Genomic DNA, 288358 nt, shown 5'->3' with positions numbered 1-288358 from the left:
GCCGTGCATTGCCTAGCCGTGCGTTGCCGTGCCTTAGCCTTGTTTCCCCTTGCCGTGCCGTTCCTTCCGTTCCCCTTGCCTTGCCTTGCTTTCCCTTCAATTCCTTGCCTTCCGTTGCTCTTTGCTTGCGGAGATACAAAAGCTCTCTGAAGAAAAATTTCCCTTCAATTCCTTGCCTTCCGTTGCTCTTTGCTTGCCATTGGAAAAATAACTGACCTGGAAAACAGATCTAGAAACAATTTTTAAAAATTATTAGAATACCTGAAAATCATGACCAAAAAAACCAAACCCTAGACTTCATTGTTCAAGAAATAATCTAGGAAAATTGCCCTGATATTCTAGAAGAAGCAGAAGGTAAAATAGAAATTGAAAGAATCTACTGATCACCTCCTGAGATTGCAAAATGAATATGAAAGCCAAATTTCAGAACTGTCAAGTCAAGGAGAAAATATTGCAAGTAGCTAGAAAGAAATAATTCAAATACCATGGAGCTACAGTCAGGATAGCACAAGATTTAGCAGTGTCTACATTAAGGGCTTGTAGGGCTTGGAATATATATTCCAGAAGGTAAAAAGAGCTTGGATTTTAACCAAGAATCAACTCCCCAGCAAAAGTGAACACAAAGCTGAACATACTCTTTCAGGGGAAAAGATGAACATTCAATGAAATAGGGGACTTTCAAACTTTCCTGTTAGAAAAACCAGAAGTGAACAGAAAGTTTGATCTTCAAGTACAGGACTCAGGTGAAGCGTAAAGAAGGTGGATAGGAAGGGTAAATTATGAGGTACTTAATGATGTTGAGCTACTTGTATTCCTGCATGAGAAGATGATACTGATAACTCACATGAACCTTCTCATTTATTAGGGCAGTTAGAAGGAGCATATATAGCCAAGGTACAGGAGGGAGTTGAATTTGAAGGTATAATATATTAAAAAGATGAAGTTATTGGATGAGAAGGGACTGTACTGGGATAAAGAAAGGAGAGGTAGAATGGGACAAATTATTTCATATAAAAGGAACAAGAAAAATCTTTTGCAACAGTGTGGAAGAAGGTGAGGGGGAATAAGTGAGCCATTACTCTCATTGGAAGTGGGCTCAGAGAGGAAATGACATATGCATGCAATTGGGGTATAGAAATCTATCTTACCCTAGAGGAAAATAGGAGAGGAAAGGGACAGGCAAAAAGGGATAGGAGGAGGGAAAGGGGGGTATAGGTGATAGAAGAGAGGGAAGATCATGGGAGAGATTAGTCAGATACAATACACTTTTGAGGAGGGACAGAGTGAAAGGAAAGCTTGAATAGAGTAAATGGGAGTGAGGTGGAAATAGGATGGAAGGAAATTCAACTAGCAATAGCAAGTGTGGGAAAAATATTGAATCAATTTCTCTGTTGGACTTATGATAAACATACTATCCATCCCAAAGAAAAAGGTGATGGTGTCTGAATATAGAAGCACATTTTTTCACTTTATTTTTCTCAAAGTTTCTCTTTCTTTGTTGGGGAGGAGTATGTCTTCTTTTGCAATATGACTATTGTAGTAATATATTCATAACTACATATTTTTAACTTACACTAAATAACTGACTTGTTCAATGGGGAGAGTGGGGGTGGGAGGAAGGGAGAGAATTTGAAAGTCAGGAATTTGGAAGTGAATGGGGAGACTTGCTTCTGCATGTAGCTGGGGGAAAAATGTAAAAATAAAGATGTTGGTGATTATTGTATCAAAAAAAAGAGTAGTAAAGATAGAACAGCTCCATTCACCTTCTTCTTATGTAACTTATTAATAAAAAATATTCATTATAATAAAAAATAAATTGTGTGTCTTTTTCCTATCTCTGCATTAGACTGACTTTTTCCAGTTGCCTGTTATATTTTTAGTTAGCAAAGTCAGCATGACCTGCTTCCTCCCTCCATTTTCTTGTTACCATGTTATTAAGAAAATAGAATTAGTGACTGGTAGAGAGAGGAAAGGGTGAAGATGAACAGAGAGATTAGAAAATCTTGATAAATCTGAAAGGGTAAATCATTACCCAGGAGGTAATGAGGGAAACCTGGAGTGGAAATTCCTCTAGATAGTGCTCGATAGGGAGGAAGATACAAATTTCTCAAGACAGGAAGTAATATGAAACATTTTTGTAGATAATTTATTAGAATGTGGCTAAAGGCTGAATAGATTTATATATGTGTGTGCATGAGCTGGATGACAGTGGAGAGATCTATCTTACTCTCTGTGGAATGAGAGAAGGTCTGCCCCCACACACTCCTCCCTGGTTCTCACTCTATAGAGCAAAAAAAAGTTTAAGCTTTCCTTACAAGTTTGTACACAGATCAGAGAGCCTATTCCTCCAGAGGGGAACCAATAGAAATTAATTTTGCATGTGATAAAAAATACAATAAAGGGTGTGGCTAGGTGGCACAGTGGGCAAAGCACCAGCCCTGGAGTCAGGAGTACCTGGGTTCAAATCCGGTCTCAGACACTTAATAATTACCTAGCTGTATGGCCTTGGGCGAGCCACTTAACCCCATTTGCCTTAAAAAAACCTAAAAAAAATACACTAAAGAAAATTTTCATAAAGTAGTCTGAGCAAAAGAAAGTTTTTTATTTGCTTTTCTTAAGATAAGGGTAGACTCATGATCAAAGAGCTGCACCCAAAGGATAGTCAAAGCAAGATCATATGGCCTAACGCAATTGCCTCCTCCTCCCCATCCTCTCTCTCTGTTGACTCATTGTTTAGTTTTCAGAGTTATGTTCTCATGAAAATCTACCCCAGCAACAAAGAAAAGTATACAATATTTTCATAAAAATATTACCTCACCGTATAGATGGTGAGAATAAACTTCAGGATTATAACTATCTTAATGAAGTAATGTCTAAGTCTAATAAAAGTAGGTTTATCACAAAGTTATGAACTTGTCTTGGAATGCAAGGCCTTTCTAGGAACAGTCTACTATCCTCCCAGTTAGTAAAAATATCCTTATCAAGAAAACAGGGTGGTGCTACAAGTCTCATTTAGAATGAAAGATCTTTCTTTTAAGAATAATAGTTTGTTTTTCTTAATATTTATTAACCCTGAGAGGACTCTTATTTCATAACATATATATATATATATATATGTATATGTATATATATATATATATATATATATATATATATATATATATATATATATATATTCCTGTTCTCTCATACTATCCTTGATACCCCCTCAGGTTCTATTCTCTCTTCCACTTGGGACTATCTTCTTCTTGGAACCTCCTGACCAAAAAACTCATACACACACATAGATGCAGTGGAGGAAGATGAACTTGTCTGGACTCTCTCTTTTCCCCTGGAGACATTCAACATCTATCTGTATCTGCAGAGTCTAATCTCCAATTCAAGTTGTTGAGATCTTCTCTTCTGGTAGAAGAAATTCTTAACATCTTATCAGACTTAGACTCATGTTTTCATCATTAGACCATACAATTCTAGAGCTATTACAATTCACATTTTGATTTACTCACTGCCACATTGATATACATACTTAACTTTAACAAAAATGAAACTTCCATAATTGTTTACTTCACAAGTAAATGTATTGAAAATTATCAAGTTAACTTGAGCTTACACCATTTACATCAGATGATCGTCTTAGTATAAAGAGTGTCCTACAAGTGACATACAAGCAGCCTTAACCTCTTGCTCTTCCTTAAAATAACTAACATACTTAGTTAAATACTGAAAAGCCACCCCTTCAACTTTTTATCCTAATACACCTGCCATCTGTGTAGTCTGCAAACCTCCCTTGTGCTTCCAGGCTTTAAGAGCATTGATTCACAGCACTTCCTTTGCTGATCATACCTGATAACAGACACAAAAGCCAATTAAAAAGTCCCATGATCAGGGATGGCTAGGTGGTGCAGTGGATAGAGCACTGGCCTTGGAGTCAGGAGTACCTGGGTTCAAATTCAGCCTCAGACTCTTAATAATTACCTAGCTGTGTGGCCTTGGGCAAGCCACTTAATCCCATTGCTTTGAAAAACCTAAAAAAAAAAAGTCCCATGATCTAAAATAGCAATTCCATCTAATTAGATCTTCAAGTGAATTCATTTCACAAGGACTAAATGCTAATTCAAATCTAGACGGGGGGGGGGGGCACAATCAATCAATCAACCCCCTTTTCTACACATATATCTCATATCTACTCTCAGTGTCCCTGTAATCAGAATACATTAAATAGGGTTACTTTCTAAACTTATTAAAAAAGCAGTCAAGTTCCCCCAGCAACTGGAGTATTTCTTTTCTTTCTTTCTTCCTTCCTTCCTTCCTTCCTTCCTTCCTTCCTTCCTTCCTTTCTTTCTTTCTTTCTTTCTTTCTTTCTTTCTTTCTTTCTTTCTTTCTTTCTTTCTTTCTTTCTTTCTTTCTTTCTTTCTGCAATATATTTCCAAACATTTACATATAAAATTGGCAAATTCTTATGCAAACAATTCTCTATAATAAACCTGTTTAATTATTAGTCATGTTTGAAATACAAATCATTACTTTCAGTATTCTTTCAATCCATTAGAACATCTTAAAGTACTCTAAATTTTTTAACATGTGTTATTAATTACAAATATAACAAAACAGTTTTAAATGTAACACATTAAGTACTAGATTTCACAAAACAATTTTTCCATTATTACATTTATACCTGGATCTATAGATCTACAGCAAGGTCCAACACATTATTTAAAAATTCTGGGAATCCAAAAGGTCATGACCTTAGATAATTTTCCTCAGTATCCCTACAAAGCAATCAATCATTAATTCCAGGTTTTGATACCATTACAGTAAAATAGTATGTATTTCCAAAAGTAGATCATATGATTGATAATGCTCTTCAACATCTTACTCATTAATAAATCATCTAATTAAGGTTACATAATTTTAAATTTCCTAATCATTTTCCAAAGCCTCTCACATTTATTCAACATTATTGCACTTAAGATATACCTCCCAACCTCTTATACACTCTCCTTCTGAATCTGCATTTAATGTGGAGAAAGAAATCTAAAATTTTACTTCTTTAAAATTTAAACATTAAATTCTTTTTTTCAATTTTCAGATGATTTGATTTATTTATAATATTTTGCAAAAATAGAAAAATAAGAGATCTTACTTTCATTCTACAAAACAATTATAGGAAGAGTCAAACAAAAATAAAACCATAGTAAAATATTTCTGATGAACATTGATGCAAAATTTTTTTTTAAATTTAAGATTTTATTTATTTTGAGTTTTACAATTTTTCCCCTAATCTTCCCCTAATCTAAACATAAAAGTATAAGAGATAGCAAGATCAGATAATAAGATTTCAGTTTTTTTTCTAAATTTAAGGTAATAGTCCTTGGTCTTTGTTCAAACTCCACAGTTGTTTCTCTGGATACAGATGGTATTCTCCATTGCAGACAGCCCCAAATTGTTCCTGATTGTTGCACTGATGGAATGAGGTAGTCCATTAAGGTTGATCATCACCCCCAAGTTGCTGTTAGGGTATACAGTGTTTTTCTGGTTCTGCTTATCTCACTCATCATCAGTTCTTTCAAATCCCTCCAGGCTTCCCTGAAATCCTGTCAGTCCCTCCTGGTTTCTAATAGAACAATAGTGTTCCATGACATACATATGTCACATTTTGCTAAGCCATTCCCCAGTTGATGGACAGTCACTCAATTTCCAATTCTTTGCCACCACAAACAGGGCTGCTAGGAATATTTTTGTACAAGTGATGTTTTTACCTTTTTTCATTATCTCTTCAGGGTATTGACCCAGTAGTGGTATTGCTGGATCAAAGGGTATGCACATTTTTGTTGCCCTTTGGGAATAGTTCCAAATTTCTCTCCAGAAAGGTTGGATGAGTTCACAGCTCCACCAACAACTTACATTAATTTTTAAATCATCTCCCAAAGCTCCCAAAATCCCCAAATCAATCCTTTTACTTATACAATGTCAACTCTTCTCAAACCTTCTGTCTACATGCTTTAACCAACTTCTATACTTAACAAATAGTTCAAATACCCCAACTATCTTTATGCTTTGATTATCTTCCCGATTTTTTCAGAACCCATTACTCAGACTATACAACTTACATTTCTCCTTAATATACTATTCCACTATTCTTTTTTTAACTCTTTTTGACTTTAGTTCATATTGTTCTGAACTAGATCCACATAGCTTATTTGAAACTTTATTTTACAACTATAAAAACCACATATATAATTCCACTTTTCACAAAACATTTTTCATTCAAAGGTTTTAATATTTAACAATTCTTGATTTTAACTGGTGTAACTTTTGAGAAGGCAAACAGCCACTTAAAAAATATCACAGCTTAATCAGAATATCCCCTACCTTCCCTTCAGATAGAATAAATCCCATGACTTCCCCCATAAAAGGAAAATTCTAAATTTTTTGAGGGGGGACTCTTCTGTTCTTAAATTCTCAGGTTTCTCATTATTTTCTATAATACCTAACATTATCAGAATCTATATTAATAAACTCCTGAAGCTATAATGTTACCATAGAATAAACTTGGATTCATTCTTTTTCCCTCTTTCTGGCATTCCTTTATAATCAAATTATATACTTTAAAATGTACCTGACTCTCTTGTCTTCCTGGAATTTTTCTCTTAAAAGCTTTCTAAATGTCAAATAGAGTTTTTTTTCATGATTTGTTTATTTAACACCTACCTTTCTCCTCTGGGAATACTTACTGTCACTTTTTCTGATTCTATAATTTCAAATAAATTCCCTTTTTATTACTTATTTTACAAAGTCTTCATGAAACCATTCTCTCTCTCTCTCTCTCTCTCTCTCTCTCTCTCTCTCTCAATTTGTTAGTCTTTTTTCTTAATAAATTCCTTATTCACTCACGTTTCCCAAGGTGGAAAGATAAATCAAAAAAGCCAGACAAGCGCTCTGGAGAAAAGAAGAGGGAGGGGAAAGAGGGAGAGGGGGAGAAAGCATTCTGGCAACACAGAATCACAGTGAAGAAGCTGGGGAAGAGAAAAAGTCAACAACATTTTATCATTTTCTGCACTTTTCCCTTTTTACTTTGGCATTTCTTCCCCATTCTTAAGTCTAGACCCTAGAGCTCTCATGCAGCACTTCAGGACCCTTCTGTCTCATCCCCACAGCCTCTAACTGCCTGGACTTCTTTGGTTTCACTCCCTACAAACTGTATTAATTGTTTGGGAGTATTTCTACCCCTGCCCCCCTTTTTTTTGCACTGTGCAGACTCAATCTGCAATTTTGAACTGCTTGAGTGTGGCAAAGGTCAGGTCACCCAGGTGCTCATTGGTTTTATCTAGGTCAAATTCCAGATCACAGGTCTTGCTTACTTGGGATTATATAAATAAACTTATGGATCCTTGGCACTGTCTCTGGGTTTTCTCCTGTGGTGGGGCCTGTCTCCCCTGTAGTGTTGCCTCCAGAGGTTGTCTGGCTTTCAATTTTGCTCAAACTAAATCTCTCTTTGGGATTCTTCCCTCGCTCCTCAAGGGATCTGACTGGGCACTAAATCATGAGCTGCTGAAATTATTCACATGGCGCCTGCTCATATCTCTGTCCAGGAGAGTCTTAAGGAGGGGATTGGTTCCTGACCAATGCACCAAACTGTATGTGATAAAAATACAGTAAAGAAAATTTTCAGAGACTAGGTCTGAACAAAAGAAAGTTTTTTTATTTGTTTTTTTTTTTGAGAGAAGGGCAGACTCATGATCAAAGAGTTGCACCCAAAGGACAGTCAAACAAGATTATATGGCCAAACATTATCCCCGGCTCTTCCCCATCCTCTCTCTCTGTTGACTCGTTTAGTCTTCTACTTGCCAAAATCTACCCCAGTAGGAAAGAATGAAAGGTTTTCATAAAATATTACTTAACCATTCAGATGGTGTTATGAACTTGTCTTGGAATGCAAGGCCTTTCTAGGAACAGTCTACTATCCTTCCAGTTAGTTAAAATATCCTTATCAAGAAAACAAGTGATGTTACAAGTCTCATTTGGAATGGAAGGTCTTTCTTCTAAGAATAATCTAAGAATAATGGTTTTTTAAAAATATTTCTTAACCCTGAGAGGACTTCACTAGGATTATTAATCCTAAGAAAGTTTTAGTGGGAATATTTCACTCAATTTGGTTTGAAATTTTAAAAGCGTTGGACAGATAAGTTATGGTTACTATGGCTATCCTCAATGAGCAGGATGAGAAATAAATAAATCTAGTTGTTTAAGGAGGTGAGGCAGTCATTAATTAATAATGAACTTTTTTAGGGAAACAAGAACTGAAAATTACAATTACTGAAAAAGAAATAAAGTGCTTAGGCTATCTAATTAGTGAGGGTAAAGGAGAATTAATCTTGAAAGAATTAAAGGAATTATTGAACTTCCTCTTCTAAAGAATAAAAGAAAGATCAGGAAGTTTTTAAGAACTGATTGATACTGTATGTTTGGACTGATTCTTAGGTCCAGAGAACTAAGAAATTATATCTCAAATTATTGGATGAGGAATCACATACACTCCAATGGACCTCAGAGGAGAAGGAATGTATTAGAGAATTGAAACACATAGTGATTGAGGGTCCAGTATTAGTTTTCCCCTCAATGAAAAATCATTCATCTGTTTGTAATATTAGACAAAGGAGTGGCATTGGGAGTCCTTATTCACATCTGGTGATAAAGAGCAGTTTCCTTATCAAAATTACTAGACCCAGTTTCAGAAGGTTAGATAGAGTAAGATTACTATGTCATATTAGTGGAAGAAAGTAGAAAATTAATTTTTAGAAGAGTTAGTACCCCATATCAAGCAAGAATTATTTTAAACCAAAGAACTAGGAGGTGACTAATTAAAAGCATGAAACAACCCTACAAGAAAAAGATGATTTGGTACTTACTATAGATTTTTGTTTAAATCATGTCTTCTGGGATTATGTAACCCAGATATGTACTAAATTAAGAGGTGTTCTTAAAAGTGATGGGAGATAATTTTAAAATTTAGCATTAGACTGCCACTTTTGCAATTTCTGGTAGTGAATTGACTTAAAATTGAAAATTCCATAATATGAAATATTTGGCATAAAAGCAATTAGTATGTAAATGTTCCTGTAATTAAATCATGGAGTCATATTAAGTTATTATTAATAATGAGGATAAAAGCTCTTATAAACTAGAACATTGAGATATTAGAATGCATTGATGAAAAGAATACATAAGAAATTGAATACATATTGAAATTGAAGAGCTTGTAAGTTTCTATGCTTTCTTTTTCTTTTTTCTTTTTTTTAGGTTTTTGCAAGACAATGGGGTTAAGTGGCTTGCCCAAGGCCACATAGCTAGGTAATTATTAAGTTTCTGAGGTCGGATTTGAACTCAGGACCTCCTGAATCCAGGGCCAGTGCTCTATCCAGTGTGCCACCTAGCCGCCCCAGTTTCTATGTTTTCAAAAGAAAATCATTTAAAATTATTTTGGGTAAGGTCTTTAGAATTCATAAGATTGTCAAGTGAAGTTTAAAGAAAATCTTGTAATCACAAAAAAGGAATTTTTAGAAACTTCTGGTCATGAGAATTTTCTGTGCTTCAGAATTTCTAGGTAGTAAAGGGGAAAATCTTTGCATCTAAGGATGTTTTTATATATGTAAGTTAATTTGGAAATTTAATATGGGACTCCCTGGGTCTCTTTGGGACAGAAAAACAGTTTGTGAAACAGAAAAACAGTTTGTGAAACTTTGGGGATTTTTTATCTACCAAGTGTTTGTAAAAGGGAACATGTTAGACATTGAGTTGTTATAAGCCTAGATTGGGTACAATTTACTTAATTTGTTATTTGGTATTAAGACAAGTGGGGAACAGGCATGAATTTGAAATTTGTTAACTAAGTGACTGAAGGAAATTATTTGTTAACTGTTATTGTCAATGGTATATATTATGATGCTAATGGAGACAAGATGCCTATAAGGAAATTTAGACATATATTTAACTACATAAAGTATCACCTTATTAGTAATGGGCTTTGTTTTAAATTTCAAATAATGTTACTTTTCTTGGTTATAAAGTATAATTAGTATACTTTTGTTTAAGTTATGTTTGTACAACTTTGGCTATTACAAAGTATGGACTAAAAGAAACTGGAAGAAAAATAAGTGGAAAAAAATTTTTTTTAAACTAGCTATATTATTTATCGGTCCTTGTTTGATAATTACCTGAATTTTTCCTCCTTTACTTAAAGTTAAGGAGTCAAAGAGTATAACCCACTGTAGGATAGCTGAATGTCTGGGCAGACAGGGACAACAAACCCGGTTCCCTTTTCTACAGTCCCTGCTAATTTAGTCTAGTCAAGGTTAACCAGGTCTGGGAAATATGTCAACTCTGAACCAGAATTGCCAAGCAATGGATCTGGCCTTTTGCAATCTGAAAATTTCTGTCTAATATAGAAATGATTTTTAATGATTTAGTTTTTATATCAGGACAAATTTGAATTGGAATAATAAAGTCTTTTCATTTATGAATGAAATAGTTCACTCCTTGTTGCAGGCCAGTGAAGGAATGACAACTGTATCTAACCCTGGGCTGTGACTGTTTTTTTAGAGCAAAAGCATTTGAGATTAAAGTGAAATTTTACACCAATTTAGGTTGATTAATTCTGTTTTTAGGAAAGGGAGACACTCTCAGAAGAGGAATATTTTGTAGAAGTATTCATACAATTCATTTATAGGAGCTACTAATCTTTCAAATCTATAAGCTAATTTTTTTTAGGTTTTTTTGCAAGACAAATAAGGTTAAGTGGCTTGCCCAAGGCTGCACAGCTAGGTAATTATTAAGTGTCTGAGACCGGATTTGAACCCAGGTCCTACTGACTCCAGGATCGGTGTTCTATCCACTACACCACCTAGCCACCCCCAATAAGCTAATTTATTGATAGTAATACTGAATCAATTAGGCATTGGGTTAAAATTAAAAACATTCAAAGTGCTCTTGGGGGCAGATGCAAGATGGTGACAAGAGAGGAACGTCTCTTAGGTGCTTTCTCATAAAACTTCTAAACTAAGGACTCTAACTAAATTTTTGTGAGACAGAACCCACAGAGGGACCCAGTGAGGCAGTTCTCTTACTCAAGGTAACCTGGAAAAGAGCAGAAAGGCTCTGCTCCGCAGGGTCGGAGGGGCGCCTGCCAGAGGGGTAGCCCGCCAGAGCTTAAGAACCTCAGCCTCCCGGAGGCAGCCCCAGGGCACTGGGAGCCACAGCTCACAGCAGCCGGGGAGTCTCCTGACCTATGCCCCCGGGGAGCACTGGGCATAAATTGGGGGAACAGTGGAGGGAGCTAGAGGGAGCACATGAAACCCAGCCCTCAGGGCACACAGCTAGCACCATGGCCAAGGCAGTCCATATCCAGGAAACATAAGCAGGCGGAGTCAGTAAGCAGGAGCCCCCAGGACATGAGCCCATTGAGCTGAGGGAGGGGAGTGAAGAGAGACTGCAGAGCTCTGTTCTCTGCCCCTGGAACAGGAGGCTGGGGCTCTGACCACATTCAGATCCTGATCACAGTCTAGCCCCCCACCAGAGAACAGCAAGGCCCCCCCACATCAGCCCCGTGGCAGAGGGGGGCGCATATGGTCATTCACAGACCAGGAGGGAGGACAGAGCCTCACACACTGAGATCCTTGTGGGAGTGTCCCAAAAGCCCAGGAAGCACCCCAAAACCAGGCTTAGGCTGGGAAAATGAGCAAGCAGAGAAACAAGAGGAACACCACTGAGAAATACATTATCTATGATCCCAAGAAGGATCAAAACACTCAGTCTGAAGATGAGGAAGCACAAGCTCCTGCATCTAAAGACTCCAAGGAAAACAGAAATTGGGCTCAGGCTATGACAGAGCTCAAAAAAGACTTTGAAAATCAAATGAGGGAGATAGAAGAAAAACTGGGAAAAGAAATGAGAGAGATGCAGGAAATACATGAAAATGAAGTCAGCAGCTTAGTCAAGGAAATCCAAAATAATGCTGAAGAAAATAGCATGCTAAAAACCAGCTTAGGTCAAATGGATAAAACAGTTCAAAAAGTTATTGAGGAGAAGAATGCTTTAAAAAGCAGAATTGGCCAGATGGAAAAAGAGATAAAGAAAGCTCTCTGAGGAAAACAAATCCTTCAGATAAAGAATAGAACTCAGGGAGATTGATGAATTTACAAGAAATCAGGACTCAATACTTCAAAACCAAAAGAATGAAAAATTAGAAGAAAATGTGAAACATCTCATTAAAAACATTCAAAGTTACTGTAATAATTGCAAGCAGAGGGGCAGCTAGGTGGCACAGTGGGTAGAGCACCAGTCCTGGAGTCAGGAGTACCTGAGTTCAAATCTAACCTCAGACACTTAATAATTACCTAGTTGAGTGGCCTTGGGCAAACCACTTAACACTGATTGTTGCCTTGCAAAAACCTTAAAATAAATAATTGCAGGGGTGGCTAGGTGGTGCAGTGGATAAAGCACTGGCTCTGCAGTCAGGAGTACCTAGGTTCAAATCCGGTCTCAGACACTTAATAATTACCTAGCTGTGTGGCCTTGGGCAAGCCACTTAACCCCATTTGCCTTGGAAAAACCTAAAAAATAAAATAAAATAAAAAAATAATTGCAAATAGAAAGGATCTTGCTATTTTGAGCTAAATTTGCTGCCAGTTCTTGGCAAAGGAATCACATCAGTATTTTGAAATTATCATATATATATATATATATATATATATATATATATATACATACATATGATTAAATTCCTGAAGAATCTTATTTTCTTTTGAGAATGACATGGGTAATAATTTACATGTTATCTTATTTGGAATTTAATATATTTTATATTAGTTACATTTGAAATTTAAGAACTCCTGTGGAACTACATACAAATAAGGATTGTGGTAGCAATGATTTGTTGTTTGTGTCAATTTGAATATGGAGAATAACTGAACATATTAATAGAGAAAACTTTTTTATAGAATCTGTTTCTATCTGCAATCTGGGATTATTTTATTTATATGTCCTACATCTTTTGTTGTTAGCTTGGCAGCAAAATCACCTGTGCAACATGGAAAATAAATTGTGCTTTTCCCTCTTGCTATTTCCAGTGTGAGGTTATAATTTATATTAAATCCTTATGAGTTGAACTCACTTGAAGTTCTGATTATTTGGAATTTGCTGTTTAAGATATTATGGGACTGTTGAATTGGCATTATTCTGTGACTGACATCAGGTATGAGAAGCAAAGGAATTGCTATTGGGACTATGTTCTCTTGGTCCTAGTTCCCATGAGGTTTTTAAGAGATGACACTGCAGGTGATAGGTTCATTGGGAAAGTCTGGGAAATCAATTTTTAACAAGTTCTAAGACTGTAGTTTCCTGACTCACTTTCCCAAAATGTGACATTTGAAAAATGTTTCTCCTGGAAAACTTAAAGTTTGGTTCAAGGCATTTGGTCACCCACATGACTTCTGCCTGGAAACTGACATCTAAATGAAAAAAGGAATTTTCCTTTTATTTTTGTCCTTGATTTTTATGGAAAATTGCTATAATCACATCAAATGATCAATATTAAGATCAGGAATAGAAATTTCAAGTCATTTGGTTTACAATTATCTTAAGTCTAATAGTCAGGTAGACAAGTGTAAAGCCTTGACATCTATTGTCAGCTAAATGTTCCTAGGAAAACTAAGATCCTTTTAAATGTTAAGGGGACATTTAAGTGAAATAATAAGCAATACTTGAGACATCAATATTTGATTCTCTATTATAACAGTCTGAAGTTCTATTTTAAAGAAAGGAATGTGACACAACTAAGTATATTAGAAGAAGAATGACCTATGGTCTGTTTTAGAAATATATATATATATATATATATATATATTTAGGTTTTTGCAAGGCAAATGGGGTTAAGTGGCTTGCCCAAGGCCACATAGCTAGGTAATTATTAAGCATCTGAGCATGTATTTGAACTCAGGTACTCCTGACCCCAGGGCCAGTGCTCTATCCACTGTGCCACCTAGCTGCCCCATTTAGAAATATTTGAATGAGAAAAATTCTATTTTAGTTGAGGATGTTTGACTCATTATTTTAATGATAACAAAAGGTTAACAGTGATTAATTTGTAAACCACTTATTGGATACTCTCTGTTCTAAACTGATTATCAAATATATATGTTACAGGGCAGCTAGGTGGTACAGTGGATAGAGCACTAGCTTTGAGTCAGGAAGATCTGAGTTCAAATTCGACCTCAGATACTTAGTAATTGCCTAGCTAGGTGACCTTGGGCAAGTCACTTAATCCCATTGCCTTAATTAAAAAAGAAATGTATAGGTTACAAACTTGTTAATTTGACAATAAATTCACTTTGTAGTGGGATGTGTATGGAAGTTTATTTTGTTAAGTTGAGTGACATTCTCCAAACGAAGGGATGATTAAAAGGAATAAGATAATACCAAAAACAAAATCAGGTTAATTTTTATTTGTAACTAAATATTCTGTGCATATCAACATGACAGTAGACAAGTCAAAATGTGAATTGTCATGATCTAAGAAGTTCTGGAGTTTTATTTTTTTTTAGTGATGAAAATGTGAGTTTTTGATCTGATTAAAATGCTGTGATAAGAAGCTCTTTTACCAGAAAGGAAGATCTCTATAAGTAACTTCAATTGAAGAAGATTTCTGAAACAGACTCCAAAGATACAGAGGAGCATCAATATTCTTTAGAAGACAGAAACATTGGGCCAGAAGTTTATGCTATTGTTTATCTTCTCCATCTTGTGTATATCTGTAAGAATAATTAATCAAAGGTCTTCCTCCCTTTGATCAGACTGGGAGCTGAATCAGACCCATGGGTTTGGAGTAGAAATGTTAGGGTGAGGCCAAGTAGAACTATAATACCTTCAGTGGAAAAATGGAGAACCCTTAATGCTTTTTTTTCTACTTTTAAAAAAAAATTATTTTATTTCTATTTCTATTTTTTATTTTTATTAAAGATATTATTTGAGTTTTACAATTTTCCCCCTGATCTTACTTCCCTCCCCACCCCCACTGAAAGCAATCTGTCAGACTTTACTTTGTTTCCATGTTGTACATTGATCCAAATTGAGTGTGATGAGAGAGAAATCATATCCTTAAAGAAGAGACAAAAAGTCTAAGAGATAACAAGATCAGACAATAAGATATCTGTTTTTTTCCCTAAATTAAAGGGAATAGTCCTTGAACTTTGTTCAAACTCCACGGCTCTTTATCTGGATACAGATGGACTCTCCTTTGCAGACAGCCCAAAGTTGTTCCCGATTTTTGCCTTGATGGAATGAGCAAGTCCATTAAAGTTGATCATCACTCCCCATGTTGCTGTTAGGGTGTACAATGTTTTTCTGGTTCTGCTCATCTCACTCAGCAACAGTTCATGCAAATCCCTCCAGGCTTCCCCACAATCCTGTCCCTCCTGGTTTCTTATAGAACAACAGTGTTCCATAACATATATATACCACAGTTTGCTAAGCCATTCCCCAATTTAAGGACATTTATTTGATTTCCAATTCTTTGCCACCACAAACAGGGCTGCTATAATTATTTTTGTACAAGTGATGTTTTTACCCTTTTTCATCATCTCTTCAGGGTATAGACCCAGTAGTGGTATTGCTGGGTCAAAGGGTATGCTCATTTTTGTTGCCCTTTGGGCATAAGAACACTAAATACTTAAAACAGCAAAATAAAGTATGGAAACAAAATCCATTTTAAAAAGAAAAAAAGGAAGAAATGAAAGAAATGAACTATTTTGTGTTTCCATAAAAGGACTTGATTAATTGGTGAAATACAAAGGAGATAGCTAACAAACACATCCTGGTAGAAAGTTCCAAAAAGCCATGAAGATTTTTTTTGTTTTTTTTTTGCAAGGCAATGGGGTTAATGACTTGCCCAAGGTCAAACAGCTAAGTAAGTATTAAGTGTCTGAGCCTGGATTTGAATTCAGGTCCTCCTGACTCCATCTAACTGCCCCCAAGCAAGAAGATTAATTGAGAAATAGGGATTATTTAGAGTTTACTTGGGTACATTACTTTGAGCATGCTTAATAAGCTTATACATATTAATTTCTCTGCCCTAGGAGGAGCTTAAGGTTCATTATAATAGCATGCAATGTATGTGGAGGAATGACCTGGGTAGGGGGACGTATCAAGGAGTAACATTCAAGTGGTGGACTAGAAAAATGGGAATTACTAATCTCCAGTCAATGAGGGCCTGAGTAGGGGAGTTGGAGTTTTGGGACAGGGATAAAAGTTGCTTGCTTTCTGCTTCTGTGTGTGTCTTTCTTTGATGACATGCACCTTTCCTGCAGGAACGTATTAAAATTTTAAGCTACTTCATTCACCCTGGAGTCTTTGTTTTTCTTTTATTATTTATTTCTAGCAAGAACTATAATATGGAGACAGAGTCCTGTTAAAATCCTTGTTTCTCAAGGGAGATGCAAGTTGGTGGATAGGTAACCCATACAGAGTTATTGAGTGATAGGAAAACATCTGCTTGCAGAATAGCTCTGGAGAATGGAGGGAGCCCTATCAAGAATCTCTACCACAACCCATTGCCTACAGGAGAGTTTGTGCTCCTTTTTTAGGTGGCAAATATGGTAGACACATACCTTAGCAGACCCTGGCCAAGAGAGACAGCCCATCAATTGTATAAAGATGTTTGAACTACATATCAGCTCTGAAAATGACATTTCCATTGAAGGAGACATAAAATACTAACATAACAACCTTGATGTCAACAAAAGAAAACACCTTTAGATATGGTGACAGAACTGAACCCATATTCTCATTCTTGCCTAGAACTTCAGGTACTAGAGGCACATGGGGCATATATAAGTCATAGAACATGGAAATACTTACAGCTAATCTACAAGTTCAGATTTAGCAAAGTAGACCTTGTAGCTAAAGCAACGGTGAAGGGTCTAGCCCCTCCATGAATTCAAGTATAAGGACAAAGAGTGCAACAGGTCACAGATCCGTCTAACTCATGACTAGATTAAGACCTCCTACTCTCAATGTTAGTGATATCCTCATGAAATATAAATCATCAAGGTGACAGTTTCTGAATTGGGAAAACAGCAACCTACTTCTAATACCCTGATCATATGTGTGAAAGTACTTAATAAATTATAAAGTAAAATGTTAAGCATATTGTGATGGTAATATAATTACTATAATTACTAAATTATAATACCTATAACACTTATTTCCTTATACCACATCCAGTTTAATAGCCCATTTGTTGCTGAGTTGTTCAGTCGTGTTTTACTCTTCATGATCCCAAGGACTTGTTCATTTTTTTAAACTCAAATCTTCCTATCTCTAGACTTCATGCTGTTTCCACTGTACTACTTAGCTGCCCTCATAGCCCATGGAGGGTTTTGTCTTTTAATAAATAGGTTGCACAGTGGTTAGAATGCCAGACCTGGAATTAGGAAAACTCATCTTCCTGAGTTCAAATCTGGCCTCAGACATATTCTACTGTATGACTGTAGACTAGTCAGTTAAGTCTATTTGCCTCAGTTGCCTCATCTGTAAAATGAGCTGGAGAAGAAAAGAGAAAACCACTACAGTATCTTTGCCAAGACTGGACACAACTGAACAGCAGCAACTGCCTTTAGGTTGAAGTTTACCTAGTAGTCAAAGCCTTCTATAATCCACCTCTTTTTTTTCCATCTCCCCTAATTCCTTCTTTATCTGTAATCCCTACCCATTCTTTTAAGTTTAATTTAGTCTTCTATTCTTTAACCACTCTCTGAATTACTAAGTGAACTGATGAAAAGTATTTATTAAGCATTTACTCTATACCAAACACTGGGTATATAAGTACAAAAATTAAGTGAATCTCTGCCTTGAAGGAAGTTATATTCTATTGGGGGGGGGGGCACATATAGAGTAAGGAGTCATCATGAAGAGGCATTTCAGTCTGGGAAATTACAGGTTTTGTGAGAGGAATTATAGGGATTTTTTTTAACACATCCTTTTCAAGAATTGTAGCATGGGGGTGGCTAGGTGGCACAGTGTATAGAACACCAGCCCTGGAGTCAGGAGTACCTGAGTTCAAATCCAGCCTCAGACACTTAATAATTACCTAGCTGTGTGGCCTTGGGCAAGCCACTTAACCCCATTGCCTTGCAAAAACTAAAAAAAAAAAAAGAATTGTAGCATGACTCCAGAGATAGTGGTATAGTGGTAGAAAGGGTAGGAGTAGGAGGTTAGAAGGAAAAGATGGCATGAAGATGTTGGGTCTGGGTTGAATAAAAAATAAATAGCTATCATGTGTCCCTGCAGCAGCTGGAGAGAGGGGTAGGAAGCTGAAAGTGGATGGAGTGAGGTGATATTGTATATTAATGGTGAAGAGTTTTTTCTTACACCAGTGATTGGACTTAGAAGGTATTTGACTGAAGAAGAGAACTAGTTACTCCTTCTTTCTCAGGTCCTTTACTCTTGTGGTGGCAATGCCCTCATTCCCATCTTTGACCTTCAGATAGTACTATAGGTTTGACATTTTTCTATGTCAACTTCCTCACTTTGAGACAGACAATGGAAGGAACGGAAATTGCCTTAATATATTGTCTCATATTGGATGGACTATTGTTCACGTATCAAATCTCCCTGAGAAAATTGCTGGCTCATCTTTGTCCAGGACAGTCTGGATTCACTTAATCTTCTCTGCTTTTGTTGAGCTATAATAATATGTATCAATAAGATATCTTTTATTCAACTCAAGCTCCCAAATAATAGACCTAGAGATCAGACAGTGAATCTATGTCTCTCTCTTTTCCTCTGTTTACCTGGCCAAGAATAACCTTGCTTTCATTCCCCAAGGACACAAACAATGAAAGATATCTTAAAGAAATTGGTTTCTTTTTAAAAATTATATGGCAAATGTAGAAAGTAAACAGACTCTAAAGAAATAAAGACTAAGTATATAGGCTTTGTGTCAGTACCAAACTCATAGGAAGGACAGGGAAATAAAAGCATAAGTGGTTTTATTCTTGGCAGCAGGGACAGCAATAGCCTTCATGCATCCCCTAGAGTTGATTCTGCACTGTCCAGTTAAAGTCTTTGTTCTTTGTCTCTTGTTCCCAGTTTGGACAGCAGCAGCATCAGAAGTGGTAGTGATGGTGGTAGTGGCAGAAGCAATAGGAGACCTCCCAGTGTGGTCAGCTTCCTATCAGCTCCCTTTTCACATGACCACTGTGCCTCTTGATGACTCCCACTTAGTATGCTTGCCCATTCCTCAGTGTTCTTGAGATTTCTTTTCTCTCCTCTCCCCACAGAGTCAGGGAGAATGTCATTTTCTCAAGAGATTGTAGCTCCACAGTCCCCAGGAAATCAAATGGATGGGCAATGAAGAATTTCTGTCTTCCAGAAGACATTTATCTCCAATGATCCCCTAGATAATTGATAACAAATCAAAATAAATTAAAGCTCCCATCTAAAAACCTCCCTCCTGTTTTGTTGCTTTATCAGGCAACTACTATTTATCAGATACTATGCTAAGTTCTTCACAACAACTTCAGGAGACAGGGACAATTATGACTCCCACTTTACAGTTGAGGAAGGTGAGACAAATAGAGGTCACAAAGTAATAAATATATGAGGTCAGCTTTGAATTCAGATTTTCCTGACTGTACATTAAATACTCTATCCACTGTACCATCTAGCTACCCCTTGGGGTAAGAAACAGGGCCATAATAAACTAAGGGGCACTTCTCTCAGTCTGGCTAACAACTGTTAGGTTTTGAGAAAACAGAGGCAAAAATGAAGCATTCTCTACCCTCAAGGAGTTGACAATCTACTTTAACATTCATAAGAACACTCAGGTTTCAGAGGATGGAGATGATATAAATATTCACAACCAGTTTGTTTCTCATCTGAGAGGGAAGCTGAAAGAAGCCATGATTTTAGCTTGGAAGCTTTTGACTAAAGCTAAAGAGGATTTGATATCTGAATTTATTGTCAGGAACCTTAACAAGGAAGAAATCTTGTTTTTCAAGGGAGATGCAAGTTAGTAAATTGATGGAAAGGTAAACCTTTGTTTACTCAAATGGATCTGTAATTTAATCCATTCAAGAGTTCCCTCCAAGGATATAAATTGCAACTCATCCATGCCTAGTCATCCTTCTTTACTTTTATCCTCATTCTCCCAAAAATTTTAATAAAGATGGTCCACCCAAAGTTCTGGAAGCTTATATTCACTATACACCCTTCCATTTCCCTTTGTGTGATATTCATCTTTTAATTCTCACTTGTTACCCTACTATATCAACAGTAAAATGGTAATAATTAAAAACTGTTTTTTTCCTTTCATCAGAAGCTAAGGGTCTATAAAAGAACTTGATGATTTCCTTTTTTTTTTTTAGGATATGGGGGGGAGGAGATATGGGAAGGAAGAGACTATTTTGTCTAGGCTGGACCACTCATAGGCTGGATTCCATTATGGACTCATGGAAGCTTTGATCTTACTGTTTCTGATCTAGGTTAGTCTGATTCTCCCAAGGTAGTCTGATGCTTTGCAGTTTCCCAAAAGTATTCAGCCTTCTCTACTCTTCCTTTTCTGTACTCAGCTTGCAGTCCATCTGTACTATCTGCCTTAGATACACAAACTGTTGGACAATTAGGATACTCATCCAATTTCATATTGAAATATGGACAATAGGTATTCTACTTGACCTTTCCAAAAGCTAAATTCCTTTGAGGGACTATAGATCTCTTCCAAGAGGTTCAAGCTGTTCGGCTTGATGAAATCACCACAAATCAACCACAAATGGCATTTGATGACCCTCCCCATCCTCAGTGAATCCCTTCCTTGGACTGGACTTTGCAATGGATCTCTTCCACAGCAGATATCTTTGGTAATTAAAGATACCTTTCATTATCAGAAGTTCATTAAACAGAGCTATTTCTGATGTTACATATATATATATATATATATGTGTGTGTGTGTGTGTGTGTGTGCGTGTGTGTATGTACATACATAAAAAATATATGTATATATATTAGTATCTCTCTCCCTATATGTGTGTGTGTGTGTGTGTGTGTGTGTGTATGTATATATCCATGTGGGTAGCTAGGTAGAGCAGTGTATAGAGTGCCAAGCTTAGAGTCAGAAGAACAGGGGTTTAAATCTGACCTCAAAGACTTACTAATTGTGTGACCTTGGGCAAGTCACTTAACCCTGTTTGTCTCAGTTTTCTTATCTGTAAAATGAGCTGGGGAAGGAAATGTCAAACTACTTTGACAAGAAAACCCCAAATGGGTTTATAAAGAGCAGATATGAAATGACTTAACATCAACAACAAAATTATTGTTGTTGCTGTTGTCATTATTAATAAAACAATTAAACAAGCCCTGCTTTTTAGTATTTTCCAGTTTCCAAGGTATAAAGGCTCATACTGAAAGTTTAACAATGCACTCTGAAGTTATATGAGCAGTCTCCAGCATACCCCTGTTTATGAATTTCAAAAGGTCAAAAGGGCAAGTCACTCAAGTCCAGAAGTCCAGAAATTGAAATTGGAGTCAATGCTGGTTTTTCAATCATAGAGTAGGTATGGGACCTCTTGAGTCCCTTTCCGGACTCACTTATCCTTCCCCAGATGAGGGTTGAAGGAGCGGGAGACAAGGAAGACAAGTTCTCCTTTTGTACCCCCAAGGTCTCCAAGATCTCCGTTTATGTGCCAAAATACAAGTGCTTAAATATCCTAATCCACTCTCACTCCCATGGCACTTAGTAAAACAACATTCTGGTGTTTAAGAGCACCAGGTGATGAAGATTTACATTATTCCCAGGCACAACAGTCCCTAACAGGGACAGTCTGGTCAGAGTCAAGCGGAGAATTTTTCCACAGTGATGCCATATTTGGTCATGAACTTGATGGGATCAATGTTATGTAGGAATTGTGCTAAGTTCACCTACTTCAGTTGAAGGTTTAGGAATATGTCCCAATATGCTAGGGGAATGCTTATGCTTCTTTGATACTATATAACTTCTAAGTAAACATCCTTTTGTAAATGTTAATTGAAGCTAAATGGTTAAATGAACCCGGGGTTTTAGTCAGTCACTGCTACCTAACACAACCTGTTGGGTCTTGAACTGACAGCATTCCAGAAGGAACATCTTGTAAATGTATCAACACAGGCATTGAGTGTGCAATGATACATTAACTCCTAGATATTTTATGCATTTTAGAATTATTTTATTTTTGCTTTGTTTTTACAAGCCAATTGGGGTTAAGTGACTTGCCCAGGGTCACACCACTAGGTAATTATTAAGTGTCTGAGGTCTGATTTGGACCAGGACCAGTGTTCTATCTAATGTGCCACCTAGCTACCCCTAGAATATATTTAAATAAAAATTTCCATTTTTATTATTCTGGATTTTGGCATTACTATATAGAGATTTTGGTATTGATACATATAAAAGAGGTATTGTTGATTTTTGAGGGCTTATCTTGTAGTTTGAAATTTTACAGAAACCATTGATTATCTTGATTAGTTTCTTTACTGATTCTCTAGTTTTCTAAATAAATGGTCAAGTCATCAGGAAATAATAATTTTGTCTCCTTTTTGCCTATGTTTATGACTTTCATTTACTCTCTATTTTGCTATTATTGCTAGCATTTCTGTCAGATAATTGTGGAGAAAGGGAATTTTTGTTTTATATCTATTGTAAAAATTTCTAGTGTTTCCCTGCTAGATTTTTCTTTAGATTTTTTTATCCTATTTTAAAAATAATATCCCCCTAATTACATGTAAAAATTTTAAAATAGTATCTCCACTAATTACATGTAAAAACAATTTTAACATTAATTTTTATTTTTTAATTTAATATTTTATTTCCCCCAATTACATGTAAACACAAATTTTTAAATATTTACTTATAAAAGTTTTTGAGTTTCAAATTCCCCTCTCCTCTCCCTCCTTCTCATTGAGAAGGTTAGCAATTTGATGTAGGTTATACATGTGTAGTCATGCAAAACATATTTCCAGGTAGTTATAACATTCATTTAAAAAAAAAACTTTTCCATTCCAAATTCTCTCCCTCTCTCCTTGAGATGGTGTGCAATCATGTAAAAAATATTTCCATACTATTCATTTTGTGGAAGAAAACTCAAACAAAAAACAATAAAGAAGGTGAAAAAAATAGTATGTTGCAATTTGCATACAGGCTCAACCAGTTCTTTGTCTTGAGGTAGACAGTATTTTTCATCATGAATCCTTTCAGATTGTCTTAGTTCATTGTATTGCAGAGAATAGTTAAGCCTTTCACACTTGTTCATAGAACAATAATGCTATTACCAACATGATTAATATGGAAATGTTTAACATAATTAAACATATGTAACATATTAGATTGCTCTCTATCAGGAGAGGAGGGAGGGAGAGAAGGAAAGGGAATAAGAAATATGAAACTCAAAATCTTAGCAAAAATGATCATTGAAAACTATCTTTGCATGTAGTTGGAAAACAAATAAATAAATAAATAAAACCTTAATATTGCTGTCACTGAGTACAATGATTTCCTTTATGCTTATACTTTTAGCATCTATGAGTGTTGTACTTTTCCAAAGGGCTTTCTTTACATCTCTTGATATAATCATATAATTTTGGAAACTTTTGTTTTTTATATTTATGTTAATTATTTTCCTAATGTTGAATCATCTTTGTAAATCTAGCATAATTGCAACTTATGAATGATTCTTGAAAATAAATTATTGTGTCTTTTTGCTGAAGTTTTATTTAAAAAATTTGAATGAATACTCAACAACATTGATCTAACATTGATTACTTTATTCTTCCTTAGTTTTGCAAATTGTACTATATTTGTTTTATAGAAGGAGTTTGGTAGAGAGCTTTCTTTTTCACTTTTTGAGAATTATTCATGCAAGCCTAGGCATTGTTTGTTGTTGTTGTTGCTTTGCAAGGCAAATGGGGTTAAGTGACTTGCCCAAGGTCACACAGTTAGGTTAATAATTTAGTATCTGAGGCTGGATTTGAACTCAGGTCTTCCTGACTCTATCCACTGTGCCACCACCCGGCATTAATTGTTTTAAAATTTTTTGATAGAATTCATGAAGTTCCCCCCCGCCTTGATTGAAGATTGAACCCCTCATTCTCCTTGTAATTATTCTCTTTCCCACAGGCTATGTTATCTCTTCTCTTCATACATTCTTCTAATTGCTAGATGCTCATATGAGTTAGCTTTTTTTTTTTTTCCTTTTGGGAGCAGCTTGTTTCCTATGGAGGCATAGCACTTTTTTTTTGTCAGAGAATTTGTTTTGCTCGATCATATGTAATTGTTACTAGGGTTTTTTTTTATTATTTCTTTAAAATTTATTTTTTTTAAATTGGTGGTGTGAAGAAAAAAAGCTTGTTAATTGAAAAATATAATAAAATGGAAAAGAAGAAAGTGGTCTTTCAATGAGTCAGTTCTACCCAGATTAAATTCAATATAAGGTTCCCTGTCTTCCAAAGCATGTATACACTTTTTATCTCAAATGCTTTTAATTGGATTCCACTCCACCATCCTTTCATTCCCTCAATTCCAGTTCTTGCTTTTCTGCTGCTGCCCAGATTCTCCTGCATCCTTTCTTCTTGTTAAGACACTAGAAGAGCCTTTTTTTCACCTGTGGACTTGATAAGGATATAGAATGCATCCCTTCATGTCTAAAGCCTTTTCTTTTCCCATTTATATATCCTCTCACTTTGCAATTGTTAGACAAAATTCCACATTTCCCACTCGAGTGAATCGAAATATTTTGACCATGGTGCTTCAATTCAGTTCCTTCACTTTCATATCTATTTCTTTAAATTTCTCTTACATTTTTATCCTATTAAGTGCTTTTTTTTATCTCTTGACAATTTTTATTGCTATTGTTGCTGTTATACCTAGGCTAGTCTTTCTTTTTAAAATAACTTTGAATCAAGGCATAATTGGTTTTATTATTTATTCTTGAGCAATTATACTTATTTACCTTTCTTGTATTCAGTTGTTTATGCTTTTTGTAAATTGAATCTCTCTCTCTCTCTCTCTCTCTCTCTCTCTCTTTCTTTTAAGGTTTTTGCAAGGTAAATGGGGTTAAAGTGGCTTGCCCAAGGCCACACAGCTAGGTAATTATTAAATGTCTGAGGCTGGATTTGAACTCAGGTACTCCTGACTCCAGGGCTGGTGCTCTATCCATTGCACCACCTAGCCGCCTTGCAAATTGAATCTCTTGTATGACTTGTGCAGAAATTCCTTCAACATCTCTTATGTTGAATAACCATTATTTTTTGTTGATTAGGCTCAGGTTTGTAGGATGTTATTTTGGGTTGAAGCTTGAACATCTTGGCTTTTCAGGATATACTATTCTACTCCCTTCTGCAGTTTCTAGCAGACAGGGAATAATTTTGTGATATCCAAATTTTATTTATTTATTTTTTGAACAGTGTGTGTGTGTGTGTGTGTGTGTGTGTGTGTGTGTGTGTGTGTGTGGATGGATGTGAGTATAAGTGTGTATGGTTTTGTTTTTTGCAAGGCAATGAGGTTAAATGACTTGCCCAAGGTCACACAGCTAGGTAAGTATTATGTGTCTGAGAATTTGAACTCAGGTCCTCCTGACTCCAGAACCAATGCTCTATCCACTGAACCACCTAGCAGCCCCATTGCCAGTATATTTCTACAAATGATCTTTGGGCATGCTTATCCCCATGGTAAAAACCAGGAACAGTGTAAAAAGAGTTGAATATTAAGTTTTAGCAGTAGTACTTTGCTCTACCATTTTGGAGTTTACTAATACATTTTATTTTCATTTTTCATTATAGTAAATGCATTTAGCCATAAGCTAAATGAATGACTAATTCAAATTGATGTGGGCATGAACCAAGAGAATTTTGAGTTATTTATCAGAAGTAAAAAAATTCTCCCAGACTCTGAACACAGTTTGTTTGTTTTTGTTTGTTTTTTTCCCAATAGACAATTGAACAGTTCCAATGCCAAGTAAGCTGACATAGTTCAAGCTTTGATTGCCACCTGGTGGTTTGCATAGATAGAATGCTCCTGTTTCTCCAAGATGCTTCAGTCAACTTTGCTCCACTTGGGACCCAGACGCTCCAATGTAGGAACCAAAGGATTCCATGTTTACCCACCCTTAGTGTGATCTGCTGTGAAGAACAAACATCACACATATATTATCTCACCTGATCTCTACAATATTCCCATGAGGTAAGTCATTTTTGTTGCTGTTGTTTAGTCGTTTAAGACTCTTTCTGACCCAATTTGAGGTTCTTTTGGCAGAGATACTGAAGTGGTTTGTGATTTCCTTCTCTGGCTCATTTTACAGATGAGGAAACTGAGGGAAAAAATAAGTGACGTGCCCAGGGTCACATAGCTTGTAGGTGTCAGAGGCCAGATTTGAATTGAGTAAGATGAGTATTTCTGACTCCAGGACTGTATTCTATCCACTGTTCCACCTGACTGCCCCAGCACAACCTACAGATGAAGAAGCTGAGGCTTAGAACAGTTAAATGGTTTTTGCCCATGCTCACAGACAGGCATAGAAATTGAACCTAAGTTTCTCCTGCCTCCTGGTCCAGTATTCTTTCTATTATTGCCCCTGTCCCTCAATGCTTTAAAATTTATAAGACATTTTCCTTATAGCCACTTTACAAGGTAGTTAGTATAAATATTATTTTCATTTTACAGATGAGGATACTACTAAAAGAAAGATTTTTCCCTTGTTATATAGCTTATAAGGGTCAGACCCTATATTTGAATCTCCATCTGGTTGACTTCAGGTCCAGGTCTCTTTCCATCATGCTACATTTTCTATGTTATTATAATAATTAAAAAAATAAACAGTAGACAATGCATTGGCTTAACGAAATGACTCTAAGGTGGGGAATTTCTTTGGGGAGTGGTAGAAGGGAAGATATTGGTCCTTCTAAGGTGACCATACTGGGAGTAGGTAGACCTTACTTTCAATCCCCTCTCCAGAGTTGTCCAAAAATCAGAATTCTACAAATGCAAACCCTATATAGCCACAAGAGGGCCTCAGGTACCAACCTATAGCTCTCAAATGGCACCAAGTAGTTAAGACCTTCCTAGATCTTAGGAATGACTCAGAATAGAAAGACAAACTGACACTGTTGAGACAGAGTGAAGGTAGAAGAAAATGGAAAAGGGAAAGGGAAAAAACCTAAAGACAAATAATAGAGGTAGTAAAGAGAAGGGAAAAAGTCACAGTATGTAAGAGGTGCAAGGAGCCTTGGAAATTTGTGGCCCAACCCTTTCATTTTACAGATAAGAGGGGGAAAAAAGACTGGAGCAGAGAAGAGAGAGAAAGAAGGGAGGAAGAAGGGGGGAAAAAAGAAGGGAGGAGAGGACAGAAAGAAAAGAAAGTAGAAAAAGAGGTGTATGGTGAAGAAAAAAAACATTTGTGTGAGAGAGAGGAGAGAGAAAAGGAAGAAGAAGACAGAAGGAAAAGAGAGGAAAGAGAGAGAGAAAAGATGAGAGGGAGAAGAGAGGAAAAAGGTAGAAGTGATAGAGAAAGGAGAGAGATGAGAGGGAGAAGAAATAAGAAAAAGAAAGGAGTGAGAGATATTTAGAAAAGAGATGAGATTAAGTGGGGGGAAAAAGAGAAATAAAGGGGACAAAAATGTAGAGAAAGTTATTGGAGAAGGGAGAAGAAACTGGGAAGAGATAAGAGAGAAAAGGGTGTATATGTGTGTGTGGGAGGAGGAATGGGGAAGGGGGAGCTTCCTGAAGCACTCCATCTATGAAACCAGACTGAAAACATCTTTGCTCTGGACCAACTTAAAGGTGTTTGTTGCCCAGTGTTTAAGTCTTTCTTAGTGCTTCTTTTCTTGTGCTTCCTACACCACCCCTTCCCCTCAGGCCTATTTTCCTAAAATGATCTTGGAAATGAATGTATCATCCTCACCCTCTTTCCTCAGAAAGGGTGGGGTGGGGGGAGACTGGGTCAGGGGGTGGTGGTGGGGGGCATTGGTAGAGAGTGCCAGGCAGAGGAGGTGGTTAGGACGGACCCGCAATGATGTCATTCTGCTGGCAGCAGCCACATTTTTGGTTCTGGGGCTCCTAGCAACCAAGAATGCTGCTTCCAGCAGGGAGCTGCCCTTTTCAGAGGACAATGTCTGGTCAGCGCTTACTTGGTCATCAAGCCCTGGCTTTGCTAGCTGTTGTTTGTAAAACTCTGAGTAGAAAGCCAGCTTTGCCAGCCTCAACCCTACACTTCTCTATAGCCACTAAGCTGTTGGTTTGCTTGCTTAATGGGGAGGTGGGTAAATGGGTGGTGAGAAGTCCCCCTGGGCAAGGCAGGACAGAAAGAAAAGAAAAGCCTTTCCAAATCAGAGTGCCCAAAGTTTGGGATCTGGTCTGGCTAGACTTGGACCCAGGACTGAAAGAAGGAGATGATCTCACCCTGGTCCCGCCAGACAAGGGGGATGGATGAGCAGGAAGCACCTTTTCCCTTCCTTTCTCTCCTTCCCTAGGTCCTTTTGCTCCCTCAGCCAAACCCTGAAATGAAGAAAGCCATAGGGATATGTAGCTCTGGGGAGTCCCTGGAACAATAAGTCAGCATTTTCCTGGAACATGCCTTACCCGTGGGATCTGTGGGTTCTTTGTGGGGAGAAGGGAGGTGTTCCCTGATGACTCCTGGAGAGCAAAGAGAAGATGAGGGGCAGGAAAAATAGAATAAGAAAAAAATTCCTACAGTTACACTGATAGCATGGGGGAGTACCCAAAAGGCAGTGCTAGGAGCAAATAGTCTGCAAAGATCTCTGGGTTTTTGTTTTTTAAACCAGTGTGCTCTTTCTCTATCTTGTCTATACCCTTGTCTATGTTATGACTTATCTATGCCATAACCATATCCCCTCCTCTTGTGATGGTGGTAGTGGTAACGGAATCTTCTTGTTCTTGCCCTTCTTTAGACCCTATTTCTGGAATCTTCTGTGTCTGAAGCCTTTCAGTTTCAGAGCTGTAGTGGTTACTTCCTTGCTCAGAGCTGGGAAATCAATCAGACCCTCCCTTATGAAACTCCACTTCTTTCTATAAAATCTGAACTGGCCTGAGCTTCCATGATATATAGAATGAAGTTGGACACAGGAACGCCATTGGAAAGTTGGTTTAATGAGGTGCCATTGTAGGCTTCCTTTTTACTCAAATTCATTCACCTTTCAGCCACTAAAGTGATTTTCCTAAAGTGCAGGTTTCCTCTCCCCTCAATTCAATAAACTGCAATATCTCCCTATTGCTCCAGAATCAAATACAGAATGTTCTGACACTCAAAGTCCTTCATAACCTAGCCCCTTCCTACCATGCCTATCATCTTACACCTTACTCTCCAACAGGTATTCTTTGATCCAGTGACACTGACCTCTTGACTGTTACATGAATAAAACACTCCACCTCTTTGTTCTATGCATTTTCTCTGGTTTTCCCTCCTGCCTGGAATATTCTTCTTCCTCTGCTCTGACTACTGATCAACTTGGCTTCCTTTAATTCTAATTAAAATCCTGTTTTTTTTTTTATTGGAATCCTTCCCCAACCTCTCTTAATTCCTCTGTTAATTATTTCCTGTTTATTTATACATAGCTTGCTTTGTATATATTTGTTGGCTTGTTGTCTTTCTCATTAGACTGTAAACACCTGGAGGGCAGGGATTGTCTTTTGCCATTTTTTATATAACCAGAACTTATATTCTGGCACATAGTAGGAACTTAATGAATGTTTATTGAATTATTTAGTTTTTAAGATTCAATTTTATTTCATACATATATACTATATATATATGTAATTATATATGAATATATACAAATATATTAGTATTGTATCTGTAGAAGGGTAAACTAAATGATGCAGTGGACAGAGTACTGAACTTGGAGTCAGGAAAAACTAAAGTTTAAATTCTACCTCAAACACTTTAAAGGCAGTGAGTATAGTACTTATGAGTTATGTGAGCCTGGGCAAGCCACTTAACCTCTCTGCATCAGTTTCCTCATCTCTAAAAATGAGTATCTTAATATTAGTACTTCCTTTCCAGGGCTGTTGCAAATGAGATCATATTTGTAAAGTACTTAGAAAACCTTAAAGTACCATATAAATGTTAGTTATTATTATTATTATTACTATTATTACATTTCCCATACTGAAGAAGTAGAAATTCGTGGATATAATGAAACTAGCACCATGAGTGATAAAAGGTATCTCTTGAATTTCAATAGTCTTTTAATTTTGTTGTTGTTTTTTAGTCATTTTCAATCCTGTCTAATTCTTTGTGCGCTCATTTGGGGGTTCTCTTGGCAGAGATACTAGAGTGGCTTGCCATTTCCTTCTTCAGCTTATTTTTTAAATGAGAAAACTGAGGAAGTATCAAGTGACTTGCCCAAGGTCATACAGCTACTAACTATTTGAATTAGAAAGATGAATCCTCCTGATTCCAGTCCTGGCACTCTGTCCATTCCACCACCTAATTGTCCTAGTATTTTTATAAAACTTTCCTATTTCCAGTCTTCCTGATGTTGCCACTGGACTCAAAGAAACCAGAGGAGAAAATGAGACTGGTGACTGCATAGTCCTCCCTCATTTAAATCCATTTCTTTTGCAAGTCATGACATTTCCTCCCTGATATCAAGAATGAAGGACAAAACATATACATAGGTTATAGTTCTCTAGTGTTTAGGATTTACTGAGTAAAATTTTACTTACTACAAAAAAACTTTGAGGTAAGTGGTAAAAGTATCATCTGCATTTTACAAATTGGGAAACCGAGTCTCAGAGAAATTCAGTGTTCTATGTCACACAGCTAATGAGAGTTAAGACAAAGTCAGGTTTCTTTGACTGCAAGTCCAACGTACTTTATACTATATTCCATTCTAGCTGGAAGGACATTTCCCCCCTTCTCACTGTGTAGTATTTACTTTTTTTGTGGAACAATAATTCTTTAAAAATGTTCATTGTCTGGCATGTTCTAACACTTTACTGTTACAAAAACTGCTCTCTAGTTTCCAAAGAGCTTGACCAACATTATTGCATTTGATCTTTTTAAAAATGTTTTACTGATGAAAATCAACAAGCATTTATTAGCTGCTCCCTATGGGACATGACCAAGGCAAACTCTGGGGATACAAAGAAAAGCAAAAATAGTCTCTGTTCTCAGGATAGTCTATGGGGGGAGATGGCAGGCAAGCAACTATATACGAACAAGATAAAGACAATATATGTGGACAGGATAAATTGGAGGTAATCTCAGAGGATAGGCCAACAATATGGTGGAAAGTGGGAAAGGTTTCCCTGCAGAAGAGATTTGAACAGACCGAAAGAAGTTAGGAAAGGTAGGAGGTCCAGCTGGGGAGGGGGATTATTAATGAAAAAGTATGGAGTAGGGGAGGGAGGGCAGCTGGGAGTCAAAGTGGATAGGGTGCCAAGCTTGGGGTTAGGAAGATCTGAACTCAAATGTGCTCTCATATATTCATTAGCTGTGTGACAGTGGCCAAGTCCCTTAACCTGATTTTCTCAGTTTCCTTATCTATAGAATTAATTGGAAAAGGAAATGGCAAACCACTCCATTATCTTTGCTAAAAAAAAAATCCAAATGCTTGCTAGACTTGGGCAAATCACTTAACGCCATTGCCCCACAAACAAAACAAAAATAAAATAAAAATTAAGAAAAAAATCAAATGGAGTTGGGAAGAATTGAAATGATAGAATCAAAAAATGGGAAGGGAATGGCAGCTAAGGTGGTGCCATAATGATCAGGGCTCTGGCTTTGTTGTCAGTAAGTCCTGAGTTCAAATCCAGCCTGAGACTATCTGTGTGATCCTGGATGGATCACTTGTCCACTGTCTGCCTTCCTTCATCTGTAAAATGGGAATAATAAGTTATTATGAGAATTAAGAAAAAATACTCTGTAAATCACAAAGAGTTAAATAAAATTCTAGCTATTATGACTGCAAGGTATTATTATAAATTGGTAGTCAATAAGCATTTATTGGGGCAGCTAAATGGTGCAGTGTATACAGCCAGGCCTGGAGTCAGAAAGACTCATCTTCCTGAATTCAAATCACTTACCAACTGAATGGTCCTGAGGAAGTCACTTAACCTGTGTTTGTCTCAGTTTTCTTATCTGTAAAATAAGCTGGAGAAGGAAATGATAAAACACTCCAGTAGCTTTACCAAGAAAACCCCACATAGGCTTACAAAGAGTTAAACTTAACAATAAAAATGACAAGTGCCTAATCTGTGCTAGCCACATGCTAAATTCTAGAAATACAAAAAGAGGTAAAAGACAATCCTGGACCTCAAGAAACTCACTCTAATGATGGAGACAATAAGCAAATAAGTTCAAACAAGCTATTCACAGAATAAATAAGAAATTACCATATAAGGAACCCAGTATTACTGGATCTTAAAGTATGTGAAAGGAAGTAAAGTTTAAGAAGACTAGAAAGGGTCCAGGTTCTAAAGAGATTATAAAACAAAATAGAAGATTTTATATTTGATTGATGAGCCTCTGGAGTTCATTTATTTATTTATTTTGTTTCTAAATCAGTTTTTTTCTAATTATGTGTTATTTTAATTTTCCATGGCACATTGGCAATGTCAACAACAAAAATAAAAATACATGGATATAATCAGTTAAACATTTAAAGTATGAGTCTATGTCACACCATATTATTTTGGACAGTCTTGACAACAGAAATAAACTACAACAATGGACAAAGTAAAAGCCAGATAGTTGGTTCTGCTTTTTTTCCCCAATCCTACTTTCACCATTTTGTTTAGTAGTATGAATACCAAGGGAAGTCTGAACCAACTGAAGAGAAAGTTGCCTATCAACATCCTTCACAATAAAATAGGTGCCCTCATCAGAGACAATGATATAGGGAGGCCCATAAAGAAAAAGATTATGTTTTGTAAGACCTTTGGTGATGATTATTATGTAATGGATTTGATTGGCATGATAATGCTGTATTCTGTAAAACCAATTTGCCAATCCAAGGAAAATAAAAAATCACTTTGGATCATACAGCCCTGCTCTTTCAGAGACATGTTCTATTTGGCTTAATGAGCGCCACTGAACAGAAGTAACTAATACAATATCACAGCCAGAATGGTGATGGCCCTCAATCTATGCTACTATCATAATGGCATCAAACTGGTTATTCAGTTCAGTAGAAGGCATATGATGTTTCTGAAAGTCCACAAATAGAAGTATATGATGGGAGGTATCAGCAAAACTCTTCCATTGATCCTGACCCCAAATGGAAGAATCTTTGATTATCCAGTCTGTTTTATTCAGGTCACAAATCACTCAAACAGAATTACCAGCCAGATTCAGAGCCCACTACCTTTGAGGTGACCTACTCTACTTCTAGACAGTTATAAAGGTTAGGAAGTTTTTCTCTGTGTTTAGAGTACAAATTTGCAACTTCTAATCATGTCATAAGGTCCTGCTTCCATGAGACAATCCTTCAAATATTTTGAAACAACTATCATCTGCTTCATCTATGAGTCTTCTCTAGACTAAACTTACCCCATTCTTTCTTTTTTCTTATTTATATTTTTTTGGGTTTTTTTGGGGGGGGGCAGGCAATGAGCTTAAGTGACTTGCCCAAGGTCACACAACTAGGTAATTATTAAGTGTCTGAGGTCAAATTTGAACTCAGGTCCTCCTGATTCCAGGGCTGGTGTTTTATCCACTATGCCACCTAGATGCTTCCTCACCCAATTCTTTCAACCTGTCCTCAGATGTCATAGGCTAAAGGTCCTTCCCTATGTTGGTTGCCTTTCTCTGGACACATTCTGCCTTATTAATATCTTTTTGTTTAAACTGTGTTTACCCAAACTTTATACAATACTCCAAATAAGGTATTTCAAGAACAGAATACAATAGATCTACCATTTCACTATTTCTGGAAGTTATGCTCCTTTAGATTACATGAACTCTTTTTGGCTGCCACATCATACTGGTGACTCATATTGAGTTTACAATCCATTAAAATCTCTGGAACTTTCTCAGAACTGCCATGCAGCCATCCTCTCCCATCTCATACCTGTGAAGTTGGTATTTTATACCCTAGAACTAGAGTTTATATTTATCCTTATTGAATTTCATTCCCACAATATATTCACGTAGATTAATTTACAAGTGTGATCCAGGCAGGTGTCTCCTATCTGAGCAGCAATGCCTTGTGGTATTACTGCCCCACTTAGTGCATACCCTTGGCAGAATGAGTGGATGAGAACAATTTGTTCCAATGGACATGAAAGCAGCTAGAGCAGGCATTGTAGAGTACTTAGAGCTTGGTCAGGCATCAGAGACACTAAGATCATATACTGCATCCTAAGCCATCTCCAATCATCTTGATTTTTTTTGTTTGTTTGTTTTTGTTTTCAAAAGGCAATGGAATTAAGTGATTTGCCCAAGGTCCCATAGTTAGGTAATTATTAAGTGTCTGAGGCTGGATTTGAACTCAGGTCCTCCTGACTCCAGGGCCAGTGCTCTATTCCCTAGCTGTTCCTCATCTTGACTTAGATGACTCTGGAAGAGAGAGGTTGACAACTTTATACAACTTTGCCTCACTAAATCTAATTCACATAAAAATCGTCACCCATGATGTCATTGATCTAAATCCCTTAAGTCTATATATAAAAATCTGGGTGATGAAAAACAACCAAATGAGATTCTGGATTTTGGAGGTGTCCTAAGTTTGAGTAGGACAAAAGGTTTCTTATTCTGCTCTTTATCATATAATCCCCTCATAGACTGATGAGTAATCATCTTTTCACCCCAATATTTCAAGAACCACCTCCCTCCTCCCATACTGCCTGTTTGGGTGGGCAGTTGTATTTGTCCAAAGTCCCAGTCTCCTATTCAAATTTATTCAGTAGATCATACAGGTGAATGTGATGTTTGTCCTTCATTCTCAAAGAGGACCAAGACATCAGGGAGGTAATGTCATGACAAGCACATAAATTGGATTTTAGTGAGGGGGGATGAGGTCACACAGCTAGTTAGTGTCAAGTATCTGAGGCTAGATTTGAACTCATATCATCCGGACTCCAAGGCCAGTGCTCTGTCCACTGCACCACCTAGATGCTTTAGGCATATGTGGTGGATTGGTGGTAGAGATCCTATTCAAATAGAACTCCACCCAATTGGGAAGGAGAGTCTACTTGCTTTCTGTCACAGGCTGGTTATAGGGAATAGAGAGGCCTTTTGGCAGGGTGAAGGGTGGATCCAGTCTGCCCAACCTTTTTCTCTTGGGATTTTCATCATTTCCTTTGCTGACCCTCATTAGGGAATTGGCTGCTGAAAGAATTCGGATTTACAGGACTAGGTATGCAGAACTCCCTAGGCTACCCAACAGAAAAAGAGATGAAGAGCAATCTTCCATCTGGAATCCTTAACTGATTTAACTGGTTTTTCAAAGGAAAATCTTTTGTGAATTTCCCAAGCTCAGGGAACTCCAATTGGGAGAAGCTCCTCATTGGTCCCACTAGACCATACTCACAGCAACCATAGTTCTAATGGCTAATTAGATTGCTATTTAAACTTCTGCAGCCTTCTAAGTTCCTTGGTGGTTAAAGCCCTCCTCAGTTCCAACCCCTCTGTGGAAGAAATCACCCCACAGTGGGTAGTAATAGGGTAAGCTGAAGCTTTCTTACCACTGGTGAGGAGTGTTCCCATTTCTCATTCTTACTCCTGTTCCCATTTTTTTCTCTGATATCAAGGGATTCATCCCATTCTCCATCTAGACCACAAGATCAGAGGCCACATTTCCTACTTGCAGGCAATTAGTCCTTGCTCCTATCAACAAGGCCCTTGTCATTTGTGCTTTTACAGAAATTACTCCCCTGCCTTGGTCTTTAAAAACAAAAACTTCTTCCCTTTTTTCTCTAAATGCTGAAAATGCAAAAGTAATTTATTTTCAAAGCTAGCAAAGCAACTTTCTAAAATCTTTAGTCAGAACCTGTGAAAACAAGTGAATAGGTTTACCTTTTTTTAAATCAATTTCCTTAAGCATGCTATTGGGCTAATGCTATAGGGTCAGTGGAAGGTTTCCCCCCCTTTTTCCATTGACGGGTTCCCAAGATGTGACTAGAAGTAGGGTTGCTACAAAGTACTAGTTCCCATATTTGACCATCTTACAGTACCACTTATAGTACTTTAACTAGGAGAACAACCAGGATATCTATGCAATCTCGATGACTAATACCAAATGTTTGGGTCAGGCTAAACTAAGTCTAGTGACTTGCAATTGGGATTACATCAATAAAATACTTGTGGACCATAACATTTAGTAAGAATACATTTACTTCCTTTGTTACTGTTCAGTCATTTCAGTCATGTCTGACTCTTCATGACCCCATTTGGGGTTTTCTTGGTAAAAAGTGATTTGCTATTTCCTCCTCCGGCTCATTTTACAGATGAGAAAATTGAGGCAAATGAGGTTAAGTGATTTGCCCAGGGTCAGGAAATATCTGAGACCAGATTGGAACTCAAGTAGTTCAAATCTGAATTTGAACTGCATTCCAAGTGCAGTAGTCTATCCACCATACCACCTAGCTCCTCTTTTATATTGTTAATTCTAATAATATTAATTACTAATTTTTTGTTCACTCCCTTCAACCTGGAATTTTTATACCCAGAGCAACAAGGAAGCCATGTCAATGATTTCAACCCTGGGATCAACCAAATCCCAAACATGGCCTTGTTTTTTAAAGGGAAATCAGCTCAGTTTACATGAGACAAACATGGCATCACTGTTGGCTGAGTCCATATCTTGGCAATAGATAGGCTGGATCTTTCTCTTCTTTCAAGACCCAAGTTTAAATTCCATCTACTTTATGAAACCTTCCCTGAGGTCTCCAAATGCTAGAGCTGACTTTTCTAAGCTCCCTTGAGTTCAAATTTGACTTCAGACATCTACTAATTGTGTGACCCTGAACAAGTCACTTAACTTGGTTTGTCTCGGTTTTCTCATCTAGAAAATGAGCTGGAAGAGGATATGGTAAGCCACTCCAGTATCTTTGCCAAACACACACACACACACACACACACACACACACACACACGCACACAAAATTCCAAATCCAAATGAGGTCAGGAAGAGTTGGACATGACTGAACAACAACGTTTATTTTTGTTATTTATTTTTGTGTATTCTTATATAAACTGAATACTGTTTCTCTAGTTAGAATGTAAGCTCCTTGAAAACAGGGATTGCTTCATTCTTTCTATTTGTATCCCAGAATATTGCACAGTATCTAGTGCATAGTAGATAATTATTTTTGGGGGGGTGCCCAAGGACTTTGCAAATCAAAAAAAAGGGGGGTAGCTAGGTGGCGCCATTGCCTTGCAAGGTGCAGGGTGCCCAGCTGGAATTCCACAGCTATGTAAGTGTCTGAGGTCAAATTTGCACTCAGGTCCTTCTTGATTCCAGGGCCAGTACTCTATCCACTGTGCTACCTAGCTGCCCCAGATTCTTAATTATTGCTAATTGATTGGTTGATTGTATAAGGGATACTCTCTAAACATTTGCTAAAAGATTAGGGGAACCAGGTTGGAGATAGGAAGAAGAGTTATAAGATCGGACATTTTAAATTAAGGTGACTGTGATGAAGATGAAGGAAGAGGTACAGAGATCCTTTGAAGAACTCAGCAAGACTCTCCAAATTAAACCTACACTCTGATAACTGATACTTTCAAGATGAAGATGGAAATGGGTAAGGATGGTGAGGAATGTATTAGAAAATATATCAGGAATAAGAAATAAGAGATGCCCAAGACTTGTAGACTACACCCTCATGCCTCCACATCATGAATAATTCATTCAAAAAGAATTGGAAGGTGGTGGACATGGAAAACTCTGAATAAAATAACAAAAAAAGTCAAACTAGTTCTGTCTTAAAAAACCAGAAACTTGTGACTAATATGGAGATGTTTTTGAATCGGTTTCCTGTGTATGTTGACTTGTTAGAGTAAAGAACAAGATTAATACAGAAAGAATAAATGAAAAAGAGGAAAATTTCTGGCATGTAATTGAAACAACTTAACTTGACCTATTCAAATAAGTAATAGAAAATGGGCAAACAGAAGAAAGGACATAGACACTGACTGTCAACCTTTGTACAGATTTAAGCAAATCAGTTACCATAAGGAGTTCAGAAGAGACTTAAAAACACTTAGCTGGAAAACACTTGATTTATTTTTCAAGTGGAAAGGTATGGGAGTCAAAGGCAGCTTAGTATATGAACTTGTTTACAAAAACTCCTGAGAAGGATAATGGAAGATTAAGAGCACTGTAGGTTCACAAAGCAGAGATAAGCAGGGAAAGACAAAAAAAAATCAAAACAAATAACAAGCACCCCCCCCCCCAAAAAAAAACAGGTTAAAGTTTTGAGGGAAGCCTAGGCAAATAAAGTCATTCTGAGGCCATTTAAGGTTGAAGATGTAAAGAGGACAACAAGGAGAGAGAGAGAGAGAGAGAGAGAGAGAGAGAGAGAGAGAGAGAGAGAGAGAGAGAGAGAGAGAAGATTCAATCAAATTTTAATGACAAACCACCATCGAAGACAGAATAGCTGCTACTCTTGGGCACTGACATCTTGGTCCAGGATATGTTTTAAAGAGAAAACAAAAATGACATCAAAGAAAATAGAAACAGGAAAAGTATTCTGATGAGAATAAATGATATAGAGGAAATTTATTCTGGGGGCAACAAAATTGTGAGAGTATTGAAGGATTGATTTGTAAGGTATTTGGGTATTTTTTGGGGAGGGGTTGGTTTTGCAAGGCAATGGGATTAAGTAACTTGCCCAAGGCCACACAGCTAGGTAATTATTAAGTGTTTGAAGCAGGATTTGAACTCAGGTCCTCCTGACTCCAGGGCCAGAGCTCTATCCACTGCGCCACCCTTTTTTTTTTTGATTTGCAAAGTATTTGAAAAAAAAAAAAGGAAGATCCCAAGAGGAGGAAAAATGTTTTGGTCTTATTACTATCAAAAAAAGGTGACCAAGATAGTGTCAACAATTACTCATCTTTGTGTCTAGTTTTCCATCAAAATAAAATTTTCATAATAATCATTTAATCCACATTAAGTACATTCTTGTTAAGGAATATAGTAGGAAGCAGGCCAATTTTCACAAGCTGTTCCTCCCAGACTGCATATTTGCCACCATCTCACAGTGGACTGAAATATGTAGCAAATACAAGATCCTACTGTGTTGATTATTTGGTGATTATAAAGCATTTGATTCAATAAGATTTTTTTAAATAACTTTTTGTTTCTTTTTAATTTTTACATGGTATTCCTCTCTCCACATAGTCTAGCTTTAATGATCAAGTTACTGTTCCTTATACAGGATGATTCATCTCCCAGATCTTTGACTTCCCTGATAATTCATCATATTTAGGATGGTCTTCCTATTCAAGTCCTTGGCTTCCATTAAGATTAAGCTCAAATGTCATCCTCTTCAGGAAGCCTTTCCCAGAGGCCCAATTACTAGTGCCTAGCCAATCTGAAATTAAAACAGTCCATTGTCATTTGAAAAAAATGTTCTAAATCATTTTGGATCAGAGAAATGAAAATTAAAGCAACTCTAAGGTACCACCTCATACTTATCAGATTGATCAATATGACAAAAAGGGTAAATGGTTAATGTTGAAGAGGATTGTGGGAAAACAGGGATATTATGCATTGTAGGTGGGGTTGTGAACAGATCCAACCTTTCTGAAAAGCAATTTGGAACTTCATCCAAAGGGCAATAAAACTGTGCATACCCTCTGATCCAACAACACAGTTTCTAGGTCTGTATTCCAAAGAGATCACAAAAATGGATTAAAAAACCCACATGTACAAAAAAATATTTAGGGCAGCTCTTTTTGTAGTATCAAAGTATTAGACTTTGAGGGGATGTCCATTAATTGAGGAATGGCTAAACAAATTGTGGTATATGAATGTGATGGATCACTATTGTGGAAAGACTTTCATGAATTGATGCTGACTTTGACTGCACCCTGCTGACTACTACTCCTAGATATATGGAAATGGGGGTCAGGGGAGAGGGCAATTGAACCTATGCTGTATCTTTGCTAAGTATCCTTTCTATACAAACCTCTTCTGGCTAAATTTCACATTTGTCTATAGATATCCCATTTTTTTTCCAGTCCCAAATTTAAACTACGAAATTAGCCTGAGTCAGTTGGCTGACAAAGATGGGTTGTGATCTGCATCATTGGAGGGAATGTATACTTCAATGATACCACTTGTGAAAAGTGGGGTTTTAGCTGGGACTTGAAGGAAGTCAGGAAAGAAAGGAGATAGAAATGGGGGAGAGAGAGAATTCTAGGTATGGGGGATGGTGGTGAAAATACTTAATCAAGAGATAAGAGTTTCTTGTGTAATGATGCCAGTGTTACTTGATTGAAGAGTGCATGGAGAAGAGCAGGTATAAGATTTCAGATATAAGATATAAGATAATTGGAAGGGTAGGAAGAGTCCAGGTTTTAAAAGTCTTTGAATGTCAAACAAGATTTTAAATTTTATTGCTAGAAGTAATAGGAAACCGATCACTTGCATTTCTCCCCCCTACAAATCTCCCCTTCTTTACCCTCATTTCACTCTATCTTCTAGACTGACCATCTCTGAGGGTCCTGCAAATGCCCAAGGGACTGTGAGAGAGGAGCAATACTGCAAAATCACCAACTGTGAAAGACTTAGTTATTCTGATGAAGACAGTGATCCAAGACAGTTCCGAAGGAGTCCATGGTCAAAAGTGTTCTTCATATCCCAAGAGACAATTACTGAACTCTGCATACCGCTTAAAGGACCAAAAAAGGAGAATGGAAGGAGAAGTACACCTGGTCCTTTCTGGGGAACTTTTGAATATAGTCTGCCAATAGGAGTTTTGAGTTCTAGAAAAGGGAGCAGTCACCATTGAAAATGATAAGCTGGTTGGATATTATACAAATGAGAGGCTGCCCACATCCAGGAAGCCTTCCCTGATGCCCATGCCAAAAAGGCCTTCTTGCACCTGTCTACATTCACCAGTTCTTTCTCTGGATACAGATGGTATTCTCCATTGCAGACAGTCCCAAATTGTCCCTGATTGTTGCACTGAAGGAATAAGCAAGTCCATCAAGGTTGATCATCACTCCGATGTTGCTGTTAGAATGTACAATGTTTTTCTGGTTCTGCTCATCTTGCCCAGCATCAGTTCATGCAAATCCCTCTCAGGAGAGAATTAATGAAGATCTTTATCATTTGATTAATGCATTACAAACCACTGTAATGAAAATAGGGACAATTGCAATGTCATTATAGATTCTCTGCTATTTGTGTTACTCCTTTAAAATATAATACTTCACTTATTCCATGGGGATAATATAAAAGGTTATTTGAATGGGATGTGGTATAATTATTCTATCACTAAGGATATGAATCAGTTGCATTAAATTGTTAATGGTATTGCACTGGCACCTAGAATGGAAATGGACTCAGATATTGATAATTTGTTTAACTTTCTTAAGAGGATTCATCCTTTTCATTTTATGAATCTATTAGTGAGCATGCTTCTGGGTATGTTCACATTTTTATTGATATTGTGTATTATTCCCATTTGGCTCAAATGTCTTTTTTCTCTGGGACAAAATGTGGATGTCCTAAAACACCTTCTAAAGCTTCAGCATGACTAAGAAAGAGATTTCTGTCAAGGGTCAGCTCCTGAGAGTGAAATACACATATTTTTGTTGACCTTGGCCACTAGAGATATGTTTGTATTCTTGCTCATTAAATGGATTTTTTTGTCTTACCAGTGAACCCTGACCTAAAAATCTATGGAGCTAAAGGTGTGTGGGAAACTTTCTGATAAGGAAGTCTACAGAATTTGAAGGATAAAAATTGTAGATTATATCCAGGGAGTGATGCAAGAGGGTTTCATGTAACCTGTCATGTCTGAGATAAATTTGACTATAAAAGTCTGAATATCAAAGAATAAAGGTAATAAAGTTTGTATCATGAAAAAAAAAAGAAGTAATAGGAAACCTCTGGAGTTTATTGAATATAGGAGTGAGATGGTCAGAAATGCATTTTAGGAAGATCAATTTAATGCAGGAGGATGGATTAGATTAGGAAAGTTTTGTAATCAGCAGCCTATTGTAATAGTCTAGGTTTGAGGTGATGGGGAGTCTACTCCAGGGTAGTGGCAGTGTCAGAGAAGAGAAGAAAAGCTTAAAGGAGAGATGTTGTGAAATGAGAATCTGAAAGACTTGGGAACTGATTGGATATGCTGAAAATGACGGATATGAGAGAAAATGAGGAGTTGAGGATAACCCCTAGGTCCTGGAGTGATTGGGAGGATGGTGGTTCCCTGGATATTAATAGGAAAATTAGGAAGAAGGGTGGGGCAAAGAAATGCTGGTGGTGAAGATGTTAAGTACAGTTGTGAACAAGTTCAGTTTAAGATGTCTGTTAGAAACTTTTAAAATTTTATTATTTATTCCTTTTAGCATTCTTTTCTTTGTAAGTTTTGAATTACAAAATTGCTCCCTTCCCTCCTCTCTTACCCACTGAGAAGACAAGCAATATGATATCAGTTATATATATATATATATATATATATATATATATATATATATATATATGTGAAACCACGTAAAATATATTTTAATATTATCCATATTTGAGAAAAAAGTAAGAAAAATAAAGAATGTGAGAAAAATTAAACTTCCAGGTACACTAAGAATTCATCAATTCTCTTTCTGAAGGTGGATAACATTTTTCATCATGAATCTTTTGGAATTGTCTTGGGTTACTGCATTGATCAGAGTAGCCAGGTCTTTGATAGCTGATAAACATTACAACATTGCTATTACTGTGAACAATGATCTCCTGCTTCTCATTTCCCTTTGCATCAGTCCATATAGGTCTTGACATATTTTTTCTGAAACCACCTCCTCATAATTTCTTTTTTTTTTTTTTTTTTTTTTTAGGTTTTTGTAGGGTAAATGGGGTTAAGTGGCTTGCTCAAGGCCACACAGCTAGGTAATTATTAAGTGTCTGAGGTCGGATTTGAATTCAAGGTACTCCTGACTACAGGGCCAGTGCTCTATTCACTGTGCAACCTAGCCACTCCCTCCTCATCATTTCTTAAAACATAATAGTATTCCATCATAACCATATGCCACAACTTGTTCAGCCATTTCTCAATTAATAGGCATTCACTCAATTTCCAATTCTTTGCCACAACAAAAAGAACTGCCCAAAATTGACCCTTTTCCTTTTTTCTTTGATCTATTTGACATACAGATCTAGTAGGTAGGGCTGATCAATGCACAATTTTATTACCCTTTGTTTTTTTATTTAATATTCATTTATTCTCATTTTGTACAATTTTTATACATTAATAAAATATTCTTGTTTAAGAGTAAACAAAGTACCCCTTTCCCCAAAAATATATAGACTCGCTTCAGTGATAAAGTAAAGGGGAGAGAAAAAAATTAAAATTAAAAAAAAATAATAGGGGTGGCTAGGTGGCGTAGTGGATAAAGCACCGGCCCTGGAGTCAGGAGTACCTGGGTTCAAATCTGGTCTCAGACACTTAATAATTACCTAGCTGTGTGGCTTTGGGCAAGCCACTTAACCCCATTTGCCTTGCAAAAAAAACCCTAAAAAAAAAATAATAGTAATAATTATAGGTATGGCCAGGTGGCGCAATGGACAGAACACCAGCCCTGGAGCCAGGAGCACCCAAGCCCATATCTGGCCTTGTACACCCAACAATCACCCAGCCATGTGGCATGCAAGCCACCCCAACCCCAGTGCCCTGCATAAACCAAAAAAAAAGAAAAAAAGACCTAAAATAAAATAAAATAGTAATAATAGTAGGGGTGGCTGGGTGGCAGACAGAGCACTGGCCCTTGAGCCAGGAGCACCTGGGTCCGAATCCGGCCTCAGACACCCAATGATCACCCTGCTATGTGGCCCCAGGAAGGCCACCCAGCCCCATTTGCCCTGCACCCCCCCAAATAATAATAATAATAATAATAATAATAATAATAATAATAATAATAATAAATGTGCTTCAGTCTGTGTTCCAACACCAACAACTCTGTCATGGATGGATCACATTCTTTATGGTAAGTCCATTACAAAAGTTACTTCCATATTTTTCCACTGCTGCCATTGCTGATCACAACTCCCTCCTTTCATATTTCTCCAATACCATGTACTATATTTTCTCTCTCCTTTCACTCTGCTGTAGGGTAGCTGAGTGGTGCAGCAGACAGATCCCTGGCTTTGGGGCCAAGAGGCCCTAAGTCCCCATACCACCCCTTAGGCCCAGCATCCACCAGGTCCTATGGTCCCAGACAGGCCAGTCAATCCCAGCCCCTTGCAAGAAGTAAAAAAGAAAATGTGTTATATCTGACCACTCTCCCCCCATGGTCCATCCTCTCCTCCTTCATTCACATCCCCACCCCTTCCCCATGCCCACCCCCTCCTTCTTACTCCAGATGTCTATATCCCATTGAGTATATATGCTGTTTCCTCTCCTAGCCACCTCTGATGAGGGCAAAGATTCCCTCATTCCTCCTTGCCTTCCCCCCTTCCATATCACTGCAATAACTCATTGTAATGAAGAAAAATCTTATTATATGAAATATCTTGGCCTATTCCCCCTCTCCTTTTTCTTTCTCCCATTATATTTCCCTTTTTTCTATTGACTCCATTTTTACACCATATTTTATCTTCAAATTCAGCTTTCTCCTGTGCTTCATCTATAAAAGCTCCTTCTACCTGCTCTGTTAATTGAGAAGGTTCATATGAGTATTAACAGTGTCATTTTTCTATTCAGGAATACATGCAGTTTATTATCATTAAGTCCCTCATATTTTCCCCTTTCTCCTCCAATCTCTATGCTTCACCTGAGTCCTGTATTTGAAGATCAAACCTTCTGTTCAGCTCTGGCCATTCCAACAGGAACTTTTGAAATTCCCCTGGTTCATTGAAAGTCCATCTTTTTCCTTGGAAGAGGACATTCAGTTTTGCTGGGTAGTTCATTCTTGGCTGCATTCTAAGCTCTTTTGCCTTCCGGTATATTATATTCCAAGCCCTATGAGCTTTTAATGTAGTTGCTTCTAATTCCTGTGTGATCCTGACTGCAGCTCCACGATATTTGAATTGTGTCTTTCTGGCTGCTTGTAATATTTTCTCTTTGACTTGGGAGTTCTGGAACTTGGCTATAATATTCCTGGTTTTTTGGGATCTCTTTCTCCGGAGGATCGGTGGATTCTCTCCATTTCTATTTTGCCCTCTGATTCTAGGATATCAGGGCAATTTTCCTGTAGTAATTCTTTGAAAATGATGTCAAGGCTCTTTTCCTGATCATGACTTTCAGGTATTACAATAATTTTTAAATTATCTTTCCTAAATCTGTTTTCCATATCAGTTGTCTTTTCAATGAAATGTTTCACATTTTCTTCTAATTTTTCATTCCTTTGGTTTTGAAGTATTGAGTCCTGATTTCTTGTAAATTCATCAATCTCCCTGAGTTCTGTTCTTTGTCTGAAGGATTTGTTTTCCTCAAAGAGCTTTCTTCTTTCTCTTTCCATCTGGCCAATTCTGCTTTTTTAAATCATTCTTCTCCTCAATAACTTTTTGGACTGTTTTATCCATTTGACCTAAGCTGGTTTTTAGCATGCTATTTTCTTCAGCATTTTTTTTGGATTTCCTAGACTAAGCTGCTGACTTCATTTTCATGTTTTTCCTGCATCTCTCTCATTTCTTTCCCCAGTTTTTCTTCTAACTCCCTCATTTGATTTTCAAAGTCTTTTTTGAGCTCTGTCATAGCCTGAGCCCAATTTCTGTTTTTCTTGGAGTCTTTAGATGCAGGAGCTTGTGCTTCCTCATCTTCAGACTGAGTGTTTTGATCCTTCTTGGGATGATAGATAATGTATTTCTCAATGGTGTTCCTCTTGTTTTTCTGCTTGCTCATTTTCCCAGCCTAAGCCTGTTTTTTTGGGGTGCTTCCTGAGCTTTTGGGACACTCCCACAAGGGTCTCAGTGTGTGAGGCTCTGTCCTCAGTGTGTGAGGCTCTGTCCTCCCTCCTGGTCTGTGAATGATCATATGTGCCCCCCTCTCTGCCACGGGGCTGAGGTGGGGGGGCCCTGCTGTTCTATTGTGGGGCCTAGACTGCGATCAGTATCTGAATGTGGTCAGAGCCCCAGCCTCCTGTTCCAGGGGCAGAGGACAGAGCTCTGCAGTCTCTCTTCACTCCCCTCCCTCAGCTCAATGGGCTCATGTCTTGGGGGCTCCTGCTTACTGACTCCGCCTGTTTATGTTTCCTGGATATGGACTGCCTTGGCCATGGTGCTAGCTGTGTGCCCTGAGGGCTGGGTTTCATGTGCTCCCTCTAGCTCCCTCCACTGTTCCCCCAATTTATGCCCGGTGCTCCCCGGGGGCGTAGGTCAGGAGACTCCCCGGCTGCTGTGAGCTGTGGCTCCCAGCACCCTGGGGCTGCCTCCGGGAGGCTGAAGTTCTTAAGCTCTGGCGGGCCACCCCTCTGGCAGGCACCCCTCCGACCCTGGGGAGCAGAGCCTTTCTGCTCTTTTCCAGGTTACCTTGAGTTGGAGAACTGCCTCACTGGGTCTCTCTGTGGGTTCTGTCTCTCGAAAATTTAGAGTCCTTAGTTTAGAAGTTTTATGAGAGAGCGCCTAGGAGAGGATCCACTCTTGTCGCCATCTTGGCTCTGCCCATTTTATTACCCTTTGGACATAATTCCAGATTGTTCTAAAGCATGGTTGGGTCTTCATTACTCTACCCCTCTATTTTTCTCTTATTCTCTCTAGCATTTGTCATTTTTGATAATGTGAGGTGGAAGTTGTTTTAATTTGCATTTCTCTAATCTATAGTGTTTTAAACTTTTTATATTACTTTAGGTAGCTCTGATTTCTTTTCTAAAGTTGCCTATTTATATACTTTGACCATTTATCAACAGTGGAATGAGTCTAGAATTGTGAGACTAGAGGTCAGGAGAGAGAGATTAGGGCTAGATAAATAGATCTGAAAATCATATGCATAGTGAATGATAGTTAGTCCTTGGGAGCCTAATGAGATAACAAAAGGAGATGGTATAGGGGAAGAAGAGAAGAGGGACCAGGACAGAGTAATAGGGGATACCCATGATTTTTTTGTGTGACCTTGCTAAAATCCTACAGAGGAGAGTGGAATGATCAAACAAGCAGGAGAATTGAGAGAACAGTGTTTTTTTCCCCTCCTTTATTATTTTATTTTATTTTTTTCAATTACATGCAATTACATTCATCCATTTGCAAGTTCATGAGTTCCACATTTTTCTACCACCCTGCCATTCCTTCCCCCATTCCTACCAAAATGGTGGCAGCAATTTGGTAAAGTTATACATATACAATTGTTTAACATATTTCCATATTATTCCAGTTATGAAAAAGGAATTAGAACTAAGGGGGGAAAAATCTTGAGAAAGAAAGAAAAAGCATAAAAGAAGTTTTAAAAAGTGAACATAGTATGCTTTACTCTATATTCAGACTTCACAGTTTTTCCTCTGGATGTCAATGGAATTTTCCACAACAATGTTGTTTTTAGTTTTCATTTATATAATGAATAATGATTTAGAGTATTTTTATATTTGCTTTCTTCTCCCAAAAATTACCTGTTCATAACCTCTGACCATTAAACAATTGGGAATGACTCATATTATAAATTTTATGGAATTCTCCTATATATGTATATATATATATTATATATATGTGTGTATATATGCATATACGAGATGAGACCTTTAACCAAGAAATTGTTTTCTATTTTCTTTCTAATATTAGTTACATTGGTTTCATTTATACAAAAACTTCTTAGTTTAATGTAATCAAAATTATCCATTTTACATGCCACAATACTATCTCTGTCTCATTTGTTTATTCATAAATTCTTCTCCTGTCCATTAACATAATAGGTAATGTGTTCCAAGTTTTTCAAATTTATTTATGATATTTCTCTTTATTTCTAAATATTGTTCTGTAAGATATTGGTCTGCCAGCCTGCTTTCCAGTTTTCCCAAGTGTTATTTTTAACCAAAAAAGTAAGTTCTTATCTCAAAAGCCTAGATTTTTATATTTATCAAACACAAGGTTCCTATAATCATTTACTACTCTGTATTGTGTAACCTACTGTATTCTATTGATCTACCATTGTAATTTTTAGTCAGTCCCAGAAAATTTTGATACTTATACCTCAAAATAGTTTAATATATTCGAGAATTGCTAGAACTCTTTGATTTACATTTTCTCATTAATTCTTTTGATATTCTTGACCTTTTATTCTCCCAAATTAATTTTATTGTTACTTTTTCTAGCTCAATAAAATAGATTTTGGTAATAGATTTTGGTAATTTAATTGGGATGACATTGAATAAGCAGAATAGTTTAGTTTTTATTATATTGGCTCAGTCCACCCATGAACAATGAATGTTTCCCCAATTATTTGTGATTTTATTTGTATAAAAAGTGTTTTGGAATTATGTTCATATAGTTCCTGGGTTTTTCTTGGCAGTTATACTCCTGAATATTTTAATAGTTTATGATATATTAAAAGAAATTTTCTTTTGTTGGTGATATATAGAAATATTGGGGACAATAGGAATTTATCTATGTCTTGCTACTTTGCTAAAGTTTTGTTTATTAAGCTTTTAGTTGAATCTCCAGAATTTTCCAAGTATAGCATTATATTGTCTGCAAAAAGAAATAGTTTAATTTCCTCATTGACCATTCTGATTCCCTCAATTTCTTTTTCTTCTCTTATATTGTTATTGCTAGTATTTTAGGACAATATTGAATAGTATTGGTGATAATGAGCATTTTTGTTTCACTCCTGATCTTATTGGGATGACTTCTATCTTTTCCCCATTACAGATAATGCTTGCTGATGTTCTTAGGTAGATGCATCTTCTAATTTTAAGGAAAAAATCCATTTATGCTTATGTTTTCAAGTGTTTTTTTAAGAAGAATGAGCATTGTATTTTATTAAAACCTTTTTCTGCATCAATTGATATAACTATATGACTTTTGCTGCTTTTGTTTTTGATATAATTAAATATGTTAACAGCCTTCATTGCTATTATAAATCCCATTTGGTCACAATGTCTAATCTTTATGATATATTGCTGTAGTCTCCTAGTTGGGATTTTTTTTAGGATTTTTGTATCCATGTTTATTAGTGATATGATTCTATATTTTCTTTATTTTTGTTCCTTCTGGTTTAGGTATCAGCATCATAATTGCTGATACCTAAAAGGTATCCTTCTTTTCCTATTTTTCCAAATTATTTAATATTAGGATGGGTTGATCTTTAAATATTTGGTAGAATTTGCTTGTAGGGGCGGCTAAGTGGCATAATGGATAAAGCACCGGCCTTGGAGTCAGGAGTACCTGGGTTCAAATGCAGCCTCAGACACTTAATAATTACCTAGGTGTGTGGCCTTGGGCAAGCCACTTAACCCCGTTTGCCTTGCAAAAAAAAATCCTAAAAAAAAAAAAGAATTCACTTGTAAATCCACCTGGTCCTGATATTTTGTTTTGTTTTTCTTTGGGAAGTTCATTTATAATTTGTAGCCTTCTTAATAAGATTACCTATAAAAGAGAGGAGAGAGATATAGGATGATGGCTGGTTAAGATGGAAAAAAGTAAAAGGTTTTGGAGAGTGAGAGAGATGTGGTATATTGTAGGCAGTAGGGAAACAGTCTATGGGAAGGGAGAGATTGAAGAAAAAATCTTCTAGTGAAGATAATATGGCATGGGATCATTTGCACATGTAGAAACATTTTTTTTTTTGGATAAGGAGGGCCACCTCTATGTGAGAGATAGAGACAAAGGAAGGCATCTGAGTAGAGGAAAGGGAAAGGCACTTGGCAATCTTTTGAATATGAGGCAAGGTTCTTGGTTCAGAGTGAGGGAAGAGGAAGCCATGAAGTTATGAGAAGGAATAAAAGGATTTGGAGTGGTGAGTGGGATAGGGAGAGATAAAAGGATTGCCTTGTTGCAGTGATAATCTGGTTGAAATTAGGTAACAAAAATATAGTGGACCCAGTCATCCTGGTTTTGTGATTTACTTCAACTCTGTTCAGCAACATCTGAGAAGGCAATGGATTTTGGGTGTAATTCAAGGCTGAGACATAGTGGGACAAGAAAGGACAAGGGCCCAAGAGATTTAAGAGAAGACAACAGTATAGACTTGAACTAATTCACCAAGCAATCGAAATAAGTAAGAAAGGGTGCTAGTGCAGGGGTGATGACCTGGGGAAAAAGTGAGGGATGGAAGAATTGGAGGTTGCAGGGAGGTTGCAGAATAGGATTTGGGGCTGCAAAGCAGAGAGAAAGATAAAATGACCATAGAGTATGATCAGATAAAGGAAATTAGCTCTAAGGTTTGTCACAGATAGGAAGTCACTAAAGACTTTAAGCAGGTAAATGATATGGTCATTGGTCTTCCCCTCCTGGAGATATGGCTCTATTTCTACAAAGTGTTCTTTCTTCCTCATCATCCTCTATCTTCAGGGTTTGTTATTTCATAGTTCAATCTCTGGAGGAGAGGGTGAATCTAACTAACAACTTGGTGGAAGTCTACACAATCCACTTCATACACAAGTCAAAACATTACCTGGTGATGTCATGGTCCTCTTTGAAAACAAAGGAACAGCAACAACTACAATAACAACAACAATACAAGTCAGCAACAGTACTACCTTTCTACAGGAGCTGTATGCTGGGCAGCTAGCTTCCTATATGAGAATATTCTGCCTGTCTTTGAAGTTAGAAGACCTGGATTAAAATCTTAGTTCAATATTTACTCCCTTTGTGACTTTGGGAAAATTACTTAATCTCTATCTCTCTCTCTCTCTCTCTCTCTCTAGTTTCTCCATCTTCAAATTGAGAGATTATACCAGTTGACTTTTAGTGTTCTTTTTAGCTTAAAATTGATGTGCCTAATGAACTGATGCTGAGTGAGATGAGGAGAACCAGAAAAACATTGTACACCCTAACAGCAACATGGGTGTGGTGATCAACCTTGATGGACTTGCTCATTCTATCAGTGCCAACAATCAGGGACAATTTGGGGCTCTCTGCAATGGAGAATACCATCTGTATCCAGAGAAACAACTGTGGACTATTACCTTTAATTAGGAAAAAACCCTGATAACTTATTGTCTGATCTTGCTATCTCTTATACTTTATGCTTCTTCCTTAAAGATGTGATTTCTCTCTCATCACATTCAATTTGGATCAATGTATACCATGGAAACAATGTAAAGACTGGCAAATTGCCTTCTGTGGGGGGTGGGGGGTGGGGGAGGGAAGTAAAATTAGGGCAAAAATTGTAAAACTCAAAATAAATAAAATCTTTATAATTCAAAAAAAATGATGTGCCTATGAGCCATTGAAAACAGGTTTCATAGTCTTAAATTCTCCAAGTTATTCATGTGCTTTAGAAACAATATTTTGACATCTGGGTGGAAGGTGGGTTGGAAGGAGAAACAGGAATGCTATTGCATTCCAGTCTAGGCAAGAGATAATAGGCCTGAACTAGATTGTTTGCCAAGAGCTCCTTTCCCTTGCCTCTTGATCTCATATCACTCAGATGTCTTCTACTGTTCTCTCTTCTTTTGTCCCTATCTTTCACATAGGGGTGCCCCTTCTTGCCAAGACAAGTTCCTCTACACCTGAGTTGGGGAGAGAAGGGAATGGATATGAGAGGTGAAGATAGAAGAACCAACAAGACTTGACAACTGATTGTGTATAGGGGGTGAGAAAGAGAGCCGAGTGGAGGATAACGTTTGTTCTTCATTTTCAAAGACCATGACATCAGGGAGGTGATGCCATGACAAGCACATGAATTGGATTTAAGTAAGATTGGGAAGCTGTTCTAAGTCACCAGCCTCATTTTCTCCTCCAATCATCTGGGACCAGTGGCCAGATATGAATCAAGACTAGGGATGGCCCTGGAAGGGAAACAATCAGGGTTAAGTGACTTGATCAGGGTCACACAACTAGTAAGAGTCAAGTGTCTAAGGCCAAATTCAAACTCTCACCCTCCTGACTCCAGGGTCAGTACTCTATCCTCTTTACCATTCAGCTACTATATTGGAACAATGCCTTAAATACAGAAGACACTTATTGTGGATTCAACATAGTGATCCCCAGAACACTTTCTGTTGGAGATGAGACTAGTAGTGACTTTAGTTCCTGGACACTCTACCCAGTGGCATTGGCTTCCCAGGGACATAGTTGTCTTTTCACGTAGGGTTCTTTCCACCTCACCGCCTCTTATCTTCAGGTTTTGGTTGTTCTATAGCACAGTGGCCTTGGCTTCCTGAGACATAGCTATCTTCCTACATAGTGTTCTTTTCACCTCACTATTCTCTAACTGCAGAGTTTGGTGGTTCCATAGCTCAGCAGTAGGAGCTGAGAGCTGGACACTAGATAGGTGGCTTCCTATAGGAAAATATTCTGCCTGTCAAAGTCAGAGGACCTGGATTAAAATCCCAGTTCAGTGGTTTACTCTTTCTGTGACTTTGGGCAAGTTACTTAATCACTCCCTTTCTACCTCAGTTTCCCCATTTGTAAAACAAGAGGATTGAAATAGTTGATTTCTAATGTCCCTTTTAGTTCTAAATCTATGCATCAATGAGCCACTGATAGCTGGACTCAGATTCTTAGATTTTCCAAGTGGATTAGATTAGCATAAGATTCCCAGCACCAACCACCCTTACAAAATCTCCCCTTTACATAATCCATCAGGGGTAATCCCTAGTGAGTATGCCTGTTCCCTGCCCTCACTCCAATACAGGGCTTGACCTTGGGGGTCCTAACAATACCAGACCGTGTGGGAGCTGTGCCCAGTCCCCAACCCCTAGCTTCTTCCCACCAGACTCAGAGACACAGACAGTCTTTATCCCCCTCTTACAGAGCCCTATTAATCTTTAGCCAAATATCAGGAACTGAGATTTTGTAGTTTGTCCACAAATGCCCTTTTCCAAGCACCTCAAAACTTGGTCTGATCCCAGATTAGCCAGGTTCTGTCTAGGGTTAACTCTTCACTGCTTGCTGCCTTTGGGATCCTTCATCAAGTTTTGATTCTTCCCTTGAATTCTGTCTGTCTTAGCTGATGACAATTGTAAAGCTTTAGAGTTAAAAGAGATCTTCAAAATCATTCAGAATCCACCGAAAAAGGATCTAGAAAAGTATAATGTCTTACTCAGGATCACCTAGCATTCAAATTATATTTAAAGTTCCGAAGTGTTCAGCACATAGTGAATCATACGACAACTGTGTGAGGTAGACTGTTATGCTAATTTTGTAGATGAGGAAACTGAGGCAAACAGGGTTAGGTGACTTGCCCAGGGTCACTAAGCTAGGTCTTCCTGACTCTAGATCCAACATGCTACCTATCTACCATTTCACCTAGCTGGTTACCTATAGAGTTGATGGTGGAGCCAAGAATGAAATTCAGGTCTTCTGACTCTGTTCCACATTCTCTTCACTTTGCCAAGATTTTTGTAAATGTCTAGTTAAAAATGTACTTTATTATTTCTCCATGGCATTACCATTATGGTAGCTACACCAAGGCATTTTATTCAGAATCACAGAATCTGAAAGTTTCAAGGAACCTTAGTGATACTCAAAAAGGAAACATTAATTCAACAAGGTTCAGCTAGGTGGTACACCTCCTTATTCCAGGTAGTGATGAGATGCTAAATGCTGCCCAGATCACCTTAACTTTTTTTTGACTGCCATACCACTTTGGTGACCCATGTGGAGTCTGCAGTTCACTTAAAACCCCTAGATCTTTTTCAGATGTCTAATCTGTTGTCTAACCTTGTCTTCCTCCTACTTGGCCTGGAGTCAGAATGACTCATCTTTCCGAGTTCTAATCTGGCTTCAGATACTTACTGGTTTGACTCAGTTTTCCTATCTGTAAAGTGACTAGAGAAGAAAATGACAAACCATCCTAGGATCTTTGCCAAGAAAATCACAAATTGGTTTAAAGAGTTGGACATGATTGAAAAATTACTGAACAAATCTAATGTAGCTGACAAATGATCATCTAGGCTCTACTTAAAGACTTCCAGGGATGGAGAATGCATCTGACACCTGTTTGGACAGATTTAACTGTTAGCAAGTTTTTTTCTTGACTTTAAACCTAAATTTATTTATCTGTAACATCCAATAATCACTCCTGGTTCTACCCTCTGATATCATACAGAACAAGGCTAATACTTTTCTAGATGATTACCCTAAGACAGATCTCTTTTCCAGATAATGTCCATTAACTCTAGTGCTTCAGTCCATCTTTTTATAATGTGGATTCAAATCCCTTCATTGTCCTCAGTTCCCAACTCTGAACATTCTTCAGGTTATCAGTTTCCTGTCTGCCCAAAACTGAATACAATCTTCCCTATATAATCAGACAAAGGCATAGTACAGAGGGATCATCATCTCCTTATTCCAGGTAGTGATGTGATTCTTAATGCCTCCCAAGATCGCCTAACTTTCTTTTGGCTGCCATACCACTCTGGTAATTCATATGTAGCTTGTGGTCCACTAAAACCCCCAGATCTTTTTCAGACAAACTGCTATCTAGCTATGCCTCCTCCCTACTTGGGAAACTGATTTTTTTGAACTCAAGTGTAGCACTTCATATTTAACCCAAATGAATTTCATCTTGTTGAAAGCAAAAAAATGAAGGGATGGAGAGAAAAACAAAGGAAAGGAAGGAGCCTCTTAAGATTATTTTGAATTCTGTAATCCAGTGTTGTATCAGAGCTCACAAAATTTTAACTGCCCCAGTGCTTTTTATAATGCCTACTCTCTATGGTTCTATACCCTTGTCAAAAATGCTCATGCAGATATAATGTTTCTAGTCATTTTTCAGTCTTGACCAACTCTTAGTAACCTCCATTTGGGCTAGAGTGGTTTGCCATTTTTTTTCTCCATCTCAAATGAGGAAACTGAAGCAAACTGGGTTAAGTGACTCGCCCAGGTTCACACAGCTAATAAGTATCTGATGACAGATTTTAACTCAAGAAGATGAGTCTTCCTAACTCCAGGTCTGGTACTCTATCCACTCTGCCACTTAGCTGCCCAGTGGATATAATAGCAGCTGTAATAATAAAATCAAGTATTTATACAATACTCTTAATGTTTGCAAAGCACTCTACAAATATTACTTCATTTTATCTTCACAATAGCACTGGGAGGTAGGTGTTATTATTATTTCCATTTTTGTGAATGATAAAACCAAGGCTGATAGAGTAAGTCATAAAATAAATATTATTTGCTATAGAATAAATGTATGTCTTTACATATTCCTATATTCTATTAATCAAGAACTAACTCTATTAATCAGAAAGTCCTTTCTCTCATAGATAGGAACTTTGTCTATTGGAAGTTTACTTTTCATTTCCTTTAGAATCTGAGCTAGCATTTATATTTATAATCTCAAGGGAAGGGGAACAAGCAGCCCACAGGGTCTCTTGTTTTCTCACTCTGAGGAATCATTTTGGAAAGAGAACAGCCCAAGACCTTTCTCCTCATACTAGACGGGTAATTCAGGAAACAACCCCCCCTCGGGAAAATTTATGGTCATTTCAATTAATTATTCTTTTATAAGTATTCATTGTTTGTTTCTTCTTCTTCTTCTTCTTCTTCTTCTTCTTCTTCTTCTTCTTCTTCTTCTTCTTCTTCTTCTTCTTCTTCTCCTCTTCTTTTTTGACTTTCCTCCCTAAAACCAGCCAAGGTTAGTCAGTCAATGAACATTTATTTAATACCCACTATGTACTAGATGCTACATCATGACTAGATCTACAAAGAAAAGCCAAAAAAACCCAAACAGTCTCTATTATCCTGAAGCTCCTCATACTCAGTAATAGGTGGAGACAGCATGCAAATAATCATCTATCATCAGACAAGGAAACAGAGAAGACCGACACGAGTTCTAAAGTTCTAAAACAGAGAACCTTTTTCTTAAATGTTATTGTGGATTTCCCAAAATAGGTTCTACAAAGGTTCCACAAGTTTGGGAAACAGACAAACTCATGCTTTTGAAAATTGGGCCTTCATAGACCAGAAACCCACTATTGTTACATAAAAATAATATCAAACTCTATATTGGATTTTAAGTTCTTTAAAATTCTCTCTATATATGTTACAGGGACCATCCCATTGAGCACTCATGTGGATGAGCCTGTGACTGGGCCATTTCTAGGGAAATGTACTCAACCCTAGAAGGCTTATTGCTTTGGGATGATGCATTAACCCCTTGGGGGATCCCTTGGCTCTCCTCCCTGCTCCAACACAGTTGCTGAGTCAGAAAGGATTGGCCACTAAACCAGGAAGAATTGTCTCCTCAATAGACTTTGAAAGGAGTAACTATTCTTTGTCTCTCCCTCCTTCCTTCCCTCTTTCTTCTTCCTTTCCTCCTTTCCTTCCTTTCATCATCCTTTACTCCTCCCTCCCCTTACTTCATTCTTTTCTTCCTTCTTCCTTTCCTCCCTCCTCTCCTTCTTTCCTTCTTCTCTCCCTTTCCCCCTTTCTTCCTTTCTCCATCCCTTTTTCTCTCCCTTTCTCCCTCTTCCTTTCTCCTCCATCCTCTTCCTCCTCCTCCCTTCTCCCTCTCCTCCTTCTACTCCTTCCTCTTGCTAACTAATATAGAACTTTAAAGTTTACCAGACATTTTACACAGTGTCTCTTGTTTGAGTACCACAAAAATTCTATGAAGTATGTACTGCAAGTTTTATCTTCTTTTGGTAGATTAAGAAACAGGGTCAGAGTGATTAAATGAAACTATTCTCTTCATCTTTCCCAGGGTTCTGTATAGTCTGCCAGACAAAGTAGTACTGCCTTAGGGTTGGGACTTCAGTCAGGAAAAAGTTCTCATCCTGCAGAAGCCTCAAGCAAACCCCTTCCTAAGGTGAGTTCAACTTTGCCCAGAGACCTGTAAAATTCTCTGTTTTTAGAATATTTCCCTACCTTTGAGATCCCTTAGTAGAGGAACCACACAGGGTTATCCAAGAGTCAAGTTTTCTTTCCTTCAAATGAGTTCCAGTCCTATAGATTTATGGTATTGCCTTGGTTGGGTTCTCTCTGCTAAGTGAGAAAAGAACTTGGGGTCACAGATTTCCTTCCAGCTCCAAATCCACAATTTTCCCCTGGACCTGCATGGACTGCCCAATTCACAGAATCAACAAGAGGCAAATTCTTTTTGCCTCAATGACTCCAGTTTTGGTGGCTCTTTGGCTTTGACTCTCACCAGGTCAAGGATGTCTTTTGCTCCTCCATCACAGCTGCTCTACTGTTGCCTTCTCTGGAGTCTAGAGTCTCTCTCTTGGGGAAAGAGAGGATGGTGCAGACAGGTTCCTCCAACCTCTGGAGACCATAATTCTGTGTCTAGCTTTTCTTTCCTCATTCTTTCTTTGCAATGTGTAACAAAATGTCTGTCATAGAGTGAGTCAATCAACAAGCATTATTGGAACATTATTCCTTCTGTGATAAAATCTATTGAGTATAGCTCGGGAATTAACTTTGGAAGCAGTGAGGCAATTGTGGTGCCTAAGACTAGGGGAGCTCCCACCTCAGTGATAATAAGAGCTAACATTTGGATAGCTCTTTAAAGGTTTCTACAGCACTTCAAATGTGATCCTCACAATGACCTTCTTAGGTAGGTACTGTTATTATCACCAGTCATCTTGATTCATATCTGCCACTGGACCCAGATGGCTCTAGAGGAGAAAGTGAAGTTGATGACTTAGCAAGGACCCCCCCCCCTCAAATCTAATTCACATGCTTGTCATGGCATCACCTTCCTGATGCTGTGATCTTCTTCGAAAAATAAATGATTAACATTTTACAAATAAAGAAACTGGATTCTGGAAAGTCTGAGTAGCAAATGTGCATTTCAGGTAGGATCAGAACTCATTATTTTCTTGATTCCAATTCCAGTGCTTTCTCCACAAACGTCTCTCCCCTACCCCTCTCCCCATCCCCAAGTTAAGAGACCTTCATCACTGCCAAGACAAAGACCAACGATGACTTTTGTACTTTGGATGGGGAATTTTCCTACTTGGGAAGAGGTATGAAATAATAAGCCAGTTATGAAACAATAAGTCAAAGGTACATGCTATACTCCTCTCTGAACCCCCAGCACATAGCACAATGCTCAATTGATGTTTGTTGACTCTGATGGTGATGATGCAGAAGTGACTCCCTAAGATCCAGGAACTAGGCAGGAGGGAAGAAAGGGCTTCAGAGAAGAGGCCTGACAGTTGGGGGTGGGGGCAGTGAGGACCTGCCAGGCAGGGAGAGTACAGGAAAAAAAAATGGTTGATCACTTTTTCAGTTTCAACATAATTCCTTGGGTAAATAGCAGCCCTGGAAGTCTGCCCAGCCCAACCCAATACTGGAAGCTTCAGGTAGCTTGAAAAAGCCTTGGGATTTGGGGGTTGGGGGGAAGTAAGTAAAGTCAGAGGGAATTATATGCCCCCCTTCAATACTTTCTCCATGCAGTTCTTGTCTTCCTTGGGGATACAACTATGACTGTGCCTTGAAGTGTGGCTGATTATCTAGGATGAATAGCCTTGCCCTATTGCCATCCCTTCTTGAGGGATAGGGTTTCAAAACAGCAGATAGCAGATAGCAAGGTCCTGCCCCCACCACCATCCCAATATGAGAGCACTGGGGAGGGGGGAATTGGGCCAGGTCTGGGAAGGGAGGCTCAGGTTGACAACCTAAGGAGGAATGACCTTCAGACTAAATCACATTCTTCTGGGTTAATGTGTGGCTATTGTATTCCCCCACCGGGAACGCTCTTCTATCCAGAGTAGGCCCTGTTCACTTGGAAAATTTGTATTAATTTAATAGCATCCTTCTAGTTGTCCTCTACTCTGTCCCAAGACACAGTTTCCCATGGGAGATTCAGGTCCCAGCACGCCTATACAGGAGCACCAGTCTGGGGGGTCATGAAATTGGGGAGGGGAGAGACAGTCCAAACAGGACCAATGTAGGAAGCTCAGAGTTTATTTTCAAGTCTGAGTTCATAGGAGCCCCTGCATCAGAAATGGGCATTGGCACAGACCTTTCTCTCTCCTCTGTCCCTGAGACTGTCTCTAGTTTTTACCTATAATCTCCCTGTGCATCCCCACCCCCCACCATCCCCAACCTACTGCCATCTAATTTTTCTTCTTCCTCCAGCAAGAATGTCTCAAGACATCAGTCAGGGCTCTGGATCGCTGCTGCTACCTCCTCTTTCCATTGTTAATGCAGGCCTACTCTTCTCACCCATCCCCTGCCTCTCCACATGCATCACAGGCAGGTTCAGACTTGCCCCATGGGGTCAGTCTCACCCCCATTGCCATGGAGGCCACATACACCTGTTTACCTCCCTGTTTTAAATTAAGGTACAGGTAATGTCTGGGTGAGAGTGTGTGAGAGGGAGGGGGTAAAATAATGATCATTTTGACTCTATCCCCTTGCCCCTCCCCCCAAAACAATTCAACTTCTCCCCCATTCGTCATGCCTCCTCAAACTAAATACTTGGTGATTTCACCAACTCCAATGGATTTAATTATCCCTTTGCCGATGACTCTCAGATTTATCAATCTAGATGGAGTTTTTCTTCTGTCTTGGATCTAACTTCACAAACTGCCTCTTGGACATTTTGAACTGCATGTTCTGTAGCCATATATCAAACTTACCCAGTGTACAAAACTCATTTTCTTTTTCCTCAAGCCCACTCTTCTTCTAACCTTTCCTATTACCATACAGGACCTCACCTTTGTCCAGATTTATGATCTCCTGTCATTTTGTCATTTTTTTTCTTTACTCCCATTTACTATATATAATATATGTAAAACTAGTTGTCAATTTTGATTTCCATCTCCAGATCTCTTACAACCACCCCCTTCTCCATTCTCATAGCCATCCCCTCTAGTTTCTAGATGTAACCCTTATCACCTCTCACCTTTCTAACTGGTCTCCCTGACTCAGTTCTTGCCCAAATCCAATCCATCTTCCATACAGTAAGTAAGAATCTAATATACAGGGGGTTTAGAATAGCACTGTAGTTTGAGGGTTTGCTGAGCCTTTTTTAGGGCTGCTCATTCACCTTTGGTGTTCATTTGTCACCCAACACTCACCCGTGGCTTCAAGAAACTGTCACATGCCAATAAAACCAGGTGAGGGTAACTGACAGGCCTTAAAATCTGTCTGTGAGTTAGGGAGGTGTCTATACCCCAAAAGGTTTTCCCAGGTGAACTGGGCAGATAAGAATAATTTATTCTAATGACCATAAAGGCAGCAAAACAGGTGCTATGGAGACTGATCAGACATCAAAGATGCCAAAGTAATCTACTGTATTCCAGCCATTGCTAATTTTCTTGATTTTTGTTCTGCCACTGGACTTTGATGACTCTGGAAAAGAGAGTGAGGCTTGTCAACTTTGCTCACCTTTGTTTCACTTAAATCCAGTTTAAGAGCAAGTCAAGATGTCACCCATAATGATACATCATTGGTCCTCTTTGAAAATGAACAACAATAGAATGATGTCTTCAAGGAAAGATCTGGCCATGTTCCCTCCCCTAAACTCCATTGGTTTCCTGTTACGTTTTAGGTTCAAATATAGAATCATTTGTTTGGCATTTAGACTTCATCTTCTCCACAAGTGCCCCACTGATGAATTAGCACATATAGTCAAGGAATCAGAAAGGGTAGCTCTGGGCATGTCCTGCTCAGTCTCTGTTACACTATTGTCTTAGCAGTCTTACTTATTACATGTGATTCCCCTCCATACACTGAACAGGCCAGTTTTTGTTTTTGTTTTTAAATCAGTCAGGGTTAAATGACTTGCCCAGGGTCATACAGCTAGGAAGTGTCTAAGGCCGGATTGAACTCAGGTCCCCCTGACTCCAGAGCTATACTCTATCCCCTTCACCACCTAGTAGATAGTAAGCCCTTTTAAAATGCTGGTTGATTATATCCTCCTTAAGCAAATGGATAGCTATGTTGTACTTTAGGAGTGGGTAACCAGTGACTTTTTCCTCCTGGTCTCCTGGCCTCCAAGCTGGATCTGAAGTCTACCAACAGGGCCATGCCCCAGGTTTGATCCTTGAGACATTAGCCATAAGCAAAGTATAGGGAAAGGTGTGTGTGTGGAGATGGGGGGCGATAGCAATAAAGCAGACTAGTATTGGGAATTAGGGGATTTTAAAGATATAACTGAGATATTTAGAGTCATTAATTACTTAATTGAAAGAATTGTAAGTATGAAGTATGGGGGGCTCTAGGAGAAGAGGTTTCAGAATTGAGGGTAAAGGAGGGAAGAGGAGGACCACTTGATACCAGCAATGGAAAGAATCAATCTCCGGGGGCAGTTGGGTGGTACAGTGGATAGAGCATAAGCCTGGAGTCAGGAAGACCTGAGTTTAAATCCTACCTCAGACATTTAATAATAGCCTAGCTGGCAAAGTCACTTAACCCTATTGCCTTAAATAAATAAAATTAAAAAAAAAAAGAACCAATCTCAGCCACCTGGTCTACCTCATGAATTAGTCACATAGTTAGTCCTGGGGTGCTCCAGGCTCACCCCCTGAACTCAGAGGGACCAATGTGACTTGATGTCAAGAACTTCCAAAAGACATCAAAACTGAGTAGCAAGCTAGGCATGGATTTGGAAGGGGCTCTATGCAAATGGAAGAGGCTGCTAAGTGGCACAGTGCTGGGCCTGGAGCCAGGAAGCCTCATCTTCCTGAGTTCAATTCTGGCCTCAGACATTTACTAGCTGTGTGACCCTGGAAAAGTCACTTAACCCCATTTGCCTCAGTTTCTTCATCTATAAAATGAGTTGGAGAAGGAAATGGCAAATCACTGCGGTGTCTTGGCTGAGAAAACCCTAAAAGGGTCATGAAGTGTCAGATACAACAGAAAACAGCAACAACAATTATGCAGTTAGAAATGTGTATGTAATTGCAGGGAGGGAAGAGCAAGGTCTATCATGGATTGTATGTGGACAAGAATCTGGTCAAATCTGTTTACATTCTGACCATACCCTTTCTCTCCTTAGGGTCGGACCATGGGGGAGAAGGAAGGCCCAGTGTCAAAGGGGTACTGGGTAAATGGAAGTCAGGTCCCAGACAGAATATGGGCTGGAGTATGGGCTAGAGCCGGTTTGGTTTGTCTACCTAAGTGGTATCAGGCTTGGGAGTTCTTGAAGTTCTCCAAGAGATTAGAACAGATGAGGCAGCTAGGTAGTGTAGAAGATAGAGCTCTGGGTCAGACCTCAGACACTAGCTGTGTGACCCTGGGCAAGTCACTTACCCCTGTTTGCCTCAGTTTCCTCATCTGTCAAATGAGCTGGAGAAGGAATAGACAAACCACTCTAGTATCCTTGCCAAGAAAATTCCAAATGAAGCCATGAAGAGTCAGTCACAACTGATCTCATTTGATCCTCATGGGAGGGTTTGGGTTATTATTCTCCCCATTTTATAAAGGATATAAGTCTTAAGTGACTCGGTCAAGGTAATAAATGTGAGCGTCTAAGGCCAGGATCTGAACTCAGGTCTTCCTGAGCCCATGAGCCATCTAGCCTCCTTCACATTGGGGGAGGGATCTGTTATCTCACACAGCTCACTCTGTGAACTGAAAAATGCAGATGAGGGAAAGGATTGGCTTCTGTAGGTTGGGTCCCCACCCAGCAGGGATCACCAGTATTTGGAATGATTAGCAAGTGAGTTGAAGCAAGAGAGCCAGGCTGGCCTCCTGCCAGGGAAAGGTCTCTGATTTTCTGCATGTGGTTTGTGTACCTGAGGGTCACTTTGTCTGTGGGATGATGGGCAGGGGTGTCGACACCACAGTCTCAGCATCCATGACTTAGTGGTGTCTCTGTGGCTCTACTTAGTCTGAAAGGGAAGAAGTGGATTGGAAAGGGTTGATGGTAACCTCCCAGCTCTTCTAATGACTCAGTTTCCATGGAAGGACCTTGGCCTGGGTTGGTCAGCAGATGGACACAGGCAATGAGAGGAACAGGCTTTCCTCTATCAGTCGCTGAATCTCCTATTCTCTAATACTTAAAGCTGTGAGGGAGGTGCTAAGGGGGAATGGGGAGGGGATGGGGGAGAGGGCCCAGGGTCAGTCCATTGATTCCCAGCCCCAATGCCTCCCTTAGTCCTCTCTTCTCAACATGTTGGAGGAGGGGATGAAGAGGCAGGTCAACCATTGAAGGACCAGGCCCAGGGCCTGACCGACTCTGCTGGGCAAGCCCAGGCAGGCCTGCTCAGCGGGAGACTGGGGGGTTCTGGCCGTGACCCGGTCACACACGAAGCCTTTGTTTGCCAGTGGGAGGAGAGCATGGTGGTGAGGCAGGACAAGGCAGGGGGAACTCCTGTCTTCTCATCTTTGCTGGGGGTGTTGCTTTCCCTCTCTAGAGCAGTTCTCACCATTACGATGAAGGGCCCCTTCCACCTGGGCCTTCTGCTCCTTTTCTCTTTCTGGAGATGATTTCATTGGTTCACCTGGCCTTGCAAACAGTTCTGCATAAATCCCAGAGGTCAAGTCCTGAAGAGAGGCTTAGGAGGTGGAGGAAGGGAGGAAGGGAAGTTCCAGCCTCCCCACTCTTCAAAGCTTGGCTTTCCCCCATAGGAAAAGGGGTGTGTGCGTGCGTGCGTGCGTGTAGCTGTGTCTTTGTGGGTGGGGGGAAGTTTCCCTGCTCCTCAAGGCCCAAGAAAAGGCTCCCCAGGTCATTGGTATAAGAGCTAGTAAACCTTTCCCAGCAAAACCCAGGACCCCTCCCCCCTTTACTACCCCTAAAAAAAAGGAAAGGGCAATATTTGTTTTCAGTTCTTTTATTGTAAATAACTTTCCATGAAAAAGGTTAAATTGTCCCCATGGGTGGGTGTGAGGCTGCAGTCTGCTGGCACCCAGGCTGGGACAGGGGCCCCTGCAACAGCCCCATCTCTGGGGGAGCTGCAGGGACCCCACCCTCCCCCATACCCAATTCCTATGCCCCAGCCCTCTGAGCTCCAGAGCTCCAGTTCCAGTGACTCCACTGAGTCAGGGGGTCCCATTCCCGGTTAAATCAGCCTACTCTCTTAGCTACGGCTACGCTCACTACATTAGTCCGCTCCCCAGCCCTGCAGCTCAGCTGCCCCCACCCACCCCAGGAAGGGGGGACTTGTCTGTGAATTCCCAAATGCCTCCTGGACCTAGGCCCAAGCCTCTGGTTCAGATAGTAGTCTGCACCCTCTGTCCTACACCTCAAGGGTTTGGGGCCCACACTAAAAGGAGGCCACTGCTGGACCCCACTGGCCTAGGAGAGTATAAATCCCCTCCCCCCCTCCGTCCAAGAACCCCCTTCCCTTACTCTGGCTCTAGTTTCATTGCCCCCCCCCCCCCTGCATACTAGCCTTCCTCCCGCTCCTCCCCAGTCCTTGGCCTGGTCCCCATCCCCAGGAAGGCCTTGCAGGGAGAGGCCTCCAGGGATTTAATTTGCTTTCACCTAATTAGCATCTGTTGTACCTGGGCACTTTCCCTGGATAGAGATCTGGGGAAGAGAGAAAGAGACAGGCAGATATGCACACTGGGAAAGGGAGGAGACACAACCGGGCTATCCAGACCTCAGGGTCTGCTTGCTGGAGGAAGTGGGGGGGGGGTAGGAAGGAATCTGGGGACAACAACACTGTGTATAAGGGATTCCTGGTTCCTCTGGGTTCTCACTTGGGCCTGGGTCCCAGGGGCAACCTTGCCAAGGAGCAGCATGAGCCTGAAAGTTGTCCCATCCTCAGAAGTCCAGTCTTAGCCCCTGCCTGGGAGGAGGAGACATGTCCTGGAGGCTCCTGTTTGGGGGGAGGTCTGGGCCCAGATTCTGAGGCTTAAGTCCAGAGGTGTGAGGAGGGGGGTCCCAGCCTTTTACAAGAAGGCACCCACACTGGCCCACTCGTTTAGGTCGACAGCCAGGGTGGCATCACCAGCCTCAAAGAGGGGCTCTGGGGGCAGGCAGCTCCCGTGGCTCTCATCCCAGGGATGTTGCAGGAAGGATGTGGCCAAGAAGGTCTCATCAAAGTCCAGTCCGTCGGTGGCTGGCTCGGTCGAGGGGCCCCAGGTGGCAGGGCAGTCGATGTGGTGCCCGTGTACTGTCAGGTCGACATTGCTGCGGTTGGCTGGGCTCAGCGGGGGGCTCAGATCCAGGGCCTCCAGGGCGCCCAGCTCCCCGCCCAGGGTGCCCGCATCAAAGATGGCCTCCCAGTCGAAGTCTCCCTTGAGAGGCTCCAGCTCTCCCTGCTCCTCCTGGCTCAGCAGGGTGGTGCTGGTGGGCCGGGGAGCCTTGGCTACGCGCTTGGGCAGAGGCTGCTTGCGCTTGTGCCCGGGCCTGACCTCGCCCGCTCCCCAGCCCGCCTCACCACCAGTGGCCTCCTCAAATTCTCGCAGCAGCTGCTGAGCCTCAGGGTTGACAGCCAGGGGGGCGACCCAGGGGCCGGTCTCAGGCTCTTGCGGGGTTTGGCGGGCAAAGGCCGGGTGGATGTGGACCGGGGGCAGCCGCCGCTTCTTGAAGGCTCCGCTCAGGAGCCGCTCCGCATACTGGGGGTCGATGCGCCAGAAGCCGCCCTTGCCTGGCTCATCCTTCTCTCGAGGTACTTTGATGAAGCATTTGTTCAGAGACAGGTTGTGGCGGATAGAATTCTAGACAGAAGGGGGGGGCAAGGGTCAGTGGGGAAAGGGAAGGAGCCGGCCCCACTGGGGCAGCAAGCACCTTCTTTGGGCTGGGGTCCCTCATCCAGGGAAGGGGAGCCCTCTGGCTCCCAGACCCCAGCTGTGGGACGCTGCTGGGGGCTTTTGTTTCCTGTTGCTGGGATATCTGCCTGCTCAGCCATCTGAGTCGAGCCACAGGGTGGCTCGGAGTGCCACCCGCCTCCAATCCCACTCCCCCCCACCCCCTTCTCTGCCGTTCCCGGCCCTTGGCCAAAACCCTGAGCTCCCCCAGGGCCTGGACCCGCTGTCACCCTCTGCCTGCGGCTGGCAGGACCCGGCTGTTTATGGGGCTTGGAGAATGAAGACATAAGCCGCCCAACAGACAGCATTTGCCAGTCTGTGTGTGGGGGGAGGGGTGGGGGGGCAGGGCAGGGGACCCAAGAACTTTCACTATTTGCTGAAGCTGAGGTTGGCCCAGGGCCTTAGCCTTCGTGGCCCCCTTCTTCCCACCCACGGGCCTCAGTTGATGATTATCCAGCTAGAAGCATAGCTCTCATTCCTGGTGCCCCAGTCTCTCCGATGCAGTAGGGGTTGGGGCTCTGTCTCACACTCTCCCACCTCCCCCATTCTGTCAAAGCTTCAATTCTTTGGACAGCTATTGCCTGGAAGTCGGGGTTCACACTTCAGCCAAGTGTAAATGGCCTGGGATTAGGAACCTGTTGCCTAGCCCCTCCCCTCCCCTCCCCCCTTCTCTAACCCACCTCCCTTGCCATCCACTTTCTCCCCGACTTTCAAGTGTCAGTGTTGCTTCTGGGAAGGAGATTCTGAGTCCCTCTGGGGCCTCTGGGGGCCTGGTCCCTGCTGCTGAGAGCCTAACCTGGTCCGGGTTCTATCATCCTCCCCTTGCATCCCCCTCCATGGAGCATCCTGAGCCTCGGTGGGGGCCGGGCCGGGGCCTGCCTCTGTCCCGCCATCGGAGGTGGACGCCGGTGACTTATTTCCACCTGAGGCACCTCTCACTTCCCAGAGAAGCAGCTGAAGCCCTCTGGTTTCCCTCCAGCCACGGGCCGCTCAGTCCCTTTTAGCAAAGCCAGCCCAGGGCCTTGCAGCAGTGGGTGCGCAGCGCAGCGCAGCCCGGGCAGAGCTGTTTACACGGGCCTCGGCCCCCGGGCTGTGCCGTGTCAAGTTCCTGAGCCTGGGAACCGTTAATAGGAGCCTCGGGCAGGTCCCCTGTGGGGAGCACCTGGCCCGCGTAATTGCGCCCCAGGGACAGTAGGAAGAGAGAAAGGGGAGGGGCCGGTCAGGAAACTGGGGAGGCCTGGGGGGGCTGCAGCCACAGGAAGGTCGCAGCCGCTCCCTGCTTTGCCCCGCCCCGAACAAACACCCCCAAACTGTTGAGTCTGCCGGCTGGAAGCGGGGCTGGGAAAGGCAGAGGGTGCGGGCCGGGGCTGGGGATTCTCACACCTCGGGGTTTGAGGTCTTGGAATCCTCGGGCGCTCGTGACCTTGAGGCAAGATTCTGGGGCCCCGGGCACAACTTGCGTTCGCCCCTGGAATAAGCTCCCCGGGCACGCACTGCGCGCCCCGGGGCTGGTGGCCGAGGGCGCGCTTGGGTGTTCTCTAAGGGGCGCGGCTTTGGAGCGTTGTCGGGGTTCGGTGTCCCCAGCGCTGGGCCCACCGCGGGGCTGCCCCGCGCCCGCCGGCGCTGGGGCCGCCTGCGCCCCCCTACCTGCCAGGTGGGGTCGGCGTGGCGGAAGTAGCAGAAGTTGTCGGTGATCCACTTGTAGATGGCGGAGAGCGTGATCTTGGTGGCCTGGCTGGCCTGCATGGCCATGCAGATGAGCGTGGCGTACGAGTAGGGCGGCTTCACGTGCGGGTTGGTGGCGTAGTCCACGTCGTCGGGGGGCGGGCCCTGCAGCCCCGCGGGGGCGCTCCGGGAGGTGCAGGACGAGGTGGGCTTGCCCGGGGTGTGCGGCGGGCCCAGGCAGGCGGGGTCGGCGGCCAGGGGCGAGCCCGGGGCCGCGGAGCCCGGCACCTGGCGGTAGCCGTGGGGGTCGGTGCCCCCGGCGGGCAGCGAGGGCGCCTTGGCGTTGAGGATGGAGAACTCCTGCAGCCACTGCAGGCTGGTCAGGCTGTCGTCCAGGCCGCCGGGCTCCTCCGGGGCGCCCTCCTCCGCCGCGCCCGCTCCGGCCAGGCGCAGCCAGCTCTCTGCCATGTCTGGGGGGCCGCCCCGCGGGGGGCGCACAGGCCAGGCTCCGACTACAGGCTCTCCCGGGCGGCGGCGGCGGCGGCGCTCAGGTCCATCCCGTCGGGCCCGTCAAGCCTGGGGGGGGGGTGCACAGAGGCCGGCCTGAGGGCAGCGCCCGGCGCGTCTCGGGGAGCCCGCCCCGCGGGCTTATGGGAGGGGGCGTCCGGCGGAGCCGCCGAGGGTCACCCGGGGGGCGCGGGGCGCAAGCCCTGGGGGACGCGGGCCCCCGGGACCCACAGGGCCGGCCGCCCCCTGCCCGGGACGCCCTCCCGCCCCCGTCCCTCCCCGCTCCCGCCCCTTACCTGGCTCAGAGCGCGGCCCCGGCCCGAGGAAGATTCTGGAAGGAAAGGGCCCCCCACCCCGCCCCCCGCCACTCTCCGCCCCCGGCTCGTGGCCCCGCCAGCGCCCCTCGTCCCACCCCCCCTCCCGGCTGGCTTCTCTGAGCACTGGCGGCCCTGGGACCGGCATTAAGTAGCTGCTCGGGAAGGCTTCTCTCGCTGCCACGGCAACGCCCCTCCCCCGTAAACAGCCTCTGCGCCGGCCATTGGCCGGCGCGTCTCCATGGAGACCGCGGGCACTTGCCGCTCCGGCCGCGGCGGCCTCGCTTCGAACTCCGAGCCTGCCCCCGCCCCCCGCGTTCCCGCGCCCGGCTCCGCGGGCCCCGCGCCGGCCGGCTCCCCGCCCGCTGCCCGCCCGCTGCCCGCCCGCTGCCCGCCCCGCTGCCCGCGGGCGACCGGCTGCACACTGCGGCGAGGCCCCGGGCCCCGCCGCTCGGCCCCGGGCCCCGCCGCTCGGCCCCTCGATGCCACCGAATGTCCCCAGCGCCTCGGCGGGCGGGCGTGCCAGGCGGGAGCCCCGAGAGCAAGGTGAGGGCGCGGGGGGTGCGCCCCCCCGCCGTGCCCCTCAGGGTGCCCAGAGGCCAGGCCCGGGAGCCCCGGCACGATGGGGGCGGGGGAGCTGCGGAAGCTCCCGGGGCGCAGCCCCGCCCCCTTCCTCTTCACAGCTCCTACCTCCGGGGAGCCCCCTTGGGGGAAAGGGGCACGGAATCTGTCCGGGCCAGGCCGAGTCCTCAGTCACCAGCCGCTCCTTCCTCTTGTAGAAACAGCTTTATTCACTTTTGAGAACCATGCAGCAATCCATAAACATTGCAACGCTGATGTGGCACCTGCCGTATACCTGTGTGTGCATCCTGAGGGCAGAGGAGATGGCACACACACGCTCACAGGCACACTGAGACACACACGTACAATCTCCAGGAAATGCCACTTTCGTATCAGGCCCGGTGTCACCTTTAAATAAGATAACTTCCTTCTTTACGAAAGTATTCCACATGCACTAAAAGCTCCCAAGTTGGTGGGGATTCCAGAAGAATACAAGTGGGCAGACAGGAGGAGGAAGGAAATGTCTTGGTGAGCAAATCAAAACCATCCCATCCCTGGAAAATAGGATGGGAAGAGAATGAGGGGTAGCAAGGGGGGCGATTTGCTGTTAGAGTTCACCCTAGTCAACTGATCCTTTATCCCAAGACTCCCACCAGACCTCCCCCTTCTGCCCACCTTGGACCACTGCAGAAGAGGGAGGTGGTCTCTCTGGTGGTTCTTGACCTGCCTTTTTCACTCTTAGAAATATGGCCACTTTACTCCTGTTATGTTTCTTTAGCCTGATAAGGGTTTTGTCAAATTTACCTGTCAAGAATCTTAATAGGAAGGGGGCGGCGAAGGAACTATGGAAAGAAGGGCTAAGGGTTCCTTTTTACCCCATTTCTACCTTTGCAGGTGGGGATGGGAAGGCAGTTTTGAACAAGAATTACTACTGCCTTCCTCCAGGGACACAGCCTTGAGTTCCTTGCTGGCTCCTTGAGGCCAAGGAATGAACTGTAGGTTCTGACACCCCAGCATCAAAAGACACAGGTAATCAGTAAAGGGAATGGGATATTTATTTTGGATTAAGGTTCCCGGCTGCCCTGGCTATTGTTTAACTGTTGTCTCCTATTCATCCATCTCCTCCCCCAAGCATCCTGTTTAACACTTCCCAGTGAGTGTTAGAGGTAGGTCTGCATGTTTACTGATGTAACCACTCAGATTATATAGGCCCAAAAAAGGGGGAATATTGCTTAACAGAAGATTGGAATTATGGGACAGGTAAGGAACAACATAACGGCAATCCATTTCTACTGGGGTCTTTTGGAAAATTACTGAGTCAAAACACTACCTTAGTTATTAGGCTTTTGAGTTGTCAAGCCATAACCAGGAATTCCAGAGGAAGACCAAAACCAAAATAAAACTTGATTTGGATCAACACCTGGGTAGGCTTCTTACACCTCTGGGAATGTAGAGTCAGACCACTGGATTTCCCCTCTCCTGGGGAAAGGCAGAGGGAAGGTGAGGCTCCTCTCAAGGTTCCGTGTCTTTAGGGCATGGGTTTGCATAGGTTTTCCAGCACCGGAGTACAAGAGAGCTCCTCCTGGAAAATAAATCTTCAAGGGCCCCTGTGCCCCATCACTGGACACTCCCTGTTCCACATTCCCTGCTAGGTCTCCCCTTTCCACAAGAGGATCTCCCTTTTAAACACTATCAAACAATATCCAGAACTCCTCCAAACAGCCCTGCTTGGGAGATAGGAATGATACCTGACTTAGAGGTTAACTTTTTTGGTTCAGGATTTTATTGTAAGCACTTGTGTTTCAAAGCACCTCATTTGACCTGAACTCTATTCCAAAACATGTTCTGTGTAATAACAGATCTGCTCCTCCATTGTACCTCTTTGTATGAGCTAAGGCTAAGCAGAAAGGAATGAAAGGGGGAAGCCCTGGAGGTGGAGGAGGCCTGCTCACTCCCTTCATATAGCTCAGTGAGTTCACTGACCACATGCCTCCCCTCTTCTCCCCTCCCCTCCAGCAATCTGAGGCTCTGCTTCAAAACCTTATTCCTTTCCCCAGGGCTCCTGGTCACTAAAGTGAGAAATACTGCTCCATACTACACACCTCTGGAAGGAGAATGGCAGATTTTCATCCATGCATATTGCCCAGCTCAAAACAGTTGAGAACTTAGTGTCAAGGTTAACCATAAAAGGAGCGGCCCTGTCTACAGGGCAGAGGCAAAAGCTAGACATCTATTGTAGGACAGACTCAACCATCCCACTGGATGCCACTTTTCAGAGTAAGTGGAGAAATGGCTTCAAGATAACCTAGTCCAGGATGCCTACGCTGCTCTGCTCTGCCCTGTCATGGATGAGGGCTAACCCAAAAGGAGAGTTGCCAAGGTAGTTTAATTGTGCTGGAGGTCAGATAAATGCAACATGGGAAAGGAAAATGAAGCAGCCAATTTTCTTAGTCTTTCTGCTGTAACCCTAAAGAGAAAAAAAAGGAGACCAGGCAGCCGGCATCCAGCCCGCTGTGCTATCTAAGAGGGGAGATGGGGCAGAAGTCTGTGAAAAAGCAATGATGAACCACAGTTCATCAACTTGACTTTAGCTCCCGGTAGAGTGACATCCAGTCTGTTCCAATGGAAATCCAGGGAGTAGGAGAGGCCGGGCAAGGTGTAGAATGACCTCGATATCCAGTTTTACACACAAATATAAAAAGTCAGTCAGCACGGGTCTTAGTGGGAATACCCAGGAGGCCAGCGGTCCAGTGGGGGACACATTGGAATGTGAGGATGGAAAGAAGAGCCCTGTGATAGGGGCGAGGACTCTTCAGACAGCCATGGAGCCCCTTACACAAGGTTTGTTCTCAGGGTCCTCCAGGCTGCTTGATGACAAGCGCCAGCACTGGCTGTTCCTGCAACTGATAGCATTGTTGTCCACCTGCCAGGTGCCTGGGGAGAGAAACGGAGGATTATTGGAGCCAAGTCTCTGGCCCAGTCCGGAGGGCTTCTCCAACATGGGCAGCACAGGAGTGTGGCACTGAGGGCAAAGCGGGAATTACCTGAAGCTCCAATAATTAGAACAGTGGAGGTGTGCCCCTTCCAATTAACAAGCCAACAGTAAGAGAGAGGAAGGGAAAATAAAGAGTAAGAGAGAAGATGGGTATAGAGCTTGTATCCTATGGGAATTTCAGTCTCTCCTATCATCACCAGGGTAGCAGCTGACAAGGATATTTAAGGACATTTAACCCCAGATTTGCTGGCATAACAATCCAATATCTAAAAGATGTCTTCTACTTTTGGGTCAGGGGAATGAAAGTCTGGGAGCTGATATTTCCATTCAAGGCAGGAAGCTTGAGAGGAGAGTGAGACCTGTATGTTGATTTGGGCCAGAAGTGCTAATGTTTGCAAAGAAGGCACATGTAGGAAGGAAGTGATAAGTGGCCAGTGGAGGGTGTCAGAGACAGGATGGTGTCAGTAAGTTCTTGCAGGAAGACAGCTTAATGGCTTCCAGGGTCCCTACTGACATGGCTTTGCTTCACACCACTTCGATAGCAGACTGGAGCCTGCTGTTCACGGCATGGTGTACTCCCCACCCCTCCGCTGAAGCAGCTCTGGGGACATGAGCTTATGAATCCAGTTGAGTAGGGGGCCATTGGTTTGGGGTTTATGTGAGTGCAGAAAAAAACACTGGGCTTAGGGAGATGGCCCTAGTTTTAAGTTCTGGTTGTGGCACTAGCATGCGACTTTAATCTCTGTGAGCCTTGGAAATCATTTGCTTGGACTGGACCAACTTGTGACTTCATTCATCCCCCTGAAGCAACTCCCTCCACCAATGCAAACCCACATGTGCTTTTAATTTTTTCCCCTAATTTTTTACAAAGACAGGTATGGGGGGAAAGAGGGGGAATGGGGGCCAAAGTACAGAAAGGCTGTAACTGGTTCAGGATCACCAAGACATCGTGTGTCAAAGGCAGAACTTAAAACACATTTTTTTTTGACCCTAGGGCCAGGTCTTTCATGGTCTTTCCCTCATGCTTCTCCCTTTCCCCCCATACCTTTCCATCTATGTTGTATATTTAACATGAATATAATTATTTACCTGGTATCTCCCTCATTAGAATTTGAGTTCCTTGAGGGAAGGGGATTTTTTCCCCCTTTGAATCCCTTAGTACAGTATCTGACATATATTAAGTGCTAAATAAATGCTTGTAGTTGACTGCCTGAAGTAGTCTCAGTTTATTTATCTGTAAAAGGAGAGGGGGGAAGAATACCTCACAACCTCAGAGGATAAAATGAGATGATGTTTGTGAAAAGGTTTTGTAAATGTCAACTGCTATCAATGGAGCTGAAGTCTAAAAGGAGCCCAACTTTTGGGGTGATGCCAAAAAATTCAGGCAAGTCCTTAAGGTTACTATGTAACCCTAAAGGGAGTATTCCTAGCCAGGGAGCATCAGGATCAAGCTGCAGACTTTTAGGGGCAGCTGTGATCCATTTCAACATTAAGAAGAAAATGGTTTTGTTTATTTCCCACAAAGAGAGTGTTGCACAGTGGACACTGAGCTGGCCTCAGAGCCAGGAAGGCCCAGGGTCACTCTCTCAGTAATCTAGTCAAAGCTCCAAAGCTTGAAGTTTGACCTGCTTAAAGGGTTTCCTCATTTAGGAGTTCCCTATATTAATGAAATCACTTATCTAGTTCCATTTCCCACAGAACTCCCTGGATCAGTGTTGATTCTAAAGGATTCTATGGCTTAGGTTGGTATATCCCATGGGAAAAGAGATAGGAAGCAAAGGAAATCCTTAAGGATTCTTCACAGCTGGATTTGGGGATCTTTGTTTCCTGGGGACTAAAGACTGAGAGTCAAGGATATGTTTCTGTGTGTATGTATGTATGTATGTATGTATGTGTGTGTGTATTTCTAGCTGGGGGCAGGACAAAAATAGGATCAGACTGTCTTTTGAGAAACTTAAAAGCCCAACAATGAGTTAGTTATTAGTTACGCTTGTTCAGACATATGACTGGGTGGATTTCATACCTATTCCTCAATGTTTATGGGGCAGGATTCCGGAACCTCGGCTGTTCAGTAGGAAAGACCAAAAGCAAATGGTAAACAAGAGAGAAGACACACAAGCATGCACAAAATAAAAATACCAGCAGTAACACTACCACCACACCATGAGAGGTTTGAGCTCAGAGGCTACTGAGGAAGAGATCACTTTGTCGTGACTGGGCATCTTCATGAATCTTTGTGACAAATTTCACTCTTTGAACAGGCCCTTGAAAAACCAAACCTATGGGTTTTCCTGGGGAAAGGAGGAGGGAAGGGGAGAGGCAACATTTTTGTAGTAGTATTACAAGGATTTGTGTGGAAAATGATGACTTCCCTAAGCCCCACATTATATCTTAATATGATGAGGAGAGATTTATCAGGACCAGGGCAGCACCCTGTTTCCTGAAAAGGATTCAGCAGAGTCCACCATTAATTTCCCTAGTGGCTTTCTCTTTAAACCCACCCATATGGAAAGGCATCCTACAGAAATTAAATCAGGAAAACTGATAAAGAACTTTCTTATGAAAGCACATGGCCATTTTTGTTTGGTTGACACTCATTTCCACATATTGGGAAGAATGGGGGAAAAAGTAACCAGGGCCACTCACTGTTCACCTTCTGTTTTCTGAATTAGAAGTGGGAGGACAAAGTGACCCCCAGAGGTGGATTTGGGAAGCACAAGGAATTTACTTCCTTTTCTAAATAAATGTAAGCTTTTAAAATTTTAGTTTTTTATAAATCCATCAATTTATGGTTCTTTTTGTATAGCTTCTTTAAAAGAAAAACAGAGCACCAAAGATTTCCTTTTGGTATCTGTGAGATAAAAGATCTGACATGACTGTAATCTCCAGGGACTAGAAGCCCAAGAAGTAGCTGGTACATGGTAAGCATTTACTATATGCTTATTAAGAAGGGTTTATTTCAGTTCTTTTTTACTGTTCTCTTTGGCACAATGCTTTTTATTGAAAATAGGTTTGTATTTCCAACAACAGACCCAAATTTGCCTCTATCTCTTTCCATAAAGATACTGCCCCAAATTCTGGTTCATAGCTGAATTCTAGGTAGATAGTCAGCTGTCACCTGACCTCTGATCTGCTGCTATTTAATTATCCATCAAATCCCTCAGCACCACATCCAGCTAGTATAACCTTACTTTCTAACTCTCTTAACATTCATGCCTTTTCCATTTAGATTTTTGCCCAGGGCTACTTTCAGATAAAACCTCAGAACATATGCCCAAAAGCCACCCTCAGTGAGAAAGTCAGCATCCAAGAGTGGGGTGCAAGTTCTTCTGCTAAGAGAGGACTTAGGATGGATGCAGGCTATTGAAAAGTTATCTCAGAAGTTTAGAAGGGGTGACTAATACTGTAACCAGGGCAACTTTTTTCATGAGTTCATCTCCCCTAGAGCAGGCAGAAGTGTCAAACTCAGGGCCCCCCTCAAAACTCCCCATGCCGCAAAAGAACCAAGTTAAAATATATCTAGGTAATGTTTAGCAAAATAAAAATACAATATAATATTAATTTGTGATTTTTCTAAGTTAATATGCAGTTCACAGGGATCTCTATTTGAATTTGTTTCCACTGACTTAAAGCACCTGTGTGCTTGGGAAAGGGTGATTGAGTATTCCCTTTTGAGAGAGCATTTAGCTTCTGTCAGAAGGTCTTACTCCTCTTCTGCCCTCCTGGAAAAAAGTAACATCTGCTTTAAGGTGAAGGAACGGACTTGAACAGACAATGGAGTGCCCAGGGAGCAGGTGCTGCTTTGAAGGAAGAGATGCCCTGTTTGTTACTGGCTTACAAACAGCCAAGACATCAACCACAAGAAGAAAGTCTTATCTTATAGCTGGTCATGAAGAGGTCCAATTTATTCCACATTGATTCCCCCTGAGAATAGCTTCAACAATCCAGCCACAAGGCATCCATAGCATTCCAGATATGTCCCTGGCACTTCTGGGCAGAATAACTGGACAAGTGCTGGTCCTCCTCTCCTCCATGTCTCCCAGAATGGCTCAGGGGATCTTTGGCTGGAATTCAAGTTCTGAGCACACAACTTTTAAAGCAGTCTAGCCCAACCCTTTCCTATTGCCTGATTGTGATTTGACTTTATGTCCTTAAACTATGAGACTGGTTTAATCCTAAAGTATATCCTCTGGCTATAGCCCCCATCAGAAGGGACTCAGAGTAAATGGCTTCCTTCTGAGAAGCTTGGTGTCTGAGGCCTCCACTAATCCCACAAGTGGAATAAATGTCAACAAATGCAGGTTGGCTGGGAAAGGTTGAAAGGTGAGGAGGAAGCCCTGGGAAAAGCTCAATTTGCACCAGAGTTGTTGGCTAAGAAATTCTCCCTCAAAAATGGAAAATTAAACTACATCTCTTGAAGGGAAGCAGGGCACTTCATCTTAACCCCGACTCCCATCAGGTATGGAAAGTCAGACAGGATGGTCAGTGCTTATGTTACCAACTGACTGACCAAAGAATACAATGGAGAACAAGTTTCCCCATGGTACAGAAGTTTCACAAATGAATTAATTCTATTAAATCATTCTTTATAAAAGTTCAATAGGAATGAGGTTAGCTGACCCCAAATATTTTTCCTGGGGGTAGGGAGAGATGACTTCAAATTCATATATAAGCCTTTTACCAATCAAATATTAAACTCCCTCATATATCAAGGGAGCCTCAATAAACCTGTGCATATCCATCAACCCTGGTGTAAGGGACTGAGCACAGCCAAAAAGGACAGTGTTGGCACAGAGTGAACATGAACTTCATACCGACTGAACCAGGTAAAAAAAAATGTTTTAAAATAAACAAACCAAACAAACAGATCAGAACTTGGCAAAAAGACACAAAAACAAATGGACAGACAGAAGCAAGTTAATAAGTGGAAAGGCAGGAGGTGTATTTTGGGCCCTTCACAGCAACCAGATCTAAATTAACTGAAGGATTGGCCACTTAGTTCAATGTTCCTCCATAATGTCTTTTTATTTTATCAGATGCTTTCCAAGTCTAGTGCAGGAGAAGCAGAGGTGAAATGATATCTCAACTGGCATCACTGAAGAATAAGAGACCTTGGTGAATAATGGACTAAACTCAATGGGAAATTATTTAAAAGCTTTTTTGAAAGGCTGGTGAATGTTTCTGCTGGGAGATTTTTTCTCCTCTGTATATGTGGCTAGAAAGGGGCTAGAATGTCTTTTTAACCATTTTTTTTCTCCCAGAGTTTGATGGAGAGTGGCAATCCACTGGAGAGGTTCCCTTTTTTTACTACTCTAGGTGCTTCATTAGAGTAAGTAAAGCCCTGGACCCATAAGGATATCCAAGTAACTTGAATAGGTAAGTCTATCCAAGGGCTCCACAGCTTGAAAGAATCTTTATAGTAGGAGATCTCATAAGTCACAAACAATAGTGGAATGGAAGGGGCAAATTGAGGAAAAGACAATTGGTGAGAGCACCTGGACTATCTAGGGAGGGGAAGTGTTTGCCAAGAATACCTGGGCAATTCTAAGCCCTAAAGAAATGGTTCAAGGAACATTTAAACGGCTTTGCAGGATAGGTGGAAGTCCTGACTGAAAATATGATTACAAAGGCTCCCATCTAAAGGCTTATTCTATTTTCAGTTAATTATCTCCAGAAGGAAGGAGCAACAAATAGACCAAATTTCTGGGACTCCAAATTAGGGTCCCAGTAAATGCAATCAAGGACCATGGGAGTCAGGGTACAATGAAGTTTAAGAGAGTAGAACTCTGACCTCCCCCTTCCATCAAACAGCTCATTCCTCTCGGATTCAAATCCAACAGGTAACAATGAAGCTGATACCTCAGATTCTCTGAATCATAAAGTGAATCACTAATTTAAAAGTACTTTTCAAATTTCCTCCTTAAGGATTTACAGGTTGATTAAAGGGTCTGGCCTGGCTTTCAGGGACCCAGCTGGGTTGAGGAAGGTCACTGCTTCAAGGTTTTTGCTACTACTGGATTAAAAAATTCCATGAGTACCTGACAGCAAAATCCCATGGGTCCCTGACTTATGAGGTCCTAAAAGAAGGGGTCATATATACAAAGACAGCTACCCCTTTTTCTTCTACTCTAAGGGTGGGTATCTTTTAACTAAACAGAGAGGATGCTCTTTGTCAGAGCTTTAAGGATTCTTCTGGGTCTTTTCACAGCCATGCCTGTTCCCAGCATCTTAGTGCACACCCCATGCCTTCTTTTCCAGGGAACTGCAGGAATAGGAGATGGGTGTGTAAAGGGGTGAGAGCAAGGGTGAGGAGCAAGTGGGATTTTCCTCCCAAGTTCATGTTCAGCAGACTGCCACTCACCGGGTAAGCAGACCTCAGAGCACAGCTTATTGTCGAGTGTTTTCACGACTGCGATGTCAATGTCATTGTTATTGTCACACTCCATACCTAGGAATGCGCAAGTCCTCTGGCCTGTAATGGAGTTAATGCAGTTAGAGAGGCGCTGTGATTTTCTTTGCTTTACTGTCTTTTAAAATGAAAATCTTAAAGATGGAGACAAAAAAAATCAAATTATATATTAAAAAAAGACAATAACTAAGTGGGTAAAGAGTGGACAATAAAGGAGTCACATTGTGTAGGGGTGTGAATGTCTCTGTTCTCAAGGCTATCTTTCCCTATCTTCCCAACCAGCTTCTTCTCATTTCTTATTCAGTGACTTTTCAGACTGCTGAGGAGGAGGGCAAAGGAATATACAAGGATTTTGAAGAGAACAACTAGAAATTGCAGTAAATATTCAGGTAAAAGGCAGACAAGAGAGTAGCTGGGAAAAGCTAAAGAAAGCAACTGGGAAAGTTACCCCCTGCTCATGCTTGTGTCTGTCTCTGGTCCGTGTCAGGTGCGTTTATGACCATAGGGGAGTGGGTTCTGCAAAATGAGTAAATAATAAAAGCAAAAATTAAAGATTCCAGCTTCCATTATTTTGCATGTCAAATCCAAATTGCTACATTAACAAAAGAAAGATTTTGCTAATGAATATTTGTTTTGTTATTTGGAACATCATTTAAATGACTGACCAGAAACTTACAGACATGTAAGGGGGCAAGGGGAGTTATAGAAGTCATTCGTTAAAGGCCCCCTATTCCTTGATGAAAAGGAGAAAGGAGATCATGAAATTTGCCAAATGGGCTATAGGACATTAGGAAGAAACACAACCTTGCACTTTAAAGAAACAACCAGGGATCTCTATAACCCTGGATTGTAATTTATGAGAAGTTAAGATTTTAAGCAAGTCTGTTTGTTTTGGAATGAGCAAATGGGTAACCTGAGGTTCTACCACCTTGGTTTGAGTTCATGGCTTGTCTCTCTGGCTTGTGTACAAGAGGTAATGAGAGGCACAACTCTAACCAGTGGTCACCAGTCTGCCTGGGAGGCTCTTGGGCCAGGCTGGCCATGTGCATGCACACCCTGTGAAGTTTTCCAAGCAGTGGCCAGCACTCAAGCAAAAGCAACCAGGTTGATGGTGGCTGAGGGGTCTACAGCCAGGCTGGGGGTGGGGGCTGGCTTAGACCTGGCACGTGCTTTGATCTATCCCCTGTTACATGACGTATCTCATGGAGAGAATAGATTTTCAACCCAAGGACACTTGTTGTCTATTTTTGCCCTAGATCTTTTTCCTGTATAGACTATCCTTTTACTAACTGCTAAGCTAATTTTTAGTGGGGAGAGAAGGAGAAGGAAAAAAATGCTTCTTCCATTCCAGGAAGAAATCATTGAAATCTCATATATTGTCAATGAACATCATTGTAACTATTTGCAGACACATGCTTACATGGTATTGTTAAAGAAAACAAGAAATACTTTCTTGACAATTCTCTTAAGTTTCTTATCAGCTAAAACTTCTTAAGATCTTTCTTTAATAGGAAGGAGAGCAATCTTCTGAATTAAACTGTAAGGCACTGTTACTGTTACTATCAGAGAAGAAAGGTAGCCTGAATGGCCCTATGGCACTTAGATGAGGAACTACTGGAAAAGAAACAATGATCCGGCAACTGTCCAACAACCTTTGGAGGTTACAATACACAAAACAAAACTTAAGTAGAGCCCTTAGCCTAACACCCTAGCACAGTGCTTGACACACAATAGGAACTTAATCAATCCCTCCTTCCTTCCTTCTTTTCTCTCTCTCTCTCTCTCTCTCTCTCTCTCTCTCTCTCTCTCTCTCTCTCTCTCTCTCTCTCTCTCTCTCCCTCCCTCCCTCCCTCCCTTTCTTTCTTCCTTCCTCCCAGAAATGTTAGGAAGGAACACTGGAATCCTCCTGCTCCCCTGTTATCTTTCATACAGTGTATTCAGAACTTTCTTTTCATCATATTACTAAATAATGCCACCAAGTCAAGTGATCCTCTTTTCTTTTCCTTGACATCACCATTCTGGAAAGAAAATGAAAATAAAAAAAGGCAAAGGGGCAGCCTGTTACCATCTTCCTGTGTAGGCGATCCATCCTCTTCTTCCAACACATCATTCCCCTAAAACACAGTAAAGAGGCTGTAAATGTTGAATGAATAAGCCATGATCCCTGGCCAACATAAACACCTATAAATCCCTGCACTTCCCATAATAATGACACAGCTGGAAAAATACAAGGAGATCCCATACTTTTGGGAGCTATGCCCCCTTTAACTTTAACCTGGGTAGTCGACAATTCTTCTCTCAATATAAATTTTGCTCACTACCACATAGAAGCTGGTCTAAATACTATTCTTGGGGCAGCTAGGTGGTGCAGTGGATAGAGCACCAGTCCTGGAGTCAGAAGTACCTGAGTTCAAATTCGGCCTCAGACACTTAATAATTGCCTAGCTGTGTGGCCTTGGGCAAGCCACTTAACCCCACTGCCTTGCAAAAAAAACCCCCCAAAACAAAAACAAACTAAATATTATTCTCTATTCAACACTATTCTCCATTCTCATTAGACAGCATCCCTAAATACCTAATCAGCTGCTATCCCTTGTGGAAGGGTCAACACCAACAGGCTCCCTCCTACTCTATCCCTCTGTGCCCTGTAATGCCTTGATGGTGGAAATGTCCCCCAGGAATTTATCTCATGGAGACTTGAGTTCCTCCAAGATGTAGCTCAAGGCTTCTCGTGTAACTCCTTTTGGCTCTGTACCCCATCACATCTCATTCTCCCTGTTATGTTGACTGGGGAAATTCTGCTTAGTCTATAAGGGTCTGAGTCTGATCAATTTTATACCCATGTGCTGTATGAAGAAGGGATGTTTAAGTAGGAATGCTCTTGATTAGTTCTTTTTCACTCCTGGGTTGAAATCACAAGAGCAATAAATGAGACCCAAGATGAATGATGAGTATATATAAATCTCTGGCTTAGGAATCTCTAGAGGGTTTACATCCTACTAATATCTTAAGACTGATCTGGATGAATGGAAATGTTTATAGTGATCTTCCCTCTTTAATGGATCATCAATGTGATCAAAGCTTGGAATTCTGCAACAAAGTCACCTCTTTGAAGTCTCCACTCCATTAAACATCTTTGAGGGTACAAAGATGAGCAGTTTCCTGGATAATGTGACCCTCATCTCATTTCATCTCAACAATGAATCTAAACAGAGCAATGTTGCCTTGAAGCAGCAATTCCCAACACTGGCCTGAAGTCCACTCTCAGGGCCTTAAATTATTAGATTTTCACTTACAGTAAGCTTCACTAACTATAGGAAAGGGGGCATTACAGTTTAGCATGTTACCTCTGCATCCTGCTCTTCTGCTGGGACACCAACACCAAAGTCAGTATCTGGGGACTCAACAGGCATCAACTGCAAAAATAACAAAATGATCAGTGACAGTTTCAGCAGCCTCTTGCTCTTGTTTTAAGAACTGTGGAAAACTCAAGTGTGCTTCAACCACAAAGTGGGAGACATAAGTTAAAGGCCAGAGAAATTTCAGACAGAGGTCAGTTGCCTATGAGGGGCCCTTGAAATGAAACTGCTTGTAGTTTTGTATCTCCATGGCATTCTCCCCAAGGAGTTAACAGGGTTCTATAGAGTCATTTCTCTCTCTCTCTCTCTAACAGGGTTCTACAGAGTCATCTCTCTCTCTCTCTCTCTCTCTCTGGGCTTAAATGCAGCTTCCTACATGAGGCTTCCCTGGTCTCCTAAGTGTTTACTGTCCTGAGTCTTTTATCAAAATTTCTTTCATTTACATGCAATTCTCTTCCCCCCCCCCAACACAATGTAAGGGGTTTATTGTTGTCTTTGCATCACCAGTGCCATATACTTAGAGGCACTTAATATTTATTGAAGAGAGCTGTTGATTTTTTTATTGGGGTGAGAACAGACCTCACTTATCTCAAGCTGATTTTCCAAGTGTGTGTAGTTTGAGGTAAAATGATGACGCCAGCAGCTTTCTCCCTACCTCGCCTTCTTCTGATGGGGCTCCACTGGCAGCAAGTGGGGAAGGGAGAGCGTCTCCTTCTTCTTCAGTGCCAGGGGCAATATAAGAACCAGACATAGAAGAGACTGTGTCAGTGCTGATCTGGGAGTTCTGGCTTTGAGAAGAGGCTATGGACATGACAGACTGTGCCAGGCTGCTGCTGACAGGGTCTACAGAGAGAACAGATGATGGAAGCTCAGTCACCACCAAAGAAATGGATCTTGACAGTTTAAAAAAAAAAAGGAGGAAATCATCTTCCTTATCTCCTAGGTAGCAAATACCACACAAACCTTTCCCATGCTTATTTAAAAAAGAAAAAGGTTTACTGAGTCTCTGTTTTATATTTAAAGGCCAGAGTTCAGAATTTAGTCTCAGGGGCTAAAGAGAGAAGACTGCTGCCAGATTGTCAAATTAGGACCTTGTTCAAGTGGTTAGGCACTGGACTGAGTTCAAATCCTATCTCAGATACTTAATAAATGTGTGACCATAGGGAAGTCACTATTTCTGTGCTTCAGTTTCTTTATTTTTAAAAATGAAGGGTTTGGACTTGATGGCTTATGATATCACTTCCAGTTCTAAATATAGAATAAACTAGTATTATGGTTAAAAAACAAAACCAAGGGCAGACAGGTGGTACAGTAGATAGAGCACTGGCTCTGGAGTCAGAACAACCTGAGTTCAAATTCGGCCTCAGACAGTTAATGATTACCTAGCTACATGACCTTGGGCAAGTCACTTTTAACCCCATTGCCTTGCCAAAAAAAGGTGAATGTTGAAAAAACAAAACAGAAGCTCTCCTTGTTTTCTCAAAAGATAAAAATCAGGAAAGGCTAATGGAAATTAGCTTCCTGGCCCTGGAGATGATGTAGCTGCTTTTAGTAGGTATTCTCATCACAGTGGAAGTAAAAGTTTCCTGTCCACTACTCCAACTACTCAGGAACTATATCATGCTTGGGTACTGACTGATAACAGCCTCAAGGAAAAATCTGAATCCCTTTAACCCAAGATTAAGTACCTTCTGGAGAAGAAATAGTGGAAGAGAGTGGGGTCCCTGTGCAAGATGACTGGCCAATGGCTCCTGATGAAGATAAAGTGAGATTCTCACTCTCCGGAGTTGCACCACACTCCTGGGAAAACAATAAGGGGAGGACAGAGTGAGCTCAAAGCAGACATGGTTGGTAGAAGTATAGAGGGAAAGGAGAGACCAGCAGCTAGGAGGCTGATGCTGTCTCTCCTCAGAAAAGGAAGGTGGTAACAAGTAACATCAGTGCTACTGCCTCTTTTGTCATCACTTCTCTTAACCCTTAGCCTTGAATGACAACTCCCTCCCAAGGGAGAAGGGAAAACTCCAGTCATCCCAGCCTGCCTCGGGCACAGCATCTGCCAGAACTGTACCCAGCTAAGGCTCAAGTGACATGGGTCACCTAGCAGCTGTTCCATGGGAAAACCCTTGGCACTCATGATTATGGACATGTTCTTCCATTCTGAAGATGGGAGACTTAAATCCTCACAGCAGGCACAGCTCTGTTCCCCACAATGCCTCTGCCATGAGTCCCAAAGAGAAGTGGGGCTGAGGGGGTGTGTTTTGAGGTGGGGCGTGCAGGAGAGGGCAGGAGGACAGGAGTACTTAAGAAGCAGGGTCCAGTGTCCAAAGAGAGGAGAGGGAGCAGAGTGCCCGTCACCTCTTCAAATTGATGAGGAGACTGCCTGTGAGAAAGGTGCATTTCAGACTCGCTGCAGGACTGCTCGTCATCTTCCTTGTGCAAAATGGATGAATTCTGGGAGATAGACCTGGGTAAGTTTAAAGAAAATACTTGTGACCCAAATATACACCTGAGGAAACAATCTCTGCACCTCAAATCAACTCAATTCCTGCACAGAAAAGAAATGAGTGAGCAAGATCAAGGGAGACATCTGTGACAGGTGACTCTTGGTGAGGAATGAGGTTGTGGACTGAAAACTACATCATGTGTCCACAGCTTTGCTTTGGCTCCACTGATGATCTGTTGTAGTCAAGCATGCTCCTGTATAAACATACTCTCTCATGGCTCCGGTACAGACATCAAAAAATGCCACTTTCCCTATATCAGAAACATTATGCAAATATTAATAACTAGTACAGTTTCAAAAAATTGTTTGTGGAAATATGTAAAACACCACTGTACATGTACAATGTTTACCAGATTGTTTACCACCATGGGAAGGGGGGTGGGAAGGGAGAGTGGTAGAAAAATTGTGGAACTCATAAACTTGCAAATGGATGAATATTGTAAACTACCTTTGCACATACTTGGAAAGATAAAATAAAATTTTAAAAATTGTTACAAAATTAAATTGTGTCATTATCATTCTGCTCTGGACTCCCTTGGAGGACAATCACTATCACCTATTGCTTAGACCTAGAAACATCAGCAAGTTCTCAGAAGAGTGTCCAGGGAGCCCTCCAGCAAACATTTTTTATTTCCTAACACTGTCCCCTCCTACTCCCTTTTGCTGCTGTATTTGAATCTCACATAATCAATGGTTGTGCATTAGTCCCTTCCTTAAAGGTCTGAAAGACATCTCAGGTGTTTGATGAGGTTGTTAAATTCTAGGTTGTTAAAGTCTTAGAGGGTCAGTTTCTCCATAGGGAGCCACTATCTCTGAGGAGATGAGAAAAGCATTGCAAAAGCTTGGATCACTGTGATGATTAATCCTGGCTCCACAGAGCTGATGGGGAAACCTATTAACCCCTTTCTTCAGGACAGAGGTGGTAGAACAAGTGTGTGCTGACAGATGTGATCCTTGTGACAATCTGTATGGTTTAACTGTACTTCCTTGTTATTAAGGCGGGTTTCAAATACTGTTTGGGACATTTACTTGCTCCGTGACTCTAGAAAAAACATTTAACCCAAGGGGCAGCTAGGTGGTGCAGTGAATAAAGCATTGGCCCTGGAATCAGGAGGACCTGAGTTCAAATCCAACTATAGATACTTAATATTTTGCTGTTTGACCACGAGCAAGTCACTTTAATCCCATTTAAAAACATTTAACCCAAAGTTTTTCTCTTCTGTAAAATGGAGATAATAACAGCACATATCTCACACAAGGTTGTTGTAGGGTTTAATTAAGATAATAAAAATGCTTTTAAATCCTCAAAAGTACCATGGAAATACTATGATTGTTATGATTATGATGAGGATTAAGAAATACCAATGGTGTTTTTAAAAAAAGCACTGATAGGGAGCAGGTAGGTGGAGGTAGGTGGTACAGTGGATAGGGCACCAGTCCTGGAGTCAGGAGGACCTGAGTTCAAATCTAACCTCAGACACTTAATAACTGCCTAGCTGTGTGACTTTGGGCAAGTCACTCTTAGCCTCATTGCCTTAAATAAATAAAATTAAAAAAATAATGGCAAGTTTAAAAAGCATTGATAAAACACTAGGATAAAAAGAGAAAAGAATGCAGGAAATACCCATCACTTCCTAGAATCATGACTGGCTACTTACTTGGAAAGACTGTTCTTGAGCTTGAGTTCTTGGCTGCTGCAATCAGAGAGGCGATCAAGAGGGGAGACAGTTCTGACTGGGGGCAGATGCCCATCACTGCCGTAAGAAGGCAACATCCCTGACAGGTGGGTGTCTCCAAGCACATGAAGTGGGGGAGCAGCTGGGGATGGAGTCAGGGGCCCATTTAGGGCCTCCAGCAGAGATACCACTTCATAACCCAAAGGAATGTTTTCTGAGGACTAGGAGAACCAGAGACATATTGTTAAAATTCTAAAAATTGTAGGCATCTATAGCAGGTGATTAGGCATCCTCTTTTCAAATTAAATCCTAGTTTCAAGATCTTACTCTGGCTCCACATGAGAGGTTCCTTAAATTTCAACACTAGAGAGGGAGGAGAGATTCATACACCAAACAGTTTCTGAAAAGGATGGTTAAGCAGTAATTCTATCTGGAGCCTGCCAATAATCTTAAGAGAGATTGTGCCTAAGTGAAAAGATGGAAGATTATTCCTCAACTTTTCTTCTACTTTGAAAATGTTAGGTTAATTTGTCTTTCTGAACCTTGTTATTATACCCAGTTATGAAAAGGAAGAAAGATAAGTAGATTTTTCTAAATAGTACTGAATTACAGAATAATCATTTATCTGACCAGATCCCTCTCCTTTGGTTAATTCCATTTAGGGGTTTCTGAAATGGTATTTGCCATCAAAATTTAGAAAATTGGTATTCAGGAAGGAAAGCAGTTTTATTTACTCTGGGGCTCAAATGTTGACTTTGTTGGCTTCAAATCAACTTAATTTTGGTGGGCTTATGCAAAGAAAACTTAAGACATATTATTGTGTAATTTAACTGTGCTACAGTGTCAAGGTAGTAAAGAAAAAGATAGCAGAAAAGAAAGAAAAACATAGTAGAAGCATCTGCCCCATAATCCCAGAAAATGGATACGCTTTCCCATTATAGATCGTGGCCCAACTTACTGAGTGCTCTTCAGAGTCCGATGTTTGGGAAGAAATAATGGGGTTAAAGTTGGTTGGGGACAAGGGGCCCAATTTCTTCCTCATGGCCCGGATCTGAAGCAGAGCCCGAAATGCTAAGAAGAGGAAAGATGACCAGTTAGAATATTTTAATACAGGGGAGAGGCAGGTGGGAGGGAGTAGATGCCCAAGAGAAGACAAAGATTCCCCTTGCCCTTTTTCCAAAGGTCCCAGATTTTTCCCATCTCCCAGATGCAGCACAGACTTTTGTACTTTATATATCAAATTTCTTTGTCCCTACCTGCCTTTCCCTCCATCCCTGGGACTTACGTAGTCGGCAGATGGGGCAGTTGTTGGCTTGGTAGCGAAGGGTGTCTGCACAGGTGTTACAGAGGCAGAGGTGACGGCAGGGTAAAATCAAGGTATCCCGAACATCCGAGAGACATACCACACACTCAGCACTGTTATCATTTACTTCATCCTCAGCCACCTGGCCAAGGGGGATTAAAACAACTAAGCAGACAGCACAAGATCTTTGATCTCACAATCTTCACCCATAAGATTAAGGGAGGGGGAGTATGTGATTCTACCACTATACTACTCCCCAAATTAATGTAATTGCATATAAATAGGAGAAAATTTTAAATATGTAAACAAGAGGAGCTTATGGAGTTTGTGATCACTTTATGAGGGGCAGACCTCTCCATCTCATGAAGGAAACAGCATGACTGGCTAACCAAACAAGATAACCTTAGAAGGAATTGCTCTTTGAAGAAGAAAGGATTTCCCCATTCCTTCCCTTTTCACCTTTCTCCACACCAAACTGACCATATTATTAGCGAGAATGGACCAGCAAGAAAAAATGTATACACCTGTGAAAGGAGAAATACATCAAGGACAGATCTGGATCCTCATACAAAAAGAGAGGCACCCAAAAGAAGCACCATCAAAGAATATGACCTCAACCACAAGAGAAGAATGCCAGCAATGGTCAAAGATTTCCAGTTCATAAAATGCCAGTGAGTATCCTCTATTCATGCATATGGTATAGTTCTGTCTCATGACCATGAAATATTTTGTCTACTTTTTCGATAAATGCTGTTTATCTATCTATAAACTATCTATCTATTTATCTATATGTGGGAGAGTGAACTCCAGTTTTTTGGGGGAAATGCTTTGTACCAATTACTTTAACTCTACCAAGTTAGTGAAATGCCTCTGCTAAAAGCTAATTAAATTTGATGACTGCTATTAATGGGGAAAATATCAGTAGGGGTTCTTGAGGTATAATGTTAGAAGTAGAGCCCGATAGGATTACTCCTAGAACCTGAGAGAGTAGTTGTCCCTCAAGACATGGAACCTTTGTGTATGAGTTAAAGTTTGAAGGAGTAGCCCCAGAAGGTATTATAAGGTGATTAAGAAAAAGGAATGAGACTTATTTCACGAAACTATTAGGAAATGTCTTTCTCAGGAGTCCTGAAGAGGTCAAAAATGGGCAAAGCCAGAGCTACTGCAGGTGACTAAGTAAGTAAAATAGGGAAGAAAAATTAAACTATGTGCCTAGAAGAGAATTTGCCACATAGTGCAGCAAGAAAAGAATACAAGGCACCTATTTCTTTTTCTATTTCCTTTTACAGTGAAGATAAGGCTAATGTCATAAAAGCAAATTTAAAGTTGGCATAAAGGTAAGCATGCAAAAGATAAAAAAGAGAAAATATCACCCTCAGGTCCCAAGTTCTTAGTTTGGGCTATTAAACTCCTACTTCTATCTGGGAAATGTGCCTACTGCTCTTAAGCTTTACCTTAGAATCCTGTGTATTGTACTTGTTTTCAATCCCATATATTTCTTGAAGGAGGTAACTGACCCCATCCACCTAGAAGCCACAAGGAGAAAAATTCAGACAATATTTGTGTACAGTGAGTAGGTTCTACTACAGCAGGAGAAAAAAAGTTTTTTTTCCTACCAAAGAACACTGATCCACAGGGGAAAAAAATTCAGATACTCTACAAATTAATTCAGTGGAGTTTTTCCTTTGATGGATTATTTAATCCCCTATATTCAAAAAGGAAAATAAGATACTTATTTCAAAGTAGATTCCAGTTCTATATTATAGGCAGATTAAAGACTTGCCTAGGAGGAAAGAAACAGGGAAGCAGAAGAGGACAGGTAGAAAGAAACAGACATCAACAAAACCCGAGGAAGAAGTTAAATATCTAATTCTGCTTTTCTTTTACAAGGTCACTGCAAATATTGCCTTTATTCATTTGTTTATTTGTTTGGTTTTTTTTTTTTTGGCAAGGCAATGGGGGTTAGGTGATTTGCTTGAGGTCACACAGCTAGGTAATTATTAAGTGTCTGAGGCCAGATTTGAACTCAGGTACTCCTGGCTCCAGGGCCAGTGCTCTACCCACTGTGCCACCTAACTGCCCCCCTTTTATGTTTTTATAGTATAAACAGATATTGATTTTATAGATGTATATTTTAAATTTGTTACTTATCATATACTATTTCTATTGTCTATTCTGAAGGAGTCTTCTGATTGGAATCACTGTGATATGGTTGACAAATATACATTTGTCAAATATTAAGTGAATAACTTTAAAATACCCATAGAGTTTCTATTCCCCATAGTCTAAACTAGTCATGCCCTATCCTTCCATCTAACATTTGGCCTAAATTCTCCTCTACAAGGCCCCTTCTTAAAACCTCAACTATCAAGGATGACAAAGAAGTCCCACTTCTTATCACTCTGATGCTGTCTAATAACTCATGACTGTTCCTTTAATCACTATAACCCCAGATGCTGTCCTGACACATTTTTATTCCCCAGTGGGCCAATATTTGCTTCCACTTTGGCTGGCCTTAGGCAAAACTATGAACTAGATTCTTGGAATACTGGGAAGATTATCAGACTTGTAGGCAGGAGACTTTGGTCATAATCCTTGCTCTGCCACTTAATACAATTCCCAAAACAATTCAAACTACTGCCCCAGAGCAGCAGCTCTAGCCAAACTGGCTGAGTTCATTACATTAAGTTCAGATCAATTCAACAAACTCTCTTGCAAACCTTGATCTCAGTTGTCCTCTTAGAAAGGATTACAAAAATCACACCAAAATGTTTTTCAATAACCAAGCCTCACTGTGTTTCATTTCCAAAAGTTTCATTTTTACCCAGGGAAAATATTTAATTCAAAATCCTAATGCTTTGGTTTCAGATTAGTAGACCTATAGGAGAATAGGAGGTTGGGGCATTTTTCTCAGATGTATATAGAGTTGAAGTTATTAAGTTTAATGGTAAAGAGTTGCATTTAAGTTTAATAGTAAGGGATCCTGACAGGCAACAAACACTTCATTTCTGAATATGTATTAAGCTGGGGAAAAATTCTCAGGGTGAGAGTTCTGCAGAGGAATTTTCCTCACTTGTTGAAACTGCTGTTTGGTTTCTGGAATCAAGGACAGCTTGAGAGTTTGCACCTCTCTCCCTTCCCACATGTCTTCCCCTACTGCCTAAAGCAGAAAGTTCTTCCAATCCTTTCATTCTCTAAATTTCTTGTCTTAGACCCAATACTTCTGAGTCCATAAAGATGCTAAAAATCAGAATCCCTTTGAGGCTGGCCTTGACATGGGAGAACCTGAGCCTCTCTCCCCTCCTCCTTTTTACTTCCATTTGGTTTAGAGGGCTAACAACAGGTCCAGGTCTTCCAACACTTACCACCTGCTTCTGTTTCAGGGGTTTTACGCAAAAAGTGCCATCTGTGTGCTGAAATTAAAAGAATTATTATTATGACAGAAAAGAGCAGGCAAGAAGAGGTTAGTCTAGCGTTTAAATAAAGGCCTGTTAGTGTCAGACAACAGTGGTGGGGACACAACCACAAAGACTGACTTGAAGAATTTTAGGTTCTAGTAGAAGAAGGTGCCTTGTTCAGATGTAAGGATGTTAAGAATAAATGCAGGGATGGAAACTAGTCTGGTGATTTCTTTGGCAATGGAACCATCAGAACCTTTTCTGAAACTTAAGAATCTTAAAGAGTTGCTTGAAGCATTGAGAAGTTAAATAACTTGCTCTGGGTCCAACAGCCATTCTGTGTAAGAGGCAGAACTAGAATCCAGATTTTCCTGGCTTTAAGACCAGCTTTTGATTCACTCCCACACTTGTACAGATTAATTATATACAGAATAAATAGGAAACAAACACTATGGAATTTATAAACACAAAGTAGATGTGTTGTGGGGGGGAGGGAGTACTAGCAAATGTTCCTTTATCTATTCTTACATATCCAGCCTTACTTAGTATTACATAATTTTACATATCCAATTCAGTACTAGTTATGCAAACTACACAAATATAATGGAAAACTCATCATAAGAAAATAAGAATATTAAAAATCCAGAGGAACATGGAATAACATAGATGAACGGGTACAGATGAAAAGAATGAAGTTAAGGGAATGAGGAGAACATTTTACTATAAATGTAAATGGAAAGAACAAAAAACTCTAAACTGAATGCTCTGTAATTAAAATGACCAAGTTTGGTCCTGGAGAAGAGCCTTGCTGAGGAGTTCTGGATGTGGAAGATGGCATATATTGTTGCTTTTCTCCCTACCCTCCTTTCTTTTTAAAATCTTTTTTTACAAGTACAACAAAAACCTGGGGTGGGGGAGGAGAAGGCATATATTTAGAAATGAAAGTGGCAAACAAACCAAATATATCCAAAAAGTCAAATTAAAAGTACAATTATTTAAGAAACTACTATGTCTAGGACATTGTCTTGGGCACAAGGACAAGTTAATACAACACAGAAAACAAAGTCAAGTCTACTGGAGTTCAGACAGCCTGGAAATTGGCCTTCTTTGTGGAAGGGAAATGGATTATTAATACTTAGTTTAATTCAAAAAGAGAAGAGATCTTGCTGGTTTTCTTACTCACCTTTTCAAATGTAGCAAGAAGTACATGACAGTGTCCAAAATGCTCTGCAAGACACAAAAGCACAAGATGAAGGAAGAAAAGCCACATTCTATACCCTGACATTCCACTCTTAATAATGATGCTCCCAACCTAAAACTTGCCAAGCAATCTCAGGTGGTGGGATAGGGGAGAGACTAATACACAACAACACAAGTCACATCAGACCAAGGACCTTTAAAATTCTGACAGTAAAGGTGAAGAAAACCCTATTTGATCTCATGATTTTAAAAAAGGCCTGCTGCCCTGGGACAGCAGCAGCTGTGGCGGGCAGTACCCACCCCAAGAGAGCACTCACTATACACAGAAAGAGAGTCCATGTCCCATCGTACCATCACCTTCATCCACCACAGCATGGACAACCATTGGGTAGACTTCTCGGTCCAGGTCAAAACCCAGCTGCAGAGTGAGCAGAGCAAAAGAATGCACAGAATGAGGAGCTGAGACACTTACATGGCCAACCCCCCCTTAGAATATGTCATAAAAGGACATCCTATCTAGAAGCCTTGACTGTCATTATTCAGAACAAGTCTGTACCCTCCACGCACAAGTCAATTTAGCTAATCTAGAGTCCTTTTTAAAATTCCTTTTGGATTTAAGTGAAATAAAATTTAAGTTCCCCTTCCTCCAACTTCCTTGGGATGTTGCTATCTTAAAACATTCTGATCAAAAAATAATGCTACTTCTAAAAAGATACATTAATTGATTAATCAACAAACCAATATTGAATACCTACTATATACCAAACCCTGTGTTAGGCACTAGAGATACAAAGGTAGAAAGGCAGTTATTATGTTTCTCTGGATTCTTTATATTCTTATTTCCTAACAATGATTTTTTTCCATTATATTTGTATAGCTTTCATGTATTGAATTGATTATGTAAGATTATGCAAGACTGGATATGTAAGCACACATAAGAATATGCAAAATCTATACAAGATAAATTTTTAGGAAAGAGGAAAAGTACTATCAGCTGGAGGTAATCAGGGCAGGCTTTTAGAGGATGGTGCCAGAGCAGAGTTTTGAAGAAAAAAGGGAATTTTCAGAGACAGAAGTGAAGCTAGAGAACATTCTAGGCATGGTGCTTTGTGTGAGTAACAGTAAGCACTGTTTGGTCATGATTCATTCAATCAACATTTACTACTATGTATCCAGCCATCATTGTGCTAAGTGCTAGGATTATAAAAAGAGGCAAAAAAACAGTCCCTGACCTCAAGGAGCTTACAATCTAATGATAGGAAATGGGGTTAGGTTGTAAAGGGTCTTAGGAATTAATGGATGTGATGGAATTTGATTTGAGAAGAAATACAGAGCCAATGGAGTTAGGTTTTGATCATGGGAGAAATATGGTCAGACATACTTTAGGAAAATCACTTTGGCAGATTGGTGAAGTATGGATTAGAAAGGGAGCAAACTTGAGGCAGGAAAATCAATTAAGAGAGTGTTGAAATAGTCCAGGAGAGAAGTGATGAGAGCCTAAGCCGAAATAAGTAGACAGAAGGGCATACATATGAAATATGCTGCGGAAGTAGAAATGACAAAATTTAGCAACTGACTGATATGTGAAGTGAAAGAGAATGAGGAGTTAGCCTCAACACACTGGGATTGTCAACTGGGATAATTGGAAGAACAAAGGAGTTTGAAAGAAAATTGGGTTTTGGTGAAAAGAAACATTAAATTCAGTTCTGGACATGCTGAGTTCAAGATGCTTATGAGAAACCCAGTTTGAAATAGCCATCATGCATTCTACTAACCTAGAATGATAGTTTTCTAGGATGATAAGATGTTATTATATACAATTAAAGGATATGTGACATTATATATATGTATGTACATATACCTGCATATATCCATATCTATAGCTAATCTTTCTATCTGTCTGTCTATCTTTAGGTACGTAATTAGTCTGACAGAATCAAACACATCCAAGGTTATGCAGAATGAAGCTGAAATGTGTGAAACTTTTTTTTTTGGTTTTTATATTATATACCTTACTTGCAGAAGCCCATGCTCATGTTGGCTCTTAGATGCTTATGAATCTCCATTAAGAAATGTTAGCTTTATACTGTTCCCCATAGCTCATGTCCCCAAGAAACTTGGATAAGCGACAGTTTACCTCCTCTTCAGTCCACTCAGATGGATCAACAGTATGGGAGGGAAGGCAGAACTGTTGACACACTCCTCGTTTATAATGCACAGTCTCTGACTGAAGGCTGTTATCTTTTGCGATGTAGCTATAGATCAGAGAAGGGGGTCAAAGTTAGCAATTTGTCCAGATATATGACAGTTACCTCTCTTTCACTTGGGTTCTTAATGATATTCAACCTCAACCCATGAAAAATAAAAGAGAGAGCCTGTTTTATCACAGGTTTCCTTTGCTTTTGACTGATTCTGCCATTAGAATTCCTCTCCACAAACTATATGCCTTCAGAAAGAAAGATAAATTATGTAACATCATCTAGATGACATAAGGAATCATACTAATATTTTACACTGTACCAAAATGGTACTGAAAAAGGTAAAAAATTGAACAAGTCTGCCAACCCAGGAAGTAGATCTTGGCCAGGAGGAAAAATGTCCTACTGGTAATAATTTAAGACTTTGGCTATATCTAACTTGTCTCTAGAGGAAGGGGTTCATTTGTCTTCATTTCTTTTTTACCTGGCTATGCCATTCTGGAACTCTTCAGTGGCCTGATAATAGATGGTGATTGCCACCCGGGCATCAGTGTCAAATGTAAATTCTACATTGTAGTGGACTTTGGCTTTGCTGACCTCTTCTCCAGGAGTTTTCACTTCCTCAGTGCACCTAGAATAAAGACATCAGAGAATGAGAATTTACTGGGTTTCCCAGACCTCAGATCCCCAGATCCCAGGAAAAAACCTTGTGACATATGCTTCCTAAATTATAGATCTCATAGAACATCTGGATACTTTGATTCTCTACAAAAAACAACCAAAATTGTTTAAAATGAAATTCAACAGGAATAAACAAAGTCCTACTTTAAGTATTCCTGATTTAGGATAAGTAAGAGCATTTATAACTCATCTCAGGCTGGTGAGTTGTTGTTAAAACTAAAAAACTCATCCTCTTGAAAATTATCTGGTAATGAGTCTCTCCAAACTTAGGGAAGATGATCTTTTGACAAAAGGCATACTTTATAACTATATTGAATGTCATTCTAGTTTGTCAGGAGTCATGGAGAACTTGGTCTCTGTTAGCATTGTTTCTAAAAACTGGAATTACTCTGATATAACAATTAGGAGACTGAATGAAATTCTGAAGCAAATGTAAAGCCCAGCACATAGGTTCAAAAAATCAACTTCACAAATTTACATAGAATTAATTTAATTTTTCACTATACTCAAAGGAGTTAATAGTTGGTCCGGATGGGGGTAATCAAATCTTAGTTTGAATTAATATAAGCCCAATGCCCAATATAAGGAAGGTGATAGTTCTGTATCAAAATCTGGCCAGGTTAGGTTCTTTTTAGTTGTGGGAATAACATTTTATTTAAGACTTCTTTAATTGTATATGTAACAATCCAAGGAAACAAATGAATACACATACAAAACACTGGAGCAAAAATTTACATCATTCTCCTTCACACCCAGTCTTTAGTGAGATAAAATCAAGTGGATGAACAGTTAAACAGCAAGCAATATAAAATACTTTTGTTCTATGTTCCAGTACTGTAATTCTGTCACTTCTGACTTGGTTTTCCTTCTTTTCTTTTTCTTACATGGGTGTAGAAAATGCCTCATTCCTGCTGATTTTGCCCTACAACAACATTATATGAAAGAACCAGATCCATATTTCCCTAAAGAATTCATCTTCATTATTTTTTGGCACAATAAAATCCTACTATATCCATATACCATGATAAACTTTAGAGCCTGATGAGGAGACTGCATCAGGAGTAGAAACTGTTTCCTTATTGCATCCTTTTCTCTACCACTACCTTGTCTGGATAGAAATTACAACTCAGTACTGCTACTCTCTTCAGTCCCTTCCCCTTGACTCTTTAAAAGAAAATCACTGGGGCAGCTAGGTGGCGCAGTGGATAGAGCACTGGCCTTGGAGTCAGGAGGACCTGAGTTCAAATCCAGTCTCAGACACTTAATAATTACCTAGCTGTGTGACCTTGGGCAAGTCATCTAACTCCATTGCCTTGCAAAAAAATAAAGGGAATCACCCTTGGGGGCTACAAAGAGCCTTCTCCTTGCCTCCAGAATGATAAAATCCCCGTAAGTTTCTGGGGGAAACTGCAAATCCAGTAGAGCAGCTGGTGCCCAAAGTACAGATTCCTGGATTTTGTTCCCAACACCCCCCCCAAAAAAATTCATATAACATTTAGTGTTAGGATGACAATGTGAAGGGATGTGGAAGAACCCAATTCTCTCACATACACTCCAGCAAATGTTTAAAAATTATCCAAAACAAAATAAAGAAAACCAAAGAGAAACACAGTTAGTTCCTTTATTCAATTCAAAACTTCATAAAAAGACAACCAGAAGTAGCAGTGACTGAAAGAGGGGTTATACACAGAATGTCAGCCCCAAACCCAGTAAACAGATCAGAAGCCTATAAGTGCTGGGAATGCCATTGCCACCCAAGAAAATGTGAGTAAGGAGAAGAAAATATCAAACAAAATCAATATATATTATTGATTAAAAGAAGTCTAAAAGGTTAATAGAAGAGAGTAACTCTACCAGAAGAGCAAATAATACCACAAAGAAAAAAGACAGGAATGGCTGGAAAAATGAAATAATAGATAAAAATTGAAATAAGAAATGGAGGGAAAAGTTGTAAGGAGAATTGCTTAAAATAGAAGGGGGAAAACTTTGCCTAAATAACAACCTGAAAAACAGAATAGTGTGAACAGAACTCAATGATTCCATTAAGCAATAAAAAAATTAGAATAGAAAAATTAAGAATAGTAGAAAATATAAGCAATCTATTTTCAAAAATAATATACAAGTAAAACAAGTCAAGGAGAGATAACTAAAAAAATTCAAGAAACCAAAAAAATAAATTAGAACCAGGAGGTGGTGTGAAAAAAAGAAAGAATACACTAATACTCTCCTGAAAGAAAACTCAAATTGAAAAACATCCAGAATTTCATAACAGTCAAAATCCAGAACTTTCTGGTAAAAAAAAAAGAATAATGAATATTTTTTTAAATTGTGTGCAAAAATAGGAAGAGAAGAGATTCTACCAAAATCCTTTTATAAGACAAGCATCATCCTGAAACCTAATGAAGAAGAGATAAAGCCGAGAAAGGAACCAATTGAACACTATCTTTAAAGAATATAGACGTAAAAATAATGAACAGAATTATTAGCAAAAGACTAGATCTTAAGTTAGAAAACTATCACCAAACATGAGCATTTTCACATTCAAATAAAAATATAAAGAGGATTATATAGGATATATTAAATTTCAGCATGGTAATATTAATATCTTTCTCATCAGCACTTCCAAACTTTTTTGTATATTTTATAAATGTTTCATTGACTATTACTACTCCATTCTTCTCTACAACTTCTTCCCACCCATTCAATAAAACATGTTTTTTCAGTAAATATAGTGAAGCCAAAGAAATTTTTTAAAAAATCTTATTTGAAATATATGTCTCATTTTATAACTACTATCTGGCATTTCTCTACCCCACAGCTACAACACTGGTCTTTTTGAAGTCATGACCAGCCAATGTATTGATTAGGGTTTCTAAGTTTTTTAAAGAGCTTCTCCTTTACAATGTTGTCATTAAATGACGTTTTCTTGATTCTGCAACCAGGTGGCATAGTGGATGGGGCTCTGGCTTGAAACCAAAAAGACACATCTTTATGAGTTCAAATCTGGATTCAGAAACTTCATACCTAGGGAAGTCATCTAACCCCGTTTACCTCAGTTCCTCATTTGTATAATGATCTGGAGAAGGAACCATCTCTGCCAGCAAAACCCCAAACAGGTTACAAAGAGTCAGAAATGACTGAAATAACTCAACAACAACACTCTCTTGATTCTGCTCAGGCAGAACCTCTATTCTGAGGCTTCTAGGTAGTACAATGAATAGAAACCTGGGTCTGAAATCAGGAAGATCTTAGTTCAAATTCAGCCTCAAGACATCTACTAACTGGGTAACCCTGGGGTAAGTCATTTAAACTTTGTTTACCTCAGTTTTCTCAATTGTAAAATGGGGATAATAATAGTACCTACTTTACAGGATTGTTGTGAGGATCAAAAAAAATAATATTTGCAAAATGTTAAATTAGCATAGTGCTTGGCACTACAGTGCTATATGGAACTCGCACAATAAATGCTTATCACCTCCCTTCATTTCTCCATTCACTTCACTTTGCATCAATTTGTACAAATATTTTTCTGACTTTACCTTTTGTCATTCTTTACAGCATAACAATACGCCATTACCTTCATATTCAATAATGTATTCAGTTATTTCCCAATCATTGATCACTCAAGTTTGTTTCTAATCCTTTGCAACAAGAAAATATGCTGCTACACTATCAATATTTTTGTATGCATGGATCCTTTCAACTTTGGAGGATTATATGCTTAGTAATTATACTGTTGAATCAAAGGATTGGTCAAAAGACTAATCATGATCCCAGAGCACCAATGATGAATGAGATATACATTTTCAGATATGAATGATATGGGAATTTATGTTGCTAAATTATGCATATTTCCTACAAGGATTTTTTTTTAAAATTTGGAGGTAGGAAAGAAAAAGAAAAGAAAAGGGGTCATTAAAATATCTTTTTTTTTTTTTTAGGTTTTTGCAAGGCAAACAGGGTTAAGTGGCTTGCCCAAGGCTACACAGCTAGGTAATTATTAAGTGTCTGAGACCGGATTCGAACTCAGGTACTCCTGACTCCAGGGCCGGTGCTCTATCCACTACACCACCTAGCTGCCCTAAAATATCTTTTTAAATGCACATGGGAGAATAAAAGGAAAACCAGAAAGAAATGGACAAGCAGGACTGCTTTGAAAGTTATAGCTGAATTTTTAATATCCCTTAAAAGGAAAAGCTGTATATTTTAGATATTTGTATAAATATGTATATTATTCTTATCTGTCTTCTTTGTATATGTAAATGCTCTTTTTTGAGGGGGGAAGGATTATTAAGTTCACCCACCTCCCAATTTCCCTAGTCACAGTTTACTGAATTTTGATTTAGTTGCAAATTGTTTTCCAGAATGATTGAACTATTTTAGAGCTTCAGAAAGAATACTGCCTCCCATAGTCACTCCAACAATTATAATTTTCCTTTTCTGTCATCTTTACATGTGAAGTTAAAACTCATATTGCTACAACAAATTAAAAAGATCATATACTCACACAAGATTAGATTTATACCGATTTCCAGGTTGGTTCAATATGAGAAAAATCTCTAAACATAATAAACCTTTTAATAATAAGAAACACATGAGTATATGAATAGGTGCATTAAAATCTTTTGACAAAATACAATGCCCTATGTTAAAAACATAGGAATAAAATGATCATTAAAATGGTAAATAGCATCTATTTGAAATCAAGAGCAGACATTATCAATATAATAGAGAAACATTCAGAGGTCTTCCCAACAAGGTCAGATTTAAAGTAAAGCTGTCAGGGCGGCTAGGTGGCTCAGTGGATAGAGCACCGGCCCTGGAGTCAGGAGTACCTGAGTTCGAATCCGGCCTCAGACACTTAATAATTACCTAGCTGTGTGACCTTGGGCAAGCCACTTAACCTCACTGCCTTACAAAAACTAATAAATAAACAAACAAACAAATAAATAAAGCTGTCCACTACTATTACTATATATGGTAATACTAAGTATAAAATACTTCCCAAGAGAGAAATGATGGATTCTGAGAGCAAACTGAAGTGTTTTTTAATTTTATTTTTCTTGTTTGTTCTTTTTTATGTAACATGGCTAATATGCAAATATGTTTACATGATTTCACATGTATAACTGATATTACTTTCATGTGTTCTCAATAGGTGAGGAAGGGCATCAGAGAGTGAGAAAATTCAGAACTCAAATTTTTTTAAAGAATGCTAAAAATAAATAATATTTAAAAAAAAGAAATGCTAGTTTTAGTAATAAGATAAAGAAACTGATGGAATAAAATGATCATTTTTTCAGATGATATGAATTACTTAGAGAATTCTAAATATTCAACTAAAATTAAATGAAGCACTAGCTTCAATAAAATGGCAGAATATAAAATAAACATGTAAAAAATCATCAATCATTTTGTACATTACTGACAAAATCCAGCAGAAAGAGATAGAAAGAAAAAAAATTCCTTTCAAAATAATTATAGAATATATAAATTATCTGGAAGACCCCTACCAATACATACATAGGAATTATATGAAGAGAACTAAAAATACTCTTTCCAGAAATAGACAGATGTAAATAATTGGAATTATATTAATTATTCAAGTTTAGGTTGTACCAATATAATAAAAATATGAATACTACATAAATTAATTTGCAGATATAATACCATACTAATCAGTCTACTTTGTAGAACTAGAAAAAAATAATGAAATTTGTTTTAAAAAAAAAGAACAAGAATCTCAAGGGAAATAACTGAAAAATGTTAAAGGAAAGGTTTAGTCTTAACAAATCTTTAACTTTATTGCAAAGCAGTAATCATTAAACCAAAAATGGAATTGATTAAAACAAATAGAAAAAGTAAGCGCCAGACAGATTAATTTAAAGTTCCAGAGGCAATTGGGTGTAGTTTTTTTAAAATCCAAGGACTGAAACTACTACGGTAAGCACTCAGTATTTAAAAAAAACTGCTTGGAAAACTAAAAAGCAATATGGCAGAAATTAGACTGAGGTCAACATCTCATACCATATATCACAATAAACTCTAAATGGATACATTACTTAAATATAAAAGTGAAATAAAGGGACAGAGAAAGAGACGCCATAAATACTGATGGAGAAAATTATATGTTTGATCAAACAATGAATAAAGAAGATCAGAGATAATAAAAATAGAAACTTTTGATTACAAAAATTTAAAGTGTGTAAATAAAATCAATGCAGTGATAATTAGCTGGGAAATAGTAAACTTCGGCAAGGAAAAACTTCACAGTAAATTTTTCTTAAAAAATGTAAGCTATAGCACAGTGGATGGAGCACCAGTCCTGGATTCAGGAGGACCTGAATTCAAATCCAGCCTCAGACACTTAATAATTACCTAGCTGTGTGGTCTTGGGCAAGCCACTTAACCCCATTGCCTAACAAAAACCTAAAAAAAAAAATGTAAGCTATCAAGATATTAGACAACTCTTAATACCACATATAGAAAAAGTGAAGACTTGCTTTGTTGGAGAGCTTTTTCACCCAGGAGATCTCTATAGCAATGAAATCCCAGGGTCAACTCCTAACCCTAACCAAGATATATAAAGAATAGATATAAATAGTCTTTTGAAACACTGCCTTTGATATTTGTCTATCAAAAACCTATTAAGGTTTTCAAAACCACATGAAAAAAAAATGCTCCAAATATTTAATTTAAAAATTCTAATTAAAACATCCTGAAAGTTCCACCTCATACTGAAGAGACTGACAAAGATGATGGAAGAAAGGAAAAATAACATTTGGGGAGAAAAGATAGGAGAACAGAGACATTAATATATTGTTAGCAGAGCTGAAAATTAATGCTACCATTCCGGAAAGCAATTTGGAACTATTCTCCCAAAGGAACTAAAAAGAGTTCAAAAGAGAAATGAACCTATGTATATAGAAATAATTATAATAATACCTTTTATAGCAGCAAAAAATTGGAAGCAAAGCAAATACCAGTCAATGAAGGAATGCCTGAACAAATTATAGTATATGAATGTGATGAATTATTATTGTGCCTTAGGAACTAGACAGTTTCAAATAAACCTGGGAAGACATGTATGAATTGATGCAGAGCAAATTTAGCAAAATAAGGAGAACAAAATAAACGACTCAACATTTTAAAGGGAAAACAACTGTGAAAGACTTTAGAACTATGATCAATACAATGATCACTCATAACTTTAGAAGAAAGGAGATGATTCTCTGAGGTACTACCTCACACCTCTGAGACTGGCCAATATGACAAGAAAGGACAATGATCAGTGCTGGAAGGGATGTGGGAATCTGTGACATTAATACATTGTTGGAGGAGCTGTGAACTCATCCAACCTTTCTAGAGAGAAATTTGGAATTATGCCCTAAGGGCAACAAAGATGTGCATACGCTTTGATCCAGCAATACCACTACTGGGTCCATAACCTGAAGAGATTATGAAAAAAGGGTAAAAAACATCACTTGAAAAATATTCATAGCGATCCTGTTTGTGGTGGCAAAGAATTGGAAATTAAGTGAAATGTCCATCAATTGGAGAATGGATTAATAAATTGTGGTATATGTATGTGATGGAACACTATTGTTCTATTAAAAACCATGAGGGATGGGAATTCTGGGAAGCCTGGAAGGATTTGCATGAACTGATGCTGAGTAAGATGAGCAGAACCAGAAGAACACTGGAAACCCTAACATGGGGGTGATGAGTAATCTTAATGGACTTGATCATTCCATCAGTGCAACAATCATTCACAATTTTGGGATATCTGTGATGGAGAATACCATCTGTATCCTGAGAAAGAATTGTGGAGTTTGAACAAAGACCAAAGACTATTACCTTTAATTTATTTTTTTTAAAGAAAGATTTTATTTATTTTGAGTTTGATAATTTTTTCTCCTGTTCTTGCTTCCCTCCCCCCACCCCCCCCCCACAGAAGGTAGTCTGTTAGTCTTTACACTGTTTCCATGTATTACCTTTAATTTAAAAAATTTATCTTATGTAATTTTGCTATCTCTTATACTTTTTTATACTTATATATTTTCCCCTTAAGGATATGATTTCTCTCTCATCACATTCAACTTAGATCAATGTATACCATGGAAACAATGTAAAGACTAACAGACTGCCTTCTCGGGGTGGGGGTGGGGACAAGATTAGGAGAAGAAATTGTAAAATTCACAATAAATAAATAAATTTTAAAAAAAGAATGGAGATGATTTCTGCTTCCTGATTCTTGGCAGATAGGCTGAGTTAGAGGGGCAGAATAAGGCATTTATGTTCATTATGTGGGTTTTCAGTGACCAATGTGTGAATTCATTTTGTTTGACTGTATTTATTTGTTATAAGGGACAACAACTCTTAGAGAAGAGTTAAAAGTGGACTTAGGATATAATGACAATGATTAAAAAAGAAAAAGAAAACATTATCAATGACACATTAAAAATAGAGAATAAAGAGCAGAAGGGGACAGAGACAATCAGAACAGTATTAGATATACTAAGTTAAATTTAATATATATATATATATATATATATATATATTATTCTCATGGCATTGTATATATTCCCCCTTTTATGTTTTTCATTTTATAAGGAAATGTTCATGGTTATTGATGCTTGTCAAGTTCATAATAACAAATAACGAAATATAACATGTTGTATTGACCTAGAAACACCACTACTAGATCTAAATCCCAAAAGAGATTAAAAAAACAAAAAGGAAAAGGATCTATATGTATAAAACTACTTACAGAAGCTCTTTTCTGGTGACAAAGAATTGGAAATTGAGGGAATGCTTATCAATTGGGAAATAGCTGAACAAGTTATGGTATATGATTATGTTGGAATATTATTGTGCTATAAGAAATGATGAGGTAGATATTCTCAGAAAAACCTGGAAATATTTACATAAATTGATGCAAAATGAAATAAGTAAAACCAGGAGAACATTATACAAAATAACAGTGATACTATAAGATGATTAACTGTGAATGACTTAGCTATTCTGATTAATACAGTGATCCAAGACAACTCTGAAGGGGTTATGATGAAAATGCTCTCCATCCTCAGAGACAGAACTGATGGAGTTTAAATACAGACTGAAGCATACTTTTTTAAGCTTTATTTTTCTTGGGTTTTATTTTCATATACATTTTCTTTCACAATATGACTAATATGGAAATAAGTTTTGTATGACTACGCATATATAAGATATCAAATTGCTTGCCTTCTCAATGAAGGGGGTTAGAGAGAGAATTTGGAACTTAGCTTTTTCGAGGAAGAAATAAAATATAGATAGCAAAATTATGTAATACATAAGAAAATTTTTATAAAAAATCTTTGGTCTTCATTTAAACTCCAAGTTCTTTCTCTGGATACAGATATATTCTCCATCACAGATCCTCTAAAGGAACTCAGTTTAAAAATGAATGCTGAAAATTGTTTTTGTACATAATTGGGGAAAAGTAAAATACTTTAAAAAAGAAAAGAAATATATCATGATGTATTCAGTCACACACCAGTTGCTAGATATTTATGTATATGTGTATGTATTACTTACAATGTTTTGCTATTACCACAGAAAAACTGAACAATTTTATACAGATTAAGTCCTTTCTTCTTCTTTCTGATATTTTTTGGGGGGGTGTCACATTTTAGGAAAAGCACAGAGAAGAATAACTAAGATGATGATGAGATCTCAAAACCATATAATAATGGAATAAATGAGTACATTTAGTTTGGAAAAGAAAAACTTAGCTGAGAACGAGGTTGGTTTTCTTAAGAGTACTTTTTTAAAGAGCTAGCATGTTAGGCAGAGAGTTAGACATGAAAAACTTCCAAGTTAGAGCTCTCCCAAGTGGGAAGGGAGAGCTTAGGAAAATAAGAATACTCCACTACTGGAGGGCTTTCCTTAGAAGCTGGATGCCTACTTGTCAGAAATGCTACAGAGGCAATATTCTGCCCAGGAAGGGCTGGGTGTCCAAGATGCATGGGAGGTTCCTTCTGACTCTGAGATGCCATCATTCCATAAACCAGGTAGCTGACAGCTGGGAGACTCCTGAGGCCTTGTTATATACCTCAGTTTTGCCTGTTCCTGCAACTAACTCCCCTGTGTATGTTGGAAGCCCAGCTGCAGTTTGTTCTGAAGCATGGCTTTGATCCCTTCATCTCTGGAGTTGACCCTAGGGATGGGACTAAATGAGATCTAAAGATAGAGAAGCAGCTGGCAATCTGCTTAGGGTGAAATATTTTCCTTAAAGAGATAAAAAAATATGTCCACCTCATGAGAATGAAGATCCTCTGATCCCATAATCAATGTCATGCAATCCTTGCCCACCCGGACAATTTTGATAATTCTGTACTTTCTGAGAATCCCCAAAGAACAAGTGAGGCAGAACTGGCCCTGTGGTGGCCCAGCCATGGCATACATGATGCACTGGGAGCAGTTTCACTTTAGCAATTGTGCTCTTGTGGTGAAAGCAATTAAATAATAATATTAATGATGATGTGACTTAAATAACCTCATAAAACACTGATTTTCTCAGAGGAAGAACATATGCAATAAAAGAAAATCTCATATGTATACATTAAGATAAGAACTAAAGACTAAGGACTTCAACCTCTCATTTCCAGCTCTCTGTGAGATTCCCTGAACAAGCTGTCTAACTCAGTTTTCTCACCTGTAAAACGGGATATTAATTTATTGATAAATCCTTGTGAAGTTCTTTATAAAAACAAAATACTGAAAATCTTAGCTCCAAAGGTATACTAAATGGCTGCTGTCCATACTGGAGACAAGATACTGGACAACAGCATCTTTCTAAATTTTTTGTGTGAACCCTCAGCCTCCATTTCATGACTCAGATTTCCAACTCTACCATGTTATTTTAAAACTTACTTTACTAGCCTTAGAGTATCTTTGCGGATGTTGATTAGGCTTCTCAGTGTCTTCACAGGTTCTTGGGGAGGTGGGGCTGCATAAGGAAACTGGAATGAAGACAAAACAAGAGAGAAAGGTTTGATTACAAAGCATATCTGGGCCATTGTGCATTATTTCAAAATTCTGAGAATTAATCACAATAGTCACCTGAATTTCCACTTGCTTCATTGAAACACTATGGCTAGGTTAATTGGAAAAGGCTTTTCAATCTGGCCTTGGATGCCAGAGAGCCAGACATGCATTTCTTTTCCTTCAGAGATACCACCTAGTGCCTCAGGAATTTAAGAACTACAAATGAAGGGAATGGGTTCACGTATACAAAGCTGAGGCTTTCAATTGTGAAATAAAGATTTTGGCCTCAACTGACCATTTTTTAAAAAACCTATAAAGAGCAGCTAGGCGTCCTCAGACACTTGATACTTACTTACTAGTTGTGTGACCTTGGACAAGTCACTTAAACCCATTGCCTCACCAAAAAGAAAGAAAAGAAAGAAAGAAAGAAAGAAAGAAAGAGGGAAAGAGAGAAAAAGAAAAAAAGCTATGTTCTTAAAAAATGTGAACAAGTAGCTATTTTTGGAGCAAGCAAGGTTTCCAGTGATATTCATCATCTCCCTTCACTAATTCTTATCTATTTTCTGAGGTTGGAAACCTGAATAGTAGGGAAAAACAAGAAAGGAAAATGGGAAGCAAAAATGATAAATTTATTTAAAATCAAACACAAAAGCATGCCAGTATTCACATCCTTGCATGTATTGAGTAGTATCCTTAAGTTTATTAGACCATACTCCTTCCAAAACCACATGCTTTTATCCATCTTTTACTCCTTCTAGGTAGAGAGGTAAACTATAGTGTATTAAAATCTAATAAAATTCTGTAAAAATTTTTTGGATCTATTTTATTTCATGAGAAAACCCTAATGTATGCCCTGATAATCAACTTTCAATTATCTTGGATTTTGAACTTTGTGGGTTATATAATAGTCTTTTAATTGTAAATCTAAATTCCCAGTAATAACCTCTAAAAGAAATAATCTTCCCAAATTCCCAATGTTCTAACAATAAATCATAATAACAATATCCTCAGAGAATTCAAAACAATGATAATATTAGCTTAAGCAAAACACAACTAAGCAGGCAAAACATAATACTATACTAAAAACATAATACATTGAAGTTGCAAGAGTAACTTTTCTATTAAAACTTTTTTGAGGAGGGCAGTAGAGGGTGATTTTCATTCACATTCCAAATTTCCATTTTAACACAACTTAATTGGAAGTATGCTATAAAATAAATATTTATATGCAATTGCTCCCTGAGTTTTTATAGAAGGATAAAGGTTTAAAAAAAGGAAAGAATTTAAAAATCCTTCCCCTACCCCAAGTCAGCTTTCTTTTTCCATTTTCAGGATAAGATCCAAAGTGATAAGTCACTGACAAGGCCTCTCAAGTATAAATATGATACATAATTTCTACTAGAAGAATTCTGTAAAACTTAAATATACTTTCAGAGAGAAGGAGAGATAATTTTTTCATTCTAGGTCCCAAAACAAAATAAAAATAGATTTTTAACTGAGAATCTACATAAAATTCCCTGATCCCGTCTGTCATCATTTTGGGGGTGGGGTGGGAGAGGAGCAAGATCTTGTCCTTAAATGACTATAAAGGAGATTACTAGATTTTAAACCCCTAAAAGCAGGGATCTTGATTTATATATACTTATATATCTTTCTCAATGCTTAGCACAGTGTCCCGAGTATAACAGATACTTTGCCTAGGTGATTAATGTTGAATAAAATTTCTTGACAGAGGCAAATATTCTCTTTACTTCTCCACATTCAATTAATCATATTAATATTACTTGAATGTCCTATTGCTTCTCACTGAACTTGTCCACTTTTTTCAAATGTTCTCCTTGACAAAGATCTTTAGACTAGAGATGGAACTATCCAAGACAGAAAAATGAACTGAACTGAACTTTTCTTCATTCATTGTCTACTCTGTCCCTAGGAGGAGGGAGCAGATTTTAGAAGCCGGACAATTAGGAGCAGAGAATGCAGCCAGCTGTAGACTCAAGAGAAAGCTCTTAGTAAAGGCATTCACCAAGATTGGCTAGTTAAAGAACAGCAGTTATAAAACATTTCCCTCATTTTTCTGGAGACAGCATCTATAGGAACAGTGAGCACAAGGGATTAAAGTGGTGTTCAAGCAGACATAGAGGTAAGACATATATAGCTTAGGCATATGGCACTGCCCCTTTGGGACCATTGTCAGGGGCCCAATGTCCTCTCTCTCTCTCATTAAGTTCTCACCCAGGGCCACCCTAGGTGTAGCCTCTCTGCCCAGGCTAGGCTCCTCGAGTTCAATTCTAGACTATCAGGGCTAGCTTTCTGATGCCAGCTCTATACTATGCTGTCCTGTTCCTAAAAATGATTCTGCCTTCTATTGACAGAGTAGACATACAAACAGTAAGACACAGAAAATGTCTCGTGGCTGACTGTTAACTAGAAACACACTGGTGGGGGTTTATGAACTATAGTTTTAGGAGGAGCTACTTTCATAGAGGTTAGCCCTCTTCTGTGGAGATAGCCCAGAGGGAATGCTATATAGTCATTCCCTCTCTAGAGTCAAAATTTTAAAAATGTGTTTCCTCAACCCACATTTATAAATTTTCCTGTTTTCATTCTTATATTTTACATATAATGATTTCACCAATTCTAAGTATACAGAGTAAGGAAGTGAGGGGTGCTGAGTTAAAACATAAACTCTGGTGCTAGCATAAATGTTTTAAGAAAACAAGGTAAATCATTCGTCTTCTCTTGTTCCATCACAAAATATGGAAATATCTACAGATGAGTCCAAAGAAGCCAAGAAAGGAGAGGGATAAGCCTTTTATAAGACTTTATATTTTTAAAGGTTTTATAATTTCTCACACTCAGCTGTCTGTAGATTTATAGGATGCCTACTATCTAGTTCTTATGTATATGACTGGAGATTAATATGCTATAAGAAAGTTGCAAAGAACAAATTATACACAGCTTTTGGAGTTCGGTTAATTTTTCATAATAAAGGCAGGAATTATGAGAAGACTATTGAGTAAAATAGATGAAATCAGGTTTGCTCAGTGTTCTGTGGATCAAAACTTTTGGGTCATTGCCTTCATTTTTGAGAGATGCTCAGGTCATTCTAATCAATCCCATTTTATAGACCTATGAGCAGGGGAAGATGTCAAAGGTAGCCCTATTGGCTTAGTGAAATTTGAGTCACTGCTAGCCTAAGGTCTTTGCCAAAACCCTTCTGCTCTTTCAGAGAAAATAAACCAAAAACCTCCAGATCGCTGCAAAGATTTTACAGGGGGTTCTGATCACAGGTGGTGTTCTAAGAAACAGTAGATAGGAGGACAGAGCGTTCAACTGGCTGCATGACTTAAATCACCAGAGGAAAACTTGGTTCATTTTCTGAAGTATCTGAAGGTACTGGGCATCCCTATGATTGAATGGCTATGGACCACATTCATCTATAAAACTAGATAGAAGGTTCCAGAACTAATCTGATTCAACTAACCACATCCAACTTCAGCTACAAGTGTTCTTACAATGGCACCCAGTAAAATCTTTCTTTCTCCCTCCATATATTTGGGTAGGAGGACCCAAGAACTGTAGAATAGCTGACTGAAGTCATCGAACACATCCACTTAGCTTCTCTGTTCTTAACCACTGGGATCTACGAACTGACAAGAAGAAACAAATATGCTTCTAGTCCTTGGAGGAGGGGCACTGATATATCAAGAGAACAATTGCTAGTACAGGCAAGGAGAACTGATGTGCTGCTACTTGTAGCACAAACCCTGCCAAGGAGGCTCAAATATGGATAGATGTTTCTAGATCTCCCAGGTTATCTTCACTGTTTTATTTTCAAAGAACAAATGGGATCTCTTCATTCTACTTCGAAAGGGAAGCCAGGGTTATAGCCGAGAACTTGGCATCTGATCAACAGCATGTTTCAGTACAGGTCTCTCCCGGGGCCATAGTGCAGTGTCTATGCTGGCAAAAAGCCCAGGCTGGATCCCAGGGGCAACTGCATTCATGTAGGCCCAAGCCAGTCTATTTCTTAGTCAGTGGAAACCCATTTTGACTGACTCGTGAGCGCCATCTAGTGCCCAAAAGTATGAAGGCAATTCTGTACTTTATCATTATTATCATAATGGCAACTCACATTTATATAGGGACTTAAAAGCATCCAAAGTAAAATTGAGTCAAGAAGTATTTATCAACCACTTTACTGGGTGTTCTAAGTACCAAGGATATAAATAAAGGCAAACAGCAAGACAAAAACAGTGCCTGCTTTCATAGAGCTCCCAATCTAATAGGGGAGTCAACATAAAAACAACTACATAAAAAAACAAGATGTATTACAAGATAAACTAGAGATAAACAACAGAGGGAAGGCACTCTTATTAAGGAGTTTACAAAGGCCTCCTGCAAAAAGTGAGACATTAGTTGAAAGTGGAAGGAAGATGGGAAAGTCAAAAGGTAGAAAAGAGGGAGATAGTTCCAGGCATGGGAGAACTCCAGGGAAAATGTTTGAAGTCAAGAGATGTTTGAGAAATAGAAAGAATTTCAGTGTCACTGGATTGAGAAGTATATGAGTTGTAGTAATGTGAAAGAAGACTACAAAGGTGGAAGAGGGTTGGGTTATAAAACTTTAAAGAGAGGGTTTTATATTTGAAATTAAAGGTAACAGGGTTTCACTGGAGCTTATTGAAAAAGAGGATGACAGTCAGATCGAAACTCAGTGGAAAGTAGATCGGAGTGAAGAGAGATCCTTGAGTCTGGGAAACCAACCAGTAGTCAAGTGCAATGGTCCATGAGTGAAATGATATGGCTCAGGAGAAAAGGAGATACATATACAAGAGGAGCTTCAAAGTTAGAAATGCAAGACTGGGCAACGGACAGGAAAAAAGGGGAGGAAAGGAGGACAGTGAGGAGGCAAAGATGGAACCTAGGTGGCAAGCCTGAGAGGACTGGTACCTTTGACAGAAATGAGAAGTTAGGAAAAGGGGAGGGTTCAGGGGAGAGGGGAAGAAACTGAGTTCAGTTTTTGACATGCTGAGTATAAGATACACAGTTGAAGATATCAAACAGGCAGTTAGAGATGTGAGAACTGGAGCACTGTAGGGAAGTAAGGAATGGACAAACAAATCAGAGAATTATCTGCACAGAAAACAAACAAACAAAAGAGTCCCTGCAGTGTGAGGAAGACATCTGTCATGAGCAAAACATTGGTGAGGAGGTATAAGGGGAAAGGAGATAAAAAAGTACAAAGGTAAAGACAGAATAAAAGGAAAGAAAAGGTTTTTGCACAAATAAAAACAATGTAACCAAGATTAGAAGGAATGTAGAAAGCTAGGAAAAAATTTTCAGTCAGTGTTTCTTTAAGAAATTAATAAGTTGGGAAGGCTAGGTGGCGTAGTGAATAAAGCACTGGCCCTGAAGTCAGGAGTACCTGGGTTCAAATCCGGTCTCAGACACTTAATAATTACCTAGCTGTGTGGCCTTGAGCAAGTCACTTAACCCCATTTGCCTTGCAAAAACCTAAAAAAAAATAAGTCGACAGATCTTAGAGAAACCTGGAAAGACTTACAAGAACTGATGCTGAGTGAAGTGTGTAGAACCAAGAGAATATTGTACTCTTTAACAACAACATTATGAGGTAATCAACTGTGATGGGTGCAGTTCCTCTCAGTTATTCAGTGATCAAGGTCAATCCTGTGAGACTTGTTATGGAAAAATGCCATCTACATCCAGAGGGAAAAAACTATGGAGTCTGAATGCAGAGCAAAGCATACTATCATTTTTAAAACTTTTTTTTAATTTTGTTTCTTTCTCTTTCATGATCAAAAATTTTCCCCCTTAGTTCTTATTCTTCTTTCACAACATGCCTAATATGGAAATACGTTAAATATGACTGTACATGTACTACCTATATTAGATTGTTCACTGCCATGAGGAGGAGGGAGGGAAGGGAGGAGGTAGAAAAATGCAGAACTCAAAAGCTTGCAAAAAAGATGAATATTGAAAACTATCTTTGTGTATAATTGGAAAAAATAAACAAAGGAGGGGAAAAAAAGAAAAAGAAAAAAACAGTCCCTACCCTCTAGGAGCCCAGAGTTGAACAATGAGGCAACATACAAACAACTATGTATAAACAAGATAGATATATAAATTGATAAATTGAAGATAATCACAGAGGGAAGACACTAGCATTAAGGGGGATTAGAAAAAGACTTCTTGAAAAAGGTGAGACTTTAGCTGAAATTTTAAAAAAAATTTTTTAATTTAAGGCAATGGGGTTAAATGATTTGCCCAAGGTCACACAGCTAGGTAATTATTACATGTCTAAGGTTTCATTTGAACTCAGGTCCTCCTAACTCCAGGGCTGGTGCTCTGTCCACTGTGTCACCTAGCTGTCCCCCTTAGCTGAAACTTAAAGATGAGGGAATCCAGGAGGAAGAAAGGAGGAGAGAGAACACCCCAGGCATAGGGGACAGTCAGCGAAAATGCCCAATTGTTTTTTGGGAGCTATTATTATATCCTGTGACCAGAAGGTGAAGACCACAATTCATATACAGCATGAACTGAATTAGTGAGTGGAAGGAAGTATTTTCTTCCTCTGATCTTCCTCTTTTATCTCAGCTTTTAAGGAATGGGCCTAGGGTATCTGTTTCCATTCTATATTGCTTATCCTCTTCTGTTTCAGGTCCTGCATGTGATCACCACAGGAACAAAAGTTCAAACCATGATGATGATCTTGGAGTGAGAACTGCAACAGGAATGGGTGCAGCCAGGCAGTCTGACTTGGAATCCCTGAGAATCTGGAGAGCCTGGGATGTGAATTCAAGGGGGAATTTTAGACTTGGAATTAGAACTGTAATCTAAGCTATGAATCTAATCCTTTTCCTCCTTCTCACCTCCCTCTAGAGCCTAGTTGGTACAAAGTGGAAATTATATCTCCCATCTATTGGGGGAGTAAGTTTTTATATTATAAATAAATATTTCAGCAAGAAAGGAAGGAAGGAAGGAAGGAAGGAATCAAATAAATAAATACCTGGTCAAGAGATGGAGCAGGATAGAGAAGAAACAAGGAGACCAGTGCATTATCTCATTCTAGTTTCTTTGGGAAAGGCAGGAAGAATCATGGAAGTCACTGAATAGCCCCTCCCCCCAAAAAAAGTAGGCCTCCAAAAAGAAGCAGCAGCTTTTCCTCATTCACCATCTCGAATTTCTACCTATTCCCTTCCCTTCTCCCCTAAAAGGAGATGAAGAACTCTGGTTTTCTAACAACTCTGCAAACACTACAACAAGGGACACAATCCTTGGCCCCTTCAACCATGAAGGAAGGAAGAAGTTTCTAGTTTTTTTTATTGGCTTATACAGCAATTAGTACTCCATGGAATTTGATATGAGTCTCTATTCTTCTAGCCTTAATCCTATTATCTAATGTGAATAAAGACCAGGATAATTTAAAAGGTGGAAAAGAGAGCAATTTTTCAATTCTATCTCCATACACGTGTATTAGCTACAAAGGGGTACCCTCTAACAAAACCTGAGGACATTGTGTACATCTATCACTGTTATGTGGCACATAAATCACACATGAAGAACAGAGAGTAAGGTTTACTCAAAAATTAATCCTTATTAGTGGAATTTTAAGGCCTCAATGGTAGACATGAAGGGGAGATTATTATGTCAGAAACCCTTCCAGAAACACTCAAATTAAAACTGGTGGACGCTAAAGGAGAGTTGTGAACTGCCCAGCTTATCCAGTACAGAATAGACCTAATTAGTCCTAACCTTCAGCCCCCCCCCCCCAGGGGTAGAGGCACCAGCTTTCTTACATAGTAACACTTACATAGGCCTTGGGGTAGACTAAGGAAAGAGCCAGTCAGTCTCTTGCACCAGGAGTTGGTAATTTTTATCAATAAAGGTTATGGTACTGTGGTTCAGACAATAATTCACCCACATTTTGTCCTATTCCACACCTATCTATGACTTCCCATAGTCCTTCAATTAGGTCTACCCAACATTTCAGGGTCTAGATATTAATATTACATGGTATAAAATTATTAGTAAAGGTTTTTGGGGAGTGGTAAAGAACTGGAAAGTAAGGAGGTAACAATTAGATGGAAGAAAACTGAACAAACTATGATAGATGAATAGAATAAAATACTATTATAAGAAATGTGAAGGATATGGTTTCAGATTAGTCTGGGAATATTTGTAAGAACTGATTTAAAATGAGCAGAACCAGGAAAACAATTTATATAATAGCAAAATCACTATAAAAACAAATAACTCTGAAAGATTTAAAAACACTGATCATTACAATGACCAACCATGATTCCAGGACTCATGATGAAACATACTATATACACCTCCTAAAAGAGGTGATGGACTTAGGGTACAGATGAGATGCATATTTTTTAGGCAGGGCCAATGTGGAATTTTTTTTTTATCCGACTCTACCTGCTTGTTCCCATGGATTGAAGGAAAAAGGGAGGGAGAAATAGATTTATATTCATTAAAAATTTTAATTTCATTTAAAAAAAATTATGTCAGTTCAAGCAGAGGCCAAGCATATCAATACAAGTTAGGATTACAAAAGCCAAGAAAAGGGGTAAATAAATGCTGAATTGGGGCAGCTAGGTGGTGCAGTGATAGAGCACTGGCCTTGGAGTCAGGAGGACCTGGTTCAAATCCAGCTTCTTAATAATTACTTAGCTGTATGACCTTGGGCAAGTCACTTAACCCCACTATCTTGTAAAAAAAAAAAACCTGGATTAAAATCATGGCAATGCGAATAGCAAAGATGGTTGGGTGGGAACAACACTGTAGAGGAAAAAGAGATAGGCCTTGGCAACCAAATGGTTAATCTGAGTAAAAGAGAAGATAGTAATGCTATCAATAATAAGCTTGGAAAAAAAGCAGGTTTGGGAATAAAAGGTAGGAGGTTTGAGCTGGGGTACACTGAGTCTAAAGTCCTGAAAAGACGCAGATGGAGATAATAAATACTGCTTGTTAATTCTAGTTTATGGCATATACCTTATATTTAAAACTCAGTACCCCAGGAAAGGCCATATTTTCTTTGCAGATCTATCCTACAAAAAGTGTAAACTATCTTTGGATGGTGTTAATTAGCATTTTTACAGGGACTAATTTTCTTTTTTTTCCAACATAATTAAAAAAATACTAAATCTAACTAAAGATAGTATCATTAATCTGATTGTAAAACGTAGATGTAAAGTATCAAAATGGGGCACCAAGAAGTAAAATCTCTATTACTTCACAATTATATAAGGAAAGCAGCACATCTTTCCATCTGCCCATGGCTTATCTGCTTAACCTTACGATTCATTAACATATAACTCATTAATGCTCAAAAAAATTCATATCTTTTTGAACCTCTAAATTGGAACAATCACTTATCTTAAAGGGAGATGGGGTGGGGGGAGAGATAGGGAGGTGGTAGAAAAAACTGCAAAATATGTCCGTGCAATTTTGCTCACAAAATGTTTTTAAAAACTTCTGTTACCTATAGGATATGAAGTCTTTTGGTACAGCACAATTAAAACAGAAAAAAATTTAATTTTATTTTCACAGGTTCATATTATTTGTACCAATGAACCAATTCACTGTTGCTGTAGAAACCAATATTTAGGGTTATGCAAAGACTAGCATTTACAGTACTACCTAAATTTGTCATTTATTTTACATTTAATTTTTGGTTCATTCTGATGCCTGAATAAAACCCCAGATTCTTTTTTCTCTTTTTCCATTCTCAGAAGTGCAATGCAACCAGGGGCCTAAGAGTGGATATTTTTAGATTGTTGATGCTTCAAAACGTTTTCTCAGATCAGTATCAGGGGAGAAGAGCTATTCTCTGCCTGGCTGCTATGAAATGAATACAGATTTGCTTATTTAACCAGCTGCAGTCTTTAGACAACCTAGATCATGCTTATTGTATACCAGAGCCTCCATTATCTCCATGGAACAACACTGAAGCCCTTTTCCATTGATTTCCTATACAATCCTCCCCATGGGTGAGTGAAGCAGGCAAGGATATTTCAGACCTCCAAAGGAGACAAGAAAGACTGACAATACAAAGGCAGACAAAATAACATGACTTAAAAAAAAAAAAGAAAATATGACATTCTCTTTTACCTGTGATCAAAGCTAGAAGGAATGTACTGTGATAGTGTCTTGAGATAACCTTGAATACAAAAGTACTGTTTCCATTGAAACATGAAACCTAATCTTCATAAGAGACTTTAGAAAAAAACAACAAAACCAACTTGTGATTCAGTCAGTGTAGGGAAATCCCAGTGTGGAAACTCACGCCACTAATGCAGATTGATATACTCAGCTGTAACCAAAGAAGTGACCAAGGTCAAATGTTGTAACCTCTTAGTGAAAGGTTTAGAAAGGATACTTCTCTATCTTCCTATTTCTAGAGTGCCCAAATACTCACATAGCTAGTTGGGAAGCAGGTTCTCCTGATGGCAAGGATATCATTCTATTTCCTTTATCAAGCTTATCTAACTGTAAGAATTAGAGCACCTGAAAACATCTCTAGTTATTTTAAAAAAAGTCTATGTGTCTCAATGAGTAGAGACAGTGAGTTTCAAGGTGCTTGTACTCAGTCTGGTCACAGGAGAAAGCGCATCATGCTCTGGTCAGTGGCTATTCCAGGCTAGAATGAGAACCCCTAAGCTGGCTCCTTCCTGGCTGGGTGACCACAGACAAATCCTTTCATTTTCTAGGCCTCATTTCCCTGCTATGTAAAATAGGAATAATACCCACAGGATCTATTGTTGTGAGGTTCAAATGAGATAAGTTATGAGAAGAGCTCTGTCAGTCTTAAAGCATCCTATAGATGTTGGCTATTATTCTTCCTGCATTCTCTCTCACATAACACTGTCAGTTTGTAAAGATGTGTACCAAAAAACCTGTTTTTTTCTGCTTGTTTTGCCACTTGGCAGCTAGGTGGCACTGTAGTTCATGGAGCAGTAGACCAAGGGTGAGGAACATGGAGTTCAAATTCTGCCTCACAGACTTACTTAGCTGTATGACCCAGGGCAAGTCATTTAATTGCTGTCTGCCTTTGTTCTCCAACTGTAAAATGAGGCCAATACCAGTACCCACTTCTCAGAATTATTATATAATGGTCCATTTCCCCTCCATTATCTTTTGTTTTGATTTTTTTTTTTTTAGCAAGGCAATGGGGTTAAGTGGCTTGCCCAAGGCCACACAGCGAGGTAAATATTAAGTGTCTGAGGCCGGATTTAAACTCAGGTCCCCTAACTCCAGGGCTGGTGCTCTATCCACTGGGCCACCTAGTTGCCCCCCTCCATTTTTAAAAATTTATTTTATAAGCATACTTATATAAGTACATGCTGCTTACTGGAAAGAATGTAAGCTTTTTGAGAGTAAGGACTCTCATTTATGTCTCTATCTCTAGAGTGCCTGGTATATAAAAGGTGCTTAATAAATGCTTAATTATTGAAGAACAAAATTTTCCATATATACAGTAGTTATATACTACTCAGATTTTCAACAGAGCCCACCTGATTTTACGTCTTCAATTCAAGAATGCTCATACTATGCTAGACTGTTTCCTTACCCCCCCCCCCCCAAGGGAGTTCAAAAAAAGGCAAAAGACAATCCCTGCCCTCAAGAAGCTCACAATCTAAAGGGGTAAACATGCAAACAAATCTATACAAAGTAGCCTAAAAACAGGCTCAATAGGAACTAACCCAAGGAAGGCTTCCTTATAGAAAGCTGGATTTTAGTTGGGTACAGGCCTGGGTAACAGGATGGAATGTCTTGTTCAAGGCAACATCCAGGAGGCCAGTATCACTGGATTGAAGAAGATGTGTCAGAGAGTAACAAAAGGAAAGTGAGAAATGGGAAAGATAGGAAGGGTTTGGAATCCCCAACAGAGCATTTTGTATTTGTTCCTGAAGACCCCTGGAGTTTGTTAAGTGTGGATATGATATGACCAGAGATGAGCTTTAGGAAAACCATTTTTGTGGCTGAGTGGGGGGTGGTGGGAGAATCAGAGGAGAGAAGGATGTGTATTCAAAGAGATATTGCAAATGTAAAATCAACAGGCTTTTGCAACAATTTGGAAATGGACAGGGAGAGATAGAAGTTCAGGATTATTCCCTGGGTTTCAGGCCTGAAGGACTGGGAGGATGATGTTGCTTCTTCAGTAATAGGAAAGAGTAGTGTTCAGGGAGGTTTAGGGAGCATAAAAATATGAGTTTCTTTTTGGATATGTTAAATTTAAGATGTCCACTGGACATTCAGTTCAAGTTATCTGAAAGGCACTTGGAAATGCAAGGTTGGCACTCAGCAAAGAGACTGGGGTGGGATAGGTAGGTTTAAGAATAGTCAACATAGAAAACACTATATTTTCAAAATCTATATCTCCTAAAATAAAACTATTGGATCATAGGTCATGTCCAATACCAGATACTTCTGAAGAAAATTAAATAAATATTAGTGCTTTTTCATTAAGAAATAGTAACTTTTTTCCTCCAGCAAGTGAATAAATCATAAACAAGGCTACAAAAATTGCTCTTTTTCAAATTGCACATTCTAGAATTTAAACTTGATGGCTTTATCTGGTCATGAGAATTATTTAGTGAATAAATCATAAACAAGGCTACAAAAATTGGTCCCTTTCAGACAAATTACACATTCAAGAATTTAGACTTGCTGCTTTATCTGGTCATGAGAATTATTATTTTTAGTCTAGAAACAAGGCCCTACTTTTGTGCTATTTTGGGATTCCTGCTATCTGGATGTGAAGGGAAGGTTCATCCTTGCAAATACCAATTATCATGTTAGATACATACCATTAAGTATCCAATCTATCTTTTTTTTAAGAAAGCACTTTAGTTTGGACTGATGTCACTGAGGTGAAGATTTGTCACCTTAAGTTGGATGTGATTTTATCAGGATTCAAGAAATGCCAAGAAGGCAACAAGAAGATCCAGAGTCTAAAAGCATACCAACATTCCCTATTCTTTGCAAAACTAAAAATTTAATATAGATATCAAATTAAGATTCTAAACATGAAAGTGGTTTTTCTGTATCCCACTGAAGCCACAGCCAGTTGTTTTGAATTTTATCCTGACATTGGACTTCAATGACTCTGGAAGAGACAGTGAGTTTGATAACTTTTCCGAAACTCTGACTCACTTAAATCCAATTTACTTGCAAGTCAAACATCACTGGTGATGTCATTATTCCTCTTCAAAAATGAAGGACAAACAACAACAAAAGGAGCTTTCCAACTTTCCTTTTTCTTCATTTAAATTATTTTTTTCTTTTGAATTATGGAACACCAAACAGAATGTACATCTACTACATGAAGAAGAGGACTATACATGAAACTGTGTATCCCTATTATGTGTAGCTTGCTTTCTCTTAAAATAGAGAAGATGTTCAGTCTATTAACTTATAAAGCTTGTCTGAGCTTTTTTTCTGGCCATTCTTCTATTCTCTTCTCTACATTAAATACACACTCATAAATACAAATACATATAAGGTGTGTAAATAAAATTTGTTGCTGTTGTTGTTCAGTCTTTTTTTGGTCACATCTGACTCTCTGTGACCCCATTTGAAGTTTTCTTGACAAAGATACTGGAGTGGTTTGTCATTTCCTTCTGCTTCTTTTACAGATAAAGAACTGAGGCAAACAGGGTTAAGTGACTTGTCTAGTGTCACACAACTAGTATGTGTCTCATATATAAGCACAAATACAAAAATTAACATCTGTATCTATGCATATATGTATGTATGTGCCTCAATGATCCTCTTTTCTTATCCTTTTTTTTTGGCTATCCCCTTCCTATACCCACCACCTACCATTAGGGAAGAAAAAACATTGCTTTTATAAAAAAAATGTGCCTAATCAAGCAAAACAAATTCCCACATTGGCTCTGCCCCAATATGCACATCTTATTCCACATCTTGAGTCCATAATTCTTTTTACAAGAGATGGGAGGCATGCTTCATTTTAAGTCACTGAAATCATAGTAGCCAACTTCACTTCTAAACTATCCAGAATTAATTATGAGTGGTTTCCTATGAATAAAGGAAGAGTTTTTCATCAAACAAGAGCTAGAGAGGTTCAGAGTATCTCAGATTTAGAACTGAAAGAGACTTTAGATCCACTGAGTCCAAACTCCTCATTTTGCATATGAAGAAACTGAGGCAGAATGAAGTTAAGTGATTTGCCCAGGATCATCCAGTTCATGTCTGTCAGTCAACAAACATTTATTAAGTAATATTATGTGTTAAGCGCTGGGAGTACAAAAATCGACCCCATTCTTAGAGTTGACATTCTAAGGGGGGGGGGGAAGACAACACCTAAAAGGAAGGGAGGGAACAGATTCTGAGCAGGCCTGATTGAGAATCTTGGGGAGGGGCAGACTGGTGAGAAATGAAGAGATAGTCAAGGAACTCTCCTTAAATGGGGGTTAGAAATCAATGCTATCAATAATCATATGAAAAAAAATGTGCCTTAAATTGCTAACAAGAAAAATGCATATTAAAACCACTCTCAAGTTCTACCTCACACCTATAGAGTGACAAAGATGACAAAAAAGGAAAATGACAACTGTTGGAAAGGCTGTGGGAAGACAGGAACACTAATGCAACTATGAATTGTTCTATCCAGTCTGGACAGCAATTTGGAATTACATTTAAAAAAAAAATCCCTTTGCACAATGGGGTGGCTAGGTGGTACAGTGGATAGCGGATACTCCTGGAGTCAGGAGTACCTGATTTCAAATTCGACCTCAGATACTTAATACTTACCTAGATGTGTGGCCTTGGAAAAGCCACTTAACCCCATTGCCTTGCAAAAACCTAAAAAAAAAAAATCCCTAAAATGTGCATATGCTCTAAAGAGATCAAAGGTAGAGGGAAAATACTTATATGTATAAAAATATTCATAGCAGCACTTGAAACTAAGGGACTGTCCTTCAACTGAGTAATGGCTGAAAAAATTATGGTATATGAATATAACAGAATATTACTGTGTCACAAGAAATGACAGGAAAAATTTCAGAAAAACCTGGAAAGATCCGTATGAATGATGCATAGCAAAGTAAGTAGAAGAACTAGGATAGCTATTTATATAATTAACTACAGCACTGTCAAGGGAAATAACTTTGAAAAAGAATGCTGATTAACAATTCCAGAAGAATGATGATGAAGCATTCCTCCCACCACTTAATGAAAAAGTGATGAACTATATAAATGCTGAGACATTTTTAGAAATGACCAATACTACCCATTTGTTTTGATTTATTATGTTTATTTACAATAAGAAAGAGTTTTTTGAGAGGTTGTGGTAAAGATGCAAAAAAAAAAGAGAAGAAAAGGATGTCAATGAAATATTTAAAAACAGCAGAGAGCAGAAGGAAGTTCATTAGAAAGGAACAGAGAAGCAAAGCAATATTGATAGTTTTTATATACATGTATATATGTGTTTGTGAATAGATATACTTTAAAAATATGACAAATTCATGGTTTCATATATATTTCTCTTTTTTGACTCATATATATATATATATATATACACACACGCATATATGTGCTCCTTGTTTGTTTATTTTCTAGTTCATAATAAATGCAATTTTAAATTATGACCTGTCTCTCAGAGCAATTTCTTTCACATACTCTGGAAGCAAAATCTGAGCCCCACCACCCCACTCTTTCAAAAAAAAAAAAGGCTCTGAATTCTAGCTTTCTGCTGAACTATGGCTCTCACCTCTCATGAGTGAGAAAACTGCCATAGTTTAGATTCCAGGGCACTGAGCTCATGAAGTAATCAAATGTGAAGAAGGTCACATTAAAAAAAATCAGGTTGCAGATATACTTAGAACTTAAGAAGAAACTGTTTAATAAATCATTAACTATACGGGGATTTTGTTCTTTTAAATGAATCATGAAAAAAAAATTGAAACTCTGCCCAGCTATTAATTTCACAGAACAAAATGATATAAAGCAAAATTCTGTGGCATGTGACTAGCATTTCCAATTTCCAAGCTATTAATATTAAAAGCTCTGAAAACCCTGTTGGGGTATTGGGGTGGGAAGCTATTCTGCAGTTAATTTAACAAGGCAATTGGACATCTGTTCCACTCTGCACTGCTCAGCTTTCAAGACGTTTGGAGAGCTGATCCATGCCTGAGTCACTACACAACAGCAATGGGGAGGCAATGTTATATAAACCAATTTGAATAAGTATCCTGCTTCTGAAGAAATTTAAATTCATGGTTCCAACGAGGTCTAGGCAAAGATGATGCAACAGAATATAACAGAAATGTAATATAGTCTGCAGAAAGCAATATTGGGGTTATTTCCTCACTCAAAAGTACTCAGACAGCCTTCTGATGTCTCAGTTCTGTCACTATTTTACCATGCAGATTCTTTGAATTGTTACAAATAACTTATCAACAGTAAAATGGTACAGAATTCAATGGGAAATAAAGTACAGAGTAGAAACAGGGTAAGCTTTAAATAATCTTTTTAAAAATTACATATTGTATGAGTTGGATTAGCAAAAGATGTCCAATTATTGGGTTTATCCATGATACTTTAAAATCAATATTTTTTGCAGCCATCAACATTGCAGGACTTTTCATAGAAGAGACAGCTAGAACTCATATCCACTGCCCCAAGAATTTTTTTTTAACAAAAAAATATGCTTTTTACTGGTTTTACTTTTTAGTAATGTACTAATATCTGGAAATGGGGCTTATGAGCCTTAACACCATGGTCTAGTGGACATTCTACCCTTACTTCCCAAAGATTAGTATATCTTCCTCATGCAGCCCTAATTCCCTAAAAACTGGAACCAAAATTTTCCCTAACTGGCTCTAGTCAAATAATTTTAGAAAATGAAGTGAATGTGAGAAGTTTCAAGATACAATTTTCAGGGGCAGCTAGGTGGTGCAGTGGATAAAGTACCAGCCCTGGAGTCAGGAGTACCTGAGTTCAAATCCGGCCTCAGACATTTAATAATTACCTAGCTGTGTGGCCTTGGGCAAGCCACTTATAACCCCATTGCCTTGCAAAAACTTAAAAAAAAAAGACACAATTTGCATACAGACAAGAATTAAATATATGAAAAATCTTCTAAACTCTTTGTAATTTTTTTTTTGCAGAAATATTTTCAACAGAACTGGGTCACTATATATCTTTTTGAAGGTTGAGAAAGTTAATCAAATTTCCTTTTGAATGCCACTAATAAGTATATCCTTCCTGTAAGCCCATGGGTTTATAATGACAACAGGAAACAATAGTTGAATGTGTGAATCTTTGGTTTCAATACATTTCAAAGAATTTTCTAAGAAATTATACCATAGCAGTTATTTGGCTGAACTATAAGCAAACCAGGAACAGAAAGCTACCAGGCAATTATAAAAATGTCTGTCCTTCTATCTTGAAGAAAACCATGAAATCAGGGAGGTGATGCCATGACAAACACATGAATTGGATTTGAGTGAGGGGGTGCTGGGCTAAGACACCAACCTTACTTTTTCCTTTAGAGCTAACTGGGTCCAGGGGCCAGATATGAATCAGAACAACAGGAGATGACTCTGGATACAAGGCAATCAGAGTTAAGTGACTTGCCCAAGGTCACACAACTAGTGTTCTATTCACTGTGCCACCTACCTTCTCCTAAGAAATAGAGTTTAATGACTATGTGGATATTTTTATCAAGTCAGAAGTTCAGGAAATGAATAAAATATAGCATAAGAACCTTGTTTGACATATAAAGCAAGTCACATTATGATCCAGTGTAGAAGAGGGCCAGGTTTTCCATCAGGAAGACCCAGCTAGATTCAAGTCCAGCCTCCAATACATGCTTATTGTGGTTACTCTGAGTAACCAGTACCCTGAGAAAACTCTCTAAGGCTACAAGTTGAAGAAAATCTTCAGGGATAGAAAGGGTTTCCACATCAGGAGTTTAAAAAAAAAAACCCTATGAAATTATTAATTCAGACAAACTCTCTGTCTAACCACAACCAAAAAAATTATAAATGCATCAGATTTCTGACCTGACATAATAAATGCAATATTATAACTTGGGAGTGTAACAATAATAGTTTCCAGAAACAAACAAACAAACCACTATTTCAAGAGAGTGAAGCATTTATGGAGACTAACTTTCTGGCTTCTGGAGCAGGGGGCCACCAACCTGCCTAAGAATTACTCTTCCACCTTAGGCTTAGCCAATAGTTGGGTAGAATTATCACTAGATCAACCGATAAGATTTAAGTAGCTGCTGTTGTTCTGGATGCTTGAGAGAGAAATACAAAAATGAGTCAGACCTGGACCTCAAGAAGTTTGCATTCTATTACAAGATAATAGCAGTTAAGTCCAAAATAGACACCCAGTGATTGGGAAAGGTACTAACAACTGGAAGAATAAGGAGAGGTGATTTTAGGAGGTAGCCCATATAGACTGAGCTTTGAAGTGATCCAGGGGTTCTAAAAAGCAAAGAGAGGTGAGACAGTACAGTTGTAAAACTCTACAGAGACAGGAAATAAAATATTGTACAGACAATGGTCAATAAGCCAGTTTGGCTGGAACATTGTATATATGATGAATAAGTCTGAAATAATAACCCAAATCATCAAAATATCATCTGCTTTTAATGGGGGAGGGAAAGAGTAAGTGGAACATTATTAAAAGCTGCTGAGTTATAATGGAAAACATCTAGTTTTAGACCTAGAAGACAGAAGTTCTGCTTTTGCCTCCTACCCCAAATGGCCTAACAATACTAATTCTAAACAAGTCAATTAAGTCTATGCACATACTTCCTCATCTGTAAACTGGTTATACTAGCACTATTAGACCATAAACTTCACAAAGGAGTGGAATAGTCTTACCTTAACTTTTTTTGTTTGTTTGTTTTTGTTTTTGCAAGGCAAGGGGGTTAAGTGACACAGCTAGGCAATAATTGTCTGAGGTCCGATTTGACTCCAGGGCTGGTGCTCTACCCACTAAGCCACCTAACTTCCCCTTACCTTAACTTTCTAAATTTCCTGACCTAGTACAATGCTCTATATCCAGTAGAATCTTTATAAATGTTCTTTTTTTGTTGTTTTGTTTTGGGGTTTTTTGCAAAGCAGTAGGTTAAAGTGACTTGCCCAAGGTCACACAGCCAGGCAATTATTAAATGTCTGAGGATGTATTTGAACTCAGGTATTCTGACTCCAGGGCCAGTGCTCTATCCACTGAGCAACCTAGCCACCCCTATAAATGTTCTTTTAAAAGTTGGAGACTAAAAGTCCCTGGCCAAGCCAATGAACCATTTGTACAAGAAAATGTAGGATAGGAAATAGTGGCATACAACTTTAATCCCTTTACTTGGGGAGGCTGAAGCTAGTATGGGAGTTTTGAGATGCAGAGGGCTAGGCTAATTAGGTGCTAACTCTAAGTTAGGTACCAATACGGTGAGACACCTGGAGCAGGGGGCCACCAACCTGCTTAAGAAGCAGTAAGGTAGGGAGCAGCTAGGTGGTGACAGTGGATAAGAGCACTGGTCCTGGAGGCAGGAGGACCTGAGTATAAATCTGACCTCAGACACTAAATACTTACTTAGCTGTGTGACCTTGGGCAAGTGACTTATCCCCATTGCCTTGCAAAAATAAAAAATAAAAAGAGGAAGCAGCAGCAAGGTGGCCTAGGTAGGAAATATAGTAGGTCAAAATTTCCCTACTGATTAGTAGGGACCAGCCTGAGCAACAAAAGGAGGAAGGGAGGGAGGAAGATGATGCAAACTTTGTGCTGTAGTGCATTTTCTTGATCAAAGGGAATTCTGTAACTCCTTGGAATATTAGATAGAAAAATCCTATAAATATACTCTTAACACAATTAAGCAGCTATTATCTGAAAATTTTCAAAATGCTAGACATTAATAACTGGAATGTTTCACTGTTGAGTCACATGATATATTATTATAAATCTACTAAAGATTCATTTGGAATTTAATCTCTTTAAACAGTAACCCTCACATGGTAGCTTATATTCTTGATATGATGACTGGGAAAATAGCCTAACACTCTTACTTATGTTTAGAGAAGTAGATGGCATAGTCTAGATTAACATACAGCTAAACAAACTTTCCTTTTGTTTTCTGTGACCCTGGTGGTCTAATGCAAATATAGACGAATCGCTAAGAGGATAGGAAGGCAGTAGAGTATAATATAGGGTCTTTAAACTTTATTTATGTCATAAACTCCTTTGGGGACATTCTGGTGAAGCTTGTGGACCCTTCCTAAGATTAATGTTTTAAAATGCATATTTTTAAAATCAGAAAACAAAGGAAAACAAACATTGAAATGCCATTATTAATACTGAAAATTAAATATTAAAGAAAGAGTCACACACCCTAGGTTAAAGACCTTGATAATGGAAAGAACATGAGATTTGTATTCAGAGATTCAAATTTTGGCTCTGCTACTTTTTACCCAAGGACAGCTGGATGGTGCAGTGAATAGAGTACAGGGTTTGGAGTCTGAAGACTCATCTTCCTGACTTCAAATCTGGCCTCAGTCACTTACTAGTTGTATGACTTTGGTCAAATCAATTAACCTATTTTCCTCAGTTTCCTCATCTATAAATTAGATGGATAAGGAAATGGTAAAGCACTCCAGTATCTTTTTTTTTTTTTAGGTTTTTGCAAGGCAAACGGGGTTAAATGGCTTGCCCAAGGCCACCCAGCTAGGTAATTATTAAGTGTCTGAGGCTAGATTTGAACCCAGGTACTCCTGACTTCAGGGCCGGTGCTCTATCTACTGCGCCACCTAGCCGCCCCTCCAGTATCTTTACCAAGAAACCCAAATGGGGTCATGAAGAGTCTGACACAACTGAATAACAATTTCTTACTTATGTGAGCTTGGGCAAGTTACTTTCTCCTCTTTGTGACTTGTTTTCCCTCTGTAAAAGGGTTTCCTTGACAACCCTCATACCAAAATATTTTTCATAGTATTTTTTTGTGGTGGTATAATACTGGAAACAATCTAATGATTGATAAAAATTGCTAAAAAAAGTGGGAAAAATTTTGATACATGAATGTAATGGAATATTGTATCAATTACTTACATGAATTGATATAGGGTGCTTAAACAATAATTAAGATAACATTATATAAAGTGACCACAAAAATATAAATAAAAACAATATTAAGAGATATAATTTAGATTAATATAATGTCCAATTCTTGAGGAATACTGATGAAACATTTCTCTTCTATATGTACAGAATACTATACATATAGATGTAGTCAATATGTTCTTTGGATTTGCTTAACTGTTTCTCTTTATTATGTGTCAGAGTTCTATGAAAGAGAAAGATGGTTATTGAGAAGAGATAAAGATATAGAAAAACAAAGAATATCAATAAAACATGAAAATAAAAATATAATAAAGAAGTTGAATCATCTCTAAGATCTCTAGTATTTCTAGAACTTATGAATTAATTGGTGTTATGGTCTATGATTTTTGCTAACAAGATCATTAAGTCTCAACTCATTTAGACCAGTGGCAAAGTTCACGAGTCTAAAAGTTTGTTGCTGACCTAGCTTGGACTGAGGGGGGATTAAACTGTAGCTAGAGAGCAGGGATGAGTATGGATGATTGCACGAACAATGCAGAGCTGGGAACTCTCCCCACTGCCACATCCATAGGGTGACCAGAGTAACATCTGGCTGACATTTTTATCACATCTCACAGTTAAGTGACAGAACTCAGCATTCTTATTGAGACTCTACCTTCAGTAAAGTAGCAGGATATAAAACACTTGCAAAACTCAACAGCATTTTTACATAGCAATAACAATGTCTAGGAGGAAATTAAAGAGAATACCATTGAAAATAACTCTAAAAAATGCATAAAATATCCAGGAGACAATTTGTCAAGGTACAGTTAAGTCATACTACCAAGACATACTTCCATCTCTCTGAAAATTTTAATCAAACCGACATTACCTGCTTCTAGAAAGGGCTTGCCAATCTATTGGCCTTTTGTTCTACCACTTACTCTTAGGACCTCCTAGACCAAAACATTCTTTGCTAGTCACTATTTCCACATACAAACATATACATATACATATACATGTATATATATGTATGTATATATATATATATATATATATATATATATATATATATATTTTCCCATATTATCGCCTATTAGAATATAAGCTGCCTGTCTTCCTTCAGGCTGTCTTCCTCTTATATTTGTATGACTATACCTTAGTAACACTTCAAATTACTTACGGTTTTTTCCTGAATCCCCCTCAGCTAGCTTCTCCCAAAGGGCCATTTTTTAAGAAAGAAAAATGTAAAAATAGTTAAAAATTCAGCAAAAACCAATCAATATATGGAAAAAAGCTTGATATTTGCAATGTTACACATCCATGGGCACCCCTCACTTCTGCAAAGGAGTGGGGGGTGTCTTTTCATATCTCTTCTTTGGGGCCAAGATTTTTTTTTAAAATTCTGCAACAGTTGTTTTCAATAATGTTGTGGTTATTGAGCTCAATGTTTACAATACTGTAGTCATTATAGATAGTGTTTTCCTGTTTCTGCTTATTTCACTTTCACTTTGCATCAGTTTATGTAAATCTTTCCATGTTTCTCTATATTCATCATACTATTCCATTAAATCTATGCCCCACTATTTAACCATTCCCTAATTAATGGACATATATTTTGTTTCCATTTCTTTTCCATCACAAAACGTGCTGTGACTGGTCTTTGGGTATACATTCAAAGCCTTTCCTTTTGTCAGTGATCTCTTTGTCTTATGTACCACCAGTGATCTCTTAATTACTACAATGATCTTTTCTCAGTCCTAATGCCTCCTGACCTATCAAATTGATATATTTATCTGAATCTCTCTCCTTTCTAGTCTTTTGTGACACTACTCTCTCTTGGTTCTCCTGACTGCACTTTCTTAGTTTCATTTATTAGTTCATCCACTCATATTACAATCCATAACTCTGGGTATTCCCAAAGGTTCTGTCCTGGACCATCTTCTCTTACCTCTCTATACTGTCCCCTTGGTGATACCATCAGCTCCTTCATCATGGACTTTTTATCTCTCTGCTGATTATTCCTAGACATATCCTAACTCATTTTCTTCCCTTAGCTTCAGTCCCACATCACCAAATGCTTGATGGATATTTCAAACTTGATGCCCCAGGGATATCTTAAACAACATCCAGAATTCATTATTTTCCCCCAAATTCACTCCATTTACAAATTTTCCTGTTACTGTCAAAGGCACCACCTTTCTTGCATTTTCTTAGGTTTGTAGTCTCAGTATTATCTTAGAATCCCTACTTTTTCCTCTTCCTATATATTCAATTAATTGTCACATCTGACAAATTTTGTCTTTACATCATTTCTCATTTCCAATAGCTTCTCCCCATAAAGTTACTACCTTAGGTCAGGCCCTCATCATCTTTCTTTATTTCTTTTTTTTTTTTTTGCTTCTTAACATCTCTTTTTTAAAAAATGATGCTCAAAATGTAGAAACACTCTGAGTGACAATTTGATTTAATTATTTTATATTATTACAATAATCTAGTTGTGAGAGTAACTATAACCCCCCCCCAATAGAAAAGCCTCAAGAATAGTGAGAGAGAAAAAAAGTGTACATCAGTCTGTGTTCAGATTCCATCAGCTCTGTCTCTGGGATGAGTTTCTGTCTTTATCTTAAGTCCACCAGAGACGCTGCTTCAATATTTTTCCCACAGTTGCTATTACTAGCTGTATTTCCCTCCACTCTATTCCATTTATTCTGTTCTTTTACTCCTTTTACCCTGTCCCTGTTCATAAGTGTGTTGTGTCTAACTATCTTCTCCTGATCTTGACTCTCTTCTATCACCTTCCCTCCCTCCATTCCCCTTTATCCCATCCCTTTCCTCTCATTTTTCTCTCAGGTAAGATAGATTTCTGTACCCTATTAAGTATGTATGCTGTTTCCTCTCTGAACTATTTCTGATGAGAATGAAGGCTCACTCATTCCCCCTCACTTCTTTTATGTGAAATATCTTAGCCCTTTCTTCCTCTCCTTTCTCTTCCTCCCAGTATTTCCCTTTATCACCCGTTGACTCCATATTTTTACTATATTATACCATTATATTCAGCTCCTTCCTATGCCTTGTCTATGTATGCTCCTTCTAACAGCTCTTATAAATGGGAAAGTTCATATGAATTATCAATGTCTCTTTCCCATGCAGGAAAACAAACAGTTCAACATCAGTAAGTTCTTCATAGTTAGTCCTTCTTCTTCACCCCCTCTATGGTTCACCTGAGTCCTGTACTTGGAGATCAAACTTTCTGTTCAGTTCTGGTCATTTCATTAGGAGAGTCTAAAAGTCCCCTGTTTCATTGAATGTTCATCTTTTCCCCTGAAGGAGGATGTTCAGTTTTGCTGGGTAGTTGATTCTCAGTTGTAAACCAAGACCTTTTGCCTTTCAGAATATCATATTTCAAGCCCTACAATCCCTTAATGTAGTCACTGCCAAATCCTGTGTAATCCTGACTACAGAACTATGATAGCTGAATTGTTTGTTTCTGGAAGCTTTTAATATTTTCTCTTTGACTTGGGAGTTTGGAATTTGGCTATTATATTTCTGGGAGTTTTTCTTTTGGGATCTCTTTCAGGAAGTGATCGGTGAATTCCCTCAATTTCTATTTTACCCCCTGCTTCTAGGATCTCAGGGTAATTTTGTTGTATTATTTCTTGAAAAATGAAACCTAGGTTTTTTTCCCTGACTGTGACTTTCAGTTAGCACAATAATTTTTATTTTATTTTTTTAAATTTTGTATATTTAAGGCAATGGGGTTAAGTGACTTGCCCAAGGTCACACAGCTAGGCAATTATTAAGTGTCTGAGGCCGGATTAGGACTCAAGTCTTCCTGACTCCGGGCTGGTACTCTATCCATTGCCTCACCTAGCTGTCCTAGTTCAATAATTTTTAAATTATCTCTTCTGGATCTCTTTTCAAGGTCAGTTATTTTTCCAATGAGATATTTCACATTTTCTTCTAATTTCTGGTTCTTTTGGTATTGTTTTATTGCTTCTTGATTTCTTACAAAGTCATCTGCTTCCTTTAGTTCCAGGAGTTATTTTCTTCTGAGAGCTTTTTTATCTCTTTTTCCAGCTGGCCAATTATGCTTTTTAAGGCATTCTTCCCCTCATTTGCTTTTGAGTTGTTCTTTCTATTTGGCCTAAACTGGGTTTTAACATGTTATTTTTTTTCAGGGTTTTTTTTTTTTTTTGTATTTCTTTCACTAAGTTGCTGACTTGGTACCTGCATTACTCTCATTTCTCCTCTCAATTTTTCCTTACCTCCCTTAATTTCTTTTCAAAGTCTTTTTTGAGCTCTTCTATTGCCTGAGCCCATTTTCTATTTCTTTTGGAAGCTTTGGATACAGAAGCTTTGATCTTGTCATCTTCTGAATCTTCCATGGGACCAAAGTAATTTTCTATGGCCCGATTCTTCTTTCTCTGTCATTTGCTCATTTCCTCAGCTTATGAGTGATTTACTACACTTCCAAGGCTTGGGGGGGGGGGGGTTGGGTCCCCACAGGGACCTCAATTCCTCCAAGGTCTTATGAGAGGCTCTGACTGCTCTCTTGCCTGTGCTCTGGTATGTGGATAACCACAAGCCCTCCCCCTCTGTCCTGGAGTTGTGAGGAGGTCCCTGCTCCTCTATGGTAATATGGGGCTCCAGACTGCAACCTGGATCTGAGTGTGGGCAAACAAGCAGAGTCCTGCCCCAGAGAAAGTAGAGAGACTTCTTCAGTCTCCCCTGACCTTACTGTCTGTGGGCTGGGAGCTCTGGAAGTGCTGGGTGGCTCTGATTCCCGCTGCAGGTTTCTCACTTCAGGGCTGCTCTGAGGTCAGCACTTGGTGCTCACTCTGGTGCCACAGAGTTCTCTCAACCACCCCTTCAAGCTGTCCCTGGTGATCCCTGGGCCAAGAGGTCTGGAAACTGGCCCCTCTGTCATGGACCCAGGAGCCCCATGGGCTATTTGGAACTGTTTTGCTCCAACCCAGCTATGCTGAGGCTGTGCTGCAGCTCTTTCCAATCCCGGTGAAACAGAACTTTCCTGTGGAACTTCTAAGTTGTCTTGGACTGGGAAATTGTATCTCTCAGTTTTTCTGTGGGTTCTGCCCCTCTAGATTTTGGCTAGTCATAATTTGACAGCTTTGAGAGTTTTTTAGGGAACAAGTTTCTGGGAATTCCTGCCTTCATGCCACCATCTTAGCTCCACCTCATCATCTTTCACCAAGAGTACTACAATAGTGTGTGTGTGTGTGTGTGGGGGGGGGGGCAATGGGGTTAAGTGATCTGCCCAAGGTCACACAATTAATAAGTATTAAAAATATTGAGGCTGCATTTGAACTCAGGTCCTCCTGACTCCAGAGTTGGAGCTCTAGCTGCCCTACAATAGTCTTCTAATTGGGCTACCCCCCTTAAACCTCTCCAATCCATTCTATAAATTACTACTAAAGTAATTTTTCTTAAGCACATATCTCATCATCCCTCCTCTACTCAAACTGTAATGGCTTCTTTTTGCCTCTAAGATAAAATATAATTTCCTGTTTTTTGCTTTTAAAGTCCTACCTGGTGTCAACCTATCTTTCTAGCCTCACTAGACATCATTCCCCCTCTCAAATTCTATGAATTCAGTCAAACTGGTCTCTGTTCCTTCTACTTCTCCATACTTCTACTGGCTTTCTCACATTCCCGGAATGCACTCCCTCTTTGCCTCTGCCTCACTGAGGTCTTTTCTTCTTTTAAAACACAGTTCAATTGCCATCTTCTGCATAAATTCTTTTCTGGTTCCCCAAACATTGCTATCTTCCCTCCTAAATTACAATAACTACTCTGTATACTTTTGTATTTTTACTTTACATTTACACAGTATATCTTTTTATTTTTAGACATTTGAAAAGGGATCTCTTTTACCCACTGCTCTGCATTATGAATGGAATGCCAGTGTTATAAAATCAGTGTGTTGCAATGTGTTGCAGTGTGCTGAACTGTCTTTTTTCCCCCCTCTTTAATTTTTTTCAATAGGGATGAATCTATGGAATGGAGGAGAGAAAAGGGATATGAGGAAAATACAGACAATGTAAAAGATAGCAACAAAAATTAAAAACAAAACCAAATGAGCCTTTGAAGAAAGCAGTAGGCTTTCCAATAACCCCACCTTTTGGTTCCAAACTTCCTACTTTTTCAAACAATGCCTGACTAAAGGAATCCAAAGCTCCTTCCATTTATAATACAATCAGGGCTTGTTGAATCAAATTCTATGGAACACAGGGAGCTCAGCTGCAATAAAATTCTTTTTTTATCTTTTAGGACTACACATGGCTTTATGTGTAATCCCCAGTAGAGGAAGCAAGTTTAGAAAAAAATAGCTCTATAGTGTTATAAAATATTATTGATAATTAAACTGATCCATGATTGATTTCATGCTTCACTGAAAGTATTCAGGTCCATTAAAGGTTTTTAGTTCTACATCACCATCATTATTAGCATTTGCCAGACACTGGGCTGGGTACTGAGGATACAAAGATAAAGTCAAACAGTCCTACCCTCAAGGCACATACATTTTGTCAGGGAAAACAACACAAACCAGTCTCAAGAGCTCTTCCCATAAAGATTATGGATACCCTTAATGTATCTTTAATTGAATTTTGAGACAGTAGACCTTTAACTGTCATTCTGGAAATGGTTAACTGTCAAGGCTGGAGAAAGACTGTGTGAAGTACAAAGAGAAAGAAGGAAGAGAACTTATTCCTGAGAGACTGAGGGAAGTAATTATCTTTCCTGAGAAAGAATGAAGAAGTATTTCCTGAGAGAATTGACTTTAATTCTTATGCTATGGAAAAGAGAGCTTACCAAGAATTCTAAAGAGGCTTTGCAGCTAACCTGAAAAAAGCTGAATGGTAGGTCTGTGTTTCCAGAATCGAGAAGGCAGCAATGGTTATTGATAGTAAACATGACTGTGATACTTCAGTGGATTATTGAGATATTTAAATATCTTTTTACTTTTTGACACATGAACATTCTCCCATTCCACTATTCCCTGCAGAAGTGAATTTGAATGCCCAGTGGCAATTGTTCCAGCCCAGTTCTCTGTCCTCCACTGATCACTGTCTTTTCTCCCATTTCCTTCAACCCAATTCCAACAAGGTCTTATTCCACAGCTACTCACTTATTCCACTGTTCCATAGGAAATGAGCTAGTTTTCATTTGAAGCCTTTTCCTTTCTCAATCCCTCTTTCTATACTCACTGAGACCTGGAATTCTGGTGACAGTTCCCTTGGAAACCCTTTCTAGCACTGGTTATACTTTCAACCACTCCCCTTTTTGTCAGTGGTCCTGGGGAGGACCACTTGGAATACACCTTCCCCCTCAATGCCACTTCTAGATTCTCCCTCTATCACAATCAATAAATAACTTCCTTCTTTGCAGTTCTTTTAGTTCATATTTTTCTTCTATTCAAAATTCTGGAGGTTGCTATCTACCAAGTCTGTAGGACATTCAACTTTTTCCTTCAAGGACTACAGTGCCTGGCTCAGTTTTTCCTTCTCAACTCCTACCCAAATACCAGAGGGACATCAACAAACATATTGCTATTTGTTCAAATGCCTTAACCTCCTGGATTCTGAATTATTCATTTCCCATATTTACTTATTCCTCCACCCCACTTCAAATACACACAAAAATGGTCATACCCTTGATCTTGCCAATACCCACCAATGTACCACTTCTATGTTAATGAACTCTCAAATTCCTTTCTCTAATCACAATCCATTTTCATTCTCTCACTCTGCCTTGCAACCCTAAACCTTGTTCTCTGTCCAAATGTGACCTTTACCCACCTTTAGTTCTTTTTCAGACTATCACTCCTACAATGGCTACACTATCCTCCCTTCCCCATCCTGATCCCTTGTAAAACCAGTTCGACTCCCTTATCCATTCAATAATTTTGCTCTGTCAAGAATCAGCCTTGGTCACTTTTACCATCCGATGTTTCATTTCTTATTTAATGCTGGGAAAAGGTGAAGAAAAAGCATAAAACTAAGCTGACTCCAGATTATGCTACATAATTTCATCTGGGTCACTAAAATAAGGCAATTCTTTTACATCTCCCTAACTGACTTGCTCTTCTGCTCATCATAGAAGCTTTGCAAATATTTTCATTACCTTCAAACCTTCCTTGGCTTTCCCTTTTCCCCTTTCAGCTGAAACATGTCTCACATTTCCCTAATTAAAAAAAAAGTGAGGTCATTGATCAAAAGCTTCCTCTTTTCTTCTTCTCCTCGTCTCACATCACTTGGATGCTTTCCACTATATTTCCTCCATCCCTGTCTCAAAAGAAGAGATGATCCTTCTCCTTAAAGAAGCCAAGCCCTCTAAATAAAAAAATGATTTCAATCCATCTTGTCTTTTACAGCAGCTTGCTTACAATATGTGCTTGAGGACGGTACTTAGTTGGAAATTTTGCTAAAAATCTGCAGGAAGACAATAAGTAGAAAAGCTTGGAATAATACTATCTCACATAATCCTGGCTACTCTAACTCTCAATCTGTGTGAGAGCCAGAAAAAAAAAAAGCAGGCAGAACACCTGTCAACATAGTACCTAGAATGGAGTTAGAATTTAATTAATAAATTCATGTTGACCTGTGAGAGGTTCTGTTTAACAATTCCCTCTTCTCTCTCTCTGTCTCTCTGTCTCTCTCTCTCTCTCCAAGGCAAATAGGAACACTTTCTCTTAAATTAAATCTCAGGAAAATTCAGTCTTAGGCAATCATGTGCCAAGAAGCTATGCAAAAAGGAGAGAGATAAAAGAAATAAATCTTATAAATATCAAGGAGAAAAGGATATAGGAACATTTTACTTTACCCTAAAATTTCATAGTATTGAGTTTCTAATGTGCTTTTTAGCATTTAATTTTTATTTTATTTCCTCAATTATATGTAAGCAAAAAATTTTTAATTTTTTTAATTTTTGAGTTTCAAATTCTCTATCACCAAATCTTCTCTAGTCCTACCTTGAGAAGGTAATTAAGTTTGTATAGCTTTTATAAATGCAGTCATGCAAAACTTTTTTGTCCTCTAAAACCTTGACATTCCCTAAAAATAGGTGTTCAACTTCCAAATCAAATCCATGCCCCTTTCCCATTCTGTTAAAGATATGATTTACCAAGAGTTGATTGGACTATTAAAACTAAACAGGAATCCAGTATCTTTGCCAAAAATTTATAAACATCAATTCCCCATACTGAAATTGAAAGGGTGAGGGTTGTTTTCTTCCAGCTTTAATATTCAATGGCTCTGTAGACACATACATAGTTATTCTTGGTTTTTTTTTTGATGACTCTCTCTCTCTGTATATATATATATATATATATAGAGAGAGAGAGAGAGAGATATAGATATAGATATAGATATATTAGATATTTGCAATGGGTTTAAGTGGATTTCCCAAGGCTGAGGCTCGATTTGAACTCAGGTACTCCTAACTCGAGGGCCAGTGCTCTATCCACTAGCTGCTCCTTTTTTGACAATATTAAGTAACAATAATTGAATTCAAGTTAATTCAACCATTGTTATTAAGAACCTATGTTCTCTAGCACTGACAGTCTTAGAACTTGAAAATCTCCTAGTGAAAAGTTTATCATTTCTATATTTAAGGTGGGAAAACAGAAAAGCAGAAAAATGAAGTACTAATTAAAGGTAAAGACAATTCAGGAATATAAATTTTAATTCCTTGTCTTCTAAACTTGAGGATGCTGATTGTTGTAATAATGAATTATGTATGGCCTTCAAAGACTAACTTATTTTTATTTTTTCCAATCACATGCAAAGATAGTTTTGAACATTCTTTTTCTGGGGGGGGGGGGCTTTTTGCAAGGCAATGGGATTAAGTGATTTGTCCAAGGTCACGCAGGTAGGTTATTATTTAAGTGGCTGAGGTTGGATTTGAACTCAGGTCCTCTTGACTCCAGGGCCAGTGCTCTGTCTACTATGTGACCTAGCTGACCCTCAACATTTTTTTTAGGTTTTTGCAAGGCAAATGGGGTTAAGTGGCTTGCCCAAGGCCACACAGCTACGTAATTATTACGTGTCTGAGGCCGGATTTGAACTCAGGTACTCCTGACTCCAGGGTCAGTGCTCTATTCACTATATGATCTAGCTGCCCCTCAACATTCATTTTTATAAAATTTTTCTCCTTCCTTTCCTTTCCTTCCTCCCCTTCTTAAAATAGTAAGTTATCTGATAAAGGATATACACACACAATTATTTCCATCTTAGTAATGCTGTGGAAGAAGAATCAGAACAAAAGTGAAAAACCATGAGAAAGAAAAGACCAAAAAACAATTTTTTAAAAGTGAAAATAGCATGCTTTGGTCTGCATTAATTTGATCTCCATAGTTCTTTCTCTGGATGTAAATGGCATTTTCCATCACCAGCAAAGACTAACTTCTTGACACCCTCACTTTCACCTAACTAACCCTTCACATATGCTATAATCCAGCTAAACTGGAATACTCACTGCCCCCCAAACATCCTTGCCAAGTGCCTTCCTGCCTATATATTTGCTCACCTCTCACCTGTTGAATTCCTTCCCAACCTTTAAAGCCCAACTCAGAATGACACTACTTCAGAGCTCCCTGATCTCAGGAAGAACCCTTCCATTCCAGAATTTCACATTGCAATGGTGTTTGCACCATTTTTGTTTACTTATAGATTATAATTATTTAAGTAAATATTGCATCCTTCCCCTAATATCTTAGGGGTATCAGTAAAGCTTGATGCTCTGTCATAAATAACCATTTTATTTGTTATTTTTAACTCCTCCAAAGATCAATCATAGTAATGATATTCTGCCCACAAGCGAGGCTTAATAGATGTGATTTGAATTCACATTAAATGGGAACAATCTATCTGGAATTAGATTTCTAAATATAACCTAGTTAACAATTAATCCCACCCAAATTTGATGGAGTTGAGAGTCATTAACAATTACATGTAGCTTTAATAGAACAATCTAAGGACATTTCCATGGGGGTAAACCAAACAAGTTAAGAAGACTGGTTAACCATATTCAGGATAAAAAAAAAAAATCCAGGAACTGGATAAACTAAACTCAGAAGGAAAGAGGTTCAACTTGTTCAAGTACCCCCACAGGAAGAAGCTAATCTACTCTTAATAGACTTCTCAGAGAAAATGCTAAAAGGAGTCTTTAAAATGAGGTTCACTGATGCTGGTTTTATAGTCTACTTTTCTTTATGTTTTCAGTGAGGAAAATTTCTCTCCAGTTTGATCTGAAAAAGGACTTTACCTTTGATACTTCATTTTTTTTATTTTAATTTTTTAGGTTTTTGCAAGGCAATGGGTTTAAGTGAACTTGCCCAAAGTCACACAGCTAGATAATTAGTTACTGTCTAAGGTCAAATATGAACTCAGGTCCTCCTGACTCCAGGGCCAGTGCTCTATTCATTGTACCAGCTAGCTGCCCCCTGACACTTCATATTTTTAAACCTCAAAAGTCCCACTAGAATGCTTCCCAGTGATTTTTTTAATTCCTAATTTATTATTTCTTTTTAACATTCATTTGAAACCTTTTTGAGTTTTGAATTCTCTCCCTCCTTCCCAACCCTCCCCTACCCACTGTGAAGTCAAGACATATGATATCAATTATATATATGTAATCATGCAAAATTTTCTCACTGATTATTGGTTGATATCAATTAGACAGCAGACTTAGCTTTTGGAAATGGCTGGTGTTTTAGTATATAGTATAAGGTGGAATAGTAAGGGCAGGTTATAAAAAACAAGGGGAACACTATTCCACAAATTTATACAAAGTCCAGAGGAATATAATCTTAAATGCAAAGACATAATAAGGTAATGTGTGTCCTTTTTTTTTTGTTTGTTTTTTTGTAAGGCAATGGGGTTGACTTCCCCAAGGTCATACAGCTAGATAATTGTTAAGTGTCTGAAGTCACATTTGAACTCAGGTCCTACTGACTGTAGGGCCAGTGCTTCACCCATTGCACCACTTAGCTACCTCTGGAAGTCTTTTTGTTGACATATTTGTTCTTTGAGACATGAAGTCACTATCTATTAGGCTCCATGCAGAGTCATGAGGCTGCCTATCCTCAGTGTGCCTTGGCTTCAGATGCAGACACTGCTGTCAGCAGTTCAGGGACTCTACTAGGACCCTGATGAAAACTCTAGAAGCTCTGACATTCTCAAGTCTTGACTACTACCTTCACCAGGTGAATCTTTCCCTCTCACAGGGTTGGCTGGAACTCTAAACCACCAGATACTCTGATGCCCAGATTACAAGCTAGCTTGTAATAACAAAGCTATTTTATATTTTTATTATTTTATCTTTTACAAAATCTATGAGCTGTGATTGGTTTATATTGTTGTTTTTTGTCCTTCATTCTCAAAGAGGATCATGACATCAGGGAGGTCAGGCCATGACATGCAAGAGAATTGGATTTAAGTGAGGGAAGGCTGGGGTCAACCTCACTTTCTCCTCCAGGGATAGTTGGATTCAGTAGCCAGATACATATCAGGATGACTGGAGATGGCCCTAGATAGGATGCATATTAGGACTGAGTCAAAAGTGGTGTTTTCATCAATAAGATATCAAGGTTAGAATAATTTACTCTCTCATATGCTATTGGGGATTTACCTTTTGAGCATCTCTTAACCTATAGTATTTTTTTTTAGTTTTTTGTTTTTTGGGGGGTTTTTTGCAAGGCAAATGGGGTTAAGTGGTTTGTCCAAGCCACACAGCTAGGTAATTATTAAGTGTCTGAGGTCAGATTTGAACTCAGGTATTCCTAACTCCAGGGCTGGTACTCTATCCACTGCGCCACCTAGCTGCCCCTAACCTATAGTATTCTTCCCTGTGTCAGCTATTTTCTTCTATCCTTTTTTTAAAGCATCTGTTCTTCTCTAGCTTTTTAGTTTGAGTCTTTCTGCTAGTTCCAGACTTCATTTCCTGTGCTCAGTGCGAAGGCAAGTTTCAGGCCCAATAGGATATCTCCTATCAACATGCTGGCAGATTTCAGGGTTGTTTACTTGAGCTCTCACAGTATTCTCCAGTTGTCTCTTTCCCCTCTAGGCCTACATATTCCCCACTACTGGTCAAGCAGGATTCTGACACTTTTCGTACAGTCTAAGACAGATGACAAGGCTTACTGTTGTTGGGGTTTTTTTTAATCATTATTCAATATAATACCCTTTCAAGATCTTTGAGAATATATATGATGAACTAGGATCTTCGCTGACTTTTTGTGTCACCATCTTAATCCTGTTCCAGACACTTAACTTTTCATTAAGCTTTTACTGGACCTTGTATTGGCTGCATTCTGCCAATGAAGTAACCTTAATTGTAAAGAAGATAACACTCTGTGACTATTTTTGAATAATCTCTGTAGCATTAAAAATACAGTGCAAAAATAAATTATTTTAAAAGCTATATTTCTGAGGGCTTCTTCTGTTTGTAATACATAAAACCAACTCATATCAATTGTTCTCCCTATCTCGACTGCTCTGTACAAGTGGTGATGATGATGATGATGAAGATGATGATGATGTCTCTCCTTTGTTCTTTAAAAAGACCATGACATCAGAGAGGAGATGCCATGGCAAGCACATGAATTAGATTTGAGTGAGGGGATGCTGTACTAAGTCATCTGGGTCCAGAGGTCAGATATGAATAAGGATGACTGGAGATGGTCCTGGATGTGAGATAATCAGGGTTAAGTGACTTGCCCAAGGTCACATAGCTAGTGTCAAATGTCTGAGGTCAGATTTGAACTCAAGTCATCAGGACTCCAGGGCTGGTGCTCTATTCACCACCTAGCTGCCCCTGGTGATGATCAGGAATACTTTAAACGGTGGTAGAATCTGAAGAGTAATATACTCTCCTCAGTGACCCACCATTCTCAAAGGAAAGTGAATTCATCTGAAAATAATTCTTTTTTTTTTTTAGATTTTTCAAGGCAATGGGGTTAAGTGGCTTGCCCAAGGCCACATGGCTAGATAATTATTAAGTGTCTGAGGTTGGATTTGAACCCAGGTACCCCTGACTCCAAGGCTGTTGCTCTATTCACTGCGCTACCTAGCTGCCTCCCCAAAACAATTCTTAATACATATATCTAAATCCAAATAAATTCCCAGAAGCAAATATAAATTTTTAAAAAGTCAAATTTTAAAGTGCCATCTCATACCTATTGAACTGGTAAAAAAAATAATTAAAAGTAACAACTCAATGCTGGCAGGACTCATTCATTGCTTGGAAATGCAAATCTGTTCATTCTTTTGGAAAAGCAATTTGGCAAAATATAAAAAGAATTACAAAAATAACTATACTCCAACATATTCCTTTTTTACTTTTCTCCCCAGAGAATAATAAAAAAAATGTTTAAAAGGGGGAAAAAAGTTAAAAAACAGTTCAGAAAAGCCAGCCAACATTTCAATGATAGAAGGTGACAGGGTGTAAAATGTTCTATTCTCTGAACTCTATAAAGAACAGAGGGAGGGGTGTTTTCTTTCTTATTTGAGGTTAAACTTGAAAATTATAATTATCAGAAAGTCCTTTATGAAATAAGCAAAAAGCAAAAAAAGCACAACTAATTATAATCATAAGAAGAAAAATGAATGACAATGAACTAAACAAAGAATCCTAAGGTGATTAGGAGGAGTGACTGAAAAATGATTTTATATAAATGAATTCCATACTAAATAAGTCTGATTAGTGATATTCAGTATAAAATAATTTCAAAAATCCCTGTTAAGATTTAATGTCAAATATTAAAACCTTATTTCCCCTCCCACCCCCCCCACATTTTATCTCATAAGGATACAACTATTCTATTCCTTTTGTTCCTCATTGTCCAAAGGTGCATTGAATTTTGTGCCAACTAGAATGCATCATGTTTTATGTATCTCATATCGTGAAAGAAATCAATCCTTGAGAAATGTGGTCCAGTTGCTGGGTAAGGTGGTAACATACCTGTGATCTAAATTATTGCAGGTCTAAGCTGCAGTAAGCTAAATTGATCTGTGAGACTAGACTCCAGAGTCTCTCTAGAGAGAGACTAGGTTGACTAAGGAAGCATAAATCTGATTGGATTAGAAATGAGGCAAGTGAAAACTCTCTCCCTCTGTCCCCTATACCCTATCTTCATCAGTAGTAGGATTAAACTCAGGAGTTGTCACTGCACTTGCAATTTGGGTGAAGTAGGAAAACCCAGTCTTAAAAAATATATGTATGAACACGTTTTCAGTGATATTTCAGGGATCAAAAAATAGTTCAATAAAAGTGCTAACTTGTAAAGTCAGATTCTTCACTTTAGGCTTTTAGTTTCTATTTATAGACATAATGATGTAAATATGCTGTTATCTGGTTATTGTGAAAGAGTTTCTGTTTATATAATTGGGATTTATATACATATTTCTGGCAGTGTCAGGAAATCACTTTTCCAAGGAGAAAATCATTTAAAGATTATTTCCTCTTCTTTGGAAAGGACAAAAAATAAGATAAATGGAATACTATATATCTCTCCAATCTGGTTTTTCTGGATATTCAAAAAAGCACAGCCCAAAATAAAGAAGTTAAATTTTAAATATGAAGACCAAAAAAGTTATCTGCATTACAGCAACTAAACAGTTTCTTTCACCCTGTGCCCCAAATACTAATGATTACAGATATCACTTTTTTCTTTTTAGATCAGACTTATGATCATGAGTAAAGAAAGCTCCCAGTGAAGAGCTTCTACCTATGCAGACTGGCATTTGCTCTGCCACTTAGAGCATTACCTTAGGGATTGTTTGGGGAACTAAGAGGTTAAGTGCCTTGTCCAGGGTCACAAAGTCAGGATGAATCAAACCTTCCTGACTAGATCACTCTTTATCCATAACAACACATTGCACCTCATATATACAAAACAGCTGTGTTCTGTAAAAAGTTGATCATAAATACAATATGCATAATCCAAATCATATTGTAATGTAGTAGGAGAGCTAATATTTAAAAAGAACTAGCAATAGTTCTTGAACTAGAACTAGTGGAACTTCTGTAAAGCACAATACTCTTTTTAAGTCTGAGCATTTGCCTCCTATTTTATGTTTTACAAGTTTGGATTTTTCCATATGGGGTTTTATTAAGGGGTCACATCAGTCACTGAACCTAGTAAAAAGAAAATACTTAAAGTTATCATCATAAAAGGCAGACCAAGATGCCTTTCTGTTAAACTACTCTCTACCTCTATTTACAAATGGATTCATTGACAGGTTTCTTTAATTAATAGTTCCTCCATTTCACATGTGAACACAATGACTCTTTTTTTCTTTAGCCTCTTTTTCAAAAAATATTTTTCAATTACATACAAAGATAGTTTTCAATATTCATCCTTTTGCAAACTTTTAATCTCCACATTTTTCTACCACTTTCCCTTCCCTCCTCTATGTCCATGGCAGCAAACAATTTCATATAGGTTGTACATGAATAATCATTTTTTAACAAACTTCCAAATCAGAATGACTCTCTCTTTTTTAAAAAATTAATTTATACAACTTTTTTTTTAGTTTTTTTTTTTTTGCAAGGCAAATGGGGTTAAGTGGCTTGCCCAAGGCCACACAGCTAGGTAATTATTAAGTGTCTGAGACCGGATTTAATTTATACAACTTTTCAAGAGCAAATGTATTCAGAAAGCAATTTTTTCCCTGTTTGTCTTAATTGTGACTAGCAATATCACCTACTACTCTAGCTTGACCCAGGGGCATAAAAAGATGGACAGATTGCTAATGGTGCCTGGTTATAGAAGAAGGTCCTTAGCCGGTAATGGAAGCCAGAAGGTTCTAGCATCAAGTTCAACAGCTTTCCCTTTGTGACCAGGGGAAAGGTTGGAATGCCTCATCATGAAAGACATGTGGCCAAGGAGGCAGCTGGCACTGTCAATTCTCAGTCCACTAAACCTAAAGAAACCATAAACTTCAGTATTAATTTACACCAACATAACAAATAATCTAAATAAATCAAAAGCAAAAGGCAGCAAGAGATCCTGTGCCACCCAGAAAGATTTAAAGTTATTCAAGATTTTTGGATTATTTATAGATAAATCTGCTCCCTGTCCTCATGACCTATAGCATTAGCAATAATGAAAAACTGGGACTCTTGGAACATAGACTCTCTGATGTCCATTTGCAAGCCAAGGATCCCAAAGGACATGACAAAAGCAACCCAAAATTATGGGGTAACATTAGATATAGCTATGATGCCATTTAAATTAGGAGATACTTTATTGGCAATGAAAACTTTGACCACTTATGTGGCAACTGTGAAAAGATTGAGTTGCAAACAGGTGCATGACCCACTCAAAGCTGCCAGCAGCTGCAGGAACGACTGGCTTGGAATATTAATGGTCAGCAGCCAACATCTCTCTGTGTTTCTTTCATCCAATAATTTCAAGGCACTTTCCAAGAATTAAGTCTCACATTCCTATAAAGCCAGTGCTATCCCTGCTTTACAAATGGGCAATTTGAGAAGTAGAATGATTGTCCCAGGTTACAGACACTTTCTATAAGTGGATCATAAAACTTCTAAGTCTTGACCTTCACACCCAATCATCCACCTCATTCTATACCTTCTGCTAGCTTTTAGGACAGGCTAAATTTATCTAATTTTGATATTATTCATGAAAAACTAAAAGCATAATGACAGGACAGCTCAGTCAAGTAACCTTTTCCAGGCTGCATCACTCAATGGCAATAGGTATAAGAAGAGTCTGGAGCCAAGAGGCACATTTATTACAAAATCTACTCCAAATGTTTCCTGGGTCAGATTTCCCTGGGACCATGTGGCAATCTTGCCCCAATACTCTATGAAATCTGTCATCATTGCCATCCCTGCAGCATGACAGTCACTGACAGATACTCACTTTTAATCACAACTTTTTCTATCAAACAAGTACAAGGTTGAGGAAGGGTATAGTCCAGGCCCTGGTTCAATAGAGTGGAATTACACAGCCAAGTAAATTCACTGAAGAGATACTCCAAGATATTATATTCCAGTCTTCACATGAGACTATTTACTCATATCTCATAACCCATATTTGAGGACATGTTCTAACTGATACTTGGATGGGATATGGGAGGAGGGCTTGACCACATTTACCCTTATTGGCAAAAAAGAAACACAGGGGTAGGAGGGAAGAGGAACCAAAAAGTCTTCCTCAAAGGGCAGCTTGTAGCAGAGGATGAATGCAAATAAGAAGGAATTTGCTCTTTAGATTTTTGTAATTGCAAATGTCAACTTTCTTTCATAAAGAAAAATAAAATTATTGGCTTGCTGTATGGTACAGGAGTTGGTAAACTATTCTTCTGGGGAAAGCCTTCTTCTCCTTAATATCCTTGCAAACACTCATGAAAATTTTTCCTTCTCTTCTATCTTGACCAGTATTTATTTATAAAATCCAAGAGGGAAGGAAGCTTCAATTTCTTAAAGTAACTGTTCCCAACTTTTTCAGTCTCCACAGCCATGAGCTTTTAAGTAAACTTTCCCATAACCTGATTCTATATAAAAGAAACTAAGTTCTAGAGTTTACAATAATATGCACATAAGAAATTGTTTAAAATAAGAATTTAATATTAATTAACAGTGATTTCTCAAATATTCCCATACCTCTTTTAATAAGCTTCTTATACACCACTGGTGGGAAACTAAGTAGCACAGTGTATAGAACACTGGGCCTGGAGGCAGGAGGACCTAAGTTCAAGTCTGGCTCCAGACACTTGACACTTACTTAGCTGTGTGACCTTGGGCAAGTTACTTAACATCAATTGTCTCCCATTGACGACCATCTCCAGTCATCCCGTTTCATATCTGGTGACTACAGCCAGATGGTTCTAGAGAAGAAAGTCAGGTTGGTGACTTAGCACAGTCTCACTCATTACCTCTCTGATGTTGTGTTCTTCTTCAAGAACTATTTCAAATATGTTTGTGTGTGTATATTTTCACATATATATGAGTGCATATGCATGTGTATCTGTGTATGTATATATGATGTATGTATGTATATCTATCTAGGGAACCCTTGCCTTAATGAAGGGGCTATTGTTCTCCCTAGAAAAGGAAGTTTAAGGCATCAGCCATGGAAAAGCTTCTTGTAACTATTGTCCATTCATCTAGGCAACTTTCCTACTGACTTTTATCTCTTAATTGCTGGGAAGAAGTCTTCCTGTTTCCAAAATTATGACAATGCTCACTCAGTTCAAGTTTCTTTGTAAATACCCTAGTTCTTGTAGGTCATGGATTTTCTATCCTAAGCTGAGATAGGAAAGATGAACCCCTGATCTATTCAGTCAATCACTATCTTAGAATCTCTGAAAACTGGAAAAAATGTAACCTATCTAATATATCAGAAGTGGGATTCTTGGGCTACTCCTGACCTGAAACTCTTGTCTGAGACACTTAGGAGTTACTATCTCCCTCATCTCCACTAACTTTTCAGGAAGCTATTGTCCTTTCTCTTCTCCCATCCCTTTTATTTTCTATTGATCACAAACCTTTGCAAACTCAGAAAAACTGGTAGAGACTCAATTCAAGAAAATCTGAAGAAAATCACATCTCCACTGGCTACAAAGAAAATCCTTCAATATACCTCTAAGTTTATGCTGATTCTTTCTCCACTGGGCACAGTGATTATTTTATCACAAATCACTTATTTAGAGGTCAACTGACACTAAATGTTGGAAGCAGTATGAAAAACAGTCCACCTCTTCAATTGCTTTCAAGAAACCCACAAGTATCCCCATCACATTTGGAAAAGAGAGTAAGGTACAAAAACACAACTCCACACTAGTAGTCTAATTATTTAACAATATAAATTAATTTAGCAGTAATGCAATTGGGATTCTGTATATAAATAACTTTCGTTTTCATGATAGCCTCTCATTTCTGCAAAACAATTAATCTATTCCCAATGATTTACCCATATCCCGATTATGGTGTCTGTTTGATATCAGCTCTCTAATCAATCTCCCTCTTTATTTAAGGAGTTCAGCACTTGGCTCAGTGTCTTCCTCTTTTCCCCAACTCCTGCCTTCATTCTGAGACACCTCAACAGTCATGATGATACTGTCCCTCAAGCTCCTTACCTTTCCAATTACTCAGGTTTTTAAATCCCACAGCTTACTCCTTTACTTCACCTCAGTCATACACAGGGATGGTCATTCACATATTGGATCTCACTATTACCCACAAACATTCTTTCTACTTATTTTAATAAAAAAAAATTGATTATTTCTGTCTAACCATAAATTCTTTTCATTCCATCTCTCCCTAAGTTTTACTTTTCCTAGAGCCATTCTTCAAGACTTCCAATTATTGTATTCCACAGTACTTTCTCTATTAGAGAAAGTACCTCTACCAGACTTCATTCACTTCCTTCTCCTTCAAATTATGCCTCTATGGTTAGCCAGTTCAAATCAGCATTGTCTTTTACTTTCTAATCCTTTGCCTCCTGTTCTATTGCTGTTCAACTCTTGCAAAATTTCAGTCTAGGATCATACCCACTATCTGTTTCCTTTGTTCCTCCTCACCTTTCCATAACCAAGAGGAAGGCAGTCAGCCACCACACATAGGAGGAAGAAAGAAAAGGGAATAAACATTGATGGAACACCTACTATGAGCCAGGCCCTGTGTTACATATGCTTTACAAATGCGGTCTCATTTGATTCTCACAGCAACCCTGCAAGGTAGGAGTTCTCATTACTCACATTTTACAGTTAAGGAAACTAAGGTAGAGGTTAAGTGGTGTGGGGTGAACTGTTTGTCCCAGATGTGATGCAATGCCAGACATAGAGTCCTTATTTGGGCATGGAAGCAATTACTGTTACAGAAGTTGTTTATGCTTGATGATTCTCATGTGAATCTTTATTCTAGGCCCCTATAAATGTCCAGGCTAGGGGGCAGACCAAGTGGAGTGGCTGAGCCATGCCAGCTTGTGACATGAAACAGGCAATGTCAGACAGTGGACATGGAGTGTACTAGACAAGGGGAAAAGGAGGAACAGGAGCTTGGGCTATTTAGACAAATTTATATGTGGATTTGACCCTGCAGCTTCTGCTGCCAAGGCTGTACAATAAAATAAATTTCCCCAAGCCTTCTCAGCATTCCTTTGGTCTCTCTGCACCCAGTAAAGCAGACCCCAGAAGAGAAGAAAAACCTCCAGAGCTCCTACCTTATAACTGATGTACCTGGCAGGATTTATCTGAAGCTAAAATCTCCTGGACTACTTGCAGTCAACACGACAGATTGTCAACCAACAATTGGCAGGACCATATTTGATTTACAAGTGGCTTGCCCAAGTACACATAGCTAGTAAATACCTGGAGCTGGATTTATGTTGTTCGATTTTGACTGAATCTTCACTACAGAAAGGCAATACTTTTAATCTTTCTTAATCATTCCTTTTAATTCTCTCTAGAAAAGCTTTTATAAACTTCTTCTTTGTCAAGGTCCCATACCTACCCACCCATTTCTCACTGAAGGAGATTGACCCTTATTGAAAACAGTTCTTCTTATTCCCTTCTCTTCGTTTTAAATTCCCTTTACATCATTCCCTACTTTCTCCTGCTTTTCCCTGGCCTCAGATAATTTAGTGGTCTTCTCCTTGTCAAGATCAACCTCTCTTCATGTGCCCTTAATTCTATCACCTCCTGTATCCTACAGCTGATTACAAACTCCTCTACAAACTCCCACCTTTTGAACTTTTAACCTTTTCCAATCTACTGGTTTTATCATTTCAGACACACTCATCTTTCCCCATCCTTTAAAAAAAAACCAAACCTTTCACCAGACACTATTATTCCCTGAAGATAACCATCATATATATATATAAGCACATTATATTACATACATGTATGTATTATGTATACATGCACATATGTGTACATATTACATATATACATTATGTATATGTATATGTGTATGAAATATGTGTGTATTACATATATATAACACACACACACACACACACACACACATTCCTGAACCCTTTGCCATCTGGCTTCCAACTTGACTGAAGCTAGTTTCTCTAAAGTTACCAATGATTTCTTGTCAAATCTGATGATCTTTTTAGTCCTGGTCCATAACAATCTGCCATATTTGACACTGTTGGCCATTCTCTTCTCCTTTGAACTCCATCCTCTTTGGATTTTCTTGAAGTTACTCTTCCCTAATTTTCCAGCTACCACCTGTCTAATCACTTTCTTTTGTCTCCTTTGTTGGTTCACCATCCAAAACATGATGCAATGAGAGGTGTTCTCTAAGGTTCTGCCCCTATTCTCTCTCTACACACTCACTTTTAACATCTCTACACTGATCACTCCCATCATTATCTTCCAGTCCCAGTCTTTCCTCTTGTAGTGCAGTAGAGCTGGGCCACTCGAGTCCACTAATTGTCGGGCAGGAGCTCTGGAGGTTTTTTTCACCTCTTCTCCAACCTGCTGGTTCTTTAATTCAGAGAAACCAAAGGAATGCTGTCTAGGAGGAGATTTATTACTGTTTTATTGTGCAGCCTTGGCAGCAGGAGGCTACAGGGTCAAGTCCACATATAAATCAATTCGCATGAACGCTAACCTCTAGTCCACTAGTCCCAAGTCTGCTTCTCCCCCTTCTACAAGGTCTGCCCCCTGGGCCTTAATAGGGGCATAAAACAAAGCAGGCATCAGGCCAACTTTGAGGGTTACGTAAGTATCATAAGATTAAACAGTGTTGTGTAACTATGGTTACATCCAAATCCCATATTTGGACTTCACATATGGTCAAGATAGACAACTGTGACTAGGGGAAATTCATATTCACATCCTGGCCAAACAACTTATGTTATACCTCTGAACTTTAATCCTGTATTCTCAATGGCCTACTGGATATTTCAAACTGGGTTGCTGAAAATCAACATTTCCAAAACAGAATCTGTTAATCTTTCCCCTCAGACTTTTCCCCCTTCCAAACTTCACTTCAACATAGAGGATAGAGCACTGGCCCTGGAGTCAGAAAGCTTTGATTTCAAGTCCCATCTCAGACACTTGACACTAACTAGTTGGTGACCCCGGCCAAGTCACTTAACCCAGGGCCATCTCCAGGGGTCCTGATTCAAATCTGGACACCGAACCCAGATGACTCCAAAGGAGAAAGGCTGGTGATTTAGCACAGCACTCCCTCACTCACATCCAATTCACTTCTATGTCATAGCTTCACTTCCCTGATGTTACGGTCTTCCTCAAGAATGAAGAACAAGGGGGGCGGCTAGGTGACGCAGTGGATAAAGCACCGGCCCTGGAGTCAGGAGTACCTGGGTTCAAATCCAGTCTCAGACACTTAATAATTACCTAGCTGTGTGGCCTTGGGCAAGCCACTTAACCCCGTTTGGCTTGCAAAATCCTAAAAAAAAAAGAATGAAGGACAAACAGCAACAATTTTTGTTTAAGGTATCCTATTACTAATCTTCAATTCATTCATGTTTGCAGCCTCAAGGTTATCTCTGACTTTCTACTCTTACCTTTTTTTTCTTATCATGGCTTTTAGATGTTCAGTAATTTTTAAGTTATTTCTCCTCCAACTAATTTTCTTTTCTTTGTAGGGTTTTTTTTTGCAGGGTTTTTTTTTTTTTTGCAAGGCAATGGGATTAAGTGGCTTGCACAAGGCCACACAGCTAGGTAATTATTAAGTGTCTGAAGCCAGATTTGAACCCAGGTACTCCTGACTCCAGGGCCGGTGTTCTATCCACTGCGTCACCTAGCTGCCCCTCCAACTATTTTCTAATCAGTTGTTTTTACTATGAGAAAGTTCACATTTTCTTCTGGTTTTTTTCATTCTTATGACTGTTTTATTGTTTCTTGATGCTTTGTGAATTTATTAGTTTCCACTTGACCAATTCTGATTTTTTAAGGAGTTATTTACTTCAATGGGGTTTAGTACCTCTTTTACCATTTGAATGATTTTGTTTACTAAGCTATTAACTCTCTTTTCATAATTTTCTTGCCTTGCTCTCATTTCTTTTCCCAATTTTTCCACTATCATTTTTATTTGATTTTTTAAAATAGGTTCCTATTCTTTTATAAAAATGGTTTTCTTTGGCTCTTTTAGGAGCCAAGGAAGTACCTCCCTCCTCCCCCACCAAAGAATTTGTGTCTTGAGCTTCCCCATCACTATAATAGTAACTTTTTATAGTCAAGTTCTTTTTTGTTGTTTGTTTTTCCCAGTCTATTTTCTTTTACTTTGGAATTTATATTAATAGAATTGTGCTCTGCTCACCCTGGTACCAGGGCTTTATGTCCTACTGTTTTCACAGCTAGGATTTGAGTCCTCTAAATTTTTGATATTTCCAAGATAGTGTGATTTGGGGAGACTACTGATCTCCTGTATGCATTCAAGTCCTTACTCAAGTAGGGCCCTTTCTCTCTTGCAACCTCAACTGCCTTCTGTCCTGGAAATGCAACCTGAACTGAGTAATGGGCAATGGAGTTGCTAAATGGCATATAGTCCTATGTTGAGTGCTAGCACTGGAGAACTCATAAGCTCTTTCTGACTAGGTATTCAATCCCCTTACCCTTTCTGGACACTAAGCTCTCCCACAGTAACACTGTTGTAGTTTCCACCATGTTGCACTCTCAGTTACCCCTTACCCTAAGTACTACAAGACTTCTCTGTTCTTCTAAGTTGAACTGGGCTTGAACTGGACTAGAAAAGTGACTTTTTGCCAGTCATGATGTACACTCTTTTTTTTGTGTGACTTGCCCAAGGTCACACTGCTAGGCAATTATTAAGTGTTTGAGGCTGTATTTGAACTCAGGTCCTCCTAACTCCAGGGGCCAGTGCTCTATCCACTTAGCCACCCCTGATTTAATATACGTTTAAGAAGTTATCAGAAGGGATTACTGGGAGAACTTGGGAAGTACACTATCTTGACCCCACCTTCAGCTTTAAACACCCCTCCTCTGAAACTATATGGCTATAAGTAATAGAACATGAGTCTCTAAAGAAAGAAACTAACTAGTTGACATTTATAAAGCTCTTTAAGTATTTTATATACTTTCTCTCATTAAATCTTTACAGGGGCAGCTATATGGTGCAGTGGATAGAGCACCGACCCTGGAGTTAGGAAGACTTGAATTCATTTAATCTTTAAAACAACATTATGAGTTTTGTGCTCTTATTATTCTCATTTTGTTGATGAGGAAACTGAGGCTGAGGGAGGCTAAGTACTTGCCCAGGGTCACACTGAGACAAGTTTCAAACTGAGGACTTTCTGACCCCATCACTCTATTCATTATACAAAGATACATGGTAAGCCCAAACAAACTGCAATACAATACTAAGATTTATGCAGAAACAGTTCCCAGATATCATCAGAGATGCATAAACAGAAAAAGAGTTGGGCTTATCCAGTAGAGAATGAAGTATAACTAATGGTCACACACTCTATTGCTATTTATGCCGCCAAGAATGTTGCAGGATTAATAACAGGAAAAAGACAGATTTTGCACAGGAATGAAGGGGTAGAGATGGTTTGCAATCTGAAATGCTGGAGGGGAGTCCCCACATTCAGAAGTTCATAGATTCAAAATAAAGAAGTACTGAGCAGCTAGGTGGCACAGTGGCTAGAGCACCAGCCCTGGAGTCAGGAGAACCTGAGTTCAAATCCAGCCTCAGACACTTAATAATTACGTGTATGACCTTGGGCAAGCCACTTATCCCCAATGCCTTGCAAAAACATAATAATAATAATAATAATAAATATTTATTTATAAACAAGAAAAATAATCCAATGTTTAGACTAGTCTCAAATTTAAGGTTAAGGCTGTCCAATGCTCCAACAATAAGAACTGCTAATAAGAGATAAGATTTGTATAACATTTATTGTGTACCAGGCACCATGCTTAACACTTTATAATTACTATCTCATTTTATTCTAACAATACTGGGAGACAGATGCTATTATTATCTCCAAATGATAGTGAAAAAAACTGAAACAAACAGAAGTCAAGTCACTTGCCCAGGGTCACACAGCAAATGTCTAAGGTTAGGTTTGAACTAAAGTCTTCTTGACTCCCAAGTACAAAATGGCCTTGTTTATTTACAAAATGGGATATGAAAATAAATGCCAGGTCAATAAATTTTGCAGACTGGTACAAAGTTCAAGGAAAATGGCATAATAGTTGCATAAACCCCAAGCTTAACTATGGTGCAATAGAAGGATTATTTGAAGTCCAAGGACTTGGGTTCAAATATGCTCTCATAACTACTTACCATCTATCTGTCTGACTGGTAAAAATCATGTCAGCTCTCTGGGGCTCAATTTCTTCATATGTAATTGAAGGACCTTCTCAGTTCTAAAACTATGATTATAACTGTATAATTTACTTGTTTTAAAGTAGTCTTTACATAAAATGAACAGAATAGATTTGAAGGATTACAATTCAGGGGACTCAAGTAAATGTTAAATCTGTTGGAAGAAAAAGAGCAAAAGACACTGAGTAGGAGTGGCTAGGGGGTGCAGTGGATAAAGCACCGGCCCTGAAGTCAGGAGTACCTGGGTTCAAATATGGCCTCAGACACTTCATAATTACCTAGCTGTGTGGCCTTGGGCAAGCCACTTAACCCCATTTGCCTTGCTTAAAAACCTAAAAAAAAACAAAAAACAAAAAACACTGAGTATTGTGCTGGGCTCATTTTGTTGATTTAAATTAGCTGGGGCATTTCAAAAGCATTAAGTATTCTGAAATTGATATAACTGCAATAAGTTTCAAGAAGAAAGAAAGAGAACAATAGATAAAAAGGAAAATTTAGAAAATAAAAAAACCTTAAGGTAGAACATTGAGAACAAATTAATCTAAAACAGCTAACTTCCTAAGGCAACTAGGTGGTATGGTGGAGAAAGTTAGGAAGCTAGAAGTAGGAACACTTGAGCTCCTTCTAACTCTTCATCAGATATTTACTAGCTGTGTGACCCTAGGCAAGTTACTTAACTTCTAATAAATACTTTCATTCTTTCATTCATTCATTCATTCATTGACTTGTGTGATGCCAGTTTTCCCAACATCAAAAAAAACAGCATAATTAGGACCTCCTACACAAGGTGTGGTGAGGGTCAAATAAGTTAATGTGTGTAAAGAACTTTGCAAACTATATTATTATTATTATTATTAGTAGTAGTAGTAGTAGTAGTAGTAAGTAGTAGTAGTAGTAGTATTACATTTATCAAATCACTCTCCTGCTCAAAAGGCACTTTCCTTTTCTTTCTTCCCCTCTGCAGAGGGATAAAAAACAAATTCTTCTATGGCTTTCAAGGCACTAATGAATCTGCTGCCAATCTACCTTATCACAAACTTCACTCAACAACAGCCAGACTATTTTATAAGCTCTGACAATTTTCTCTTCTGTATCCTGACCCTAACTCTACAGTTGGAATGTCCTTCAACTTCAGTCTCACAGAATCTCAGAGTTAGAAGGGTCCTCAGAGTTCAGCTAATCCTACCTGAATAGGAATCCCTTGTCATCTAGATACTTTGCCTGAAGCTCTCTAAGGATGTAGGATGCAATACTCACTGAGGCAGCCCATTTCTGTTTGGGAGAGTTTTAACCATTAGGAAAATTTTCCTTATACTGAGCCAAAATTTGCTTCTCTTTTTCTTCTGCAAGCCAAACATACTGAATTGTACCCTTCCATCTGCCCTATAGCTCTATCCTACTTCATATCTCCCTTTATTAGAATGTGAATTTCTTGAGAACAAGGGATTATGTTGCTTTTGTATCATAGTTCCAGTGCATAGCATAGTGTTTGGCACTTAGCAAATGCCTTTCATTCATTCATTTATTCATATTTGGTTTGTGGGATACCAGGCCTTGAATGCCAATTACTGCAGAACAATAAAATGGGACCCAGAAAAGTTATTCGGGAATGTATCTAAAAGATAAATTTTCATTATCAACACTTAAACCTCAGAAATTGGCAAATGCAATAAATCAAGGTTTGATTTATTTCTTGTCTAGATGAAAGGGAGAAAATTAACAATGTAGATAAAACTTAAAGTGTGGCAAGGATTTTTTTGAGTCAGTTGTTAAACTTCTATCAACATGCTCCTGTTTATACCTGGTAGCGGTGTCTCCAGGCCAAAGAGTATGCACAATTTAGTGACTTTTAGAAGTATGGTTCCAGAGGTGGCTAGGTGGCGCAGTGGATAGAACACTGGCCTTGGAGTCAGGAGTACCTGAGTTCAAACCCGGCTTCAGACACTTAATAATTACCTCGTTGTGTGGCCTTGGGCAAGCCACTTAACCCCAGTGCCTTGCAAAAACTTAAAAAAAAAAAAAAGTATGGTTCCAAATTGATTTTTGGAATGACCAGATCAATTTGTTGCCTCTCCTCTAGAGGAGACTATAGTCCCTCTAACAATTCTAATTTTTATCTTTGTTTATCTGAGAGGTGTCAAGGTAGAACCTCAGAGATATTTTAATTTTCTCTTTTTATTAATGATTTCTTTCTTCACATAGTGGCAGATATCAGTCCTTTCAGGTGTATTCAACTTTTCATGACCCATATGGGGCTTTCTTGGCAAAGATATTGAAGTAGTTTGTCGTTTTCTTCTCCAGCTCATTTTAGAAATGAGGAAACTGAGGAAATCTGGGTGAAGTGACTTGCCTCGAGTCACCCAGCTAGGAAGTATATAAGGTCTTCCTGACTTCAGGCTTGGTACTCCATCTACTGTACACCTGACTGCACATGTGTGATTTATATCACTTTGCTGACCATCTTTTTCCTCTTGAACATTTCTCTTCCTTGAGTTTTCATGATAGGTTCTCTCTTTGGTTTTCCTCCCATCTATCTAATTCCTACTTTTTCTGACTAACTGTGGCTATCCACCAAATTGTCCTAGTTCCTCTTTATTTTTTCTCTATGATCTCACTTGGTACTTTCATCAGATCCTGTGAATTTAATTAGCATTTCTATGCATATTACTCCCAAACCTATACCTCCAATCTGATCTTATCACTTGCCAACTTTAAACTGATGTTTCTTAAACTCAATATGTCTGAAATAAAGCTCATCATCTCCCCCCCCATCCCATCCTATCCATCTTTCTGTTAAAAAATTCTATTATCTTAAAGGGCACAGTCATTCTTTCAGCTTGACTTGATTTATTATTCATATCCTTTTTTATATATTTGTATCTGATTTCTATATGTCTTAGATATTAGAACTTTATCAGGGAAGTCTGCTACAAAGGTCCCCCCCCCCCAGTTAACTGATTTCCCTCTAATTCTAAATGCACTAATTTTGATGATTACTGCTTTGTATTACTGTTTGGGATCTGGAATACTTCTTCATTCCTAATTTCTTTCTATTTTGCATTGTTTCCCCTTTGATATTTTTGAAGGACTTTTGGTCTTCCAGATGAAGTTTTTTTTTCCTAATTCTATAAAATAATCCTTTGGTAGTTTGATTGGCATGGCATTGACCATAAATTAATATATATGGTAATGTGATTTTTATCAGATTGGGCTAATTCAAACATGATCAACTTATATTTCTCTAAGTCTGTCATAATTTTTGTGAAAAGTATTTTGTAGTTGTATTACCATAATTCCCATGTCTTTTTTGTTTATAAAAGAAAGATTTTATTTATTTTCCCATTTTTCTTAGTAGACTTCCAGATCTTTTTATATTCCATAGACATTCCTAATGGAATTTCTTTCTCTTTTCCTGCTGGGTTTTGTTGATAACAGAAAGACTGATAAATTTTATAGACTTATATTTCGTAATTGTTGTGTAGTAGTTTCAGCTGTGGCCCGATTTGAGATTTTCTTGGCAAAGAGACTGGAGTGGTTTGGCATTTCCTTCTCATTTTACAGATGACTTGCTCAGGGTCACACAGTTACAAGTGACTGAGACTGGACTTGAATTCAAGTCTACCTGACTTCAGGTCATATGCTCTATCCACTGTACCACCTACCCATCAGGCTTATATATAATATATATATATAGATATATAACTTAGAAGTTATTGTTTCACCTAATCTTCCAAATGAGATGGCTCAGTGGATAGAGTGCCTGGTCTGGAATAAGAAGATTTGGGTTCAAATTTAGACTCAGATTGCTTGTGTCTCTGGGCAAGTTATTTAACCCTGTGTGCCATAATTCACTGGAAAAAGAAATGGTAAATCACTCCAACATCTGTGCCAAAACTGTATAGAATGGTCCATCACAAAGATTTGGATATGACTGACCAACTAAATAATATCTATGAAAATGATAATTTTGTTTCCTTTTTGCCTATGCTAATTCACTCAATTTCTTCTTCTTTTCTTATTACTATAATTTGTATTTTACAGAATAATATCAAATAATAGTGGTGACAATGGATAGTCTTGCATTCTCCCTAATCCCTAATCATACTGAAAAAGCATTTCTCCATTACAGATAATGTAGGTTTTTGTCTGGAAGAAATGCTATTTACTATATTAAAATTGGTATGTTTATTCCAATGCCTTTAAATTAAAAATTTTACTTTGGAAAAATATTTATAGCAGCTTTTCAAAGAATCAGAAATTGAGGGAATGTCCAACAACTGGGAAATGACTGAAGAAGTTATATGTTATTGTAAAGAAATATGATTGGGCCACACGAAATGATTACCTGAATGCTCTCAGAAAATTTGTAAAGACTTTCATGACCTGATGTAGAGTGAAATAGCAGAGCCAGGAGAATATTGTATAGCAGTTTGTATAATGATCAACAGGGAATAACTTAACTATTCTCAACAATACAATGACCCAAAATAATTTTGAAGGATTTATAATGAAAAATGCTATTCATCACCAGATAAAGAATTGATGGAGTCTGAAAGTAGTCAAAACATACTTTTTCTTTATTTTATTTTTTGTAAGGTTTTTTAATCTGTTATCTTTCACAATATGACAACATGGAAATGTTTTGCATGACTGCACATATAACCTATATCAAATTGCTTGAGAGAGGAGGAAGAAGGGAAGGAGGGAAAGAACTTAAAACTCAAAAAACATAAAAAAAGAATGTTAGAAATTGTTTTAACATGTAATTGGAGAAAAATGAAATATTAAATTGAAAAAAGAAATATATTTTGGTACTTAGTTTTTGTTGTTTGATCAGTTGCTTTTCTAGTTTTGTTTTTGTGTGTGTGTGTGTGTGTGTGCCCAACTCACTAATTTGTTCTTGTTTTCTCTCTCTCTCTCTCTCTCTTCTTTTGCTGATAAAAGTATTTGGGGATACAAAATTTACTGCAAAGGATAGCTTTGGCTATTTATCCCCCTAATTTGGTATTTATCCCACTAATTTTATTAAAGAAGATGAAAAAATCTATTATTCCTATTATTTTTCCTCAGCAATTCCTTAGGATTAAATTACTTAATTTCCAATTAATTCCAATTAAACAAAGATCTTTTGTTAATTATAATATTTTTTGTACTGCAGTAAAAGAAGTATTGACTATTTCTGCTTTATCTCATATATTTATGGGGTTTTATCTGCTCTAACACAATTTTTGCACAAATACTACTGCATTCTTGGAATGCAACTATTCCCATTCATTAATTTCCAGACATCCATCATATCTTTTTTTAATATTCTTGGAAGTTAGTATGGAAGAAACTTGGATTAGACCAACATCTCACACCCTATACCAAGATAAGATCAAAATGAGTACAAGATTTAGACATGAAAGGCAATATTGTAAGAAAACTAGGAGATTAAGGAATAGTTTACCTGGAAGATCTATGGAAAGGGAAGCAGTACATGACCAATGAAGAGATGGAGAATATTATTAAAAACAAACTAGATAATTTTGATTACATTAAATTAAAAAGCTTTTGCATTGGGGCGGCTAGGTGGCATAGTGGATAAAGCACCGGCCTTGGAGTCAGGAGTACCTGGGTTCAAATCTGGTCTCAAACACTTAATAATTATCTAGCGGTGTGGCCTTGGGCAAGCCACTTCACCCCATTTGCCTTGCAAAAAACCTAAAAAAAAAAACAAACCTAAAAAAGCTTTTGCACAAGCAAAACCACTGTAACCAAGGTCAAAATAAATGTAGAAAATTGGGAAATAATTTTTACAACTAGTATTTCTCATAAAGGACTCATTTTTAAAATATATAGAGAACTGAATCAAATTAAAAAAAAAACAACAACAAGCCATTCCCCAAATGATCAAAGGATAGGGCAGAGGCAATTTACAGATGAGGAAATCAAAGTGATCCATAGTCATATGAAAAATTGCTCTAAATCATTACTGATCAGAGAAATGCAAATTAAAGCATCTCTGAGGTACCAACTCATACCTCTCAGACTGACTGGCCAATATGACCAGAAAAGGCAATGATCAATGTTGGAAGGAATGTGGGAAATCTGGGACACTAATACATTGTTGGAGGAGCTGTGAACTCATCCAACCTTTCTGGAGAGCAATCTGGAATTATGCCCAAAAGGCAATAAAAATGTGCATACCCTTTGATCCAGCAATACCTCTAATGGGTCTAAACCCTGAAGAGATCATGAAAAAAGGAAAAACATCACTAGCTCTGTTTGTGGTGGCACAGAATTATAAATCAAGTGAATGTCCATCAATTGGGGAATGGTTGAATAAACTGTGGTATATGTAGGCTATTGTTCTATTAGAAACCAAGAGGGATGGGATTTCAGAGAAGCCTGGAAAGACTTGAATGAATTGATGTTGGGTGGGATGAGCAAAACCAGAAGAACATTGTACACCCTAACAGCAACATGGGGAGTGATGATCAACCTTAATGGACTTGCTCATTCCATCAAGGCAAAAATCAGGGACAGTTTTAGAGTACCTGCATCAAAGAATACCATCTGTAACCAGAGAAAGAATCATGGAGTTTAAACAAAGACCAAGGAAAATCATGTAGGATTTGGGCCCCAGCTCTTCTTTGATCCAGGAGTTCTGCTCCAAATAACTTGGAAGTCAAACAGGTTGTTTAACTTCAATGGGTTTCAGCTTGCTCATTCAGCTTTATCTCTGCCTCCCAGGGTTGTTGTGAGGATCAAATGAAAGAATATTTGTAAAGTACTTAGCACATATATACTAGGTGCTTAATGAATATTTATTTCTTCCTTTCTCCTCCTCCCCACCCCCCCTCATCCCTTATGGTCTGGTATTTTGCCAGGAATTAAAACTCAATGGACCATGTGAGTACCACCTCTCTGAACCATGGCTCTCATACTTCATTCTTTTCCCTGTTGTGGATCTGATCAAATATCAGAAATGGTGATGGTTTCAGACTTCCCAACTCTTCCCTTCATCTTCTTGATCCCATGGGGAAAATATCAAAGATAGCATTAATTTTGGGCCTCTTTGAGGAGCCCCTGTTATAGACTGCCTCAGAACCACTGCCCCATCTTTGTTTCCCTGAGCAACTACTGACTAAGATCTGACTTTGTCACTTGCCGTGGTCTCAGACTCCCAAGAAAGTTCCGAAATTTGGGGCGGCTAGGTGACGCAGTGGATAAAGCCCCGGCCCTGGAGTCAGGAGTACCTGGGTTCAAATCTGGTCTCAGACACTTAATAATTACCTAGCTGTGTGGCCTTGGGCAAGCCACTTAACCCCATTTGCCTTACAAAAATCTAAAAAAAAAAAGTCCCAAAGTTTGTACCCAATGCCCAAGCACTCCTGCCTCCTCTCTGTCTCCTTGGTTGGATACCTTAAGGAAGTTGCTGAGCCAAGGCTGAGATCCTCTGGGCACATCCACAGTGATGGTCTCTCACTGGTTTCTGGCTGTCTACCTATGCAATCCTAGATTGAATGGAGGAACTTATTCTCATTACTCCTAACACTCTTACTCCTTAGTTTTATGGACCATTGTTCCTTCTGCCACCCTTTCATGGTAAATTTCTTAAAGATCTAGGCTCAATTTTCCATGTCATCTTCTTTAGGAAGCTATCCTTCAGAGCTTTCTTTGAGTCCTATTTTGTTTATAACCCTTTCCTTAACCACTGCAATGCTCCTTAATATCTCCCTCCTCTGCACCCCTATATTGTTTGATCATTTGCTATCTACTACCTCAAAACTTCAAAGATAATCAATATAGATGGTCCCTTCACCACAACCCCTCCATTCTTAAGTAGGCCTTTTAATGAAATAAATGGAAAAAAGTCACCTCATGGGCAGCCTTATGGTGATGAACTCCTCAACAATTAACTAGGTTGTGTCTGCTGCAGATCATATGTGGCAGCATTTTCTGGAGTTTAAGATAAGGCATTAAGGTATATTTTGAATATAAATATTATTTATTATTATTAATTTGAAGTGTTACACATATATTTTTGCTTCTCTGGCTGAACAATATGTTTTTTGAAGGTAGAAGATTATGTAAAATGCATCATCTTTCGATATCCTTAGCAAGACCTAGCACACCAGTATTTCTATGGAGTATATAGTAAGCTTTCAATAATTATTTGTTGAATAAATGAATAGAAGCTGAAAAATATGAATTCAAAATGGGCAAAGATTATAGGACTATTAAAGATTCTCATGTGATCTGGTCAAAAAGCTCTTATTTGTGGTATTTGCTTTTAATACACTCATCAGTGAACCAAAGTCAGACAAAAAAGGCTTAGATACACAGCTAATATGTCCATATGTTTCAGCTTTGTGTCAAACTATTAAAAAAGGAGAGACAAATCTTTGCAATTTCAGTCATGTAAATTGACTATACTGGTTACCAAAACACTCAACAAAAGTGAATTAAATCTAGGTAACATACCGCTACTGGCCTGTTCCCCAGGAAGTTCAAATCACTGTTCTCTCCAAATAGATATCCTTCAGGATGAGTTGAGTCAAACTTTTCTCCTCCCATGATGAAGTGGCTAGCAAAATAGCTTCCTAAATGGAGAAAAATGTTTAAAAGAAAAATGTCAAGTTGAAGCAAACAAAACTTGATTTAAAAAAAAACTGGAGCAAATTTGAACCAGAGAAATCTTTTTTCTTTCCTAGTTTAATAAACCAAAACAAAATGGGGAAAGTTGGAAAATGACAGGCCCTCACCTACCCTACATCTACTTTACAAGCTAGACCAGGATATTTTCAGCAGACACTGCAATAATCATTAGAATGAAAACAGAGCTCAGAATTATCAGGAATGCTGTTCAGATAAGCCAGGAAATACTGCCTGACTGTGATGGTTTTAAAAAGATAAAGGGATACTTCAAAGTCACAAAAGGATATTGAAAAAACTGAGAATTCCAGGGCATTAAATGCCAATTAATACTGTTTCTATGAACAAACAACTCAGAAAATACAGAGTTCCCATTCAAATGCCTTTACCCTTACCCTATTATTCAGTCAGACATATTTTTCTAAACTTCAAAAACAAAAAGATTCTAAATGATTGGGGCGTGTCAAGGTGACCACAGGGTTATGAAAGGCATTTTTCAATTCACAAAGGTGTATTGAATACCTACAGAATGACAAATGATCAATCAACAAGTATTTATTAACATGCTAGTATGACAAGTATTGCATTAGGTGCCGATGACACAAAGACAAAAGTGAAACAATCTTTGCCCTGAAAGGAGCTTGGATTCTAATGGGTAAGACAACATGTACATGTATATAAGATACACACAAAGCGGATACAAGACAGTCTTGGAGAAGACACTATCTGATGGAACCAGAAAAGGCTTCATCCAAAGATGGTTATCAAATGAATCCCAAAGAAAAACTGGGATCTGAAGAGATAAAAGGGTATATTCCAAGCATAAAGTTTAACAGGTGCTAAGATTCTGATAAGGCAGGGGTAAAGTGTCCTTTGAGAGGAACCACAAAAACAATGGTATAGCTAAATTGTAGAGTTCATGAAAGGAATAATATATAAGAAAGTTGAAAAAGAGGATGGGGCTGGGTTACAATGAGTATTAAACAATAGAGTGGTTTATATTTGATCCTGGAGGTAACAGGGAAGGCACTGGATTTTTGATTCAGTAGGACAAATATCATCAATCAATCATTTTAATCAACAAGTATTTATTAAGGTTCATTATGTGTCACTTACCATGCTAAGTCTGAGGAAACAAAAGAAAAGGCAAAAAGCACAATCCTTGCCCACAAAAAATATATATCCTAAAGGACAAAATATGACCTCACTCTAGGGAAGTAGTTCTTAAAATTTTTGTCTGATACCTTAACACTCTTAAAAATTATTAAAAGCCCCAAAAAGTTTTTCTTTATGTGAATATTTATTAATTACCATATTAGAAATTTAAAATGATAAAATATTAAAATAATTGTTCATTTCAAAATAACAACAGTAAACTCATAACATGTTAATATAAATAACTTAATTTTATGAAAAATATTTTTTAGAATAAAAATTAGTGAAGAGGGGCACTGTTTTATATATTTCTGCAATTCTCTTTAATGTCTGGCTTAATAAAAGACAGCTAGATTCTTGTATCTACCTCTCCATTCAGTCTGTTGCTATGTATCATTTTGGTTGAAGAAAATTCAGCCTTACATAGATACATAGTTAGAAAAGGGAAGAGTATTTTAATAGGTAAATAATATCTCCAAATTATTATGAAAATAGTTTCAATCTCACAGAACCCCTGAAAGAGTTTTGGGAACTAAAGGCAGCTGGATGGTAGAATAAATAGAGCCCTAGATCTTAAGTCAGAAAGACTTGAATTAAAATCCAGACTCATATTTTACTAGCTGTGAGATCTTAAGCAAGTCATTTAACCTCTATTTGCTTCAACTGTAAAATGAGGGGGAAAAAAGTACCTACCTTACAGGATTATTGTGAAGATTAAATAAGATAATATATGTAATGCATAGCATATAGAAGGATCTATATAAATGCTTATTCCCTCCCTCATTCCTCTCCTCCAAAGATCTGTGAACCATACTTTTGAGAACAGTTGCCCTAGGTACTAACCCTTAAAGAATAAAACCAGTTTTTTTTTTCTCAAGGAGTTTATAATCTAACGTAGGACACAGAATACACACATATAAGTAAAAGTGTCATATATACATGTACAAATATATTATGAATACCAAATGCTAAAGGGAAGGAAAGTACTAGAAGCCATAGGAATTAGGAAAAGTTTAAAAAGAAGGGAGCACTTGAACTGTATCTTGAAGTAATCTAGGGATTCTAAGAGATGAAAATGGGAATAAGAGTATTCCAAGTATGGAAACAATTGGTACCAAGGCATGAGTGAGACAGGAAATGGAACATCATGCATAAGAAAGAGCAAGAAAATGGACCATAAAGCACAAGGGGGAAAATTGTGTATAAGAAGGCTGCACCCTCCACCCTGGAAGCAGAGCCCTACCTTAACAAAGAGGCATAGGTGGGGGGAATGAGCAAACAACAAAGAAAAAAAAAATCTGACCATAGACAACTTTGGTATTGTGGGTATCAAAATATATACTCAGAAGATGACAAAGTCAAAGCATCTGTGTTCAAAGCCTTCAAGAAAAATATGAATTGGTCTCAGGCTACAGAAGAGTCAAAAAAGATTTTGAAAATCAACTAAGAGGGGTAGAAGAAAAATTAGGAAGAGAAATGAGAGCAATGTGGAAAAATCAAGCAAATCAAGTCAACAGTTGGTGAAGGAGATACCATAAAATACTGAAGAAAATAGTTCAAATGGAAAAGGCAGTCCAAAAGGTCAATGAGGAGAAGAATGTCTTAAAAAGCAGAATTGGTTGTATAGAAAAGGAGCTAAAAAAAAAAAACCTCTCTGAAGAAAATAATTCCTTCATATGTAGAATAGAGCTAAGTGAAGTTGATGACTTTGTGAGAAATCAAGAAACAATAAAAACAAACCCAAAAGAATGAAAAACTAGAAGAAAATGTTAAATATCTCAGTGGAAGAACTGACCTAGAAAACAGATCTAGAAGAGATAATTTAAAAATTATTGGGCTACCTGAAAGTCATGACCATGAATAGAACCTAGACTTCATTTTTCAAGAAATAATCCAGCAAAATTGCCTAGAAGCAGAGGATAAAACAAAAATTGAGATAATCCAGCAATCACCTCCTGAAAGTAATCTCCCCCCCAAAAAAAACTCCCAGGAATATAATAGTCAAATTCCAAAACTCTCAAGTCAAGGAAAAATAACACAAACAGCCAAAAAGAAACAATTCAATTACCATGACACTAGAGTCAGGATAACACAGTATTTGGAATATGATATTCCAGAAAGCAAAAGAGCTTGGATTACAACTGAGAACCAGCTACCCAGCAAAACTGAACATCCTGTTTCAGGGGGGAAAAAATGGACATTCAATAAAATAGGAGACTTTCAAACTTTATTGTTGAAATGACCAGAGCTGAATAAAAAGTTTAACCTACATTTATAGGACTCAGATGAAGCATAGAAAGGGTGGACAGGAAGAGCAAATTATAAGGGATTTAATGATGTTGAACAGTTTATATTCCTGCATGGGAAGATGATAATGATGACTCATATGAACCTTCTCATTTATTAGGCCAGTTAGAAGGAGCATATATACAAAAAGGTACTCAATAGGGTATAGAAATCTATCTTACCCCTAACAGGAGAAAAGAAGAGGAAAGGGATGGGAGAAAGGGGACAGGGGAGGGGAGGGGATAGAAGAGAGGGAAGATCATGAGAGAGGGGAGTCAGATACAACATACTTTTTAAGAGGGACAGGGTGAAAGAAGAGAAAGAATAGAATAGATGGGGCTGGGGTGGGGGAAATAAATGTAAAGAAATACAGCAAGCAATAGCAACTGTAGGAAAAATATGGAACCAATTTCTCTATTGGACTTATGATAAAGAATGCAATTTATCCCAAAGACAAAGCTAGCTGAATATAGCCTGAGGCACATTTTTTCCTCTCATTTTATTTTTCTTGAGGTTTCTCTATTTTTTTTGGGGGGGGGGATTATATTTATTTTTACAACAAGACTATTCAGTAATGTGAAAAAAAATAAATATGCTTCCAAAAAAAAAAAAAAGAAGGTTGCAGAGGTAGGAGGGTTCTGGGCTGAAAATAGTTTCAGACATAAGAGAGAGTGGAGTAATCTTAAACCTATAGAGAGTACCCACAAAGAAGGAAGATTAGCAGGTGATATTCCCAGAAATTCACAGGAGACAAAATTTAAGATAGTAACCAGCAGTAAAATCCACAGACTCAAATGTCTACACACAAATGCTCAAAATTTAGGCAACAAATAAGAGGAATGAGAAGTTTTAATACAAGGGGGCATAGCTATCCTCAAAGATATCACTGAGACTTGGTGGGATGAAACCTATTATAGGACTATAGAATAATATACTTTCTTCAAAAGAAAGGAAGTAAAAAGGATGCAAGTACAAAAATTAAAAATTTATCAGGATAAGGAAATCCTGGAATCACTATGCTGAATATTTAGTGAGAATCAAAGAATGAAGATTTTTGTCCTTGAAGAATACCACAGGCCACCTGGACAGAAACGAGGATTTTTGGAAACAGATGATATGTCATACATGGAGGTATAATATAGTAGTGAAGAAGAACTTCAATTATCTAGCCTTCTGCTAAAGGTCTCCCTCTCTGCTAAAAGTTGAATAACTATTAATTTCTTGATTTGGCTCATCCTTCAAAAGATAGAGGAACCAACAAGAATAAATTGTATTCTGAATCTGATTTTCACTGAGAAAGGATCAAGTTGGTGGGGCAGAAATGATGGGAAACTTGAGGGAAAATGACCATTTTAAATAGAATTTATGATAATGAAGTAGATAACATCTGGACAAAGTCTAACATGCACTCTTCATTTTAAGGAAAGGAGATTTCAAAGAGTTCTGAGTAAAGGTAGGTAGAATACCACGAACTGAAATGTTTCAAGGAAAGCTTGCCTAGGAAGGATGGGCTATGTTCAAGAATAAAATTCTGAAGACATAAAAAGGAACAATTTCAAGCAAGAGGGGAAAAAAATACCACATTTCCAAAAAAAAGGCATTACCACCTCCCCCTTTAGATTTTTTAAAAAGATACAAACAGAAAATGGAGGCTAGTCTAAGTAACAGAAGATTAGTATATATGCATGGCAAAGTCTATTAAAAATAGTATCAAGAGTGTTAAAGCTATGGATGAGCTGAACCTAGGGAGAAGAATGAAATATAAGAAGCATGCCAGTTTTTTTTGTTTGTTTTGTTTTTAAGATATGCTAGAGGGGAAAAGAAGGATCCAAGAATAGATAGAACCTTGGCTGGAGACAGAGAGGACAATGACAACTGACAACAAAACTACCTAATTCTTAATTTCTGGGTTTTTTTTTAAAAGAAGGATTTTTATATGAGGAATGACAACAGAAAAATGATCAACAGAGAATTTATGCTCAAGATAAGTAAGGAGAAAGCAAGAGATCATCTACTTAGCCTAGATGAATTCATTTTTACTTGGTCCAGGTGTGGTTGCTGAGCCACTGTCAGTGATGTCTCAAAGATCATGTAAAATAAAAGTAATATCACAAGGTTTTTGTTGTTGTTCAGTAATTTCAGTACTGTCTGACTCTTCATGACTCCCAGTTAGGGTTTTTCCTGGCAGAGATACTGGAGTGGTTTTGCCATTTTCTTTTCCAGCTCAATTTTTTTTAAACAAATGAGGAAATTGAGGCAAACAGGATTAAGTGAGTTGCCCAGGGTCACACAGCTAGTGTCTGAGACCAGATTTGAATTCAGGTCTTTGGGACTCTCAGTCTGGAACTCTTATCCTCTGTGCCATCTAGCTGCCCAACTACAAGGATAGAGAAGGAGAAATGTTGTCTTGAATTTCAAAAAAGGGAAAAAGAACAGTATGCAAACTAAAAGCCAGTGAGTTTAACATCAACTATGGGGAAACCCTGGAAAGGATAATTAAAGAAATGGTTGGCAAATACTTATTAAAGATAGTGATTATATGGTTTCATAAATTGAGTAAGTCATACCTGATTAACCTCTTTTCCTTTTTTCTAAACAAAATTAATAAAAGAATTTTTTAGAAAATTAAATTAATAGATGAAGGATATGCTTTGGATATATTTACTAAGGTTCTGATAAAGAATTTCATACTATTCTTAAAAAGATGAAGAGATACTAAATTCAGAACTGGTTCAGACTCAAAGAGTAGTTATTGATGGGGCAGCATCAATCTGGCAAGAGGTTTCCAATGAGGTACCCAAGATGCTTAAACCTGTGCTATTTCAGATTTTTATCAAACACTTGGATAAAGGCAAAGATCAAATGTATAATATGTCTACCAATGACACAAAAACTAGGAGGTATAGATAATTTAGTGGATAACAAGAATCAAGATACAATAGCATCTTGAATACGTCAGAACACTGAACTGAATATAATAAAATAGAATCCCATAAGGATAAATGTAAAGTCTCACTCAATACAAAAAAAAAATCAACTTTTCAGAGTCGGGAGGACATGATGAGACAATATTTGTTCTGGAAAAAATTGGAGGGTTTTAGTGGACTCTAAATTTAATAAGAGTCAGCAGTGTGATATGTCAGCCAAAAAAGCTGATGCTATCTTGGGCTGTATTAAGAGGAGCAGTTTCCAGAAATAGAGAGTCCCATTGTACTCTGGCCTCATTAGATGTCATTTGGAGTACTATGTTCAGTTCTGAGGACCCGAGTTTTAAAAGGGCATTGATAAGCTATAAGGTGTCTCAGAAGATGACAAGGGTAGTGAAGAGTCTTGAGTCCATGACATGAGGAATTGCTTGTGTTTAGATTCAGTTCATATTATAACTGCATACAAGTATTTGAAAGACTGTCATGTAGGAAAAAAAAGATTAGACTGGTTCTATTTATCTCTAGAGGGCAGAAAGAGTAAAAGTTGCAAAAGGCAAGCAAATTTAGGCTTGAAGTTAAAATAAACTTCCCAACTCCTGGAGCTGTTCAAAACTGGAAATTCTGTGATTTCTAATAGGGGAATGACAATATAAATATAAATATAAATATATATATATATATTATATTGTATATATACATACATACATAAATAGGAACATACAAGATATATTAAAAAGTAGATTGATTTACCTTAGATAAAAAGGAATTAGCAGCTCTTGAAACTAGAAAATGATTCTTGCAAGTGATTCTTGAGCTAAGTAAGTCTTGAAGGAAGGCAGGGAGTCTAAAGAGGCAGAGATAAAGGGAGAAAGCATTTCATAAAAAGGGGACAGCTGGGCAGCTAGGTGGCACAGTGGATAGAGCACTGGCCCTGGAGTCAGGAGGACCTGAGTTCAAATTCAGCCTCACACATTTAATAATTACCTAGCTGTGTGACCTTGGGCAAGTCACTTAACGCCATTGCCTTGCCAAAAAAAGGCGGGGGAGGGACAACCTTTGCAAAGGCTGATGGAAATGAGAGCATCCTGTATGGAGAATGGGAGCATCCTGTGTGGAAAAAACAACAAAAGGCCAGTAAAGCTGAATCATAGAATGGGAAAGAAGGAGTAAGAAACGTGTAAGGAGACTATAAGCATAAGAAAGCACCAGACAATAGAGAGCTTTAAAAGCCAAGAGAAGCTAAAGAGGGAATAATCTGTTTCTGTAAGATAATATTCTTCTAGGAATATACCACCATTGACAGTACTATTCTGTTTAAGTAAATTCAAAAACCTAAATTTAAACTCATGTTTTATTTATTTATTTATTTTTTGTTGTGGAGTTTTGTTTTTTGTTTCATGGTTGCTATAAAATATAAATGGACAAAGGCTAGACCAAAGAGAATTCCAAGTAGCCAAGGGAACTTTTCTCATTTGGGAAAATTCCCTTCAAGTAGGAATGCTTATATGTTAATAAATTGTCTCTGACAAACTTTGGCTAAAATTCAGATATAAGTATTTTTCTTCTTTGGGTGGGAATGATAGAAGGTACAATCAGTATTGGAAAGAAGAGCTTAAAATGAAATTTCTTCTAAAAGGAACCACATTTTCAATAAGTACCAAAAGAAGGAAGAAGCACCAAAAGAAGGAAGGTCTAAAATGAACGAAAATGTATTAATCACTGAATGGGAATTTCAGAGAGACAGTGGAAGGGGAAGATAGACTTGTGCTTTGGGAAAATCACTTTGGAAGTTTTGTGGAATATAGCTTAGAACAGGGAGAGAGAGTAGCAATAAACTGATCAGGAAACTACTGGAATAGTCCAGACCAGATGAGGGCCTGAATTGGGTAGTGGAAGTGTATTACAGATTTTGGATGCAGGGTATACTAACTATTCTTACTACAGTACCACCTTAGTAAATATTCCTTTCTAAAACCTACTTAGCTTTAGCTTGGACTAGCTGACTAAAATGAATACCAGTAGAGGCTCAAAACAATGATAATTAGAGAATCATCCCTAACTTTACCACAGAGTTAACTCTAATACTCCAAGAGAAAAATTATAGCTAACCATAAAATGAGGAAGCAGAAACTGATCCATAAGAGTAGAAGTTGGAATAAGCATACTCAGAGCTTAACAATAATGCTTTCTAGTTTTCCGAGCTGTTATTGTTCAATAGGGATTTTTTCCCCAAGTAACTTAATTCCTCAGGTTTAACATATGCTGAAAATCATTTTGTAGGAAGTTAGATTAGACAAACATTTTATACCATGTACCACATTAAATTCAATATTTGTAATGAGCTGAATATAAAAGATCACATTCTTTTAAAAAAAATAGAAGAAAAAAGTTCTGATAACTTGGATGGCCAATTGCTAGAGGGAGAATTTTTAATCAAACAAGGGATAGTATTGTAACAAAGGATTACAGTGAATAATTTTATTATATGAAACTGAAAAGTTTTTTCATGAATAAACTCACTACAAGCAGTAACTAAAGCAATGATTGAGAAAAATATTTGCAATATAAATATTTGATATCTAAAATATATAGAAAATTAACACAAATACATAGGACAGTGGATAACTGATTAGAGGATAAGAACAAAAAACCACAAATGACAAGTAAGCATATGAAAGATAGTTTCAGAAGACTAATAATAAGAGAAACAATCAAAACAATTCCGAGGTTTTATTTCATACCCAGAAAATTAGCAAAGTTGACAAAAGATGGGAATAATCATTGTTGTAAGAGTTAAGAATTAATAAATTACACTATTGGTAGAGCTGTGGATTGATCTAACATTTCTGGATAGAAATTCATAATTATGCTGAAAAAATGATTAAAATGTTTATATTTCTTTAATCCAGACATTCCATTATTAAGTATGAATCCCAAACCAAAGAAATAAAGGTTTATTTGTACCAACATGTTCTGTACTGTGGTAGCAAAGAACTGAAAATGAAATAGGTGCTCAATCACTAAGGAAAAATAAATTTGATACATGAATGTAATGGGATACTCCTGCACCATAATAAACAAGAAACACTTGGAAAGATTTACATATAAATTCACAAGACCACAATATAATAAAAGTAAGAAAAAAATGAAAATGGACACATGATACTAACTAAACTTGGTCCTGAGAAGGAGTAAGAAAATGCAATAAGAAAACCTCCTCTCTGCTTATATGTGAGACTATGGATGAGAGCTATTGCATATACTATTATACATGATTGGTGTTGCTGAACTCTTACTACCCTTTTTATTAAATCTTTGTAAAAAAAAAGAGATGTCTCTGACATGTTGGGTTGGAGAAGTAGAAAGAATATATTCATAGATGAAGGTCATATAAAACCACAATCAATAAAAGAGTTTTAAAAAGTGACTAATTAATGCAACACAAATGAAATATTTTTAAATCAAGGAAAACTATACAAGGATGACTTAAGAAAAAAAGAATGACTTAAGAAAGAGATATACATTTTTGGACATGGCCAATATGAAAATGTATTTTGCTTGACTAAATATATTTGTTAAAAATAAAAAAGTTTTATTTTTTCTTTTTTTCTCAGTGGATGGAGGTGAGGAAAGAAAATTCATGGTTATCAATTGAAAAAATTTAAGTTTAATGAAAAATATGTGCAAAAAGCATATGCCATATAGTACTATCTTTAAAATGTTAATTTCCTTCTTTTAAAATATCCATCATGGGGGCGGCTAGGTGTCGTAGTGGATAAAGCAACGGCCTTGGAGTCAGGAGTACCTGGATTCAAATCCGGTCTCAGACACTTAATAATTACCTAGCTGTGTGGCCTTGGGCAAGCCACTTAACCCCATTTGCCTTGCAAAAAAAAAAACCAACAAAAAAGCAAACAAACAAACAAAAAGAATGTAAGCTCCTTGAGGGCAAGGACTCTTTCTTTTTGCTTATATATTTCCAGGCTTAGCGAAGTGCCCCACATACTGTAAATTAATAAATGCTTTATCTCATCTCATTTAACTGCCAAAAACCAAAAAGTTAATTCAGCAAAATCTGAGTTGTACATCACAACTTATACAAAAATACAATTCATCATCTTCAAACAATTATTAATCATGAATGACTACCACTTCACTTATCCCATTTTCCATATGCATAATTTATAGGGAAGATAGTTCTGTCTAGAAGCCTTGAGTGAAAGCAGCTATTTCAAAGGACAGTAATGAGATATCAACAGACCTCATTAAAAATGATTCACCACATATACTTAAATTGTATGAAAAATAAAAGCATTTACATGTTTTACTTTGATAAATAGAGTGACATTCTTTTTCCAAAGAATAACTAACAGCAGTAAACTAAGCCTTCAATTTTGATTTCCTGTTGTACTAAAAACAAATGAAAGGGTAGAATTAACTATCATGCTTTAATGTACAATGTTTTTAGTTTTTACTCAATCAACTATTATTTATTAAACACCTAATAAGGATTATATACTTTACTAAGAGCCTTCTGTCATTTGCTGTGTGTATGACATATTTTCCTCTCTACTTTCATACTGCATTCTGACTGGGGAGAGAACAATTAAGATATATGAAACAATTAAAAAACAATGTAAGGTCAAAAAATGATATCCAGAATATTAGAGGAATTCAGAAAAAGGGAGCAATTCCAATACAAAGTTATCTATATAAAAGAACAACACAAATTTTTACTCAAACTGTACACCCCAATCCATTATTACAGTTGTGGATAGTTCTAATACATGAAGTTGAAGACCAGAATTATGTCTGTATTGGAGGTAGGCAAAGAAGTTAAGCATCAACATAACATTCTTGCTTGTATCCTTTATGGTATATTTGCCTATGCATATGTATGGAGAGAGAATGATGATACATAGTATGTATGTAAAGATTTTGCAATTTAAATATGTATATATTAATATCTAGCATGTATATAATGCTTTAAGATTTGCTAAGCACTTATTAAATATTTTCTCATTTGATCTTCACAACAGCCTGAGGAGGTAGATGATACTGTGTGATCCCCACTTTACAGATTAGAGAAATGAAGCTGACAGAAGTTAAGGGACTTGTTATGGATCACATAGTAATCTTTAAGGCTGGCTTGGAACTTGGGTTTTTCTGATTCATAGCTGCCTCAATAATGTGTATATATGCATGCATGCATATATATGTGCATAAATGTGTGTACATAAACAAATAAACATAAACACATGTATATAATGGGTCTAATGGCTTAAATGATCTATTTGTTTAGAATTTATTTACTTTTTTCCAACTACATGCAATTATAGTTTTCAACATTCATTTTTTGCTGTTTTTGAATTCCACATTTTTCTCCCTCCCACACTATTCTCCCCCCCTTCCCCTGACAATAAATAATTTGATAAAGGCTATATATTATCTTCATAAATAATCTAAATAAATAATTAAATGTCATTTCTATTTTCCACATGAAATCAGATATAAAATATACCTAAGAATCAGAGAATTTCAGAGCTGGAAGAACACTCCAGTACAGCCAATAAATCATCATCGAGTCTTTGCTTGAAAAACTTCAATTGGGGGGAGGAGGGGAACAAACTCACTATCAAGGCATCTCATATTTTTTTATTTATTTTAAAATATTTTATTATTTAAATTACATGTAAAAGCAATTATTAACATTCTTTTTTTAAAAAATGAGTTCCAAATTCTTTTCCTTCTTTCCCTCTTCCCTCATTAAAAAGGCAAACAATTTGATATAGATTTTACATATGCAATTTTCAAAACATATTTCTATATCAGCCATACTGTTAAAGAAAATATAGATCCCCATCAAAACACACAAAAAATAATTTTTTAAATAAAGCTTGTTTCTATCTATATTCAGATTCCATCAGTTCTATCTCTGGAGGTTGATAGTATTTTTCATTGTATAGCCTTCTGCATTGTCTTGGATCTTTGCTTTGCTAAGAATAACTAAGTCATTCAGAGTTGATCATCACACAATATTGCTGTTACTGTGGTACAATGTTCTCCCAATTCTGCTTGCTTCACATTGCATCAGTTCATTCAGGGCTTTGTAAGTGTTTATGGAAGCAATCTTTTATCATTTTGGCCTAATACTTGTTCAACCATTCCCCAAATGATAAGCCTCCTTCATCTTCCAATTCTTTGTCACTACAAAAAGAGCTGCTTCAAATATTTTTGTACATTGTGGACCTTTTCCATTTTTCTATTATCTCTTTGGGATATAGACCAGTAGTGGCATTGCTGAATAAAAAGGTATGCACAGTTTTATTGTCTTTTGGACATAGTTCCAAATTACTCTCCAAAATGATTGGTCAATCAGTACAACACAACTCCACCAACAATGCATTAGTGTGAACTAAATAATTTTTTAAATATTTTTTTTATTCTGTTTTACAATTTTTCCCCTGATATTACTTCCCCCCTCCACAGAAGGTAATTTGTCAGTCTTTACATTATTTCCATGATATACACTGATCCAAATTGAATGTGATGAGTGAGAAATCATATCATTAAGGAAGAAACATAAAGTATAAGAAATAGCAAGATCAGACAATAACATATCAGATTTTGTTCCCCTAAATTAAAGGTAATAGTCCTTGGTCTTTGTTCAAACTCCACAGTTCTTTCTCTGGATACAGACAGTATTCTCCATTGCAGACAGCCCCAAATTGTCCCTGATTGTTGCACTGATGGAATGAGCAAGTTCATCAAGGTTGATCATCACCCCCATGTTGCTGTTAGGGTGTACAGTGTTTTTCTGGTTCTGCTCATCTCACTCAGCATCAGTTCATGCAAATCCCTCCAGGCTTCCCTGAATTCCCATCCCTCTTGATTTCTAATAGAACAATAGTGTTCCATGACATACATATACCACAGTTTGCTAAGCCATTCCCCAATTGAAGGACATTTACTCGATTTCCAATTCTTTGCCACCACAAACAGGGCTGCTAGGAATATTTTTATAGAAGTGATGTTTTTACCCTTTTTCATCATCTCTCCAGGGTATAGACCCAGTACTGGTATTGCTGGATCAAAGGGTATGCACATTTTTGTTGCCCTTTGGGCAAAGTTCCAAATTGTTCTCCGGAAAGGTTGGGTAAGTTCACAGCTCCACCAACAATGTAATAGTGTCCTAGATTTCCCACAACCCTTCCAAAAATGATCGTTATCCTTTCTGGTCATACTGTCCAGTCTGAGAAGCGTGAAGTGGTACCTCAAAGAAGCTTTAATTTGCATTTCTCTAAAAGTAATGATTTAGAGCAATTTTTCATATGACTATGAATTGCTTTGATCTCATCTGTAAATTCCCTTTGCATATCCTTTGACCATTTGTCAATTGGGGAATGGCTTTAAAAAAAAATTGACTCACTTCTCTGTATATTTTAGAAATGAGTCCTTTGTTAGAAGCATTAGTTGTAAAGATTGTTTCCCAGTTTACTGACTTTCTTTTGATCTTGGTTTTGTCTGTGCAAAAGCTTTTTAATTTAATGTAATCAAAATCATCCAATTTGTTTTTAGTGATGTTCTCCATCTCTTCCTTAATCATAAACTGCTTCCCTTTCTATAGATCTGACAGGTAAACTAGTCCTTGATCTTCTAATTTGCTTATAGTATTGTTTTTTATGTCTAAATCCTGCATCCATTTGGATCTTATCTTGGTAAAGGGTGTGAGGTGCTGGTCTAATCTAAGTTTCTTCCATACTAACTTACAATTTTCCCAGCAGTTTTTATCAAAGAGAGAGTTTTTATCCCAATAGCTGGACTCTTTGGGTTTATCAAACAGCAGAAACTATAATCGTTTCCTGCTATTGCACCTAGTCTATTGGTCCACCACTCTATTTCTTAGCCAATGCCAGACTGTTTTGATGATTGATGCTTTGTAATTTTAGATCAGGTAGGACTAAGCCACCTTCTTTTGCAATTTTTTTCATTGAATCCCTGGAAATTCTTGACTTTTTATTTCTCCATATGAATTTACTTACAACTTTTTCTAATTCGTTAAAGTAATTTTTTGGAATTTTTATTGGTAGGGCACTAAACAGGCAGTTTAGTTTTGGTAGAACTATCATTTTTATTATATTAGCTCTACCTATCCATGAGCAATTGATATTTGCCCTGTTATTTAAATCTGATTTAATTTGTGTAAGAAGTGTTTTATAATTGTTTTCAAAAAGTTTGAGTCTGCCTTGGCAAATAGACTCCCAGGTATTTTATATTATCTGAGGTTACTTTGAATGGGATTTCTCTTTCAAGTTCTTCCTGCTGTGTCTTGCTAATTATATATATAGAAATAAGTTGAGGGTTTATTTTATATCCTGCAACTTTGCTAAAATTGCTAATTGTTCCCAGTAGTTTTTTGGACGATTTCTTGAGATTCTCTAGGTAGTAGAGAAGTAGAGAAGTAGAGAAGTAGAGAGTGGTAGATAGACCATCATGTCATCTGCAAAGAGTGAGAGTTTTGTCTCTTCCTTCCCAATTCTAATTCCTTCCATTTCTTTTTCTTCTCTAATTGCTGAAGCTAACATTTCTAATGTAATATTGAATAGTAGTGGTGATAATGGGCACCTTTGTTTCATCCCTGATCTTACTGGGAATGCTGCTAGCCTCTCCCCGTTAAATATAATGCTTGTTGGTGGTTTCAGATAGATACTGCTAATTATTATAAGGAACAGTCCATTTATTCCTACACTCTCTAGTGTTTTTAGTAGGAATGGGTGCTATATTTTGTCAAAAGCTTTTTCAGGGGGGCGGAGCCAAGATGGTGACAAGAAGGGATCCAGTCTTAGTAGCTCTCTGATAAAAACTCATAAACTAAGGACTCTAACTAAACTTTCGAGACAGAACCCACAAAGGGACCCAGTGAGGCAGTTCTCCTACTCGAGGTAACCTAGAAAAGAGCAGAAAGGCTCTGCTCCCTGGGGTCGGAGGGGTGGCCCACCAAAGGGGTGGCCCGCCAGAGCCAAAGAACTTCAGCCTCCTGGAGGCAGCCCCAGGGCACTGGAAGCCGTGGCTCACAGCAGCGAAGGAGTCTCCTGAGCTGCACCCTGGGGAGCACTGGGCACAAAGTGGGGGAACAGTGGGGGACCTCTGCCAGAGCGAGCACGTTGAGCCCAGCCCTCGGGGCACACAGCGAGCAGCTTGGGTCTTTTGCCCAGACCAGGAAACAGAAGCAGGCCAGCGGGTAAGCAGGAGTCCCCAGGGCATGAGCCCATTGAGCTGAAGGAGGGGAGTGAAGAGAAACTGTGAGCTCGGTCCTCTGCCCCTGGAACAGGACTCTGGGGCTCTGACCACATTCAGATCCTGATCCTAGTCTAGGCCCCGCCCCCATAGAACAACAGGTCCCCCCCACCTCGACCCTGTGGCAGAGGGGGACGCTTATGTTCATTCACAGACCAGGAGGGAGGACAGAACCTCACACACTGAGACCCTTGTGGGAGTGTCCCAAAAGCTCAGGAAGCACCCCCAAAAAACAGGCTTAGGCTGGGAAAATGAACAAGCAAAGAAACAAGAAGAAGACCACTGAGAAATATTTTGCAAATGAGCCCAAGAAGGATCAAAATACTCATGAAGATGAGGAAGCACAAGCTCCTGCATCTAAAGACTCCAAGAAAAACAGAAACTGGGCTCTGGCTATGATAGAGCTCAAAAGAGACTTTGAAAATCAGATGAGGGAGTTGGAAGAAAAACTGGGAAAAGAAAGGAGAGAGAGATGCAGGAAAAACATGAAAATGAAGTCAGCAGCTTAGTCAAGGAAATCCAAAAAAATGCTGAAGAAAATAGCATGCTAAAAAACAGCTTAGGTCAAAGGGATAAAACGGTTCAAAAAAGTTATTGAGGAGAAGAATGCTTTAAAAAGCAAAATTGGCCAGATGGAAAAAGAGATAAGAAAACTCTCTGAGGAGAACAAATCCTTCAGAGAAAGAATAGAATTCAGGGAGATTGATGAATTTACCAGAAATCAGGAATCAATACTTCAAAACCAAAAAAATGAAAAATTAGAAGAAAATGTGAAATATCTCACTGAAAAAACAACTGATATGGAAAACAGACTTAGGAAAGATAATTTGAAAATTATTGGAATACCTGAAAGTCATGACCAGGAAAAAAGCCTTGACATCATTTTCAAAGAATTACTACAGGAAAATTGCCCTGATATTCTAGAAGCAGAGAGCAAAATAGAAATGGAGAGAATCCACTGATCCCCCTGAGAAAGAGATCCCAAAAAACCAACCCCCAGGAATATTATAGCCAAGTTCCAGAACTCCCAAGTCAAAGAGAAAATATTACAAGCAGCCAGAAGGACACAGTTCAAATATCATGGAGCTGCAGTCAGGATCACACAGGACTTAGCAGCAACTACACTGGAAGCTCGTGGGGCTTGGAATACAATATACTGGAAGGCAAAAGAGCTTAGAATGCAGCCAAGAATGAATTACCCAGCAAGGCTGAATGTCCTCTTCCAGGGAAAAAGATGGACTTTCAATGAACCAGGGGAATTTCAAAGGTTCCTTTTGGAATGGCCAGAGCTGAACAGAAGGTTTGATCTTCAGATACAGGACTCAGGTGAAGCACCGAGATTGGAGGAGAAGGGGGAAATATGAGGGACTTAATGAGGATGAACTGCATGTATAGAAAAATGATACTGATAATATTCATATGAACCATCTCAGTTAATAGAGCAGGTAGAGGGAGCTTTTATAGTTGAAGCACAGGAGAAAGCTGAATTCGAAGATAAAATATGGTGTAAAAATGAAGTCAATAGGGAAAAAAAGGGAAATGGAATGGGAGAAAGAAAAAGGAAAGGGGGAACAGTCCAAGATATTTCACATAAGATTTTTTTATTACAATGAGCTATTGCAATGATATGAAAGGGGGGGAGGCAAGGGGGAATGAGGGAACCTTTGCTCTCATCAGAGATGGCTAGGAGAGGAAACAGCAAATATACTCAATGGTGTATAGACAACTGAAGTAAGAAGGATGGGGGAGCAGGGGGAAGGGGTGGGGATGTGAATAAAGGAGGAGAGGATGGACCATGGGGGGACAGTGGTCAGATATAACACATTTTCTTTTTTGTTTCTTGCAAGGGGCTGGGATTGGAGGGCCTGCCCAGGACCATGGGGCCAGGTGGATTCTGGGCCTAAGGGGTGGTATGGGGGCTCAGGGCTTCTTGGCCCCAGGACCAGGGATCTGTCTGCTGCGCCACTCAGCGACCCTACAGCAGAGTCAGAGTGAAAGGAGAGAGAAAATATAGTACATGGTAGTGGAGAAATAAGAAAGGAGGGAGTTGCGATCAGCAATGGCAATGTTGGAAAAATATGGAAGTAACTTTTGTGATAGACTTATAAAGAATGTGATCCACTCATGACAGAGTTGATGGTGTTGGAACAAAGACTGAAGCACATTTTTTGTTATTATCATTTGGGGGAGGGTGCAGGGCAAGTGGGGCTGGGTGGCCTGCCTGGGGCCACATAGCAGGGTGATCTTTGGGTGTCTGGGGCCGGATTCGGACCCAGGTGCTCCTGGCTCAAGGGCCAATGCTCTGTCTGCCACCCAGCCACCCCTACTATTATTACTATTTTATTTTATTTTGGGTCTTTTTTTTCCTTCTTTTTGGTTTTTGCAGGGCAGTGGGGATTGGGTGGCTTGCATGTCACATGGCTGGGTGATTATTGGGTTTACGAGGCTGGATATGGACTTGGGTGCTCGTGGCTTCAGGGCTGGTGCTTCGTCCATTGCGCCACCTGGCCATACCTACAATTATTACTATTTTTTTAATTTTAATTTTTTTCTCTCCCCTTTATCACCCAAGCAAGTCTATCTATATTCATGGGGGGAGGGGTATTTTGTTTACTTGTAAGCAAGTATATTTTGTTAATGTAAAAAAAAATTTGTACAAAATGAGAATAAAAAATAAATTTAAAAAAATAAACTAAAAAAAAAAAAAGATGACAGAAAGGCCTGGTGGTAGAGTCCTGGACTGGGGGAAAGAAGACCTGGGTTCTTCCTGGGTGATAATCTGCTTATTCCCTGGGTGACTGTGGGAATTTGATTTTTCTAAGTCTCAGTTTCCCCTGTAAAATGGGGCAAATATATAATAATAATGCAATAATAATAATAATAATAATGACTGTTTATATAGCCCTTTGCAAATTACTTTACAAATATCACCACACAGGTTGTTTTGAGGCTCATGTAATGTCTGTCAAACTCTTTGCAAATTCATTATTAAATGCATGGGGATCTGTTCTAAAGGAAAAAAAAAAAAGCTTTTTTCAGCATATATTGATATGATCATATAATTTCTGATAGGTTTGTTGTTGATATAATTGATTATACTAACAGTTTTCCTAATATTGAACCAACCTTACATTCCTGGGATGAATCCTACTTGGTCAAAATGTATTATCCCAGTGATAACTGCTCGTAATCATTTTGCTATGATTTTATTTAAGATTTTGGCATCTATATTCATCAGGGAGATAGGTCTATAATTTTCTTTCTCTGTTTTTAACTCTTCCTGGTTTAGGTATCAGCACCATATTGGTTTCATAGAAAGAGTTAGGCAGATGAACTAAATAATTTCTAAAGGTCCTTCTAGTCCTAACATGCTATGAGTCTCTGACAATGTAAATATTTACCTTACTTATAGCAAATACAATAAAACCTGAATTTACACAAAAGTTAAATCAGAAGATGATTCTTTGCTTGACTATTAAAAGATTTCACAAAAAACCTCTATGAGGGACGGTATTGAATTTTCCCAATACTCTTTGCCACTTGATGAAGTCACAGAATTATTCACATAAGACAAGATTCACATAAACATGGTGTTTAACTAAAAAATTCAGACACACACCACCAGGATCCATTTATAAAATGTGAATCCTTTTCACTGAAAGAAATAAAGAGAGCAACCCTCATGGGTGGAAAGAAAAAAAACTGACCACACCTTTAGAGGACTTTAATTATCTAAGATGAATTCTAGGATTTAAAGGAATGAAGGATCAGTAAGGCTTTGTGGATGAGACACCCAGCAGGGGGGTGAGAAGATTTCTCTCTCCTCTCCATATCCACATTGACCATTATGCCTACCAGCAATCTGTTCAGAAAGAGAACCAGAATTTCAAGAATTTGTCAGTTTTAAAAAGTTCAAGGTATAATTGAAGAAGTAGAAACACAGACTCCAGGCAGATATGGATACAGACAGGCAATAACACCAGAAAGGAAATAGCTTCAAGAAATGGGACACTTGGCAGCAGGGAAAAGAGCTGGCCATGAACCTAATGAGAGTTCATATGAAGAGGAATAGAGCCTGGGAAGCAAAGAGTGGCTGTATTAAGAATCTACAAAGAGATAAAGTACTTCTAGTCTCTTAAGTGCCAGGAATTGTGAGGTGGTATGCTTACATATATAACATATGTTATATGTTTGACTCACTACCATTTGCTCTAAGTTTGAGCCCACTCTTGCCATGAATGCTATATTTTGAGACAATGTACCCCAGGTTTATGGAGGAAACTCTTACTGTTCTTTTAAGCTATCTCAGCATTAAATGTGTCTTATGGTTAAGAAGCGTAACACTAGAGGCCAAGAGAGATAATAAGTGAAGGCCCCAGACCCAGTTAGCAACCCTTTCTTAAGTGAGTGTAAAAATTAGAGGAGTAACCTAGAGAGGATGCTACATTTCTTTTAAATAGAAAACTACTTATGTGCATTTAATCACCAATATTCAGTTTATATGAAATACTTTAGCAAAGAATGAGATATTATGTGTCATATATAAGATACTGAATTTCTTTAGACCCCTGAGATATTAGAAATCATTGAAAAAATGCCTCAAAGAGATGGCTTTACCTTTAGACATGAATCTTTTAATAATGTTTGTTCTTCATTTTTCAAAGAAGACCATGACATCAGGGAGGTGATGCCATGACAAGCACATGAAATGGATTTGAGTGAAGGGAATGATGTGCTTAGTCACCAGTTCACTTTCTCCTCCATCTGGGTCCAGTGGTCAGATATCAATCAGGATGACTAGAGATGGCCCTGGATGCAAAGCAATCAGGGTTAGGTGACTTGCCCAAGGTCACATAGCCAGTAAGTGTCAGAGGCTGGATTTGAACTCCTGTCCTCCTGATTTCAAGGTCAGTACTCTATCCACTGCACCATCTAGCTAACCACATGAATCTTAGATGGATAAGAAAGATACCTCAATCTCAACAGAACCAGACTCCTTAATCCTTCTAACTAGAGTTCTTAATAAAGGCCTAGAAGATCCCACCCTGGAAGCAGGGCTGACCAGACTGCTCTGATCTATCCAGAACAAAAGGTCTCAGTGAACAGAACAACATTACTAAAGCAATGGCTTCATATTACTGACAAAGAAAACAAAACACCCCCCTTATACATGAGTCTTCTTGATCAGCTTGTCTACTCATGCTGCCCCTGCTTCCTCTCCTGTCACTCCTTAACCCTTTGAAATCTAGCTTTTAACTTCATCACTCAATTAAAATTTCTCCCTCCAAAGTTACTGACAATATGATCAATTGAATAAAGTACTGCATATTGAGTGATACCCTTTGCATGTTACTTCAATATTATTTGTTTAATACCTAGCACCAGATTCCTCATGTATAAAATAAGAAATTTGGACTAGATGAGCTTCATAGTAACTTCTAATTCTGACATTCTACCAAAGTTAGCTGTATTTGGAGCCTTGGACTCAAGAAGGGCCTGGACTCAAATTTAGCTTCTAATACACACTGGCTATGTAACACTGGGAAATATAACTTCTCAGTACTTCAAGAAATTTTCTTAAAGCCTAACATTGATAATTTACACTGGCATGGAATTTCTTAACTAATGAAATCACAATACAAGAAACACAATTGAAGCAGAAACACAGAATAAAGGTAAAAGGCTGGAGGAGAATATATTATGTTTCATCTGAAGTAAAAAAAAAAAAAAGCAGGGGTAGCAATCCTGATCTCAGAAAAAGCAAAATCAAAAAATAGATCTAATTTAAAAAGATAAGAAAGGAAATGGCAATTTCCTAAAAGGGACCATAGAAAATAAAGTAATATCAATACTAAACAAATATACTCCAATTGGTATAGCATCCAAATTCAGAAGAGAAGCTAATGAGGTACACGAAGACATAGAACTCAAATTCCCTCTCTCAGAATTAGATAAATCTAACCACAAAATAAAAAATAAGGAAGTTAAGGAGATAAGCAGAACTTTAGAAAAGTTAGACCTCTGGAGAAAACTGAATGGGGATAGAAAGGAATATATCTTTTTTTCTCAATAGATGGCACCTATACCAAAACGGACTAAGGTATAAAAACCTTACAATCAAATGCAGAAAGGCAGATATTAAATATATCCTTTTCAGATCAAGATGCAATAAAGATTACATTAATACAGGACCATGGAAATTTAAGACTAAAAATTAACTGAAAACTAAATAACCTAATTTTAAAGAATTAGTGAATCAAGCAACAAATCATAGAAACAATCAATAATTTCATTCAAAACAATGACAATAATGAGATAATATTCCAAAACTTGTGGGATGCAGCCAAAACAGTCATTGGGGGAAATTTTATATCTCTAAATGCTTACATGAATAAAATGGAGAAAGGGGAGATGAATGAATTGGGCATGCAACTAAAACACTCAAAAAATAACAAATAAAAGCCTCTAATTAAATACCAAATTAAATCTGAAAATCAAAAGCTATTAAATAAATTGAAAGTAAAATTATTGAATTAATAAATAAAATAGTTGGTTTTATGAAAATATAAAACAGATAAAACTTTTGATTAATTTGATTTAAAAAAGCCAAATTACCAGTAACAAAAATAGAGGGTGAATTCACCAACAATGAGGAGGAAAGTAAAATAACATAGACAGCATAAGAATAAGTGGACATTTCCTTAAAATGATAAGTAGTGTCTATCTAAACCAAGAGCAAGCATTATATGTGATGGAGATAAGCAAGAAGTCTTCCTAAAAAGATCAGGGGTGAAACAAGGATAACCACTACCACCTCTATTAGTCAATACTGTGTTAGAAATGTTGCTTTAGCAATAAGTAAAGAAAAAGAAATTAAAAGAATTAGAATAGGCAACAAAGAAGGAAAATTCTCACTTTTTGAAGATGATATGATGGGATGCTTAGAGATTCCTAAAAAAATTCAATTAAAAAACGACTTGAAACAATTAGCAACTTTAGCAAAGATGCAGGATATAAAATAAATCCACAGGAATCATCATCATCATTTCTATCTATTACCAACAAAGCCCAGTAGAAAGAGATAGAGAAATTTCATATAAAGTAACATAAAAACAACATAAAATATTTGGGAGTCTATATGCCAGTACAAAATGACGATTCTACCTAAATTAAACTACTTATTCAGTGCCATTTCAGACTACCAAAAAAATTATTTTATAGTTAGAAAAAAATAGTACCAAAATTCACATCTGGAGGAACAAAAAAGTCAAGAATATCAGAAGAATGAAAAAATGCAAAGGAAGGTAGTTTAACTGAACTAGATCTAAAACTATATTATAAAGTTATACTGATCAAGGGGCAGCTAGGTGGTGCAGTGGATAGAGCACTGGCCCTGGAGTCAGGAGTACCTGAGTTCAAATCCGACCTCAGACACTTAATAATTACCTAGCTGTGTGGCCTTGGGCAAAGCCACTTAACCCCACTGCCTTGCAAAAACCTAAAAACAAAAACAAATAAAGTTATAGTGATCAAAACTGTCTGGTACAGTCTAAGAAATAGAGAGAGGGGGATTAGTGGAACAGATTAGGTTACAAAAGAAACAGTAGTAATGACTATAGTAATCTACTGTTGATAAACACAACGACTCCAGCTTCTGGGATAAAAACTCAATACTTGTCAAAAACTTCTGGAGAAAGTGAAAAGTATTATGGCAGAAACTAGGCATAGACCCACATCTCACACTTTTTACTAAGATAAGGTCAAAATGGGCATAAAGGAGAATACCATAAGTAAATTAATTAGGAAAACAAGGAATAGTTTACCTGTCAGATCTATGGAGAGAGGAGTTTATGAACAAACAATTGCAAAATGGATCATTTTGATTTTAAGTTAAAAAGCTTTTTCACAAATAAAATCAATGCAACCAAAATTAGAGGGAATGCAGAAAGCTGGAAAACAATTTTCACAGCTAGTATCTCTGATAAAGGACTCATTTCTAAAATATATAGAGAACTGAGTCATTCTCCAATTGATAAATGGTTAAAGGATATGAACAGGAAAGTTTGCAGATGAAGAAATTAAAGCTATTTTTAAGTCATATGAAAAAATTCTCTAAATCATTTTGATTAGAGAAATGCAAATTAAAACAACCTATCAGATTGGTTAAAATGCAAAAAATGAAAATGATCAATGTTGGAGAGCATGTGGAAAGCACTGCTAGTAGAGTTGTGAATTGATCCAACCATTCTGGAAAACAATTTGGAACTCTGCCCAAAGGGCAATAAAACTGCATACTCTTTGATCCAGCGATGCCACTGCTAGGTCTTATATGCCAAAGAGATTATAGTAAAGAGAAAAAGATTTACATGTATAAAAATATTTATAGCAGCTCTTTTTGAAATGGCAAAGAACTGGAAATTGAAGGGATGCCCATCAATTGGGGAATAGCTGAAGGTCATGGTATATGTGCTGTTGCTCTGTAAGAAAGTAGGCAGACATCAGAAAAGCCTGAAAAGACTTTTATGAACTGCTGCTAAGTGAAGTGAGCAGAACCAGGATATCATATGCAATACAGCAACATTATGTGATGATCAAACAGCTATTCTCAGAAGTTCAATGATCAAGGACAATTCTAAAAGACTTGTGATAGAAAATGTTATCCACATCTAGGAAAAAACTATGGAGTTTTAATATAGACCAAAGCATACTATTTTTATTTTTTCAAACTTGTTTTATATTTTTTCTTTTTCTCATGTTTTCCCCTTTAGTTATGATTCTTTTTTCACATTATGACTCATATGGAAATGTTAAACATGATTATTCATTTATAACCTATATCAGATTACTAGCTGTAACAGATAGGGGAGGGAAGGGAGGAAGATAGAAAATTGTGGAACTTAAAAATGTGAAACTCAAAAGCTTACAAAAAGATAGATGTTGAAAACTATCTTTGCATATAATTGAAAAAATAAAATCACATAACATAAAAAAAGAAATCACAAGTCTTGACCAAAATTACCATGATTCTGCAGTCTCTCTATTGCTATCAATCAGCAAGAGTTTTTCCTCGACATCTCATAAGTCACTGATAAAGGGGTCAGTTTCTAATTAACCTAGCTTGAATACCTATTCAAATTATTGTCTATTTATCCTTAAAATCTCAGCTTTTAAAGGGGTAAAGGTAATAAAAGTAGAAACTTTATGAATTAAAACAAAGGCTCACTCAATTATTGAGACATATAAGTTTAAGATAGTGAAAACTTTATTTTTCCTTTCATAATGGAAGTTTGTTTACCTTACCCCTTTAACAACTTCCCTTTAAAATGAGCAAGAGAGAAAAATAAAATCAATTTGTTTCCAATTTGAATAAAGCTCACTGCCAATTTTTTGGGGGGAGGAGGTGGTTCTCCTAAGAAACTCTGAAAAGAGGATGAAATAAATTCCATCAACTATCAAAGTAAGTTATGTGGTACTGCTACCCCATATCAATAACACCTGACACCAGAAACTTTAATTATTCATAAAAGAGATTCCTCAATTGCCAATTTATATAGTTAAATATTTATATAATGTTCCCATTATTTATCTCCATGACAGAGAAATGCTTTGTAAGAAGGGAGGAGGTAAGAGAGAGACAAAGGAAGCAAAGGGGTAAAGGGAAGAGAAACAGAGGTAGGAGAGAGGAGAGAGGGAAAGAAAGGAAACAAAGAGAAATGAGAGAGGGGGAACAGGGAAAATTTTTTTTTGTTTCACTATTTGAAAGAAACTATCACTAGTAAAAACAACAAGCCTCTTATTATTGGTTAATTTTTATCTTTAACCAATATTCACACTCAGAATATTAAATAAAACTAGCAGTCATGTGGAGGCACAAAACACATGGGATTTTTAAAAAACCATTCAAAGCAGCATTTGGAACACATTGTTCCATTTTATTTATTTTTCAAATTCTAAAAGTGTAACCAAAGCCAAACTGCCTCTGGACTCAGGTAAAAAGTTTTAAATATGCAGTTCATTAAACATGCACACACACAAAAACTGTATAACATCTCAAGGACAATCAGAGAGGCAGCTTGGTTTAGTGGAGGAAAGAGCAATAGATTTAGTATCAGAAGAACTGGATTCAAATTCTGGCTCTTTGCCAAGACTGCAACTGGGCCAACCCTGTGAGGTGAAACAGTGACCTGGAACATTTGACTCACCTACATCATCAAGGGAGCTATTCCAATCTGCTGATTCTCTCCCTAGATTCATTCCCCAATGGTCAGCAAATTCTCAACCCCTTTTATTCTGCAATCTCTGTGATGCTGATTCTCCAAGCCCCCATTTTTCATTCTCTCAATCTCCATCCACCTCAAACCTACCCTTCAATGTTCCACTCACACTGGCCTGCCACTTCTGCTGTATTCTGGAATTCCTTTACATAACCAACAAATTTCCATTCTATTTAACCTCTTCTCATATGCTCTTTCCATTTTCTGACCCCTTAACCCACCCCACCAAGTGTGTATCCTCCAGACTTTCCTGCCAGCATCACTTACCAACTTAACTTTTTGAACTTCATGCTATCCAGATTCTTTTTTTTTAAGGTTTTTGCAAGGCAAATGGGGTTAAGTGGCCTGCCCAAGGCCACACAGCTAGGTAATTATTAAGTGTCTGCCACCGGATTTGAACTCAGGTATTCCTGACTCCAGGGCCGGTGCTCTATCCACTGTGTCACCTAGCCACCCCTATTATCCAGATTTCTTTTATTCAAGTTAAGTTATTATCTTTCTCAGTGAATTAAGCAGCTACCTCACAATCTTCTTTTCTAACACAGGACTTCAAGATATATGTTAGTATTCCCTCAAACACCTCTGGTCCTCAATCTTCTCAACTACTTATTTATTCTATCTCTACAACACAAGGACAGTCAAATTTTTGATCTTAGTATCAACAAGTAGTCTACCTCCTTACTGAAGAACTTTGAAATTCTTCCATCCAATCTTAACCTTTTGATTCATCTCTTCCTGTGTTTTACTACTTTCCTAAATGTATTCTTTGTCCTCACCACAACCTCCAGACACTCTACCCCTCAATATTTTTTTCAGGTATTTTGCAAGGCAATGGGGTTAAGTGGCTTGCCAAAGGCCACACAGCTAGGTAATTATTAAGTGTCTGAGGCCAAATTTGAACTCAGGTACTCCTGATTCCAGGGCCAGTGCTCTATCCACTGCGTCACTTAGTGGCCCCTACCCTTCAATATTTTCCCAAACCATTACTCCTGTTCTGTCTGCACTTTCCTCCCTCTCCTCAGTCTCAACTCCTTAATTAGTCAGTTCAACTCTTAACACTGTCCTCTACTCTCAAATGTATAGTTCCTTTATTCTTTTGCTGTTGTTATTTAATCTAAACTACAGCACTTCACCACAGTTGCTTTTCCAAACATTTTTTCTCTCCTCAAGCCTCCTCCACTTTCTGTTGAGAAACTCATCTTTTATATGTGTGTGTGTGTGTGTATACATATATGTATGTATACACACACACACACACACACATATACTTTTATATAGCAAAAGAACCTTCAATGCTGCAATTTTGGTCTGCCAAATGGAATATTTTTTTGTAATCAAACAATAAATACAAGAATAATTTGTATACTCTGAACCTTCTCAATCAATAGCACAACTGTAAAGATGTGTTCTCCTTGCAGCTCTGCAAATTGCCAATGGGGGAATTTCTTTTGTTTAACTATGCATATTTGTAGTAAGAGGGTGGGAGAAGTGAAAGGGGAAAATTAATTCTCAATTCTCAATAATTGGAAAAAACTTAATTTTTAAAAATAAAGAAGTGGTCACCTATAGGAAATTATTTGTGAAAGGTTTACTATTATTCCCTTTTAAGATTTTCATCAATGTAAATTATTCTCACAAAGATTTTATAAAGTAAAATGAGGAAGGCAGAATCAATAAGACAATATACAATGGTGATCTTACAATGTAAAAAGAATAAATGAAAGATTAAGATTCTGATCAAATATAATGGTTAATGTATAGTGTCCCCATATTTGACAATGCTTAATGACAAATTCTTTATTACACTATCGAAGTTAAAAGATTTATCCTTCCTTTTTGTTGATAATTGATGAACTATTTGGGGGGGTATATTTTGTAGATGGGGTTTGTACTTATATCAAAACAAAGCATATCAATATTTTTTTTAATTTAAACTTTTAAAAAGATGAGAAAGCAAGTATGTAGGAAGCTAGAGGGCAGAGATAGGAAAGGAGAGAGTTCTGAGCATAGGGACCATCCAGGGAACTATTTGTAGTCAGGATATGCAGTGTCATATGTACAAAACATCAAGGATGCCAGTGTCACTGGAGCTGATTGAAAGAGAGGGAAGATGGAAACAGTCAAATGAAATGCTTAAGATCAATCTGGCTGCTCAGTGGAGGATGGGCTACAGTGGGGAGAGTGGGGAGAGTCCTATAGTACAGGAATGAGGTGATGAGGACCTGCACAAGAGTGGTGGCAGTGTCAAAGTAGAGAAGGGGTGCATATGAAAGATGTTTTGGGAGAAATGGCAGGATTTGGAAACTGACTGGTCAAAGGAGGTAAGAGAAAACACAAGGATATGAAAACAGTGGAAAGGCAACACTGCTGTGTTTCACATTATCCAGATTGTATATCTGTACCAAGCACATTCCTGAGACAAATGCCAATTCTCTTCTTCATTCCTTTTCACCTAATACTCCATAACCTTAAATTGATAAAACAGGCACTGGCTCCCTCCAGAAGCTCTAATTAAGGAGGACATCCAGTTCCTCTCTCATGCTCCATTCTGAGTACCTCCCTCTCCTTTAAAATTTCATTTTATGAATGCATATTGAAGGTTCTGTGAGGGCAGGAGCTCTCTCTCTTTCTACCTGTATTTTTATTCTCATCTCTTAAGATATCTCCTGCTGTGCAGTAAGTGCTTAATAAAGATTAAATTCCTCTTTAAGGTATTGACTCAATTCTACCTTTCAAATATTTTTGCATAAATTTCTTCATTCTTGATTAAGTTGGGGGCAGAGCCAAGATGAGGACAAGAGAGGATCTTCTCTTAGGCACTCTCTCATAAAATTTACAAACTAAGGACTCTAACTAAATTTTCGAGAGACAGAACCCACAGAGGGACCCAGTGAGGCAGTTCTCCTACCAAGGTAACCTGGAAAAGAGCAGAAAGGCTCTTCTCCGCCAGGTTTGGAAGGGTGCCCTGCCAGAGCAAAAGAACTTCTGCCTCTCGGAGGTAGCCCCAGAGTGCTGGGAGCCAGGGCTCACAGCAGGGAGGGAGTTTCCTGATCTATGCCCCGGGGAGCACTGGGCACAACTTGGGGGATCAGCAGGGACCTCTGCCAGAGTGAGCAGATGAAGCCCAGCCCTTGGGGCACACAGCTATCAGCATGGCCAAGGCAGTCCAGATCCAGGAAACAGAAGCAGGGGAAGCTGTTAAGCAGGAGCCCCCAGGGCATGAGCCCACTGAACCTAGGGAGAGGAGTGAAGAGTCTGCAGAGCTCTGTCCTCTGCCCCTGGAATAGGACTCTGGGGCCCTGGCCACATTCAAATGCTGATTGCAGTCTAGGCTCCCCCACAGACCAGCAGGGAGCCCCCCACCTCAGCCCCATGGCAGAAGGGCATGCATATAGACCAGGAGGGAGGAGAGAGCCTCACACACTGAGACCCTTGTGGGAGCACCCCCAAAACAGGCTTAGGCTGGGAAAATGAGCAAGCAAAGAAACAAGAGGAACACCATTGAGAAATATTTTGCCTGTGAGGCCAAGAAGGATAAAAACACTCAATCTGAAGATGAGGAAGCACAAGCTCCTACATCTAAAGACTCCAAGAAAAATAGAATTTGGGCTCAGGCTACAACAGAGCTCAAAAAAGACTTTGAAAATCAAATGAGGGAGATAGAAGAAAAACTGGGAAAAGAAATGAGAGAGATGCAGGAAAAAAATGAAAATAAAGTCAGCAGGACTTCCGGCCAAGATGGTGGAGAGAAGACAGACACCGTTCTAGAGTCTCCTGATCTCTTCCCCATCTATCACATGAAACAAACCTCTTAGAGGAAGTCCGACTCATGGAACCCAGAGAGAAAAGCCAGGAGAAAAAGCATCTAACTCAGGATTTGTCTCCCGCTGCAAATTTGGTAGAATTCGGGCGGGTAAGTATCAGACCTGATCAGCCAGAGTAACAGCTGAATTGGAACCGGGAGTCTGAGGGCCGGAGAGCGGGACCTGCTGGATCAGCAGTGGGGCTGGACGAAAGGGGCTTGGGTCCGTGGAGAAGCAGAGGCGCGGGTGTTGGTGCTGTCCCCCTGGAGCTTGGGGAAGGGGCTGCGGGGAGAGGTCTGGTGCAGGAGAGCTGCGGACACCATCCCTGGGCTCCTCAGGTCTGAGAAACTGAGTCCACCCCTCCATTGCACTGAGGCCTCCTCCAAAACAAACAATTGCAAACTACTTCTGCCTCAGGTCCAGGTGTGTAAGCAGAAGAATCAGCCCAGTTGAGGAATGACCTCAGGCCAGGGTAAAGCCCACCATCCATTGAAGGCAAAAGAATTCAATAGTTCCAACTCCTCCCTTTGGGCAAAGGGAGAAGGCCTCTCAACCCAGGTCACAGACACTCCAGAGAGGGCAACCAGCACCTCCTACTGGCCAGCCAGAGAAACTGCACTCAGTAAAGCTTTTAGCGATCCCAAGCCCAGGTGAACCAGCCCCCCGCCCAACTCAAGGTCTTAGCATAATGAAGAAGGGTCAGCGGAAAGGTGGATCCATAGAAAAATTCCTGGAAGGGAAAGACCCCAACCCAGAGAGACCTGGAACCTCTGAGGAGAATACAATCTGGTCTCCAGCACAGAAAGACTTCCTCAAAGAAATAAGGAAGGAGCTTAAAAATTTGGGAGAGACAATTAATACCTTGCAACAAGAAAACAAAACCTTAGAAGGTACAATTAGACAAACACAAAAGGAGAATAAATCTCTCAGATCATCACTTGGACAATTACAAAATGAGAACAATTCCCTCAGATCCTCCAATGAGCAAATGCAAAAAGAAATTAATTCTCTCAAAACCTCAATTGGTCAAATGGAAAGCTCTTTAAAAAGTAAAATTGACCAATTGGAAAAGGACTTGCAAAAGGTTAATGAAGAAAACTCCTCCTCCCCAAAAAGAATGGAGTCTACAGAAACTGACTCCAGGAGACAGCAAGAATCAGTTAAACAAAATCAAAAAATAGAAAAAATACAAGCAAATGTAAAATACCTCATCAACAAAACCACTGACCTTGAAAACAGATCGAGGAGGGGCAACCTGAAAATTATAGGACTTCCTGAAAACATTGAAGAGAAAAAAAGCCTGGACTTAATATTACAGGATCTAGTGATGGAAAACTGCCCTGCTATCATGGAATTGGAGGGCAAAGTAGTTATTGAAAGAGTACATCGATCCCCACCAGAAAAAGATCCTAAAATGAAAACACCAAGGAATGTTGTGGCCAAACTGCAGAACTATCAGATGAAAGAGAAAATTCTGCAAGCAGCCAGAAAGAAACAATGAAAATATCAAGGAGCCACAGTAAGGATCACACCTGGCTGCATCAACTTTAAGGGATCGAAGGGCCTGAACGAGATATTTCAAAGAGCACAGGAGCTTGGAATGCAGCCAAGAATCTACTTTCCTGCAAAGCTGAGCCTACTCTTCCAGGGAAAAAGATGGACATTTAATGAAATGGAAGAATTCCAAAAATTTCTGATGAAAAGACCAGAACTAAACAGAAAATTTGGACATCAAACAGGAGGTTCAAGAGACACATGGAAAAGTTAAAAAAAGGGGAGGGGTGGTAAAAGAAAAAAAATGCAATAAATGTAACTCTAACAGAGAGAATACACCTTGCCAGAAATGATGGACATTCATGACCTATCCATGAGACTACTATCTAATGGGATGTAACTGGCTTTAACCCCATTTGGGAGAAAGACTCTAATAACTCTCAGGAATTTAGACTCTATTCGATAGAATATACAGAACTAGAAAGGTCAGACACTCAGAATTTTCTATGACTTAGATAGAATGATCTAAAAAAAAACACTACCGCCCTAAAAAGGGGGACAGGAAAGACACGGGAGGAGGGAGGGGATTGAATGAGGTAAATCGCATTACACTAAGAAGTACAAAGAACCTATGGTAATAGTGGGGAAGAAGGGAGCAGAGGAGAAACACACCTGAATCTTCTTCTCATCAGACTTGGCTTCAAGTCAACCTGCACATACTCAGTTAACTTATAAAACATCTAACCTTGCAAGTATTAAAAGGGAAAAAGGGGAGGGGGGGACAGAGAAAGGGAAGGGGAGTGGGGGAAATAAGGGGAAATAATAAAAGGAAGGGAAGGGAAAAGGGAAAAAGGGAAAGGGGAAAGAAAGGGGAGGGTGTGATATAGGAGGGCAAACACACTGAAGGGGATGGTTTTCAGAAACAAAAGACTGGGGAATATGGATAAAAGGGGGGGAAAGGGGGAAAAATACAAACTGTGGGAAGATAGCATGGAGGGCAATAAAGAATTAGTAATCATAACCTTAAATGTGAATGGGATGAACTCTCCCTTAAAACATAAGCAAATAGCAGAGTGGATTAAAAACCAGAATCCTACAATATGCTGCTTACAAGAAACTCATTTGAAGCAGAGTGATACATATAGAGTAAAGGTAAAAGGTTGGAGCAAAATATATTTTGCTTCAGCTGAAGTAAAAAAAGCAGGGGTAGCAATCCTTATCTCAGACAAAGCAGCAGCAAAAATAGATAGCGTTAAAAGAGATAAGGAAGGAAACTATATCCTCCTAAAAGGTACCATAGACAATAAAGCCATTTCAATATTGAATATATATGCACCCAGTGGGACAGCATCCAAATTCTTAGAGGAGAAGCTGAATTACAGGAAGACATAGATAGAAAAACTCTACTAGTGGGAGACCTCAACCTCCCGCTATCAGATCTAGATAAATCGAATCATAAAACAAACAAGAAAGAAATTAGGGAGGTAAATAGATTGTTAGAAAAATTAGATATGGTAGACTTATGGAGGAAACTGAATGGGAATAGAAAGGAATATACCTTTTTCTCTGTAGTACATGGAACTTATACAAAAATTGACCATGTACTAGGACAAAAAAACCTAATGATCAACTGCAGAAAGGCAGAAATAGTGAATACATCTTTCTCAGATCACAATGCAATAAAAGTCATATGCAATACTGGGCCAAGGAGATACAGACCCAGAAGAAATTGGAAACCAAATAATCTCATTTTAAAAAATGAGTGGACCAAAAAACAAATTATAGAAAGAATTAACCATTTTATCATAGATAATGATAATAATGAAACAACATACCAAAACCTATGGGATTCATTCAAAGCAACTACCAGGGGATATATTATAGCTCTAAATGCTTATATGAATAAATTGGAGAAAGAGGAAATCAATGAACTAAACATGCAACTAAAAAATTAGAGAAAGAACAAATCAAAAATCCCCAATTAAGTACCAAATTAGAAATTCTAAAAATTAAAGGAGAAATTAATAAAATTGAAAGCAAAAAAAAAAACTATTGAATTAATAAATAAAACCAAAAGTTGATATTATGAAAAAACCAATAAAATTGATAAACCTCTGGTCAATTTGATTAAAAAAAGAAAGAAGAAAACCAAATAGCTAGTATCATAAATGAAAAAGGTGAACTCACCACCAATGAGGAGGAAATTAAAGTAATAATTCTAAATTATTTTGCCCAACTCTATGCCAATAAATATGATAATCTAAGTGAAATGGATGAATATTTAGAAAAATATAAGTTGCCCAGGTTAAATGAAGGAGAGATTAAATACCTAAACAACCCTATCTCAGAAAAAGAAATTCAACAAGCCATTACTGAACTCCCTAAAAAAAAAATCTCCAGGGCCTGATGGATTCACAAGTGAATTCTACCAAACATTTAAGGAACAATTGGTTCCAATCCTATATAAACTCTTTTGAAAAATAGGGAAAGATGGAACTCTGCCCAACTCTTTCTATGAAACCAATATGGTACTGTTACCTAAATCAGGAAGAGTTAAAACAGAGAAAGAAAATTACAGACCTATCTCCCTAATGAATATAGATGCAAAAATCCTAAATAAAATCTTAGCAAAATGATTACAACAAGCCATCACTAGGATAATACATTATGATCAAGTAGGATTTATTCCAGGAATGCAGGGTTGGTTCAATATTAGGAAAACTGTTATACTTAATTATATCAACAACAAACCTATCAGAAATCATATGATCATATCAATAGATGCTGAAAAAGCTTTTGACAAAATACAGCATCCATTCCTATTAAAAACAGTAGAGAGTGTAGGAATAAATGGACTTTTCCTTAAAATAATTAGCAGTATCTATCTGAAACCATCAACAAGCATTATACTCAATGCGGAGAGGCTAGAGGCATTCCCAATAAGATCAGGGGTGAAACAAGGTTGCCCATTATCACCACTACTATTCAATATTGTATTAGAAATGTTAGCATCAGCAATTAGAGAAGAAAAAGAAATTAAAGGAATTAGAATTGGGAAGGAAGAGACAAAACTCTCACTCTTTGCAGATGACATGATGCTCTACCTAGAAAATTCCAAGAAATCATATAAAAAACTACTGGAAACAATTAGCAATTTTAGCAAAGTTGCAGGTTATAAAATAAACCCTCATAAATCCTCAACTTTTCTATATATGTCTAGCAAGAAACAGCAGGAAGAGCTAGAAAGAGAAATCCCATTCAAACTAACCTCGGACAATATAAAATATTTGGGAGTCTATTTGCCAAGACAGACTCAGAATCCTTTTGAAAACAATTATAAAACACTTCTCACACAAATTACATTAGATTTAAATAACTGGGCAAATATCAACTGCTCATGGATAGGTAGAGCTAATATAATAAAAATGACAATTCTACCAAAACTAAACTATCTGTTTAGTGCCCTACCAATCAAAATTCCAAAAAATTACTGTAATGAGTTAGAAAAAATTGTAAGTAAATTCATATGGAGAAATAAAAAGTCAAGAATTGCCAGGAGCTTAATGAAAAAAAGTGCAAAAGAAGGTGGCTTAGCCCTACCTGATCTAAAATTATATTATAAAGCATCAGTCATCAGAACTGTTTGGTATTGGCTAAGAAATAGAGTGGTGGACCAGTGGAATAGACTAGGTGTAAAAGCAGGAGATGATTATAGTAATCTGCTGTTTGATAAACCCAAAGAGTCTAGCCATTGGGATAAAAACTTCTTTGATAAAAATTGCTGGGAAAATTGGAAGTTAGTATGGAAGAAACTTAGATTAGACCAACACTTCACACCCTTTACCAAGATAAGATCCAAATGGTTACAGGACATAGACATAAAAAACAATACTATAAGCAAATTAGAAGATCAAGGACTAGTCTACCTGTCAGATCTATGGAAAGGGGAACAGTTTATGACTAAGGAAGAGTTGGAGAATATCACCAAAAACCAATTAGATGATTTTGATTACATTAAATTAAAAAGCTTTTACACAGATAAAACCAATGTAACCAAGATCAAAAGAAATGTAGTAAATTGGGAAACAATCTTTACAACTAATGATTCTGACAAAGGATTCATTTCTAAAATATACAGAGAACTGAGACATATTTTTAAAACAAAAAGCCATTCCCCAACTGACAAATGGTCAAAGGATATGCAAAGGGAATTTACAGATGAGGAGATCGAAGTAATCCATAGCCATATGAAAAAATGTTCTAAATCATTAATTATTAGAGAAATTAAAATTAAAGCTGCTCTGAGGTACCACCTCACACCTCTCAGATTGGCCAGTATGACCAGGAAGGATAATGATCATTGTTGGAAGGGATGTGGGAAATCTGGGACACTATTACACTGTTGGTGGAGCTGTGAACTCATCCAACCCTTCTGGAGAGCTATTTGGAACTATGCCCAAAGGGCAACAAAAATGTGCATACCCTTTGACCCAGCAATACCACTACTGGGTCTATACCCTGAAGAGATGAGGAAAAAGGGTAAAAACATTACTTGTACAAAAATATTTATAGCAGCCCTGTTTGTGGTGGCAAAGAAGTGGAAATCCAGTAAATGTCCTTCAATTGGGGAATGGCTTAGCAAACTGTGGTATATGTATGTCATGGAACACTATTGTTCTATTAGAAACCAGGAGGGACGGGATTTCAGGGAAACCTGGAGGGATTTGCATGAACTGATGCTGAGTGAGATGAGCAGAACCAGAAAAACACGGTACACCCTAACAGCAACATGGGAGTGATGATCAACCTTGAAGGACTTGCTCATTCCATCAGTGCAACAATTGGGAACAATTTTGGGCTGTCTGCAAAGGAGAATACCATCTGTATCCAGATAAGGAGCTGTGGAGTTTGAACAAAGTGCAAGGACTATTCCCTTTAATTTAGAAAAAGAAACCGGATAGCTTATTTTCTGATCTGGTTACCTCTGAGAATTCTGTTCTCTTTAAGGATATGATTTCTCTCTCATCACACCCAATTTGGAACAAGGTACAACATGGAAACAAAGTAAAGACTGACAGAGTGCTTTCTGTGGGGGGGAGGGGGGAGGGAAGCAAGATTGGGGGGAAAATGTAAAACTCAAATAATATCTTTAATAAAAATAAATTTAAAAAATAAAGAAAAAGAAAAAGAAAAAATAAAATAAAATAAAATAGCAACCAAGTGGTAAAAAAAAAAAAGAAAATGAAGCCAGCAGCTTAGTCAAGGAAATACAAAAAAATGCTAAAGAAAATAGCATGCTAAATAAAAACCAGCTTATGTCAAATGGATAAAATAGTTCAAAAAGTTATTGAGGAGGGGCGACTAGGTGGCGTAGTGGATAAAGCACTGGCCCTGGAGTCAGGAGTACCCGGGTTCAAATCCGGTCTCAGACACTTAATAATTACCTAGCTGTGTGGCCATGGGCAAGCCACTTAACCCCATTTACTTTGAAAAAAAACCTAAAAAAAAAGTTATTGAGGACAAGAATGCTTTAAAAAGAAGAATTGGCCAGATGGAAAAAAGACTTAAGAAAGCCCTCTGAGGAAAACAAATCCTTTAGACAAAGAATAGAACTCAGGGAGATTACTGAATTTACAAGAAATCAGGACTCAATACTTCAAAACCAAAAGAATGAAAAATTAGAAGAAAATGTGAAACATCTCTCACTGAAAAAACAACTGATATGGAAAACAGATTTAGAAAAGATAATTTAAAAATTATTGGAATACCTGAAAGTCATGATCAGGAAAAGAGCCTTGACATCATTTTCAAAGGATTACTACAGGAAAATTGCCCTAATATCCTAGAAGCAGAGGGCAAAATAGAAATGGAGTGAATTCACCCATCCCCCCAAGAAAGAGATCCCAAAAAAACCAACCCCCAGGAATATTATAGCCAAGTTCCAGAACTCCCAAGTCAAAGAGAAAATATTACAAGCAGCCAGGATGACACAATTCAAATACCATGGAGCTACAGTCAGGATCTCACAGGACTTAGCAGCAACTACATTAAAAGCTCGTAGGGCTTGGAATATAATATACTGGAAGCCAAAAGAGCTTAGAATGCAATCAAGAATCAACTGCCCAGCAAAACTGAATGTTCTCTTCCAGGGGGAAAAAAGATGGACTTTGAACATTCAGGGGAATTTTGAATGTTCCTGTTGGAATGGCCGGAGCTGAACAGAAGGTTTGATCTTCAAATACAGGACTCAGGTGAAGCATAGAGATTGGAGGAGAAGAGGAAAATATGAGGGACTTAATGATGATGAAGTACATGTATTCCTGTATAGAAAAATGACACTGATAATACACAGGTAGAAGATTTTATAGATGAAGCACAGGAGAAAGCTGAATTTGAAGATAAAATATGGTGTAAAAATGGAGTTAATAGAAAAAAGGGAAATGTAATGGGAGAAAGAAAAAGGAGAGGGGGAATAGGCCAAGATATTTCATATAATAAGATTTTGCTTTGTTACAATGAGCTATTGCAATGTATGGAAGGGGAGAAGGCAAGGGGGAATGAGGGAATCTTCGTTCTCATCAGAGGTAGCTAGGAGAGGAAACAGCATATATACTCAATGGGGTACAGACATCTGGAGTAAGAAGGAGAGAAGGGGGACAGGGGGAAGGGGTGGGGATGTGAATGAAGGAGAAGACAGACCATGGGGGAAGAGTGGTCAAATGTAACACATTTTCTTTTTTACTTCTTGCAAAGGGCTGGGATTGGATGGCCTGTCCGGGACCATAGAGCCAGGTGGATGCTGGGCCTAAGGGGTGGTATGGGGGCTAGGGGGCCTCTTGGCCCCAGGGCCAGGGATCTGTCTGCTGTGCCACTTAGCTACCCTAAAGCACAGTCAGAGTGAAAGGATAGAGAAAATATAGTACATGGTAGTGGAGAAATACAAAAGGAGGGTGTTGCAATCAGCAATGGCAATGGTGGAAAAATATGGAAGTAACTTTTGTGATGGACTTATCATAAAGAATGTGATCCACCTGTGACAGAGTTGGTGGTGTTGGAACACAGACTGAAGCACATTTTAAATTATTATTATTTTTGGGAGGGGTGCAGAGTGCATGGAGCTGGGTGGCCTACCTGGGGCCACATAGTGGGGTGATCACTGTGTGTCTGACGCCAGATTTGGACCCGGGTGCTCCTGGCTCAAGGGCCAGTGCTCTGTCCGCCACCCAACCACCCCTACTATTATTACTATTTTATTTTATTTTAGGTCTTTTTTTTTCTTTTTTTGGTTTTTGCAGGGCAGTGGGGTTGGGGTGGCTTGCATGTCACACAGCTGGGTGATTGTTGGGTGTATGGGGCCGGATATGGGCTTGGGTGTTTCTGGCTCCAGGGCTGGTGCTCCATCCACTGCACCACCTGGCCATACCTACAATAATTACTATTATTACTTTTAGTTGTTGTTTTTTTTGCAAGGCAATGGGGTTAAGTGGCTTGCCCAAGGCTACACAGCTAGGTAATTATTATGTGTATGGGGCCGGATTTGAACTCAGGTACTCCTGACTCCAGGGCCGGTGTTCTATCCACTGTGCCAACCTAGCCGCCCCCATTTTTTTTATTTTATTTTAAATTTTTTTCTCTTCCCTTTACTTTATTGCTCAAGTGAGTCTATATTTTTGGGGGGAGGGGGTATTTTGTTTACTCTTAAACAAGAATATTATTTGTACAAAATGAGAATAAATAAATATTAAATTTAAAAATAAATAAATAAATTTCTTCATTCCCAAAAAGATTACATTCCTATGCTAAAGGAAACCATTGCCAAAAGGATCTTCTGTTCTAACATGAACTATGCATGTCAAGGGAGACCAGGATTACGTTTTAGAAAATACCAATGAACAATAACCACTTCAGAACACAGATACTATAAGTAATATATATCATTCAGCTGCTACACAAAAATGTATAATCACATGAAGAAAAATAGAAGTCTCAAATTAATTCAATATTGCTCTTTTACTTTCTGTGAGGTAGAAGTTATCAAAGAAAGTAGAAAAAAAAAACAAAGAAGGAATTTAATTAAATTTGAAGAACAATCTCTGGGTCCAGGTTCTACTTCTACTTCTGTGAAAAAAGCTATAGGAACAGGATCACAGAAGGTTAGAGAGGAAAGACCTGCAGAGAATGACTCAAGAAGGACTGAAGAAAAAGGAAAAAGTTAAAGTAGTTGACAAAACAAGGTAAGAAAAGGTAAGTGGAGCAAATTGGCAGGTAAACTGGGTGCATGGGGCAAACTAGTGAAAACATGAGAGGATAAATGGAATTATTGAAACCAGAAAAAGGAAGATAGGGCTGTCAAGTTATTAAGATGTCATCATTGGTCTAAAAGGACTTTAAAGGTAGTTTTGAGGTAAAGTTTAAACACTCAGAAACAACTCAAAAAAAGCAAGACTGAAAAATCTCAATCATCATTAGAAGGATTAGTTTTGTAGGGACTTAAATCATATCACAAATTTTTCTCAATTTCTCCCAAATTTTTCATGCTCAAATTCATGATGCTTGTGTTTATGCTATTATCACATGTCTGTCTTCTGTGTTCCATGTGTATAGGGTTTTCTCTCCTAGAAGAGAAAGTAAAAGAAAGGAATAAATGTCTCTTCATGTGCCAGATTATTTGGCTACGACATCCAAGGAAGACAGTACTCGTGCAAATTACCCACTCCTGACCCTGGGAATTAAGTGATGAAAATAACAATACAAGACTCTTTCAAGGCCCTGTAACTGGAATAAGCACATTTAAACCTTTTAAGGAGGATTCATTAGAGGGCAAGTCTAGTGCCTGTAGCCAAGGTAATTTCAGGTCTAATGATATATATTAAAGTTGCTCCAGTTAAAAAGCTTCTAGTTGGATCTTGGGATTGAGATAGATGATGGTCCACCAAGAGGTGAGCCCCTGCTCTTGGAGCCCTCTAAATGCTCCTTTAGTTAAGGGTACAAAACATTTACTTTGAAAAAAAATTAAAGGAGGCCTGATGATAGCTAGGAATAATGGAACAGAAACCCAGTTCTATTTTGTTGGTTTTCAGAACTTAGGGCCATGATTAAGAGCAATGGTGGGGAGGTATTTGTATTGTGCTGCTAGAGGTATAATTCTTAGACTGGCATAAGACAGATCAGAGTGAAAGCATTTGCCAAAAATGAATTTTTTTAAACAAGCAAGAAAGTCAGAGATTAGAAGATGATAAAATACTGTCGTAGTTCTGACAATAAACAAGGCCCACTAGCAACCTTAGTTGAGTGTCCCATGTTGACCCACTGAGCAGTTTCCAGGAAACCAAATTTGGGATCTGAGGGGAGTATGATATATACAGATGATGGATTTAGATATGCCCCCTTGACACAAATTTGTTGCCAGATACCACATATATTGGCGCTTTGCCCAGCACTGTAATAAGGCCTCTGATATGAGAGAGGAAACCATAAAAAGGCCAAGAGACTCCTGTAGCATCCAGACATCCCCGGAAGTCCTGTTTCCTATTAAATCAGGCTGTTGGGTGACATGGTTCTAGAAAAGGCAAATAAAAAGGAAGTCTTTTGCACAACATATCTCTCATGATAATAAACATATCATACCACCCTTAATTTGGCTGGTGTGTGTCCTTTGAAATAGGACAACTATTATTATTTTATTGTTATTATAATCTTAAAGAAACAGAAGTAGAACTTTTGATAATTAAGCAATCTTTTCTATTATCCATTAAAAAATAATTATATACTTCTCACCTCAAAATTTCTCTATATTCTCACTCACCCTTAATTCCTCCCTTCTACTTACAAAGAAGGATCTTCTCCACTCCAAGGAAAACTTCTCTCCCTGGATCCTATACCCTTTCTCACTATATTTAGAACCTTGCTCTATCAATTTTTCTGTTCTCCCTCAAATTTTCAATCTTTCCAACTACTGACTCCCCTTTGCCCATCTACATGCAAATTCAGGTCTCCCCTAGCATTTTTTAAAGTCTCCAAGTTCCCCCTCCTTATTTCCTTATTTCCATTCACCTTCTAATCTTCTATAAACTAGTTTCTGCTACTTTCACTATTTAAATAATTTTTTTCTAAGGGCACCAGTTTCCTAATCACTAAAATACAATGTCTTTTACTCAATTCCAGTTTTCTTTGGTAACTGAAAATTATTGGACAAAGCTTATCAATCCTATTCCTTTTACCTTGTTACTTGAAATTTGCTCTTCCCTTGTCTTTTGCAACATTATACTGGTCTAGAATTCATCCTATCTATTCCAATCATTCCTTCCCTAGATCTTCTTTCTTCTCTTGCCACTGTAAATTCAGCCCTCCTGAACTCAAAAAATTCACTCCTTATCCCTGTTTTTTTTTCTCCATCAGATCTTATCCACTTTCTTTATAGCCTAAACTTTCTCCAAAATCCTCCCCTCATTAGAATGTAAGCTCCTTGAGGACATGGACTGTCTTTTCAGAACTGTATCCCCAGTACTTACTACAGTACCTGATAGTAGACACTTAATAGAAGTTTACCAAATTAAAAATAATGATAAATTACATAACTGATGACATATCTACCTTTTACATGGCACTTTAGAATTTGAAAAATGCTTTATATATATGTTATTTCATATGCACCTCACAGCAATTTTGTGAGGTAGGTGCTTTTATTGCCTCCATTTAAGAGGAAAGTTAGCTGAAATTGATAGGTTAAGTGACTTGCCCAAGGTCAGAGAGTTAGTATCTGAGCCAGCACTCAAACTCATCTTCCTGACTCCAAGTCCATCACAAGAGTCAACTAATTGCCACCTATGACATAAATATATACAAATGTAAAAAAATGAAAGAAATCTGGGAAAATAAAAAATAATAAAAGAAAATTGGAAAATAAAATCACTTAGTGTGGCTTCATCACCAAAACGACATAATGCAAATAAAAACAAATGAAAGAAATCCTATGAAGCTTTTTCAAGCATAAGGATCTTAGTATTTGTATTTGTATTTTTAGTTTTTTGCAAGGTAATGGGGTTAAGTGGCTTGCCTAAGGCCACATAGCTAGGTAATTATTAAGTGTCTGAGGCCGAATTTGAACTCAGGTACTCCTGACTCTAGGGCCAATGCTCTATCCACTGCGCCACCTAGCTGCCCCCTGTATTTGTATTCTTAATTAGACAGTTTCTAAGGGACCAGTGTCAAAAATGAACATTTCAGAGTCATTGCCAAGAGAGTAGAATAAAGGCAGGGATTCAACTGCTCTTCCCAATTCCCTTCTAAACAACTTTAAAATAACACTCCCAAATATTCTGAAGCTGGAGAATTGACAAAATGATAACATAAGCAATTTTTCAGCCCAAGACAACTTAAAAGGTTGGAAAGGTCTAATTCACTGGGGTGAGAGTGAAGCACAGTCCAGGGCAGGCTGGACCAGAGTGTAGATGGCACTTGCGCAAGCCATCAACGCACCATGTCAGCAAGTCAGTGCAGGCCTTGGAGTCAATACCTCATCAGTAACCTCCAGAGTTCTCAGTCCACAGAAAGGAAGGGGAGAGGACAATTGGCCAGAAGGAGATAACAGGAAACACTTTGGTGGCACAAGAGTACAAGGATTTGTTGCAATGCCCATTCAGGGATCCAGATTGCAGGCCCAAGGCAATTTACAGTTGTAACAGAATAGGGACCCTGGTGCTTGTGGTCCCTGATAGACCAGAGCACTGACATGGGAAGCTGTGACCATACTTCTCCTTAGATCAAACAACCTTGAAAAACTGAAAACTTACAGGTCTCCATAACTAACTCTGAAAACAGCAGCATGAAAAATATGAAACTTGAGACAGTGGCCCTTCCCCTTCACCCAACTTACATAGAAGCTTAAAAATCAAGAAAAGTTGGAGGGGGCAGCTAGGTGGCACAGTGGATAGAGCACTGGAGTCAGGAGTACCTGAGTTCAAATCTGACCTCAGACACTTAATAATTACCTAGCTGTGTGACCTTGGGCAAGTCACTTAACCCCATTGCCAAAAAAAAGAAAAGAAAAGAAAAGAAAAGATGGAAAAAGGAGCACATAATAACAACAAAAGAACAAGATCATATCAAGTTACCATGGTAATAGGGAAGAGCAAAACAGAAACTCAAAAGAGGACAACATTGTCAAAATGGCTAAGTACAAAGGCAAAAAGGCAAAGGTGAATTGGTGTCTGGTCCAAAAAAGAATTCCTTGAAGAGTTCAAAAAGATTTCTAAATTCAAATAAAAGAGGTAGAGGAAAAATTGAGAAAAGAAATAAAAATGATATAAGAGAATTATGAAAAAATGAATTATTAAAGGAAGCACAAAAATAGAGGGGTAGGGAAATGTACAAAAATTTACATAGTAACTCCTTAAAAAGTAAATTGGTCAAATGTAAAAAGAAAGTACAAAAGCTTACTGAAGAAAATAATTTCTTAAAAATTAGAATTGTGGGGCAGCTAGGTGGCGCAGTGGATAAAGCACTGGCCCTGGAGTCAGGAGTACTTGGGTTCAAATCCGGTCTCAGACACTTAATAATTACCTAGCTGTGTGGCCTTGGACAAGCCACTTAACCCCATTTACCTTGAAAAAAAAAAACCCTAAAAAACCTAAAAAACCCTAAAAATTAGAATTGTTCTAAAAGATTTGTGATGAAAATATCATTCATATCCGGAGAAAAAACTATGGAGCCTGATTGCAGAACAAAGCATACATACTATTCTCACTTTTTAAAATTTCTATTATATTTTCTCTTTCTAAATAATGTTTTCCCCTTTAGTTCTAATTCTTTTTTCACCACATGACTAATACGTAATTATGTTAAACACAATTATACATGTACAACCTATATCAGATTGCCTGCTTCCATGGGGAGAGGGAGAGAAGGGAGGGTGGCAGAAAAAAAGTGAAACTCAAAAACTTACCAAAAGATGAATGTTGAACACTATCAGAAAAAATAAAATAACATAAAAAATAAGAATTGGGCAAGAGGAAGTCAACAATTCCATAAGACATTAAGAAACAAAACAAAATCAAAAGCATGAAAAAATAGGAAAAAAACTGAAAAATTTCATAGGAAAAACAACTGATCTGGAAAATATATCAAGGAGAGATCATTTAAGAATTACTAGATTGGGATGGCTAGGTGGTGCAGTGGATAAAGCACTGGAGTCAGAAGTACCTGAGTTCAAATCCTGTCTCAGACACTTAATAATTACCTAGCTTAGGAAAGCCACTGAAGCCCATTACCTTGCAAAAAAAAAAAAAAAAGAATTACTAGACTACCTGGAAAGCCATGATTTTAAAAAAAAAAAGAACCCAGACATCATATTTCAAGAAATTATTAAGGAAAACAGCCTGGATATCCTAGACCTAAAGGGTAAAATAGAAATTGAAAGCATAAATCAATAATGTCCTGAAAGAGATTCCAAAATGAAAGCTCACAGAAATAGAAATATTCTAGTCAAATTTCAGAGCCTCTGGGTCATGGAGAAAATAATTCAAGCAACCAAAAGGAAATAATTAATTCAAATATCATAGAATCAAACTTTGGATAACACAGGATTTAGAAGCTCCTAAAGGTTTGGAACATGATATTCCAGAGGGCAAAGAAGCTAGAATTACAACCAAGGATCGATCACCTACCTAGCAAAACTAAGTATAGTCTTTCAGGACAAAAAACGGACACTGATGAAATCAGGGACTTTTAAGCATTCCTGATGAAAAGACCTGAGCTAACCAGAAATTTTATTTTCAAATACAAGACTCAAAATAGGCACAAAAAAAAAAAAGGAAACAGGAAAAGTGAAATCATAAAGGATTCAATAAAGTAAAACTGTTTACATTCTTACTTGGGAAAATGAAACTTGTTCAAAGGATTGTACATAGACAGATAGCATGTATAAGTTGACTATGATGGGATGATATCCAAAAATATAAAATTAAAGGGTGACAAAGAGGGATCCCCTAGGAAATGAGGAAAGGAAATGGTAGAATGCAGTAAATTAATTTATTTTAAAAAAGTGTGAAAGCTTCTACAGTGGAGGGGAAGGGGTGGAATGAAGGTGGACAACACGTGAAACTTAATTCTCATTGGAACTGGATGAAAAAGGGAATAACATACATTTGGTGGAGTATATAGAAAACTATCTTACCCTATAGGGAAGTAAGAGAGGGGAGGGGGATAAGAGAAGGGCACAGTAATAATAGAAGGCAGGACAGACTGAGGGAGCTGGTGATCAGCAATAAAACACTTTTGAGGAAGGACAAGGTAAAAGATGGGGGGGAGAAACCAAAGAAAAATGGAAAGATAAATTTACCTCCAATGAAGAGGAAATTAAAGAAATTATTAGAAGTTATTCTGCCTAATTATGTGCCAAGAAACCTGACAATCTAAATGAAATGAATGAATATTTAAAAAAATATAAATTGACCAACTTTTACAGAACAGGAAATAAATACTTAAATAATCTCATCTTAGACAAAGAAATTGAACAAGCTATCAATGAACTCCCTAAGAAAAAAAAATTCCCAGGACCAAATGGCTTCACAAGAGAATTCTACCAAGCATTTAAAGAACAATTAATTACAATCATACATAAACCTTTCAGGCAAATAGTCAAAGAAGAAGGTCTACTAAATTCCTTTTATGACACAAACATGGTACCTAAACCAGGAAGAATTAAAAAAAAAAACCAAAGAAAATTACAGACCAATTTCCACAATGAATATTGAAGCAAAAGTTTTAAATAAAACACTAACAAGGAGACTACAGCAGTCTATCACAAAACTCATTCATTATGACCAGGTGAGAATTATACCAGGTATGCAGGGCTGGAAAACTAACAGCATTAATGAATATATCAAAAAAAAAAAATCTTGAGAAATTATATGATTATCTCATTAGATATGGAAAAGCTTTTGACAAAATACAACACTCATTCCTATTAAAAATCAGAAAGCATAAGAATAAAAGGAGTTTTCCTTAAAATAAATAGTATTTATCTAGATAGTATTTATCAACAAGCATTATCTGTAGTAGGGATAAGCTAGATACCTTCTCATTAAGACCAGGAGTGAAGCAAAGGTGCCCATTATCAACACTATTATTTAATATTGTACAAGAAATGCTAGCTATAGCAATAAGAGGGAGAAAAAAAAAGTTGAAGGAGTTAGAATAGACAATGAGGATACAAAGGCCTAACCCAAAGTTTTGGTTGTTGCCCTTCATGTCTAAGAGAAACAAAATGACAATACTGTGGCTGATCAGACCAATATAAGGTTGAAAGGCTCTATCACAGGTTGGCCACAAATAGTATATTGCTTCTTCTCACCTCCTTGTGAACATTTGTCTTGTGTGAGTTCTCTGCGAAACAGTCTTTTAAGCAAATGTACATTTGGCATTTGAACATCATGACCAGTTCATTGGAGTTGTGTTCTGCATTAAAGCTTTAATGCTTGAGCTTGACAACTCAAGAAAAGACCTCAGTATCCTGTACCTTATCCTGCCAGATGATCTTTAGAATCTTCCTAAAAGAATTCAAATGAAAGTCATTCAGTTTCTTGGAATGGTACTGGTTTGCTGTGTAGATTTCACAGATATAAAACAATGAGGTCAGCATGATAGCTTTGTGGACCTTCGAATTGGCAGGCATGCTTTCCCACACCTTCAGAGCCTCCCAAACACTGAGCTAGCTCTGCTAATAGATGTATCTCACTCATCATTTCACACTGTATGACAAAATAGTAATCATCAAAACGACTTGGTACTGGCTAAGAGAAAGAGTAGTGAATTAGTTGAAGAGATTGGGTACATAACACACAGTAGGTAATGACTACAGTAATTTAGTATTTGATAAATGCAGAGATCCCAGCTTTTATATGTGTATGTGTATGTGTATGTGTGTGTGTGTTGTGTGTGTTGTGTGTATACTGTGTGTGAGACCAACATCTCACACTATATACAAAAATAAGGTGAAAATTGGTTACATGACATAGACATAAAGGGTGACACCATAAGCAAACTAGGGTTAACCTGAAACAACTTACCTATAAGATCTAAGGATATGGAAGAATTTATGCCAAACAAGGGAGAGAAAGCATTATGAAATATAAAAACAGATAGTTTGACTTAATTAATTTTTTTTTTTAGTTTTTTGCAAGGCAAACGGGGTTAAGTGGCTTGCCCAAGGGCACACAGCTAGGTTAATTATTAAGTGTCTGAGACCAGATTTGAACCCAGGTACTCCTGACTCCAGGGCCGGTGCTTTATCCACTACACCACCTAGCCACCCCCTCACTTAATTAATTTTTAATTAAATTTAATTTAAATTTTTTCAAACAAAATCAATGCAGCCAAGACTAGAAGGAAAACAGAATTAAATTTTTATAGCAAATTTCTTTAATAAAAAATCTTATTTTGCAAATTTATAGGGAACAAAGTCAAATTTATAAGAATACAAATAATTCTCCAATTGATAAATGGTCAAAAGATATGAACAGGGAGCTTTCAGACAGAGAAATCAAAGCTATCTATAGTCATATGAAAAAATGCTCTAATTCACTATTGATTAAAGAAATATAAACTAAAACAATCCTGAGATACCACTTCATATCTATCAAATTGGCCAAAATGACAGAAAAGAAAAATGACAAATGTTGGAAGGTATGTGGGGAAAATGGGATGCTAAGCATTCTCAAGAGCAATTTGGAACAATTGAATAAAAAATTGTGAATGCCTTTTGACACAGACATACCCTTACTAGGTCTGTATTCCAAAGAGATCCCCACCCTCCCAAAAGGAAAAGAACCACTCTATTAAAAATAAATTTATAGAAGCTCTAATTGTGGTAGCAAAGAATTGGAAATTGAGGGGATGCTCATCAATTGGAGAATGCCTTGACAAGCTGAATTTGATTGTGATGGAATACTATTTATTTAAGAAATTAGGTGGCACAGTGAATAAAGCACCAATCCCTGGAGTCAGGAGGATCTGAGTTCAAATCTGGCCTCAGACACTTAATAATTACCTAGCTATGTGACCTTGGGCAAGTCACTTAACCCCATTGCCTTGCAAAAGAAAAAGAAAAAAGAAATTATGAGTAGGATGTTTTCAGAAACCTCTAGACAGACTTAACACAAACTGTTGCAAAGAGAAGTGAGCAGGAGAATTTAGGAACTCCAAATATTTAAAAATGAATGTTAAAATTGTTTTTACAAGTAACTAGAAAAACAAAAATGAAATAAAATGACAAACCTAATTTCTAAAAAAATGAATATTTCTTTTTGATGTCAATTTTTAGTTTAGCAAGTATATATCAATTACAAATTCCAGAATCCATTTTTAGTCATAATACCTTAACAACATCTACTGTTTTTATATTTTAGGCCTAATTGAACCAATCTATAACACTGACTTGCCAGACTAATGGCTATATAGGTGAGAAATTCAATTTTCACTTCATTTCAATTCAAATTTTACTAACTTAATGATATCTCTTTGAATTGGATTTGAAGATTTCTGCAAAGAGAAAGCTAGAAGAAATGATTCTTCAGATTGGTAATGAGAAAGGAAGGGTCACTTGTGGGATCACTTTCTGATTTCTAGTTGTTGGAGTCCCTCTCTTCCTCCTCTTTTCCCTTCCAGGATTTTGGTAGAATAGTGGTACATGAACCTGATGGGATACTTGCCTATTGGCCCTACCCAGCTTTCTACTCAGCTACAGAAAGAAAAAAATAGAGGGAAAGAAAGAGGTCTAACCTCTGGCTGGAGTCAAAGCACCAGTCCTCATTTATCCTATGAATCTTCTAATCAGGTCTACAAACACACACATACACGACTTTGTCATACTGGTTCTGTGTTCATTTATAAATGGAGAAAAGCTGGCAGCTGCCAAATCCAGGGCTGGTAAGATCAATGAGGGCAACAGAAAGAGATTTGGGAAGAGGTTCTTATCCTGTTAGAGAGACATAAAAAACATCCTAGCTTCACTTTAGGCCAAGGTGCCAAGGTTGAGTAGTATACCCTGATTCCATCTGGAAGTCCTATATGCAAGAAAAATGTATGAATATCATTTAAGATATCAAGTTAAGTCTCCCCTGCCCCCTAAAGAGAGGAGCCTATTAACATCTCCAGCATCTATATAACATTTGTTTCAAAAGCCATTTCCTACAAAGACTAGCATTTACAGTTAATATAGCTTTAAGAACTAATTTTAATATTTGGCAATTTTTTTAAAAAAATTATTTATTTAAGGCAATGGGGTTAAATGCTTGTCTAAGGTCATACAGTTAGGTAATTATTAAGTATCTGAGGTCACATTTGAACTCAGGTCCTCCTGACTCCAGGGCAATGCTCTATCCACTACACCACCTAGCTGACCCAATATTTGTTAATTTGGGAGGGGTTGTTTTTTTAGTTTTTTTTTCAAGGCAAATGTGCCACCTAGTTGCCCCCTATTTGTTAATTTTTTTTTAGGTTTTTGCAAGGCAAATGGGGTTAAGTGGCTTGCCCAAGGCCAAACAGCTAGGTAATTATTAAATGTCTGAGACCGGGATTTGAACCCAGGTACTCTTGACTCCAGGGCCGGTGCTTTATCCACTACGCCACCTAGCCGCCCCTGTCATTTCCTTCTAAAGCAAAAAGTGCAAAAGACTTGTATGAGCTAATGCAAAGTGAAATGAGCATAAACAGGAGAACCTTGTAAACAGTAATAGCAATTTTGAATGATAAGATCAACAGTGAATAACTTATTTATTCTCATCTACACAATAATCCAAGACAATCCTGAAAGATTTACTGTGAAAAATGTCCATCTCCAGAAAAAGAGAATCTGAGTGCCAATTGAAGCATTCTTTTTCTTTTCTGTCTTTATTTTTCTCGACTTTTTTGTCTTTGTATTCTTTCACTGCATAATTTACATGGAAATACATTTTACATGACTACGCATGTATGTCAAATTGCTTGCTTTCTCAGTGGGAGGAGAGAGAGAATTTGAAACTCAAATCTTGGGAAAAAAAGTTAAAATTGTTTTTACATGTAATTGGGGAAAATAAAATACTAAAAATTTTTAAAAGTCTGTACAGATTCCCAAGGTTTGCCAGTGCTTTTATTTTCCAATTATGTAGCTCAGTTTGGCAGTGTTCTTCTTTGTTCACATTGGGCACAAGTTTTATACTTCTTAGTGACATCTGTTGCCATCTTAAGTAAGTAAATTTTATTTCTTACTAGCTCCAGGGTCTTATCTTAATCCATATGAATGGAATCATCATGTAGCCACTTTCGAGAGCATTATTCTTTGTATAGCAGCAACTGCTTTCTCCTAACCATACATTAGTTCAATTCAGCATTACATTGCAGAGCGCTCTGCTATCAAAAAGTAAGTTGCCTTCTCTAGCATCATTTCTTTTTGCCTTGACTTGTATGATTTTTGTCAGTCTGATCTGCTCCATCTGTACATACTGCCAGTGTTGCACAAATAATTGGGGCAAAGAAAGTTGCTTCGTGGAAATGCTGCCTTGCCATCAGATGGTTAAACCCAGACTTTTGGTTACACTTCCATTTAGCTTTTATATCTGCTTTTGGTGCTTCTGTAACTTTATTGTCACATGACCTTTGAAACAAAGCATTTGCATCCATATTAGTCTTCCCTGGCCTGTGGTATATGCCGATTTCATGAGTAGGTTGTTGTCAGTCCACACTTGGGGTTTTGTTCTATAGTTCTTACCCTTTTCAGTGATAGTCTCCTCTAAAAAACCAGCATAACTTCATCAAGAATAGATCGTGCTACTGATGCTGAGTGAGATGAGCAGAACCAGAAGGACATTGTACACCCTAAAAGTGGGTGTGATGATCAACCTTAATGGACTTGCTCATTCCATCAGCGCAACAATCAGACACAATTTTGGGCTATCTGCAATATGTAGAGTACCATCTTTTTCCAGAGAAAGAATTATGTGGAGTTTGAACAAAGACCAAAGACTATTGCCTTTAATTAAAAAAAAATAGCCTGTTATCTTATTATGTAATTTTTCTATCTTTTATACTTTATCTTTTTCCTTAAGGATTTAATTTCTCTTTCATCACATTCAACTTAAATCAATGTATACCATGGAAACAATGTAAAGACTAACAGACTGCCTTCTGTGGGCGTAGGAGGAGGGAAGCGAGATTAGGTGAAAAATTGTAAAATTCAAAATAAATAAATTATAAAAAAATAGATCATGCTAAATTAACTTCACTTCCTTTTTTAGGATTACTAAACCAGTAGACAAGGGAAAGATATATAGTTTACCTAGATTTAAAAAAAACTTTTGTTAGAGCATCTCATGTTATTCTTGTGGAAAAGATGGAGAGATATAGACTAATCAATAATACAATCAGATGGATTTAGAACAAGTTGGCTGGCTTAACTCAAAGAGCAGTTGTTATTGGTATAGTGTCAGTGTGACCAAAGGATTTGGTGGAAGGGATCTGTGCTTGGCTCTTACTGGTTTTATTTTTTAGAACATTTAAAAAAAATTATTTAATGCAATGGGATTAAGAGTGACTTGCCCAAGGTCACACAGTTAGACAATTATTAAGTGTCTGAGGCTGGATTTGAACTCAGGTTCTCCTGACTCAATGGCCGGTGCTCTATCCCTTGTGCCACCTAGCTGCCCTGGCTCTTACTGTTTTAACACTTTTATCAACATTTTTGTTTATTCCTTATCTGAGGAATAAAGGCAGAGATGGTATAATCTTCAGATTTATAGATGACACAAAGCTGGCAAGGATAGATAACACAAAGATCCAAAGAATCCATTAAGGATCCAAAAGAACCTTGAACCCTAAAGCATTAGCAAATGCCTTATCTTAGGAAAACTCCTAGTATTCCAAGTATTTTACTGTTCAAAAGTTTCAGGTCATTCAAACAGCATTCTAGAGTGACCTCATGTGACTTTATACTACTATAAATTAAAACTCAGCAATCTTCCAAGCCTTTCATATTTCTTTTCAATATTTTAATAGTGTCTTTAGTATTGTAATATGCAGCTTATAATGTTAGGAGGCCTCTATGATCTTAAATACACAGAGTATAAATACACATTTTAATCACTTTAATATCCATCTCCTTAAGCAATCACTCTATGTAAAAATGTTCAACAAAGCTAGAAACCATGCAGAGGTGTGCTGCAGTAGCATAGGGAGAAAGTTATCTGCAGTGAATGCAAAATGATATAATTGCAACAGAAATAAACTTAAGATCATGAGAAACAATATCAATAAAGAGTACATAATACAGTATGCAGGAAATCAATGATTTTCATGCTCATAGCCACATAATTTTGGTTCCTTTTCAACATGATGTATTGATAAATTTCATTAGTAGAACATTTTACATAGTATTTTCAAGTTTGCGACACCTAGATTAAGGGAATTGAGAAATGTTTCTAAGAAGATTGAGAACAATAGGGCTTTTCCTGAAAACAAAATTTTTTAAAATCAGAAAGTACAAAACTCAGAAAACAAATTTGTAAGTGCATTTAAAAGGAGCTGGATTAGCAATAACACACACACACACTCACACACACACACACACACACACAGTCTCTCTCTCTCTCTCTCTCTCTCTCTCTCTCTCTCTCTCTCTCTCTCTCAAACGACAAAATAAAAACATTCCCAGAACTGGGAGATGAAACTCCCAAAAGAGACAAAACAAGAAAAAGACAAAAATTAAAAGACTATTTATCATGCCACAATAGAAAAAGTCAAAAAACACAAAAATATTAAAAAATAAATAGCTGATATATAAAATGGCAATAAAAGTAAATGAAACAATTTCTTCTGTCTAGCATTAAGAATAAAGCTTGAAGGGGCAGCTAGGTGGCTTAGTGGATAAACACCAGCCCTGGAGTCAGGAGTACCTGGGTTCAAATGCAGTCTCAGATACTTAATAATTACCTAGCTGTGTGGCCTTGGGCAAGCCACTTAACCCTGTTTGCCTTGCAAAAACCTAAAAAAAAAAAAAAAAAAAAAAAGAATAAAGCTTGAAAATTAAGACCATCACTAAAAATAATTTCAATTATGAAAGGATTAAAAGAACTTTTCAAATAATTAAACAGAAATCCCAATATCAAAAGAGAAGAAATGGTAAAAATAAAAAAAAGATCTTTCAAAAGTGAATTCTCAATGGAAAAATTCTGATTTCTAAACTTTTAAAGGCATCGAATGGGCTGCTTGTGATCCCTTTGCTAGGATAAAACCAGTTTGTAGAAATCTTGGGTTCAGTTCTCAGCTGCAGGAGGGCTAAATTGATTGAGTATCCCCAATAAAGGCAAACAACACACACACACACATATTTATATACAGTGTAAAAGGGAAGTAACCTCAGAGAGAAGGACACCTGGAAAGGCATGACTGATGAAAAGGCATGGAATTGAGAGATGGAATGTATTGTGCAGCAACATCAAGAATGCCTTTATTGCTAAATAGTAGAGCATTTAAAGTAGGGTTAAGTAAGAAGAGTTGGAAAGGTCTGCATAGGGGCAGACCTCTTTGATCCCTGCTTCTGTGGAGGTTGAAGCTGGTGAATCCCTTGAGCCACATTAGGGCTAAAGTTGAATGGGAGATCCATGCTAAGTCTCGTACTAATATGGTAAGCCTCAGAGAAGAGGAGCATTGGGAAGAGGGACCAGGCTGCCTAAGGCAAGATGAACCAACCCCAGCAGTAATTAGAACAGGTCAAAAGTTTCTGGAACAGTTGGTACTGAGATCCGACCCCTGAGTGATTGCTACATTTCTAGCCTGGGCATGACAGGTAGACTCAGTCTCAAAAGGAAAAAGTTAAAAGTGGGAATGGGTGTCACACATATAAACTAGCTGTGTGTGGTAAAGTGACACACGTGTAAAAAGAGTGTAAATGGAAGCCCCAGTTCTGTGGAGCACAGTAGAAAGTCCACGCTAGAAAAATGTTTCTGCTTAGATTAGCTATTGATTTTTTCAGAGACTTATCTTTGTTAGTTTGGGGACTCTGTGTACTTAACTATATCAATATTAATGTATATATTGATATTGGTGATAAGTATATAGATAGGTACATAGATTGTATATATATAGATATTTCATTCATTTTTTTTATTCAAATCTAATTCATGTGCATGGCTTGGCATCACCTCCAAGATGTCATGATCTTCTTTGAAAATGAAGGATAAATATCATATAGACATATGTCTATGTGATGTTTATATATACATATATACACAAACATGTATATGTGCATATATCTAAATACATATTTTGTGTTGTTCAGTTATCTCAGTCTTTTTTAACTTTTTATGATTCCATTTGGAATTTTCTGGGCAAAGATACTGAGATGGTTTGCCATTTCCTTCTTCAGTTTATTTTATAGATGAGGAAACATAGTGAACAGGGTTAACAGACTTGACTAGGGTTATACAGGTAATAAGTGTTCTAGGCCAATTTGAACTCAGAAGGATGAGTCTTCCTGACTTTGGGCTTGGTGTTGTACTTGCTGTGTCCCCTTGATACCCTACATATATATGGGGAGAAAGAAAGGCAGACAATGAAAGAGAGAGAAAGTTTATGAGGACAAGCACCCTAAAGGATTACACAGGGTCAAAGGTTAATTACACTTCTTTGAGGGTCACCTTTCAGCTTGCTACTTTTCCTTTATCGATTTTTAACTTGATAAACTGGAGAAAACTCTATTCCCATAAGTAATTAATCATTTCTTTCTATATTAAACTCAATATTTTAGGATTAAATCAATATTAATGAATGTTAATATGCAGTTATGAATTATGCAGCTTATTAGCAATAAGATCAATAATAGCCTAGACAAAAATATTTACAATGACTCTGAGAGTGATCAGGGCCAAAGTCACTTCAGACCATTTCTTTGTAAGACAGAAGAAGAGATAGAGATCAAACCCCCTTATTAATCTTGCTTCCTTTTTTATCCCTCTCCTCCACCACACAAATATATATCCCATTTAGTTAATTCAGGATTATAAAATCTCTTCACAAGTTAGAGGTTGCAGTAGTTTCACTTTATTGTTTCCAACTTATCTCTAGCCATGACTGGAAAACAATTTCTTCAGCTTCTTTTAAGCCATCATTCCTTTTTTTCCTTATTAAAGATTATATTTATTTTGAGTTTTACAAATTTCGCCCATCTTACTTCCCTCCCCCCCCACAGAAAGCAATTTGTCAGTCTTTACATTGTTTCCATGTTGTACACTGATCCAAACTGAGTGTGATCAGAGAGAAATCATATCCTTAAGGAAGAAACAAAAAGTATAAGGGGTAACAAGATCAGACAATAACATATGTTTTTTCCCCCCTAAATTAAAGGGAATAGTTCTTGAACTTTGTTCAAACTCCAGGGTTCTTTATCTGGATACAGATAGTATTCTCCATTGCATATATATATATATATATATATATATATATATATATATATATATATATATATACACAGAGAGAGAGAGAGAGAGAGAGAGAGAGAGATCACAGTTTGCTAAGCCATTCCCCAATTAAAGGATATTTACTTGATTTCCAATTCTTTGCCACCACAAAGAGGGCTGCTATGAATATTTTTGTACAAGTGATGTTTTTACCCTTTTTCATCATCTTCTCGGGGTACAGACCCAGTAGTGGTTATTGCTGGATCAAAGGGTATGCACATTTTTGTCGCCCTTTGGGCATATTTTCAAATTTCTCTCCAGAAAGGTTGGATGAGTTCACAGCTCCACCAACAGTGTTAAGCCATCATTCTTAACACTCTATAGTCTCACTCTTCATAAATTTACATTTTTTTAGTGTTTCTTCATAAAATAAACACAAAAACATTTCTTCTAAGAAAAAAAGTTTTTCCTGACTCATTTCTCTCAATCTCTCTTAATTCTTTTTTTTTCTAAAAAATTAACAAATGGGGGGCAGCTAAGGTGGCGTAGGGGTGGCGTAGTGGATAAAGCACCGGCCTTAGAGTCAGGAGTACCTGGGTTCAAATCCGGTCTCAGACACTTAATAATTACCTAGCTGTGTGGCCTTGGGCAAGACACTTAACCCCATTTGCCTTGCAAAAACCTAAAAAAAAAAAAAATTAACAAATAGGGGGCAATTAGGTGGCACATTTGCCTTGAAAAAAACTAACACCCCCCCCCCCAAAATTAACAAATATTGGGTCAGCTAGGTGGTGTAGTGAATAGAGCACTGCCCTGGAGTCAGGAGTACCTGAGTTCATATCCGGCCTCAGACACTTAATAATTACCTAGCTGTGTGGCCTTGGGCAAGCCACTTAATCCTGTTGCCTTGCAAAAACTAAAAAAAAAAAAAATCAGTCCTTTCTTACTCTGAATGAACATTTCACCAGATACGTAAAAATATGCCCAACCAAGAACAAGAAAGCTTCTAACATTGCTAAAATACTGTGGAAGAAACATGCCTCATCAGCATATGAATTCTCTGCCAGGATTCATTCTGTCCGAGGTAAAGATTTTAAAAGTAAGCTAACCAATGAAATATTATCATTTGGCAGCAATCAAGAAGTCTAGAAACCATATCTTACCATCCAGAGGAGACCCACAGCCTGTGTGTTTCAATCACACACTGATGAACACATAAAGAAGTCTAAAACTAGAACAAAATTCTCAGTAGAGTCAACATGTGACATTTCTACTACATGCAGTCAACTCCACCAGGAATGATTCCATAGGCTTTTTACCACACATTCTTATGCTTGGGTGAGGGTCACACCTATCTAATGACTTATACTTTCTGGAGTTTAGAAGAATGAAGATGATATACTACCCAAATCAAGAACATCTCTCAGCTGAGAAAGAAGATGAAAGAAGTTTATCTACTAACCATAACTTCAGATCAAAATAGCTCTAATGGAAACAAACACCAATTTAATGCCCAAATCTGTTGGTCTATCAAGACCTCCAAGAAAGAAAAATTTCATTGAGAAAATATGGAAATCAAGGAGAAAAGAAGTTATAAAATCAATAAAAACTAAACCATACAAGGATACTGAAAAACCGAATAACCTGTTTGCAAAATAACTTCAGAAATATAAATGGAGGACCCTATAAAATACAATTGCCTACAAGCTGTTACAACAACAAAAAAAAGTTAGTTGGACATTCTAATGAGCAGGTGAAAAAAATAAATGCCTCACTCACCAGACTGGGGAAAGGAGACCACCTATCAGTTATATAAAAACTATCTGAAACAGAGACTAGCTCTGAAAGTGAAACTTCTAGTAAAGGAGATACCATGTACCCTTACTCAACATCCTTATTTCAAACTAAAGGGACCCCTAGTTCAAAAAGAACAAGATGACTGAACCCAAAGGCAATTCTTTACTTGCTTAAAACTTTAGCCAAATATAAAGGAGGGATTGGCAAACTGCAGCCCGTAGGCTCAATGCAGTCCACCATCTGTTTGGGTTAAACAACAACACAAAAAGATTATTTGCTTGAGTTCTATGGATGTACATGCACACAAAGGACATGCATGCAACATGTCCTGTGTGTAATTTAGATATTTAGTCAATTAAGCATTGTGAGATTTTTTTATTATGCTATGTTTATTCCATGTAATTTATTTTTAATGTTATTTTCAGTTCCAAACTTTCTCTCTCCCTTCAGCCCCTCCCCTCCCCTCCCAATTGAAAAGGCAATTAACACTTACATCTTCCACACAAATGTATGATGTATATAAATCATGGTTAGCTAGGTGGTACAGGGAATAGAGTACAGGGCCTGGAGTCAAGAAGGCTTATCTCCTTGAACTTAAATCTGTCTTTAGACGCTTCCTAGCTGTGGGACCTTGGGCAAGTCACTTAATCCTTTTGCCTTAGTTTCTTAGTAAAATGAGCTGAAAAAGGAAATGCCGAACTACTTTAGTATCTTTACCTAGAAAACCCTAAGTGGAATCATGAAAAATTGGACATGACTGAAAATAACTGAACAATAACAATCATATATATGTAGTCACTCAAAACATATTTCTACATTACCCTTGCAGGAAGGTGGGGGAAGTGGGAGGAGAAACAAAAAAAATAAACAAAGTGGGAATAATATGCTTCCATATTTTCATATTCAGAGTTTATCACTTTTCTCATCATGAGTCCTCTGGATTTGTTAAGGATCACTGTATTGATTAGAGTAGCTAAGTCTTTCATAGCTGATTATTGTTGCGATGCTGTGACTATAAACATAGTTCTCCCAATTCTGATTATTTTATCTTGTATCAACTCATATAAGGCTTCCCAGGTTTTTCTGAAACCATTCTTCGTCATTTCTTCCAAAACCAACAGCATTCCATCACAGTCATATACTTCAACTTAAGTCATTCCCAAATTGAAGGGTAGCCCCTCATTTCCCAGTTCTTTATCACCACAAAAAGAACTGTTATAAATAAATATAAGTCCTTTTCTTTTTCTTTGGTCTCTTTGAGGGTAGTAGTAGTAGTAGTAGTAGTAGTAGTAGTAGTAGTAGTAGTAGTAGTATTGAGTAGTAGCAGTATTGTTGGGTCCAAGGATATGTTGCATGTATTGTTAATGGTATACCTGTTGCATTTGTTCCATGAACCATGGAATGATTACCTGGGACACTAGGAAAATTACCTTTATTATTTCAGAGTACTGGTATTTATTTTGATGCTTATGTTTTATAATTGAAGAGTTCAAGTATACCCTAGTTCATTTTTTTACAGGGGACTTCAAAATTCCTAACCAGAGGGAGGAATGTAATTCTAGCTTTTTGGGCTCCCTGCCCAGATAGAGTTGCTATGGAGACAGGAGGCTCAAGCAATTCTTTTCCAGAATTCATTAGTTTGGAGATATTTCTTTGAACCTGGTTTTAGAGGCTTCAGGGAAGAAAGAGAAAGCAAGAGGAGTTCATTCTTCATCTTGTCACTTGCAAGAGGAAGTACCACAGGTGGGTAGAGTTATGTCTGATTTCTACACACTCTTTGCCCAGCCTCACTCCTCCAGGGCTCTGGCAGGATGCAAGAGCAGGACAGAGGTCCTCAAAACTGATGGAATACCACACTTAATATTTGGCCCTAACTTGCTGCTGGATCAGTTGGAGAAGGAAGAGGTAAGGAAAAAGAGTTCTAACTCCTGGCTTCAATCAAAGCATCCAGTGCTCATTTGTGCTATTTACCTGCTGTTCATGCTTTCTTCAAAACACACACACACACACACACACACACACTCTTGAGGCCTGTGTCTGATTATAAACAAGGAAATTTTAGTGGCCACCAAAGCTTTGTCTGGTGTGAATAGTCATAGAGTTAGCATACAACAAAGATCCATAAGAAGTATTAATCCCTTTAGCAAGATAAGAGATACATAACTGCTTCAGAGCAGGCTAACTGCTTCCTGAGGAAGGAGCAGATAATGATCTCATTTGGAATTCAAACATGCAAGACACACTTTGTTTCACATATCATGGAATGATTACCTGGGACACTAGGACAATCACCTTTATTTTAATATCATATTCCTAGGCAAGCACCAGTTCCTATCCCATGTATGTACATCATAGAACTAAGTTGAAGTCTTACGTCCTTAAATCTTGTATAAAATTAGTACCTTATACTCTCTGATAACAAAAGTTAAGTAGCCTCAAAGGTACAGAGAGAAAAAGTACTACCTTTCCTTAAGCTGAGAATTAAAAACATTTTAATTGTCCTTGTTATCTAGTCTCAAGTTCTTGCTAGGTAGAAATAACATGATCTGACAATATTTTATTATATGGATTCTCTTATCAAAGTGCAACATGCCTGGATAAAAGGATCTTCCTCAGTAAAGCCTTGACTTTGTTAAAGTTCATATAAGCACTTAGAAACAGAGGAACCAATGTACCTAAGTGATAAAATAAAACAAAGCTATAACAATATCAATAGGCTTCGTGGTCAAAAATAAAGAGAGCCACAGTCAACTAGCATAATGCTATAATCTGCTTTCTGTATTATCCTAAAAATGCTAAAGAAACTAGCTCCCCCATCCCTTCTGTTTTTTCAAAAATTATTTTCATGCATATCTTAAACTTAAAAAATGTACAAAACTTAAAAATGTATATAAGTAAATATGTCTATTTAAATTTAATTTAAACTACTTCACTGCCAAATTCTCCCTACTGCAGCTGCCTTTAAAAATATTTTTATAGTTAAAGATCTTAGATTTATGCATTGAGCTTTATTTAGTCTTTCTCCTGAGCGCCAATCTGCATCCTTGTTGTTGCTGTTGTTCAGTCATTTCAGTCATGTCCAAATCTTCATGACCCTATTTAAGGTTTTCCTGGCAAAGATACTGGAATGATTTTCCATTTTCTTCTCCAGCTCATTTAACAGATGACGAATCTGAAGCAAACAGGGTTAAGTGACTTACCCAGGGTCTCTAGATTGGAACTCAGGAAGTCCTCCTGACTTCAGGCCCAGCACTCTATCCAAACCACCTGCCTACTACACATTTCTAAGCAGAAGTTCAGTAGCCATCTCAAACTTAAACTTAAACCTTCTCCCACAAAATCTACTTCTCTATTACTGTTGAAGGTACCAACATTCTCCCAGTCACCCAAATTTTAACCTTTGTGTCCACCTTGAGACCTCACTCTCACTCTGCAAGTCTCTTCTTCATTCACACAGCCACCACCCAGTACAGGCCCTCATCACTTGTTACCTAAGCAACCATAATGGCCTTCTAGTTGATCTCCTTGGGCCTCTCCCTTCTCCAATCCATCCTCCACATGGCTGCCTAAGCAATTTTCCTAAAGAGCATACCTAAAGAGTCATCCCTCTCCAAAATAAACTCCAGTGACTCCCCATTACTTAGAATGTCAAACAAACTCCTTTGTCTGACATTTAAAACTCTTAACAGTTTGGTCTGTTTCTTCCTTTGTAGTATTCTTATATATTATGGACCTCTATAGTCCAGTCACACTAGTTCTCTTGCTATTCCTCACACAGGACACTCTATCTCTCCTCTCCCTGGTATCTGTGCATTGGCTATCCTCCTGGCCTGCAATCCTTTCTTGCCTTTTACAATCTGGAAATACCAGTCAACTTAAAAAAAGTTCACCCATTCTACCATCAGTTATAGAATGAGAAGACATCATTAGCACTCCAGGTTAGATTTCTCAACAAGCCAAAATGCCTCTTAGTTTTGCTTGAATTCAGTCACAGATTTTTACCATTTCCCAAGTACTACATGATTCATTAATTTCATTTCCTTCATTTAACAAACATCTGTTTCAGCCATCAATGGGCAATAATAGATTGTGATGAAGTTCAACTAAAGATGAAACTTCTCTAAAATTTTGTAAAGACCAATTAAAAGTCATGCAGGGGGCAAAAGGGTAGACCATAGAGTCGCTCTAATCAGCAAAAGCTAAGCAATGAGTTTAATTACCAGGCCTAAAATAGACATGAATGTATGCACACTTTTTTTTCTTCTGAGTACACACTGAGTACACAGTACTTTTGTCTACTTGACACAAGAAATTTAGCTTTATAAGTCTTACTTCTATACATAATTATAGTTACTTGTCTAATTACACAGTCTTCTCTCAAATGAGTCCTGCAATTAAGTAAACCCCAAAAGGTTGAGACTTAGAGGTAAAACCAAACAAGTCTGGTAGAAGTGGCATACAATAAGGTCACCACCACATACACTAAACTACTTTTCCCCTAAAAAGTACTGAAACTGTCTTTGAGGTTTAATTGCCCAAGGAACTAAATAAGCCTTCAAGTATTGACACAGCTTCCTGGTAGCTTAAGTAACAAAAGCTAGGGCAGAAGTCAGGTGTTTCTTAGTGGTCTGACACAGTTTTGACCATAGTATGGTCAATGTAGAGGCCAGGATCCTGCACCCAGAGGAATTAATGCTATATCTTTCCACACTATAGTTAAACAAACTTCTTTTTGCTAACTGCTAGGTAGTCTCTGAGGATCTCACTTCATTCTGAATCTCAACTTGAACCATCAAACTGACCTGAGCAGGCATCTGGCACTAGCAGAAGAATGACTCAGAGGAAGGAGAGCCATGGGTGATTAGAGGCCCTTCTACCAAAGCCCTGCAGCCTGTGGCTTCCCTGGTATAGGCCCTGCCTCTAGTTGTGCTGGCCATATTCCACGAGGCCTACCCCCAATAACCTGGGGGGAAATTAGAGAACATTAGAGGAATTCAGCAATTAGAGACAAACATAAATGAGCTATGAATCATTAAGAATTATTCCCTGAAGATGATACATAGTTGAATTTGCCCCCCCCCCTTTTTTTTTGGTATTTGGGAGTGATAATGAAATCTAGACACAAATGCTGTAGTAAGACTAGACTTTCCCTAAAGACTAGAATTTAGGGTCTGTGTAAGAACCATGCTGAATGAGTGGCTGGGGACTTGTATAGTAATTGGGAGGCCACTGGGAACTGTGCCACATGTATTCTATTGGAAGTCTATGGTGCAAGGCACTGGGAGACACTTGAAAAAAAATAATGCTTAATCTTCCTCTGAATCTCAAGGACCTTTTCAAAATTGGGGATAGGGGCAAATGTGCTAACTACATCAAAGCTAGTTAACTAAAGTCTGGGGGTGGTTATATCGGTTTAAAAGGAAAGACAACTTTGTTCTAGTTTCTTGTGAAATCTAACTCCCTTTCTCCTTGGGAAGTCAAATGACGAATGAGTAAGATACCCCTGCTCAGTAAATCCTGGTACAGTCCCTGGATACACTTTTTCCACTCTTGTAAAAATGGTAACTGCTTGCACATAGCAACTAGAGGACATGTGCTGGCCTAAAGGAGTTTCTGACTGTCTTATTTGATTTGCATTTTTCTCTGAGGAATCCTACCCTTGATAGTGGTTAGTTCAGACATCAATAGTTTCTGGTTCTTTTAATAAGAGCTAATTATTGAAAAAATATATTTGTTCATTCATTCATTCATTGATTCTTCTGCCAAAAAGAAAGAGAGAATGGAGCACAAACCCTGATATGAGTGGCTAGAATCTCTTGAGGTAGTCCGAGTCATCCTGTGTAGCTATTCCTAATCTCGCCAATGTGGTAGAACATACAGAAGCAATCAGTCCATGGTACTGAAGCCCCAGGAGAACAATACACTTGGCCCAAAAGAGGAGAAATGGTGCCCATTGTAACATGCAAGCTCTTGCAAGTAGGGGTCTGCAGCCTGTCACATCTGGCCCACATCATTTATTGACTTGTTCTTAAAGAACAAAGATTTGGTATCCTACTACCCCTCTGGCTTGTGGACTAGGAGATGTTGTAGGGGAGAAGGGTGATGGTGAGGATAAGAGTTATAGGAAGAGCACCTATTTAAGCATACTGGAAGATCTTTTAAGGGAGCAGGGACGTCATTTGGCTTACTTGGCACCTGAGGTATAAAAGGTTCAGTCAATGGGCAGTTAGTGTCAGAGGTTTTAGTTGAATACCCACCGAACTGCAGGAATATCTTTCTGATCTAGTGTGTGGTCATTTTTATGGAGAATGTAAATGTATGGGGTGTATGGTAAGGGTAGGGGAAGGAGGAACAGCCATTTTCTCTGAATTATCTTCTTTTTAAGTTTAGAATTATATACTTTGTTATTAGTAAAGTCACTTTTATTGCATTTTATGGCCCACAGGTCAATCATTATATTTTTTATCATTATATTCTAATGCTGAAGCTGAATCTCTGCACTAGTCTCTTATGGGCCTGGTCCAAAATAACAGTGAGTTTTTGTATTGACTGACAAACTGTAAGAGTGTAATGGTTTACTGGCTACCTTAACGTAATGATACTGACTCTTGATATGGATTAGTGATAGTGCCAAAATTATCCTAAATTTTGGTGCTGATATTCTTGGTGTTTCTTTTGCCATTATCACATCAAGAGTGATTTAGTATTACCTTCCACATGGACCAGATCCAGGACTGTCTTAAAGAGGGGATTTTGCTCTCCCTCATACTATATTACTTTTTCAAGTGGTCATTACGTTGCTGGCAATCTTTCTATTATTTTTTTCTTTTCCTCTCTGAGGCTTTGCATCCCTGAGTTTTCAATAAAAGTTTTATGATCATTTAAGTGATGGAAGCTCTCCAGGAATAATTTTAGGATCCTGCCACCAAAGGGGTAAGATGAGGTAGGAGTAAAAATCTAAAATTTCTGTCACATAGCCTAAGTTAGCTTTTCCCTAAGAGGTAACAAAACTGTCCCCAATACTTAATTGGCCTTTGGCTCTAGTCACTGACATAATTTCCTAGTGGGCTAGTTAAAAAGTCAGAGGAGAAATCACAAGCTCTGCCCTCAGACTCACCACACACTTCTAACTAGTGCACCTGTGTGACTAACACAGAGGAAGAAAACCATTGCACTCACATGAACTGATGCTATATCACTGCAATATACATCTTTTTCATGCTCTAGCTAAGTACACTTCCTATTATAAAAAGTTAGTATGTCTATGAATGATTCTTTTTATTCTACTCCTAAACCAGAACCATCAACTATCCTGAGTCCTGGTGCATAAAATGTAAAACATTATATTCTATATATTACTGCTCCAACATTAACATTTATACTTATAATGTTCAAGACCTGTGTACTCAGAAACTATTTTAACTCCTAAATGATAACAAAAATAGTTTACATATATGTTCTGCTTTCAAAGCCTCATACTGATGCAGATAAAAATATATCATTTAATCTGCCCATGTGTAACTCAGTGAATGACTATTGCCTTGAAGTATCAACACTTAATATTAAACAAATCAGTTTAGTCATGGAAGTGAATTGAAAAAAAAAATTCACAGGTGTTTCAACACACACTAAATCCAGCTGTACTATCTAAAGAAAAAGATGAACCTTTAAATTTTCCAGAAGCCACCTTTCTTCATAAAAGAAGCAATTAGCCAGAAGTTTGTTAATGTGTCATTGACCTACAATTCCACCTTGACAAAAACAGCTCTCTGCTAACAATATTCATCTCTGCAAAGATTTTCTGGCACAAAGGCAGAGAGCATTAGAGCTTTGCCAAGACTCTCCACAGGGATGCAGGTTCATTGTCTGGTCCCCTGCCCTCACCAGGCAGAAATTGAACATATTGCTGAGAGACTGGCTTTTCCGTGTCTTTAATTTAATATGTCTCTATTCAACCGAAAGGGGGAACATCTTGGACTATGGCTAGCACTAAGAGTCCCAGCTAGTCTGAAGCCGATAGAAAAGTGGTAGCAATCCTGGTCCTTGATTATGGGGGCCCTGAGCCAGTCAAGCGTTGCTCTTGCCCATCTACACTTCAAGAAGTCACTTGTATCTCTAGGATCCCTTCAGGCCTGTGTCTCCTGCACTTAAAATATCGTCAAGTGATTCACTAACTCGTGGAATCAACGTAGTACTTGAATTTGTACAGTTTGCATGCTTAGTGGTCACTCCCTCCTCACTCCAGGAGGTGACCACAGCAGGTGAGGCCGGGCATGTGGCTGTGATGTCCGCTGAGAACACAGATCTTTCCAGGAACGAAGACTTCAGCTTGCGTCTCCTAACCCACCATCTCTTGGAAGTGCTTGGGCTTGCAAACCGTGTCCATCTCTCTCCTCGGGCAGGGTTTTGGACGCTGGGCCACCTCAGTCGTGGCCGAGGAGCCTGGATGGACGCTGCCTCGCGCGGCGGCGGGCAGCCGCGGTCCAGGCGGGGCCCGTCCTGGGTGGATCCGTCGGCAGGAGAGGAGGGGGCCTGGGCGCGGGGAGCCGCAGGCAGGGGGCCGCCCCCTCCCCGGCCGCAGTGTGTGCGCCTCCGGCCCCCGCAGCAGTCACTCGGGCCGGGCCGGCCCCGGCCGCCCCTCCCGGAGCCCGGCCCCCACGTCGGCAGCGCGGCGGGCAGCCCCGAGGCCCCCTCCCCGCGCCCCCTCCTCGCCGCCGCGGCCCGCAGAGGTCACGCCCGGCCCCGCCCGGCCCCCGCGGCTCGCCCCGCGCTCTCACCGGACTTGGGCGGGTAGCGGTACACGGAATTGGACGGGATGTCCACCTCCTCCACGCCGGCGTGCTGCCTGCTGGTCAGGGCCCCCATGGCCGCGGGCGCCTCCGCCGGGGCCCCGGCCCCGACCCCCGGCCCCGGAGCCCGCCCGCCCTCAGCCCGGGCCCCGCACGCAGAGCCCGGGGCGCTGCCGGGAGCTGCGGCTCTGGCGGCTGGGGGCGCCCCGGGCACCTCGCACCATCCTCCGCCCGGCACCGCGGAGGGGCCTCGGGAGGGAAGGGGGCGCCGCCGCCGCCGCCACGGCCGGGCTCGGCGTGATGTCAGCGGCTGCTTGCGCGGAGAGGACCGCGGCGGCTCCGACCAATGGCTGGCCGGGGAGGGAGCGCCCCGACCCCGGCAGCCAATGGGAGGGCGGATGCGGCGGGGGAGCCGGCGGCGCGTGCCACCGGCGGGGAGTCTCCGTCCCCCCCCCCCGGGGCGGGGGGCCTGGGAGGTCCTCGGGGCGCGCGTGGAGGGGGAGGACCGGGTGGGGGGCAGGTGGGAGGAGGGGCGGGGCGGCACAGGTGAGGGCGGCGGCACGCGCGGCCGGGATGCGGGCGCGTGGGAGAGCGGAGCCGGGCCTCCGGGGCCGGGGGCGCCGCGGACACGAGGGAGCTGGGCGGACGTGGCCCCTCCGCAGCCGGGACCCGGGCCCCCCGCACCGACCCGGCCCCGGGCCCGCGTGCCAGCGCAGCCCCGCAGGAAAAGCGCCACTCTTCCTTTGGCCGCTTCCCCGGCAGCTGCCCGGGCTCCATGAGTCCGCAGTTTCCCGAGCGGACCTGGGGGAGCCGCGCTGGAGAGAAGCAAGTGGGCACAAGCCTGCCCCGTGCCCGCCTGGTGGTGCAGGAGTGCCACAGCTCTAATCACCTCATTCTCTAGGGCCTTAATCGCAGGACCGCAAAGCGCCTCTCCCAGGAGCAGGGAATAGTCATTATTTCATGTTTGTGAGAGACTTGAGAAATGGAAAACAGGCATCATTACTGGCCTACAGCACCCTTTATCCCAGAGATGCCCCCCACAGCTGGAGCACATCTAGGGGAAGATCAGTTCAGGATTAGAATAGTGACCTGGTTTTGCTTTTGCTTGTGTGAGCAAGGGAAACCTAGGTTAATATGCTTGAGTAACTGTCAAGGATTAATAGCAAAAAAAAGGGGAAATCGAGATAAATTAATCATAAAACATACAGAAAAAAGATTTATTATGTGCCTGTTGTGTGGCTTGGGGATGCTTGGGGAAATACAAAGATTATAAAAGTTGCCCTGCCCTTGTGAAACTTAAAGTCTGGGGAGGGAGATGTGCTACATGATAAGGATACCATGCAAACTTATATTTATGATACCATATCATTATAATGTAATTGAAAGGGGCAGCTAGGTGGCACACTGGATAGAGCATTGGCCCTGGAGTCAGGAGTACCTGAGTTCAAATCCAACCTCAGACACTTAATAATTACCTAGCTGTGTGGCCTTGGGAAAGCCACTTAACCCCATTGCCTTGCAAAAACCTAAAAAAAAACAACAACAAAACAAAAACAAAATAATGTAATTGAAGTACATAATAAATTGGAATAAAAATTCAAGAGAGGTATAGATAATATAAAAATTAATATAATTGACAGCTAGGTTTAGATACAATAATCCTGTGACTCTGGAGGCAGGAGGACTTGAATTCAAATTCGACTTCACACGCTTATTTACTGCTGACCTTGGGCTTGTCACTTAACCACTGCCTGCCATAATTTTCTCATCTGTTAAATGGAGATTATAATAAAACTTGTATTCCAATGTTGTTATGAGAATAAATTAATATTTGAAAAGCACCTTGCAAACCTTAAAGGGCTAGATAAATTCTAAGAATAATGATGATGAGAGATATAAAGAAGAAAAAGTCTTCCTACTGAGATATCAGGGAAGATTTCATAGAGAAGGAAGGCATTATCCAAGTTGAACATTGAAGCAAGGGTATGATTTCAAAAGTAAGGCAAGCAGAAGAAGGGTATTAAAGCAACAAGAAATGATGTGACCAAAGATAAAAAGGTAGAAAAATCACTGGATTTATACATCACATGATGGCTGTTCCCTTTGGCAGAAGAAAATCAGTATGAAACGTGAGTGAAGAATTAGAGGTGCCAAGTTGTAGAGGTCCTTAAATGCCAGAGGAAATTATTTTGACTTTATTCATAGACAATGGGCAATCACTGGGAATTGTGATTTATAAAGTACTTTAGCACCTTGGATTTAAGATATTAGGGAATAAAAAAAAATTCATACTGAGAAATTCTCTGCTACTGTACACCTTTTGGAACTGCTTTAAGGCAAAAGTAATTTGCACTTTATTTATAGAAATAATAAATCAGAAAAAAATACCCAACCATCCATCTATTTAAAATGTAATATAATGCCTGTCCTCTTCAGATGTCAAGTTTTATTTTTGAAAGAGCTTGTATTATTTGTAATAGAGAAACACTGGAAGCTTTCCCAGTAAATATAGTGTTAAAGCAAGTATGTTCTCTCCCCACTACTATATTATTTAGTTCTCAAAATGCTAGCTATATTTAAGGGAGGGAAAGAAAAGTATAAACATTGGTAAGGAGAAAGCCAACTTAGACCTTTTGCAGATGACATAATGTTTTATTTAGAAAACTCCAAAGAGAATTCTAAGTAAGATAGTTGCAGGAAAGAATCAAAATCTTCCCCAAATTCTCAAGCAATGATCTAAAAATAGTACCAATTTCAAAAATGGAAGGAATCCAAAGAGAAAAACTAGCTCCTTTTCTTAGATCAGGACTGCATAAAAATGCAACCAAAATCCATGTCGTTGGAAGAGATTCTACTAGGAAATCCAACACAAAGGTAAACAGGCGGAAAGATTATAGCAATACTCCAACTAGGGAAGGCCTGTGGGGGTTGGAAGATTGTAACAGTACCCTGGTTGGGGATAGCCAACATTAGAACTCTGGCCTTTTACACTGAAACCTATTTGCCCAGATACATGGAAGGTGAAACAGCAGGAACCCAGGAAATTGAGATTTTAAAAGAAACCAGAGCTTACTACCACATCAAAGAGCAGATTCTGTCCTTATAAAGGCCCAAATAAAGAATTGAAGCTAGAGATATAAGCAGAGAAGAGAAGACAATGAACACTTCAAAAAAAAAAATATGGATCAAAAGCATTCCAGAGGAAAACTGAGAAGAGAAAAACTCCACAACAAGTAGAAGTTGAGTCTTAGGGGAAATAATAACTTGGGCAAAAGGATTATAAGATTACCTAGGAGAAATGAAGCAAAAGAAAAAAGTGAAATAAGAGTTCTGGAAGAAGAAAAAGGAACCTAGAAAATGAAAAATATTACCCCAAATAGTGAACTTCTTGTAAATTAGAATAGACTAAATAGAACTTGAACAAAATCAAAACATTGGAAAAAGGAGAAAATGTAAAGTTTCTACTATCCAAAACAACTAACCTGTAAAAAAGCCGAAGAAAATTTTCTCGGAATTATCAGATTCCCTGAACCTATGATTTAAAAAAAAAAAACCTTTGTTACTATATTCCAAGAAGTAATAAATGAAAAATCCCACTTTATTAGAACCAGAGGGCAAATAAAAATAGAAAGAACCCACCTGTCACTTCTTGTAAGGAAAGTCAGTGAAAAAATCTCAGGAATGTCATAGCCAGAATCCAGAATTTCAAGGTCAAAGAAAAAATTCTGCAAGCAGCCAGAAAGATTAAATTCAAGTACCGAGGAACCATGACCAAAATCATTCAAGATTAGAAAGTAACCACTATATCATAGTGCAATATTTAAAAATCAAAAGATTAAGGTCTACAACCAAGAATGATTTATCCTGCAAGATTGAATAGATTCGGGGCAGCTAGGTGGCGCAGTAGATAGAGCACCAGCCCTGGAGTCAGGAGTACCTGAGTTCAAATGTGACCTCAAACACTTTAACCCCACTGCCTTGAAAAAAAAAAAAAAGATTGAATAGATTCCTATAGAAGAAGCATTGTATCATTAAAGTATTGGGAGACTTTCAATCATCCCTAATGAAAGGCCCAGAGCTGAATAGAAACTATGAAATGCATACACAGTAATCAAGAGAAACCTATATTTGAGTAATTAGAAGGGGATAAAAAAATGATTAAATCCTTACATCCTAAGAAGGGGAGAAAAGATAAGTAACTGTTTAGATTACTAATGTCTTCAAGAAACACAAGGGGAATTAAATAAGATATAGAATGAAGTTTGGATGGTTTTAAGCAAAGAGAAAAGGGAAGGAGAAAGGACGCCTTAGGGAAAACATGAGGAAGCAGGAGGCAGAACTTACTTTTGTCTCATAATTGGGGTCTATGAGAAAATGAGGATACAAACATGGAGAAAGGAGTGGAGAAATTGATTCTCTACATGACTCTCACTTTTACCTGAACTGGATAAAGAAGAGTTAAATTACATACATGTAAATAATTTGACAGTATTACATTTAATTGAATAGTTAATAGGCAGGGATAGGGAAAGGAAAGGGAGAGGTTTAAGAGGAAAGAATAGTTTAAAAAGAAAAACAAACTTCAACCTCAAGTTGTAATAAGAGAATAAAAAAGAAAAATGGAAATTTTATAAACCACTGGTCTGTTATGAACCACAGATCAGGTATTCATCGGTACCAGAAAAAAAAAGGAAGAGGTAGATGAGTAGAAGCAGATTGTTTCAATTGCAGATCATTAGTGATGATCATATTACATCAACTTTACCACCTTTTTCTTCTATCTAAAGAGGGGGAATAAGAAAAGAGGCAAAAGTATAAGAGGATATGACAGAGGGAAATACTGATTGAGCATTAAACCTGTGAACATGAATGGGATTAATTGACTCAAAGTAGGAAAGGGTAATAGAAAAGATTGGAAAGTAGAATCCAAGAAGTTATTTACCAAAAACACACCTGAAATTTGTAGATGCACACAGAATTAGAATGAAGACTTGGAGAAAAATATCTTATGCTTCAGATAAATTCAGATTAGCTAGAGAAATAATCATAAGCTAAAGTAAAAATTGTTGTTCAGTCATTTTGGTCTTCTCTGTTATGACCATTTGAGGTTTTCTTAGCAAAGATATTGGAGTGTTTGTCATTTCTTTCTCCAGTTCATTTTACAAATGAAGAAACTGAGGCAAATAGGGTTGAATGACTTGCCTGGGGTCACACAGCTAAGAAAGTGTCTGAGGTCAGATTTGAGCTCAGGAAGATGAGTCTTCTTGATTCCAGGCCCCTGCATTCTATCCACTATGCCATGTTGCTGCCCCAAAGTAAAAATAAAGAGGGTTAAAAGAAATAAATAAGAAAACTATATTACTTAAAGCTGTCATAGAAAATAAAATAATACAAATATTTAATATATTTGTGCACTGAGTGGATGTTGTGCCACTAATTAAAGTTATTGAATTATAAGGATAGACAACAAATTATAAATTTTTGAGGACTTTAATGTATTCCTTTCAGATCTAGACAAATGTATCATGAACTAAACATGAAATTAAGGACCTGAATAGGACTTTAGAAATACTAGATATTCTAGATCCAATCAGTTACTGAATGGGAACAAAATGGAATAAACCTATTGCTAGGATGTGAGTGGCACATTTGTAAAAACTGACTATGTGCTAAGAAACAAAAGCTGTTAGACAATGGCAGAAGAACAGAAATATTTAAATATATCATTTGCTTAATCACAGCACAGCGTAGATCATCATCAGTAGCAGGCTTTTTAAGAAAGGACTCAATCTTAAATGAAGACCAAAATTTAATACTTAAAATTTCAAAATTGAGAGAATAAAAAATAAATTTAACCCAATTGCAGAAAAATAAACTGAATGAGTCATAAATTAACTCCCAAAGAAAAATGTACCATGAAAAAAATAATTGCATATATGAATTACGCCAAACATTCAAATACAATTAATTGCAATGTTTTATAAATCAGCTAGAAATAAAGCTATAAACCAATATACCTAAACAATGTTGATGCAAACACATTGAATGAAATAATAATTTCATGACTCATTAGTCTATTTAAAATATCAAACACTCTAGCCAGATTTTATCATCCCGGAAATCCAAAAATAATAAAATTACATGATTAGTCAACAAATGCAGGAAAAGCTTTTGACAAAATGTGGCAATTATTTCTGTTTTTAAAATATTTTAAAGAGGGGCGGCTAGGTGGCGTAGTGGATAAAGCACCAGCCCTAGAGTCAGGAGTACCTGAGTTCAAATCTGACCTCAGACACTTAATAATTACCTAGCTGTGTGGCCTTGGGCAAGCCACATAACCCCATTTGCCTTACCAAAAAAAAAAAACCTAAAAAAAATATTTTAAAGAATAAGAATAAATATAGGGCAGTTCGGTGGCACAGTGGATAGAGCACTGGCCCTGGAGTCAGGAGTACCTGAGTTCAAATCCGACCTCAGACACTTAATAATTACTAGAATTACCATGTGGCCTTGGGCAAGCCACTTAAACCCCATTTGTCTTGCAAAAATCTAAAAAAAAAAAAAAGAATAAGAATAAATAAACCTTTCTTTAATATGGCTAGGCAGTGCCATGGATAGAATACCAAGCCTGGAGTCAAGACTCATCTCCTTGAGTTAATATCTAGCCTCAGATTCTTGCTAGCTGTATGACTATGGGCAAGTCTCTTAATCCTGTCTGTCTCAATTTCCTCATCTGAAACTGAGATAGAGAATAAGATGGCAAACTACTTCAATATCTTTGACAAGAAAATTCCAAATGGGGTAATAAAGATTTAACTACACTGAAAACATAATTGAATGACAACAAAGCTAAGAACCAGCATTATTATTTAAAGAGAGAAAGATTAAGATAAATATAAAACTATTCATTATTACCACATTATTTGATGTAGTTGTAGAAGTGCTAACTTATACTTACTTCTAAAGAAGGGGAATAAACAAAGAGGAAACAGAATTTTCTTTGCAAATAATAGAACAATCTACTTTTTACAACTCTAGAAATAAATGAAAAACTAATTAAAATGATAACTTTGACAAAATAGCAAAATCAAAATAAACTCATATATAATTAATTTATCTGTAAATTACAGTAAAATCTAGAAATATGAATTCAAAAGATAAATTGCATTGAAAACAATTACAGAATTGATAAAATATTTGGAAGTTCACTATACCAAAAAGAGAGTTATACGAATACAACCATAAAACATTTATAGAAATTCAGGCTGAAATAATTAAAGAGATATTAATTGCTCATGATTGAACCTTGCCAATGGAATAAAAATGACAATATTGCCCAAATAAATTTACTTATTCAGTGCTATAACAATTTACCAAAGTGTTTTTTTATTGAGCTAGAAAAAAATAACAAGATTCATCAGGAGGAAAAAATGTTTCAGAATCTCAAAAGAAATTTTTAAAAAGTGGAAAAGAAGGGGACCTAGCAGTGCCAGAACTCATGTAAACCACAAAGCAATAAACTTCAAAACTCTTTGGTACTGGTTAAAAAAATAGAAAAGACAGATTAAAATAATTTGAAGAAACAATAGTGTAGTGTTTGCTAAATATAAGGACTCTAATTTATAGGATTAACAATTTATTATCAACAATAATTGTAAGGAAAATTGAAAAAATCTGTCAAAAATTATTTTTAGACCACTATCTCATACCATAATACCACAATAAGTTCCAAATGTTATATGACTTATAGGCAGCTTTAGGTAGAACAATAGATATGGACCTAGAATCAGGAAAACCTGAGTTCAAATTCAGACACAGTGAGCTAATCCAACCATCCTAGAGAGTAATATGGAACAATGCCCAAAGAGCAATAAAATTGATCATACCCTTTGACCCAGCAACTAATACTAGGTCTATATTCAAAAGAAATCATAAGAAATAGGGAAAGTCCCACATGTTCAAAAATATTTATAGCAACCTTTTCTGTAGTAGCAAAGAAATTGGAAATTGAGGTGATGTCCATCAATTGGGGAATGACTGAACAAGTTATGGTATATGAATGTTACGGAGTACTATTGTTCTATTAAAAAAAAACATGAATGGTCGGACTTTAGAGAAGCATGGAAAGAATTACATGAACTGATGCCAAGCAAAGGGAGAACATTATACACATTAATAACATTGTGAGATGATCAACTCTGATGGATGCAGCTCCTCTCAGCAATTCAGAGAGCTAGGACAATCCTGGGAGATCTGTCATGGAGAAGGCCATTCACATCCAGAGGGAAAACAAAAACAAAAAAACCACAGAATCTGGATGGATACTATGTTCACTTTTTTAAACAGCTCTTCTGTTTTGCTTTCCTATCCCATGGTTATCTTTCTTTTCCCTTAGTCCTAATTTCTTATACACAAAATGATTAATATGTAAACATATTAAACACATATGTGCAAACACAACTTTTACCCAGGCTGTTCCCCCTAAGGAGAGGGAAGTAGGAGGGGAAAGTAGTAGAAAAATGTATAACGTAATTATGCAAATAGATGAATGTTGAAAAACTTTCATAACATGTAATTGGAAAAATAAAATTAAAAAGTTTTAAAAAAAATTTTGCCACAGACACTTAACTGTATGATCCTGGGCAAGTCATTTGACCTGCCTTCCTCACTTTCCTTAGCTGTAAAATGGGGATAAAAATAGAACCTACCTCATAGGGTTGTCATGAGGATAAAATGCTTAACAGAGTATCTGGCATATAATAGGTACCTGATAATTGTTTTCTTACATCTTTCCTCTTTTACCTTTCTTTCTTCTTTTCCTTCCTTCTTTCCTAGATATATATAAGGTCACATCATAAATAAAATAGAAGAAAATGGAAGGAGATACCATTTATAAATACCAAATACAACGACAGATAGAGGAAGAATACATGGTCAAACAAGGAATAGAAAGGATCACCACAGATAACATTAACAATTTTGAATTCATAAGATATATTTTCATAAACAAAAATCAACACAGCTAAAATTAGAAAATAAACCACTAAGAGAGTAAAATTTTGCACTATTCACCTGATAAAGGTCTGCTATCCAAGATATATATATGGAATTGATGTAAATATATAGGAAGAGGTGCTTTTCCTCCATAGTTATAAATCAACAATTTTCAAAGAATATGAATAGGCAGTTCTAAAAGAAGAAAGGCAAACTATCATATGGAAAACTATTCAGAATCACAAATAATGGTTCTTTATTGTGCTTATAAGAACAGATGACAAAAAAGGAAAATAACAGTTGTTCAAGGGGCTATGGGAAAAATAGACACATTTATGTATTTTTGTTGGCACTGAGAAGCCATTCTGGAAAGCTATTTGAACTATATTCCAATAGTCATTAAATTTTGCATACCCTTGGCCCAGAAATATTACAGCTACCTCAGTGAAAGTAGAAGATATGTACAAAAATATTCATTTTCTGTGGCAGTGAAAAGCTAGAAATGAAATGAATTCCCATCAGTTAAGAAATTCATGAACATATTATGTTAAATAGACATAATGGAACATTAATAATAATGTTTGTCCTTCATTTCTGAAGAATACCATAACATCAGGGAGATGATGCCATGACAATCATGTGAATTGGATTTGAGTGAGAGGGATGCTGTGCTGTCACCAGTCTCAATTTCTCTTCCAAAGCCATCTGGGTCCAGGGGCCAGAGATGATACAGGATGACTGGAGATGGCCCTGGATGCAAGGCAGTTGGGATTAAGTGTCTTGCCCAAGGTCACACAGCTAGTAAAAGTCAAGTGTCTGAGGCTGGATTCAAACTCCCATACTCCTGACTCCAAGGTCGGTGCTCTATCCATTATGCCACCTAGCTGCCCCTTAATGGAACAGTATTGTACCTTAACAAATGATGAAAGAGGCCAGTTCAAAAAAAAGATGTGGAGACTTGTACGAACTAATGTGGAATGAAGGGGGCAGAATGTAAAGGAAAAATGATACAAAGACTACAATATAATAAAGAAAAACAACTTCAAAAGATTCAATAACTTTCATCAATGCAATATGCAGCTATAACCCTGAAGGAAGAGGATGAAGTATGTTTCTCACTTCTTGAAAGAAAAGTGATATACTAGAGTTGTAGAATGAGATATTCCTTTTGGAATGTGGCCAAATGTGTATGTTTTCCCTACTATTTTGCTAAAAGGGTGGGTGTTTTTTAATTGGGCTGGGGGAAAGAGTGATACAAAAGGAAAAAACAAAGAAAGGAACTTCAAAGTATAATTTTTAGAAAATGAACCAGAGACCAGGAGGTTTAGAGGGAATTGTAGATGAGGGAAAAACCACTAGGAATTTATTTAGTTTGTTCTTTAGAGCAAAACCAAAAAACCATCAAGAGAATTATGATTTGATATTGTAGAAGTAGTCTAAAGTCTCCCCACTCCCACCCAGAAGTTTGGAAATATTATTTAAAAGATCTTAAAATTAGGGGTGGCTAGGTAGCACAATGGATAGAGCACCGGCCCTGGAGTCAGGAGTACCTGAGTTCAAATCCGACCTCAGACACTTAATAATTACCTAGCTGTGTGGCCTTGGGCAAGCCACTTAACCCCATTGCCTTGCAAAAAAGAAAAAAATCTTAAAATTAACCTAGTTAAAACTGAACAATTTTCTCATAGAAAGGTGTTTAAAAGGTTAAGAATGAAAGCTAAGATTGAGAAAATAGATTAAGGGTGTTAACCAGATTTAGAACTGGGAAACCCCTCCATCTAGTTAAGGTCATTGCTTTCCCTGAAAAGATTCACACAATTGCTTTGATTAATAGAACTATCTCTTCCTTCTTTCACCTTGCTGATCAGTCAGAAAAGAGAATTCTTAAAATGAGTGATCAAAGACAGACTGAATAGTTTTAGGAAAATTATTCTCTGATAATGTATCTAAAGTTAAGTGACTGTTGCTCAGTTTGATTAATGAAACTGTTAATGATTAAGTCTATAAACACAAATATATATATATATATATATATATATATATACATATACATACATATATATAAAACTACATATTTCTGTAACATGAATTTCTATAACATTCAAAAACACTCAAATTGAAGCCTGAAAATGGCTTGTCTTGGGGGCAGCTAGGTGGCACAGTGGATAAAGCACCAGCCCTGGAGTCAGGAGTACCTGGGTTCAAATCCAGTCTCAGACACTTAATAATTACTTAGCTGTGTGGCCTTGGGCAAGCTACTTAACCCCATTTGCCTTGCAAAAAAAAAAAAACCCTAAAAAAAGGAAAAAAATGAAAATGGCTTGTCTGAGATTTTCATAGTCATAAGGACTTTGGTTCTTCATCTTAAAATGACATGAAATTATAGAAATAGTTGCATAAATATCAGGAGTTAACCTACAATGACAAATTTAGGATTTATAGAAACACAACTATAAAACTATTAGAACAAAAAAATTATACTACTACCAAAATTAATTTACAGATTTAGCACTACAATAATCAAAGTACCACAGAGACACTTCAGACTAGACATGAAAAAAATCTGAAATAATTGAACTCTTTAGCATAATATGTGATGAACCCAAAACCAAAATAGCCAGGAAAGGTCTTATTTAATATAAATTTCTAGGAAAAAATAGAAAGCAGTCTAGCAGAAATTAGGCTTAGATCAACATTTTCTGTCATATTCTAAAACAAATTCAAAACAGATTCAGGACCTGAATATTAAAGATCATACCGTAAAAAAGAAAGAAAAAAAACAAGGAAATCATACCTATTACAGTTTTGGATAAAAGATAAAATCAATTAAGGGATAGAACTAATTACAAAAACTAACACATAATTTTGATTACAGTTAATTAAAAAAGTTTTGTACAAACAAAAGTAACACATATAGGATAAGAAGGGAAGCAGCCAACAGGGGAAAAAACAGCAACATTTATCAAATATGTCTAAAAGGGCTTGATGCCAAGATATATAGACAATCTATAGAAATATGTAAGGCTAAAAGTCATTCCCCAGTCAATAAGTGGTGAAAATATATGAACAAATAGTTCTCAAAATAATTGAAAATTATAAACATCCATATGAAAGAATGTTCCTAATCTTTAATAAGAGAAGTAAAAAATCAAAACAGTCCTCAAATTATACCTCTCATCCAGTAAATTGACAAAAATGGGGAATAGTCGATGGAGTTGTAGACAGACAATCAGGCATATGATGAATTGTGAATTGGTATACAGTAAATTTGTAATTTGAAAATAAAAAGAGTATACTTTTTGACCCAGAAATTCTACCTCTGGGCACATACCTCAAGGAGGTCATTAATTAAGTCTCATTATATACCAAAATATTTATTGCCATACCTTTGTAAGTAGCAAATTTTGTTTGAAAACAAAATACATGCGTAGTGTTTGGTGAATGGTTAAACAAAATGTAAACTAACTAATATAAAGAAATAAATTATGAACTCTAAAAACTACCTAAATTAATACTATATCAATCAAATTACTTTATAGAATTTAATAAAATTCATCCTGGGGAACAAAAGGCCTAAAATTTTAAGCATTCATAGTATCATAGATTTAAAACTAGAAGGGACTTCAGAGGCCATTTCCTCCAATCCTCACATAGTACACAGATAGAGATAATGGAGGGGAAGAATTCTTATTATTATAAAGTAGCTGGGGAGAATTTAGGTTTATATACATTCCTAAATGAACATATGACTAGGGGGCAGCTAGGTGGTGGCTAGGTGGTGTAGTGGATAAAGCACCGGCCTTGGAGTCAGAAGTACCTGGGTTCAAATCCAGTCTCAGACACTTAATAATTACCTAGCTGTGTGGCCTTGGGCAAGCCACTTAACCCCATTTGCCTTGCAAAAAACCTAAAAAAAAAAAAAATGGATGTATGACTTGAACCTAAAAGGTCATACCACCAAAAAAAAAAAATTAGAATGAATATGAGGATTTACTTCCTATAATTGTGTCTCAGAGGAGAATTCTTAACCAAACAAGGCATGGAAGAGATAATAAAAGGGCAAAATAGAAAATTCTAATGTATGAAATTAAAATGCTTTGCAAATTCAATGAAGATGGAATAAAAAAAGAAACTGTAGAATTGGGGGGGGGGGGATAGAACGTTTGCATCAAATATCACTGATATGTCTGATACCTAAGACTGGAGTCCTTAGATTGCACTTGTATAGACAATGCCCTCTACCAATACGGGATGACAGTGTCTCTTCAACTTACCTTCTTAGAGGCTTGTCTGAGGCAGTGAGGGGTTAAATGACTTGCCCAGAGTTGCACAGTCAATATGTATCAGGTCTTCCTTGCTTGGAGGCCAGCTCTTTATCCATTATGCTATATGTAATATCAACTACCATTCCCCAACAGATAAATGATAGGAGTACATGATATCCTTTAGTAATTTCTAGCTCAAAAGTTCAGAGTTGACCTCAAAGTAGGTCAAATTGGCTACTTACTATTTCTTACTAGGAGTAATTGGGAGTAGAAGGAGAAAGGTGCTGAGCAGTCTTCTCTCTAGTCTGGCCCCTACCCTTGTGTGGATGGTACATCTTATTTCCAACTTCTTCCTTTGGCCATGACTTGCTCTTTAGTCATGGACCTCAGATCCATCCTTCAAGAACTAATCTCCTTTTAAGTTTTCAGAGAGAAGAAGCAAAGAGAAAGGACAGAAATGCCTGAGATTCAACCTAGTGCAAGCTCCCCAAACCTATACACCTCCCCTAAATAAAGCTCTATTACTTTAATTTGTCTAGGAAAATCCTGCATTTTGTTCTTTTTAAAAAATTAAATTGAATTATATTTTATTTTATTTTTCAATCAGTGAAATTTCTCCTCTCCCTCATACCTCTTTCCCCTGCTTCCCTATTGAGAAAGAAAGAAAAACAAAACTCCTGTTACAAACCTACATAGTAAAGCAAAACAAATTTTCACATCAGTGGTGTCCATAAAATTCTGTCTCATTTTATATTCTGAGTCTTTTACCTCTCTTTCAGGAGGTATCTAGCACATTTCATCATAAGACCTCTGGAATTGTGGTTGACTAAAATTTTCAAAATTGACTTTTCAATGTTGTTATCTTTGCATATTGTTCTCCTAGTTCAGCTCACTTCACTCTATATGAGTTCATACAGTTCTTCCCAGATTTCTCTAAACCATCTTCTTCATCATTTCTCAAAGCATAATAATATTCACTCATCTTCACATTCCATAACTTGTTCAGCCATTCACCAGTTGATAGATATTTCCTGTTTCCAATTCTATGACACTGCAAAAAAGAGGTATAAACACTTTACACATCTTTAGTTGAGTTTATTTTTCTTAGGACTAATCCTTTCCTTATCATACCTTCTCTCTAATTCCACCTTTTCTTCTTTCTCTACTATTCCTCATTGACTGAACTGAATTTCTCTACCCAATTCTATACATTCTTCTCTCCTTTTATCAGTTCTGATGAGAATTAAGCTGTAACCCGTGACCCCTTCCTCTTTGTTTATTTAGATTTCTGCTTGGAAACTGTGATTATGTGAGATAATTTTCCCTAACTTACCTCTCCCTTCCTTCCATTTTAATGTATTCTTCTTTCTCCCCCTCATTTTCCTTTCTTTTCTTTAAGCATAAAAGACATAAAAGGACCATTTCCAGTACTTCTGTCTAATTAGATTACTTTATAACTCCTAATGACAATAGGGTTCACAGGAGATGTATCATTTTACTTTATATCCTAATATAAATAATTTATCCTTTTTTAGTCCCTTCTGTTTATTTATTCATCTTTATCAATTTTTGTTTCTCTTGACTCCTGTGTCTGCAATTCAAATTTTCTACATTGCCCTGTTCTTTTGAAAATACTTAGAAGTCCTCTGTTTGATTAAAAGCCCATTTTTCCACCTGTAGGATTTTCTTCAATTTTGCTAGGGAAATTATTCTTGATTGTAAGCCCATATTCTTTGCCTTCTAAAATTAGTCTAGAACTTAGAAATGAAAAACTGTTCTGCTCCTGGGGTCTGAGTCATTCAGTTGCTACTTCTGAGTTTGTTCAATTTGTTCAAGATATAATATTGACTATGTGGCCATTCCTTATTCTGGAATACCACTTCAGGTTGTGGGGCCTCTTCTTAGTCTGCTTGGATCTGTAACGGGGAACTGGGTCTGCCTTGGATCTATGACCCAGAAATGGGTCACAGAACCTCCAGTTAGCCTGAGTTCTGGAAGTTTACACAAGCCTCAGTGCCTGAGAGGAGTCTGGAACCTTTTCTTGCCCTGGTGAATAGCTTCCTTCAGTCCTTAGGTGTTAGAATGCTCAGAGGGGCAAACTCCTGACCAGACCCACCCCCAATATCCATAGACTCCTTTATCTGTCTCCCTATGCCAGCCTGGTATAGAATAAATTATTGTGACTGTTCTTGAATTTACCAATCAGGATTCAATCTGAGTTGGTGGGGAGAGGGTGTGGAGGGAGCTTATGTTCTTCAACGACCACAAATCCACTAGCAGTTCCATCATACCTGGAATGTTCTCCCTCCTCATCTCTGTCCTTGGTTTCCCTGGCTTCCTTCTAGTCTCAACTAAAATCCTACCTTCTTCAAGAAGATTTTCCCAGACCTACATCCTGCTACTGCTTCCCTCTATGATTGTCTCCAATTTATCCTCTATTTATCTGGTTTGCACATACTTATTTGCATATTGTCTCCCTGGTTAGATTGTGACTTTCTTGAAGATGGGAATTATTTTTGCCTTTCTAATACTACCTTGGGGTAGAGTATTTATCACATAATTGGTCTTAATAAATTCTTATCGGTATGCACTTGGTCTTTCTTTTGGGGAAGTTACAAAATATGAATTAATAAAACCTCTTTTCTTGCTCTAGGGCTCCCAGAAGTAATAAAGCCTGTCCCTCTCTTATCCTTGAATATCATTACCCATTATCAATAGCAATTACTCTGAGGACACACACAAACCAATGATTTCATAAAGAACCATTTTGTCTTACAGAAAATAATTTTATTCAAGATAAATGGAAAATCATAAAGCAAACAAATTTTAATGTGTTGATATATCAGACTCATCTCTCCAGAGAAAGTCAATATGGGGAAAGGCAGAGTTTCCCCAACTTCTAGAGTTTAGTATTCTACATCAGGTCTGTCTGTCATCCTCTAGTTAGCCAATCTTGATACTAGTTGGAGTCTTGGCATCCTCTTCTCTTTGAAGCTGCAGAGGCACAGAGGCTAAGTCAGAGGTGACAACAGTCCCTGCCTGCCCAACCATGATGGCTTTGCTTTTCCTCTCTGGGGCAGGGACAGGGTCCATATTCTGATCTCCTCCCTTCTAGACACCCTCTCATTCCCACAAGGTTTCTCCTTGGATTTGCCCTGAGGAGCTCCCAAAGTCTCACAAGCCAGAACTTGATTTAGACTTCTTAATACTAGCATCCTCTTAAGCTGTATCTTCCCTTCAAAAGAATCATTACCAAAATCACCTCCTGAGGTCCAGATCTCAACTTCTTCGGTTCACAGGACTAGAAATATCCATTTCTCAGGATGAAACATAAAACAAGGGCCAGTCTCTCATTCATTTAGGCAAGCCCATGTTTTTATTTCCAAATGCATGCAGCTGCTCAGGGAATGGGAGATTAAAACCCCTCTCTTCCCTCCTGAAAATCAAAGGGAGGACTGGTATTGGCTGTGTCCCCGAAAAGTAACTAACTCGAAACAAGTCAAAATGTGTTTCAGCTCAATCCTTATGGTCCCCAGAGTGGGTGGCTCTTCCTGACTTAGTCACAAATCACCTCCAGCACAAACTCTAGTCTTGGGGACATTCATGGAGATTTTACTAATAGGTTCCTGTTAGTAAAGATCCCACATCCATCCTCCATGAAATAGCTGCCACTGCAATAGCAAAGAACATAATGGATGCTCATTAATTGGAAACAGACAAAAAAAACCCAGTCAAGTTAGAGAAATAAAATGGAATATTATTGTACATTAAGAAATAAAAGAGGGTGGCTAGGTGGCACAGTGGATAAAACACCAGTCCTGGAGTCAGGAGTACCTGAGTTCAAATCTGTCCTCAGACACTTAATAATTACTTAGCTGTGTGGCCTTGGGTAAGCCACTTAACCCCAGTGCCTTGCAAAAACTAAAAAATAAAAATAAAAGAATATAATTTAGAAAAACAAAAAGTTAGTGTGGACTGATACAGACTGAAATAAAGCAGAATGAGAATAATATTCACAAAGATATAAATAAAAAGATCACTAAAAGGAAACAAATTCTGAATAACTTAAAACCCAGGGACAGCCTTAGAGGGCAAATAATTCCCCCATGAAGTCTCCACTCCCCCATGAAGAGAGACAGGAGCTACTATGACAGAATACATTGTCATGTGCTATCACTGTATCAGATGTTTTTGCTTAATTGTTTTTTCTTTGTCCCAGGGCGTTGTTCTATCTAGAGTGATGTAATGCCAAAAGACATCAATAAAATATATTGGGTGTTTGTTGTTTTGTTTTGAGATTTTGTTGTTGTTGCTGTTAAGAAAAAAAAAATGTTCTTGTTCATTTGTTTCTACTGAGGGCTGTTCATTTTGAGTGACTCCCAGTAAAAGGGAAGGAAAAATTCAAATATCTTAAGTCTTTCAGGTCTAAACCTCTGGGAACCATATAGGATCAGGAAAGGGTAGGGAAGGGAAGGAACTGGGATAAATGATTTTTAAAGACAATTCTTCCCTTTCAGTACTTTTTAGCATTTAAAAAAAAATTGGCCACTCTGATTTCATCACAGATGTGCATTTTTGTCCCCTAAAACACATTCCATTTGGATTTTAAGACTCAGTCCCAGATGTCTTTAACAGAAAAGAGTGATGTGAGCCAGCAGGTGTAAAGTGGACAGATTGCTTGCCTGCAGCATAGCATTCTGGGAAACAGAGGGATCAGGCAAGGGGAGCTAAAGGCTGGGGTGACCTAGATGGAGAAGTGACCGTTCTCTGCCAGGCTGCCTTTCCTGAACCCTTCTCCAAGAAACCAGAAACCTGGATATTCTAAACAGTCTGGAAGGGGCAGGGAAGAGAAATAAAAGGGAGGGGCCAGTTCTTTCTCCACCCTCTCAGTTGTTTTTCTGCTTGAAGGCTAAAACTACCACTAGAGAATTTTCTTTTCCTCAGTGGTCTTGGCCGCAAAATTAGAGATGACCTAAGACTCTGGTTCCTGAACAGTGAAAAACATAGTCAATCCCCGCAAGGTACAGATAGATCAACAAGCTTTTATTAAGGTCATAGGATGTATTGAGCACTGGGGATAAGAGGACAAAAAGGGAAGTCCCTGCCCTCTAGGAACTGATAATCCATTAAACAAACAAAATATAAGGAAAAAGAAAATATTTTTTAAAAGCACAATTGTGATAGTATACTACTGTGCTATAAGAAATGATGAGCTAGGGGGCAGCTAGGTGTGCAGTGGATAGAGCACCGAACCTGAGTTCAAATTAGACCTCAGACACTCAATAATTGCCTAGCTGTGTGACCTTGGGCGAGTCACTTAACCCCATTGCATTAAATAAATTTTTTTAAAGATTTTTTTAAAAAAAGAAATGATGAACTGGTTGATTTTAGGAAAACATGGGAAGACTTGTATGAACTAATAGAGAATGAAATAAGCAGAAGCAAGAAAACATTCTGTCCATCATAAATGAGTTACTTTGAGTATTCCAAATACTTAAATCAACTACAAAGAATCTATGAAGGAAGATGCTAGCCCTACAAAGAAAGAACTGATAAATAGAAGTATGCATTGTGTGGTTTTACATATATGTGTGTGTGTGTGTGTGTGTGTGTGTGTTTACTCATCCACATATGTACAATCTTTGTCAAATGGTGGCTTCTAGTGTGAGATAGGAAGAGAGAGAAATAGATCCAAATTTAAAATGTAATAAATAAATTTAAAAACACAAATACAATGTATTTTATGGGGGGAGATCCTGTATTTTACAATGAGGATCAAGGAAGTAAGAGGTACTACTTGAGCTGAGTTTTTTATTTTTTTATTTTTTGTGTGATTTTATTATTTGTTATCTTTATTTTATGTATTTATTTTAAGGTTTTTGCAAGGCAAATGGGGTTAAGTGGCTCGCCCAAGGCCACACAGCTAGGTAATTATTAAATGTCTGAGGTCAGATTTGAACTCAGGTACTCCTGACTCCAGGGCCAGTGCTCTATCCACTGCACCACCCAGCCGCCCCATTTGTTATCTTTATATTTTTCCAGTTACAAGCAAAGATAGTTTTCAACCTTCATCTTTTTTGTAAGCTTCTGAGTTCCATATTTTTCAACCAATCTCCATTCCCTCCTTCCTCCCCATGGCAGTGGGTAAACTGATAGAGGTTGTACATGTACAATCATATTTGACATATTTCCATATTAGTCATGTTGTGAAAGAAGAATTATAACTTAAGGGGGGGAAATAAACAAGAGAGAAAAACATAAAATAAGTTTTAAAAAGTGACCAGAGTGTGCAATGGTCTTCATTCAGAACTTTTTCTCTCTGGATATGGATCTTTTAGGATCATCCTTGATCACTAACTGCTGAGAGGAGTTGTATCCATCTTATTTAATATCTCAAAATCTATTAATATGTTCAATGTTCTCCTGGTTCTGCTCGTTTCACTCAGAATTATTTCATACAAGTCTTTCCAGTTTTTTCTGAAGTTCACCAGGTCATGATTTCTTACAAAATAATAGTACTCCATCACATTCATATACTATAATTTATATAGCCCAATTGATGCGTATCCTTCAATTATGAATTCTTTGCCACTACAAAAAGAGTTGCAATAAATAATTTTGTACATATGAGCCTTTTCCCCTTTCCTAACATCTCTTTGAGATAAAGATCTAGCAGTGGCATTATTGGATCAAAAGTTATATATGCTTTTATTACCCTTAGGGCATAATTCCAAATTGCTCTCCAGAATGGTTGGATTAGTTCACAACTCCTCCAACAGTGCATTAGTGTTTCAATTTTCCCATATCCTCCCCAGCATTGATCATTTTCCCTTTTTTGTCATTTTAGCCAATCTGGTAGATGTGAGATGGTACCTCAGAGTTTTTAATTTGCATTTCTCTAATCAATAATGATTTAGAGCATTTTTATATGACTATAGATGACTTTAATTCTTTATCTGAAAACTGTCTATTCCTATCCATTGACCATTTATCAATTGGAGAATAACTCTGTAAGAAGACTCTATTCTCAACAGGTTCATCTCTTGCATTCTATATCATCAATATTTGTTGAATTAATTTGTTCACTTCCCCTAATTGGTAGGTTCTTGTTCTTCATTGTCGAAGACCAAAATGACATCACTATGTTTGAGGCAAATTACAGTATGTTGGACTGTGACTGATCAGCCTAATACAAGCTCAGAATGCTCTACCACAGGTCAGGCACAAATAGTCCATGTGAATACCTGGGGTCTTTACCCTAAGCTAGCATATGTCATGTTTCCTTTGAGCTGCTTCCATTCTCCTTTCCTTATAGAGCACAGCATCCTCACTGATGAGGAACATGCCATGCTGGGGCAGTCCTGTGCCAGTGTCTCTCCCATGCAGCAAAATCAGTTCTAAAGTTCTTAAGAGAAAACTTCAGGGTATTCTGATATCACTTCTTCTGATTCCATTATGAACTCTTGCCCTGTGTGAGTTCTCCATAAAACAATCTTTTTGGCAAGCTTACTTCTGGCGTTCTTTTTTTCTTTTCTGCAAGGCAATGGGGTAAAGTGACTTGCCCAAGGTCAGGCAGCTAGGTAATTGTTAAAAGTCTGAGGTTAGATTTGAACTCAAGTTCTCCTGACTCCAGGGTCAGTGCTCTATACACTGCACCACCTAGCTGCCCTTACTTCTAGCATCCTAGTGCCCAGCCCACCATAGTTACACTCTCTGTAGTAACTGAATGCTAGGCAGTTTAACTCAAGAAAGGACCTCATTGCCTGGTAACTTCTCCTGCCAGATGAGCTTCAGAATCTTCCCAAGACAATTTAAATGAAAGTGATTCAGTTTCCTGACATGGCTCCTGACATGGCTCCTAACATAGACTCTTGAGATTTCACAGGTATATAGCAACGAGGTCAGCATAAGGGCTCTATAGACTGTCAATTTGATGGTCAGTCTAAAACTTCTTCTCTCCCATACTTTCTTTTGGAGCCTCCCAAAACTGAACTAGCTCTGGCAATGCCTGTGCCAATCTCACTGTCGATCTCCAGAGAGGACAGTCCCTGTTAATTTCCCTGGAAAGGACACTGCCGAGGGAAGTGAACTTGTCCACAGGACTCAAAACTTCTCCCTTTGCTGTTACCGATGGTTCTACATATGGATGGTGCAGTGCTGGCTGATAGAGGCCTGCATTTTCTTGGTGTTAATTGTTAGATCAAAATAACTCAAGTTGCAAAAATCTGTTTTTATCCCATTACTGAGCCAGATTGCATTTAATCCTAAAGAAATGTCTAAGGGACAATTAGGTGGCACAGTGCCTTGGAGCACCAGCCCTGGAGTCAGAAGAACCTAGATTCAAATCCAACCTCAAATACTTACTAACTGTGTGCCTTTGGACGAAATACTTTCCTCAAAAAAACTAAAAAAAAAATCCTGTATCTCATAGAAGTTACTAAGACTAACAGCAGCAATAATAATAGATAATACTTTAAGTTTTGTAAAACACTTTAGATTATCTCATTTGATCTTCATAACCCTATAAAGCAAGTACTATTATTATCTCCATTAAGTATGTTGATGGAATTTTATTTTTTCCATGCTTCACACATTTGAAGTTGAAAATTACAAAAAAGAACTCAATAAAAAAGCAGTGCTCATCAAACTTACTTTTATAATTTTAAAAATTTTATTTTGAGTTTTATAATTTTTCCCCTAATCTTACTTCCCTGCCCCCCACCCCACAGAAGGCAATTTGCCAGTCTTTACAATGATCCAAATTGAATGTGATGAGAGATAAATCATATCCTTAGGGAAGAAAAATAAAGTATAAGAGATAGCAAAATTACATAATAACATATCAGTTAAACTTACTTTTGATAAAGGACTAAGAGATGGTTATCTTATCTCCTCTATTTTCTCGGTCCTGTCTTTTATACTTCTGTAATGGGGGTTACCAGACCTTTTCCCTCTGTTGTTGCTCCTATTCTAGCTCTGGCTAGAGTATACTCCATTGGAACATACATGGCATTGAGCTGGGTTGCCCTGAGCCACTTTTCATGGGTTGCATGGACTCTTGTTCAATGCTGAAGGAACTGACATTTTGGAATCATATAGCTATTCATTGATCCCTTGTAATGGCATTAAATAAGGCCACTGAGTAGGATATTCAAAAATCACTTAGCCTAAATTTACAGATGAGGAGATCAAATCAATCCATAATCATATGAAAAATTGCTCTAAATCATTAATTATTAGAGAAATGAAAATTAAAGTTTCTCTGAGGTACCACCTCACACCTCTCAAACTGGCCAATATGACCAGAAAGTATAATGATCATTGTTGTAAGGTTGTGGGAAATCTGGGACACTATTACATTGATAGTGGAACTGTGAACTCATCCAACCTTTCTGGAAAGCAATTTGGAACTATGCCCAAAAGGCAACAAAAATTTGCATACCCTTTGATACAACAATACCACTACTGGGTATATACCCAGAAGAGATGATGAAAAAGGGCAAAAACATCACTTGTACAAAAATATTCATAGTAGCCCTCTTTGTAGTGGCAAAGAATTGGAAATCAAGTAAATGTCCTTCAACTGGGGAATGGCTTAGCAAACTGTGGTATATGTATGTCATGGAACACTATTGTTCTATTAGAAACCAGGAGGAATGGGAATTCAGGGAAGCCTGGAGGGATTTGCATGAACTGGTACTGGGTGAGATGAGCAGAACCAGAAAAACACTGTACATCCTAACTGCAACATGGGGATGATGATCAACCTTGATGGACTCGCTCATTCCATCTTTGCAACAATCAGGGACAATTTGGGGCTCTCTGCAATAGAGAATACCATCTCTATCCAGAGAAAGAACTGTGGAGTTTGAACAAAGACCAAGGACTATTAACTTTAATTTAGTTTCTAGTCCTTTTTTTTTTTTTTTTTTAGTTTTTGGTTTGTTGTTGTTGTTTTTTGCAAGGCAAATAGGGTTAAGTGACTTGCCCAAGGCCACACAACTAGGTAATTATTAAGTGTCTGAGGCCGGATATGAACTCAGGTACTCCTGACTCCAGGGCCAGTGCTCTAGCCACTGCTCCACCTAGCTGCCCCTATTAACTCTAATTTAGAAAACTGATATCTTATTGTTTATACCATGGAAATAATGATATAGACAAATTGCCTTCTGTTGGGGGTGGGGGGAGGGAGTAAGATTAAGCAGAAAATTGTAAAACTCAAAATAAATAAAATCTTTTAAAAAAAATTACTTAGCCTACTGCCTCATTTGTGCTTATTCCCTTCTCTTCCTTTATTTCTCATTAGGCTATAAAAGGAGAGAAACTTGCACTCTTGTTCTTTTCTCTCATATGACAGGAATGGGGTCCGTGATTACTGGCAAGCCTGGCTAGGGCTTAATCTTATTCTTTTATTGGTGCCAATGGGACTCACTGTAAGGAAAGGAAAGGGTACCTCTCCTTCCATCTATGGCAACTCTAACATATGGTGGTTAGAACATGTGTTGCCTGAATGAGATCAAATCAAGGCCTTAGTTCTCTGGTTGCTTTATCTTCTTTGTATTTCTTTCCCTGAACATAGGTGATCAAAAACTGATCAAGAAAGTTAAACTTTGGGGTGGCTAGGTGGCACAGTGGATAGAGCACTGGCCCTGGAGTCAGGAGTACCTGAGTTCAAATCTGGCCTCAGACACTTAATAATTACCTAGCCGTGTGGCCTTGGGCAAACCACTTAATCCTGTTGCCTTGCAAAAACTAAAAAAAAAAAAAAAAAAGTTAAACTTTTCAGGAGTTAGGATTTGGGAATTCTTATCTCAGAAGAAGGACTGATTGATTCATTAAGTAGACTGGGAATAGGTTGGATCTCTTGGAGATGCAGAATCTTTTACCCAAACTTGTTAGTTCCTTTGAGAGACTATTTACTCAGGGGCTGCTAGGTGGCACAGTGGATAGAGCACTGGTCCTGGAGTCAGGAGTACTTGAGCTCAGATCTAGTCTCAGACACTTAATAATTACCTAGCTATGTGACCTTGGGCAAGTCATTTAATCCTATTGCCGTAATTAATTTTTTTAAAAAAGAAAGACTACTTAGTTGTTAGAGAAATCAGCGAGTAATCTCTGATTCATCAGAATAAGTGTTAATGAATTTTTTATACTTGGTTTTTAATTCTATTGAGAAATTTCTAGATTTTGCATTTTTCTGTTATTTTGTTTTTATAAAGTTATTTTTCACGTAAATAATTTCTTTGCATGACTTTATTTTGTTCCTGTACTTATGAGTAGCATGTGGTTGTATGTATGTATGTATGTATGCATATATATCTATCTACTATACATAGTACATAATAATATATACTAAACAAAGTACATAATGTATATTTATATCATATATATGTATACATACACACATATAACAAACTTCTGTATTTTTAAAAAAAAGGGGGATTTGGGAATTCCTGAGATTTTCCCTTGGTTTCCAGCTGCACTAAGGAATGTACTTGAAGCTACTAAAAAGGATTTTTATTTGTCTGGGTTTTTTTTTCAAGGCAGTGGCATTAAATGACTTGCCCAAGGTCACACAGCTAGATAATAATTATGTATCTGAGATCAAATTTGAACTCAGGTCCTCCTGTCTCCAGGGCCAGTGCTCTATCCACTGTGCCAACTAGCTGCCCCTACAAAGAATTTTTAAAAGAGAATGTTGGCACCAATAAGAGAATAAGATTAAGCCCTAGTCAGGCTTGCCAGTAGCCATGAACCTTAAGGGTTTTGTTAGAACAGAGCAAAGTTAAAGTGAGAATGAAATGGCTATTCAACTGTCTCAGTGATCCATGTTTAACTGTTTAAACTTATATGTCATTTTTTCAATTGGCAAATATTTATATTCCCTAATTTCCTCATCCCATAAGAAAAAGAAAAGGAAAGACAAACCTTCTAACAAATACACATAGTCAAGAAAAAAAACAAAAAACAGGACCATGTCCTGTCCCATCCATCTATCTATCTCCCCCCCTCTATCTATCTATCTTCCTCTGGAGTCCTGATTAGTCAATCAAAAGTCTTAAGGTTTTCCAAATTTTTCTTTTACAATTTTGTAACTGTATAAATTGTTCTTGTTCTGTTCACTTCACTCCACATCAATTCGTTTATGTTTTTCAGAGTTTCACTAAAATAGTTCCTTTTATAAATTTTTATGATATAATAGTATCCCTTTATATTAAAATGATATGTTCAGCCATTCCTCAATTGATGGACATCTCCTTAGCTTACAGTTCTTGCTAATACAAAAGAATTTGTCACATATATATGAGCCCCTTTTCTCTTTCTTTAAACTCTTTTGAGTATAGCCTTTGTTAGTGTTATCATTGGGTCAAAGGATAGGGACAGTTTAGAAATTTTAGAAACATTTTAGTTCCAAACCAATTTCTATAATATCTTTATCAATTCACATCACACTAAATGTCTTAAGTTATCTACCTCCTGAAAGAGCATATCAAAAGTAGTTACCAGTTTCTATTCATACTTTAAATTTCATCAATTCATATTTGGAGTGGCACAATGAGGACTTGAGACCTGGATTCAGGAAAGACTCATCTTTCTGAATTTGAATCTGGTCTCAGAAACTTACTAGTTGAGCGACCCTGGGCAAGTTACTTAATCCATTTTAGAGAAGAAAATGAGAAATCATTCCAGTATCTTTTCTTTCAGCCAAGAAAACACCAAATGGAGTGATGGTTGAGTCAGACATGACTGAAGCAACTGATTAACAATAAGCTGATAACATATGAGTTATGATGTCATAAGTATATAAAATTGCCCTTCCTTTCCACCACAGACCAAAAAATTTAAGCATGATCACTTAAACATAAAAGTGGGATTATAAAATACTCATTTTATAAAAAGCCAGGCAAAGGTAATGTTTACAGCTGGTATTTTAAGGTTTTCAAAGAACTTTACATACACAATATAATTTGATGTTTATAACAACCTTAGAGGAAACTTGGTAGTACAATGAATAGAATGCCAGACTGGAGTCAGAAAGATTCAGCTTCCTGAGATCATAACTAGCCTTAGACACTTATTAGATATGATCCTGGGGAAATCATTATCCCTGTTTACCTCAGTTTCCTCATCTGTAAAATGAGCTAAAGGAAATTGCAAACCATTCCAATATCTTTGCAAAGAAAACCCCCAAAAGGGTCATGAAGAAATGAATATAAGTGAAAATTGAGTGGACAACAAAACAATGCATGATTATAAGTTAAATTTTTCTTTTTTTAGCGGAGGAAATAAATAGTTCTCCTATACCTAAGGTACACTGAAAAGATTTCTAAATAGAAGTTAAACTCTGAATAATGATAAAAATCAATGAAGATTCAAGAAAACTGATGAAAAGGGCCTCACAACAGAGAGGAAGTTGAAACTATAGAAAAAATATCGACTACAATATCAGATGAGATATCAGATAGATGTGTTTCCTCACTGTTTTTCTTTGTCACAGAAATGTCAGGAGGATAGGAGTGGGAGGAAATAATTGATGTAAAAACCAAAAGATATAAAAAATGAGACTACTAAAGGAACAGCTAAGTGGCACAGTGGATAGAGCACCAGCCCTGGAGTCAGGAGGACCTGGGTTCAAATTTGACCTCAGATATTTTGTAATTACCTAGCTGTGTGACCTTGGGCAAGTCACTTAAACCCATTGCCTTTCCACACACACCCCCCAGAAAAATGAGACTACTGTACAACTGAGACTTCTCTTGTCATGATGGACAGGTCACTGATCTTGGAGTCAGGAAGACATGGGCTCAAGTCTGCCTTGATGTCTGACCAATGTAAGGCCATTTAGCCTCTGTTATTCTCAGAAACTCAAACTATTTATTGCAGATGAATTGATCGTTGGCATTGCTAGAGGGAATTTCTTTACATCAATGTTTTAAGTGCCTATGATTTCCTGTGTAGCCCTCCTTTCACAAACACAAAACACCTCATTACAGAAGAGATGATTTTCATTTTTTTTTTTTTGACAGAGACTATAGACAACCAGGGATAAGCCTCTCTGAACTTAGCAAGGGTAGACTTTAGATGACAAAACTAATTTAGTGCTTCCTCAAAGCCTTTTAAAAATGTGTCCAGCTGCTTTCAAATACAATTACCTTCTAAGGGAGTTAAATAGCTCTGAGAAAGGTGAGAGGAAAGAGGAGGTGAGAGCATTTAAATGTTTTCTGTTTTCTGTTTCTACTTATATATTCTTGTAAATCTTTTACATCTTCTTGCATTTTTTGTAGGATGAAATTAAGGCTGTTCTTTACAATAAGTATTTAGTATTTTTGAGTTCTTGAATGGGAGCTAGGACTTTTCTTTTGCCTGCATTTAGGGAAAGTTAGACTTGGGTTATACCTAGGCTATGTTGGGAATTTTTTTTTCCTGGATTGAATCTCTGATGAGAGACAATGAGTCAAAAAGAGAAAATGGACTTCTCATTCTACTCCCCCTGAGTGAAGCATCTCTGTTGAAAAGACAGTTCTTCTAGCTCACTGGGTCTTATCTTTCTAGCTTAACTCTAGCTTTCTCTGTTGAGAAAGGAGTCTTCTGAGCCAAGATGATGACATGAAGTAAGCATGCTCCCAGAGCTTTTTCCTATACCATGTCAAATGAAGCATCTGCACAGAAATTAAAACTACAGACCCCATTGGAAAAAAAAAAAGATTGAAATAAGTTTTCAACTTGTAGAACATCAGTGAAGGTCTGTCTTTTCAGGGAGGAAAACAGGAAGTAAAGCCCAGCTAGGCAGGAGAGTAGGAAAGTCAATGGGAAGCTTTTAGCCACAATGCAACCCAGGTCCCAGCAGCTAGATAGCAAGCCATCAAGGAGAATCCCAAGCCCAGACAAAGTCTGAACCCCAGGAACACTGAAGTAAAAGACAGGACTGGGTTGGGAACAAACCACTGCATAGGCAAGAGCCTGGACATAAAGGAGGAAACAAACCTCTGCAGAAGCAACAACTTGACCAGCAATAAGCCAGGGATCAAACCCCAGCCCCAGATCAAAAAACTTGGGACTATACTCCCTACACCTTAGGAACAGAGGTCAACCATTAAAATGAGGGGAAAAAAATTGAGTGCTAACCATAGAAAGCCACTATGAAGATACAGATGATAAAAATGTCACTTCAGAAGAAGAAAGCAGTAACAAATTAACCACCTGAGATTTCTCAAACGAGTTTATGAATTGGATTCAAATCCAAACCTCATAGAAGAATTTAAAAAAGAAGATAACAACCAAAGAAGAGAAGAAGAAAAATGGTAAAAAGAAATGAGAATCATGTAAAAAAATTATGAAAAATTCAGGTAAATTGTTTTCTTTTCTTTTTGGTTTTTGGTTTCGTAAGGCAATGGGGTTTAAGTGACTTGCCCAAGATTACATAGCTCAGTAATTAGTGTCTGAGGTCAAATTTGAATTCAGATCCTCCTAATTCCAGGGTTGGTGCTCTATCCACTGTTCCACCTAGCTGCCCCCTAAAATTAAGAAAAATTGACCAAAGAAATCAACTCCTTTAAAAGTAAAAATAACCTACTAGAAAAAGAATATAACTCTTAAAAAAAATAGAATTGACCAACTGGAAAAGGGATGCAACTCATCTAAAACTCAACTTGATCAACTGGAAAGGGACTACAACTCAACAAAAAGTAAAATTAACCAACTGGAAAAGAAAACATAAAAGCTAACTGAAGAAAACAAAACTCCAAACATTAGAACTGGACAAATAGAAACTAATGAATCCGTGAGACACCAAGATTCCATCAAACAAAATCAAGAGGCTAAAAAAAAATTAAAGAAAATATAAAATACCTTTTAGGAAAAACAACCTAGAAAGTAGATCCAGTAGAGATAATTTACAAATTACGTGTCTACCAGAAAGCCTTGATCTCAAAAAGAACCTAGAAAATATCTTTCAGGAAATTATCAGGAAAAATTGTCCAAATATACTAGATCAAGAAGACAAAACAGCCCTTGAAAAAATACACAGAACACCTCTAGAAAGAAAGTCTAGGATAAAAACTCCAAGGACTATCATAAACAAATTCCAGAATTCTCAAATAAAGGAGAAAAATACTACAAGCAGCCAAAAAAAAGAAGCAATTTAAATAGAAAGGAAGCACAATCAGAATTACACAGGACTTATCAGCTTCAACATTAAAGGATCAGAAGGTCTGGAATGTGATATTTTGGAGGGTAAAGGGCCTTGTTTCATAAGAAACTATGAATAGTGCAGTTTACTACACTACAAAATTCAGCATATTCTATCAGGGGAAAAGATGGATGTTCAATGAAATTTTCTGATAAAAAAGATTCAAACTGGAGTAGCTAAGTAGTGTCAGGAGGTCCCAAGTTCAAATCCAGTCTCAGACATTTAATACTTGCTATGTGACCTTGGGTAAATAACTTAAATCCATTGCCTTACAAAAACAAAAAACAAAAAAAAAGACACAAACTAAGAAGAGAATTTGATTTTCAAATACAAGATTCAAGAGATGCATAAAAAGGTAAACGAAAGGGGGGCAAAAGCAAATGTTAGTTAAGAACATAAAATTGTATATAACCCTATTTCTCTCAGGAGAGTTAAAGGGTTGAATATAGTAGAAGAGATATGGGTAGGGTTGGTTCTTGTCCTTTACCAAAGAAGATCAAAATGACATCACTATGTATGAGACAAATTACAGTGCATCTGACTATGGTTGATCAGACCAGTACACCACAGGTTGGGCACAAATAGTCCAGGTGAACACCTGAAGTGTTTATTCTAAACTTATATATCTCATGTTTCATTTCAGCTACTTTAATCATCCCTTGCTCCTAAAACTCAGCACTTTCTCCAAGGAGGGCACCCTTTGCTAGGTGGTCCTGTAGCATGTCTCCATGCCTTACAATCAATTCTAAAGTTATTAAGAGAGACCTTAATATATAATATATAATTATATATAATATATATAATTGTTATATATAATATATAATTAAATCAGAAGTGCCTTTACTAGATAGTTAAGAGGTTTATAGTACAATGGGGTGGAAGGTGGGAACATACTTAGAAAGGTGAACAGAAAGAAATTAGGAAGTGATCTTAGTTTAGTTAACTGAAGTAAGCTAGAGTTTCAGTACAATGTTGGGGGTGATAAAGGGAGAGAATGTACTCCATACTTTTTGGGGAGGGCTGTAGGGCTATGATAGGAATATTATATAGAGATGGAGGTAGAGAGTATACTTAGAGGGACTGGATTTGAAAACATCATGAAGAGATTTGCTTTGCATCATGAGGGAGGTTATAAATGAAATGATTTAGCTTTGAATGTTGCTTTGGCTCATGAGGATTGTGTGACCATGGAGGGAACTTGAAAAGGGGTTAAAGTATAAAGTGATTATAATTTGATGTGATTCATGACTCCTTCGAAGTGTATTTCTAATGAGACAGAAGAGGGGAGGGTACTTAGTGACTATAAGGCAATGTTGCTTATCAAGCAATCAAGCAATCAATCAATCAACCTTTGAGGTCAGATAAAAGGAGTACTAGGGCATAAAAATCTTACAATCAAAAGTAGAAAAGCAAAAATAATAAATGCATATTTTTCAAACCATGATGCAATAAAAATTACCTGTAATAAAGAGCCATGGAAAGATAAATCAAAAATTATTTAGAAACTAAATAACTTAATTTTAAAGATTGAGTGGATGAAACAATAAATCATTGAAATAATCAATCATTTCAACCAAGAAAACAATAATGATAAGATATCATATCAAAATTTTTGGAATGCAACCAAAGCATTTTTAGAGGAAATTTTATATCTCTAAAAGCTTATAGTAATAAAATACAGAAAAAAGAGATCAATGAATTGGGTATGCAACTAAAAAAACTAGAAAAAGAACAAATTAAAGATTCTCCAATTAAACACCCAATTAGAAATTCTGAAAATCAAAGAAGAAACAAATAAAAGTGAAAGAATGAAAACCAATGATCTAATAAAGAAAACTAAGAATTGGTTTTATGAAAAAAAATAAAATAGTTAAACCTTTGGTTAATCTGATTTTTTAAAAAAAGAATACCAAATAACCAATATCAAAAATGAAAAGGGTAAACTCACCACCAATGAGGAGGAAATTAAAGAGATAATTCAAAGCCATTTTGTCCGATTGTAATGCCAATAAATTTTACAACCTGAGTGAAATGGATGAATATTTACAAAAATACAAACTACTCAAATTAAAAGAAGAGAAAATAGCATACTTAAATAATCCCATTTCAGAAAAAGTAATTGAAGAAACCATCAATAAACTCCCTAAGAGGGTTGGCTAGGTGGTGCAGTGGATAGAGCACTGGCCCTGGAGTCAGGAGTACCTGAGTTCAAATCTGACCTCTGAATCTTAATAATTACCTTGGGCAAGCCATTTAACCCCATTTGCCTTACAAAAGAAAAAACTCCCTAAGAAAAAAATCTCCAAGTCCAGATAGATTTACTAGTGAATTCTACGAAATGTTTAAAAAACAATTAATTATATTTCTACATAAATTATTTTAAAAAATAGGAGGAGTTCTGCCAAATTCCTTTTATGACATCAATATGGTGTTGATACCTAATCCAGGAAGAGTCAAAAGAGACAAAGGAAATTATAGACCATTCTCTCTAATGAACATTGATGTAAAAATCTTAAATAAAATTTTAGCAAAGAGATTACAGCAAGTAATTACTAGGATAACACACCATGATCAGAAAGGATTTATACCGGGTAGGCAGGAATGGTTCAATATTAGGAAAATACTCAACATAATTAAACATAATAATAAAAGCAACAGAAATCCTATAATTATCTCAATAGATGCTGGAAAAGCCTTTGACAAGATACAACAATCATTCTTATTAAAAATATAGAGAGTATAGGAATAAATGGAGTTTTCCTTAAAATGATAAGAATCCCTAAAACCATCAGCACATATTATATGTAATGGGATGAACAAGGAGTATTTCCAAAAAGAACAGGGGTGAAATAAGGATGCCAATTATCACCATTATTTCTCAATATCTAATCTATTAGAAATGTTAATTTTAGCAATAAGGGATGAAAAAAATTTGAAGGAATTAGAATTGGCAATAAGGAAATAAAACTTTCACTCTTCACAGATGACATGATGTTATACTTAGAGAACCCTAGAAAATCATCTTTAAAAACTACTTGATGGGCAGCTAGGTGGGGCAGTGGGTAGAGCACTGGCCCTGGAGTCAGGAGTACCTGACTTCAAATCTGACCTCAGACACTTAATAATTATCTAGTTGTGTGGCCTTGGGCAAGCCACTTAACCCCACTGCCTTACAAAAACCTAAAAAAAAAAGTACTTGGGAATCTACCTCCCAAGACAAATCCAGAAATTCTATGAACAAAATTACAAAACATTTTTCACATAAATAAAGTCAGATCTAAACAATTAGAAAAATGTCAATTGCTCATGGTTAGGTCAGGTTAATATAATAAAAATGACAATTCTACCCAAATTAAATTACTTATTTAATGCCATACCAATCAAACTACCAAATAACTATTTTATGAGCTAGAAAAAATAATAACAAACTCAATCTGGAGCAACAAAAGGTCAAGAATATCAAGGGAACTGTTGATACCCTATCAAGGTAGCCTAGCTGTACCAGATCTAAAACTGTACTATAAAGAAGCAGTCATCAAAACTTCCTGGCACTGGTTCAGAAATACAGTAATGGACTGTGGATTAGGATATATACAAAAGAAACAGCAGTAAATGACACAAAGAAAAACTCACTATTCAATAAAAATTGTTGGGACAACTGGAAAATAGTATGGCAAAAACTATGCATAAACCCACATCTCACACTCTAAACCAATATAAAGTCAAAATGGATACAGGATTTAGACAATGGACCAATTAACAGATCAAGAAATATTCTGTCAGATCTATGGTAAGGAGAGAAATGCATGACCAAACAAGAAATAGAATATATTATAAATTGCAAAATGGATGATTTTGATTAGATTAAATTAAAAAGGGTTTGTACCAATGAAACCAATGTTGCCAAGATTAGAAGGAAAACATAAAGTTGGGAAACAATTTTCAAAGTTAGGGGTTCTGATAAAGGTCTCATTTCTAAAATATATAGAGAATTGAATCAAATTTATAAAGTTACAAGTCATTTCCCCATTGATAAATGGTAAAAGGATATGAACATGAAGAAATTAAAGTTATATATAATCATATGAAAAAATGCTTCAAATCATTACTGATTAGAGAATACAAATTAAAACAACTATGAAGTACCACCTCACACATATCAGATTGGTCAAGGTGACAAAAAGTGAAAACAATCAATGTTGGCTAGGTTATGGGAGGATTGGGACATTAGTGGAATTATTAGTGGAGTGGTGAACTCATCCAACCATTTTGGAGAGCAATCTGGATCTATACCCAAAGAGCAATAAATTGATCATACCCTTTGACCCAGCAACAAATACCAGGCCTATATCCAAAAGAAATAATAAAAAATGGGAAAAGTCCCACATATTCCAAAATATTTGTAGCAGCTCTTTTTGAAGTGGCAAAGAATTGAAAATTGAGGCAATGCTCATCAATTTGAGAATGACTGAACAAGTTAAGGTATTTGATTATTATGGAGTTCCATTGTTTTATAAGAAACCATGAATAGTTGAACTATAGAGAAGCCAGGAAAGAATTACAGGAAGTGTTGCTGAGGAAAGACAGCAGAACCAAGAGGACATTATATACAGTAACAACAATATTGTAAGTTGATCAACATTGATGGATGCAGCTCCTATCGGCAGTTTAGAGAGCTAGGATAATCCTGAAGAATCTGTTATGTACAATACTATCCACATCCAGACAAAGAAAAAAATGAAATTAAACAAAATTACAGAATCTGAATGAACACTATGTTTATTTTTTTTAATTTCTCTTATTTTCCTACCTATTCCATGGTTTTCTTTCTTTTCCCCTTAACTCCTTAGTCCCAGAAAATGACTAATATGTAAACATGTTAAACACAAATGTACATGCACAATGTTCACTAGACTGCCTCTTAGGGGAAGGGGGTGGAAAGGGAGGGTGGAAGAAAATTATGTAGATTATAACTATGCATATGGATCAATGTTGAAAAACTTTTATAACTTGTAATTGGAAAAATAAAATATCAATAAGAAAAAACCAATTGTTTATCAGAGAGAGAGAGAGAGAGAGAGAGAGAAAGGAGTGTTCTGTAGTTATGTCTTCTGCTATTGCCAAAGAGGAGAAGGGAGCAGAAATCTGTTCCCTATATATACCACTGTAAATACCAGAAAAGTAAGGGAAAAAAGTGAAGAATAATTCCCTCTTATGAACTGGGTTTTTTCCCCAATAATTTATTCTTTTCTTGACTGCCACAGTTGACTGGTTCTAGAGTTTGTTCTTGCTTTTTAAGGATGGCTGGGGCACAACTGATTCTTTACCTAACTCATAATTCTATTAGAGGTAGCTAGATGGCAGAGCGAATAGAGCACTGACCTTGGAGTCAGGGGGACAGGAATTCAAATCCAGGCTCAGACATAATAGCTGTGTGACCTTGGGCAAGTTATCCAACCCTGATTGTCTCATTTCTAGGGCCATCTCCAGTCATTCTGATTTGGATCTGACCATGTCACTCAAATCCAATCCACTTGCTTATCATGGCATCACCTCCCTGCTGTCTGGATCTTCTTCAAGACCAAAGGACAAATTGGTGTTTCATCATCATTGATTCTGTTAGGTTGATTTAGGAATTTTTTCACACTTTTTTTAACAGTAGCAGAAATTATGAAGAAGATATACCAGAAGCATATGGGCTATTTCAAATTGGTCTAAAAGGAGTGAACTCTTTTATCTATGTTACCTGTCCCTAAGGAATAATGGATGATAGGACTGTACATATATTGGATGGCAAAGAAGTTTAAATATCAAATGAAAGAATTTATAGTTGACCCTAAAGGAAATAGGGAGTCAGAGTTTATTTATTTATTTTTGCAAGGCAATGGGGTTAAGTGACTTGCCCAAGATCCCACAGCTAAATAATTACTGAATTTGAACACAGGTCCTCCTGACTCCAGGACTAGTGCTCTATCCACTACACCACCTAACTTCCCCAGAGCCAGAGTTTATTGAAAAAAGATGATATTTAGCCAGGTGGGTGCTCTTGGAAAATCACTTTGGCAACTATATGGAAGATTGATTGGAAAGGGGAAAGACGTGAGGGAAGGAGACCAATTAGGATACCTTTGTACTACCACAGGTGAACAACTTCCAATTAAAATGGAGACATGCAAGGTCTTAGTAAATCCCAGCTTTCCCATATAAACCCAAGCAAGTACCTAAAAAGGGACACTAAAAGAACAATTATAAATAAAATTTAAAAAGAAACAAAATAAGTTCCTCAATAAAATCCAGAATTGGTTGAAAATATGTCCAGAAGAAAACTGGAAATTGGTAGAGGGATAACATCATAAGTAGACCTGAAAAGAAGAGGAATTGCCCAGAGAGCAGAAAAAAACTGTAAGAGGAGCAGGTATGAAAGAAGAGGGGCTAGTCTCCTATAGATATTCCAATAGATCAATGAACCAATCACATCAAAGCTTACAGCCTAGAGTTGTGAGTTTTCCTTGGCAGATACATTGGTGCAACATTTGTGAAACAAGTTTAGTGGAGAATGGAATATATTTATCATTCCTGAATTTTGATACATATGATCAACTCTGTATTATTTCTTTTATTTTATTTATAAGTAAATGGCTATATTGAAGATCTAAAAGTGTCATTGTCATGAGCAGGTTGGTTTGTGCAAATAGAAGGACACTAGTGGAAGCGTAAGAATTAAAGTGATAAGTAGGGGGAATGTATTCATTCATACACATATACACCACAAGATTACTCCTATGACCCCGAGATAGTTTGAGTGTAACTGTGTGATTGTAGTCCTTCTCTAGAATACTGGATCTGCTAATATAAAGGCAGACTGGAGATGATTTATCCAGCAAAGGAGTAAGGTGAGTATCTCATGTACATTTGTGGTTTTTCCCCAAAAAAAATATTGTTTTCTCAAAATATGTATCCAGAAAATTCCCAAAACTTCCCAACACTTGTCAGAACAGATGATTTCTTCCCACTTTTGGTAATTCACACATGCACAAATGGTTCTATCACAAGTAACCTAAGAAGCATTTCTAAATAGCAGTCTTGGCCAAGAACCACAGAAATAATGGTAGCATTTTCTTTAGTGCTAATCACTAAAACCAAGGGATTTCTAAAGAGAAAAAAAAATGATTTAATAAGTAAACAGCTGTCTAAGATGATGTTTGAGAATTGGATTTATATTTCTGGACTATGGCTTAAAATAAGAAGCAAGAGGTTCAAAGAACAGATTCAGAGTCTGGAGGTCCCAAGAATTCAAATTTAGCCTCTACACTTACTAATTGTATGACCCTGGGCAAGTCACTTCCCTCTTTTTAACTCAGTTCCTTATCTGTAAAATGGGCTGGAGGGGGGGGAAGGCAACCCCCTCCAATACCGTCCCCAATCCCAAATCAGGTCACAGAGAGTTGAACACCCTGAAATCAGCTGGAGAAAAATTGAAAAGCCCAAATCTGTCTTAGTGTAGGGCTCCTGGCCTCCTGGCCCTACTCTTTCTTGGGGAGGGGACTGTGACCACCTCTCTTCCTGAGTCTGAATCTTTTTTGATTCTATTTTTTTGGCAAGAGAAGAAATGGGGATGATGCTTGAGCCAGGCTTGCCCTAGCCCTAGATCTCCTTATGTACTCCACTGTTAAATAATTTAAAGATCACCCTGTGGAGCCAAACCTTCCTCCACCAAAGGGTGATTAGTTTGTTTGCCTGGGTATATAAATGGGGATGATACTTTCCTAAGGATGACTTGGGCATCTATAAATGGTCTTTCTCTCCCCCTACCTGAACCCAAGATTTGAATCATCCAAGGACTCCCAGGCCTGAGATCCTCCCTGAAACAGAGGGGACTATGAAGATCCCATTTTATTTCCTAGAGGCCCAAACAGTCACCACACCTGAAAGGAGGAAGGGTGGGGACCAGATAAGTGGCCAATTACCCCCCCTGAGGTAGGAGAGTACTGGTTACTCTGGGTGCTAGGCAATTATGAGGGGAAGGTCATTAAGGAGGGAGGGAACCTGGAGTCCAAGCCTGGTGAGAGAAAGTAGAGCTGACTGAACTGAAGATAGCAGGACTACTACTACATTTCGTTTTCTTTTTTGATTATTATTATTTTTTTTAGTTTTGGGGTTTTTTTTTTTTTTTGCAATGCAATGGGGTTAAGTGGCTTGCCCAAGGCCACACAGCTAGGCAATTATTAAGTGTCTGAGGCTGGATTTGACCTCAGATACTCCTGACTCCAGGGCCAGTGCTTTATCCACTGTATCGCCTAGCCAGAAAAGGAAGGGAGGAAGGGAGGAAGGGAGGAAGGAAGGAAGGAAGGAATGAAGGAAGGATCCATCCAGATCAGAGATGGATTATAGCTAACAAGGATAGATAAGAAAATAATGTATTTTGAATGAATATATGAAAGAAAGCTGCCTATGTAACACAGAAAGAAGACATTTGAGACACCAAAAGTTGACAAGAGACAAAAATCTAAAAAAAAAGCCAAGAGTAAAATCTACCGTCTCAAATTATAGGGGGTCTTCTAACCTGCTCTGAATGGAGTATATCCCACTGGAGCTAAGCTGAATTCATCTGACCACTTCCAGTGATATATTTAGCTCAAGTGTTTCTGTGTCAAAAATGAAATGGAAACTGAGCACACACTAAGCAGACTTTTTTTTAAAGTTTCTGGGGTTTAGGTTGTTGGGGTTTTTTTGGTAAATATTTTACGTGTAAAGATAGTTTTTATCATTCATTTTTTAAATAAGATTTTGAGTTTCAAATATTTTCTCCCTTTCATCCCCTTCTCTAGACTGCAAGCAATCTGATATAAATGTTACATATGGAATCATGTAAAACATATTTCTACAATAGTCATGTGAAAGAAGAAACAGAACAAAAGATGAAAGCCACAAAAAAAAGTGAAAATAGTATGTTTCGATTTACATTCAGACTCCATAGTTCTTTCCTTTTCTGGATGTAAACACAATTTTCTATTCTGAGTCTTTTGGAATTGTCTTGGATCATTGTATTGTTGAGAAGAGGTAAGTCAGTCATAGTTGATCATTACACAATGTAGCTTTTAAAGTGTACAATGTTGGTTCTCCTAGCTTCATTCAGTTCATGTAAGTCTTTCCAGGGTTTTCTGAAATCTGCCTGCTCTCATTTCTTATAGAACAATAATATTCCATTATATTCATCTACTACAACTTGTTCAGCCATTGCCCAGTGGATGGGTATCCACTTAATTTTCAATTCTTTGCCACCACAAAAAGAGTTGCTTTAATTTTTTTAGGCAAGTAAGTCCTTTTCCCTTTTTTATGATTTCCTTGGGATACAGATCTAGTAGTGATATTGCTGGATCATGCTTTGATTGTCTTTTGTGCATATTTATAAATCCACTAGACAGATTTTAAAGAAACTATCTCTATCTCTCCCTCTCTCTGTCATTCTGTCTGTCTCTGTCTCTCTCTTTCTACTACCTGACCCCAAACTTTTGCTCTCTGTGACTTTCCATGAGAGGGAAATGATTAGAAGGATTCTTCTACCTTTCTAGTAATTGCATACACTTGGTAACTCTATCATTGTATTATTCTAGGGGAGTGTGATTCAAGGCCCTGGCTGCTTCTTCTGTTTTGTTGTTTTCTGTTTCTTTCCCTAAGCATCACTCTCCAAACAACAAGCTGATCTAGAATCCCTAGGAACTTATGAAATCACCAAGTAAAATGGTACAGAGAGTGAAAAAAGAGGACCCAGGACCAGTGGTATTCTCGTAAAAGTTTAACAACCATGTCTCTTAAAAAAAACCCAGCATTATTCATGACACTTTTAAGTTTAAACTACTTTTTTCCCTCACTTTCCTAAGTCTAGACAATCAACAAAACAATAAAACTCATGTGTCATTTGCCAATTTCTGAATGATCACACTGAATACTTTCCGATTAGTTCTTGACATCAAGTAAGAGTTGCCTCCAGCACAGATATAACAGGGACAATGACCCAAAAAAAGTAGGCTGAAAAGGAGCAGTCAGATTGGAGGAGAAAGGAGTTTCAAGAAGAGAGTATCAGATACACACATTCATAGAATAGTTACTTTTCCCCCATGTAGATAATCTGAAAATTCTTCAACTGAACTAAAAAAAGTTTTATATTTTAACTGTTTATAAGATTATTTTATATTATTGCTCTATAATTTTCCTGCCTTGCAATTTTTGGAAAATATTATAGAGCAGTGCTGTTGGAATTGATATCTAGAGTATATATAAAGCATTAGGAGGTTGGATTATCTTTTATCTGAATGTAGTAATTGATTTATGACTGGGAACTATTACATGATAGAAAAATTTCTGCAGGAGACATATTGATTTTTCTCTGGTTAATTATTTTCTAGTTAATTATTTTAGTAGTTGACACATATATCTATACGTCAAGAGTTTAGTTGGTTTTGGTCAATAATACAGAAGACTTTGAAAGCTATAAATTCTATCAGAGAGCCTAGTTTGAAAATAGGGCAGTTTCAAGGACAACAAATATTTGGAATGCAATTAAAATGTGAAATGGGCTGTCCCTATAATATATGAATGATAAATGATAAAATTAAATGATAGAAATATGAAAGTATTGTTACAGAAATATATTTCTGTATATATATTACTGTATGTATATTATATTTCTATAACTTATTCAGTGGTATCAATTTCATTGTGATGTTGCAGAATGACAAATTTGAGAGTTAGAGGGGACCTTATTGGCCATAAAATCCAATCTAAACTCCAGCAGCCCATTTGACTACTGGACAACTCTTAATTGTTAGAAAGGTTTTCCTGCTCACAAACTTAAATTTACTTCTTTGTAACAGTTGAAGCTCCTGATTCTGCACCCTGGACAAATAGAATAAGCTTGATTCTTCTTTCACACAACAACCCTTCAAATATTTGAGGAACACAACATTCATGTCTCTCCAGTCTTCTCTTGTCCACACTAAAGACCATCAGTTTTTTTTAACTAACTTTGAAATGTCATGGACTCGGTGTCTTTAACCATCTTGCCTTCCATCCAATGGACAATCTTCTGGTTGTCAATATCTTCCTGAAATTGTTAACACCAAGGGACAGCTAAATGGCTCAGTGGATAGATAACACACTAGTCCAGAAGTCGGGCAGACCTTAATTCAAATCTAGTTTCAGATATTTTCTAGCTATGTGCCCCTGGGCAAATAGTTTAGCCCTGATTGCCTCAAAAACCTCCCCCCAAAAACTGTTATCAAGAACCAAACAAAATACTGTAAACGAGATTCGACAAATGCAGAGTGAAGTGGAACTCTACTTCTGAATGCCATGCCTTTCTTAATGCACCTCAAGTTCTTGTCGGTTAGTCATATTTCAGTCGTGTCTGACTTTATGTGACCTCATTTTCAGTTTTCTTGACAAAGATGCTGGAGTGGTTTGCATTTCCTTCTCCAGTATCTGAGGCCAGATTTGAATTCAAGAAGTTGAATCTTCCTGATTCTATCCACTGCATCACTACTACTATTTAAACATGTCTCCATCATCTTGTATTAATAAAGTTAATTTTTTATAAACAAGGAAATATCATATTAGATTCAGCACCATGTTCTCAACTGGCAAACTCTTTTTGGATTCTGAATCTTTTTTTATTTAAGTTTTTAAATATTTTTTTTTCAAGGCAATGGGGTTAAGTGATTTGCCCAAAGTCACACAGCTAAGTAATTATTGTCTGAAGTTGGATTTGAACTCAGGTACACCTGACTCCAAGGCCACCTAGCTGCCCCTGGATTCTGAATCTAGTCCAATAGTGTTAGTTATACCTTCCAGCTTTGTGTCATTGGCAAATTTGTAGAGAATGTTATCTATGCCTTTTTTTCAAGACACTGATAAAAACTTTAGAAAGCACAAAGCCCTGGAGAGTTCTGCTTGAGGTTTCCTGTCACACTTAAATTAAACCATTAAAGACTAGTGGATAAAGCACTGGCCCTGGATTCAGGAGTACCTGGGTTCAAATCCAATCTCAGACACTTAATAATTACCTAGCTGTGTGTGGCCTTGGGAAAGCCACTTAGCCCCATTTGCCTTGCAAAAAAAAAACAACTGAAAAAAAAAGACTATTATTGAGTCTAACCACCTAATTAGCCAGAATCCATTTGATTTTTTTTAGTCTAATTTATATCTTTCTATCTTCTTCAGAAGAATAGTGATGATATACATCATCAAAAACTCTGCTATTCTGGTTAAACCTACAGCATCATCTTATCTTTTAATATGATAATTTAATATGATAATTTGCCTTTTGTGAAAGGGCCTACTATAGCCCCAGGCAATTGCCTGCAGGTCTCTCTCATGGATATAAGACCCCTCAGTAACTAATGTACTAATGTACTAAATAGATTCCATTTAGTTCTGAGTAAATTTTAGCCCATTTATTATTCCTACAATAAAATTTAGAGAAAAGAAATGCTTTAGGAGAGTAAGCAATTAATAAAAAGTCCATTTTTTTAAGCTTTAAAATTCTTTTTGTTTTTGTAGCAATCATGAAGGCTCTATAGGACAGTTTCTTAGAAGTCCACTCTAAGGTTATCTTCCTAGAAATGACCAGGTAATTTAAAGTCAGAAAGCTTAGGTGACTCCACTGACAAGTCCTTTTCTTTTTCACTCTGGGATAGGAGCAAGTCTGAGCAGGCTAGGCTTAAAAACAAGATAAAAATCTTTAAAGGTATAAAATGATCCTCAAGACAATTAAAAAAGACATAATTGAAGCTGGATACTAAGGTTCAAACTACTGAATATATATGAATGTGTATATATACATATACATCATACACATACATGTTATGTTATATTATGGCACACATTGATATATGTCATCATATAAGGAGTCAGGAGATCTTAATTTAGGATTGACACAAATTTCTGGGCAGTGTATTATTAACATGGTCAAATCAAACACAGGGAAGCTGTGCTCATCCTAATTAATGATAGTCCTTGACAAAAACCTTTCCATCCTATGGCTAAGTTAACCTCCATTTACTGTTAGATGCTCTATAAGTATCCCACTTTGTCTCAATGTTAAACATGAGCCATCAGACCAGTTCCAATCTGGCCTGGATTACCATTGTAGTAGAATGTCTTCAGCAATAGTTGGCATAGGCTCCTAACTTAACCTTTTCCAGACTCCATTGGTCCTTTTCTGCCTGCAGGGGACGGAAAGACACTATTCCATTGGTCTGGGTCCAATAACCTTCCTCTTCTTGACTGCAGGGGAAAGAGAAACCTCCTTCCAGCAGCCAATACCTAAGCTGTCTAAGGCCCTGAAAGGACTCTTCCATGAATCCAAACTCCAAAGGATGTTAATAATCGACCAGAACTCATTCCTCATTGATTAAGAAACTTCTACCCTCTTTCATCTTCCCCATCCTTCCCACAGTGATTCTGAACCCATGGATATCATTATTCCAACTCTATTTAGAGTTTCATAAGCAACACAGTGGCATTGTATCAAGCTTTGAACCTGAATCAGGAACACCTGAATTCAAATTTCACCTTAGTCACTTTTTTTAGAGATAAAATGGGGATAGTACCTAACCCCCAGAGTTGTTATGATGAAATGAGATAAAATTTGTAAATCTCTTAGCAGTGTCTGGTATGTAATAGGTACTCAGTACATTTTCGTTTCCCTCCTTCCTTACTTCCTTACTTACTTACCAACTCACTTCTTCCACTATCCTTAGACCAATCCCTTCAGTACACCTCTCTAAAGTTTCTATGCCCTCTAGAAAGCTTGGCCACAAATAATAAACTTGCTTTTATTTTAAATCTTTTTGTTTCCTACTCCTTCCCCCTTCTGGCTCTTGCTGAGATCTGGCTCCCTCTTGATCACACTTCCAGCACTGGTTGTGTGTTCCAGGGCCTTCTCCAGGTGTTCTGATCCATCTGGCCACTGAACTTAGATGACTCTGGAAGAAAAAGTGAGGCTGTTGACTTTGCATGCCCCCCCCCCATTTAAATCTAAATTACTTGAAAGGCATGGCATTATCTTCTTAGAAAACAAAGGACAAACAATAACAACACTCATTGCACTTTCATTCATTCCTCTAACTCACTGATTGAGGTGAGAGAGTTGGAATATCTTTCATTCTCCTTTTATCACTTCTAAACTCTACAGTTATCACTTAGTAACTTATTCTACTTTGAAGTTATCTCAATCCATTATCTACCACCTAATCAAAATTGTAGTGGTTGCTGTCTACTGTTCTTGAAGATATTACCTTTTTTTTCTGAATTAATTTAGTATCTGGCTTACATTTTTGCTTTCCTTCCCAACCCTTGCCCTCAGAGGATTTCATCATATATATTGATACTCCATCAAATATTCTAATCTCCCAGTTCCTGAATATATTCATTTCCTGTGATCTATTCTTCCATTCTGCCTTTGCTACAAACAAGTATCATCATACCCTTGATCTTGCCAAAACCCACCAGTCTACCAGTTCCATATTCATGAAATCTGGCATTCCCTTATCTAATACATTCTGTTGTCATTCTAGGTCTTGTAACTCTAAATCATCTTCTTGAAGTCATCTAATCCCTTGAACCCCTCATTTCTTTCCTAGCCCCCACATCTGATTTGGGTACATTCCACCCCCTTGGCTATCTTGACCTCTTGATAAACCAGTTCAACACAGTTCAACACAGTTCAACAACCCTTTTTTCAGGTCCCTTGCCTTTTTGTCCTATTGCTGATTTTACCCTGCCAGGACGAAGTCTTGGATTACTCTCATCATTCACTGCTTAATTACATGCTGCTGAACAGAGCTTGAGAAAATAACCAAATTATACTGCCCGAGTTCACAAATATATCTTACATAAACTCAACTGGGTCTTCACTGGAGCAAGGCAATCTTTTATATCTACTAATTAACTTACTATCCCTCACAGCAGTTCTTCCATACCCTTTCAACCTTCTCAATGACTTTCCTTCTCTCTGTTCTCTCAAATGAGAATCTTGCATTCTATTTTATTGGGGAAAAAAATTGAGACCATTTACAGAGAGCTGTCTTCTTTCCTCCTCTTCCTCATCTCACATCACCATAAAGCCTACTGCCACTATCTTCATCTTCCCTGTTTCACATGATGAGGTGGCCCTCCTTCTTACCAAGACAAACCACATTAAATCTCTTAAGTAATCCTATTCTATCCCGTCTCCTCCAGCAGATTGTCCCCTCTCTCATCCCTACTCTCACTTATTTTCACTCTCTGAGCTTACCTGCTTTTATAAACATACCTGTCTCTCTCCTATGCTCAAAAAACATGGACTTGACTGGTTCATCCATATTAGCTATCATCCCATGTCTATCTCTCCCTTTTGTGGCTAAACTCCTTGAGAAAGCACTCCATAGTTTGATGCCTCTAATTCCTTTCCTCTTACTCTCTTAACTTTCTTTGGTTTGGCTGCTGACTCCATGGTTCAATTGAAACTACTCTCTCCAGAGTTACCAGTGATCCTTTTTTAAAAATTTATTTAAACTTTACTTTGCAGACTAAAACAAGCATTCCATAAAATAAAAAAGGTAATTGAGACATGAAATTGTAAATCTATTGTGTATAATTTACTGTTCCTTTTAAATGCATAATAACATTATCATGTAAATTTCTTTTTTTCTTTTTTCTCCCCACCCTGGTAGCTACCATTAGACACAAATAAAAATATGAATGTATATGTATTTGTTAAATTATTCTATACATACTTTTAGTTATCAGTTCTTTCTCTGAAGATAGTGTCTGTCTTATTTGTCTTTTATTTGTGTATTATAATAGTTAAATTGACTTGGTTGCTCAAAGTCATTCTTAAAACATTGCAAATACTGTATACAATATTCTCTTGGTTCTGTTCTCTTCACTCTTCACCATTTCATCGAAGTCCTTCCATACATTTCTAAGATGATTAAGCTCATCTTTTCTCATAGCACAATAGTATTCTATCACAATCATATCCCACAATTTGATCTTCTAATTGCCAAATCTGATAGCTCTTTCACAATTCTCATCTTTCCTGACTTCTTCGCAGTCTTTGACAGTCAAATACCTTCTCAATACTCTCTTCCACCTAGGTTCCTGTGACATTGGTTTCTGGTTCTCCTGCTGCTTATCTGCTTTCACTCTGTCAATTATCTCTAATTGATCCTTATGTATCTTTTTGGTATAAAGATGTTTTTCATGTTTTCTCATCCATTAGACTATGAGCTCCTTGAGAGCAGGGCCTATCTTTTGCTACTTAGAATAGTGCCTAGTATATAGTGAGCTCTTAGTAAATGTTTCTTGACACACTGTTAGGGGATCCTTGTATCCTCAGGCCTCTGTGATATGTGACACTTGTGGCTATGACAGCAGACCATGAAACAGCCCCCAATGAACAATGTAGGATCAGGGAAAAAAAAAGAGACTTTAATGGAAGAGACAGATAGGAATGGATTCTGCATTTTTAAAAACCACTCCCTGAAGAGTTGATTCTGAGGGTGATTAGTGATCTCCAGGCTCAGAAGCAGGGATAGACCTGGGTCATTCCTAAAGACTGGAATTTGGGGATTTGAGTAAGGACCCTGCTGAATTAAATTCTTAGGATTTTTTTTATCTGTGATTTAGGAAGCCATTAAGAGCTGTGTCAGTTTTGTAGGAAATCTTTGGTGGAAGGCATTATGAAAGGCATTTAAAATTTTTCTCAATTACATGTAAAAATTATTTTTAACATTCATTTTTTAAAATTGTGAGTTCCAAATTTTCTCCTTCCCTCCCCTCCCTTCTCATTGAGAACTCAAGCAATTTGATATAAGTAATCCATATGCAGTCATGCAAAAACATTTTTTCATATTAAGCATATTGTGAAAGAAAACACAAACCAAAAAAAAACACCAGAAAAATAAAGATTTTCAAAAAGTATGTTTCTATCTGCATTCAGACTCCATTAATTCTTTTTCTGAGGGGGGGAATTCCTTTGGAATTATCTTAGATGGTTATATTGCTGAGGAAAAAAAAACCCAAAAAATTGGTCTTTCACAGTTAAACATACAATATTATAGCATTTGCAGGGCAGACGGGAAACAGTCAGCCACATTGGAGCTTCCATTAGTCTACTAATCATCTTTGCATTATTAATAAAAATAAGATAATAAAATCAGAAAAAAAAGACAATATTGCTATTACTGTGAATAATGTTTTCCTGGTTCTGTTCACTTTACTTTGCATCAATTCATATAAATCTTTTCAGTTTATTCTGAAATCATCCTGCTGGTTATTTCTTTTAGCATAATTCCATCATGATCTTATACCACAACTTGTTCAGTCATTCTAATCGGGAAAGCATTTGAAAAGACAATAGTTGATCCTCTCCAGTAGCCAGAGACAAATGGGTCAGATGACCTGCAGGTAATTTCTTGAGAACTGGAAGAGAAGCATTAATTCTGTGAACTATAACTCTTTCTCAATAGGATTTCCATTGAGGAGAATCTGCAGGGTGAACCATCCTGAATCTCTCTCACCAAAAGAAATAAAGACTGCTTTGCAAATGCAACTAAAACTCGAATACTTGTGTCAAGGAGTCCCTGGTTGCTTCTTTCACCTTTTGTCTCTTTTCTTGAGATGATCATGATAGACAATTCTAACATTGGAAGAAACCTTATAATTTCAAGATATTGAGAACACCCAGCCCCTCAGTCAAAGCTAACTAGCAGCAGTAGTTTTATGCTATAGATGGGATGGTCACAAACACAAGAGGGAACTCAAGTCCTAGCTTGACTGATTAGAACTTTCTGGGGTTGCCTGACCCTTCCTGGTTACTGTGGTCATTCGTGGCTACTTGAATGTTGTAGACCAGTCAGAAGCAGATATCGGGGCAGCTTGGTGGTGCAGTGGATAGAGCATTGGCCCTAGAGTCAGGAGGACCTGAGTTTAAATCCAGGCTCAGACACTTAATAATTACCTAGCTGTATGACCTTGGCCAAGTTACTTAACCCCACTGCCTTGAACAAATAAATAAAAAGAAGCAGATATCCTGGTTCCATCATTGTTGTGACAGCATCAGTACCTGGCTCCAGGAAGGGAGAATATTGATAGTCTTTGGTGCAGAGCAGTGGTCCAGCCTGGCACAGAGGGACATTACTAGGCAACACAAGAGTACAACATTCAAACTCTACTACTAAAAGGTTACCCAAGAGAAATGGGGTTTAAGGCCTGAACAGCCAGGCAGCAGTAATCCCTATGGGATTGTCATAGGGTGGGGAGGAAGGAGAAAGAGAGAGGAGGAGGAAGAGAATGCTTAGCCCTTACATAGCAGTGAGTTTTAGTGTGGGTTCAATGACAAGTGACCCATAGCATAGGGAGAAATGAAGCTATCTACCCAGACTCTATAGAAGAAAAGGGGTAAACTTTCAGCAGAGAGAAACAAAGGCATAAAGATTTGGTGTCTTTCCCTCTACTCTCTCCCTGCCCCCCCAACCATGGGGTTCTCAGGTATGAGGAAGTTTTGGCTGGTAGGCCAGGGAATACTGAGTAGAGGCATTCATCATCAGTCCAGGGCCAGTGCTCTATCAACTGCACCACCTAGACACCCCTGATCCAACCACTCCAGTATCTTTGCAAAGAAAACCCCAAATGGGGTTATGAAGAGTCAGATTGAAACAATGAAAGAAGTACCTTTTCTGTGTCAGGTACTATACACTGAGGATTTAAAAAAAAACCTCACAGTTCCTTCCTTCAAGGAGCTTATAATCATTTTTAAAAATGTATTTTTATTTTATTAAATATTTCCCAATTACATTTTAAAAAGCTTTAACAATTCATTTTTTTAATGTTGAGTTCCAAATTCTCTCCTCCTGTTCTTTCCCTTCCATTTAAGAAGATAAGCAATATTATTTTGATTGTGTTTGAAGTCATTCAAAACATTTTTCTGTATTAGCCATGTTGCAAAAGAAAACAGACAAAAAATTGAAAAAAAGTATTATTCAATCTACATTCAGAATTCATCTTTGGAATTGTCTTGTATTATTGTCTTAATGAGAATAGCTAGTCTTCTACAGTTGATCATTATTCTAATATTGCTGTTACTGTATACAGCTTTCTGGTTCTGCTTACTTTATTTTGTTGCAGTTCATATAAGTCCTCTCAGGTTTTTCTGAAACCGTCTTGCCTTCATATCTTATAATACAGTATACTGTCTCATCATATAAAACACACACACACACACACATACACACACACAAAAGAGCTGCTACAACTGTTTTTATATAAAACAAAATAGAATATGATATGAATATGAACTGGATATGAATAGGCAATTTTCAGATGAAAAAATCAAAGCTATAGTCATATTTTTAAAATACCCTAAAGCACTACTGATTTAGTGTAAATTAAAAGAACTCTGAGTACCACCTCATACTCATTAGATTGACTAATATAAAAAAAGGAAAATAATACATGTTGGAGAAAAATGTGGAAAAACTGAAACACTAAAGCAATGTTGGTGAAGTTGTGAACTGATCCAACCATTTTTTTAGCTTTGTTTTTTTTTTCCATGCAAGGCAATAGGGTTAAGTGGCTTGCCCAAGGCCACACAGCTAGGTAATTAATAAATGTCTGACCCAGGATTTGAACTCAGGTCCTCCTAACTCCAGGGCCAGTGCTCTATCAACTGCACCACCTAGCCACCCCTGATCCTGATCCAACCCTTCTAAAGAGCAAGGAGAAGGATCTATGTATACTAAAATATTAATTGCAGTTCTTTTCATGTTTACAAAGGATTGGAAGCTAAGGGGATTACCATCCCTTGAGGAATGGCTGAGCAAGGATACTCTCAAAAAAAACCTGGAAAGATTTAGATGAACAGATGTAAAGTGAAGTGAGTAAAACCTGGAGAACATTGTACATGATAGCAGCAATATTGGACAAAGATCAACTATGAATGACAGTTTTCTTAATAATACAAATATCTAATACAATTCCAAGGGACATAATAAAAAATACTCTTCCCCTCCGGAGAAAGAACTGATGAAGTCTAAATGCAGATAGAATCATACTTTTTAAAATTTTTTTTATTTTTTCTTGGTTTTCTTTCTCATCATGACTAATTTGGAAATATATCCTGCATAATTGCACATGTATAATATATATCAAATTGTTCTAAGTGAGAGGGGAGAAGAGGGAAAGAATTTGGTACTCAAAATTTTAAAAAACATGTTAAAAATTATGTTTATATTTAATAGGAAAAAAATTTGTTTGAAAAAACTCAAAAAGATCTTTTCATCCTTTCCTTTGATCTTTTAAGATATAGACTTAATAGTCATTTTGCTAGGTCAAAAGCTATACACAGTACATAATTCCAAATTATTCAAGGACCTTACAATCTAATGAAAAAAGAAATATATAAAAAGAAGCTAAAGGGAAAAGGGCATGTCAGAAGGTACTTGGCAAAATGTTTCTGGAGTCAAAAGCAAGCAGAGAAGTTATTGGGAAATAGATACTGGTAATTCTGAACTCTAAAAAGAGGAGACTTTGGGAACAATTTTTTGCTTCACCCTCCAGCCTTCCAGTCAGAGGGGAGAGGCAACTGAAAGGTGAAGAAGAAATATTGAGTACCAAAACTGAAGCAATCTCTATGAAGATTCAGATTTCTAGTGGTGAGCTTATTCTGGGGAAAAGCATGAGGTCCATTGAGTAGGTACTGCATTGATGTTAGGACCACAATGCAAGAGGATAAGATTTCTTTAGATCTCAAACTACAGAAGATACTAAGCCGTAGTTACTATGCTGGTAGAGTCATCATCTTTGCAGCAACCATGATGTTCCTGGTACTGCTCCTATCATTGTCCCCCATTTTACACAATGATGCCCACTTTGGCATCACTCACCACATAGATTAGATTATTAAGATCCAGAATTTGGTTATTTTGAAGATGGGAGGGGAAACTTATGACTTCTGGTCTTTGTAACCATATTCTATCACTTGTCACTCCAGTGAGCTCTTGAATTGTCTATTTTGTGATCTTTCTCTTTTGTTTTTTTGTTTCCTATTCCAGTTCTGCCTATGCCATCTAATAACATATCTAAAGTCATTTAAATGGTGGGAAATCCTCTTCCATGAGGATTTTACTATTAAATGGGTATGTACTAGAAACAACAAATTTCATACACAGGATAAGCTACATTTTCCTTTAAAAGGTGTTTAGACTTTCCTTAAGACTTATTTGGGGGTGAGGGCTGGTGGAAGCGGCGGCCCCTCCAGCGAGAGGCCGGGCGGCGGCCCGAAGAGGAGACCCCCGGGCAGCGGCTGGGTAGGAAAGGGCAGGGGGCATGGAGGGCGGCGGTGGCAACGGCAACCGGAGCCCGGGAGGCCTGGTGGGGTTTTTCGGCGGGAGCGGCGCCAGCATGAGCTACTCGAACACAGATCTGGCCCGAGTCCCCCTTACTGGTATGAGTCCTCTGTCTCCATATTTAAATGTGGACCCCAGATATCTTATACAGGACACAGATGAATTTATTTTACCCACTGGAGCCAATAAAACACGGGGCAGGTTTGAATTGACATTTTTTACCATTGGAGGATGCTGTATAACAGGAGCTGCATTTGGAGCAGTGAATAGTTTGAGGCTGGGATTAAAGGAAACACGAAAGATGTCCTGGTCCAAACCAAGAAATGTACAGATTTTAAATATGGTAACCAGGCAAGGGGCACTCTGGGCTAACACTCTGGGCTCTCTGGCTCTGCTCTATAGCGCATTTGGTGTTGTCATAGAAGAAACAAGAGGTGCAGAAGATGACATCAATACAGTAGCAGCTGGAACCATGACAGGAATGTTGTATAAATGCACAGGTGGTCTTCGTGGAGTAGCAAGAGGTGGTCTGACAGGGCTGACCCTTACTAGCCTGTATGCATTGTATAACAACTGGGAGCACATGAAAGGTTCCATGACACAGCAGTTCACTTTAGAGTTTGTACTGAGAACTGAATGGATAGAAGACCCATCAAAAGTTCTCCAAGTTGATTTGTAAAATCAATTTGGGGTAATGTTCTGATCTACCTACATTTGGTATGAAAAACAAAAACAGGATCTTTTGTACTGTCATGAAGATCACTGGCACAGTTTACCAGGACTGGCACTTCTTCCAGCCAGTAGTGTTGGAGCCAAGAGCATCTGATGCCTCATTGAATAGCACAGTCATCATTTTCTCCTTTGAGAACTGCATGTACAGTCTCTACTACCCTTGAACTTTTGAAATAAGACTTGTTCCCAGATTCAGGTCACATAATTGTCATCATATGACCAGATTTATTCATTTAATGATTGTGAACTATACTACAGTGCTTTATTCCCAATAAAGAACCAAAAGTCATGATATCAGAATAAAGATGCATACCATTTCAAAAAAAAAGACTTATTTGGGGTTGGCTAGGTTGTATAGTGGATAGAGCACTGACCCTGAAGTCAGGAGGATCTCAGTTCAAATCTGACCTCAGACATTTAATAATTACTTAGATGTATGATCTTGGGCAAGCCACTTAACTCCATTGCCTTGCAAAAGAATTAAAAAAAAAAAAAGACTTATTTGGTCCAGGTACAAAATCTAGTCCACAAGGAGTCAAGAGCTTCTCCTTCAGGTTTGATACAAAGAAAGAAAGAAAAAAGATAAGGGTCTATATGTACAAAATGTATAGTCTCTCTCATCTATCATAGAAGGGATTCACATTCTCGTATGACACAGCTTTTTACCTTTGGAGTGGCAAATCCTCTTCTTTGGGAAGAACTTCTCACAGATATGGATATATCATTGATTCACTTAAGCCTTTTCCTGGCCTTTAAAAACAGAATCAATGTTGTGTTCTTGATGAATATCCAAGTATAACTTCATACATCTCCTTTTGTTAACTGGTTAGAAGAAAGATCAGTGCCTCATTTCATTCCAATCCAAACCTGAACCACCTATCCTGTCAGAAAAATCTGCACCACAGCACTCTACTGAAATAAAATAAAGAACTCTTTGACTCTTCCTCAGACTCAGTTGGACAATGTAGAAGACCTTTGTCCCTTAATGCTTCCACTAATAAGGTAGTAATATGATCCAATTTCATTCAAATCACCAGTGACTGAAACAATTTTTATATCTATTCTCTTACAAGATGAAGTGATATCATTACAAAGAATATTATGGTCACATTGGTAACAATTTGTGCAACAGTTCTTACAAACATTTTATATAACAGCATGTGCTCATGAATCTAATTCTTTCTTCAAGAATACATTGTGGGGGGGGAGGGGCAGCTAGGTGGCTCAGTGAATAGAGCACCGGCCCTGGAGTCAGGAGGACCTGAATTCAAATCCAGCCTCAGACACTTAATTACCTAGTTGCATGATCTTGGGCAAATCACTTAACCCCACTGCCTTGCAAAAACTAAAACAAACAAACAAACAAAATAACCAAGAATACATTGTGAGCAAGGTCAAGTTTTGGGGCATGTCAAAGTGAAAAAAAAATTGACCCTATTGCTAAAAAAAAAAACCCTCTAAAGCATTTGAACAACAACTAATGTGACAACTGAACAAATTGTGGAAAGACTGTAGCTAGTTATTATAGTTAACCACTAATACCACTCTGGAAACCAGGGTCTTCAATCTTGAGAGTTCATGTATCCCTTCAGAAAGAAGTTTTGCACTTCTTCTCTTCCCTAAGAAGAGGATTTGCCACTCGAAAGGGAAGAAGCTGTGCCCTAGAGGAGTGCGCATCCCCTCCATGACAGAAGAGCGACTGTACTTCTAGTCTGTTCAGTGTGTGAATGCCACTGTTGCTTGGGTTTTGAAATAGTTAGCTATGGTTCCTGTTATTTGCCTTTGTTTACCACTGATAAACAATTTTTTCACTAGTCACAAATGTGTTCTTGAAGAAAGGCTTGGATATGAGCACATGCTGTTTTATAAAATGTTTGTAATAATTGATGCACAAATTGTAATCAGTGGTGACCATAATATTTTATTGTAAAGATATCACTTCATTTTGTAAGGAAATAGTTGTAAAAATTGTTTCAGTCACGTGATTTGAATGGAATTGGATCATACTGCTATGTCATTGAATAGTCAAGCACTAGGAGAGAAGATGGATGATGGTAAATGGTAAATTAGAAGTTATTTTAAAAATTACTTTTTCTTTATTATTAATCTTCAATACTTTCACTGATGCTTGATTGGTAAATTTAGAGTTGGTTTTTTAAATTTTATTTATTTAAGGCAATGGGGTTAAGTGACTTGCCCAAGATCACAGAGCTAGGTAATTATTAAGTATCTGAGACCAAATTTGAACTCAGGTCCTCCTGACTCCAGGGCTGGTGCTCTATATGCTGTGCCACCTAGTTACCCCCAAACTTAGAGTTTTGGGTTCCATATGAATGTATTAATAGCCTAGGAGAAGTAAACAATAATTCACTAGATAACTTTAGAATGGACCTAATTCTGGAGGCATAGAAAGGGACAACTTTTTGTGTTGTTCTTGAGTCATTTCAGTTTTTTTCAACTCTCTGTGACCCCATTTGGGATTTCCTTGGCAAGAATACTGATATAGCATCCCATATTCTTCTCCAACTCATTTAAGAGATGAAAAAACTAAGGCAAACAGGGCTGACTTTCTCAGGAATACACAGTTAGTAAATGTCTGAGGTGAAATTTGAACCCAGATCATCCTTACTCCAGAACTGGAACTCTATCCTAGCTGTCCTAAGGGACTACTAGGTGGCACAATTAGCACAATTCATTCTCCTTATAATGAAAGTTCAACTAAATCATCTCCCAATTGGTTTGAAGAGCTCTCCTAATTTTTCTTCACTGAACATTAAATAGAATATTACTATTTAATGAATGAGATTTGCAAACAGCTGAGTTATTCCAGTGGGACAAGATTTCCTGAATAACAAACCTTGGGTTCACAATGATTTCACTTATCAATGTTGACCTCAGAGTTTTCTTAACAAATCATAAATCTCTCCTGACCTATGGTCATAGTCTTATGCCTGAAGGATTTTCAGGTTGGGAGCTATGTGATTCAGTGGATAGTTGGACTTAGGAGTCAGAAAGATCTGAGCTGGAATCTGACCTCATGTTTATGTAAGCTACTATTTATATAGGTTAAATCACATAATATTTCCCAGTCTCAATTTCCTCATTGTAAAATTGAGATAATAGCACCTACAGCACCTACCTCACAGGGCTGTTGTGAGAAACCAATGATATATATTGTAGAATACTTTAAAAACAAAGAGCATTTTGCAAATTCTACAATTCTATATAAATGTTTGCTATAGTTTTTATTATAATAAAGTCATTCACAATACACTTTCTATGCCTATGTCCTCATTAAGGGAGTCTTGTTACCAATCCAGATTCTGAGAGGGGGGAGCATGTGGGATTGAGTTGTTATCTAAATGCAGCACTTGAGAGAGTCCAGTCAATGTATATTAGAGCTCTTGAATAGCATCAGATATTTGGTATAGAATAGGGAATTAATAGATTTATGGTCTTTGCAATCATCCCCAAATATAATATATACAACAATCAGATATGTAGATTTAGAATGTGGATATAGAAAAATCAGACATGTGGATGTGGGCTCCGTCTTACTTTTCTATTTGTAAACCTATCATTTAATATGGTGCTTTGAACATAGTGATGATGATTTTTGTTTTGTTTTGTTTATTCTTCATTCTAGAAAAAGATCATGACATCAGGGAGGTGATTCGATGATATGTACATGAATTGGATCTGAGTGAGAGGAGTGCTATGCCAAGTCACAGCCTTACTTTCTCCTCCAAAGCCATCTGAGTCCAGTGGCCAAATAAGAATCAGTATGATTGGAGATGGTCCCAGATGTAAGTTAATCAGGGTAAAGTGACTTACCCAAGGTCACATTTCTATTAAATGTCAAGTATCTGAAATCAAATTCGAACTCCTCCTAACTCCACTGTGCCACTTACCTGTACCTCTGAAACATAGCAAGCACTTAATGAACATTTCATTCATTCAGTTGTAATACATAACAAGATTTGTGGGGTTGAAAAAAGAGTAGGAAGTACATTCTCCATTTGGTACAATTGGTGTAAAAGTTCAGAAAATAAATTGGAAAGCAGTGACTATTAATAGCTAGTAGCCAGTTAAGCCAGTAGAATAATGTTAAAGTTCTACTGGACACTACAGTAAACTTGAATATTGAGCTATAGTTTCCATTCATTCCACAAAGTTTTCTATATGTTTCCACTATTTAAAACACTGTTCTAACCTTCAAACAAGCTGGAGCTTCCTCACAGAAGCAGGAAATGCAGATTAATATAATACTTGGGCTTTTACTGTGTCATAAAAATTAAGAATTAATATTTTAACAGTTCTGGTCTAAAGTCCTGAGTCTCACTTGATTCAATGACCTAATCAGTTTCTCTTAAGTAGAAAAGTTGAGTCAAACTAACAGTGGAATAATTTTGTGGTTAATCTTGTTAAGAGAGATACACCTCCTTTTGTTTACTATTGGAGCAGTTGGAAGGAGAATTGTGATAGGGAGTGATTTACATAACTGTTGTCTATTTTGTAAATCAAAAACCTTCAATGGGAACTATGCAATTTATTTTTACAATGCTTTAGGGAGGTATCCTCTTTTATTTCACAATTACCATAAACTGTAAATTAGAAGCCCTTTGGGTCTGAGGGTAATTTGATTAGCAGGGAAAACTGCTTATCTGAACCTCTTTCTAAGCAGAAATATTTAAGTAGCCTAGTCTTCTTTCCATCCACACAGGGTGTGATTTGAAATACTTGAGCCCTAAGTAACTGCTTCTGAATTTATAGTAAAAATTTAAAATTAATTAGTTAAAGGCCTGTAGAAAAGAAAAACAGAGACCAGAAGCCTAGCAAATGGAAGGAAGGGTCATTGCAATCAAATAGATATGAGGGAGGAGCCATAGAGGATTGTCTCTGGAGATTAAGTCCTTGCCTATAGGTTGTGATAATTTCTGACCTAGGGCACTCAAGTTATCCAAACACAAATTATAAACCCAGTGCTCCTTGAACTTGAACCTGGAGAAGAGAAAGTGATAACCTTGCCTCACCCTTTTTTATTTTGGGTCACCTATCTACCTTAAAGTTCCTTCTTCCTTTAAGACATCAAGAAATATTTGTCTTCATTTCTAAATTCTTAATGTCATAAAATTGTTGATCAACATAAACTCAAACTACCAGTTGCAGTTTTACTTAAAATTCTGTGTGTGTGTGTGTGTGTCCCTGCTCTAGGAGATGAGATATTTGGTTCAGATTTAAAAGGAATGAACTTGGAGATTTGAGCTACACATTTAGAGAGAGGAGAGCTCTTAAAAAAAAAAGGAAATGTTCTTGTTATTGTTCAGTAGTATCCAACTCTTTGTGACCTCATTTGGGGCTTTCTTGACAAAGTTACTGGAGTGGTTTGCCATTTCCTTCTCCAGCACATTTTTACAGATGAGGAAACTGAGGCAAAAAAATTAAGTGACTTGCCCAGGATCACACAGCTAGTAAGTGTGTAGCTCCAATTTCCCAGAAGGAAAATACATTTGCCAAGGAAGCCCTGTCTATGCAAAAGTTAGGTCTGAGCTTGAGTCCCTAGACATGAAAAAGAGTCAGCATCCAGGATCAGGAATAAATAAAAGTTTGTCCTGCCTTGGCCTCCCACATTTTCTGCCATTTATACAGGTTGTCTCTAAAATTTTTCTGTAGTTTTAAGATATTATAACTTAAAGCTGCACTAAAACTTTAGGAACACCCAGTATTTATATTATATTATTTTCTTCCACAGCTCCTTTCTAGAGTTTGGGATAGAGAAGAAAAAGCAGGCAGAGTCTAGGGTCTCTACACCCAAGGTTTTAGAAGGTCGGATTTCTAAGGGTTCAGAGGAAGGATAGATGGAATGCTCTTGGCTAAAATTCTATTTAAGAAATCAGTTCCAAAGGGATGGGAAGTTCTCAAGAATGACATTCTGAAGCTACAAAGTAAAATAATTCTGATGAAGAAAAATAATTTATCTGAAAAGACCATTGGGAATGCTCAAGGAACTCACCAACTAATTCATAACTTTAAAATATAAATATGAAAGACTTCCAGAATAGAGCCAAGATGATGGTGTGAAGCTTAGCATGCTCCCAGAGCTTTTCCTTTCAGCACATCAAATGAAGTAGCTACACAGACATTAAAGCTACAAGTCTCACCAAAAAAAAAAAAAAGATCAATTGTGGATATCATAGAGAATCTTCTGTGAAGATCTGTCTCGGAGGGGGACAGGGGAAGTAAAGCCCAGCTAGGCAGAAGAGAGGAGAGCCAGCTAGAGGCTTTTAGCCACAGATCAGGTCCCAGAAGCTAGACAACAGCACAGGTCCAGGCAGCTAGATAGGGAGGATTCTCCAGCAGGGAGAATCCCATGCCCAGACAAAGTCTGAACCCTGGGAACACTGAAGCAAAAGGACTAGGCAAGAACCTAGACATAAAGGAAGAAACAAACTTCTGCAGAAGCAACATCTTGACCAGCAATAAGCCAGGAATCAAATCTCAGCCCCAGAACAAAAATCTTGGAACTATACTCCCTACACCCTAAAAGCAGAGCTCAACAATCAAAATGAGAAAAAAAAATCTAAAAGAGTACTAACCATAGGGCGGCTAGGTGGTGTAGTGGATAAAGCACCAGCCTTGGAGTCAGGAGTACCTGGGTTCAAATTTGATCTCAGACACTTAATAATTACCTAGCCGTGTGGCCTTAGGCAAGCCACTTAACCCCATTTGCCTTGCAAAAACCTAAAAAAAAAAAAAAAAAAAAAAAAAAAAGAGTACTAACCATAGAAAGCTACTATGAAGATAGAGATGAAAAAAATGTTACCTCAGAAAAAGGCAGTGACAAATTAACTATCTGGGATGTCTCAAAGGAGTCTATTAATTGAACTCAAATCTAAAACCTCATAGAAGAGCTTAAAAAAAATTTAAAAACTAAAGAGAAGAAGAAAAATGGGAAAAGGAAATGAGAGCAAAGGAAGAAAATTATGAAAAATTGATCAAGGAAATCAACTCCTTTAAAAAATAAACAACTGGGAAAGGAAAGCAATTGTTTTTTTTTCTGTCAATCACCAAGCATTTATTAAAGACTTATAATGTGCCAGCCACTGTGCTAGGCACAAGCAAAAATATAGTCCCTGCTCTCAGGGGGTTTACATTCTAACTGGCAAGACAAATCTGGCAAGTTGAAAATGTTGGGGGGGAGAAAGGATTGGCAAGGGGCATGTTGGAAAAGTCCAAAAAGAAGCATCTACACCATCTGGCACTCTTCTGAGATCTTTGTTAATATAATTGTGGGGATCTAGGTTTTGCTTCCTCTTACCTTACCCTCTTGGCTGCATTCTTTGCTAGGTGTTTTTTATCCTTTAATGTAGTACTTGACTTTCTTTTTTTGTTAGATTTTTTTTTCAAGGCAATGGGGTTAAGTGGCTTGCCCAAGGCCACATGGCTAGGTAATTATTAAGTGTCTGAGGTCGGATTTGAACCCAGGTACTCCTGACTCCAAGGCGGGCTATCCACTGTGCCACCTAGCTGCCCCAGTACTTTACTTTCAACAATTTAAATAGATCTGACTGTATTGCCTCAATTTCATTCCATTGCTTTTCATGTTTAATTCTTTCCTGTAGTTTGGCATTAGTTTTGACCCTTACTCTAATAGTCAGGAGTCTGAAGGAATGCAATTCTTTAAAAAATAAAGTCAACTAACTGAAAAAGTAATGCAACTTATCTAAAACTCAAATTGACCAACTGGAAAGGGAAAGCAACTCAGCAAAAAAAGTAATATTAACCAACTGAAAAAGGAAACACAGAAGCTAACTGAAGAAAATACAACTTTAAAAATTAAAATTGGACAAATAGAAACTAATAAATCTATGAGACACTAAGATCTCATCAAACAAAATCAAAAGGCTGAAAAAAACTGAAGAAAACATAAATAACCTTTTAGGAAAAGCAAACAACTTGAAAAATAGATTCAGCAGAGATCGCTTACAAAATATTGGTCTACCAGAAAGCCTGGATCAAAAAAAAAGAACCTGGAAACTATCTTTCAGGAAATTATCAGGGAAAATTTTCCAAATATACTAGAACAAGAAAACAAAATAACCCTTGAAAGAATACAAAGAACACCTCCAGAAAGAGAGTCCAGGATAAAAACTCCAAGGACTATCATACTGAAATTCCAGAATTCTCAAATAAAGGAGAAAATACCACAAGTAACAAAAAGAAGCAATTTAAGTAGAAAGGAAGCACAATCAGAATTACACAGGGTTTATAACTTCAACATTGAAGTATTGAAGGATGTGGAATATGATATTTTTGAGGGTAAAGGACCTTGGATTACAACCAAGAATTTACTTCCCTGTAAAATTCAGTATATTCTATCAGGGGGAAAAGATGAATGTTCAGTGAAATAGAGGACTTCCAAAATTTCCTGATAAAAAGACCAGAATTAAACAGAGAATTTGATCTTCAAAGACAAGATTCAAGAGGTGCATAAAAAGACAAACTGAAAAGGGCAAAAAAATCCAAATGTTAGTCAAGAATTTTAAATTATATACAACCCTACAAGGAAAGAAAATACTTGTAACTCTTTTTTTTTTTAGACTTTTTGCAAGGCAATGGGGTTCACAGCTAGATAATTATTAAATGTCTGATTTGAACTCAGGTACTCCTGACTCCAGGGTGGGTGCTCTATCCACAGCACCACCTGGCAGCCCCCAATACTTGTAACTCTTAAGAATTATATTTCTCTTAGGAGAGTTAAACTGTTAAATATAGTT

At 37.9% G+C, this 288358-nt stretch overlaps 2 protein-coding genes and 1 pseudogene across 6 annotated transcripts; 1 reads left to right on the top strand and 2 right to left on the bottom strand.

The window, feature by feature from the left end:
* Nucleotides 1–64481: 64481 nt before the first annotated feature.
* Nucleotides 64482–68425, bottom strand: FOXJ1 (forkhead box J1). The gene is made up of 3 exons (XM_074224511.1): nt 68361–68425; nt 67540–68133; nt 64482–65802 (listed from the first exon to the last, which is right to left on the bottom strand). Exons 2-3 carry the CDS (start codon nt 68023–68025, stop codon nt 65032–65034), a joined length of 1257 nt encoding a protein of 418 aa, XP_074080612.1. The 5' UTR covers nt 68026–68133; nt 68361–68425; the 3' UTR covers nt 64482–65031.
* Nucleotides 68426–69085: 660 nt separating this feature from the next.
* RNF157 (ring finger protein 157) lies at nt 69086–228346 on the bottom strand. Of its 5 annotated transcripts, XM_074224508.1 has the most exons (20): nt 228001–228344; nt 161595–161713; nt 105579–105667; nt 94465–94611; nt 93920–94037; nt 92134–92200; nt 91766–91809; nt 90550–90597; nt 88639–88710; nt 87167–87326; nt 86840–86952; nt 85864–86102; nt 84058–84166; nt 83391–83502; nt 82358–82545; nt 81691–81759; nt 80409–80457; nt 78296–78406; nt 73958–73998; nt 71787–71873 (listed from the first exon to the last, which is right to left on the bottom strand). In XM_074224508.1, the coding sequence occupies exons 1-19, from the start codon at nt 228086–228088 to the stop codon at nt 73958–73960; spliced, it is 1983 nt and encodes a 660-aa protein (XP_074080609.1). In that variant the 5' UTR covers nt 228089–228344; the 3' UTR covers nt 71787–71873. The 5 variants fall into 5 exon arrangements, with proteins under 5 accessions (XP_074080608.1, XP_074080607.1, XP_074080610.1 ...); XM_074224507.1 differs by lacking the exon at nt 73958–73998 and having other exon boundaries at nt 69086–71873; nt 92140–92200; nt 228001–228346; XM_074224506.1 differs by lacking the exon at nt 73958–73998 and having other exon boundaries at nt 69086–71873; nt 228001–228345.
* A 50483-nt stretch (nt 228347–278829) lies between these two features.
* On the top strand, nt 278830–279528 carry LOC141512077 (mitochondrial import inner membrane translocase subunit Tim23 pseudogene; annotated as a pseudogene).
* The last annotated feature ends 8830 nt before the right edge of the window (nt 279529–288358 follow it).

The sequence above is a fragment of the Macrotis lagotis genome, chromosome 2 (assembly GCF_037893015.1).
Source record: "Macrotis lagotis isolate mMagLag1 chromosome 2, bilby.v1.9.chrom.fasta, whole genome shotgun sequence".
Taxonomy (NCBI): domain Eukaryota; kingdom Metazoa; phylum Chordata; class Mammalia; order Peramelemorphia; family Peramelidae; genus Macrotis; species Macrotis lagotis.
Note: the sequence above shows the minus strand (reverse complement) of the source record. Positions and strands in the feature narration are given on the sequence as shown.

Excerpts from the sequence above, each read along its gene's own strand:
- FOXJ1 (XM_074224511.1), bottom strand. The coding sequence starts at position 68,025 with ATGGCAGAGAGCTGGCTGCGCCTGGCCGGAGCGGGCGCGGCGGAGGAG. Across the intron at positions 65,803-67,539 it reads ACGCCGACCCCACCTGGCAG|AATTCTATCCGCCACAACCT; the intron begins GTAGGGGGGCGC and ends CCTTCTGTCTAG.
- RNF157 (XM_074224506.1), bottom strand. The coding sequence starts at position 228,088 with ATGGGGGCCCTGACCAGCAGGCAGCACGCCGGCGTGGAGGAGGTGGAC. Across the intron at positions 86,953-87,166 it reads CTGCCCCATCTGCCGACTAC|CATTTCGGGCTCTGCTTCAG; the intron begins GTAAGTCCCAGG and ends TCCTCTTCTTAG. Across the intron at positions 83,503-84,057 it reads CTCCTCATCAATTTGAAGAG|GAGTGTGGTGCAACTCCGGA; the intron begins GTGACGGGCACT and ends TTGTTTTCCCAG.